This window comes from Lacerta agilis, chromosome 6, assembly GCF_009819535.1.
Source record: "Lacerta agilis isolate rLacAgi1 chromosome 6, rLacAgi1.pri, whole genome shotgun sequence".
Lineage (NCBI taxonomy): Eukaryota > Metazoa > Chordata > Lepidosauria > Squamata > Lacertidae > Lacerta > Lacerta agilis.
Genome location: NC_046317.1, coordinates 87,845,884 through 88,122,561, shown reverse-complemented (window position 1 = coordinate 88,122,561; position 276,678 = coordinate 87,845,884). Strand labels below are relative to the sequence as shown.

The 276,678-nt window shown below is 45.9% G+C and overlaps 2 protein-coding genes across 5 annotated transcripts in view; both read left to right on the top strand.

Annotated features, from left to right (window-relative positions):
* EEF1A2 (eukaryotic translation elongation factor 1 alpha 2) overlaps positions 1 to 23,149 on the top strand; it is a 37,741-nt gene extending 14,592 nt beyond the window's left edge. The window contains exons 3-8 of the mRNA XM_033153732.1: positions 6,607 to 6,786; positions 8,570 to 8,866; positions 16,917 to 17,067; positions 19,267 to 19,523; positions 20,944 to 21,178; positions 22,789 to 23,149. Of these exons, the coding sequence (XP_033009623.1) occupies positions 6,607 to 6,786; positions 8,570 to 8,866; positions 16,917 to 17,067; positions 19,267 to 19,523; positions 20,944 to 21,178; positions 22,789 to 22,916 (1,248 nt within the window). The 3' untranslated portion in view covers positions 22,917 to 23,149. The remainder of the gene's footprint in view (positions 1 to 6,606; positions 6,787 to 8,569; positions 8,867 to 16,916; positions 17,068 to 19,266; positions 19,524 to 20,943; positions 21,179 to 22,788) is intronic.
* A 27,432-nt stretch (positions 23,150 to 50,581) lies between these two features.
* Positions 50,582 to 175,458, top strand: KCNQ2 (potassium voltage-gated channel subfamily Q member 2). 4 transcript variants are annotated; one of them, XM_033153731.1, is made up of 18 exons: positions 50,582 to 50,904; positions 96,585 to 96,675; positions 99,246 to 99,372; positions 102,309 to 102,484; positions 103,231 to 103,356; positions 110,291 to 110,401; positions 112,042 to 112,137; positions 116,182 to 116,276; positions 128,363 to 128,392; positions 136,044 to 136,112; positions 140,033 to 140,062; positions 148,424 to 148,477; positions 154,498 to 154,721; positions 157,125 to 157,236; positions 158,641 to 158,772; positions 162,773 to 162,859; positions 172,867 to 172,990; positions 174,318 to 175,458. In XM_033153731.1, the coding sequence occupies exons 1-18, from the start codon at positions 50,612 to 50,614 to the stop codon at positions 175,038 to 175,040; spliced, it is 2,700 nt and encodes an 899-aa protein (XP_033009622.1). In that variant the 5' UTR covers positions 50,582 to 50,611; the 3' UTR covers positions 175,041 to 175,458. The 4 variants fall into 4 exon arrangements, with proteins under 4 accessions (XP_033009622.1, XP_033009619.1, XP_033009620.1 ...); XM_033153728.1 differs by lacking the exon at positions 162,773 to 162,859; XM_033153729.1 differs by lacking the exons at positions 148,424 to 148,477; positions 162,773 to 162,859.
* The last annotated feature ends 101,220 nt before the right edge of the window (positions 175,459 to 276,678 follow it).

Genomic DNA, 276,678 nt, shown 5'->3' with positions numbered 1-276,678 from the left:
GTAGAGCGTTTAGTTCTAAACCTGCTTGTTCATGGCCAATCTGGTTAGTCTCATCTACCCATCTCGATAGTTTAGTCAGCAAGAAGCGGGCATAGATTTTCCCTATGATTGAAAGGAGGCTGATGTTACGGTAGTTTTCCGGTTCTGTTGGAGATCCTTTTTTATGAATTGGTACTATAATGGCCTCCTTCCATATTTTGGGGATAAGGCCGGAAGCGTTGATTGCATCGAAGGTTTTGGCCAAGATGCCAGCCCACCATTTGGGTGTAGTTTAATGGCTTCAGCAGGGATCAGGTCGGACCCTGGGGCTTTACCCGTTTCAGCTGAGCTATTAGCTTGGCTATTTCATCAGGATCGGTGGGAGGCCAAATAGGTAGGTGGGTAAACAGATGCATCAGGTGGACAGAGGGAGCATCTGCCTGTGAGAAGCATTTCTTCAGGAACAATTCCCATGTCGGTGCAGGGATGACTGCCCTTGGGTATTTCCTCACCCTTCTGTTGATCAAGGACCAAAATTCCCTGGATCTGTGCGATTTTGAAGCAGTAATCAAAGCCTGCCAGCGATTGTGTTGCCACTCACGTTTGGCCATTTTCTGCGTGCGTTTGTAAACTAGCTTGGCTTGTGCATAACTAGCTGGCAAAGTAGATGCACCAGAGGTCTTATATACATTATATGGCACGAAGGCGCTGTCTTGCTTGTTTGCACTGAGAATTATACCAGGGGCACCGTAGGTATTTCATTTCGATTTATTATTTGGGGTGGTAACCTGAAGAGGCCGTAAGATCAGTCGTAAGATGAAGGAAGCATTTCAGCACTATGCTATGCTCGTCTGAGGCAGAGCCTATGTTGGGATGGAGCCCAAGAATTTCTTTTTGAAGAATTCCTGATACCTTTGAGCCTGGGCCTCCGACCATTTGATTCCTCTTACTTGGAGAGTTTCGTTGGTTACCATCTGGGTCGCATGTCTATGAGCCTCCGACTGCCAGTTCAGGGAAAGCTTGGCTACAAGGGGAAGATGATCACTAGATTGTACATTCTCGATCTTAAAGGTGGAAATGCACTTAAGTAGATCCCTGGAAACCAAAAGGTAATCGAGGACGCTGTGATTTAACGCCCAGGTGGGTAAAATCCCCAGGAATATCAGGGAGGCATATGCCATTTAAGGGGACCAGATTTAAACGGATGGCCATTTGATAGAGGAGTACTCCGGCCTCATTTACTCTATGGTCTTTAGAAGTTCTCCTCATGATATGTTCCTGATCATAAATCAAGGTTTGGAGTAACCCACCATTTGGCTTTGGTCAGCGAGTCCCAGTTTGCTGCTGTGCGGGCGTTAAAGTCGCCACCTATTATGGCCGGGGTATTAGGAAACTTAACATAGCATGAGAGCAAATGCTCTTCTAGCGAGTCCCATTTAGAGCCAAGTTCGGGGGAAGAACCCCCAGGTGGAAAGTAGACATTTGTAACTAGTAGTGAAATCTTTTCCCCCGCAATCAGCCCGGTAAGGGCGTAAGGAGGCAAGGCCTGTACTAGAGTAAATTTTGAATGTAGCTTGAGGGAGATGCCTATTATTAGGCCCCCTTTAGGGCGGCCTCCTTTCAGGGAGGGGCAGGCAGGGAGTTCTAGAAGCTCAAAGCCATTTAAAACCATTTCTCTTCTTCCCACGTTTCTTGGAACAAGATGATATGAAACAGGTTAATATACTCCAAGAATTCTGGATCAAGTTTTTTCCCCCTCCAGCCCGCAATATTCCAGCTGAGCTGATAGGGGCGAGTTCCTGTTGCGTCCAATTCGCTGTCATTTCAGGGAGAGGTGTGTGTCCTTAGGGGCAGGGCAGGCCCCACAAAAAAGTCAGTTATTTTACTTTGCAGGGCTGGCACCTGCGGGGGGTACCTAGTCTTGAAGTTGGTAGTAAGGTGTTCTGACTGGTGCAACAGGACAGGTCTCCTGCAGGCTAGCCCATGGGCGGACACTTCAGTGGGAAACTCCACTGGATTTGCTAAGACTGCCCACCGCGAGGTCTAAAGATCGCCGATGAAACCAGTTGATTTATATGTCCGGCCGGGTCTTCAATCAAATCCGGGCCATTTTTGATGTAGGTGCCACACTCCCCTGTCCTGATGCTGGCGAAGGTACTGGGGATGCTTGGCATACTGGTGTCGTTTGTATGTCGGGTCTATGCCGCTCAGGGGAATATGAGGACTCCAGTTCCGGCATTGATGAATTAGTTGGTAAGGAATTGTTAAGATGGAAGGCTCTGGGCTACACTCTTCAGCGGGAGCTCTTGGGGGCGAGTCAAAATTTATCAAGAGTGGAGATGAGGAGCCTACTTGTGAGACAAAACCTGGGTCTGCCAAGCATCGGTGGGTTTTGCCCTCAAGTGGGAGAGGCAGATTTAGGAGCTGAACTAAGGTAAGGAAGACTTCCTGCTTCCTTAAAACACGGCTCCGAAGGGCTGACAGGGTTATCCTGAAAAGTAAGCAGGACTTTTCCGTTCTTCTGGACATGTATGAGCTGTTGATTAAGTACTTCTAGTCTATCAATTATTTCTTGTTGTTCCCTCGGTGGAGCTTGCTAAGATGTATAAGACTGAATCAGATAAGTGCTGGAGATGCAAAGAGGTTGAAGGAAAACGTTCTTTCACACTTGGTGGACTTGTAAAAGGATAAAAAGAGTATTGGGAAATGAAACATAATGAATTGAAAAAAAATATGTTCAAAAGTCCTTTCCCAAAAGAAACAGAGTCCTTTTGGTTGGGGATAATTCAGACATAAATTACCAGGTGTCATAAAAGGTTATTTATGTATGGCACTACTGTGGCCCGTGTTTTGTTAGCCCCCAAATGGAAAACGAGCGAGGTCCGAACCAAAAGAACGGCAACTTAAGCTGACAGAATACGCGCAGCTTGCAGACTTAACATATAGAATAAGAGAACAAGAAGGACATACGTTTAGAGAAGATTGGAAAATGTTTATTGAATATATGGGAAATAATTGTGTACAGCTGAAAAAGCTCACAGCAGTGTAAATTAAGTTTCGATGGATGCAATGATGGAATGCTGAATGGTATAGTTGTTGTAAAAGATGCAGGGATTTATAATATGCAAATGAACCATGGAAAGAGGAGAAGGGAAGTCCTTGATATTTTAAGGAAGTTTAAATGAGTATTTTAGATTGTAAAACAAAATTTAACAATATATATATATATGTGTGTGTGTAAGACTTAAAACTTTAAAGAAGTCTATTCTGCTCACTTAGTTGGGACGCGGATGGCGCTGTGGGTTAAACCACAGAGCCTAGGGCTTGCCGATCAGAAGATTGGCGGTTCGAATCCCCATGACGGGGTGAGCTCCCGTTGCTCGGTCCCAGCTCCTGCCCACCTAGCAGTTCGAAAGCACGCAGTGCAAGTAGATAAATAGGTACCGCTCCAGCGGGAAGGTAAACGGCGTTTCCGTGCTGCTCTGGTTTCGCCAGAAGTGCCTTAGTCATTCTGGGCACATGACCCGGAAGCTGTATGCTGGCTCCCTAGGTCAGTAAAGCGAGATGAATGCCGCAACCCCAGAGTCGTCCGTGACTGGACCTAATGATCCCTTTTACCTTTATTCTGCTCACTTAGACACTAGCAATTGCAATAACTCGAAGCAGGGCTTTTTAGTGTTGCTGCTGACCATATTCTGTGGAATGGCATTCCTGTCCCGATCTGACAGATGCCTACTCTTCGCACTTTCCAAAAACAACTGAACATTCCCCCCCCCCGAAGGCTTTCCCGACGAGTGAATGGGTCTCTGCCATCAGTGCCCCTTTTGTATCATTGCTTTAAATAAGTCTGCTTTTTGTTGTTGTTTTAAAACTGGTTTTTATTGTACATTGCTTTGAGGGATTGTGTAGTTTTAACATTGCATGTGGCTTGGACCTACCATTTCTGTAGCTGCCCAGCCTTGGTGCAGCTGGTTAGCAGCAGCCTCACCTGTTGCCCAAAAAAGAGGAAAGTCATCGCTAAAGCACAGGTGTGCACTGGCTAATTTATATGTGTGGATGTGAATTTGGAAAGCACTGATAAGTTTTAAATGGAGGTGTAGCACAGCTCATCAGTGGAGGAGCTGAGCCCAGGTAACCTGTATACCTGCTTGAGCTGCTCTCCAGGTGAATACCTTTGGGTGTTTGCAGGAATTTTTCCAAGGGGTGGAGGGCGAAGGAAAATGCACAAGGCTAGTTATCTCCATTTCCACAAATAATGATGAGGAAAAAGTGCTTGTCCATTTCCCCTCATATCTCAGAATCCATAGATGCTAGAAACTTAGGTTTTTAAATAAATGAAAGCTGGGGACCTCAAGATTATAGTTCGTGGTGGTGGGGCCAGAGAACCAACTCCTTGATGGGCACCCTCAAAGCCTCTGCTGTCCCTTAAGTTGTTTTATTTTTAATCTTGCAAACAGACTCTGACCCTACAGCTTGAAAAATAGGGGAAACCTTCAGATAGAGGGCTGTCCTCTGCAAAGCAGGACACATGGACACCCTAACCCGCCTTTGACCCTGGGTGGTTGCTGCCCGGGACCCTGTAGGTTCTCGCTCATCATGAACGGATCCTGCCGGTGAAAGCACTTGACAACGTTCCCAGGTTGTCGGTTCAAAGGTCGGAAGAGGTTTCGACGGCTTAGCAGCTAGAGAGACCGAAAAAGCATCACAGCGATGGCAGAGTGCCGTCATTGGAGGGAATGTCCTGCAGGCACCACACGGTCTTCCCTTAGGCATCTGGTTGGCCACTGCCAGAAGAGGATGATGGACTAGATCCCTCCACCAGGGATCTTCTCCGGCAGTGCTATTTTTCTAGGAAAGAGGAACTCGCCACAAACGCCTCCCTTGTTCTCCTAGAATGGCAATGGCGCCCACCAGAAAGGTGCTCGAACTGTGTTTTGGCGGGGGGAAAGCCCCGTCCCTCCTTAATTGTGGTGCTTGCAAAAACCAGCCATAACCGCCGCCTAGGCCCAGGGACCAATTTGGCAAGCTTGCTCTCTCGCACAGCGGAAACTCGGTTTTCAAACTTAATCCGTTCCAAGGATCAGTGGGCTGGCTGCAAAGTCAATGGGGAAAGAGAAAGGAAAAACACAGCTCGGAAGCCATTCGTTCAAAACCGGAGCAGTTTTTGTTGTCGTTCAGTCGTTCATCCATATCTTAGTTTTTTTTGATGTTGAGCTTCAGGCCATATTTTGCGCTCTCCTCTTTCACTCTCATTAAAAGGTTCTTTAATTCCTCCTCACTTTCTGCCATCAAGGTTGTGTCATCAGCATATCTGAGTTGTTGATATTTTTTCCAGCAATCTTAATTCCGGCTTGGGATTCATCCCAGCCTTTCGCATGATGAATTCTGCATTAAGTTAAATAAGCAGGGAGACAATATACAGCCTTGTCGTACTCCTTTCCCAATTTTGAACCAATCAGTTGTTCCATATCCAGTTCTAACTGTAGCTTCTTGTCCCACATAGAGAGCATTACTTCCAGGTTTTTGGCGTTCGGGAGCTAAAACGGAAGTGTTTGGGAACCGAGGTTTGACTGTACATTCAAACCCCCACAGATACAGGAGCCCAAGAATTAGAAGGGGTTCGGGCACCATGCAGACTCTTCCCTTCCCTCTCCCCCTTTTAATGTGTAATGTTTTATTATGTTTTCATATAGATCGGAAGCTGCCCAGAGTGGTTGGGGCAACCCAGTCAGATGGGCGGGGAATAATAATAATAATAAAAATAAAAATTACACTTGGATTTTTCAAGTGTACCGTATTTTTCGCTCCATAAGACTCACTTTTTTCCTCCCAAAATGTAAGGGGGAAATATCTGTGCGTCTTATGGAGCGAATGGTGGTCCCTGGAGCTGAATTGCCCAGGGGCCAAAAGAGGATCATGCTTTTTATTTTTACAAAGAGAAAGGGGGCTGTTGAAAGGCCCTTGCTCAGCAGCTGATCAGCAAGAGATCGGGAGAGAGATAAGTCCTGGCTCCCTTTCAGCCCCGCCCTCTTGCCTAGGCCTCCTTTCTTGAATGTGCTGCAGAGGGAGGTTGTTTGTTTCCCCAGCGACATGTGACTGGCTGATTAGATTATCTGTCTGGAAACAGTAGAAACGGCTTCCTTTCCTTGAGATTTTTCAGAATGTGAGTTGAACCCCATAAAAACAGGGCTTTTCCTCTTTGCTTTTCCCCCTTTGCAAAAAGCTGTAAAACATTTAGCTGATCCTCAAAAAAAACAGGGTTTTCCCCTTTGCAAAAAAAGCTGCAAATTTTTTAGCTGATCCTCAAAAAAACAGGGCTTTTCCCTTTGCAAAAAAGCTGCAAAACTTTTAGCTGATCCTCAAAAAAACAGGGCTTTTAGAGGAGGAAAAACAGATTTTTTTTTCTTGTTTCCTCCTCTAAAAACAAGGTGCGCCCAATGGAGCGAAAATAAGGTAATTGAGTTGGAAAGGACCGTGAGGATCGCCCAAGCCCCTGCAGTGCAGCACTATGCTGTTGTCCCATATGGGGGGATTGAACCTGCAACCTTGGCATTATCAGCACCGTGCTCTAACTAACTGAGCTAATGCCCTTACAAAAAATTTCCCCCTCTTTTCCCAACCTGTTAGATGGGGAAAGGCTCCTTCAAGTACGCCTGGGTGCTGGACAAGCTGAAGGCAGAGCGTGAGCGAGGGATCACCATCGACATCTCTCTGTGGAAGTTCGAGACCACCAAGTACTACATCACCATCATTGACGCCCCCGGGCACCGGGATTTCATCAAGAACATGATCACGGGGACTTCGCAGGTGAGAAAGGGGAGGCTGTTCCTCGCAGGGCAGGGGGCACCTTTTGGGCATTCCCTGAGCACCAGCAAAGCGCCAACATCCTATTTTTCCCTGGATGGGTCCCTGCCAGCAGAACTGTGTGACCTGGATTTTTTTTAAATGGAAGTCCTAGGAACCCTGTCTAGCTTTGCACTCTGGCTGGCCAAATGGCAAAGCTATCCTTCTTGGTGCGTTTGAAAGGGGCCGTAGAAATTCTTACAAATGCATTCGGAGCGTGCTCTCCCCTACTCGCCTCCTTCCTGGGAGTTTTTTTTTTAAAAAAGCCGAACTCCCTAAAGGAGCCATCAACTATTTATAGCAGCAGATGGCCCTATCAATTTTCAGGTATCGAGCCAACAGTTCGTAGAACTTGTTGAGTTACGATATTGGAAGGGAAGATGGGATATTAGTAGCCCAGTATGTACCCGTTTTGTTTGGAGGAAATCTCGGGGGGGGGGGGGTGCTGTGGGATATTGGCTATCCCAAGACACATAGTTTTTTATTCACTTATTGTGGTTATTCTACCTTTTCCTCCAAGTGGCTCTCTCTCCCCCCTCCCCAATCTGCTTTATAAACAGTACATGAACCGAAACACAGTCATCTTCTGAAACTCGCACCCCCCAAATTTTGTAACGCAGGTCCGCAAGCCAAACAGTGTGCTGAAATTGGCTGTGCATTCAGTATAGTGAGCCTCGGCTTGCGGAACTCCCTCCCACTTGAGATTAGGCAGGCCCCCTCCTTGTTGAACTTCCAGCAAATGTCAAAGGCATTCTTATTCCAGCAGGCGTCTTAAGGCCTTTGGTTTGGTTTTGTGATGAATTTTTATTATTTCATTATCCCATTTCATATGGATAGTTTTTATGTACAGGTGGCGACCCTTTTGCATGGGGGTTCTGTTCCTGGCTCCCGCGCATGTTGACAGAGTACAAAAACCCACCTCGTTCTGGCCCAGCTCTGCTTTCTTCCAAAAGGGGTCCAAGCATCGGTTGTGCGTCAGTTGCATGCAAATCGGTTGCTGCCTGTACAGTGCTTAGAAATGGGAGATGTACTTAAAAATGCAATACAGTGGTTACCGGTATTTGTGCTGTGGTTTGTTTCCCTATGACTCCAGGGTCTATGGTTTGCTGTAATTTTATGTCATATATTCCATATTTTATGTTTTTATGGGCTTATAGCCGCAATAAATTTGAATTTGAAATTTGTGGTTACCGGTAATCTGTTTTCGAACGTAATCTGTTCTGGAAGACCGTTCGAGTTCCGAAATGTTCAAAAACTCAGCATGGAAGCCTCAATAAATACGGAAAACTCGATACGGAAGCCGCGTGGTCTTTTCGACTTCCGAGGCGAATTTGAAAACCAAAGCATTTACTTCATTATGGCGTTCAAAAACCGAAATGTTCGTCAACGGAGACGTTCGAAAACCGATGTACCACTGATATTGCTTGGCAAAAAATAATAAATGTGTGTTTTGGGAGACGTTTGCACTAAAATGCTTGATGCTATTTTTAAATTTTATTTTACAAAACGCTGATAAAAGTTTCACGAGGACTTCTTTAAAAAGTTGCGAGCTGATGTGGAAAAGCGGAACTTTAAGATTGGGGGACAGAAATGAGAAACGGAGAGAAACTGAAACGGGGAAATTCTCCTGTAACGTTTTGCAAACCGTCATGCAAAAACGACATATCAAAACGTCAGGCTTCTCATTAGCTGTGGGCACATCTTTGCAAGCAGCTCCTAAGCGTGTCTGTGCCTTGTTTCCCTGCAGGCCGACTGTGCCGTCTTGATTGTGGCTGCTGGGGTAGGCGAGTTCGAAGCCGGCATCTCCAAAAACGGCCAGACCCGCGAGCACGCCCTCCTGGCGTACACCCTGGGCGTCAAGCAGCTCATCGTGGGCATTAACAAGATGGACTCTACGGAGCCGCCGTACAGCGAGAAGCGCTACGATGAGATCGTCAAGGAAGTCAGCGCCTACATCAAGAAGATCGGCTACAACCCAGCGACCGTTCCCTTCGTTCCCATCTCTGGCTGGCATGGCGATAACATGCTGGAGCCGTCTCCCAACGTAAGTCTACGGTGGGTGGTGCTAGGCTATGTTCACATGAGGTTTGCAGCTCCAGTTGAAGCTGGAGAAGCTCCTCCGTCACCATCTCCCAGGGACCGAGAAGTCGAGTTGCAAATATGAGAAGGGCTGGCTTGAAGAGGGAGCCTTACGGCAGGCCAGATGGAGCCTAGGCAGTGTTAGAAACTCAAATATATAAGCTAGGTGCCGAATGGCTCCTTAAACCCAGGGTTAAGGATGTTTAGTTGCCATTTTGGGGCCATTTTGGCCACTTGAAAGTTGTATTTTTCAACACGGCTTTCTGCTTCCTGAAATTGGTTCTCCTTGGGCAGATAAAATCACGGATAGAATTCTACAGGATGGCTTGCTACTCGAATGGTTGGCGCTACCTGCTGACATCGAAAGGGTTCGTTTTGAGGGTGGTAGCCAATTAAGTTTCACTTAGAGTAAACCAGAGTAAACTAAACAAAATAAAAATTCTTTCCAGTAGCGCCTTAGAGACCAACTAAGTTTGTTCTTGGTATGAGCTTTCGTGTGCACGCACACTTCTTCAGATACACTGAAACAGAAGTCAGCAGACCCTTAAATATAGTGAGGGAGTGGGGAGGGTTATTACTCAGAAGGGTGGTGGGAATGGGTGATCAGCTGATAGGGGTGGAAAACCTGTTGACGGCTGCAATTAGTCAAGGGGTGAGATGGCTAAAGATAGCTTTGTCATGTATAATGAGATAAGAATCCAATGTCTTTGTTCAGACCAGGTTTCTCCATGGTTTTAAGTTTGGTGGTCTGAACCTGGTCTGAACAAAGACATTGGATTCTTATCTCACTTGGTTGCAAGTGGCCGATAGCCAGGTTCAAAATGCACCTGGTGAATTTCAAACGCTGAGCATATGTGGAGAGGCTGTCCTGTCCGTGGGGCTGTGTCTTGCGAAAACTTGACTTTCCTGGCCGAATTGGATCTTAACAATTGCCCGGAAAGGATCCGATGACAGATATTTTGCTTAGTTGAGCTTCAGTTGAGTGGGTAAGATCGGATTTTTGCAAAAGCAGAGCCACGGAACTCTTGGGCCCGTGGGAATTAATTTGTCCACAATACAATCATAGAATCATAGAGTTGGAAGAGACCACAAGGGCCATCCAGTCCAACCCCCTGCCAAGCAGGAAACACCATCAAAGCATTCCTGACAGATGGCTGTCAAGCCTCTGCTTAAAGACCTCCAAAGAAGGAGACTCCACCACACTCCTTGGCAGCAATTCCACTGTCGAACAGCTCTTACTGTCAGGAAGTTCTTCCTAATGTTTAGGTGGAATCTTCTTTCGTTGTAGTTTGAATCCATTGCCCTGTGTCCGCTTCTCTGGAGCAGCAGAAAACAACCTTTCTCCCTCCTCTATATGACACCCTTTTATATATTTGAACATGGCTATCATTGTTTCCAGGCCTTTGACCATTTTGGTTGCCCTCCTCTGGACATGTTCCAGCTTGTCAGTATCCTTCTTGAACTGTGGTGCCCAGAACTGGACATAATCAAAATATGGGCCCAGCGAAAGTGGGTGAGCCCTCCGTTTATGCAGGGTGACGACCAGACCCAGCAAACCTAGTCGTTACTCAATATGAGCGTGAATCAAGCATGTCCTGCCATCCTTGAGATTCTGCCGCCATCTTTCAATTGTTCTTTATTGGACCAATCAATGCACAAAGGGTTCCCTGAGGCCAAGAAAGCTTGGAAAACATTGCTTTGGGGCACCACTTGCTGTCAGTGCTGGAGTTGTGAGTTGTATAATTTTTTTGGGGATGACTAAGGCCTAGTCCTTAACAAGATAAAGGGTGTCTGGCCTGGCCTGTACTACTACTTAAGTTTTTTGTTTACTGATTCAAAGCATTTATATCCTGCTATTCTGCTGGATATAAATTTTGCATACCAGTAAAACTAGTGCATTAATCCGAGCTTCAGAGAGAGCCCCTTTCTCCACTAAAGGAGGCTTAAATAGCTACTTAACTACAGTAGACCCTCTGGTTACATTTTGCTCTGGATACGTAACGTTCGGGTTACGAACATGGAAAACCTGGAAGTGTACTTCCAGGTTTCACTGTGCATTCATGCGCAAAAGCAGTGCCTCTGCCTGCGGACTTTTCGGGTTGCAGACGGACCTGCGGAACAAAGTTAATTCATATCCAAGGGTCCACTGTATTAAACGTGATTATTGGACGATTACACTGCCTTTATTCTGGGTTGTATCTGGGAGCAGAAGAAGCTGCTGTCTGGCTGCTGCGCCCCTCAGCCTCAGTCGCAGTGTCTGTAAATGGGAATAATGTTGGCCGAGTTCACAAAGTGTGTGAGGGCAGGCCCAGCACCGATCGGTAGCACCCTGCAAACCAAACAAGTAATACGTTCTCTGCCACCGCCTGTTAAAAAGCTCTCTTAGGCCAATTATTTTAATCAGCGTACCCAATGCCCAGACAGCTGAACATCGCCAGCTGCCAGTGCTGGAGAGATGACACTGAACAATCTCAATTAAAAATAGGTTTGGGGGAAAACAGGGCGACGCCATTTTGGGAATTTATACTTCCTAAATATGGAGGTCAAGCGAGACAGGGCAACAGTATGTTGTTGCAAATCTGTGCCTTGTGGGTTGTTGTCTGGGCTTGTGATTGGAAGCTGAGCCCCCTTACAATCTGTTTAAAAAAACAAAACAAAAAAAAACCAACACTTCCCAGAATTTCCGATGCAGCAGACCCCACATATGTTAGGAGGAGGAATGCAAACAAAAACCTGACAAATACTTTGTGAGGATGCAGAATGCGGGAGCTTAAATTCAGAGTGGGAAATGGAGAGAACCCGAAATGGATAATGTATGCCCCTACAGTTGACCCATCACTGCAGTTCCACGGGGCAGGAAAAAGTACAGGGGTACCTTGATTGTCGAACGCAATCCGTTCCGGAAGACCGTTTGACTTCCAAAACGTTCGACAACCGAGGCGCAAAGGGCGGCCTGCAAGTCAATGGAGAAAATTGAAAATAAATAAATAAATGCAGCGGAATCCGTTTGACTTCTGAGACTCGTTTGAAAAGGAAGCATTTACTTCTGGTTTTTGGCGTTCGAAAACCCACAACGTCCGGTTTCCGAGATGCTCGAAAACCGAGGTACCGTTGTATTGTGCTGAGGCATCCACATTGACGTCCAATTCCTGGGAAGAATCCTTCCTGACTTTTGAGGAAAGAACAGGCATGCGAGGGCCTTCTGGAGGACTGGAGCGTCATGTGGATATAGCGATGAGATGTTATGCATTTTTTTGGGGGTGAGATTTTGAAAAGTATGAACTGGGGCTTTGTCTGGCCAACAAAGTGATCACTCTGTCCTGCCCTTGTTGCTGCATCAGTTTGTAACGCCACAGCTCCTCACGGTTTTAAGTTCCTCCAACATCTGTGAGTCGATGGGCTTGCCGAGATTTAATAATTAAAATTTTTAACTTGCCCTTCTCCGCGAGGGTCCCAGCGACTTAAAAATACATCAAGTCAAAACAGATCACGTTCAGGAGAATAGGGTGGGTCCTAAAGTGCATAACCAACCAGACAACCCCCCGCCCCCAAAATAGCTGTATTAAACCGAGAGAAAAAAGGAATAGATTGAAAGAACGCTGCCTATTTCTAAAAAGGCCACACAGATAGTTAAAGACCTAAGGCCTGGTTAAAGAGGGAGGTTTTCATCTGGTGCCTAAAGATATGTAATGAAGGCGCCTGGCGAGCCTCCTTGGGGTGAGCATTCCAGAAACGCGGAGCCACCACAAAAAAGGCCCTGTTCTGTGTTGCCACCCTCCGGACCTCTTGTGGAGGGGGCACATGAAGGAGGGCCTCAGATGATAATATCGGGGTCCGGGTTGGTTGATATGGGGAGAGGTGGTCCTTGAGGGATGGCGGTCCTGGGAGTGTGACCTTTTCTGGACTGTCACCTCTCCAAAAACATCCAAAGGCGGTGGCAGTACCCAAGAGTGTCCCCTCCACTGATTTTCACGCGTGTCTTTAAAAGGAAGGGGGCGGTCTTTCAGATAATGGCGCTAACTAGCTAGAGAGCCTTTGTGGGAATAGGGGAATAGGTGTCTCCTTACAACACTCAGCACCCTGGACAAACTACATTCCCCATAATTCTTTGGTGGGAAGCCAGGACTTCAGAGTGGAATGATGCTGCTGTAAATGTTCGGTGCTGGGGTATCGTTTAGGGCAGGGGTCAGCAAACTTTATCAGCAGGGGGCCGGTTCACTGTCCCTCAGATCTTGTGGGGGGCCGGACTATATTTTGAAAAAAAAAAGATGAACGAATTCCTATGCCCCACAAATAACCCAGAGATGCATTTTAAATAAAAGCACACATTCTACTCACGTAAAAACACCAGGCAGGCCCCACAAATAACCCAGAGATACATTTTAAATAAAGCACACATTCTACTCATGTAAAAACACCAGGCAGGCCCCACAAATAACCCAGAGATGCATTTTAAATAAAAGCACACATTCTACTCACGTAAAAACACCAGGCAGGCCCCACAAATAACCCAGAGATGCATTTTAAATAAAAGCACACATTCTACTCATGTAAAAACACCAGGCAGGCCCCACAAATAACCCAGAGATGCATTTTAAATAAAAGCACACATTCTACTCATGTAAAAACACCAGGCAGGCCCCACAAATAACCCAGAGATGCATTTTAAATAAAAGGACACATTCAACTCATGTAAAAACACCAGGCAGGCCCCACAAATAACCCAGAGATGCATTTTAAGTAAAAGCACACATTCTACTCATGGAGAAACACGCTGATTCCCGGACTGCTCGTGGGCCGGATTTAGAAGGCGATTGGGCCGCATCCGGCCCACGGGCCTTAGTTTGGGGCACCCCTGGTTTAGGGACTTTTGTTGATGGGGGTTGTTGCTGTTATCGACACTTAACTTTTTGTATCTTTGTTTTAGATCTTATGAATTACGTGGAAATTGTTCAGTTGGGTTGTGTATTTTTTTGATGTTTTATTTACTGCTTATGGCTGCTTTCGTTACGTTGTGTTCATGTGTCTTATGTTGTAAGTTGCCTTGAGCGTGGTTTGAACTTTGGAAAGGCAGCGTACAAACAAAATTATGTATGTATGGTGTGACTGCGGCCTAGGACTGGGTAGATCTGGGTTCAAATCCTTAGCCAGCCTTGAAGTTTACTGGCTGACCTTGGGCTACACACGGTATCTCAGCCTAACTAAACTTCCAGGGGTGTTGAGGGTAAAAATTGGGGGCGGCAGCGGCGCATGTCGTCTGTGTTCAACTCTTTGAGGAATGATAGGTTTATAAGAGCAAATAAACCGAGAATTGTTTGGTTACTTAAATTTCTGCGAGAGATTATTATACTTAGTGCTCTTTAGAGCTTTTCCTGTGTGCTCAAAGCAGTTCACATACATCATCTCAGCAGCTTTCAACAACAACCTTGCAAGGCAGACCGCTATAACGGGTGCATTATTACAAACCGGAGGCTGAGATTAAAGAAGTTAGTGTCTTGCCGCTTAATGAGTTCAAAAGAGATTTGAACCAGGGACTTGTGAGCTCACAGCGGCCGTTAGGCTTAGTCCTCAGTAGCAAAGAGGGATGATTCCTTGCATCGCCACTGAAAATCTGTTCCTCGGGGTGTTGCATCTGAGAGCGTTCCTCTCAATTCAAACGCAGGCTGCAGAATTGGTCTGAGAGGGTCTGTTTCCTGCGATTCCACAGCCCCATGAACAAATGGGGATTTTGGCTTTAGATGTAAATTCCAGCGGCTTCAGTACGTCTCCTTTCAGTGTTTTAAAAAATGCAGGCCCTTACGACCGCAGGGATAACTTGCATTTTGCTTGCAGATTGCCTCAAACGCTGGTGGGAAAGTGAGAGTGAAGGAAACAGGGTGCAGAAGAAATTATGCATAATAAGGTGACACGTGCAAATTGGCTTTATATGCATAGCCTACGCAGGTCAAAGGGTTCAGGTTTTGTGATGCGTAACTTGCAAAAGTGATTTCGGTACTGAATTTTGCCTGTATGGTGTTGTCTTTCGCTGCTCAGACACAAACGCTCTGTTTTCCCAAATATCATTTCTTTTCAGAAACGTGCAGGTCCTGTTCTTTCTACTTCTCTTTCTACCGCTTGTCCTCCAGATCTCTTTATATTCCCTTCCCTTCTCCTGGCTGGGTTGGGGCTTCTTCCTTAATGCGGAAACTAGTCAGGTGACCCCCCTCTGAGCCTGTCATGTGACCACCTTGAAATTCAGCAAGTCAGCGTTGGTATGTTGGCGGAGATTAGGTTTCTGTGAATCCTCTTGACACATGAGCACAGCTGGGCTCATGCTTCGTGACCTCCTTCAGGGAATACAGGACATGGCTTGAATGCAAGACAGATACTCTTGGTGGCTAGGAAAATGCAGGAGGGGGTGTCCACAGAAGTTTCAGAATGAAGCCACCTTTAAGATGTAGAAAATTAGTGAGTGGGTGGCTGCTAACTAACTGTCTCTCTCTCACACACACTTGCAATTGCTAAATTTGTTAGGGGATTTGATAAAACGATGAACATTTAAATTTCGGGGTAGGTAAATGGAACCTCCAGGGGGAGGTGCAGTGTATCTTAATACCAGCTGCTGGAGGCAGACGATGGAAGGCAGGCTATTTCTGCCCTGCCCTACTTTTGGGTTTTGCAGACACATCTGGTAGGTTGCTATGGAAAACTGGACGCCCGACGAGTTGGAGCTTTCTTCTGATCCGGCAGGCCTGTTCTTTTCGTTGCTACGCCAACATTGCAATAGCTTCTAATTTATTGGATTGTTAACGTACGCCCGTTTGAAGTGGGAACGTAGCAGCAGGTGCTTTCTCAACCGGAAAGGCCCAAAGGTCTCGATAACCAGGAGCTCCGTGCCCAGCCTCTTCAAAACTTGTGAAGCTAAAGTATAAAATATAAGACGTGCATTAAAATTACTGCTGGAATCGGGTGTTGGAAGGAAGGCTAGCTTAAAGGGTTTTCGAAACAAAAGCAGCAATTAAAAAAAAAATCTGTTAAACACTTATTTAAAAACATGTCAGACTTACATGTCTGGGGTAGCTGGCTTAAGCGGAAATGTTTTTAGCAGGCTATTTAAAGTGTTGTGAAGCTCTAGTTCCCGTTAGCCCCAGCCAGCGTGATCAAGGGCCAGGGAATGAATGAATGAACTTATTGCCGTATTTTTCTATGTATAAGACACCCAGGGGCGTAGCAGGGGGGGGGGGGCGGCAGCACGCTGCTGGGGGTGACACTTCGGGCGGTGGCCCCTGGAATTTTTTTTAAATAAAATTTAAAGGCTATTTCCCCCCCTTCCAGCGGCTTTTTTCACCGCGGCATGGAGGCAAGGAGGGATGCTGAGCTCCGCTGCTGGCTGGCTTGTGGAGCCGGGGCATGGAGAGGGGCGGGCCAGCGAGGGGGGTGACACCTCCTGCCCCGACTTACACTCCGCAAAGGGAGCCCGGGCGGCGGATTCGGGAGTCTCTGCGGGCTGCAGAGACTCACGAAGCCGGCACCCCTTTGTGCGGCGGCTGCTTGCACAGGCACAAGCAGCTGCGGCACAAAGGGGTGCCCCCGCCGGGTGGCGGCTTCGGGAGTCCCCCGAAACCGCCGCCCGGCACCCACGGGGGCAGGGTGTCACGGCGCGTGCGCCATGACGTCATGACGCATGCATGCGCCACGGTGCCCCGCCCCCCAGGGGTGCCTCTTGGCTTCCCGCCCCGGGCAGCCAAGGGGCTAAGGGGCTAGAAACGCCCCTGAAGATGCCCCCATATATAAGATGCCCCCTATTTTTGGGGACTCCAAATGAAGAGAACAGCCCTCAGCACTACCCGTGTATAAGATAAGCCCCAATTTAAAAACTCAAATTGCTCTGGGAAGCAAAGGAAGGATTGTATCCTTCAGTCCCTGCCCTTGTGATGAGGGAGAGATTCATACAGCTGGGCGAAGGTGTTCTCATGTGCCAGCAGGTCCTTCCTCACGGCCCACTGGATCCACACTCCCTCCATTTTGTTTTGCAGATGCCTTGGTTCAAAGGCTGGAAAGTGGAGCGCAAGGAAGGGAACGCCAGCGGAGTGTCGCTGCTGGAAGCTCTGGATACCATCCTGCCCCCCACCCGCCCCACAGATAAGCCTCTGCGCCTGCCCCTTCAAGATGTCTACAAGATCGGAGGTGAGTCCGGAGCTTTCCTGGCGGGTACACAGGTGCCCTCCCTCTGCTAGGCGGATTTCTAGGCAGTAATCCGCTTTCGTAGTCGAAGCAACAGGAAGAGAGAAGATGATTTGATTGCTGACACCGGCATTTACCTGGGTGCATTGTAGATCACAAGGTATGTAGCAGTTGTGCCTGTCGCCTGAAGGTGCCCCAACCATTCGGTTTTTGGCAAGAAGTCAGTTTCTCATCCTCATTATTGTGGAAGCAGGTTTGAAACTGTGGCGATGAACATGCTAAAAGATGGGAAACGAGGGACATGAATGAAAAGACACTTCTCTATTCTACTGCCCAACACTTTGCATTTCTTTTTTTTTTAAATATTTTTTTATTAAGTTTTAGAATTTTATATTCAACACAATCACCATTATCACAAAAAACTTATAACTCCCAATCTCTCTCTCCCCCCTCCCGACTTCCCTCAACCTCCTCTTTCTGGTTCTTTAAATATTTGCTTTCCCTGCATTTGTATTATTAATCTACCTTAATTTTGTAATCTTTTAACTTAAATCTTATGTTCTTATCTTTTTTATATCATAATTATTTCCCAATTACATCTTGCACTTCGTTCTTTTCCAGATATTACATCTTAACTTTTATACTTGATTTCTTAATTGTGTTTACTCAGACCCTGCTAGTGAGGCCACTTCTTCGCAATATTTCTGTAGATACGTCATAAATGGCTCCCGGTCTTTTTAAAACTCTATTTTCCTTGTCTCAACACTTCGCATTTCTAAGTCCATTTGCCGAAGGTCACTCACACAAGCTCCTTCAGATGATTTCCCACTTGAAGATACATTTCACAAATAATAATATTGCAGCCTCTTTGGAAAACCTATTGCTTGCAAAACCTCCTAGCATTGGTAGAGTTGCTGTGGTGTTCGATTCTTTTTAATGTATTTAAGACACTTATGTGCCACTTAAATTATTTTTAGGGTGCAGAGTATACTCATTTTACTGCTGTATTAAATGTCATTTAAATGCTGGAGTGCATTGATGGGTTGGTTGTAGCCCACCTTAGGAAGGTACAGGTGAAACTCGAAAAATTAGAATATCGTGGAAAGGTTCATTTCTTTCAGTAACTCAACTTAAAAGGTGAAACTAATATCTGAGATAGACTCATGACATGCAAAGTGAGATGTGTCAAGCCTTTATTTATTATAATTGTGATGATTATGGCATACAGCTGATGAGAACCCCAAATTAACAATTTCAACTTTGGGGTTCTCATCAACTGTACGCCATAATCATCACAATTATAACAAGCAAAGGCTTGACATTTATCACTTTGCATGTCATGAATCTATCTCATATATTAAACTCCAGTGGCTAATGAAGACAATTGCTTACATAAATGGACTTTTCCGCAATATTCTAATTTTTTGAGTTTCACCTGTATAGGGCCTACTGTATATTCTCCCCCCTTCCCCAAGGTGGCTTATAACAGATAAACTACAACGTAAAAAAGACAAAATTTAAAAACAACCATTCAAAAGGCAAGTTAGCAGCATTAAACGGCGGCAGCAGCAGCAGCAGCAGGTGGAACGGTTCTTTAACAACCATGAAATCACCAAAATGCAGACCAGAATATAACACATAGCCAGGCTTTCCATGAAAGGGGCTGCAGAGTTGTGTGTTGTCGGTTATATGCCGCTGAAATTAACAGAATTGCCGTCGGGCCTGCAATTTCCTATGCTTTCCCAATAGGTAATGTGTTTTTAAGTTGCTTTCCCAATAGGTAATGTGTTTTAAAGTTATCCGATGTTATATCCAGTGCTAAACTCTTGCAGTTCCTCTTCAGTCACATCCACACCGTTCATTTAAACTGCTCTGATAACACGTTCAACAGTCACGACTTTCCCCAAAGGATTCTGGGAACTGTAGTATGTTGAGGACGTTGGCAGTTGTTTGGAGACGCCCTGCTCCCCTTTCAGAACTACAGTTTTCAGAGCACCCTGGGAATCGTAGCTTTGTGAAGGCTCCAGGGGTTTTCTTGACAACTCTCGGCACCCGTAACAAACGACAGCTCCCAGAATCCCTTGGGGGGGAAGCCATAGCAATGTGAATTGGCGTCATAGCGCCTTAAATGCATGGCCGCCGAGAGTCTCAGTGATTGCATTTCATTGCATGTTCCCCGTTGCCTTCTTTTCCTCTCCGCAGGAATCGGGACCGTCCCCGTGGGCCGCGTGGAGACGGGGATCCTGAGACCCGGCATGGTGGTCACCTTCGCTCCCGTCAACATCACCACAGAGGTGAAGTCGGTCGAGATGCACCACGAGGCCCTGAGCGAGGCGCTGCCGGGGGACAACGTTGGCTTCAACGTCAAGAACGTGTCCGTCAAGGACATCCGCCGTGGCAACGTCTGTGGCGACAGCAAATCCGACCCACCTCAGGAGGCGGCCCAGTTCACTTCTCAGGTCAGCAGAAAGCAAGGCGGCAGCCATCTTGAAAGCCTTTGCCGTCGTAATCGCAACTTCTGCGGCCGTTTGCGTGACGCAGACCTCTGTCCTGCCGGTGACCCTTGAGGAAGATGGAACATGAACCAAGAGCCTTGAGATTTTATTCTGCCGAAGTCGCGTCGCGGGACGCCAGCTTTTAATAGTTTGCTTGGTGCGGTTAAATTGCTAAAGGCGCAATCCTGCGGCCATTTAGCTGGGGTAGGAGTGAAGCCCAGGGAAAGCATAAGACGGAGTTGTTTAGCTCCAGGGCTAGGTTTTAATTTGTCTCCTGGTTAGTCTGTAGGACTGGCAGCAAATCAATAGTCTCGCATTCAGAGTCTTTTGACGGAAGGGTCACTGAGCACCATTGTTAAAGGCCAGTTTTCCTCCTTACAAAGAATGCCAGGCTGTTGCTCATTAAATTTATAACACATCCCACGGAAAAGTAAATTGTCTCTTCGATACTGTATGCCCCTTCGTGGAATGTTTTGCAAGGCACGTAGCTTATTTAGATTTGTTTGGCTTAGCCATTTTAATCACTTGAAAGCCAGATTCAGACTAAATGAAAGCACTAATGCAAAGGTAGAACCCACCAAGTGGAGAGGCGGGCCAGTGTCCTCCAGCTGTTGTGGACTGCAAGTTCCATTCGCCATCATGCCCAGTGCTCAAGAATGATGGGAATTGTAGTACAGCAACATTTGGAAAGCACCACGCTGATTTCTCCTGCCCTACTTTCTCGTATTAGCCAAACCGGGGAGTATTTCGGGGTATTTTTATGTTTTCCAGTTGTTTGTTCAGTGCATTTCCCTGTCACTTTCCTAACAGCAAGAAGTACATTTCTCTTTTAGGGTGGATTTTTTTCCAGTAGGGTGACAGAGCGATTTCATCCACTTTAGTTGTGCTAAAGTACGGCTTCTCCCATCCACACTTTTGTTTGTCTCGTGATTTCAAGTCACAGGTTCAAGGTTGTTTTTTTTTTTTTTTTTTTGACACACCGCTTTTGTGCAGAAAACCTGCTGTTTGCTGATGAATTGGAACAAACAGCCACTGGGTTTTCTGCAGATCGGCATTTGTTCCGATTCAGAGGTAAACTGCAGGTTTTCCTGGGGAAAGCAATGGGGGGGACGGGACCCTCTCTCAGAAATCATGGGACAAATGGAAATGTGGATGAACCTTTAGTTTCCGAAAGTGCACTTGAAATCCCTCCTGCAAAATAATGCCAGGCTGCAGGAGCCTCTTTTCCAAAACGCAGTAGCTAGAAGCAGCTGTCTGTTCAGCAGCCTTCCACAAGGGGGTATCGTTGCCCAGCTAGGAAAGCCAGAAAGTTGACCTAATCATCCCATGCCCTTCCCGAATTTGTTCTGGCCTGAGTCCTTGTCTCGTTCTGTGCACGGCTTAGGTGATCATCTTGAACCACCCCGGCCAGATCAGCGCTGGATATTCCCCTGTCATTGACTGCCACACTGCCCACATCGCTTGCAAATTCGCCGAGCTGAAGGAGAAGATTGACCGGCGTTCCGGCAAGAAGCTGGAGGACAACCCGAAATCCTTGAAATCGGGGGATGCCGCGATTGTGGAGATGATCCCGGGCAAGCCCATGTGTGTGGAGAGCTTCTCCCAGTACCCACCCCTGGGTGAGAACTTAATCTTTCCTTGTCTCTTTTGCAGATGCCTGCCAAGATGGGTGACGGGGTGCCATTTCAAACTAAATGGCTAGATGCCCATAAACTCTGATTTAAGATAGACCTAGGAGTAGAGGGAACCTTCTATGGCCCATATCTTCATTGCCCTACCTCTAGTGGGGCAGATTTGACAGCTGAATGGCTCGCCCACCTGCCAATCACTGTGACATTGGGCAGTGCTGCGCTTTGAAGCTCAGTTTATTGGGGCTTCAAAGCGCAGCATTTGGCTGTTCGAAAGTCCTTTGGAAGCGTATGCATGCTGCCTTTTAAATCTCTGAAGGTGGGAGGTTTTAAAGAGCAGTGTAGGGCAATTTGGGAAAGGGTTTCCCCTTTCTTAACCACAGCAAGCTCACACCCACACACACCCCTTGGAATTCTCCATTGGCTACTGCAGACACCTTTTGTGCAGAATTGACTCACCCACTCCAGTGAAGAAGGCATATACTTTAGCCAGGCTGTTAGACCTAAAGAGGGAGCTGTGATTTCTGCTCTCTGCTTATGTGTTTTGCCACTTGCATTTTCTCTGTATTGGAGCTAGGATGGATGGATGGAGTTTACATCCCTGTCACTTTTCCACATTGAGCTTTGCCCAGAGTGGCTTAGAGCAAACATTCAAAACATCAAAATACAAATATACGAAATACAGAGAGAGCTCAGTTGGTAGAGCATGAGATACTTAATCTCAGGTTCGTGGGTTCAAGCCCCACATTGGGCAAAAGGTAACTGCAATGCAAGGGGTTGGACTAGATAACCCTCGGGGTCCCTTCCAGCTCCATGGTTCTATGATTTGCATGGTTTTAATGTGTTTACATAGATAGATAGATCGTTTTGCTTCTATCTTATATTTTTGCCAATTAATTTTTATTGCTTTTCATTTTTTAGCGAATTTAACATCAAATTAGTTCAGATTAAAAAGTTGAATTCCCGCCTCACTATCCTGACATCTCACTACCCACCCTTATTTGCTGCTCAATATTACATACATTAAAAAAAAACTTAACGTATTTTAGCATTTTATCCTTACTTTCTTTCTATTTTCCTCTCCGATAGTTTTGATCCTATCAATGCTTAATCGTTTTTAAACAATTGTTCCCCTCCCCCCCCAATGTTTTTAGCTGTTCTTATTTTTATCTGGCTTGAGAAGACCCTGTTGCTGTGCAAATAAATATATACAGTGGTACCTCACAAGACGAAAAACTCGCTAGACGAAAAGGCATTCGCTAACGAAAGGGTGACTCGCAAGCCGAATTTTCCTATGGCCGTGACTCGCAAAACGAAAACGTTTTGTGATTCCCCCCCCCGTAAAAACCACACTTCCTCCGACCATGCTTCGCAAAACGAAATTTCCGCTATACGAGAAAACTCGCGGAACGAATTAATTCCGTCTTGCGAGGCACCACTGTATCGGCAGCAATTTATAGTAATAATGACGAGATCTGCACAGCCGCATTTTGCCACTAGGGGGCAGCAGAGCGCCGCAGGCTCTGTGGCAGTGGCAGGAAGTGCCCTCCTCCTCCTCCACCCAGCCTCTCACTCTCGACTCTCCGTGTGCCCCCATGCAGGGCGCTTTGCCGTGCGCGACATGCGGCAGACCGTGGCCGTGGGCGTCATCAAGAACGTGGAGAAGAAGAGCGGCGGCGCCGGCAAGGTCACCAAATCGGCCCAGAAGGCCCAGAAGGCTGGCAAATGAATCGTAGGTGCCCAGTGCCTCGCGCAGAAACCATCCCCGCAGCCGGGATGCCGCCACCTTCTCCCCGAGGGGCATGCGTGCACATCCGCTTGTAAGAGTCTGTATGTCAACGACTGGATGCTCACCATTAAAGTCCAGTGGAAATTCTTTAAAAGGAAAAGCATGTCCTGGCGTCCGTGAGGCTTTGTGTTCAAATTTTACCAATAAAACTGGTACAACATCCACAGCGAAAACGTGGGGGTGTCGTTTGTGCGCGCCAGGCCAACCTGCCCGTCCGTATTCGCTGTTCGTATTCGCGCCAGTCATTTTCTTTTTCTTTCTTTCTCCTTTATTGAAATCCACGGATATCGTACACAATCTTAAATACACGTACAACGAAAAGGTAATAGGGATGATGATGATGATGATAATAATAATAATAATAATAATAATAATAATAATAATAATAATAATAATAATAGTAACCTTAAAAAGTTTAACCAATAAATATTACTTTAATGTTACAGTGTTCTCGAAGCTACTAACATGAATTTGGCCAAACTGTGAGAGGCAGTGAAGGATAGGCGTGCCTGGTGTGCTCTGGTCCATGGGGTCACGAAGAGTCGGACACGACTGAACGACTGAACAACAACAACAACATTACTTTAATAGGGTTGCCAGGTCTGCTTCCAAAAAATAGCAGACAAGCGGGGGGGGGGGTTTAAATTAAATTAAATTATATATTTTCTTACAAACATTTTAACATGTATTAATATACCATTTCATCATAAAGCTTTTTTTTGGGGGGGGAAATGTCCACTATTTTTTTGGGGGGGGGAAATAGTGAACTTAATGTGAAAAAGTGGACTGTCCACTCAAATAGTGGACACCTAGCAACCCTATACTTTAAACTTACAGGTGAAACTCGAATAATTAGAATATCGTGGAAAAGTCCATTTATGTAAGCAATTGTTTAAGTTTAATATATGAGATAGACTCATGACATGCAAAGCAAGATATGTCAAGCATTTATTTGTTATAATTGTGATGATTATGGCGCACAGCTGATGAAAACCCCAAAGTTGAAATTGTTAATTTGGGGTTTTCATCAGCTGTACGCCATAATCATCACAATTATAACAAATAAAGGCTTGACGTATCTCACTTTGCATGTCATGAGTCTATCTCATATATTAGTTTCACCTTTTAAGTTGAATTACTGAAAGAAATGAACCTTTGCATGATATTCTAATTTTTCGAGTTTCACCTGTATACGTGCCCTTTCCTTATATTTTCTAACTAAACAAAAATAAACCAAAATAGAATCAAGTAAACTAAACTATGTTAAAATAGACTCCCTGTCATTTCCCAATGTACGCCACATTTACGATATTGAATGTACTTACCACCTTACTCTTAATATATTTTTCTAATACTTTCTTATAACATATTGTACCATTTTCCCTTATTTATTAACATTTGATTTACACAAGGGTCATTCAAACGCTGCCATAGATGTTATATCGTTGCTATATTTTTGTAGATACTTCTCGAACATATTCCATTTTCATCTACAGTACTTCCTGTTGGCAATGTTATTATGCACAGTTGGTAGAGCATGAGACTTGGGGCCGTGGGTTCGAGTCCCACGTTGGGCGGAAAGACTCATGCATTGCTAGATGACCCTTGGGGTGCCTTCCAGCTCTACAGTTCAAAGATTCTAATGCATAACCATAATATTATTGCAAATGGCCCATTCTGGTTCGTTTCAGCTTTACACTTCACCTGAAAGCTCGCAGCAAAAGCGTCACTAAAAGCATTGGGTGCGCAACGGCTCTTAAACAACACGACTAGCCAGAGCCATATGAGAGGACGAGGGGTACCTCTCCGGCTAGAGCATGGTGCTGATAACGCCAAGGTTGCAGGTTCGATCCCCATCTGGGACAGCTGCGTATTTCTGCATTGCAGGGGGTTGGACTAGACTTGGGGTCCCTTCCAATTCCGTAATTCCATCCAGTGCCCCCGCCCCCAGATACGGAACATCGGAGTGAGAGACACAGGCACCCACATGCCCCAAACCCCGAAGGATGGAAACGATGCCTTATGAGGAACGGCTTAGGGAGCTGGGTATGTTTAGCCTGGAGAAGAGAAGGTTAAGGGGTGGTATGATAGCCATGTTCAAATATATCAAAGGATGTCATATAGAGGAGGGAGAAAGGTTGTTTTCTGCTGCTCCAGAGAAGCGGACACGGGGCAATGGATTCAAACTACAAGAAAGAAGATTCCACCTAAACATTAGGAAGAACTTCCTGACAGTAAGAGCTGTTTGACAGTGGAATTTGCTGCCAAGGAGTGTGGTGGAGTCTCCTTCTTTGGAGGTCTTTAAGCAGAGGCTTGACAGCCATCTGTTAGGAATGCTTTGATGGTGTTTCCTGCTTGGCAGGGGGTTGGACTGGATGGCCCTTGGGGTCTCTTCCAACTCTGTGATTCTATGATTCTATGCAGGAACCCTGTTTGTTTGTTTTTGTATTTGCTACAGTGGTGCCCCGCTAGACGAAAATAATTCGTTCTGCGAAAATTTTCGTCTAGCGGGTTTTTCGTCTTGCGGAGCGGCAATGACAGCCGCGCTCCGCAAAACGAAGAAAAAAAAAAAAGACGAAAATTTTTCGTCTTGCGAGGCAGCCCCATAGACTTTTTCGTCTTGCGGGGCAGCCTTCCGCTAGACGAATGCCTTCGTCTAGCGAGTTTTTCGTCTTGCGAGGCATTCGTCTAGCGGGGTACCACTGTACATTGGCCTGGGGCTGTAGTAGCAGCTGATGCCCCAATTTTACAGGTGGGTTAGACCAGCAGGGCCCAAAAATATTTACAGGAGGGATGTTTTGAGAGAGAGGGAGGGAGGGATCACTGTGCGGTTGCTAGGCAACTTGCCAAGCATCTCCTGCAGCAAAAATTGGCACCTGGGTCTTAAAAGATGTTGGAAATAAGATGCTTAAAAGCCTGTTTAACTTTCAGATGATCAGACGGATGAATGTCATGTGATGAGAGCATAACATAAATAGCAGTGATAATGACAGCAAACTAATAATTCGAAGGCTAAAAATACTAACCGGTTTAAAAAGGAATTTTTTAAAGCATGCCTTCAATTCGATTTTTACTACAGCAATTATAGGCTGCCCCACATAATTTATTATTTATTTCATTTCATTTCACTTTTAATTTGTATGCCACCTTCCTATATTACCATAAACAAGACAATTTACAAGCTGAAGAAACAACAAAATAGACAGCAATAATCACACACTAAATAGCAAAAAGTCATAATAAAAACATAACTTTGAAATAGACAACTTATATCAAATAAAGCAATCTTCCAACAATCCATTAGAATATAATAGTAAACGGTAAAATTAAATAATGGCAAATAATATTAAACAGTTTACACTTAACAATTAACAAACTTTTTTTTACTAAACTATAATCAATAAAGATAAGGGCCAGTCGCAGTTCATAAAATAACTCTAAAGCATTCAAAACCACGTAAAAGGATCAAATGGAGAAACAAGGACACACAACTTATAAAATTATTTTTTACAAATAATAATAATTTGCATCTCACCTTTTCTCTCCAAGGAGCTCTGTGAGTTAGCTAGTCTGAGAGCCAGTGTCTGGCTCAAGGTCACCCACTGAGCTACATGGCCGAGTGGGGATTTGTTTTTTTTTTAATGAAATTTTTTATTAATTTTCCATTAAAACAAAGAAAAGAAAAACATAGCATAAACACCAACATAAACACTATAAAAACACAATACATAAACACAATAAAAACAATAACAATATGAGCAAACATAAAGAAAAAAAACATATACAAACCTTAACCAACACTTATCTTTGTAATTTTCTTGTTATAATCTTCTCTATTCGGGGGACTTCCCCCGTTCCCTCCACTGTCTTCAAAATCATATATATGTTCTAGGTAGCTTTATATCTTATTCCATTAACATTTACCATATTTTTTGATACACTTAGCTTTACTTAATCGAATACCTAATCAAATATAAGCCATATCTTAAACACCAACTCTTGAAATACTTTTTTAACAATTAAATCATTCACACAAAAAAGTTTCTTCAAAACAATTTTATCTAACATAAACCTGCTAAAGCCGATCTTCTGCTTAATTCTGCTCAAATATTCAATTTTACTGATTTAACTAAATAGTCTTTAAATTTTTTCCAATCCTGTGACACCTTCTCCTCCCTCTGGTTGCCGAGTGGGGATTTGAACCCTGGTCCCCCACAGGTTATAACCTGGTATTCTAACCATTACACTACACTGACTGTCCATTGAATGAGAAATTGGAACCAAGGAGTAAATCTTAGTTTCCCCCTCAAGATGCCTCCTTGGGTTCTGTTGAGCGGAAAGAGCCCGAAGGGGTGATAACTCTGGAGTTGGCGGCATCGGTTGTGAGACTGCCTTCACCTTCGCATCTCCCCCTACCCCCACCTGACCCAAATCCAGGCTGAGCCCACCTTTACCTGTTAGCATCCTGCCACAGGATCAAGCAGGAATCTTCTGCTATCAGCTCTGCTTCGGGAGGGGTCCGCCGTCCTCTGCCGCCTGACCTGTCTCTCCAGGAACCATGTGTTGGCCTCAGAACTTAGTAATCACATTGGTGATCCAGGTGGATGTGGACGCGGGTGGCGCTGTGGTCTAAACCACTGAGCCTCTTGGGCTTGCCGATCGGAAGGTCGGCGGTTCGAATCTCCGCAATGGAGTGAGCTCCCGTTGCTCTGCCCCAGCTCCTGCCAACCTAGCAGTTCGAAAGCACGCCAGTGTAAGCAGATAAAACAGGTACCGCTGTGGCAGGAAGGTAAACGGCATTTCCGTGCGCTCTGGTTTCTCTGTTGCGCCAGAACATGACCCGGAAAGCTGTCTGTGGACAAATGCCGGCTCCCTCGGCCTGAAAGTGAGATGAGCGCTGCAACCCCATAGTCGCCTTTGACTGGACTTAACCATCCAGGGGTCCTTTACCTTTATGTTAACAGGTGGAGGCAAAGGGGAACCAACTGTATTGGAAGAGGAGGACCAGGGTGTGACCTTTTGGTGGGGGGTGCAATTAATTAACTAATTAATCTTAGCATGCTAGTAGCTGAGCTATACGTTAAAACAAAGGACTGCAACCTTTGGGGGCCAGCAGCTCTAGCTCTCTTCTCTCTCTCTCTTTCTCCTCTCTCTCTCTCTCTCTCTCTCTCTCTCTCTCTCTCTCTCTCACACACACACACACACACACACACCCCAGTTCTTTTGGCTGCAATACAATGGTTCTTTTTAGTGCTTTTTTTATTTAGAAAAAAAGAGGTGCTGGAATGGAGTTCTGGTGAGTTTCAGCTGAAAAAAGGCCCTGCTTCTTTCCGGCCTAATATCGGAAGGCGGGAGGGGGGACGCTGTGGGCACCATGTTGGGTTAGAGCAGTGTTTCCCAACCCTGGGTCTCCGGCTGTTTTTGGACTACAACTCCCATCATCCCTAGCTAGCGAGGCCAGTGGTCGTGGATGATGGGAATTGTAGTCCGAAAACAGCTGGAGACCAAAGGTTGGGAAACACCGGGTTTAGAGGGAAAAGAGTGGGGCAGAGGGAAGTGTTAACAGAAGCAGATTTGGGTCCAACCTAAAGAGGAACTTTCTGATGGTAGGAGGACAGACTGCCTTGGGATGAGGTTGTTTGATGGACAGGGAAGTAGGTCCTTGGGTAGGGGAAGAACTGCCGTGTTAGTCTCCCGGGAAGTGGGCCACTTGCTTACCTGGAGGGAATTGCCATGGTGCAAATCAGTGCACTGACGGGAACCCAAAATTGGTTCTGCTGGTATGCAGTGGTGAAAATAGTCTGGCATTTCTGCATCACCCAGCAAGCAGTTCAGGTTGGAGGCATTGAAACAGAGGCTGACTGGCTCCCTGTCCGAGATGGGCTTGAGGGCATCCTGATCAAGTTTGCAGATGACACCAAATTGGGAGGGGTGGCTAATACCCCAGAGGACAGGATCACACTTCAAAATGGCCTTAACAGATTAGACAACTGGGCCAAAGCAAACAAGATGAATTTTAACAGGGAGAAATGTAAAGTACTACACTTGGGCAAAAAAAAAAATAAAAAAAAAATGAAAGGCACAAATACAGGATGGGTGACACCTGGCTTGAGAGCAGTACATGTGAAAAGGATCTAGGAGTCTTGGTAGACCACAACCTTGACATGAGTCAACAGTGTGATGCAGCAGCTAAAAAAGCCAATGCAATTCTGGGCTGCATCAATAGGAGTATAGCGTCTAGATCAAGGGAGGTAATAGTACCACTATATTCTGCTCTGGTCAGACCTCACCTGGAATACTGTGTCCAGTTCTGGGCACCACAGTTCAAGAAGGATACTGACAAGCTGGAAGGTGTCCAGAAGGGGGCAACCAAAATGGTCAAAGGCCTGGAAACGATGCCTTATGAGGAACGGCTTAGGGAGCTGGGTATGTTTAGCCTGGAGAAGAGAAGGTTAAGGGGTGATATGATAGCCATGTTCAAATATATAAAAGGATGTCATATAGAGGAGGGTGAAAGGTTGTTTTCTGCTGCTCCAGAGAAGCGGACACGGGGCAATGGATTCAAACAACAAGAAAGAAGATTCCACCTAAACATTAGGAAGAACTTCCTGACAGTAAGAGCTGTTTGACAGTGGAATTTGCTACCAAGGAGTGTGGTGGAGTCTCCTTCTTTGGAGGTCTTTAAGCGGAGGCTTGACAGCCATCTGTCAGGAATGCTTTGATGGTGTTTCCTGCTTGGCAGGGGGTTGGACTGGATGGCCCTTGTGGTCTCTTCCAACTTTATGATTCTATGAGATGCTGTGGCTGCACCTGAAAATTGCAGGTCTTGCATCAAGCAATGATTTAGACTTAGATAACCACCAAAAATCCATTCTGACTGTAATTCCTACCCACTTTCTGTCTTGACACAAGAGTCTCGCTCTGATCCGTTAGCTTCATTTGGGCATCCTTTTGCAATTAATGCTCAAGCAAAATGGAAAAGGAAACCCTTCCCCTCCTGGTGTAATTTTTAACAGTTTTTATACTAAAAATATGAAAGGATAACCAAGCCATCCTTTTATGTGCCCACAAGGCTTTCAAGTCACAGATGAGCTGTAGGAATCAATATCTGCAGTAATTAACAATGTGTTTTCAGAGCAAAGGAGAGGGAGGATGAATCTCAAGGGGCGGAAACCAAAGCATTTCTCTTAAACTGCTGAAGAAAAGGGCATAGCGGTTGTGGTTTCCTTTCCAGGGAATCCTGGGAAGTGTAGAGGGGGCATTTAAAATAATCCCAAGCCCCTTGATGCAACTCCCGTAATCCCGGGAATAGAAGAGCATGATAAATTCTGCACAAAACCATCTCCTGAAATGTCAGCCACACGGGGCCTATTCCTTGTGGCATGCCAGCCATGTGCTCATCCGAGTGGGATGAGGTGCTGCCTAATTGGGCCGTCTCCAGGCTGTTGCAAAACACGTGTCTTGGCTTCTCCTGGCATTCTGGGGTGCGTGCATCGCAATAACTGAGTCTTGATGTTCTGGGGTTTAAAGGCGATGACGCACACTTTGAATGCCGTTGTGTTCTTACAATGAAGTGGGCAGGAGACGAGGATGATTGCATCTACACAGGTTGGCAGAACGCGTTAATCTACTCGGTGCTGTGCAATGTAGGCGCACAGATGCGCTTCCCCCCCCATCTCAGTGCCCTTGTAGCTGCTGGCTGTCGTAAGACTCGTCGTGCCACCTTGTGGGTATAAATAGGAACTTGAGAACTGCCAACGCACCGCCTTCATCAACCCGGCACCCTCCAGCTGCACCAGCTGGTGCTCATGGGAGTTGTAGTCCAAAACACTGAGAGGTCACCAGGCTAACAAAGACTGCACAAGGTTAAAGATTGGTCGCAGGAGCGAGAAGATGTCTGACTCACGATCAACTGGCAGATCCTTGGGGCAGTTTTTTTTTTGGGGGGGGCACCTCATTAGAACCTGTTGAGATTCTTGCAGTGAATGAACATGGGTGAATTTCGCTCTGCTCCTTAAAGGAAGGGTTCATATACTCAGGATCACCCAACACAGATTACACAAAAAGGAAAACTCACTATGCCAGCTCATAAGAAAAATTCAGAAACCATATTAGGGCAATACCATCACAATTTATTATTATTAATAATAATTAATTAATTAATTAATTAATTAATTCTCCTCCTGCAAGTTCCAAAGCTTTCAGAAGCCCTGGCTTTCAGTGTGGCTGATTATCTTCTTTTGAACAGCACAATTGTCAAGATATGACAGGAGTTCAATATCTGTACTTTCCAGAAACAACTGAACACAATTTTTCCGACAGTTTCTCCCAGGTGAATGAATGGGTCTGTGCCATCAGGGTCTATTTTGTGTTGTGTTGTTTTGTTTTGTTAATATATCTGGTGTTTTGTGTGTGTGTGTGTCTTAAACTCTTCTTTGTTGCTACTTTTCTGGTACATTGCCTTGAGACATTCATGTAGAAAGTGGTTAAGAAAGCAACAGCGATAACAGCAACAAGAAGAGGCCAAATAAAATTTTGCAAAATAGCGTGCATGCTTTTGAAGTACCGATTGGTTATACAGGTGAAACTCGAAAAATTAGGATATTGTGGAAAAGTCCATTTATGTAAGCAATTGTTTTCATTAGCTACTGGAGTTTAATATATGAGATAGACTCATGACATGCAAAGCGAGATATGTCAAGCCTTTATTTGTTATAATTGTGATGGTTATGGCGTACAACGGATGAAAACCCCAAAGTTGAAATTGTTAATTTGGGGTTCTCATCAGCTGTACACCATAATATCACAATTATAACAAATAAAGGCTTGACATATCTCGCTTTGCATGTCATGAGTCTATCTCATGTGTTAGTTTCACCTTTTAAGTTGAATTACTGAAAGAAATGAACCTTTCCACGATATTGTAATTTTTCGAGTTTCACCTGTATTTTCTATGCCGCTTTTCACTCAAACGAATCATGGAGCTGCTTACAACCAACGAATAATAACAACACAATACAACACTGCGAATACAGTATAAACCGTATGGAATAATTAAATAATAAGTGAAACAATTAAAATCTATAGAACACTCTTAATGAAACAACTAAAAATTAAACATCACAATGAAAGCAAAAGTAGTATTATATGATTAAGAAATCAGTACAGCAGTTATAATCTATAAAACAATATCAACAACTGGATAACACTTTAATTTATCCAGAACTCTTCATCAGACTAGATAAGGGATGGGGAACTTTTTTTTTTTTTTTTTAGCCTGGGGGCCACATTCCTTTCTGGCCAACAAGGCAGGCTAGTTTTCTTCTACACACTCCCCTATCTGTCCCCTATCTGTTCTCTGTCCAGGCAAGCAAGAATGGCAAAAAGAGGGGTGGGTGAAAGAGGGCTAGTGAGGGATGTGGCCCAGGGATCACTCAGGAGGAAAGAGAAGAGATGTCTGGAGGGCCACATCGAACCCCTGATTTGGAGGTTTCCCATTCCTGGAAGAGATGGCAAAGCAAGCAAGAAGTGGCAGAGCGGGGAGAAGGGAGAACTTGGCTGATGGAGACACAATGAGTCTGCATCTAGACCATTTTTTTTTGGGGGGGGGGGGAAGCAGAAATTCCACTGGGTGCTATGGAGGCATCAGGTTGCAGCTTGACCTGCACCATTTAACACAGATCAGTCTGACCCTTGACCATTAAGGCATCCCTAGTCTGCGCCCTTCCTTGCACAGATTTTAACACACATCCGTAGGGGAAGTTGCAAGCCTGACGGGAGCTGCTCTCGGCTCAGTTGGAAGCTTTCCCCCCAAGATGAGACAGCTGGTCCTTCCCTATGACAGCAGATTAATCACGAGAAAACATTGTGCAGGAAAGTATCTCATGTTCAGATTTCACATCTAGCCTGCCGTTTTTGCCAATGAGCCTCTCCCTTAGAGGAGCTGCCCAGAAGTTCTTCTAGGTGACTTCTATTGTTGAGGGCTGTAGCTAGGAAATAGATATTCCTCGATACCAGAGTCCCCAGTAACAGTTTTGGATCTAGCAGTATCCCCCAAACTGTGGAAAGAGTGCAGCTCTTGTGGGAATGTTCATGGTGGCAGGAGAGGATATATTGTTCAGTAATATCCTTCCTAACTTGCACTAGCAAGTTCCTTTACTTAGCAGAGTTTACATTCCCCTTTTCATGCACAGCAGATAACTTGTTGCAGGCTCGTGTGAGCCTATCACTATTGTACAATTCAATCTGTCTTAGATTCCTGTACATTCCTGGTAAGTTCCCTTGAATCCCTCTTAAAAAGAATAAAGACGCCAGAATCTTATTCAAAGATGATAAAAGAAGTTTACTCACATCAGTTCACAGTTGGATTCCTGAAGGCAGACTTAATTACAAATATGTACATGTGGATCTGCCCCATATGGGGGAATAATCCCAGTGCTTCTGCTAGCTGATAAGCTAGAAGAGCAGCAGTCCTAGCTAAAAGCTGGTCAAACAACGGAAGAGAGAGAGAGAGAGCTGCGTGACTCACCCTTTTGTTACCTGGACAGGTAAGGTCACACCCATCTTTAGTCACATGCAAAGGAAGGATGCTCCAGCCAGGAGGAACAGGAAGTTTCAACTGACTGGACCAAACATTCCTCCACATGTCTTCTCTAGCATTACAAGGAATGTTGTACTTGACGGCCTCTCATGGGTCACACCCCACAGCTTTGTCCTGAACAGGATGCCTCCCCATCTCTCAGGCTTGAGAACTTGCAACATGTCTTTTCAGGATTCAAGTTCAATTCCTTGGCCTGCACCCATTCCATCATTGCCTTCAAGCACCAGTCAACACCTCAATTGCCTCTCCTGATTCAGACGGAGCTGAGAGATAAAGCTGGCCATTATTCACAATGGCGACACCTCACTCTAAATCTCCTGTTGACAGATTCTAGTGGTTTCAGATAGATGCTAAACAGCATGGAGGACAAGACAAAGCTCTGCAAGGATGCAAATGTTGCAGGGGGAAATGACAGCAAACAGGAAGTGAGCAACATCAACCAGAGAAGATTTGGGAGGCCGAGCTCAGCATCTTGAATCTTAATTAATGCTGCTTTCTTTTACTAAAACAAAACACAAAACCCCCATCATCGGTAAATCTATCAACCAACCAAATTTCTGGCTTTCCCCCACAAATACGTTGGTGAGGGAAAAAACCTCTAGGTGGTTTTTGCTTGCAATCCTCACAGTGGAGCATTTTAACACCTGAGAATTGTATCCATTGCTGCCATTCTGCTTGCGCAACAGAAACGCCCCTCCTATGAAGGCAACCCACACTGTGCACCCTCAAAATCTTTTCCACAAGGTAAGTTGATTTGGGGAGAACATGCAGGGAGCGGAATGGGAAGTCCCATTGCCCAAGGGGAATTCTGCTCGTGCAGCATTGGATACGATCCTGATTCTCCAAGCCCCCTCCCTTCCTTCAGCAGGGTGGGCATCGACCAGGGCTAAGGCAACAGTGCTCCAAGATCACTGCCCTTGCAGGAGACAGGATTATGGGTGCCCTGCTTTGAATCAAATCACTGAGCAGTGCAGGTTGTCATCCTAGAGTAATTAACCTTGGATTTACTGCATCGCCTTCTAAGTCATTCCTTTCCTGAGGGAGCAGGGCTTACATGGTTCTCTTTGCACCAAGCTGTTTTGCATCTCCAGTGTCAATGGTACCTTCCATTGGGGACACTCAGCAGGGAGTGACATTGCCACCATTAATGAACAATGCCCAGTGCCCTCTGAGAACTGCTGATGCCAGCTCTACTGTCACCCTGGTCCTCTTTTCCTTCCTGGACTTGGAAATGCCCCTTAACGGCTGGAAAGATCTGGAGTCAGTAGGTGTACAGACACTGTGGATGCAGAAATCCCAGGTGTGGTGTTAACGAAGACATGCTCTAAACACAGAGTTTAGGGGCAATGGGTGGTAATGCCCCACGTGAGGGGGTTAGATTACCTGGGGGTGGGGCAAAAAGAGGCAAGGAGGTGGCAGGGGGAATCTGGAGGTGAAATTGACAAGCAGACTTTGAAAAGCTGGTATCACTGGATGAACTTCACCAATTTCATTGAATTAATTAGACAAAATAGTTTTCATTGCATTTTTTTAAAAGGTGCAATTAACGGTTGCTATTTTGAATTTCAGAGGGTCGTGCAAACTGCTATTTTGAATAATGCTTGGTATAGGGTAGGGGATTTTTATGCAATCTGGTAGTGGGACGTGGCTGGCGCTATGGTCTAAACCATGGAGCCTCTTGGGCTTGCCTATCGGAAGGTCAGCTGTTTGAATCCCCGCAACGTGGTGAACTCCCGTTGCTTTGTCCCAGCTCCTGCCAACCTGTTGTTGTTCAGTCGTTCAGTCGTGTCCGACTCTTCGTGACCCCATGGACCAGAGCACACCAGGCACCCCTAGCCTCCACTGCCTCCAGCAGTCTGGCTAAACTCATGCCAGTCGCTTCGAGAACACTGTCCAACCATCTCATCCTCTGTCGTCCCCTTCTCCTTGTGCCCTCCATCTTTCCCAACATCAGGGTCTTTTCCAGGGAGTCTTCTCTTCTCACGAGGTGACCAAAGTACTGGCGCCTCAACTTCAGGATCTGTCCTTCCAGTGAGCACTCAGGGCTGATTTCTTTAAGGATGGATGAGTTTGATCTTTTTGCAGTCCATGGGACTCTCAAGAGTCTCCTCCAGCACCATAATAGCTCGAAAGCACACCAGTGCAAGTAGATAAATAGGTACTGCTGCAGCAGGAAGGTAAACGGCATTTCTGTGTGCTCTGGTCTCTGTCACGGTGTCCCGTTACACCAGAAGCGGTTTAGTCCTGCAGACAAATGCCGGCTCCCTCGGCCTGAAAGCAAGATGAGTGCCCCAACCCCATAGTTGCCTTTGAGTGGACCTAACTGTCCAGGGGTCCTTTACCTTCTGACCATATATATTAGGTTTGATTTGGGAGTCAACGGGTGGGAGTCGGGGAAGTCCCAGGAGTTAAGATGATATGAGAATGGTAAGGTGATTAAATTGGCAAATCATAAGTGTTCACCCCAGTGAGAGGGGGGTTTATTTGGTATGCTCCTCTTGGTGAGAGAAAGGGGGGTTAGAAAAATTTAATCATGTGTTATAAATTGATGGTAATTTTGTTGTAATTGGAAAAAGTCTAATAAATATTTTTTTTTTTTTAAAAAAAAGTCCTGCAGACAAATGCCGGCTCCCTCGGCCTGAAAGCAAGATGAGTGCCCCAACCCCATAGTTGCCTTTGAGTGGACCTAACTGTCCAGGGGTCCTTTACCTTCTGACCATATATTATGGTGAACAACTAGTGGAGGAAGAATTCTGAATTGGGACTGGGAGGCATCAGCCCACAGGTCGTTCAGCTGCTACTGACCCTTTAAAGCTGCTCACACACAGGACACTCACCGTGGACCCACACGTTGCTTACTCACTTTTTATAGCATTTCTTCACAATTATTGGTCACTCCTCTACATGGTCATCAATAGTAGTAGAAATAAATTTATTAATTTATTAATTTATTGTTTATACCCTGCACATCTGGCTGGGTTTCCCCAGCCACTCTGGGCAGCTCACAACAGAATATTAAAAATACAATAAAACATCAAACACTGTAAAACTTCCCTAAACAGGTTGCCTTCAGATGCCTTCTGAAAGCCAGGTCGTTGTTTATTTCCTTGACACCTGAAGGGAGGGCGTTCCACAGTGTAGGTGCCACTACCGAGAAGGCTCTCTGCCTGGTTCCCTGTAACCTTGCTTCTCCCAGTGAGCCCAGTGTCTGGGCTGGGTGATGGGGATGGAGATGCTCCTTCAGGTGTACTAGTGTTATGTGGTCTTGGCGGCCGCTCCCAGCCACCAGTCTAGCTGCCTCATTCTGGATTAGTTGTAGTTTCTGGGTCTCCTTCAAAGGGATCCCCATGTAGAGCACCCTCAGGACATGCACCCTCCTCAGCTGCACCCCTTCTCCCCTCCCTGCCCCTACTTTGCACCCTCCTTCAGAGTAGAAGAAGAAGAAGAGTTTGGATTTGATATCCCGCTTTATCACTACCCGAAGGAGTCTCAAAGCGGCTAACATTCTCCTTTCCCTTCCTCCCCCACAACAAACACTCTGTGAGGTGAGTGGGGCTGAGAGACTTCAAAGAAGTGTGACTAGCCCAAGGTCACCCAGCAGCTGTATGTGGAGGAGCGGAGACGCGAACCCGGTTCACCAGATTACGAGTCTACTGCTCTTAACCACTGCACCACACTGGTCCTGTACTGTGGGACCAGCAGAGTTTCGGCAGACACCTTCACTACTGAGTTTTGGCTTTTTATGCCAGCAAATCAATGCAGCTGTGCAAGCTTTCTCGATCAGCCAGTAATTTTAATTATTGTCTTTTACAATTTTATGTGCTTTGCCTTTTTTTATATATGTAATGCCATAGATGTCAGGGACTGGGAAGAGGAGGAATGGTGGAGATGGCCTCCCCAGCTTGACCCTTCCAGGGAGGAGGAAGAGGAGGACAGTTTAGATCAGGCATAGGCAAACTCTGGCCCTCCAGATGTTTGGGACTATAATTCCCATCATCCCTAGCTAACAGGACCAGTGGTCAGGGATGATGGGAATTGTAATCCCAAACATCTGGTTTAGATGTACAACGGGTTTGAGGGAGGTGATAGCTCAGAGGCAGGTGAGGGGGAAAGTTGGGAAATAATGGGAGAGGAGGAGGAGGAAGAGGAAGCTTGGGGGCGGGGTGACAGCTGACGGACACAGTGTCTTTAGAAAGCATTCCAGGACCCCTCCCCGAAACTGGCAAGCCTTGAAAGTAGGAGAGCAAAGAGCACAAAGACAGAGGGCACTTCTCAGCACCCATAGGAGAGACGATGAGAATGACGAATGAGGAAGTGGGAGAGACAGGGGGTGGAGATTTACTCAGGACAACGCCATTATCCAAGAGGCTGGTTTCTATAGCCTCTCTCTGTAAGTACTGAATAAAAAGTGGACGGTAAGAAACATTTCCTTGTCTTTGTACGTTCCTGGGCAACCAGCTGGGAGTCGCTGGCAGCACCACCTAGTTATATTATATGTGCTGGCAGTATGCGCATAATTTTTATATAATAAAACAACATTTCCCCCCGGTTGAAATGCATCTTTGAACTCTCCATCTCTCCCTCTCGACCTCCCATCTAGCTGCGCTTGCTTAATAATTTAAGATCCGTCTCTCGCTAATCTTCTGCCTCTGATTGGCTGACTCAGCAAGGCACTTTGGTCCTTCTCTAAAAAATTCATAAGGCGTTTGGAAGTGGGAGGCTGTTTGCTGCCAGTGCTGAGCTGGGGCAATTCGATCCACCCGCTGCCCTTCCATTGGCGAAGGCGGGTTGCTCCGGCAGTGCCAATAAAATAAAATAAAATAAAATGCCCAGGCCATGTGTAGTGGTTTTGTCAGACTGCTGAAATTTCTTTGGAAGGGACCTTCCTGCACGTGGTGCCAAGGAAAATGCACAGAGGGATAGTTTAAACAGTCAGAAATAAAGAAAAAACACCATGCAAGGTGTCGCTCACCTGCCATTCATTCCAAGCAGTGCATGGGGACCATAGCTGTCAAGTTTCAGATTTGAAAATAAGGGATCAGTACCCTCACCTGTCCTGGGGACAGTCTACGGTTCTCAGGGACAGTCCACGCCACGGTAATCCCCTCAGGCTACAAATTAATTTACACCAGGAAAGAGCTCCCAGGAAAGAGAAATCAGGGCAGAGAAAAGAAAGCACTTATTCACGCAGCACACGGTTAACCTCTGGAACTCCCTGCCACAGGGAGCAGCGATGGGCACCAACTTGGATGACTTTAGAAAAGGATTAAGGCAAATTCATGCAGGAGGAGAGGACCACTGATGGCTTCTGGCCAGGTTGGCTCTGCTTTGCCTCCAGTTAGGGGCAGCAGTGCTTAATCTGAGCACCTGTTGCCAATAAACATTCGTCTATTTTATTTTCTTTATATATCTGTCTGTCTGTTTGTTATTGGGTATTTATATTCCACCTTTTTCTCCAAGGAGCTCCCTGGTCCTAGTCCTCATTTAATCCCCACAACAGTCCTGTGAGGTAGGCAGGCAGGCAGGCAGGCAGGGCTGAGAAAGGCAGGGACCCAAGGAATCCCCGGACTCCAACTCTCCTTCCCGGAAATAAGGGAAATTTAAGGGATATCAACAATAAAGGATAGCTGTGGAAAATGGCTTGGAATAAGGGAGTTTCCCACAAAAAAGGGAGACTTGACAGCTATGATGGGGACGCGACTTCAGTTCTGCAAGTTCTAGGGTTCTCTAGAGGAAAATAAATAAGCAGAATATTTAGCGTTATGCTGCCTTGTTTTTTTCCAAAACTCCATTGGCCTGCCAACCTTGTTTGATAGAGTTCATGAACGTTGACGCAGTAGTTCTTCACGTTCTCAAGGCCTAGAGCCCCATTGGCGGGGTTTGCAAAGCCAATTCATGTCAACTGCCCCAAGTCAGCAGCTTCATGCTCCTTTTGACATCACCACGCATGTTCTTCATCCAGGAACTGAAGATCCAAACTGGGCATTGTGATGCCTTCCAAGGAGACAGTACCAGGTCTCTCTGGATGGATCCGTTCCGCTCTGGCCAAATTCTAGGCAAATCTGAATCAGCTCTATTTGGTTCAGGATCTGGGATCCGGCTGGATCTTGTGCATAGCCCAAGGGGCTTCTGAAAACACCAGCCGTCCACAAATCTACGGACAACAAAATTATCGTCATCAACAGTAGCAACAACAAGCAAAGGAGGGGGAGTTTGACAGGACGATCCCTTGGCAGAGTCCTGCATAAAGCATCGGCACACATCCGAAAGACATGTGCACGGTATGCGACGTATCAGCAGAGTCAGCAGAAGCAAGATTGTGTAGGAATTGTGGCATCAAGCATTTTATTATACACAGCAAAGAAAATGAAAGAAACATGGCGTCCTGTGTGGGCGGCTTCTCTCACACCCTCTCTATGTAGAGAGAGAGAGAGAACAAAGAACAGAAGTTTGTCAGCCTGACTTCTGCTTATAGAAACATCCGATCATGTGACCCTCTGCAATAGTGGCAGTGAAAATACTGACAAAGTTAACCTGATGGCATTTTGATCCCTAGCTAACTGCAAAGACATAAAGTTGTAGAGAATACCTCTGGGACAGAACAGGAAAAACCGAGAACAGATTATAGACGCACTTGTGATAAACGGCGTCCAGGCAGCAGTATTGGCACGACAAACACTATCTAATATGTTCCCTTGCTGCAGAAGAAGATGGGCGTTAATATGCTCTCTGTACAGGTCTATGTCAAAGAACGCCGATAAGTCAGCCTTCATACTCAGTGAGGCTGTAACACCACTGACATGAGCAGGGGCGGAGGGGGCGGGGGCCCCCAGGCAGCACCCCTGCTGGGGGTGACACATTGGGGGGCGGCCCCCGCCTCCTGGGCTTTTTTTTTTTTTACTATTTTTTTAAAAAAATCTTTTTAGGCTATTTTCGGCACTGCCGAGGTGGAGCCGCAGGGGCGGCCAGCGAGGAGGGGTGTCACCCCCCCTCGCTGGCTGCCCCTGCGGCTCCACCCCAGCAGTGCTGAAAATAGCCGCCCCTTCCAGTGGCGGAGCTCGACATGGAGGCAAGGGGCGGGCCAGCGAGGTGGGGTGCCACCCCCTCCTCGCTGGCTCACCCCTTGCCTCTTTGCCGAGCTCCGCTGCTGGCTGGCTTGTGGAGCCGGGGCATGGAGAGGGGCGGGCCAGCGAGGAGGGACACACCACCTCACTGGCCCGTCCCTCTCCCTGCCCTGACTTGCGCTCCACCAAGGGAGCCCGGGCGGCAGATTTGGGAGTCTTTGCAGCCCGCAAAGACTCCCGAATTCGCCACCCGGCACCCCCAGGGGCAGGGCGTCGCGTGCGTCATGACGTCATGACGCACGCACCGCGATGCCCCGCCCCCCAGGGGTGCCTCTTGGCTTCCCGCCCCCGGCAGCCAAGGGGCTAAGAACACCCCTGGACATGAGACTTCCTGACAGTGGCTTCAGAGTTAGAAATGGATCACAATTTCAAGTCTTGCCTTAATCTGGGAATCATGGAATGTGGGGAGACTTGTTATGCCTTTGCTTCCCTTGTGCTTCCTGCATCTGCCACAAAAACCTGAAGCTGTTTGAGGCAGCAGCACAGCCAGGAAGCCCAGGCTGGCAAAGGTCTAACATTGAGCCAGTGTGGTGTAGTGGTTAAGAGTGGTAGAATCGTAATCTGGTGAACCGGGTTCGCGTCTCCGCTCCTCCACATGCAGCTGCTGGGTGACCTTGGGCTAGTCACACTTCTTTGAAGTCTCTCAGCCCCACTCACCTCACATGTGGGAGGAAGGGAAAGGAGATTGTTAGCCGCTTTGAGACTCCTTCGGGTAGTGATAAAGTGGGTTATCAAATCCAAACTCTTCTTCTTCTTCTTCTTCTTCTTCTTCTTCTTCTTCTTCTTCTTCTTCTTCTTCTTCTTCTTCTTCTTCTTCTTCTTCTTCTTCTTCTTCTTCTTCTTCTTCTTCTTCTTCTGTCATTTCCAGGAGATTCAGCTGCAGAGCAGCTGCAAGAGCATCTGAAGATAGGGTGGAGCGGTGGACTTATGTACACCCAGTGCTGGCTCCAGAATTCTGGAGGAGGAATGACCACTGGGAGGAGTGCAAAGAGAAGAAAGGCCAGGATGCATGTGCAGCAGCACAACCAGATGCCATCCTCTGCCCCAGCTGCAACAAAACATGTCTCTCCCATATTGGTCTCTAAAGCTACAGCAGGTGCTGTAACTCTATGATTCTATGATTCCACAAGGTTAAGCAGGGGAGAATTCATATAAAAGCATTCATTCAAATCATTTACATTTTCTAATCTAGGTGGATGAATCTGCTGAAGTTTCGTGTTGCAGGACATCTTTGGGATTCTGGAAGCTGCAGTTCTTGTGGAGAATTTCCAGAGGCTGTGACAGCTCTGAAGTTTTGGCTTGTTGCTGTCCACTCATCCGAAGTGGCTTATTACTTTGAAAAAACATTTGACATTCTCTTATTACACAGCTGTTGCTAGGCACTCAGATACCCATCCTCTTCAAGTTGTTTTTTTAAATACTTTTTTGCAGCATTTTGCTGTGTTTCGGTTTCTGTGTGTAGCTGATTTCCAGGTTCCTTTCTCCTCTTGCACAGCTCCTTAAGCATTTTAACGGGGGGAAACCATGGTTAGATCTGATGTATAGATAAATGCATAAATTTATGTCTTCTTTTTTTGCAGTAGTAAAATACAAAAATGTGGAAGAAGCTTTGAACACATGTAAGGAGAGTCTGGAGCAGCATGCTAGACATAGGTCTAGGAAATCTGGATCCAAACCCTACTTTCAGGAAATGGATTGTCACAGTTCTGTGGCACAATATGCACTGAGACTCAATTTCCTCGTGTGCAAAAATTAGAACAGCAATGGCCTGCTCTGCAGGGTCGTTATAAAGGTGATTTTAATGAAGATAGTACCATAAAACACTTTGTACATGGGTGGTCTTATCTACAAAATAAGATGCATAGGTGCAATAAGCAATGCTAATTTTTTCAGGGGCATGGCCTGTCAGATTATGGGAACCAAAGCAGAACACAGAGGATAGATGCCCGCCGAAAGGTCGACCGAGATGTTTGTCAGTCAAGAGTGACTAAGGGAGCTAAATTTATATAGTCTGGGGAAAGGAAGACTCGGGCAACATGGTCACAATCTAAAAATATCTTCAAGGTAGCAATATAAATGAAGGGAGGGAATTGTGCGTGGTCCCAGAGGAAAGGGTAGACAAGGAGCAATGGCTGGAAGATAAAGAGGGAAAAGTTTGTTTTGGAGATTAAAGGGGGAAGAGTTAACTTGAGAGTCCCTTGAGAGTTTATTCATCTTGTACAGAGGTGGATATTCAAGGGCTGTTTGATCTGGAAATGGGCTGGAGGTGCCCCAGATAAGCTCCTTCTCTCTCTCTCTCTCTCTCTCTCTCTCTCTCTCTCTCTATATATATATATATATATATATATATATTTAAAAAGGTCAGCTTTCCATCTCAAATCAGCCCCAAGAAAACAAAAACATCCCGTTTTCCAAAAAGCTGTCACAAACCAGAAATCACTTGATGGACCATTGCTCAGTTCTGGAAGCATCTAAAGAACTCTACAACGGGTTATCAGTCTATAAGGTGGGGCAACTCACCTTTGCAGAAGAACTTACATGCAAAATAAGAGTCACATGTGGAAAAGTGGGAAAAAATCACTTTGTTGGAGAATGATATGATTTTATTACGTATGTTTAATAAACAAGAAAGCAACATTCCCTCTCCATCTCACTATGCAAGACGTTGGAATTTGTGATGCTAACATTTTTATAAAAATGTATATTGTATTTAATACCTTCCCCAAATTTCAATGGTTTTCATTATTTTACTAACAATGATGAAAGATAATCAGGGGCTGTGTTTGCTATTCTCTTTCTTATTCACCACGCAATCACAGAGCAGCAAATATCGATTAACTTGTAACTGTTGCTGTGAATGTAATATGAAACTTAAGATGATTGTAGAACGAAGGAGAGTTATCTTTTCCTTTTTATACCTTTTACTGGAACACACTTTGTTTCTTTGTTGTGGAAAAAAAATCAGTAAAGAGTATATCAAAAACAAGCTAAGCAGAAATTATTAGGTACAGACATGACCATGCTCTTCCAAGCGCTCCCTGGTTTGGAAATAGTATAAGTTTTTCCAAGAAAGATGGGAAGAACTTGGGCAATTTCTCTAAGCTCCCAATTATCCTCCAGTAGGGCCTGCCCAAGACATTTTGCCACCTGAGGCAGACCCCAAAACGATGCTTCCCGCCCTCTGCGAGGGAAGAAGGGGTGAGTGAAGACCCACATACATCATGAAAGGCACAAATACTGGATGGGTGACACCTGGCTTGAGAGCAGTACATGTGAAAAGGATCTAGGAGTCTTGGTAGACCATAAACTGGACATGAGTCAACAGTGTGATGCAGCAGCTAAAAAAGCCAATGCAATTCTGGGCTGCATCAATAGGAGTATAGCGTCTAGATCAGTGTTTTTCAACCACTGTTCCGCGGCACACTAGTGTGCCGTGAGATGTTGTCTGGTGTGCCGTGGGAAAAATTGAAAAATTACTTTATATATAGTCAATATAGGCACAGAGTTAATTTTTTTAACATTTTCTAATGGTGGTGTGCCTCGTGATTTTTTTCATGAAACAAGTGTGCCTTTGCCCAAAAAAGGTTGAAAAACACTGGTCTAGATCAAGGGAAGTAATAGTACCACTGTATTCCGCTCTAGTCAGACCTCACCTGAAATACTGTGCCCAGTTCTGGGCACCACAGTTCAAGAAGGATACTGACAAGCTGGAACGTGTCCAGAGGAGGGCAACCAAAATGGTCAAAGGCCTGGAAACGATGCCTTATGAGGAACGGCTTAGGGAGCTGGGTATGTTTAGCCTGGAGAAGAGAAGGTTAAGGGGTGATATGATAGCCATGTTCAAATATATAAAAGGATGTCATATAGAGGAGGGTGAAAGGTTGTTTTCTGCTGCTCCAGAGAAGGGGACATGGGGCAATGGATTCCAACCACAAGAAAGAAGATTCCACCTAAGCATTAGGAGGAACTTCCTGACAGTAAGAGCTGTTTGACAGTGGAATTTGCTGCCAAGGAGTGTGGTGGAGTCTCCTTCTTTGGAGGTCTTTAAGCGGAGGCTTGACAGCCATCTGTCAGGAATGCTTTGATGGTGTTTCCTGCTTGGCAGGGGGTTGGACTGGATGGCCCTTGTGGTCTCTTCCAACTCTACGATTCTATGATTCTATGAACATGGAGGGGAAGAAAGACTTACATTTGGATCTGCTGCCTCAGTGGTTCTTGCCACCTGAGGCAGCCGCCTCATCTTGTCTCGTGGGTGGGCTGGCCCTGTCCTTCAGTCTCCACCATCCTTTCCCTACAGACAAAAGACTTCCCCCACAATCACATTCCCGGCTTCTTTTTCACTGCTGGTGGTAGCATCAAGTTGGTGTGCAGTGAGAAGAGGGATTCTTTCCTCCTTCCTCTCCATTGTCTTGGCACATGGGGTCAGAGTATGCACAGGCTCAGGAGACCAAGGGAAATGTAGTTTTCCTGAAAACTCTTCCCATTGCCATTGCTTTGGGACCAGAGTCCTGCATCGCCATCAAGAGCTGTCCAGTAGCTCAGGAGCCCAATTTTTTGAAGCGTGTTGCATCATCAGCTGCTGTGTACCAATGGAACAGTTTTAGATCTGGTCCTGGAAAGTGAGCAGTCTAATGTTGGGATTTGGGTTCTTCCGCCTGAGTAGGGCCCTGGGATGGGAGGCCTTGTGCTGTCAGATGGGCACTGACCTTAGAACATAATACAAGTCTGCTGGATTAGACCAATGGCCCATCCAGTATCCTGGTCTCACAGTGGCCAACCAGATACTTCTCCTGTGGTTTCCAGCAATAGGTATTCAGAAGCATTGCTCCCTCCAGCTGTGGAGCCAGAGCATAGCCATTGTGGCTAGTCTAATTGCCTTTTAAAGTTGTCTAATTGCCTTTTAAAGTTCCTTCAGTTCTGGGTTTCCACCAATCCGTCACTTCTTCTGTTCACGAGCACTTTCTCTTTAAATTGCATATTCTGGGACAAGTCTTTATCGATACTAAAGCAAAAAAATAAAAATAAAAAATACAGCTTTCAGAGACTGATGCGGGTGGTGCTGTGGTCTCAACCACTGAACGTCTTGGGCTTGCCGATCAGAAGGTTGGAGGTTCGAATCCCCGTGACAGAGTGAGCTCCCATTGCTCTGTCCCAGCTCCTGCCAACCTAGCAGTTCGAAAGCACACCAGTGCAAGTAGATAAATAGGTACCGCTGCAGCAGGAAGGTAAACAGCATTTCTGTGCGCTGCTCTGGTTTCCATCACAGTGTTTGTTGCGCCAGACAGTCATGCTGGCCACATGACCCAGAAAGCTGTCTGTGGATAAATACCGGCTCCCTTGGCCTGAATGTGAGGTGAGTGCTGTAACCTCATAGTCACCTTTGACTGGACTTAATCGTCCAGGGGTCCTTTACCTTTTTTACATTTTAAAAATTGAAAAATTGAAAAATTCCCCTGTTCATGAAGTCCTGGGTGTCCTCGAAGGTGTCCTGTTCTGGTGATCTGCCAAACTCATTGGGGAAATGGGCTATAATAACAGCACTTACTCAGAAGGCCGGGTCAAGTCCAGGAAAGGCAGGGAAATGCAGGTACAGAGGAGGCAGAATTGGTCAGCACCATGGACAGAGCCCTGTGAGAAAGCTGGCTGCAGTATTCGCAGCAATGGCAGGGGAGATTTGCCAGGTTCCTCTGAAGATGGAACAGCCCAGCCCACCTGTTCGCTCCACTGCCTCTGAGAAGTTGTTTCTGCCCTCAAGGGCTACTGCTGTGTCCTGTAGCTGTGTGGGGGGGATGACAGGGATTGCCTTGGGACTCAGAGTGGGGGAACAGTTTTTCGTCAAGAGGTGCTTGCCTCCCCACTCATATCCTCCTCTGTTTTCGAGTTCGGGTTGAGGCTGGGGGGGGGGATACAACAATGCAAGGTGAGGCCATCCAGACTGTGTCGGGACCTTTCAACTGCAGCCACACCAAGCAGATCTGGGTGGTAATATCACAAGGTAATACAGCATGGACTTGGCAGGTGACAGGGCTGCTTAGAGAGCCAGTGTGGTGTAGTGGTTAAGAGCGGTAGACTCCTAATCTGAGGAACCGGGTTCGCGTCTCCGCTCTTCCACAGGCAGCTGCTGGGTGACCTTGGGCTAGTCACACTTCTTTGAAATCTCTCAGCCCCACTCACCTCACCGAGTGTTTGTTGTGGGGGAGGAAGGGAAAGGAGAGTGTTAGCCGCTTTGAGACTCCGGGTAGCGATAAAGCAGGATATCAAATCCAAACTACTACTCCTCCTCCTCGGTCTCATCCAGTTCTGGGCTTGTCCCAGCTGGCAGTAGGTCTGATAAGCAGAAGCACTGTTAGATGAATTTTGTGAGCCTTGATGGTTGCTAAGGAACTTATACCTGGAGTTGGAAAAATAAACACCTACCGCATATTGCACAATTGGTTTGAGGAGCTCACTGCCTTGTCTACATTCATACATGCATCATATAGATGTCAAATCTTTGTGGATACTTGCTCGAACATCAAGAGGGCTTATGTTATATTAGATGCTTAATTTAAGACACATGTAGTGATGGTTACTGTATCTGTAATATGAGCCAATACTGTGAGGTGTTGTGGTTTTGTTTTGCTACTATTAGCATTATTCGTATATATTTTTCTTTTTTCTTAATTTTATCTTCTTCTTTAATTCCCCCTTTCATTTGCAAATGGAGGAAAGCAGTGGGGAAAGGCAAAATCTCTTGGACCCATGCCTGGAAAGTGTGGGATGAGTGGAAAACAATTCAGAATTGTGCTTTCTAGACCCGGGACAAGTCGAAGTGTAGATGGGCCCTTTGCACAACAAAGATGACAAAAGATTAAGCTCTCTCTCTCTCGCGCGCGTATTCCAGGACAAATATTTATTGATGCTAAATCAAAAATAAAATAAAACAAACACACTTTTCAGAGATTGATACAAATTCATTAATTGAAAATTGACAAGATGCTGGGGCCAAATGACATTCACCAGAGAGTTCTTAAAGAACTCAGGTATGAAATTACACACACACACACACACACACAGTATATATAGTAAAGCTTATCTCCAAACTTGGCCTCCTAACCAGAATACTGTACACAAAGTACAGTATGCTTTCTGCCCCAGCATATCGGTAGGAAGGATTATTAACACTGGAACTGTTAATACAAGAGAACACAAGAAACAGAAAACAACTGAGGATGATTACAGGTATCAACCTAGAGAAGGCACACCAAACCATCACCTTTCACATCACATTATTGTCCCACAATTGTCCATGGGTACAAGGAGTCCAGAATCCATATTTCTTTTTATCATGACTAATAAAGAAGAACCAAAGAAGCAGAGAAGTTGTCTGTGTTTTGATTCTTGCAGCATGCCCATCACTGAGATATTAATTCTTCCATTAGCGCTAGACTCCATATCTGTTGGTGCCAGTCCAAGAACGGCTCTGCATATCAGAGTCCTCCGACGCTTTGCAACAGTTAATTTTGCCGCTGGCGTAAGGTTAAGTAATATGTTATTTCAGGAAGGCAATGCCACATGAAACTTGGGGTTTACTGAAAGCCCATAATGGTTTGATGTTTTATTTGTCTATTGAAAGCTCTTTATGGCTTGTTATTTCACTTGTTGCTGCCTGATGCCAGCTTTGCCAGCTGTGGTGCTCGGAACCAAAGTTTTGTGCTGCTGAAAAGCTTGCTTGTTACCCTTGTCAACACAGCTGAGCCAAGAGAACAAGCTGCCGGGGCCCCTTTTGCATTTTTTTAAAAAGCCATCAATTCACAATTGCACTGGCTTTATGTTTTATCTGCTGTAGCTTTGAAGAAGCACCTTGCATCTCAAAGCTTGCAATCATATTCTACCAATGCAGGGACTTCTCCAGGATCACGTATTTTTCGCTCCATAAGACGCACCTAGTTTTTAGAGGACGAAAGGGGAAAAGCCCTGGGTTTTTTTGAGGATCAGCTTAAAGTTCTGCAGCTTCTTTTGCAAAGGGGAAAAGCCCCGTTTTTTGAGATCAGCTCAAAGTTGTGCAGCTTCTTTTGCAAAGGGGAAAAGCCCCGTTTTTTAGGATCAGCTCAAAGTTGTGCAGCTTCTTTTGCAAAGGGAAAAGCCCCGTTTTCATGGGGTTCAACTCACAGTTCTGCAGCTTCTTTAGGAAAGGAAAGGGAGCCATTTCTACAGTTTCCAGACAGATAATCTAATCAGCCAGTCACATGTCGCTGGGGAAACAAACAGCCTCTGTCTGCAGACCATTCAACAATGGATGCCTGGGCAAGGGGCTGGGGCCAGAAAGGGAGCCAGTGATTGACCACACATTCGCTCCATAAGATGCACAGACATTTCCCCTTACTTTTTAGGAGGAAAAAAGTGAGTCTTATGGAGTGAAAAATATGGTATTTTGAATACAGCAGATTTTGTTTTTAAAATGTCTTTTGGGCACAATATATGGGTTTGTTCTTCAGTCTGTTGCAGTTTTGTGCATAAGTATGCATACAGACACCCCAGTTCTGCATGCTTCTTCTTCTTCTTCTTCTTCTTCTTCGATCACTCGTAGCTGAATAAGATTGTCTTCCATAAACACAGTTTTAACAATGAGTCCGTAAGTGACTGTGGAGGCCAATTCTGGGCCCACACTTCCTTCCACAGTGGAGACATTGGTTTCCTGGCAGGAGTTGATCACGGTGTGGATTTTCCAAGTGTGCCTTTCTCTAAGCATGTTTCTGCCTTGCGACCTGAGTTCAAGTGTCAGTTCTGCATGCAGTGAGAACAGAACCCAGGTACTGGTTCCTTTGAATAAAGTCGTTGGAGGATTGTGCTTTGTGTTCATAAAATTGTAGAGTTGGAAGGGACCACTGGGATCTCAGTTGGGAGAGCATGAGGCTCTTAATCTCAGGGTCGTGGGTTTGAGTCCCACGCTGGGCAAAAGATTCCTGCATTGCAGGGGGTTGGACTAGATGACCCTAGGGTCCCTTCCAAAGCTACAATTCTATTATTCTGTGCATAGGAACCAACACTTAGGGGCCGAGGTCCAGGGGTGCCAACTTGAATCAAATATTGGGGGGAGGGGGAACCAGGTAAGCCCTGCCCTGAAAAGCTGATCACATGACGTGGCGTACATATATCATTTGAATGGAAATGCCCATCAATGGGGGGCGGAAGCTTTATTGGAGGGGGGCAAGAGACCTCGGCCCCTAGAAGTTGGCTGATATGCTATGGCTCCTTTGCCTCGCCAAAATAAAATATTTGAGGGAGCCAGCCAGCCCCGCAAGTTGATTGGCATTGCCATTCAGATGGTGTGCATGGACGCCTGCTTTGATCGATCATGCGGGGAGAGCCTTACCTGGGTCCCCCAACATTTTATTCAAATATTGGCGGTGTATTTGAATAGAATATTTTGATGGTGTGATTTCCCCCCCTCCGCCAGCGCCGTTGCTAAGGCTGCCAGCAGCCCGAGAGAGGCGCAGGAAGGGTTAAGGGAGGGGGCGCGGGGAGGCACCGCCGGCGTCGGGGCGGAGCTGCGCCAAAAGCAGGCGGAGAGTGGGCTGCACAGATTGCAGAAGCTCCTTCTCGCTTTTCCTCCACGCCGCTCCCCCTCCCGGCCACCCGCCGCCGCCTCCCTCCCCTCCGCTCCTCCGGCTCCTTCGCCAGCGCGGGGAAGCTGCGGCATCCTCCGCCGCAGCGCCCGCTCTTCCTCCTCCCTCCTCCGCGCCTCTTCCTCGCCGACAGCTCCCCGCAACCCCCGCCATGCCGCGGCCCCCCTCCGGCCCGGGGCAGCCCCTCCGCCCTCTTCATCTTCCTCCTGCTCCCCCCTCGCAGCCCCTCTGAGACCCCCCCCCACTCCCCATCCTCCCCCGATCGCCGCCCCATCGCACCCCCACCCCCACCACCAAAGCAGGATGGTGCAGAAATCGCGCAACGGAGGCGTGTACCCGAGCGCGTCGGGCGAGAAGAAGCTGAAGGTGGGCTTCGTGGGTCTCGATCCCGGCGCGCCGGACTCCACCCGCGACGGCGCGCTGCTCATCGCGGGCCCCGAGGGCGGCAGCAAGCGCGGCTCCATCCTCAGCAAGCCCCGCTCGGCCGTCTCCGGCAAGCCGCCCAAGAGGAACGCCTTCTACCGCAAGCTCCAGAATTTCCTCTACAACGTGCTCGAGAGGCCCCGGGGCTGGGCGTTCATCTACCACGCTTACGTGTGAGTAAAGGGAGCCGACGGACGCGGTGGTGGTGATGGACGGTGGTCTAAACTGGGGAGTGGTGGTGGTGGGGTGGGGTGGGGGCCGCCTTAAGACCCACCACAGCTCCAGCCACGATAGGACCCTCTCTCCATTCCATCTCCCCTTCAGAGACTGGCTGCCTCTACATCTCTTCTGGCAAGCCGAAAGGCGCCCGCACCCCTTTAATCGATAACCCTTTGAAAACTCTCCTCCTTCCAATCCTGCCCCTTAGCCCCCTCCAGCCACGGTCCCCTCCATCTAGGATTCCTTCCTCCCAGCCAATTTCCCCTTCTCCATCCACCTCCATTTATTTCTTTCTCCCTTCCTTGCAGCGTTTCCAACCCTTTTTTCTACAGCAGCATCCCTCCCTCCCTCCCAGATCTGGGCTCTTCCTCTTCTGCATCCTTCGCTGTGCCATTCCTTCCGTCTATCGTTCAGTCCGCCTAGGCACCTAGTCGGGAGATCTCCCGTTGTAAATATCTGCCTAACTACCTACCCTTTTGCCGTCCATCCTTGAAGATCGCCCACCATAGCCCGGTCTCTCTCTCTCTCCCATCCACCCTACCTATTTCTCTTGGATGCATTTGGACGGAAGTGCTATCTGCAAGCTGCAAAGAGATGAATAGGCAAGGCGCTGCTACCTGTTTTCCATCTCTTCCCGTGCACCGATGTGTGCCACTTTCCCCTGCTGTATGTCAGTTTGTGCAGTGGGGTTACTCTCCAATTTGCTTCTCTTAAAAACAACAACACAAAACCCAAAAACCAGTTAGTTTGGGGCCTCGATTCTGGCGCCAGGCTGGTTTGCTGGGGGGGGGGGGAGGAAGAGAGACACGTGTCCATTAAGCTTTGCTTAGCCATCGATCCATCATTGGGTAAAAACAGAAAAAAAGGTGAGAGATGTAGCAACAACCGGGAAGGGGGGTGGTGGGGAGGAAGAGACGGAAGGGTAGGGGGGAAAAATGACTCACCCTCTCACTAATCTAAAAACAAAACGAAACAAAACAAAACAAAGAAAACCCAAACAAACCAGAGGGAGCTATCCACTGAAAGTGGTCAGCGGCATATCTGAAGAAACACAACGAAAGGGAATAGTGTTTCATACAATGCATCAGTTGCCTGTGGAACTCATTGCTACTGTATGTTGTGGTGGCAGACCTCTCGCATCAGTAGGCTCAGGGGAGCGCAAGATTGGATTGCAGTTAGGTTTTTTTGGGGGTTATTCAGGACCAAGCTCCATCATCTCAAAGGCAAGATCCCAGGATTGGGCACCGCCAACTTTCCCTGTTTTTGTATATCTCTCTGAAAAAGACATGTCTAGTAGCTGCCTCTGGCAGGGTGGTTGGCCTGCTCTAGTGGATAAATATGTTCATTTCAGAGCCTGTTTGCTTGTGTCTTCATCTCCCCTCCACGCCACTCCCAGCAAAATGACAGCTACCTGCTATCGGTCATGTTACTTTCTTTGCAAACAATTGGAGGAATAATTGCAGGGGGGGGGGATGACCTGCCGTGTACTGTCTCCCCAAGGGCTTCATGCAGTAAATCAAAGTTACCGTTGAGACAGCATTTTGGGATTCTTAGGATGATGCTGCCCAGCCTCTGCCAGGCTCGTCTCCATTCTCATCCTTGCCACTAGCCCCAATGTACAGATGGGGAAACTAATTCCCTTCTGATGGGGAGCTTTTATACAACTGGTTGGGCCTAGGCAGCTGCATGGGATTTAACCCCAGTCCCCTTTTTTGCCCAAGATTATGCCTGCTGGAGCACAATGTCTTTTTCTCCCCAATTTTAGTGTGGAGCAAATGCTCCATCCTTTGGTCCCATGTGCAAAGGAGCAAGGACTTGTGTGTTGACTGTCTGTGTGTACAGCAGATGCCATTCCGTATTGGCTCAGATTAGATCTGTGGAGCAGAATTGCTCGCTGCTTTGCTCCGGCCTTGGCGTAGTCGTCTCACCGTAGCAATGCCTTGGACTGAATGGTACACAGACCCAGCTATCTCACCCCCACCCCCCATGGCTTTCTCTCTCATCATTCCCTTCATTTCTCCCACTCCCCTGCCTGCTTTTAGATTAGAAGCGCCTCTGTGGATCCAGCTCCTGTGTTTCCATCTGATGCTCGAAGTGCAAGACTGAACAGCTAAGACGTCTTGGTTGCCTGCTTCCTCTCCTTGCACTGTTGATGTTGGAGATACCGGAGAGATGGCTCTAGAAAGGGATGCAAATTGGAGCTGGGATGCTTTCTCATCAGGAGCAGAGGAGAAATTCAGGGACAAAAGGCAGATGTTGACACACCAGTGCTGCATGGATATAATTGCTCAGCTGCAAGAAGCGTGTGTGCGTTTCATTTTATATATATATATATATATATATATATATATATATATATAATCAAATTATAGAAAAAGATGGACAGGGGATACAAATGAAAATGCAATGATTAATCAAGCATAGGTTGCTTGATTAATCTACGCTTGATTAATCATTGCATTTTCATTTGTATCCCCTGTCCATCTTTTTCTATAATTTGATTTTTGCAATGCACTTAATAAAATTGCCACTCATTTACGTGCGGCACAGCCGTCGTTCCGTTCTAACGATATTGACAGGTGTAAGCAAGCTTTGTACTTGGTCGGGTGTGAACCAACATCAATGGGTGTCTCGTATGGGGACAGGTGAAAATGGCTAACAATTCAGTCCTATGCATGTTCACACAGAAACGAACCCCTTTATGTTCATTGGACTTAAAGGCAACATGCAATAGCACTGCCATCTGAATGCTTGCTGAAATGGAAAGGTTTTTATTTTTTATTTTGGCCAGAGCTGCTTTCATTTTTCATTCCCACGGACCCACGGAACTCTTTTCTGGCCTGTTATTAAAACCTGGAGATAATACGAGATGTGTTCTGTCGGTGTGTGGTCACTTTTTTGGTGGTGGTGGTGGTGGGAAATCTTTTTATTTAAATGGCATTGAAAACCTGATGAAATGGAATTACTCACCAAGGCTTTGAACATTCTCCTCCCCCCCCCACTCCGAAATATCATTGTTCTTGGTTAGGGTGGGAAGAGTTGTAGGTACTATTTACAAATTTTTAGAAGGTGGTGCTTTTCCTTTCAACGGTTGGTGTGGAAAAAAGTGCTGGTGGTAGCGGAGAAATTCAGAACAAGATTAGGTTCTATATGCATTTATGTTCAAAACTTGCATATATTCAAGCTTTAAACTATGGAAAAAAGAGGGTGGGTTGTATACATTTCCAGGGCCCTTGTGATTTTATGGTACCTAAGAACCAGAAAGAGCAAGAATGCAGAAGCTGAGGTTTTTCCAGATGAGGAGTGGGGGACCTTTGACTCTCTAGGTGTTGCTAAACTGCAACCCCCATCACTCCTGCCCATTGGACATGCTTGCAGGGGCTGATGGGAGTTGTAGTTCAGCAACATCAGGAGGGTCATAGGTTCCCCACTCTTGAGGAAACTGGAATATTCATGTTTCTGAGAAAGAGCTTTAAACACCAGGGAAAACTTTCTGATGGTAAGAGCTGTTTGACCCTTAGGAGGTGGTGGACTCTCCTTCCTTGGAGGTTTTTAAGCAGAGGTTGGAAGGCCATCTGTCATGGATGCTTTAGCTGAAATTCCTGCGTTGCAGGGGGTTGGACTACATGACCCTTGAGGTCCCTTCCAACTCTACAATTCTGTGGTTCTAATTCCCCAACCTGCAGTCCAAAGTGGGACAGTCCAGTAAAGAATATTCCACGCAGTTACTTCATTTTTGCACACTAGCATTTGGTGTCACATTTGGGCTTTGGGGAGTCTCTGCGGGAAGGTCGCACTGCTGAGAGGCCCAGTCACCATCAAACAAACTTCTCTGCACGCTCTTGCAGTCCTAACTTGGTGCGTAGATAGTGAATGGAGCAAGAACGCCATCCTGAAATTTAAGGGCTGCCATAGTGGAGCGTTAGGCATGGAGATGGCTTCTCAGCTCTGTTGCACCTGGGCCGTCCGTGGTAGGTTTTAACTAAGATCTTGAACCAATGGCAAAAGGGTGCAGATCACAGTAGAGTATCTGGTTCAGGGATCCCTAAACTTTGGGTCGTGGGAGCACACTTTATCTGGTTGGTACATTGCTTTATTAAATTGAACTTGGACACCAAGAAGAGTCGTGATGAAATCAATGAACCTGTCCATGGAGGCACAGGTCAATTTTGTGTCCAGGGCAGCTGTCTACCAGCTCCATCTGGTACACCATCTGAAACCCTACCTGCCCACGGACTGTCTCGCCAGGGTGGTGCATGCTCTGGTTATCTTCCACTTGGACTACCGCAATGCACTCTACCTTTGGGGCTACCTTTGAAGGTGACTCTGAAACTACAGTTAATACAGAATGCGGCAGCTGTGAGCTGCTGCCGGGACCATATAACCCCGGTCCAAAAGGATCTGCACTGGCTCCTGGTACGTTTCCGAGCACAATTAAAAGGGTTGTTGCTGACCTTTAAAGCCCTTACTGGTTTTGGCCTTGTATACCTGGAGGAGCGTCTCCACCCCCATCGTTCTGTCCAGACACTGAGGTCCTCCTCCAAGGCACCTCTGGTGGTTCCCTCACTGCGAGAAGTGAGGTTACAGGAAACCAGGTAGAGGTCCTTCCTGGCAGGGGCACCCTCCCTGTGGAACGCCCTCCCATCAGATGTCAAACAGATACAACTATTCGACTTTTCAAAGACATCTGAAGGCAGCCCTGTTGAGGGAAGTTTTTATTGGTTGATGTTTTACTGTGTTTTTAATATTTTGTTGGGAGGCGCCCAGAGTGGCTGGGGCAACCCAGTCAGATGGGTGGCATATAAACAAAATAAATTATTATTATTATTATTATTATTATTATTATTATTATTATTATTAAGGAACATCAATAGCCCTAGAGCAGTGGTTCCCAACATTTTTTTTTGCCCATGCCTCACCTAAGCATCTCTAAAACCCTGATGCCCCCCCCTTGACATGTTGTTGTTGTTGTTGTTCTTGTTGTTCAGTCGTTCAGTTGTGTCTGACTCTTCGTGACCCTATGGACCAGAGCACGCCAGGCACGCCTATCTTTCACTGCCACCCGCAGTTTGGCCAAACTCATGCCAGTCGCTTCGAGAACACTGTCCAACCATCTCATCCTCTGTCGTCCCCTTCTCCTTGTGCCCTCCATCTTTCCCAACATCAGGCTGTTTTCCAGGGAGTCTTCTCTTCTCATGAGGTGGCCAAAGTACTGGAGCCTCAACTTCAGGATCTTTCCTTCTAGTGAGCACTCCGGGCTGATTTCTTTAAGAATGGATAGGTTTGATCTTCTTGCAGTCCATGGGACTCTTAAGAGTCTCCTCCAGCACCATAATGCAAAAGCATCAATTCTTCGGCGATCAGCCTTCTTTATGGTCCAGCTCTCACTTCCGTACATCACTACTGAGAAAACCATAGGACCTTTGTCGGCAAGGTGATGTCTCAGCTTTTTAAGATGCTGTCTAGGTTTTCTCCCAAGAAGCAGGCGTCTTCTAATTTCGTGACTGCTGTCACCATCTGCAATGATCATGGAACCCAAGAAAGTGAAATCTCTCACTGCCCCTTGACATATAATTCTTATTATTCAAAAAGTGAACTCCTATTCACATGGAGGAAGCCCAAAAGGCCATTCAATGTTAATAACTCATTCGTGAATTGCCCCCCTTAAAAATCAAATTGCCCCCCTTGTGGGGTGTGTGCCCCACATTGGTAACCATGGCCCTAGAGGGAAAACAATAACAACCAACTTGATTTGTAAAGAAAAAACAAACCATTGCTTAGTCACCTATATGAGATCACGGCTCATCATAGGGGAGGGAGAGAAGGGGCTCCATACAAAGTCTATTCCGTGCAGATAATTGAGTGCTGGTTTAATCGACTCCAGGCAACATACATCTGGTCAGCGGCACATTCCTTTATTAAATCGAACTTGGACACAAGGAAGAGGAGTGGTGACATAGTGGTGGGTTTGCTCATGTTTCTGAGAATTTTGTTGGCTCCGTTGGATTGTTGTGAGTCAAATATGGCCCTGTCTTGCAAACCTCTCTTGACTGGAAGTGAGTAATACGGCCTCGCATTGCAAAACGTTGTGCTTACCAGCTTCAATGTATTTCTGGTAGTGTTGAACATTACATTTATTTAAGGGGCCAGCAGCCTTTCCCCGCTTTTCTCGAGGGCCACATTCCCTTGGAGAGTAATCTCTTGGGGGCCCACCAACTTGTCTCTCTGTCTCTCTTTTCCTCCCTGCTAGGTTGTTGTTGAGGGAGGGCCAGCTTCCACTTGCCAGTGGCCTAAAATGCTCACATGCAGTGGGCCTTGCCAACATCTGATCGATGGCCTTAGAATAATTCCAATGTCTGTATAGCTGGGCTAGCAAAAGACTTGGGTCATGAAAGCTGCCTTACAACCTGCTCCTGTTTTCCCAGCGCTTACACCCCTGCGAGGTAGTCAACATTCTGCTCCTGGTTGGCCACCTGCGGTCTGTTTCTACAGTGGCCTCAGGCAATATCATTAATACAGTCGTACCTCGGGTTACGCACGCTTCGGGTTGCGTACTTTTCGGGTTACGAACTCCGTTAACCTGGAAGCAATTCGAAGTGCATGCGATTTGCGCATGCGCAGAAGTGTTTTCGCTGTCTGTGCATGCGCAGAAGCGTTTTTCCGGGTTTTTTTTCCAGTTTGCCCATGCGCAAACTGAATTGTTCAGGTTACGTACTTTTCGGGTTACGTACAGCGACCCGGAACCAATTAAGTAATAACTGGTTACTGACAAGCTGGAACGTGTCCAGAGGAGGGCAACCAAAATGGTCAAAGGCCTGGAAATGATGCCTTATGAGGAACGGCTTAGGGAGCTGGGTATGTTTAGCCTGGAGAAGAGAAGGTTAAGGGGTGATCTGAGAGCCATGTTCAAATATATAAAAGGATGTCATATAGAGGAGGGTGAAAGGTTGTATTCTGCTGCTCCAGAGAAGCGGACATGGGGCAATGGATTCAAACTACAAGAAAGAAGATTCCACCTAAACATTAGGAAGAACTTCCGGGCAGTGAGAGCTGTTTGACAGTGGAGTTTGCTGCCAAGGAGTGTGGTGGAGTCTCCTTCTTTGGAGGTCTTTAAGCGGAGGCTTGACAGCCATCTGTCAGGAATGCTTTGATGGTGTTTCCTGCTTGGCAGGGGGTTGGACTGGATGGCCCTTGTGGTCTCTTCCAACTCTATGATTCTATGATTCTAAGTACGTAACCCGAGGGACCGCTTTACTCATGTTTTGAAAGGCTTCACAAGATGCTGCGAGTCAGAGTCGACTAGCCAAGCACGCTGGCTGGAGTTGATGAGAGTTTTAGTCTGAAACATATGGAGGTCATCAGGTTTGGGAAGACTGGAGTAGATATTTCTGGCATGAAGGTGCAAGATATCTTCCTGTGATTTCAGCAGAGTTCTTGCAGATTGTATTAGGTTCCAATGCTACTCCTACTTAGAGTAGACTCATTGAACATTGCTAGCTTGGGTTCTTTAATTTGGGCGGGTTTATTCTAGTGTTCAAAATTTGCCAGGCACATTTTGCACTTGGCTGTCGGCCACCAAAAAGTCATATTGAAAAATAAGACATCAGAGCCATCTGGGCCAAAAATGGCAGCTAGGTTTTTCTTTTGGGCGACTGAACCCCTGGTTTAAGGAGCCATTTGGCACCTGCTGTAGCTTATATATCTGAGTTTCTAACACTGGTTTACTCTGAGAAAAACTTGGCTACCACCCCCAGAACGAACCCTTTTGATGCCAGCAGGTAGTGTAAACCAACAAACCTTCAAACTTGAACAGATGCACACCTCTTTGCCCTCTATTAAAATGATGGATCTGTAATTCTAAATAGGCCTTAATCCTCACGAAGCACCTGCAGATTCAGATATTTGAATGGGTGTCAAAACTAAGGAGAGGATAAGAAAACACAGACTCCAGCAGAGAAGAGGGCAAGAATTCTGATCCCTGCCGACATCATGCTTAAATCAAGAAAGATGTGTTTTGCTGAAATATTGGACAGCATTTGAACTTCGCCAAGTAATCAGCAGGCGATGGACTGCTTTTCGAAATTGCTGCGTGTGACGAGAGACAGTGACCTAGATCGCTGATTCATGATAGCAACCTGACATAGACCAGTAGTAAAAAGGATGCTTGGTCTGTAATTATCACGGGCAAACTTTAATCCTACGACCTCACCCTGGGCTAGTTGATGAGTTATGACAGCTCCATGGAGTTCCCTTTAAAATCACATTTCACACCAGTCCTTCGCATCTGTTCAAAGGCTCACCATGAAGATCCACTTAACCATCACCCTTGATGGGAGAGATAATGGTTGTCCTACACTATGGGGGGGGGCAGGGAGAGGCAGTTTAGTGTAATGGTTAGAGTGTTGGACTTAAACCTGGGAAACCAGGGTTCCAATCCCCACTTGGCCATGAAGTTCACTGACCTTGGGCCCAGACACTCAAATCTCATCTTAGCCCACCTCACAGGGTTGTTGTGAGGATAAAATGAGGATGGGGAGAACAAGGATGGTACTATGAGCTCTTTGGAGGAAAAGGTGGAATACAATTTCAACAAATAAATAAATGCAAAAATAAAGAGGGGATTTACTAACATTTTCATCAGCATTTGAAAGCCCCTCCCTTTGGTGATTTTTCAGTGATTGTTGTGAAAAGGACAAAAAAAAAACGTAGCCCTCGGTTGCTTGCACATTCCTGATTGCCACGTGGTCAGTTCAGGAAGCGTTGTTTGCCATTGATGATGTCACCACATGGCCAAATGTGATTGGTTCTCTCAGTGTTGGGATGACATCTTTTTCACTATGTGACTCCTGGTTGGCTGGGATTGCTTTTTGAAGTAGAAAGAAGCTGTGAACACAGTGTGTGTGTGTGTGTGTGTGTGTGTAGGAGAACTTACATCAAAAGTGCAAGTCGGATTGGGAAAATTTGCAGAGAAGAGATGTGAAAAAGAATGAACATCCTTGTAAACTGGGAAAGTTCACCTCCAAAATCAAAACGGGCAAATAATTGGTATAGCCCTAGCAAAAAACAAAACAAAACACCAGCCATTTCTGTTAGCTCTGTTAGTTCTGGGATATACAATTATACGACTTGTGTGTAAGGATAGGGAATTTTCAGATGACAGCGACAAAGGACCTTCCTTCCTGCCTTCTTGATACCCTCCGGATCATGCTAAGATTTCCAGCAACAATGCAAATATTTTGGCAGGGGCTATCGGAACGGCGGAAAGCTTTGGCCGTCTCTCCACTATCAGATCTTGGCTCATCCTGACATGAGATGTAATACATAGCTTTTGCAAAGATGCATTGATGCTGTTAGATTGATAGAACATTCAGTAGGCAAACATTATGCTTTTTATTTATTTATTTATTTATATTGTAATTTTTTAATGTTTTTTTTTGGAGCAACAAGAAGCAGAGCTGACTTTTTGGCCCCGGAGCATCTATTGGCTAATGGAATTATGCATCTGGAGATGGTGCCAGGAGTTAAGTCGCTAGTCCTGATGAATCTGCTATTTCTTTTTGGACCTTTGTGTCAGCATTGGCAGTTCTGAAGGGGAATGTCACTTGTGCAAGGATGCGTTTTCATTTTTTATTTTTATTTTTTTGGGCAGAAGGGATTGCTGGTAATCACAACTTTTCGGGAGAACTTTGAGCAACACTTTTCTGGATGGAGAAGGTATCGATGGTGGGCTGCGTTAGGACAAGTGAAATGATGTACAGTTTGGATAAGATGATGTTGATAGGGAACTTGGTTAATGAGGAAGTAGGTTTGTTGCCTGTTTTGGAGAGGGTTATAATTCTTAAGAACCAAGTATGCTGTTCACTTTGATATTTATTATTTAGATGTATAACAACACAATAAAAGTCTTGCTGGATCAAGCCAAAGGCCCATTTAATCCAGTACTCAAGCCAAAGGCCCATTTAATCCAGTACCCCAGTGACCAATCAGATGCCCATAGCAGTTTCAGAAACTCAGCTTTATAAGCTAGGCACTATATATGGATCATTAAACCAAGGTTACAGTCACCAGAATGGAATGTCTAGTTGCCATTTTGGGGGCAAGAGGGCTCTAAAATTTATTTTTTCAAAGCATGGACTGACTGTGATTCAGTGGCGTAGCAAGGTGGGGGCGATGGGTGCTATCTGCCCCCAGAGGAAGAGCGGCGAGCTGGTTTGCGAAGCTGGCAGCGGGGGGGGGGGGGGAGAGGCGCCCAGAGTGTCACCCCCTCACTTCGCGGCTTGCTCACGGGGTTTGCTGCGTGGGGGTGTGTGTGTGACAAAAACAATTCCGCACCGGGTACCACCTGGGCTTGCTACGCCACTGCTGTGATTGATTCTCAGTTAAACATCTGGCTAGAGTGGCTGGGGAGACCCAGCCAGATGGGCAGGGTACAAATAATAAATTATTATTATTATTGTTATTGTTATTATTATTATTATTATTATTATTAGTTCAGATGACAACCTTGAGGTAGGTTAAGAATGTTGAGAGCTTAAAGAAGAAAAGTCACTTGATCCAGGGACAGTTTGCACATACGTTGGCTTATTTCTACGTCTGTTTCTTAATGGTTATGTGCTTATATATATATATATGCTTATATCTCTGAGTTACTAACATTGTATTCAGAGGCATGCTGACCCCGGCAGTGAATGCAGAACACAACACTCTTTGAAGACATCCGAGTTGGCAGTCATCACAGACTCTCGCAGAAGCAAGTTCCATTGCTTAGCTATGCTTTGGCATGTGAGGTTGCAACCATCACATGTGTGAATGCTCTAATAATAGTATTATTACTATTATTATTAATTGCATTAATATCCCACCTTTTCTTCCAAGGACCCCTGGACGGTTAAGTCCAGTCAAAGGCGACTATGGGGTTGCAGCGCTCATCTGGCTTTCAGGCCAAGGGAGCCGGCGTTTGTCCACAGACAGCTTTCCGGGTCATGTGGCCAGCATGACTAAACCGTTTCTGGCACAACAAAACACCGTGACGGAAGCCAGAGCACACAGAAACGCCGTTTACCTTCCCGCCACAGCGGTACCTATTTACTTGCACTTTGACGTGCTTTCGAACTGCTAGGTTGCGGGAGCTGGGACAGAGCAATGGGAGCTCACTCCGTCGCAGGGATTCGAACCGCCGACCTTCCGATCGGCAAGCTCAAGAGGCTCAATGGTTTAGACCACAGCGCCACCCACGTCCCTTCTTCCAAGTAGCTCAAGGTGGTATACATAGGTTTCTCCTTCCTCATTTAATCCGCATAACAAACCTGTGAGGTAGGTTGGGATGAGAGGCAGTGATTGTCTCTCAAGTCACCCAGTGAGTTTCATGGCTGAGTGGTGATTCGAACCCTGGTCTCCCAGGTCCTAGTCCAACACATTAACCACTACGCCATTCCGGCTTTCTGGTGTGAACTGGCCAGTCTCTTTTCTAGAGGCCAAAGGCCAGCATCTCTTTTTATTCATGCTCCACTTTTTATTCTTGCTGGGTCCCCCCCCCCCTCCCGGGTCTTTTAGCATTATAACTTTGCCCAGAACTGAAAAGTGACAAAATCATAACTGCACAGCTGACGAAGCACAATTCAAACACTGTGTTTGGCAACTGCAATAAAGAATTACCCTGGGACATGAGACCAGGAGAAAAGATTTTGCTGATAACTGTCTCTCTTGGAAGTTTCCTCCGCTCCTCTGCCTGTTTGGAGTAAATTACTATCATAAATAAAGTGGCACATAAGGTGACTTGGATAACAGAGCACAAGCTCCCAGTCTTGTATTTCAAGAGAAGGAGAGACTTTTTGATTTTCTGCTGCTTAGCAAGCCAAAATTTTAAAACATCAGTCTCTCTTCACTTACCCAGTACTATCAAACTGTGTTTCTTGGAAATGTAGGGAGGTAGTCAACTAGGTTTTACTCTGGGGTAGACCCACTGCAGGGTTACTTTTTTCAGCTGGAACTCGGCAGAACACAATTGGGGATGTAGTTTTGTTTGTTACCATGTTACGTATTGTTGTAATGTGGGGATCGTGATTCAGCAAGTGATTTCAGCTCTGACATAGCAGGCAGGAGACAGCTTCTTCATGTAACACTCTTTATTCAGGCAAACAACACTGGGGAACTGAGGAGAGGGGTGCTACATTTATAGGGACAGAAAGACTGGCTAGAAAGGATACATTTTGGAGGGAACAATCTCAAGCAATCACAAAGCTGCCTTTTGGTGGGAACCAATAAGACTGAGGATCCAAATGCAGCAACTTGAATGAACCAATAGTAGAAGTTCCTTCTGGAACAGGAAGGCAGTTACTTTCCCCTAATGTGAATACAGACAATAGTAATACAGATATTATAACCCTTGAACCAATACACAACACGTATTTTGGGGGTTTTCCTATTGCAAAGCGCCCTGTGATCCTCAGACAAGGAGCAATATAAAAATATGGTAATAAATAATAAATAGGATTCCCAGGATTCTTGGAGAGTAGACACGACTGTCTAAAGTGTCATGATATTGCTTGAACTATACAGTCCAGATGGGGCTAGATCAGGCTTCTTCAACCTCGGCCCTCCAGGTGTTTTTGGCCTACAACTGCCATGATCCCTAGCTAGGAAGACCAGTGGTCAGGGAGGGTGGGAATTGTAGTCTCAAAACATCTGGAGGGCCGAGGTTGAGGAAGCCTGGGCTGAATGCTGTGTTAAAAACAATTTAATTGCTGGTGAGATTAGGAGTAGGCCTTCAATGTGCGAGAGGGGACTACGCAGCACCCCAAATAAAACTGCGCCGCCGCTCTCAGTTGCTATTTGACAGGTAAGGTGACCCCTCTTCCTAGAGAGGAAGCAGTTGAAATAGATAACCAAACCATGAAAAAAGAGCTGCTTTTGCACACTGCATAATTTTGAGAAGGTCTCATCCATCACTCATCAGAAGAAAAAAACAACCGCTATCCTAATTGCATTTCCCTGCCTTCTTTGTCGCCGCTCAAAGATGCTGTTTTTGGAGATGTGCTGATGTTGCATTTCAGTTAAACTTGGCCAGCTCCTTTGGACAGAGCTGGTTCACCCCGCTGTGCTCTTAAGGCGTGTGGTTCTCAGCAAAATGTCAGGTCTCATTAGATTTCCCTTCTTCTCCTCTGACAAAAGCTGAGCCCCCAAAAGCATCCAAGGGCTGCATCTTCTAGGAACGAGGCTGGCAGCACTTCGGGGAGACACCTGCTGGCTCCATCTGCCTGGCATCTACCCATCCTTCAAGCTTCCTGTCTTTGAGTGATTTGCGTTTTCCTGATTTCTTATCCAGACTTTCCTGTTCCAAGGGTATTAACTGATCAGTTGTGTGCGTATGTGTGTGTGGACAATATGGCCATGTTTCGAAAGGATGTGTGTCGCAAACCGCTGTCTTTACATCAGGTTGTTCCTGCAAAACCTGTCTCATGCCGGTGTGGTGTAGTGGTTAAGAGTGGTAGACTTGTAATCTGGTGAACCGGGTTCGCGTCTCCGCTCCTCCACATGCAGCTGCTGGGTGACCTTGGGCTAGTCACACTTCTCTGAAGTCTCTCAGCCCCACTCACCTCACAGAGTGTTTGTTGTGGGGGAGGAAGGGAAAGGAGAATGTGAGCCGCTTGGAGACTCCTTCGGGTAGTGATAAAGCGGGATATCAAATCCAAATAATAATTTAAACAGTTTACACCTAGTTTTCCCCACCATTCCTCTGTGTCCAACCAGTCCTATCGCCTTTCCTGTTGTTATATTCTGCAGTTGATTTTTCCCGTGGTTCAGAGATAACAGGAAGGAGAGTGTCTGGGCAGCTGATAACTCTTCTTTCGCCTGCTTCTAGCAAGAAACCGCTGTGGTGAGTCCAAACCTGTAATGGCTTCCACCATCCCACGACAGCAAAGATAATAATTCTAAGGCAGCCCTTGCAAACCTCTCCGTCCTTCCTTGTCTGAAGATCAGCAGAGCTGGGCAGATTGCCACGGGAGCCGTGTAATGTGCAGGCGGGTTCTTAATGCCTATCCCTTACATCGGAGAGCTGCTGGTCTAACGAAAAACGTTGGCCTGTAGGAATTGCCTCTAGCTCAGCATGCTGGCAGCCCGTAAGGAAAGAAGGAGGAGTGTGGATTGATGCCACGAGCCGGCAGCTTCATGCAGGGAATTGCAGAGTACAGTCTGTTACTGTACAGCGTTCACGTTGCCTTCAAGGCAGCTTAATGTGATTGATGGGCACCTGTCATAGAATCATAGAATCATAGAGTTGGAAGAGACCACAAGGGCCATCCAGTCCAACCCCCTGCCAAGCAGGAAACACCATCAAAGCATTCCTGACAGATGGCTGCCAAGCCTCTGCTTAAAGACCTCCAAGGAAGGAGACTCCACCACACTCCTTGGTAGCAAATTCCACTGTCCAACAGCTCTTACTGTCAGGAAGTTCTTCCTAATGTTTAGGTGGAATCTTCTTTCTTGTAGTTTGAATCCATTGCCCCGTGTCCGCTTCTCTGGAGCAGCAGAAAACAACCTTTCTCCCTCCTCTAGATGACATCCTTTGATATATTTCAACATGGCTATCATATCACCCCTTAACCTTCTCTTCTCCAGGCTAAACATACCCAGCTCCCTAAGCCGTTCCTCATAAGGAATTGTTTCCAGGCCTATGACCATTTTGGTTGCCCTCCTCTGGACACGTTCCAGCTTGTCAGTATCCTTCTTGAACTGTGGTGCCCAGAACTGGACACAGTATTCCAGGTGAGGTCTGACCAGAGCAGAATATAGTGGTACTATTACCTCCCTTGATCTAGACGCTATACTCCTATTGATGCTGCCCAGAGTCATCTTGGACTCTCAAAAGGGACACGAGCATCTCTGCAGGAAGATCGGAGGCAGGGCTGGTTTCCACATGGAGGCCAATCCCTCGATTTCCCGGCACCCGAGAACTTGCCACCGAAGATGTGGACTGAATGAGGCCACTGGAAAGTGCTGAGTTTTGCGGTAGTGGCTTCCCCTGCTGGCTGAATCAGTGTGGCAAGCCATTGATGACCACTAGTCTGCCATGTGGCGTGGGTGATCGCTTTGCAGCATGGACTTACAATGTGTGATGGCCAGCAGAACGTTGCTTCGGTTGACGTTTGTCAAAGTGCCAAGACACTAATTTGGCTGACCAGGGTTTTCTTCGTTTAAAAAAGCATGCATCTTGGCAGCGAACAGGAAATTCTACCTCATTAAATCTTGAGCGATGTGGTGTGAGATAGCCCGACTTGTAGTTTTCTCTCTTCCCATGGAAATCTGCCGAGAGTACATGCCTAGAATTTTACTTGCAGGGTGTACCGTTCTGTGAATGTTCTGTTTTACTTCTGGGCTGGATCTCACAATGTCGCTGCCACACATTTTGAATTGCTGTTTTGGGAATGACAGCGCAGTGTGGAATCGTGTGTTGCTGCTGCTGCTGCTGTTTCTGGAGGAAATCTTGCAATAATTCTATGTTGGCATGAACCGGGACCTCATGGAAATAGCCCCCTGACCAGTTTTAAACAAGTGTACCTTTTTGTTTTAGTACAGGCATCGTGAAACTCGGCCCTCCAGATGTTTTGGGACTACAACTCCCATCATCCCTAGCTAACAGGACCAATGGTCAGGGATGATGGGAATTGTAGTCCCAAAACATCTGGAGGGCCGAGTTTGGCGATGCCTGCTTTAGTACTTAGGAGGAGTGTTTGCAGGCAGTTCAGGGTCAAATCTCCCTCCCCTTCAAGCTTGCTTGCTTAGAGTGCTGACCAGATTCTCCATTCCTTTTGGGAATAAGGAAGAATCCAGACTAATGCGATTGATCTGGTGAGCAGATGCATTTCAGTGCAGTGCGAAAAGCCTTTGCCAAAATATTGTTTGCACAGATTGCAATGTAGTTTAGGAATTGCTTCAATTAATGTTATCTCTCTCCGCCACCCCCAAACCAGGTCTTGTGATTGTTCGTTCCCTTGGGCAAATCTGGAGAGGCAAGTTTCAGCTACTTTGTTTTGAATAATAATGAACAATTTGCATAAATGAACAAGTTCATGTGTGGGCAAGTGGGGAAAGGTCTGAGAAGGTTGTTGTTGTTGTTGTTGTTGTTGTTGTTGTTGTTGTTGTTGTTGTTGTTGTTTACCCTGCATTTTCCCCTGATGGGACTCAAGGAGGCTTACAGATAAAAACAAGAATTGTTAAAAACATAGGGGGGGAAAACATTCATTAAAAACCATTAGACATCAATAGAATTAAAACTATATACATATATAAAATCTGTTTTAAAACCTAAAAATATTTACAACAAAAACAGCACGGAACCAGTTCTTTCATTCAGTTCCCCAAAGCCAGTTGGAACAAGGTATTCATCTGATGGCAGAAGGACAAGGAGAGAGCCATTCTAGATTCTCTAGGGAGGAAATTCCAAAGTCTGGGAGCAGCCACCAAGAAGGCCCTTCTCCTCCATCCCCACCAAGAGTACCCGTGAGGGTGTCGGGACCGAGAGAAGGTTTCCCCCCCCCTTTTTCCTTTCTTTCTTACATTTTATTGTAATTCATATTTGGTGTTAGCCACCCTGAGCCCAGCCCTGGCCAGGGAGGCGGGGCGGCAGAAACAAAATTTATTTATTTATTTATTTAGAAAAACCTGATAAGAATTATATCTATAAAAAAGTACTTTAGGCCCCTGCCTTGTCTAAAATAAGTAGGGCTGGATATGCTCCATGCCAGGATAATAAAATCATAGAATTCTAGAGTTGAAAGAGACCACAAGGGTGAGGTGTCATCCCTGAGAGGGTGACAAAATGGCACACTGCGGGGGGGGCGACACTTACCGTGGGGCCTGGCCTGCAGCACGCCCGAGCCACTCGTCTATCCTGGGAGTGACGCGGTGGCTCGGGGCCCTGCGCCACCCTCAATGGCAGCGTGGGGCTTGTGTCTGCCAGGCGGACTCCGTGGCCAGCTCACCACGCCACCCCCCTGGGTGGATGGCTGCAGTGCCCCCATGTGCGGATTGCCGATCCCATGTACGTGGATCACTGCGGCACCCCTGTGCGGCACCCACGTGCGCGGATCGCCCCACCCCCGTGCACAGATCGCCGTGGCGCCCCCATGGGTGGCTCGCCCCGCCCCCGCTGCTCCGGGTGCCAGAGCAGCTAGTTACGCCCCTGTCTAGTTCAACCCCCTGAAATGCAGGAATCTCAGCCAAACCTGTGACAGATGGTTCATCCATCCTCTGCTTGAAAACTTCCCCTGATGAAGGAGAAGCTCTTGCTGTCAGAAAGTTTAGCAGTAAATGGCAAGGGCGTAAATGTTATAGCCAAATTACAGTCTTGGCGTAACCTGTTCTTTCTTTTTTCAATATTTTTGTTGTTCAGTCGTGTCCGACTCTTCGTGACCCCATGGACCAGAGCACGCCAGGCACCCCTATCCTCCACTGCCTCCCGCAGTTTGGCCAAACTCATGCCATTTCAATATATCTTAGGCTTATGTCAACTTTCCCCGACCTCTGTATCTTGTGGAACTCCAACTCCCATCAGCCCCCCGCAGCCGGTGTGGCCCAAAAGATGATGGGAGCTGGAGTCCAGCAAGATCCAGAGGGCACCACAAACCCACCCAAGCTCTTTCACATTTTGTCACTTTGCAGTAGCCGGCAGAAGTCTGGCACGGCCAGGGATGTGCTAATATCAGCCTGGTGGGGGCAGCTCCATTTCTTTTCATTCTCTGACTTCCTCGCAACAAATTAAATGGAGTTTTAATTGAAGATGAATTTTCCTTGCCTCTCCTCTTTCTTGGGGAGAGGGATTAAATTAACTCAGCACAGCAGAAACGAGTCTTCCGATTGAGTGCTCCAGAAGTAGAATTTGCGGCTCCTGGGAATGCGGAAGAGCATCATTGTCCCTGTTGGGAAGCATGCTGTGGCCGAAGATAGTGATGCAAGGATGAATGAACGACTTGCAGAACAATGGGCAGGTGCAGAAGTTAGGGAATAAGCTCACCAACTGGCTTGCGAAAAGGACACCCTTAATCTCTTTGCGGTGCTGAACAAATTAAGTGATTGCCTAGAAGCATTTCTATCCCACTGTACAGTTGGAAAAGGCTTGCAGAGATTGGGAATAAGAGATAGCCCTTCCGGCTCAGACTCTAAAAGGTCATGGCACAAAAGGAAAAGAGAGGGGAGGGAAGAGGAAGAAAGCAAACGCAGACAGCCGTTCTTGGTAATTGAAAAGAGCATGTAGCTGTATCTAAGCACAACGGAATGGGCTGCTGCTTCCTCTCCCTTTGGTGGCTTCAGTGATGACAGTTGTGAGCTGGAGAAGGAGTTGTCAGCTGGAGCTGTATCATGGCAACACCGTAATTACATTGATAATTACATTTGTGTTTATATCGTGCTGCTCTTCCACGGTGGTCAGGCTAGCACCAAAATAATCATAGTATTCCACATCTATGGTGTCACCAGTCCTGCCCTTTAACCACAACATTGCTCTCCTTCAGCCTTTCTGTTCTCATAGTACCTGCCTGGAGAAGAGTTTGCCTGCTGTGCCCCAGTATGATTTGCTTCTCTGGCCTTGTTTCCCTCCAGTTAGGCTCTGCCGTGGACAAGTTATTTTGCTCCATTACTGCATTGGCTGTGAGGGGAGTATTCCACCCATGCTGGTTCAGAGATGGCAGCAAGAATCACCTGCTCTCAGAGGAGGCTTCCCAGCGCATCTCTGTATGAGCACTCTGGGTTTGCCTCCTTCCATTCAGCAGGCACTCCCAGCTCTGTGGCTGGTGCAGAAATAATAATAATAATAATAATAATAATAATAATAATAATATTTTTTATTTATACCCCGCCCTTCCCAGCCAAAAACTGGGCTCAGGGCGGCTAACACTAATTCAAATCACAGCAAAAACATAAAAACAATCAATTTAAAATAAATTTAAATTTAATCAATTTAAAATACAGGGTGGGTTAGTGATTCTCACTGTTGTGCACCCTGGAAGCAAACCATTTTTTTGGGGGGAGTGAAGTTTGCTTTCAGTTTTAATTCAGAAAGAAAATAACTGCTCTCTCAACAAACTTGCATTCCAGCTCTCAGAGGTGTGGAAAACGCAAATTAAAATAGTGCAGTGCCGCTTGTAGGCACAGGTGACCCTAAATGTCTAGTTGGAGGATGGAGGCCTTGAACCAGAGCTCTGCAGTGCTCATCCAGCGCTCTCAGCTAACCAGTTTGGGGGCCATAGTTGAACGGAGCAATAAAACATTAAAACCATAGAATCGTAAAGTTGGAAAGGACCCTGAGGGTCATGTGGTCCGACCCCCTGCAATGCAGGAACCTCGGCTAAAACATCCATGACAGATGGCCATCCAACCGATGCTTAAAAACCTTGAAGGAAGGAGAATCCATCACCTGCCGAGGGAGTCCACTCCACTGTTGAGCAGCTCTTACTGTCTGAAAGCTCTTTTGACCTAGTTACTAGCCACAACGGCAATATTCTGCTTCCACTGTCAGAGAGGCACTATTAGGGTTGTGCCATATTTCAAAAAGCAAAAATCCAGACACAAAAGGTGGGAAATCCCGGATGTATGGCAGCCCTGGGCACTATGCCTCTCGCTACCATTTGGTGAGAGCAGTGGCGTAGCGGGGGTGGGGGAGACACGGCGGTGGTTGCCCTGGGCTTGAAATGGATTGTTTTTGTTGTTTAGTTGTTTAGTCGTGTCCGACTCTTCATGACCCCATGGACCAGAGCATGCCAGGCACTCCTGTCTTCCACTGCCTCCTGCAGTTTGGTCAGACTCATGTTGGTAGCTTCGAGAACACTGTCCAACCATCCCATCCTCTGTCGTCCCCTTCTCCTTGTGCCCTCCATCTTTCCCAGCATCAGGGTCTTTTCCAGGGAGTCTTCTCTTCTCATGAGGTGGCCAAAGTATTGGAACCTCAGCTTCAGTATCTGTCCTTCCAGTCAGCACTCAGGGCTGATTTCCTTCAGAATGGATAGGTTTGATCTTCTTGCAGTCCATGGGACTCTCAAGAGTCTCCTCCAGCAACATAATTCAAAGCATCAATTCTTTGGCGATCTGCCTTCTTTGTGGTCCAGCTCTCACTTCCATACATTACTACTGGGGAAACCATAGCTTTAACTATACGGACCTTTGTCAGCAAGGTGATGTCTCTGCTTTTTAAGATGCTGTCTAGGTTTGTCATTGCTTTTCTGAAATGTTTAGGGGCACAATATTCCAACACCCGGTGCTGCCTCAATACAGCTGTGCGCTTTCTGCTGCCGGGTTCCGTTGAAAACAGCTTCCCCATGTGAACTAGGAAGTGAGCTCTCCAGACAACGCAACACCTCTTCTTTTCTTATCTCTGTGGCTGTGACCTCCTGTGTGACATGGTTACTGTTAGGCAGTTGGGTGCGCATGTGTAGTCTGCCTGCCCCCCTCCCCTGCGTAGCCCTGGGCACTGGCAACCCACGCTAAGCCACTAGGTGGGAGTTGCCGAAGGGCAGAATTTTGTCATGCTCCGGGTCCTCTATGAGGGCTTTCCATTGGAGGCATCTGGGTGACGGCTGTGAGAACAGGATGGTTGTGACCACATATGACTCTTTGGATGGATCCAGCAGGGCTTTTTATTTTATCTTATTTTATTTTATTTGCCCAGACTTTTTAGGGAAATCTGATGCCAGTATTGATGTTTTTAGTTGGCTGCATGTAACTCACCTGGTTTTTAAAGTCATCGTATTGTGAATTTGAAACTGTTTTGGTTGTAACCTGCTCTGAAATTGCTGTGCAATGAAAAATGGGCCAGTAATATTTATATAGACATACACAAACAAATCTATAGATTAAAAATGATAATAATACTGCTTTCTGCAGGGCATCCCCATCCACCTTTTAGCTTTCTTTTGGGGTTATCTGAATTGGGTTGGTCTGCAAAAAAGCAGAGGACAGGGGCAAATCTGCTGCTATATTCTGGTGTGTGTGTTTTTAACCTCTGGAAGAAAAAGATCTGTTTTATCAGGACTGCCTACCTATGTGAAATATTTATAGCCTTAAAAAAAACCCCACCATTGCAATGACATTACTGCATCACTGGTTCCATCTTAGAATTCATTTATGACTCCTAATGCATATAAATGACTGTGGACCAGATTAAATTACAACCTTGGGCTTTTCCTAGTGGTCCAAGATGATGGCTCCAGTTGCCTTTGTTCTGCTGCTGAGGATTCAGCAAGAATTTCATATCCTGCCTAAGTCTCTTTGCTTCTGTTGAGAGCGAGAAGGAGAACTTGCAGCTTGGAAATAAAAGTCTCCTTGACAACCGAGCTGTGTGAAACATTGCGGACTGGAATTGGTTATCATAATTAGGCCGTAGGAGTATTTGATGAGGTAAATTCCCAGATGCCGGTTTTACCGAGACCCTCCTGGCACGGGAGACATGCAGGAATATAGCTAGGTATCCAAGCTTTGTTTTTATATATGGGAATTAGCAGCATAATCCACTGAAAATTAACCTAGTCAGGGCCGGCCCTACCATTAGACAGGCTAAAACATCCTGCCTAAGGCAGATTTTGGGTATACAGTTACACAGAAGTAGATGTAAGTTGTTTTATTTATTACTCTCCACCACTGGGGATGGGAGTTAGCGGCATCATGTGTCATTTGGAAAAATGCCTTATGCATTATCAGAATCAGGCCTCTGTTCCCTACAGAGTATAGAGAAATGGCTACCTTGGTTTTCTGTAGCAGAGCCAGCCTTCTCAACTGATGTGGGTACATATATATTCTTCTGCAACTAGGGAATGCAATTTCCAATTTAAGCGGTGGAGCAAAATGGCACCGGAGGTCTTGGCATGGTTTGGCAGGATCTAGAGGTCTACTTTTGGGTGCATTCAAGGGGAAATAGGGGTGCTGGTGGTGGGGTGTAGGGGAAGGAATTTGTTTTTTGGATTGTGTGTTGCGATTAGGGATTTCGCAGGAAAACAGAAATTGGGAGAAAATAATTCGTTGCAAGTAGGTTTCTGTCAACTCGACTCAGAAACATTGAGTGCTTCTAGCTTTGCTTCTTCCCAGTGGAAACTGGCAGAAATAACACCATTTCCCGCTGGAGATCTTGGGACTCGTAGCCCCAGTTTGATCTTCAGCAGAAAAGGACAGGTCACTAGGATGGTGTACCCCAGTTGCTGGAAAGCACAGCTGTCACCCCTAAGCCAGCCTCAGATGGTGTCAGATGCAGACTGGATCTTCCCTCCCTCTGTTTTTGCTGTGTTTAAGTTGTGCCAGAAAAGAAGTTAAGAGATAATACAAGTGATTAATCTCCTGCTGACTCCAGGGACTCATTTACAGTGCGATGGAGGTTGCTGCAGCACCGCTGCATGCCTGACTACATGGGGCACAGGTGCAATTTTGGAAACATTGGCCTTTTCCGTTGGCAAGGGAGGCTGCGAGAGGGGAGAGGGGCTTTGCTAAAGGGCGCCTGGTTAGTCGATTGTTGCTGGTGGAAACTGGAACTGACACAACATCCATGCCCTCCAACATTTCTCTGATGAAAATAGGGACGTCCTAAGGAAAAGCAAGGAGGGATGTGGGTGGCGCTGTGGTCTAAACCACAGAGCCTAGGGCTTGCCGATCAGAAGGTCGGCGGTTCGAATCCCCGCAACGGGGTGAGCTCCCGTTGCTCGGTCCCTGCTCCTGCCAACCTAGCAGTTCGAAAGCACGTCAAAGTGCAAGTAGATAAATAGGTACCACTCCATTTCCGTGCGCTGCTCTGGTTTGCCAGAAGCGGCTTAGTCCTGCTGGCCACATGACCCGGAAGCTGTATGCCGGCTCCCTCGGCCAGTAAAGCGAGATGAGCACCGCAACTGTTAAGTTGTGGGCAGACACAGCAGACGACACAGTGATTTCCAAAACAGCTCTTGTTTATTCTCAGGCTGGAACAGAAGTGGCCTGAAGGCCTCAGCAGCCTGCTTATATAGAACTCAGCTACAACGCAACAGTAACAACTTTCCACAGTTAACCAATCCCTGAACGTCCCTTTACAATCCCTCTTTTGCATATGCTGACCTGAGTGAAAACTGCAGCAGAATGAACTATATACACACACCCCTAGTGGCCTAGGGTGAGAACTTCAATACATAACAGCAACCCCAGAGTCGTCCGTGACTGGACCTAACGGTCAGGGGTCCCTTTACCTTTAATGAAAAGCAGGACATTCCAGGATCAAATCAGAAACCGGGATGGCTTCCGTAAATCCAGGACTGTCCCTGGAAAATAGGGAGACTTGGAGGGTTCGAGAACACAGGAATGCAAGAATACAGGATGTTGCCTTATAATGAGTCTGGCCATTGCTCCATCGAGCTCAATATCGTCTACACTGACTGGCAGCAGCTCTCCAGGGTTTCAGGTAGATGTCTCTCCCAGCCCTATATGGAGATGACGGGGATTGAAATTGGGACCTTCTGCTTGCAAGGCAGGTGTTCTGCCTCTGAGCTACATCCTGCCCCAAGAGTATGCCTTCTTGCCCAGGCATTTTGTACACCTGCAGGGGATATGCAGACAATCTTTGCTTCAGCCCCTGGCATCTCCAGGCAGGGCAGGGAGAGAGGGCTGGTGGCAGTAAGCTGAGACAGGGCTGAGCTGGATGGACCAAATTGTCTGACTCAGTATAAGGCAGATTCCTGTGCTCCCATCTTCTGACTCAAGACCATCTCCCCCTCCTTGGGTAGGGGATCTGTTTCTTGGACCATGACAGCTTCATAATTGCCTGTGCATTTTTGTCAGCTGCCTAAACTGGGTCCCTTCACCTCACGAATTTAGCAAGGACTGAAGAGAAGAAACCCTTTATCACACGCTGAATGCCGCCCCCTCATTTTTTGATGCTGGATTGTGTTGTTCTCGACATGCCAGGGAATGCTGCTCTGTTTTTTTTTTTTAAGCCTCTATAGCAGGGGTCGGCAAGGTTTATCTTGCCTGGGCTGGATCGCACCCGCGATTTCCGGCGCCTCGGAAGTGAGTCCCTGCGCCACACTGCGCTGGTTTTGCGCGTGCAAGTGGGTGGCTCGGTTGGGGGGGCGGCTCGTGGGCTGGTCAAACGACCTCCGCGGGCCGCTTCTGGCCCATGGGCCTTAGGTTGGTGACCCCTGCTCTATAGGTAGTTGAATAAATAAAAGTAGCCCGAATGTCCCCTGAAATCTTTTAACAGCTGAAAAGTTTGTTTCCTTTATTAAAGAGGCACGCAAAGTGTGGAAACACGCAGAAATGCCCTAAAACTCTGGATTTGTGGCTGTAAGAGAAAGTAGAAAGAAGCGGAGAATTTTTTTTTTAGTCAAGTTGGCTGCCCTTTATTCATTTCTGGAAGTGGTGGTTTAATCAAGGTCTAAATAAGTTTAGATCCTTCCCAACGGCTTGAGAGAGACCGTGAGTATGTTTGCATGTACTTTGTGTTCATGGTACGTTTATAATGCACCGAGATTACTTCGTTCTTGTTTATTCCTTGTTCTTTTGCATAGCATATTTGGGGGAAAAGAAGAAGAAGAAGAGAAATAAATAAATAAATAAATAAATAAAGGAATTAATCACAACCACCAGCTAAGTCGCTTCTCAGAGCTGCCATTAAACATCCCACAGGATAAAGGAATTTCAGTTTTCATTATCAGCAGAATTTGTGTGGGGTGCCAAGATCACTTTGGGCGTGCGTTCCAGACGGAGGATGATGAGATGAGGAAGAAAGAGGCGGGACGCATCTATGAGAACAATAGCAGAGAAGATAAATTACAATCATTAATTTTTAGGGTTCCCCCTCCATACTAAATTCCCTATCAGTCCAGTAGCTGGTTTACAAACCACTTCTAATTTGATGAGCAAGCCTTTTATTTACTTTCTCTTTCCCCTTTTGAGCTGAAAAGCCTCAAATTTATGGCTGCCTTGAGAACCTTGTAGGCATGGAGAATAACAAAAATAAAAAAACTTTATTACGGTCATAGACCAGCAAAAGAGAAAATAAAACGATAGTGTTGTTGTTGTTGTTCAGTCGTTCAGTCGTGTTCGACTCTTCGTGACCCCATGGACCAGAGCACGCCAGGCATGCCTATCCTCCACTGCCTCCCGCAGTTTGGCCAAACTCATGTTAGTAGCTTCGAGAACACTGTCCAACCATCTCATCCTCTGTCGTGCCCTTCTCCTTGTGCCCTCCATCTTTCCCAACATAAGGGTCTTTTCTAGGGAGTCTTCTCTTCTCATGAGGTGGCCAAAGTACTGGAGCCTCAACTTCAGGATCTGTCCTTCTAGTGAGCACTCAGGGCTGATTTCTTTGAGAATGGATAAGTTTGATCTTTTTGCAGTCCTTGGGACTCTCAAGAGTCTCCTCCAGCACCATAATTCAAAAGCATCAATTCTTCGGCGATCAGCCTTCTTGATGGTCCAGCTCTCACTTCCGTACATTACTACTGGGAAAACCATAGCTTAGTACATAATAGTACATAATATAAATATTTCTTAAATATCGTCTTTTAACAATACTATTTCAGATCCCATGTTAGATTAAAATTAAGCTAAAATTTAATGGGAGATAATTCCATTTAAGTATTATCTGCTATGGCTTGGTGGACGGCTTTATCGCTGTTGTCAGTTGATGTCATGACGCGTCTCAGTCTTGCCGCATGATAGCAAAATTTAGCTACAGTCATAGTTCGCTCTGGGTTGGTGTCCTCAATTAAGTATCTAGTCAGCATTTCAATTGAACGGCCTGGTAGATTTTTTAACAGGGGTTTGATTAACTCCTTCCTCAAATCTCGATACAGAGTGCAGTATAGGAGAACGTGGCTAATAGATTCGATTTCCTTGAGATCGCAAGGACATAGCCTCTGTTCTATTGGGATCCGAAGATATCTACTAGTTAGTAACGCCGAGGGTAATGCATTAAAATGAGCCCTAGTAAAGGCCCATCGGTGTCTCGGGTTTTCTAACGTCTTTAGATAGATAGCTGGTTGGTTTGGGCGGTGCTCATACAGTTGTCTGTACGTTGAGGGAAGACGAGTTAAGGTGTTTTGGCGGTCGATATCTGCGATTCTTTCCCTAATAATCTTTTTCGCCCTTTCGCTTCCCATAGATAGAGTAGTCGCCACCGGCAGTCCATACAAGGCTAATTTCTTTTGAATAGTCTGTTCCCAAGTGGATTGAAAACTATCAGTATTGATTAAGGGGGAAAGACCATTTGTAGGCATGGAGAAAGTGGAGAGAGAAAAGTTTTCCTTCTTCTCTCATAACGCCAGAACTTGTGGATATCCAGGACAGATAAAAGGAAGTACCGGTACTATACTTTTCCGTGTATAAGACTATGTTTTTCTCCTTTAAAAATCATGCTAAAAATGGGTGTTGTCTTATACATGGCTGGACGTTTGATTGGTTGCTGCCGCAGCTATTGTACGTGTTATTTGTTGCTGCGTCAATGGGTGGTATTAATTGGCTGACGCTGCGGCAATTGGGAAGGCGATGGGCAGCTTCTGCCGGTGAGGGGACAGATGACGCGTGCTGGTGAGCAATTGTGGGCAATGCCCCTAAAAAAAGCTCAACAACCTTGGGTAATCCCCCCCCCCCAAATCTCAAAAACTCTGGGTAATCCTCCCCCCCAAAGCCCAGCAACTCTGTGCCATCTCTCCCCCCCCATTTTCTTAAATTTGAGTCCCCAGAAATAGGGGGCGTCTTATACACGGGGGCGTCTTATACACGGGAAAAGTACGGTGTTTCTTCAAGCAGCACATAGTTAAACTATGGAACTCACTTCCACAGGAGGCAGTAATGGCCGCCAACCTGAAAAATGAAAGGCACAAATACAGGATGGGTGACACCTGGCTTGAGAGCAGTACATGTGAAAAGGATCTAGGAGTCTTGGTAGACCACAAACTTGACATGAGTCAACAGTGTGATGCAGCAGCTAAAAAAGCCAATGCAATTCTGGGCTGCATCAATAGGAGTATAGCATCTAGATAAAGGGAGGTAATAGTACCACTGTATTCCGCTCTGGTCAGACCTCACCTGGAATACTGTGTCCAGTTCTGGGCACCACAGTTCAAGAAGGATACTGACAAGCTGGAACGTGTCCAGAAGAGGGCAACCAAAATGGTCAAAGGCCTGGAAACGATGCCTTATGAGGAACGGCTTAGGGAGCTGGGTATGTTTAGCCTGGAGAAGAGAAGGTTAAGGGGTGATCTGATAGCCATGTTCAAATATATAAAAGGATGTCATATAGAGGAGGGAGAAAGGTTGTTTTCTGCTGCTCCAGAGAAGCGGACACGGAGCAATGGATTCAAACTACAAGAAAGAAGATTCCACCTAAACATTAGGAAGAACTTCATGACAGTAAGAGCTGTTCGACAGTGGAATTTGCTACCAAGGAGTGTGGTGGAGTCTCCTTCTTTGGAGGTCTTTAAGCAGAGGCTTGACAGCCATCTGTCAGGAATGCTTTGATGGTGTTTCCTGCTTGGCAGGGGGTTGGACTGGATGGTCCTTGTGGTCTCTTCCAACTCTATGATTCTATGATTCTAACCTGGAGAGCTTTAAAACAGGATGGAGGAGAGGGCTGTTGAAGGCTATTAGCCAAGATGGCGGTGCTCTGCCTCCGTGGTTGGAAGGCTCCTGGGTTCGAATCCTGCTTGCAGGTTCCCCACAGGCATCTGTTTCACCAGCTTTCCCTCCAGGTGGCATTAATGGTTCACCCTCCTCATGGCATCAACACAACAGCCCTGTGAGGTAGGTTGGTCTTCCTAGTAGTCGCTGGCCCAAGCTCACCCAGCAAGCTTCATGGCCGAGCGGGGATTCGAACCCTGATCTCAAAGGTCCTAGTCCAACACTCTGACCACTATACCACGCTGGCTGTGGTTGGCTCGCTCTGTTGCAGCCCATCATTCATTATATACTCTGTGGCTCCTCTTGCAGAAGTAGTTTCCGCTTTCTGATGGGCGTTTAATGAACGTATTATCAATTAATAGTGTTGCTGTTGGGGCTGAGATGGTTTCACTGACAGACAAAGTGAGAGGGGAGCAAAAATACAATTAAACAGACGCTGGAGTTACTGACTCTGCGATATGCTGAAGGCCTGAGTCTTTAAAAAAACAAAAAAACCTTTCTCTTGAACTCAGTGAATTAAATAAATTGGATGATGAGCAAATGTGATTAATTGCAGCTTTCAATGGCCTTCGCTTCTTCCTGTCCTCTTGCAGAAGCTTTTTTGCCCCGCAGTTTATTAGCCTTTGAGTAATCAATGACACCATTTCATTAGTTTCTGTCGTCATTCAGGCAAAAAAAAAAACCCCCAAGGAACCCTCCTCCCATCTAGGGTGAAGCTTAAGTACAAGGTGTGACGTTTCAGTATTAAGGAACTGACTGCCTCAAGGTTCAAAAATTCCTTGCAAGGAGCTTTGACAAATCCGCCTTTCCTCTCTCGTTCTGCCTAACCCTACCTCGCAGGATCGTTGTGAGGACGACAATGAGCACTCACACTTTACATTGTGGGTGCCCTTTGCAGGATTGTGCACTACAGTTCCCAGGGAGCTTACTGGCAATCAGGGGCTGGCTTGCTTCTCAGTGTTAATTTCTGGAGGTTCACGCCCAGCCTCTGTAATCAAGTTTCTTGCTGGGAGGTGGGGCCAGCCCCATTTATAAATGGGGGGTTGAGCTGACAATAGCCAGGGAGTCGGCTCTGGAGATTCACCCTCCCTTTGTTTAATGTTTCTTGTTTGCAGGTTAACTTTTTCTTCCTGTTTGGTGGGCTCTGCTATGGTCTTTGACTGGTTGCAGTTGAAGGACCGGGAAGAAATTTTCCTGCATTGGCAGGTTTTGTCTTCCCCGTAGCAATTCGCCACAACTTTGGCGGTTATGGCCTTGGGCGGAATCCTTTAGTTTTTTCTTCCCTATGGGGGACGTGGGGTGTGAAGTGGTGACTCACCCCCCTGCGACGGCGATTCCAGGGTCCCCCTCTTAAAGGGGTTATATATATGGGTGTCACTGGCCATACACTGAAAGGTCGTCAGTGAACTACCCTGCGTGTGGGGATATGGGCTTACGTCTCACAGAGCACCCCCATATCCCATTTACCCTGATGAGCCCCAGTTCCCCCCGGCTGGGGGGCTGGAAGGGATACACGCCCAAGGCCTAAGCCAAGGGCTTCCTACATTCGGAAGTTTAATAAAGTTGTAGCCTAATTTTAATTCCACATGATGTTGTCAGAGTCTTTATTCCTTCCTCATGACCCTTGGGGACTGGGGCTGTCGCCGCCTGGTCACGCAATGGAAACGAGGAGATGTCACCTTGAGCTTCTCAAAGGAATGGCAGGATATAAAAGCAACAATAAATAAATAAATTGCGGCCAAATTATGCATTCTGCAACATCGAGTGGCAAAAGCCTTTTTGAGGCTGTACCATTTCAGGTGGCATATAAATATCCCGAGTTTGGCCACACCATACTTTATTTATTTATTTGCTGGATTTTATACCCCACCAGGCAGCTCGAGGTGGTGCACAAGTTTCTTCCCGCTCCTCATTTAATCCTCCACAACAACCTTGTGAGGTAGGACTTCCGGCGGCGACGCCATTGCGGGTGGTCGTGGGCTGCTTCGGCTGCGAGGCGCCCAGTCCATCCCGGGGGTTTGGAGCCCCGCTACCGCAAAGCGGGGCTCCGGTGGGGTGCGGGAAGAGCGTTCCGCACCCTGGGCTCCCCGGCTGTGCCCGTTGTGGCTCCGAACCCTTCCCTCGCTCCCCCTGTAAAGGGGGAGTGGGGGTGAAGGGACGACGGAGCCGGGCTATAGGGGACATGCCCCAACCGGGATGTAAATGCGGCGACAAATCCTGTGATGAGCGTCTAAGTTCTACCTGTCTTTAACGATCTGAAAGAACCCGGTGGCTGTGAGTATTTGACTGACTTTTCTAGTTTTGGAACGATCCGGGGGGAAGAGGAAAGGGAGCCTGCCTCCCTCCCTTCGGGAGAGAAAGAAAGTAACCAGTTTAAGTGACTGCTGCTACAATAATGGATACAAAGTGCTCGGAATTTGAAAACTGAGACTGTTGAGTTTTCCCTTTGGGGATTAAGTGGGGAGAAAATATCTCCATTTAAAGTTTTGGTCTTTACACTCTGGCTTCAGAAAAAATGGCGATGGAAAATTTGGACTGACGTGGGAAACAATTGAAACAAAGGAAGGAAGAGACAGGAACTGAAATTTGACACTCACTCACCCTCCCTTCCAAAATGTTGGACTTTGTGTTTGAACTTGTTTTGAACTCTGGTCTAAAGGATGAAGAAATGCTTACTGTCTTGAGGCTGGAACTGCTTAATCGGAAATTGCAAGTCTTGAGTGGGATTATAAATAAAAAGAACCTATTTCCCACAGAGGAGGCTTTTCAAAAGTTTTACACAATGGAAGCAAACCTTGGCAAAGAGCTGGAAGGGGTGCTTGAAGGATGGTCTGAAATGGCTGGGCAACTCCGGGAAAAGGAACCGTTTGCTGGGGGTGGCAGCCCTGGAACGGGAAAATTTATAATATCCAGACCCCGAGGTGGGAGCTCGGGGGCAAGGGACATGGAATTAAGATATCTACAAGAAGCAGAAGTATGGTACAAAGAAGCGGAGGAGCCCAGGAAGGATGTGATGTGTACCCTGAAGCTCGATGCAAGGTCTGTTGTGAATGCTGCCTGGATCTGTGGACATTTGGGACAAGAAGACAACTGGAGGATTGGTTCGGGCGAAAGACAGAGAAAGACAATGGACAGAGGGGGTGTGGGATGAAGTATTAAATGTAAAACCCAAATGGTCTGTTATGGTATCTGAAATCGGAGAGTGAAGTTTGTTAATTATAAGTTTATTTTGAATAAGCAAGGAGATATTAGATTTTAAGTTAAAGGCAGCATGATAAAGGACAGAAGAAATAAGTTTAGTTTTTATAAGAATATTCTGCTAAGATTTATGCTATAATAGGATGATTAAGAGAATTGTGCTATTTCTAATTGAAGTTAAAAAATTTTATAGAGAAAAGTTGTTAAGAAAGTAAAATATGGATTTAAAACCGAAGGTGAAAAGGCGGGGGAAGTCAAACGTCAAGATTCAGAAATAGAATTTTTTTTTTGTAAGGTATACAAACAAGAAGAAGAATCCTGGCATTATATGTATTTGTATTTGTTTTGTATTTGTAGGTGTGGGTCTGGGTATCTGTTGTATTATGAAAATGTTAATAAATTCTTCATAAAAAAACAACAACCTTGTGAGGTAGGTTAAGCTGAAAAGCAGTGACTGGCCCAAAGTGCCACCCAGTGAGCTTCGTGGCTGAGTAGGGATTTGAACCCTGGTCTCCCAGGTCCTAGTCTGAAACTCTGACCACTGCACCACACTGGTGTGTGAAGCTCTACGGTCCCAATTTGAACAGTCATACCGAACCCCCAGAGAATCCTGGGAAGTGTAGTTTGCTAAGGGTGCTGAGCATTGTTAAAGGTAAAGGGACCCCTGACCATCAGGTCCAGTCGTGTCCGACTCTGGGATTGCGGCGCTCATCTCGCTCTATAGGACGAGGGAGCCGGCGTTTGTCCGCAGTCAGCTTCCGGGTCATGTGGCCAGCATGACAAAGCCGCTTCTGTGCAGAATGGGCTTCCTGAGAAGTTGGTGTCTGCAGCAGGCCCTCATGTGCAGAGCACAGTGGTCAATTGGGTATATAAGGGGTGAGAAAATCTTCTATGTATCCTGATATGGGAATTGACACACTAAAATCAGCACCTTGAATTTAGCCTGGTAAGGTAAAAAGGTAAAGGACCCCTGGACAGTTCAGTCCAGCCAAAGGCAACTCTCACTTTCAGGCCGAGGGAGCTGGCGTTTGTCCACAGTCAGCTTTCCGGGTCATGTGGCCAGCATGACTAAACCACTTCTGGTGCAACGGAATACCGTGACGGACGCCAGCACACACGGAAACTCCGTTTACCTTCCCGCTGCAGTGGTACCTATTTATCTACTTGCCTTTGAACTGCTAGGTTGGCCAAAGCTGGGACAGAGCAATGGGAGCTCACCACTGCCGAGTGGATTCGTACCGCTGACCTTCTGATCGGCAAGCCCAAGAGGCTCAGTGGCAGATGATTGGCAGCCATTGATAGCTTTTTCATCTGTGTAATCTTGCCAGCTAGGAGAATTCTGCTAACTTCATGTCCAGATGTGTGATGAAAATATGACTCTGTACATCCAGCTGGCATTGGGAGCTAGGGACTGGGCCTTTTATTTTCCCCAGGAGTCTTGCTGCTTTGTGCTCCCTCCCTCCTCTGAGCTCTGGATGTGACCCTTGGTTAATGCGCACCATAAGCCTGTGTCGTCTTCCGCCTGTCGCCTTCTCCCACGAATGCTCCCAGAGCTGTACGTACGTGCTTGTTCTCAAACCCTAATCAGCATCGGAGCCTGGAGGTTGAAGCCGAAACCAGATGTTGCTTGCTTTTCGCCAGGCGCCTGGTTCTCTCTGTGCCTCTTTATGCTGATCCGCTTCATAATACACTTTGCACCAGGTTGATAGGCAGGATAATCTTTTAAAATAATAACCATATCGTGAATACCTTCCTAGTGCTCAAGATACTGAAGACGGCACCGAGGACTCAGAATGTGTCAATAAAAAACAACAACATCGGAAATTGGTTTCTGGTTTCATTATATTAAATGCCAGGGCAGAATCTGTGGCTGCCAGTACCTTGTACTGAAATGGTCTCAATAAAGATCTCCTTAAAAATCCACGGTGCATGGGAGTTTCCAAATCTGGGAAATCCCCTTGAACAGCTTTAAGGGGAGGAGAGGGAAAGAGCATCCCATTGCACAAAGAAAAATCCTTATGCTAATGAAACCAGCAACCGAAAAAAAATAAAAAAATTGTCCAGTAGCACCTTAAAGGTAAAGGTAAAGGGACCCCTGACCATTAGGTCCAGTCGTGGACGATTCTGGGGTTGTGGCGCTCATCTCGCTTTACTGGCTGAGGGAGCCGGTGTTTGTCTGCAGACAGCTTCCGGGTCATGTGGCAAGCATGACTAAACCGCTTTTGGTGAACCAGAGCAGCGCACGAAAACGCCGTTTACCTTCCCACCGGAGCGGTACCTATTTATCTACTTGCACTTTGACATGCTTTCAAACTGCTAGGTTGGCAGGAGCAGGGACTGAGCAACAGGAGCTCAACCCATCGTGGGGATTTGAACTGCTGACCTTCTGATCAGCAAGCCCTAGGCTCTGTGGTTTAGACCACAGCGCCACCTGCGTCCCTTAGAGACCAACTAAGTTTGTTCTGGGTATAAGCTTTCATGTGCATGCACACTTCTTCAGATACACTGAAACAGAAGTCACCAGACCCTTATATATATTGGAAGGGTGGGGTGGGGTATTTCTCAGAAGGGTAGTCAGAGATGGGTGATTGACTCAATGGTTATGTTAGACCTGTTGACGACTGTTAACGACTGCAATTAGTCCTACAGGAAAAAGTAAGGGATGATCAGCAGATGACCAAAATTAGCTTTAGCATGTATAATGAGACAAGGATCCAATATCTCTATTCAGACCAGGTCTCTCCATAGTTTTCAGTTTAGTAATAATTTGTCATTCAGCAACTTCTCTTGCAAGCCGATTTCTGAAATTCTTTTGTAATAAGACAGCTGCTTTGAGATCTTCTTTGAATGTCCTGGGAGACTGAAGTGTTCTCCTACTGGTTCCTCTGCATTGTGATTCCAGCAACATTGAACACAACCCATTGTGCAGATGTGGCCTTACTTACAGTACACCATGGGTACTGTCACTAGGGGGTTTCTGGAAAAGGTAAGAAAAGTGTCTGCTGGATCAGGCCAATGGCCCTTCTAGTCCAGCATTCTAGGCTGCATCAGCAGAAGTATAGTGTCCCGCTCAAGGGAAGTAGACTATTCTGCCTTGGTCAGACCCCACCTGGAATACTGTGTCTCGCTCTGGGCACCACAATGTAAGAAGGATGTTGACAAGCTGGAATGTGTGCAGAGAAGGGCAACCAAGATGATCAAGGGTCGGGAAACCAAGCCTTATGAGGAATGGTTGAAGGAGCTGGGTATGTTTAGCCTGGAAAAGAGTAGATATGAGAGCCATCTTCAAATACCTCAAGGGCAGTCACATAGGGACCAAATGGTCCCTCTCTATGTGCAAACAAGGGACTCTTCAGAAAGATAATAGAATCATAGAACTGTATAGTTGGAAGGGGTCACGAAGGTCATCCAGTCCAACCCCCTTCGATGCAGGAATCTTTTGTCCAACGTGGGGCTCAAACCCACAACCCCGAGATTAAGTGTCTCCTGCTCTACCAACTGAGCTATCCCAGAGCTTCAGATGTTCCATGTTTTGTGGAGTCTCTTGACTGCAGTCATGCAGTGTTCACCAAAACTCATCATTCTAAGCCTTTGCTCTGGGTTTGTCTGAATGTGCGTGACGGGCAAAAGGAGAGGCAGCAATCTCTCCTCAGGATGTTGATACAGTGGTACCTCGGGTTATGAACTTAATTCGTTCTGGAGGTCCGTTCTTAACCCGAAACCGCTTTTTAACCTAAGGTGCGCTTTTGCTAATGGGACCTCCTGCTGCCGCCGTGCTAACGGTGCGCGATTTTCGTTCGCATCCTGGGGCAAAGTTCGCAACCTGAGGTACTACTTCCGGGTTAGCGGAGTTTGCAACCCGAAATGTTTGTAACCCGAAGGTAACACTGTACTCCAAGTTAGGACAATCTCTTAATCCCCACAGCATTATCATTCTGGGCAGAGTTCCAGTTTGGCTTCTGGATGTAGACCCAGTACATAAATATATATATATATAAATTAAAAACGCACCCAATTTCTGGACTTTTAATCTATGCAAAGGATTTTTAACGAGGTATTGATTATTCTAGCCTACCTATAAATGTCCAAAGTGCTGATAATGAGGGTTTGGGAGTATTAAGCCAGAGTTTTGCAAGCACCTTGTAAATGTCAGCTTCACCTTCTTTATTGCCTGCCCTGAACTGCATTCTCTGGGCCAAAAAATAAATAAAAAATCATGCTTGAATTTCTGCAGTGTGCAAGTAGCCAGCAGTCCAGTTGGTTTGAATATGACAGGAATCATTTTCCTATTGACAGGACAGCTTTGGGGTTAGGTGGTGGCCCATGCCCTCAGCGAACACATGCCTTGGGACTTTCATGTCTCCTTCTGGTGTTTCTGTTGTGGAATGCTTGCAGATAGGAAGGGCCATAGCTCAGTGGCAGAGCATCTGCTTTGCATGCAGAAGGTCCCAGGTTCAATCACCGGCATCTCCAGGTAGGACTGGGAGTGACACCCTGCATAAAATCCTGGAGAGCTGCTGCCAGTCAGTGTAGGACAATACTGAATTCGATAGACCAATGGTCCAACTCGGTATGAGACAACGTCCTATGTTCTTCATGCACGTTGCCTTCCATACAAACTTGAAGTTTCTCTTCTTCTTCTTCTTTTTCTAATAATAATAATAATAATAATAATAATAATAATAATAATAATAATAATTTATGTATACCCTGCCCATCTGGCTGGGTTTCCCCAGCCACTCTGGGCAGCTTTCAACCGAATATTAAAAACAATACAGCATCAAACATTGGTGTAGTGGTTAAGAGCGGCAGACTCGTAATCTGGGGAACCGGGTTCGTGTCTGCACTCCTCCACATGCAGCTCCTGGGTGACCTTGGGCTAGTCACACTTCTCTGAAGTCTCTCAGCCCCACTCACCTCACAGAGTGTTTGTTGTGGGGGAGGAAGGGAAAGGAGAATGTTAGCCGCTTTGAGACTCCTTTGGGTAGTGAAAAGCGGGATATCAAATCCAAACTCTTCTTCTTCTTCTTCTAAACAGGGCCGCCTTCAGGCTTATTTCCTTGACATCTGCTGGGAGGGCGTTCCACAGGGCGGGTGCCACTACCGAGAAGGCCCTCTGCCTGGTTCCCTGTAACCTCACTTCTCCCAGTGAGGGAACTGCCAGAAGGCCCTTGGCACTGGACCTCAGTGTCCGGGCTGAACGATGGGGGTGGAGACACTGGTCCTGTATACCTGAAGGTATACAAGTCCTCCTCCTCCTCCTCCTCCTCCTCCTCCTCCTCCCCTTCTTCTTCTTCTTCCTCTTCCTCCTCCTCCTCCTCGCCCTCCCCCCTCCAATTTATATCCCGTGCTTTCTCAGAAGAACGATTTACAGAACAACAGTGATAGAAGCATTAACATTACATAACATAACGACAGGCAGCCTAATAGGCAGAGATGGCAGAATTCTTATTACTGGGGACCACTTTTTTGGTCTGGGAGATGGAAGTGCGTTTTCTCAAACCAGTGTATTCAGGAGCGAACAGGCTTCTGATAAAGCTATTTATTTATTTTATCTATTTATTTCATGTGCCAGCCCTACCAGTTGCCTTCGCGGCAAAAAAGGCGACAGAGCTGACGTGCATCGAAACAGTAAAAATGGAAGACCAGTTGCAGCTCTCTCAATTTTCATGCAGAAGTATGTTCTGTGGTATTCAGTGGGGCTCACTGCCAGCTAAGCAGGAATAGAATACCCACATTAAAATACAAAATATGGACACGAAAGCATGAAAAAGCAGACATGAAAAGAGCCGCCCCAAATTTATTTATTTAATAGACGCAGTTCTAAAAACCTTGGAGAAACTGAGTGTCTACAGCTGTCAAAAGAAAAAGAAATAAGGGGAGGGAGGGCGATCCTTGGGAGGTTGTGTTTCCCAGTGGAACAGTGCAGGCCATCTGAAAACTCAGCTATAAAGTCAGAGGATGGTCTAAAGCTGGATTGAGGAATCAGTAGTGCTCCAGATGTTCATAAAATCATAGAATTGTAAAGTTGGAAGGGACTCCAAGGGTCATCTAGTCCAACCCCCTGCAACGCAGGAATCTCAGCTAAAGCACCCATGACAGATGGCCATCCAACCTCTGCGTAAAAACCTCCAAGGAAGGAGAGTCCACCACCTCGTGAGGGAGACCGTCCCGCTGTCAAAAAGCTCTTTCTGTCAGAAAGTTGTTCCTGATGTTTAGTTGGAATCTCCTTTGGTTCGAGTCCTACCATCTGGATAAGCAGAAAACAAGCTTTCTCCATCTTCCATGTGACAGCCCTTGAGATATTTGGAGATGGCTAATGTACGGAACCCCTTCATGGATCACTGCCTTGTCGTGGCGAAGGGGCTTGAATTACTCAGGGAAGCTATGAGCTATGCCGTGCAGGGCCACCCAAGATGGACAGGTCATAGTGGAGAGTTTGGACCAAACGTGATCCACCTGGAGGAGGAACTGGCAACCCACTCCAGTATCCCTGCCAAGAAAACTCCATGGACAAAGACAACAGGCATATAAAAGATATGACGCTGGAAGATGAGCCCCTCAGGTCGGAAGGCGTCCAACATGCTACTGGGGAAGAGCGGAGGACAAGTACAAGTAGATCCAAAGCTGATGAAGCGGCTGGGCCAAAGCCGAAAGGACACTCAGTTGCGGATATGCCTGGAAGCGAAAGGAAAGTCCAATGCTGTAAAGAACAGTATTGCATAGGAACCTGGAATGTAAGAACCATGAACCTTGGTAAGCTGGATGTGGTCAAAAATGAGATGGCAAGAATAAACATTGACATCCTAGGCATCAGTGAACTAAAATGGACGGGAATGGGCGAATTCAGTTCAGATGACTATCATATCTACTACTGCGGGCAGGAATCCCGTAAAAGAAATGGAGTGGCCCTCATAGTCAACAAAAGAGTGGCGAAAGCTGTACTGGGATGCAATTTCAAAAATGATAGATTGATCTCGATACGAATCCAAGGCAGTCCTTTTAACATCACAGTAATCCAAGTTTATGCACCAACTTCCAGTGCTGAAGAAACTGAAATTGACCAATTCTATGAAGACTTACAACACCTTATAGAAATGACACCAAAGAAGGATGTTCTTCTCATTATAGGGGATTGGAATGCTAAAGCAGGGAGTCAAGAGATAAAAGGAACAACTGGCAAGTTTGGCCTTGGAGTTCAAAATGAAGCAGGGCAAAGGCTAATAGAGTTCTGTCAGGAGAACAAGCTGGTCATCACAAACACTCTTTTCCAACAACACAAGAGACGACTCTACACATGGACATCACCAGATGGGCGACATCGAAATCAGATTGATTATATTCTCTGCAGCCAAAGATGGAGAAGCTCTATACACTCAGCAAAAACAAGACCTGGAGCTGACTGTGGCTCTGATCATCAGCTTCTTATAGCAAAATTCCAGCTTAAACTTAAGAAAGTAGGAAAAACCACTGGGCCAGTAAGATACAATCTAAATCAAATTCCTTATGAATACACAGTTGAAGTGAAAAACAGGTTTAAGGACTTAGATTTGGTGGATAGAGTGCCTGAAGAACTGTGGATGGAGGCTCGTAACATTATACAGGAGGCAGCAACGAAAACCATCCCAATGAAAAAGAAATGCAAGAAAGCAAAGTGGCTGTCCAATGAGGCCTTAAAAATAGCGGGGGAGAGAAGGCAAGCAAAATGTGAGGGAGATAGTGAAAGATACAGGAAATTGAATGCAGATTTCCAAAGAATAGCAAGGAGAGACAAGAGGGCCTTTCTAAACGAGCAATGCAAAGAAATAGAGGAAAATAACAGAATGGGAAAAACCAGAGATCTGTTCAAGAAAATTGGAGATATGAAAGGAACATTTCGTACAAAGATTACCACAATTAAGGACAAAAGTGGAAAGGACCTAACAGAAGCAGAAGACATCAAGAAGAGGTGGCAAGAATACACAGAGGAACTATACCAGAAAGATATAGAGGTCTCATACACCCCAGGTAGTGTGGTCTTAGAAAGCCTTGCTAACAACAAGGCCAGTGGAAGTGATGATATTCCAGCTGAACTATTTAAAATCCTAAAAGATGATGCTGTTAAGGTGCTACACTCAATATGCCAACAAGTTTGGAAAACTCAGCAGTGGCCAGAGGATTGGAGAAGATCAGTTTACATCCCAATCCCAAAGAAGGGCAGTGCCAAAGAATGCTCTAACTACCGCACAATTGCACTCATTTCACACGCTAGCAAGGTTATGCTTAAAATTCTACAAGGCAGGCTTAAGCAGTACGTGGACCGAGAACTCCCAGAAGTGCAAGCTGGATTTCGAAGGGGCAGAGGAACCAGAGACCAAATTGCAAACATGCGCTGGATTATGGAGAAAGCTAGAGAGTTCCAGAAAAACATCTACTTCTGCTTCATTGACTACGCAAAAGCATTTGACTGTGTCGACCACAGCAAACTATGGAAAGTTCTTAAAGAAATGGGAGTGCCGGATCACCTCATCTGTCTACTGAGAAATCTCTATTTGGGACAAGAAGCTACAGTTAGAACTGGATATGGAATAACTGATTGGTTCAAAATTGGGAAAGGAGTACGACAAGGCTGTATATTGTCTCCCTGCTTATTTAACTTATATGCAGAATTCATCATGCGAAAGGCTGGGCTGGATGAATCCCAAACCGGAATTAAGATTGCCGGAAAAAATATCAACAACCTCAGATATGCTGATGATACAACCTTGATGGCAGAAAGTGAGGAGGAATTGAAGAACCTTTTAATGAGGGTGAAAGAGGAAAGCGCAAAATATGGTCTGAAGCTCAACATCAAAAAAACTAAGATCATGGCCACTGGTCCCATCACCTCCTGGCAAATAGAAGGGGAAGAAATGGAGGCAGTGAGAGATTTCACTTTCTTGGGTTCCATGATCACTGCAGATGGTGACAGCAGTCACGAAATTAGAAGACGCCTGCTTCTTGGGAGAAAAGCAATGACAAACCTAGACAGCATCTTAAAAAGCAAAGACATCACCTTGCCAACAAAGGTCCGTATAGTTAAAGCTATGGTTTTCCCAGTAGTAATGTACGGAAGTGAGAGCTGGACCATCAAGAAGGCTGATCGCCGAAGAATTGATGCTTTTGAATTATGGTGCTGGAGGAGACTCTTGAGAGTCCCATGGACTGCAAGAAGATCAAACCTATCCATTCTCAAGGAAATCGGCCCTGAGTGCTCACTAGAAGGACAGATCCTGAAGTTGAGGCTCCAGTACTTTGGCCACCTCATGAGAAGAGAAGACTCCCTGGAAAAGACCCTGATGTTGGGAAAGATGGAGGGCACAAGGAGAAGGGGACGACAAAGGATGAGATGGTTGGACAGTATTCTCGAAGCTACTAACATGAGTTTGGCCAAACTGCGGGAGGCAGTGAATGATAGGCGTGCCTGGCGTGCTCTGGTCCATGGGGTCACGAAGAGTCGGACACGACTGAACGACTGAACAACAACAACAATGTACGGAAGTGAGAGCTGGACCATAAAGAAGGCTGATCGCCGAAGAATTGATGCTTTTGAATTATGGTGCTGGAGGAGACTCTTGAGAGTCCCATGGACTGCAAGATCAAACCTATCCATTCTGAAAGAAATCAGCCCTGGGTGCTCACTAGAAGGACAGATCCTGAAGTTGAGGCTCCAGTACTTTGGCCACCTCATGAGAAGAGAAGACTCCCTAGAAAAGACCCTGATGTTGGGAAAGATGGAGGGCACAAGGAGAAGGGGACGACAGAGGATGAGATGGTTGGACAGTGTTCTTGAAGCTACTAACATGAGTTTGGCCAAACTACGAGAGGCAGTGAAGGATAGGCGTGCCTGGCGTGCTCTGGTCCATGGGGTCACGAAGAGTCGGACACGACTGAACGACTGAACAACAACAACATCCTATCTTCTCTCAGTCTCCTTTTCCCCAGTCCAAACATACCTAACTCCCTCAACCATTCCTCATCAGGCTTGGTTTCCAGACCCTTGATCATGCTGGTTGCCCTCCTCTGCAAACCTGTATGTGCCCAGAACGGGACACAGTCTTCCAGGTGTGGTGTAACCAAGGCAGAATAGAGAGGTGCTATTACTTTCCTTGTTTGGACTCCATCTCCCATCAGCCCCAGCAAGCATGGCCAATGATCAGGGATGATGGGAGGCATGGGTGTTCTGGGGGGGGGGGCAGGGGGGCAGCTGCCCCCCCCAGAAGCAAAAAATAAAATAAATGGTTATCAGCAGCCTAAAAGGAAAAAAGCTCTGGTCTTTCTCCCCCTCCGAAAATCTCAATAACAATTGAGCTCTTCCGCTCTTGCCGAGGCAGTTGGCCACTGTGTGTGTGTGTGTGTTGCGCCGGCTGTTTCCCCTTCCCTCATGCCGACAAAGAGCTGGTGTGCCTATCAGAGACCTGATCCTAGCCTGCACTCTGCTTGGTCAAATGGGGATGCAGGCTGAGACTTGGGCAGTGTCAGGGGGCGAATTCATCGTTGCAAGGGAGCTTGGGAAACTGAGTTGGGAAACTGGGGGGAGTTTTTCTGTTTTTTGAAGCTCTTTTTGTTTTTGAACCTGAATGACCATGGCTTGCGCCCCCCCCCCAGTTTTGATCATGGGTACGCCCCTGATGGGAGGTGCAGTTCAGCAACATCTAAATGGTCACAGGCTCCTGAAATAGTTCTAAGGCAGATGCTATGTTGCTTGGATGAACGACTTCTTGAGAACCCCTTTTAAGCTGTTCTGAACTCCTTAGAGGACAGGAGTATTGCAATTAATTAAAATGCCGTCGAGTCTTGTAGCCTTTCATTCGTTTCCTTTTCCCTCCTCTTTCCCATCTTGTGTGTGTGTTCTTTCCCCCTTGCTTGCTGCTCCGGTTTTTTTCTTCGGCTGCTGAGTGCATTGCTCAATCCCAAATAATTGTTTGCAAGGATATCTAGGTCAGCAAGGGCTGGGTGACCCACATTTATGTCTCCTCCTTGCATGAGTGCCTGGATGGTGCTGCTCCTCTTTCCAGAGACACACCTGCCTAATCCACCCCCCACCCTCCAAACCTGGCACACAAGGGAGTTGGATTGCACCGTTAATGGTCTTGCAATTCATTTGCAGCGATCCCAGTTGTTGGCATCTGTCTGTCTTGAGAGACAATGGAGTGTGCCGGGGGGGGGAGTCAAATGGAGGGGGTAGCGGGTGGTGCAAGTCAAACCGGTGTTAGTAGCACCAAAGTGACCTCCCTGGGGCGCAAGCCTTGGCAGTGTGTCTACAGGTCCTGGGCTGCCCAGACGACAAGACCCCCTCTCAGCAGATGTGGTGCAGAGGAAAGCAGTGCAATGAATTTGTCACTAGCTTGGTTGCAGGAGTTGCTGGAAGGAGGCTGTGAGGCTTTTGGTTTTAACTGGGAAAGCCTCAAAACCAGTTTAGCACTTGGAGTGGTGTCCAGCTACGCTTCCTTCTGCGTTCTCCTGCTTCTCCAGTGCTTTAGCAGAGTTTGTTCAAACTTCTTACTTCTTACTTCTTCTTGCGCAACGGTGTGTGTACCTTTCGTGCCAGCAATTAAACTCCCATAACGTCTGGGTTGTTTCAAAGCAAGTACGCTTTATTACAAGCATATAAATCATAGCCACTTTCCCGGAGAATGGGAAGACATCATCGCTCCGGTCTCTCCGGTTCAGAACCGAAAGTAAGACTGACTCGGAAAATAAACGCTGCGTCACATAAATCACAAAGACATCGCATACAGCAGATAATCCCTAATGTTGTGACACATCCTCCCTGTGGGAGGAGCGAACTGTTGAGCTTCCTTAACTCCGAAAGCTCTAAACATCAGAGAGGCGTACAACGCACCATCCAACCATCTTAGGGACTCCACTCCGGATTTGTGCAGGCTTTAGCCTTTTCTTCTCCCGAAGATATTTCACAAGGCAGAGGAGGTTTAGGAGCAGAGTTTCCTACCTACGGGACCACCTCTCCTGGTATGCCCCGCGGAGGACCTTAAGGCAGTGGTGTAGCGAGGGCGGGGCGTTGGGGGCGGGGCACCCTGGGTTCCAGCCTGGGGAGGATGACACTCTGCGCCACCCCCCACGAGTGTGACTCCCAAGCCACCGCCCGGCAGCCCTTCCACGCGAGCAGCCGCCGCACGGAAGGAGTGCTGGGCGGCAGCTTGGGAGTCCGGGCGGACTGCGCATGTCTGCAGCAGCCTGCACTGACTGTGCATGTGCGGACATGCGCAGTCCGCCCAGGCTGCTGCGGACATGCGCAGCCCGCCCGGACTCCCAAGCCGCCGCCCGGCACCCCTTTTCCATTTGATTATATACATTCACACCATCCTTGTCCACTTTACCGCCCTGGCTCTTTAGAGCCTATCGACTTCCTTTCCTCCCGCCTCATGGCTTTCAAAATTAACCTTTATGTCATTGCATTTTGTGCCTTTTCCAGTTCTAATTAAATGGCCCCAAATTTAAATAAAGATGGAAAGGTAGAAAATTTCTCACCACAAGTCTTCAGAAAACCCTGCTAGTGATGTTAATTGCTTACAAAAAAATCTTTCATATATCGTATAAACTTACTCCAGTCCTTTTGGAATACAGTCATACCTTGGGTTGCAATTGCTGCGGGTTGCGCGTTTTCAGGTTACGGACGCGCCGAACCTGGAAGTACCGGAACGGGTTACTTCCGGGTTTCGGTGCTCGCGCATGCGCAGAAGTGCTAAAGCGCGCTCTCCGCATGCGCAGAAGTGCTGAATCGCAACCCGTACATGTTCAGACGCGGCGCTGCAGGTTGCGGCTAGGGGTTGTGAATGTGCCTCCCGCATGGATCACATTCGCAACCCGAGCATCCACTATACTTGATCATGCTGGTTTCTTGGTCTTGTCCACTCAATCTGCGGGAGCCTATCTTAGCATGCAGGGGAAGTCTCTAACTCACTGAGGGTTTGAGACCCATCGGCTACCCTCACCTGGTTTAGCCGACTAGTTGGAGCTGTTTTTGGGGGTGGGTTTGCTGTCTCATGCTGACAGCTTCTAGGAGCCACAGGCAAGAGCTGAGCGCAGGGTGGGGACCAAAGGTGGACAAACAACCCCAGGCGGAGCATGACGTGGCCCCCGCCAGGGGTACTACCCCTCCTCTAACACCCCTTGCGCCCCAGAATGTAGGAAATCTGACATTCTATCCAGAATGTTGGAAAAAAGAAGAAAACACAACAGGGGGTGTGCCTTTGCTTTTTAAAAGAACATCCAGTGATCGCCTTCTGTCTGCACACTTCCAGGAGGGTTGCAAACTTTTCAAGTCCTATCGGAGTTAAAATATTGTTCTCTGTGTTTGCATTGCACTGTTGCTCTGTTGGTGTCCTTTTCTGTAGGGAAAGGCAGCTGTCACCATCCGTCATCCAATTCTCCCCCCTTTTCATAGAAAGAAACCTAACCATTTTCTCGTAGAAAATGTCACGACACCAGCCAGATATACAGAGCCTTATAAATATTCAAAATTGAAATTGCGGCAGCGCATGGTTGAAGCCAGAGGGATGAATTATTTAATGCTTGTTACAAAATGGGAGGTTTTTCCTCTCCCGTTTGTTACTAAGCAGGCTTGTTTTCTCAGGGCTACGCTTCCATCTTTAGTAAATTAATTTAGGCCAGCTTGCTTGTTTGACCTGCTGTCCTTCCTTTCTGTTGATCTTTTTTTGGACCTGCTTGTCAGGTCAGTTTCAGCAAACTGGGGGTGGATTTCGTCTCAGCACAGCAGGCAAATTGTTTGAGATCTCCATGTGTCAGAAGATAATATTAGACATTCTTTCAAAGTATTTATGCTCTACTTTTCACCCAGAAAAACTTCCAGAATGGTTTATAAATAAACAGAAATAGGAAAGTCCCTGCCTTCAGGCTTAGAATATGAAAAGACATAGCACAAGAGGTAGAACTGATGGGGAGGGAAGAGGAAAACAAGGAAATTCAGACACAAAATTCTTGTCACAAGGTTCGCATAATAACCCACATGTATGGAAACGGGCTTCTCACAGTTGGAAAAATAGGCTGAGGGGGGAAAAAGGAGAGCTGTGGTGACCCAACTTTCCTTGAAAGTGACAGTAATACAGCTGAAAGTTGACTTTCATTTCCATCTTCACCGTGTCAGATTTAAGAGGAGTTTTTAAAATGCTGTTCTGAACTCAGCTGACGCCACACACCCAGGGAATATTCTGCAGGCTGCTGCACTGGTTTCCATAACTGAGCTGAGTAGGTCTACTCTTTTGAGTATTCTTGGAGTTGAAAAAGTGGGACTAAAGGCAAACTTCATCCTGGGCCAAAGTTGCCACCTTTCGTTCCCGAACGGGATCCTGCGCCTCCGAAGCCTTCTCAATTAACCCACACTTAAAACAAAAAAATAAATAAATAAAATTCCTTCCAGTAGCACCTTAGAGACCAACTAAGTTTGTTCTTGGTATGAGCTTTCGTGTGCATGCACACTTCTTCAGATACACTGAAACGGAAGTCACCAGATCTTTATATATAGTGAGGGAGTGGGGAGGGGCATGACTCAGAAGGGTGGTGGGAATGGGTGATCAGCTGATAGGTGTGGAAAACCCATACTTAGTTACTTTAAAATGCTTAGATCCCAACTCTGCTGTTTTGGGAGGCTCTACTGCAGTGAAGTGGGCAAAAGAAAACACTCATTTAGGCTTTTGACCTGAAGCAACACCACTGCTTGATCCTCACCCTGGGTGGACAGCGTTAGACAATGGTTAGACAACACTGGTAATACCATTTCTTTTTCTGTCTCTCCCCCCCACCCAATGCTATTCAGTTTTCTTCTCGTTTTCTCCTGCTTGGTGCTCTCCGTCTTTTCAACCATCGAGGAATATGAAGACAGTTCTGAAGGCGCCCTTTACATTCTGGTGAGTAAACACAAAGCGCAGAACTCAGGGCTGAAGTCCTGAAATGGTCATCGCTTGGGCTGAACGAGTTCAGCTTGACAAAGTTCACTGAATTAGTTCAGATATCTCCGAACCACACTCCAAAGCAGTTCCTGTAATTGCCGGACGAATTGCACATGAATCAAATTTATTTTGGGGAAGAACTACTCCATCTCCAAGTGCATTCTTTTACACGTTTTTCTGACTTTTTAGACAAGTGTTTCTTGGACAAGCTTATTTCTTTTTTTGGGGGGGGGGAGTGCCCCCTTGGTTTTACAAACTCACCCTCCAGTGCCCCCTACCCTATAAAAAAAAACATTATTCAGGACAGTGGTTTGCAGAAGTCACTAAGGAAGGAAATACCACAATAAAATTCGAAACAGTAACAAAATCAAAATCCACTGAAAACTATTGAGTTCAATTAATTCAATAAGATGGATGAACTTGATCCAGTGATACCAGCATTTCAAAGTCAGACAGTGATTGACACCTGCAGTGCCCCCTTGCCTCTTTGGGACGCACCGCTCTCGGTCTTTAAACTTGAAGACTCTTGGTCTTTTAAGCTTAAAGATCATACGGAACTGTTGGGGAGAGCAAATTAACCATTTAAAGCTGAATTTCATATTTGCTATATCCTTTAAGAAGGGAGCTTAGCCTCAATTATTGCTTTGGGTATCTAGAAATCTCAGAAATGGACATTGAAACTGCAGCCACAAATGTCTGAATTTGCATTTGTTGGCTTCTCATAGTTTCTAAATTTTCTGCTTTCATCGCTGCAATGATTGGGTAGGGACAATGGCATAATCCATAGAATCAAAAAAGTGCTCTCCTTCCTCCACGATGTGTGTCGTGGTACTCATATGATCTGACACAAAGCTGACTAGTTTTGCATCTTTTTAACAGCTTGGCTTTCCCCTGCACTGCTTCCTAGGCTGCTGGTGGCTAAGTTGAGTGATAGCTAGGAGGATTCTTGCTGACACAGACACTTCACAGGCCTCCCTTTGTGGTTCCTGATACTTCCCTCTAATAACATTAAGATCTTCATCAGAGGAACTACAATGCTCAGCAGAGAGGAAATATGGCGGGGTGTGGGTGGGTGGAAGCTCCATATTTCTGACAATCTCACCTCTGTGGCCGCGGGAGAGAGGGAAGGACGAGATTTCCATGAAAGCAATAGCCATCTTTGGAAATAATAATAATAATAATAATAATAATAATAATAATAATAATAATAATTTATTTATACCCCTGCCCATCTGGGTATAAATTCCCTAGCCGCTCTGGGAGGCTTTCAACCAAATATTAAAATACAATACAGCATCAAGCATTAAAAACTTCCCTAAACAGGGCTGCCTTCAGTTGTCTTTTAAAAGTAAAATAGCTGCTTATTTTCTTGACATCTGCTGGGAGGGCCTTTCACAGGGTGGGTGCCACTGCTGAGAAGGCCCTGTGCCTGGTTCCCTGTAACCTCACTTCTTGCAACGAGGGAACTGCCAGAGCATTGGACCTCAGTGTCCGGGCTGAACGATGGGGGTGGAGACGCTCCTTCAGGTATACTGGACTGAGGCCGTTTAGGGCTTTAAAGGTCAGCACCAACACTTTGAATTGTGCTCGGAAACGTACTGGGAGCCAATGTAGGTCTTTCAAGACCGGTGTTATATGGTCTCGGTGGCCGCTCCCGGTCACCAGTCTAGCTGCTGCATTCTGGATTAATTGCAGTTTCCGAGTCACCTTCAAAGGTAGCCCCATGTAGAGCGCATTGCAGTAGTCCAAGCAGGAGATAACTAGAGCATGCACCACTCTGGCGAGACGGTCTGCGGGCAGGTAGGGTCTCAGCCTGCGTACCAGATGGAGCTGGTAGACCTCCTATCAGATACTGGAGAATCACACCCATTCACCAACAAAGAGATAGGAAATTATCATGGGGTGAGCTCCTGGGTTCTTGGGGATCCAGGAAAGCATACTGGCTCCCTGACCATGTCCCCTAATGACACCCCCTAAAGGTAATACACTAAAAAAGAGAGCTACCTGTAGATTATTTTTTTTTAAAGAGAGTGAAGGAATTGCATTTGTTTATGGATATATAAATAACTCTAAGATATATTTTCCAAACTGGGTTTTTTAAGACATGAAGGTAGTTCTGAAAATAGGCTGGCTGTATATCTGTCCAAAAAATGCCTATTTCTTTCTGGAGTTGACCTCTGGGGAAAGAAAAGTGCACATGCAAAACCGATGAGAGTTTATTGGGGGCTTGGTGCTTCTAATGCATGCATGTTCTCCCTCCAGCGCCATGCAATGATGTTGGCATCGTATTTCCATCCCATTTGAGACAGATTTTCTGGGGGAAATGCAGTAAGCAACCCCCCCCCCCCCAGCAATAAACAACAGCAGCAACCATGAATAACAACAACAAAAACCCGTTGTTTGCAACCCATTTGCAATATCTTTGCAATGCATTTTCAAATTAAGTCCCTGTCTGGGAACACCCTGATCCTAAAGGATTGCCTTTCTTGTGTTGCCACGCTGGATTTATCGTACTTTCTTCGCTGCAGGAAATAGTCACCATTGTGGTCTTTGGTGTGGAGTATTTTGTAAGGATCTGGGCTGCTGGCTGCTGCTGCCGATACCGCGGCTGGAGAGGAAGGTTGAAGTTTGCCCGAAAACCCTTTTGTGTCATCGGTAAGAACTGCTTTTCGGCTGAGATGGTTGCTTCTGGTTGCAAAGAATTGTTTGAACTGCCTGCTGGGAGAAGATCCTCTGAAGCAGAGCTTTCCAAAGTGTTCATGTTGGCGACACACTTTTTAGACATGCAATTATTTTGCGACACCGTAATTCGGTTTTACTAGCAAACCGGAGGTTAAGCTAACCCCTTATAAGAGCGTTCGTGCGACACACCTACACAATGCAGCCAACACACGAATGTGTTGCGACACACAGTTTGGAAAGCTCTGATCCAAAGAGTAATAGATTGTGGGAGCCTTGTGGATCCTTTCTGTCGGTGCCCACATCAGCTTGCATAATGCCTAGCCAACTCGAAGGCTTAAATCAGGGGTCACAACTTGCAAACCAACATCAAACCTAGGTTACGTGAAATACATTCACAAACACACACAAAATGTAACCGGCTGCACATAAATAATACTCTTCAATATATTTCTCACAGTATCAAAAGTTTCTCTCAGACATAATCAGCATGTAGAGATCGACAAGGTGTAAAGATAAACAAAGTAAATAGAAGTCCTAATAAAACAAGTTCGTTCATAAAGTTCCAAATGTGAGCTGGTTTCCACATATTGTTGTTGTTCAGTCGTTCAGTCGTGTCCGACTCTTCGTGACCCCATGGACCAGAGCACGCCAGGCACGCTTATCCTTCACTGCCTCTCGCAGTTTGGCCAAACTCATGTTAGTAGCTTCGAGAACACTGTCCAACCATCTCATCCTCTGTCGTCCCCTTCTCCTTGTGCCCTCCATCTTTCCCAACATCAGGGTCTTTTCTAGGGAGTCTTCTCTTCTCATGAGGTGGCCAAAGTACTGGAGCCTCAACTTTAGGATCTGTCCTTCTAGTGAGCACTCAGGGCTGATTTCTTTGAGAATGGATAGGTTTGATCTTCTTGCAGTCCATGGGACTCTCAAGAGTCTCCTCCAGCACCATAATTCAAAAGCATCAATTCTTTGGCGATCAGTCTTCTTGATGGTCCAGCTCTCACTTCCGTACATTACTACTGGGAAAACCATAGCTTTAACTATATGGACCTTTGTCGGCAAGGTGATGTCTCTGCTTTTTAAGATGCTGTCTAGGTTTGTCATTGCTTTCCTACCAAGAAGCAGGCGTCTTTTAATTTCGTGACTGCTGTCACCATCTGCTGTGATCATGAAGCCCAAGAAAGTGAAATCTCTCACTGCCTCCATTTCTTCCCCTTCTATTTGCCAGGAGGTGATGGGACCAGTGGCCATGATCTTAGTTTTTTTTTATGTTGAGCTTCAGACCATATACCTCTGTGTATTCATAAGGCCCAAGGAGTCCAAATGGGAGCTTGCACAGTTCCACAACAAGGATTTCCGGAATAATATCCTTGTTTCGCCCTCCTGGGCTTCGTCAGTGGTAAAAAGGTAAAGGTAAAGGGACCCCTGACTATTAGGTCCAGTCGTGTTGGACTCTGGGGTTGCGGCGCTCATCTCACGTTAGTGGCCGAGGGAGCCGGCGTACAGCTTCCGGGTCATGTATCCAGCATGACAAAGCTGCTTCTGGCGAAGCAGAGCAGCACACGGAAACGCCATTTACCTTCCCGCCGGAGCGGTACGAACAGAATCCACACGATCAATGGAGCATCTGCAGGCCGGATCCTGAGGACAATTGGGCCGGATCTAGCCCATGGACCATGGTTTGCCGACCCCTGGCTTAAAACATGGCAGTAGGTTGTAGTAATAATTGCAGAGCCTCCGTAGTCCTCTTGGAAAACATTGCACAGAGGTGAATTGCTGTGCCTCTCACTGAGAGTGCTTTGCACCCCAAATGGATTTCTCATGCTTGAAATGGGTCCTTGAATTCTGATAAAAAGGGATGGAGAACCGCTGCTCTGCAGGCCAGATTTTCCCCAGCGTGGGTCCCAGTTTGGCCAGTGAGGATGTTTCCCATCAAGCCATGCCCACCAGCCCAACACCTGATGTGGCTGAACTGGCTGCATGACTGATTTCCCCATCAGGAGGAGGCTAAACATGTGCACACTAGTCTAGTGATACATCTGGACGAAGCCAAACACCCCAAGATGTGGAAGAATTTTTGGTGTAACATGTTGTTTGGCTCATAACATGCACCCGGAAGCTTAAAATGACACAGAAGCACAGAAGAAGTTGGATTAAATGAAAATGTTATACTCTGCAAAGAGAAGGTACACAAATACAGTGGAACATTGGTTCTTGAACAGCTTAGTTCAGGGGTCGCCAAACTTACCTGGCCTCGGGCCGGTTCCCCCGGCGCCAATCGTGCGGCAGGCCGGAGGGCGGGGGAGCACGCGCACATACGTGCGCACACTCACTTTTTCTGGCGCAGCGTGACACTGGAAATAGATTGTGCATGGGCCTCCACAGACCCAGAAGTGCGCTGGAAATTACTCTTGCGCATACGCAAAATCTATTTCCAGTGCTACGTCGCGCCAGAAGTGCGCCGGAAATGCACAAGCTATTTCTGGTGCAGCAACGACCTGGAGATGGGCAGCCATGCCACGCTGCGCCACGCCACGTTAGTAAGAGTGGGCAGTGGCAGGCTGTGGGCGTCGTGGGGTGTGTGTGTGGATAATTAGCCGTATCTGGCCCGCGGACCTTAGTTTGGGGACCCCTGGCTTAGTTGATGAACAGATTGGCTCCCGAACATTGAAAAACCCGGAAGTAAGTCTCGAATGTTTTCCAGAAGCTGAACGTCCGAAGCGGCTGTTGGCTATTGTTTCTGGGACGCCTGTGCCAATTGGAAGCCGTGCCTTGGTTTCCGAACGTTTTGGGAGTCGGGCGGACTTCCGGAATGGATTAAGTTCAAGAACCAAGGTTCCACTGTGCAAATATAAATACAAATAATAAAAACAACCTTTCTTCTCTTTCCGTCCTTGCTTATCCGTACACAGACATCATGGTGTTGATTGCCTCCATCGCTGTGCTGGCTGCTGGTTCCCAGGGGAATGTCTTTGCCACCTCTGCGCTCAGAAGTCTGAGGTTTCTGCAGATCCTGCGCATGATCCGAATGGACCGCCGAGGAGGCACTTGGAAGCTTCTCGGGTCGGTGGTGTATGCGCACAGCAAGGTGAGCGGCAGAGACCTGGGCAAGCAGCCCTTGTTATATAGCCTGCGTGTTTGATATGATTTAATAAGTTGCGTGCCGCTTTCTCAACAACCGGGGCTGACGATCATCACGAGAGCATTAAAAAATGAGCAAACATTTCTACTGCTGCAAATAGGACTCGTGGGAGCTGCAGTCTGAGAGATCTGGAGGGCACCTGTTTTGCAAAGGCTGCTCTGTGCATTACGGAAAAAACGGTTGCATTTGAGATGTGCCGTTCCATTCTGTAAGAACGTCCAGTGGTTGCTCATGAGTAAAGCGCCAAACGCAGAACTTCTAAAACTAAGTTCTTTATTGTGCACAGCTATAGACAGTGGAGCAAAAGATCAAACGTCCATCTCATCCCTCCGCAGAGCCCAGGAATGAACCCTTCCGGTTCTTTGTCCAGCAAAAGAGGCGCGGGATTCTGAACCCCCGCCTCCCCCTTCCACGTCCTTCCGGTCTGCGCCCTCGGAGCATGGGAACCTGACCCCGTTCCCCGCTTTCCCCTCGGCGTTCAGGCTCTGCGATCCTCTCGGAGCCCCTGCACCGCCTTCCTGCCTCTGACTCCCCCTCCCCACTGGAGGAATGGTCGCTTCCGGCTGAGGAGGGGGAGGACGAGCTGGTAAATAGCTTAGGGGGTTCTCTATACTGCGAAAGCTCCCGTGACTCCCCCAGCCGCGGGGAGGGGGGGTTTCCTGACACATTCTTTCTCCTTCATTGTGTTGCAGGAGCTGATCACTGCCTGGTATATTGGTTTCCTTTGCCTCATTCTAGCCTCCTTCCTGGTGTACTTGGCTGAGAAGGGAGAAAACGATCACTTTGACACCTATGCAGATGCACTCTGGTGGGGCTTGGTGAGTATCCCCTCGGGGTCCATTTCTTGCCATGACAGTGAAGTAGCTGCTACGAGCCCTAGTCTTAAGCACTAGGAAATAGTAGTTTCTTATGCACTTCCAACGATGGGTCCAACCTTGGCCTTGCATGATGTGGGTATCTGCTCCTCCTCCTCTTTCTCATGTGATTTCTGCTTGCACTTTCACACTCTTTTGAGGGCCAAACGTGGTGTGAGATAATGGTGTGAACTGTGCATCTCCTTTAGGATGCTTGCCAATAACCGATACAGTGGTACCTTGGTTCTCGAATGCCTTGGTACTCAAACAACTTGGAACCTAAACACTGCAAACCCGGAAGTAAGTGTTCCAGTCTGCAAACTTTCTTCGGAAGCCAAACGTGCTCCGTTTTGAGTGTTACGCTTCCGATTTGAGTGCCACACTTCCGTTTTCCGTGTTACGCCGAGGTCTGTCTCTTTTTGCTATTTATTTGGCGTTTTTGGTTTTGCACCTTTTTTCTTTTGTTTTTGTGACTGTGTGGAACCCAGTTCAGCTACTGATTGATTGATTGTGTGGCAGTACAGTAGTACCTTGGTGTGCAACCGCTTTGGATTACAACCGTTTTGGATTACAACCACGTCAAACCCGGAAGTGCGTGTCCCTTTTTTTGGATTACAACCCATTTTTAATTTTTGGGGGGATTACAACAATTTTTTTTTTTTGGGGGGGGAGGCCCCATTGGCAAAGGTGCGCCTTGGTTTACAACCTGTTTGGTTTACAACTGGACCTCCGGAACAGATTATAGTTTTAAACCACGGCACCACTGTACATTGTTTATTGCTTTCATTTCATGGATCAATGGTCTTGTTAGATAGTAAAATTCACGTTAAATTGCTGTTTTAGGGGTTGGTTTCTAAAGTCTGGAATGGATTAATCCATTTTACATTACTTTCTATGGGAAAGCGCGCCTTGGTTTTGGAACGCTTTGGTTTTGGAACAGACTTCCAGAACGGATTAAGTATGAGAACCAAGGTACCATTGTATTGCATGAGCAGAGGCTCTAGGATTGAGACGCAAAGCAGTGAAGTTTTACTGGGATTCTAGAGAGGGAGGCCCACAAATCCCCCAAATTGGAGAATGTGTCCCCTCTCTGTTTTGTCTCCTCCCAGAGCTTGCGTTGCGGAAGTGGGAGCACGAGAATTGTACTTTGACTTTTTTTCCTTGATTGCAAGTGTCCCTATTTTCCCGGGACATTCCGGGAATTACAGAAGCCATCCTGGTGGCCAGAGGTGCAGTGTGGGTGGAAGAAATGACCAAAGAGGGAAGGGAGTGTGTAGCTGCCATGTAGAGACTGTGGCAGGGAAGGCAGCATGTGTGTTTTGGAGCCATGCTCTTACGTTTTCAGCTGAGGAATGTTGGAGGGTATGAGATCGCTGGTTAGGAGACTGTGTTTTTGGCGTTATTCCTTACAACGCCACTTCTTAATGTGTTGCTTAACGCGTCGTGAGTGTGCTTTGTAAAATCAACCAAGTCTCTCTGCTAGATGAGCATGGATACTTGTGAGCTTTGTACAGAAGCAAGGCGAGATGCTGCTTTCGTTCTGCCTTTGTCTTCCTGTGCGCAGATTATCGGATTAAGAAAATAATAACAAAGCGACAATTAGCGAGGTTCTCTGGCAGATGTAGTTGCCCTTTTGTCCCCCCCCCTCCGCCCGGTTTTTCTCGATCTCGTTCGGGTGAGGAGTTTGGGCTTTCGTTGCAAAGTGCGTGGAAGCCACAGATGCAGGAACAAATCAAATTCCAACGGCTCCCAAGTTTGGAAAGAAAAATGAATCAGTTAGTCTGTTACATCAGCAGAGTCAGCCGTAGGGGGTGGGAAAAGCAGCCTGCACTCCAAGATTTGCAAGCGGAATGCAAAGCAGCAAGGGGGAGCGGAGTCTGCAGACTTTTAATGAAAATCCCAAAGGTCTTTTGCTGCCTGTGACTTTTAGAAAGGGTATTATATTTCGTATTATGACATCACAGTGTGGAGACACCTCAGGCCTAAAATAAGTTAAAAATAGTACAGTGGTACATCAGGTTATGTACTTAATTGGTTCCAGGGTGCCGTTCGTAACCCGAAAAGTACGTAACCCGAACGGTGATATCGCGCATTTTGCACTTTGCACATGCGCAGAACGCTTCTGCGCATGTGCGTACCACGCGCGGGGCAAAAAACACTTCCGGGGTACGACTGTATTAAAAATGGCATGGATATTGTAGGAGGAGATTTGGATTACTCATCACCAGGGATGTGATGGACACCATCTGGTAGGCGCCAACAGTGTATCTATAGTCTACGCATTTCTACAACTGAAGCGTGATGTGAGAGGGGGAAAAAAGACACACAACCACACGGCGCTGACATTTCCTCATTCCCAAAATGCTGCATTTTGAGTGTTGGGGAAATGTGGTGTTGCTGCAAGAGAAGTATTTCTGAGGTCCAGCACCGAGAGCCTGCTGGAGGTTCCCTCACTGCAAGAAGTAAGGTTACAGGGAACCAGGCAGAGGGCCTTCTCGGTGGTGGCGCCTGCCCTGTGGAACGCCCCAGTAAAGAAATACTCTGTGTGATTTACTGAGTCAATAATAAAACATACCAAGAGGAAAAGGATGTGTGGTTTATAATTACAAATGGCTCCATGGTCGAGACAAGCAAGTCTACCCAGATTTAGTTGGAATTCCTGCATTGCCGGAGGTTGGTGTAGATGACTCTCAGGGTTCCCTTCCAACTCAGTTCTATGTTGCGAGTTTTGTTTTTAGATTACACACAGGTTCTGCTGTTGGAACGCTTGTTATCTGAGATTGCATTTATCTGAACACAAAGAATTATACCCAACCCACAGTGCACAAAGGACTGATTCAGATGTCTGAACAGCCAGAGTCCACCCATTTCCTTACCTGTTGGTGTTTTTCTGGCTGGCAGCAGCTATTTCAGGCAGAAACCGTGGGGTAAGGGAGGGAGTGCAATAGGACAAATCAGGGAGCAGTTTTTCCTTTTTTTTATTATAAAAAAACTGCATTTATATTTCACCTTTCCTCCAAGGAACTCAAGGTGGTATGTATAGTTCTCTTCCTTCCATCTTATCCCTGTGAGAAACCACCCAGTGAATGTCAGGGCAGTGTGGGGATCTGAAACCTCTCTTTCTTTGTCTTCTGCTGGTTGGCTGCAGCAGTTTTGGGCAGAAACCAGGGAGGGAGGGAGGGAGGGAGATTGGACAAATCAAGGATTAGAAATGTTCCCATAGGAATTGATGGCAATGACCAGCTCATTCCTGGGAATGGATTGTGTTTGGATACCGGGACCTGAACCTATTGCTATTTTAACTTCTCCAAAGTCTCCAAACTTCTCCAAAATTTATGGAGTGCATAAATTTTTATGATATCAATCAATCAATCAATCAATCAAAACAATTACCTTTTTAAAAGAAAATATTATTATTATTATTATTATTATTATTATTATTATTAATAATAATAGAAAAGGGAAACTATGGCACTCAGACTCTTGCTACTGCTGATGCTCGGTCTCCCGGCAAAATCTTGCATGCCGATTTTTTCAAACTATGGCTGTCTAGAAAAAACAAAGCCATTTGCCCCAAACCTGGGGGTCCTTTGCCAGCTTGAAAAAGAGCTGATCTGCGTTGATTATCAAAATGCTAATTGCCTTGCGAGAACGGTAGGCGCTTTGGCAATTTTGGCCTTGCAGCAAACGCCCAACCTCGCTAGCCGTATCCCCGAATTCTCTCCCCACTTCCCCTAGCTCCTATTTTAGAACCGCAATAGTGGAAAGAAAGGGAGCAAAGCTGAGCTTGTAATGAGGGGGTGTGAGGCAGGCATTAATTTGTTCCTTCTGGCTGATGAGCTGTTCAAAATGGGAAGCAGGTCAGCAGGAGTTGCTGGAAAGATTCACACTGGATAGGCTTGGAGTGCATGGCGGTCTAATAACGTTTGGTAGGGTGAAAGGACTCCTGGTTGACTTTCAGCCATTCTGGAACCACCTTTCCTCTGCACTGGATAGCTTACTTGGTTAGAGCGCAGTGCCGACAACGCCTAGATTGCAGGTCCGACCTCTGTATGGGACAGCTGCAAATTCCTGCATTGCAGAGGGTTGGACTTGTTCTAAGAGAAAAACTGCTCCCTTTCCCTTATGGTCTATTCCGGAGCAAGCATAGAGTCCTTAAGTGGGTTCCCTATCGGCAGGGGCGTAGCAAGGGGGGCGGAGGGGGCAGGGGGCCCTGGGCAGCGCCCCTGCTGGGGGTGACACATCGGGGGAGGCCCCGCCCACTGGGCCTTTAAAAAAATATTTTCCTTTAAAAAAAATTTAGGCTATTTTCGGCACTGCCGGGGTGGAGCTGCAGGGGCGGCCAGCGAGGAGGGGTGTCACTCCCCTCGCTGGCTGCCCCTGCGGCTCCGCCCTGGCAGCGCCGAAAATAGCCCCCTTTCCAGCGGCGGAGCTCGATATGGAGGCAAGGGGCGGGCCATCGAGGTTGGGGTGCCACCCCCTCCTCGCTGGCCCACCCCTTGCCTCTTTGCCGAGCTCCGCTGCTGGCTGGCTTGCAGAGCCGGGGCATGGAGAGGAGTGGGCCAGCGAGGAGGGGTGTATATATATAGGGAGCCCGGGTGGCGGATTCGGGAGTCTTTGCAGCCCGCAGAGACTTCCGAATCCGCCGCCCATCACGCTTCGTGCAGCGGCTGCTCACACAGGCACGAGCAGCCGCGGCATGAAGGGTGCCGCGCCGGGCGGAGGCTTCAGGAGTCTCCCAAATCCGCCGCCCGGCACCCCCGGGGCGTGGCGTCGCGTGCGTCATGACGTCATGACGCACGCACGCACCGCAATGCCCCGCCCCCCAGGGGTGCCTCTTGGCTTCCCACCCCCGGCAGCCAAGGGGCTAAGAATGCCCCTGCCTATCGGTAGGAGGAAATAACAGAGGCCAAGCAGAGTATATTGAGAAACAAAGCGGCTAATTAAGCCCAGTGGCGGAGGAACCCTCTCCGGCACCCTGGGTGGGGCACCCTGTACGGACTGCACATGTGCGGCATCCCACGCATGTGCACTCCGTACGGGCTGCTGCTCTTGCGCTGCTGCTGTACGGGCTGCCGTGCAAGTGGCATCCCATACGAAGCCCTTATGGACAGCGTGAGAGTGGCAGCCCGTACGCTTGCTGTGTGAGAGGCAGCCCGTACGGACGCCACGCGAACGGCACCCATGCGGACTGCGTGTGCCCTTGGCCGCTCTACTGCTGGGGGGAGGCAGGGGCCATCTTGTCACCCCCCCCCCAAGTGGCAACCGGGGCAGACCGCCCCCTCTGCCGCCCCCTTTGTACGCCCTGATCTTTATTAAGCCTGATCTTTATTAAAGGAAATAAACTGTTGCAACAGGGTCCCCACTCACCACATGCAGGAGGGAGGAGAACCCTGAACAATGGTGCACAAGCCCTTATATAGCATAGCTGCCAACCCTCCCTGCTGTTCCCCACTGCTTTAGACTTTTGAAATTGCCCACCCTTATATCCCAAGACCACCCCCCTAAACATCATACATACATACATCACAGAAGGAGGCAGTCTACAGCAGAAATCCTGTCTGCTGGGATATCTGATAATGGTCACTGATTGCTTTACCTGGGCGGCCTGGCCATTCTTTTGTGATGGTAAATACTTTAATTCCTGAATCCAGGTCACAGGCTCACCCTATTCATACACAAATACGCCCTTAAGACAGGCTTTGTGAGCAAAGAGACAATGGGGAGGCTTTCCCCATTTGCCTCCCCTACTGCAGAGGAATATCTGAGGTCATTGGGAGAGTCAAAATGGCTCCAGGATTGCTCTCCCATACTATTTCAGACACATGGTTCATATATTTAGATATGTGTGCGTTTATGAATATTTACTCTATATTTGAGGCCTTAAAATTCTTATAACAGACTTGATGATCCGCAGGGTCCCTTCCAACTCTACGATTCTATCATTATTCAAACCCGCATCCTCATCTTCACTAGCTGTAAACCGTGCCCACTTCTTCTCCAGGTATCAAGAGGGTGGCCTTCTCAGGTTTCGTGTGTGGGTGTGTGGTGTGGTGCAGCGAATCGGGTGCCACACTAGGACCTGGGAGACCAGGGTTCAAATCTCCACCGCACAGGCAAAAATAGATGGGTTCCTGCCCTCAAGGGGGTTGCAGTCTAAAATAGAAGTGAGGTGAGGGGGCAGATAAGGATGAGATAAGGCAAAGGTTCAGTCCCTCCCCACCACAAATTATGCTTTCTGCTCTTTCCTCTTGGTACAGAGGAAAATGACGACCTGGAAGAATTACAGCAAGGAAAAAGAGAGAGTTAAACAAGTGGTTAGTCATGCAGTGGAGATTTACCTGGGCTGTACCATTTCAGCTTGCAACATGTGGTGGGGGGTTGGGAACCTTCATTTGTTGGAATATATTTTTGAAGATAAGCAACTACAACACACACAAAACAAGTGTAGCACCAGGGAGACTGGTTGCAGCCCAGATGAGACAGGTTATTTTTTTTGTAACTGATAATTCTTTTCTCATTTGGTGATACCTGCTTTCTCCCCTTGCAGACCGGTGATGAACACAGCGAAATAAATTGGAGGACACCATTTTCCCAATTCAGATTATTTTGCCAAAAATCCAGGGGGCTGTGTCCGCCCCAGTATTTTATTTTATTTTGGGCGAAGCAGCATTCCCACTTGTGAATGAATGGCTATGGATGTAGACTACCACAAATTTAGCATTAGGTTCTTAGTTTTTTTTTAAAAAAAAAGTCAGAAGATATAATATTGATTTCTCTTAGGAAAGATTATTGGGAGTGAAATTTCACATGGGAATATTTTATTCTTTTGAAAAAGCGTGCAGTCTATTAGACACCGAACCAACATTACCCTTGACGATATCTGCCTTTCCCTCAGATTACACTGACTACCATTGGCTACGGGGACAAATATCCGCAAACCTGGAATGGGCGCCTCCTTGCGGCAACTTTCACCCTGATTGGCGTTTCCTTTTTCGCTCTTCCAGCTGTAAGTAGGCACTAGGCAAGGCGCATTTTTATTAAGCTCAGTGATGAAAGTAGCATTGGCATGATGTTGCGGGAAATGATTTTTTTCATCACTCTGTGTGATTCATTGTTCTACATCAAGAGTGGGGAACCAAGCCAGTGATTTAGTCCCTGATCATCAGCTGATGAGTGGGAGTTAAGCCACCCTCAGTTCAGCAGTTCTACTGATTCAATGGATTTTGACAGGTGGGCGGGACAACCTGCCTGCCAATCATGCGGGGCCAATCCTAACCTGGCCCTGGATCTAGCCTGGGGAGCCAAAGAGGTTATTCACCCTGTTTCACAAGGACAGACGCCCCTGAGGTTGCTGCAGAGGTGGTGAGGTTGGAGTTGCTTTCCTGAATCATCAGCAGTTGGTTCCAGATCAGACGATATTTCTGAAGTCTGATCTTGCCCTGCACATGTCGCTGGCGCATGGTCCCAGCTCCACCACACTTTCCATCGACACGGAAGGTCATACAGCCATGGATTTAGTTTTTTTAAAAAAAATTCAAATCACTTTTGTAGATCACAGGTACACCTATTCCCAGGGTAAAAGAGAAGAGAGTCTGGATTAGTAGTGGGCAAGCTATTGGGGAAGTGCTGTTGCCCTGACCTCCTGACGGGCGAAGTGGTTAAGAGGTCGACACAGTGCAGGTGTGCTGGCAGAGCCAATCTGGTGCTACTGGCTCTGATAGCCACAAGCCTGCCATTGATTCCCGTGAGGAGGTCTCATCTGAGAATGCAGCCTTATCACCTTACAGGGGAGGCGAGGAAAGGATTTCAAGATCGGCCAGCTTCATTAACGTGGGACTCCAAAATTCCAGATCCCTGCCCCCGCCAAACCGATGTCCAAGTTTTGTGCTGCAATCCCCACGTTTTGTGCAGCCCCCACCCCAAAAGACTGAGCAATAGACACTCAAACTGGGGTTGCAAGTGAAGGGCCAGCAACCCAACCTTGTCCGATTGACTCCAAACCAGTGCCAAAGCGGCGTGTTGGTTTGGTGCCATTTGGGGCTGCAAACCCCGCTTTCTGTGCTGCCCCCCCCCAAACTGAGTAACTGACGCTCAACCCAAGGGCTGATGTACTTGCACTGCACCAACCTCCCCTCACCACTGCCACCTCCCTCCCTTTAAGTACAGTGGTACCTCGGGTTACAGACGCTTCAGGTTACGGACGCTTCAGGTTACAGACTCCGCTAACCCAGAAATAGTACCTCTGGTTAAGAACTTTGCTTCAGGATGAGAACAGAAATTGCGCAGCGGTAATGGGAGGCCCCATTAGCTAAAGTGGTACCTCAGGTTAAGAACAGTTTCAGGTTAAGAACGGACCTCCGGAACGAATTAAGTTCTTAACCAGAGGTTACCACTGTAAGCAGCAGCAACACAGCTGTTGGGAGGTCATGTGACCACTGCTGCCCGATCACATGATCTGTTGCTGGCCTAGATGCCTCTATAGATTCAGGTTCTCCTTTATTCTCTAGATTCTTGAAGATAATGTGTCCCTTCTACTAGTGATTCTTAAAGGGTCATATTCCCCTTACCCTGGAATCTGGTGTAAGGGGCAGATGAATGAGTCCATTGACCATGTTGACTGGAAATAGCACCGTTCTTTATCCCCAGGGTATACTAGGTTCTGGGTTTGCGCTGAAGGTTCAAGAGCAGCACCGTCAAAAGCACTTTGAGAAGAGGAGGAATCCTGCAGCGGGCCTGATTCAGGTGAGAAGACTGGAATGTGGGTGCTTGGAGGGGGCCGGAGCAGGAAGACCAGGGTCTGCAATCTGTGCCCACGGGGTGCAAAAAGCGGGGAGGGGGTGGAGAGGGAAGAGAGAGAGAGAAGAGAGCCTCAAGCTGACGCTACACAAAAAAAATAAAATGGTATTTTACGGTGGTATTGATAACTGCCCCGAGTGGAACATAAGCAACAAAAGGGTGGGATATAAATTTTCAAATAAATAAAGTCCCATGAGCAGGTCTTTGCAGACTTTCTGAGTCGGGTGAGTCTTCAAGGGCAGCTCTCTGTGGGGGAACACTCGGGTTTGCGTCTTGCAAAATGAGGGGATGCGGGTGGAGCTGTGGTCTAAACCCCCAGGCCTCTTGGGCTTGCCAATCATAAGGTCAGCAGTTCAAATCCGCCATCGCGGGGTGAGCTCCCATTGCTCTGTCCCAGCTCCTGCCAACCTAGCAGTTCGAAAGCACGCCAGTACGAGTAGATAAATAGGTACCGCTGCGGCGGGAAGGTAAACGCCGTCCCGTTGCACCAGAAGCATTTTAGTCATGCTAGCCACATGACCCGGAAAGCTTTCTGTGGCCAAACGGCGGCTCCCTCGGCCTGAAAAGAGAGATAAGTGCTGGACTCAACTGTCCTTTTACCTTGTTAAATGCCAGTTGGCCAAGAGTACTTGGATGCAACAGAGCCAAGAGCGCTGAGCATCTTTGCACATGTTACATTGCCTTCATAGTTTTCTACTAATGAGGGGACTTCAGGCATCACCACATGCTTAGCTAAGGGCAAGAGAAACAATAGTATCTTAGCTCCACCTGCCTCAGCTCTGGCCATCCTCTTGAGACTCAAATTACAGCGTTGGGCGATTTTTCTTCCTTCCTTCCTCTATAGCCACGAGGCACTTGTTCCTCCTCGGTGGACCAATTCCCACCAGACTCTGAGCCAAAACCCAGAGTTCCATCTGTTTTTCTTTGGTCGCAGCATGCCAGCTAATAATTTCCCCTTGATTGCTGTGTGCAGGACTCCGGGGTTTAAAAATAAATAAATCCAACTTCTATTTATACGCTGCTGCAGCAACACATATCAAAGGCTGTGCCAGGGAAATGCTGAATCAGACGAAATTGCAGGCCTCTCGGCACTCGGAACTCATTACCGCATTTAGATGCCACCCTTTCTCCGAGTTCGGGGAGACTCCCGTGGGGCTGCCCCTTGCCTCCTGGTGCTGACACGGCGAGGCGGAACAGGCGGCCAGATGGGGGAGAGGGGAACATTCAAGGGCAGCTAAGCTCCAAAACTCTTGCAGCTGTGCCACCCTGCATCTCTCTTGCAAAGATTTAGCCTTTAAAAAGAGTTGATCAGTGCGAACCTTTTGCTTGGAAAGTAGTGTTTGAGCCTTGCAAACTGAGGAATGGGTGCAAGCGGTGGTGGCTGGTCTGTTGTGGCAAATGGGGTTGTTGTTGTTCAGTCGTTCAGTCGTGTCCGACTCTTCGTGACCCCATGGACCAGAGCACGCCAGGCACCCCTATCCTCCACTGCCTCCCGCAGTTTGGCCAAACTCATGCCAGTCGCTTCAAGAACACTGTCCAACCATCTCATCCTCTGTCGTCCCCTTTTCCTTGTGCCCTCCATCTTTCCCAACATCAGGGTCTTTTCCAGGGAATCTTCTCTTCTCATGAGGTGGCCAAAGTATTGGAGCCTCAACTGCAGGATCTGCCCTTCCAGTGAGCACTCAGGGCTGATTTCTTTAAGGCAAATGGGGTAGTGTCAGCCTTCCTATTGTGCAATCAGCTCATGGCTGTCAGCCTCCTCCTCCTCCTCCTCCTCTGTCTCAGTTTTACCCTTGCAGATCTCAGTAGGGAGGAGGATGGAGGCAAAACTACAATTAGTCATCTCTGCCTGTTGTTGGCTCTGCCTGGCTCTGCCTACAATTGGCATCTCTGCTTTCCATCCTATTGGGCATCAGCTGCCCCTGGGTGCAAGGATCAATGCATATAATAGGTAGGAGGAGGAAAGCTATGTTAATCAAACAGTGTTGGGAAAGGCCATAATCTCAGTGGCCATTGGTTTGAGTCCTACTCTCCAGAGCAGGAGAAAACAAGCTTATTCCCTCTTCTATGCGACAGCCCTTGAGATATTTGAAGATGGCTCTCCCATCTCCTCTCGGTCTCTTCTTTTCCAGGCTAAACATACCCAGCTCCTTCAACCATTCCTCATAAGGCTTGGTTTCCAGACCCTTGATCATCTCTGCCGCTCTCCTCTGCACACATCCCAGCTTGTCAATATTCTTCTTAAATTGTGGTGCCCAGAGCGGGACATATTATTCCAGGTGTGGTCTGACTAAGGCAGTACTGTTACTGCCCTTGATCTGGACACTATACTTTTGTTGATGCTAGTCATCAGCTGAGCATCTCTTGAGCATGACCTCCCACCAGAAGGAAGCTAGCCTTGTCAGCTAGTCTTAAGCTGAGCAACAGTGGGGAGGGAAGAAGGACGAAGCAGGCAAGCTTAATTAATTACTCGGGCAAACTCATCTTGCCTGTGGCCTGAATTCCCACAGCTATGGCGCTGGAAATGGGGTGCAGATTTTTGCTGCTGCTCCAAAAACAGATTCCTATCTGCATACAGACCAGAGTACATTTTCATCTACTCTTTTTAAAAAATCCAACTTAAGATCACTTCATAAGGAGAACAGAATTCTTGGTGTGGGGAGAGGGAGGGAGAGGGACTGGAAATTGCTGCATAAATCACCGAGCGGCACTGGTGGGGAACAGCTTCTCATTCCCTGGCACAGCTCTCCAGAGTGAAGGAGATGAAGAATATGGATCTGTGCAGGGCATATGAGGCCAAAGTAGGTGCTGCACGAAGTAAACACCTCAAGCTGTGAGGAGCTTCACATCGAGGGCTGTGTGTGTGGAGAGAGAGAGAGAGAGAGAATGTGTGTGCTTGCCTAATCACTTCCTCCATAGGCTGTTTTTCTGATCAGAATCTCTCCCCCTCCCCATAAGGTTTTTCACCTGCAGGGGGGAAGATACTAACTCTCCCCCTTGCTGAGCTTCAAGATAACTGATACGTTGAAGAATCACCTGAGATGGTCAGAGCCAGTGTGGTGTAGTGGTTAAGAACGGCAGACTTGTAATCTGGTGAACCGGGTTCGCGTCTCCGCTCCTCCACATGCAGCTGCTGGGTGACCTTGGGCTAGTCACACTTCTCTGAAGTCTCTCAGCCCCACTCACCTCACAGAGTGTTTGTTGTGGGGGAGGAAGGGAAAGGAGAATGTGAGCCGCTTTGAGACTCCTTCGGGTAGTGATAAAGCGGGATATCAAATCCAAACTCTTCTTCTTCTTCTTCTTCTTCTTCTTCTTCTTCTTCTTCTTCTTCTTCTTCTTCTTCTTCTTCTTCTTCTTCTTCTTCTTCCTGTCCTCTTTAAGGACGGGGATTCTGTGGCCTTCCATGTGCTGTTCAGCTCCTGATATCCCTGGACACTGACCTTGCTGGCTGGGGCAGATGGGAATTGTAGTCCAAACGCGCCCAAAGTCTCCCCGGCTCCCCAGGCCTGGAGTAAACAATAGATTGCAGCAACCAGATCTCTCTCCTTGCTTCCACACCCCTCTTTAAATTACACCTGCATCCTCTCTGCAGTGGCTCCCCATCTGTGAAATGCTCTCCCCAGGGAAGTTCACCTGGCACCTTCATTATACACCTTTAGCCTCCAGGCAGAAACGTTCCTCTGTAACCAGGCCTTTGGTTAATCTGATTTACATCCTATGCCTTTTTAAAAAGTTTTTTTGGGGGGGGTATTGAGTTGCTGTTTTTATTTTTATTAGATATTTTGTGGTTTTATATCTTGATTTTATTCTGTGAACCGCCCTGAGACCCCCGGGTATAGGGTGGTATAATAATAATAATAATAATAATAATAATAATAATAATAATAATAATAATAATAATAATAACAACAACAACAATAATAATAACATTAATAATAATAATAATAATAATAATAATAATAATAATAATAATAATTCTTCCCTTCTCAGGCTGCATGGAGGTTCTATGCCACAAACCTCACTCGAACCGATTTGCATTCGACTTGGAATTACTACGAGAGAACCGTGACCGTCCCCATGTACAGGTCAGTATTTCCTTATTACGTTTCGTTTTTCTTGCCCACTTCCATCCAGCATGCTTCTGTTTCGTTGCGTTGAAGCAAACCATTCTGCTTTCACCGTTCTTTTAAAAGCTCGCCGGGAGCAGCCGCTGGCGTTTCCGCGAGTTTAGTTTTCTTTCCAATTGTCGCGGATTTATCTCCCCGTTGTTTCCATGCCCATTGTATTAATTTATTTTCTTTTCTTGTATATGTGTGTCCGTGTGTACGTTTTGTGTTGGTTTTCATCTTTATTTTTCTGCACTCGTTGTTGGTGTTGTTCTGTGACAGTTGCCACGGCAATTGCCAGAAGACCTCCTGAAGGTTTCCCACCCCCGAAAGGTAAAAAATAAAAATCAGCACTCAAACCCCACCCTAAAAAACACCCTCTTCTTTATTTTCGCGGGCATTTTGGGCTGCTCTGGTATGTCAGTGTAGTGGGGGATTTTGTGGTGAGTCTGGCTTTTTCAAACAACCTGGAATAGCCTCTTGCGACAGCAGTTCCTTTACCTTTCAATGTGCAAGAGATTGAGAGCAGGAAGCGTTGGGGATGCCCAGGCAATTGAGCTCACCTTCTTCTCGTAAGAGACTTTTAGCTAGAAAGTTACGCCCAGCTTGGGGAATGTGGCTTGGGTGGTGCCAACAGGATGCAGAGAGCTAGTTGGCTGCGGAAATGTGCAGCTGAAGTGGCTGGTGACTCGGGTTTGACATTTGTAACTCGTGAAATATCTGTGCGGCTTAGGGCCCATGCAACCCATGGCCTGGAGGCTGTGTGTGACAAGCTGTGTTGTAGCCCCCTTCTGCTGCAACAACAACAACAGTATGTTTTGAGAGGGTTTGCCGTGCTTTGTTATCTGCAGCTTGGGATCTGGCTTTGAGGGCAAGCTGCGCTTTGTGCAAACCATGGTTTGTCAACATTTGGACATGCCTGCAAACGATGGTTTGCTGCGTACCAGAAGTTGGGGTAGAGTCATATGGAGATGTGCGGCAGGCAGACAGCAGAGCAAGGAAGGTAACCGCTGCTCAGGCAAAGTCCCAGCCCAAACAGGAAGCCCTTTGTAGCTCTTCCTGTCCCAGTGTGCTCATGCACAACCTTTTTGGAAGGGGCTGGTTCAGAGTCTATTTTACCACCGGGAAGTTGCCCTGTGTTGCAGTTCCGATAGTTCCCACATGCAAGGATTGCTGCCTTCTGTTCTACTCTTCGTGCTCCAAACAACTTTCTGAATTTATTGGTGCCGTTTTAGCACAGTTGGGGAAAGAGGATTTGCCTTCTGTTTGATTTCGATGATTTTGCAAGTCACAGAGCTTCCCTCTATGCCTTGGCAGCCTTGAGAATCCAGCAAGAATTATTTTAGACTGCATAGTTAGTAGCTGTGGCAATGTCTTAATCCGACGGACCATTGACCTATTTTGCTGTTGCGCTGTTCGTTGTGTTTTGGAGTTTTAATTTTCAATTTTTGGGTGTGTTATTTTTTATTTTATTTTTTTTAAAAATCCAGGTCACTGAATTTTTGAGAGTTTGCATTTCTGAAACTTATTCTCTGCAAAGTTGCAATGGCCATTGGCCAATATCAATAAAAGCAATTGGAGCCTGTTAGGGAAGCCAACATTGCTTCAGTATTGCAAGTGGTGAATGTCGAAGCTGAGTGTGAATGACTTTCCTAAGATTATCTGGTGAGTTTATGGTCTGGATGATTCACCAGCTGCAGGAGTGGCAAGCTCAGCCTAGGATAACCAGCCTCCCAGGAGAGGGATGCCACTGAAAACACCCTCTGTTCTGTTCGATTATTTCCTAATATTTATACACTGCTTAATTGTAATTGTAAAAAAAAAAACCCCAACCTCAATGTGGTTTCAAAAAAGATAAAAACAAAAAAAATTACCACTAAGAAAAAAATCACAGCAATAATTTAAAACTTTCAAATAATAGATCATCAGCTTTCTAAGTACCTTGGGTAGGCTTGTCTAAGCAAAGCTGGTTTTAGCAGGCTCTGAAAAGGGTACTGCGATATCAATAGGCAGGGAGTCCCACAGATTTCAAGGTCTGGGGAGCTGCATGTGGGTAATGCAGTAAACCATTTCAGTCCTGATGTTTTCACAGTCTGCCATATTAACATCTTAAAACACGTCTGATGAAATCTAGCAGCATCAGCATAAGAAACAGAACCTTTGAGCATTGCACCTCTATTAACAACGGCAGGTTAATGTGGCTGTTTTCAGCTGTGGAGGTGCAGATCTGACTCTATTCAAAATCTGGGTTGAATACTTTGTTCTAACAGCTTAGCATCTGGGACTGCAGAGCAGAGAGCGTGGGAGAGCCCCCAACCACTTCATCTCCAGAGACACAAAGTCTCTGTGGTTAGTCGTGTTCCTTAAATTTGCAAGTTTCAAGAGTGTCTGCAGTGAGGCCGTACGTTTACAGTGCAATTCTGTTCAAGTGGCGCTTACTCACAGGGAAGTACGGTATATCTAGGATTGCAGCCTTGCCTTCGTTTGCACGGACGCACGTACGCAGAGCATAAAGGAGGATGGAGGTATAGCTCTCTCGCACAGAATGAAGATGGTTGCAAATAATGCCTAACAGAATGGTGTGCATGTCTATCCTTTCTAAAAAAAACAATCCTAATCAGTACAATTAAAGCTTTTCCATACTGTAAAGCAAACGATCATGTTACGTTGTCCAGCACCTCCTCCTCATTTATCCTTGAGCGGCTGAATGCCAGGCTAAAAAACTGTAAGAGATAAATTGGATTTTGTCCAGTTGAGTGGCAGCTGGGTTGCTATCGGCCAGAGCGAGATGTCTGCTAGAAATAAAAACTGAGCTGTATTCAATCTGATTCCTGATGCGTGGCATATCCAAGCAGGCATTCTGAGTGTGTTTTGGACCACGGATGTTGTCCGCTATCAGGGGCCGTGTGAAATGCAAGCGGTCACAGAATGGGGCTGTTTGCACGATTTACAATCTTGATGTATTGACGCTGCTTTCTAACGTGCTCTTGTGCCAAGGTCTTTGCAGGGCACGAGGTCCAGCAAGGCAGGGCTGGGTAGGGCAACAGAGAATCCACCACAGGGGCAGAAGCAGCAGGCGGGCAAGGCAAGAAGGGAGCCGGACACGCTGAATGCACCAGGAATGCTCATTCACATTGTGTGGGCTATGGGCTCTCAACCTCATTTCATGTGGCTGCCCAGGGGATGAAAAAATGGGGGCAAAAGGGGGGTTCCAGACAGAGAGAAAGAAAAGGGGGTGCCCCACCCACCACTAGCTCTAGTCCTGCTCAATGGCAGCATGTGACAGGAACGAGGCAGCAGTAAATCACACCGAGCAAGCTGGAGTTAGCCAAACAGGATCTGCACAGGAGTGTCAGGCCTAGTGGGCACAGCAACGGAGGCCTTGCCTCCATGGAACAGTTGCTGAGACTAAAGATTTTCCCTCTGACCCCCCATCATTGCCCCCCTCCCACTCAGTGAGCTCTGAGCCTTCTTCCCTTGGTTGTTCCCCAGCTGGTTCCTCCCACCATTCCTAACAGATTACCTACAAGGAAATGTGACTCTCAATCAAATAGCCCCCCAACCCCCATTGTGCAGGACTCTCCAGTACAGCACCAGATCCCTTCCTTGTGTAAGAACAAATACGCTGGCTGACGTACATTTAGATTTTAATCGCTTATGTATTACATTTCCTGCCCACCTTTTTCTCCGAGGAGCTCAGGGTAGCGTACATGTTTCTTGCCCCCCCCATTTAACCCCCACAACAGCCCTGCTAGGTAGGTTTCCCTGTGGGCTCTCAGTCACCAGCCTCGGCATCCTCGTCCAGTTCTCCCTTTTAATTACTGTATTTGATTGTTAGGTGCCCTGAGAACATGACTTCCAAACATGCACATAGTTCAATTTATCTATGCTCCTTTGCAGAACCCTATAAAAATTCTTCTTTCCTCCTTGAGTTGTCCCCCCTCCACCCCTGTGGCAGCTGCAGTTCAGAGTTCATAATTGTGATCCATGCTTCGTAAACAAGGGGGCAAACAGACCTTAGGTTGGAATCCTGCACCTTGGCACCAGCCCCATGGACCAGGGTGGGACTTACAGCAGTTCCAAGTAAACAGGGTTGTGCTGTTAGGCTGAAACAAATCTTCCGTATTCCTAACCAACTAAAGGCACCCTTCATTTTTCGAGTTTAAATGGGATGGTTTCTACTGACAGCAGTTCAGCATCAAAGGATTCTCCAGAGCGCTTGTTCCTTGGCCAGTGGAATATTCTTGCACAGGCTGCCTAGATGGAAATTGCAGGGAATCCCCGCGATGACGCTTGGGGAGAAGAAACTCCCAGAATGAAGGATTCTTTCCAGAAGTCTCCCTAGATGAGAAACAGCCTGCGTCATTTCACTACGGGCAGATGACACAATATGGCAATCCTGACTTGAGCTGAGCCAGGGGTGTGTGTGGGGGGGAGGGGGAGGGTTAGGTATTTTCCCGGATGCTAAACACAGCAGACCATGTCACTTTCCACATCCCTGGTTTTCACAGTGTGCAATTCATCCCCGGGCCAACAATGTGCAGGCTCTCTTTCATCCTTAATGTGCTTATTTGGCAAACTGTGTGAGATGCCCTGGGAAAAAAATAGCATGAATCCATTGAGTCATGGCTGCCTTTCCTTGCCGGTTGGATTTTCAGGCGTGCGGCCTCAAAGGTTAAACTGAGGGGACCAATGTTGAATATCCCTTGTGCCTCTCCATTGCGTGGGGCGGGTTTTTAATAGAGTTGCAAAAGTTGGGTGCCTCATCTCTCTGCCAAGCGGTGGCAAGAGCCCATGGGGCTCCAACCCACTCACTCGCCCAGGGTTTGTTTGGAGAATTGAGACACAATGGAGACTATCGTAGCTGTAAGACGAATTGTTTATTCACCTGTTTGCACCTTCAGTCTGCATGGGGGGAGTCCAGATCTTACAGCACGGTCATTTCAAGAGGGGCTTGTACCCTCTTCCAAGTTTATGGATTTTCTCAATTTCACGCTCCCTCAGTGTCCTGTTTGGGGGAACTTCCTGCGCCACCCTAAATCTGGTGCTAATGGGGAGCAACATCTACTGCCCTCTGCTGGGGTTTTCTCCTGGTGGCTAAACCCAGCACCACTGGGAACCGGGTTACAGGATGATGCAACAGACTCTGCTGGGGCTTCTGGGAGGAAAAAAAATGGCAGCTGGTGATCTTTGAGAGCAACACAGAAATTCTAGTGAAGGGCAATGAGTTCTGTCTTCACCCTCTCCAATTTCGGGGGTGTTTGTTCTCTGCAGTGATCATGGAACCCAAGAAAGTAAAATCTCTCACTGCCTCCATTTCTTCCCCTTCTATTTGCCAGGAGGTGATGGGACCAGTGGCCATGATCTTAGTTATTTTTGAAGTTGAGCTTCAGACCATATTTTGCGCTCTCCTCTTTCATCCTCATTAACAGGTTCTTTAATTCCTCCTCACTTTCTGCCGTCAAGGTTGTGTCATCAGCATATCTGAGGTTGTTGATATTTCTTCTGGCAATCTTAATTCCGGTTTGGGATTCATCCAGACCAGCCTTTCGCATGATGAATTCTGCATATAAGTTAAATAAGCAGGGAGACAATATACAGCCTTGTCGTACTCCTTTCCCAATTTTGAACCAATCAGCTGTTCCATATCCAGTTCTAACTGGAGCTTCTTGTCCCACATAGAGATTTCTCAGGACTTAACAACCATTAAGTGGTTTAGAAAAAGCTTTTAAATGGAAATTTTTTGGCCCTGCACTAGTTTTTGGGTTTGCTGTTTTATCTGCTGTTCTTTTCTTGGCATGTGTGATTTTTTAAAACAGGTTTTTATGGGTGACTCCCGGCGTCAGCCTCTAGTTTAACATTGCCCTTTTGTAGATGTGTTGTTTTGTGAGCCGCTTTGCTTCTTATTTTTAGAGCACGAAAGGATCACATAAGTATTTCAAACAAGGATCAAAGGAGATCTTTGGATCCCAGCCGCTCTCCTGCCCCATCTTTTTAACAAAATAAAATAAAAATAAAAATCCTGTTGCTCTTCTTCTTCTTCTTCTTCGATCCCTCATAACCAAGTAAGATTGTCTTCCATAAACAGGGTTTTAACAATGAGTCCGTAAATGACTGTGGAGACCAGTTCTGGATCCACAAGTCCTTCCACAGTAGGGACATTGGTTTCTGGGTGGGAGTTGATCACGATGTGGATTTGCCAAGCATGCCTTCCTCTTAGTACGTTTCTCCCTTGCATCCTGAGTTTGAGTGTCTTCAAATCCATGACACCTTTGGTAAAGGCTGTTCTCCAATTGGAGTTTTCGCAGGCAAGTGTTTACCAATTGTTGGCGTTTATACTATGTTTTTTTTAAAGATTTGCCTTGAGAGAGTCTTTAAACCTCCTTTGTTGACCACCAGCATTACGCTTTCCATTTTTAAGTTCAGAATATTCTTTGGCGATCAATTGTAGCTGAGTAAGATTGTCTTCCATAAACACGGTTTTAACAATGAGTCCGTAAGTGACTGTGGAGGCCAATTCTGGATCCACAAGTCATTCCACAGTGGGGACATTGGTTTCTGGGTGGGAGTTGATCATGGTGTGGATTTGTCAAGCATGCCTTCCTCTTGGCACATTTCTCCCTTGCATCCTGAGTTTGAGTGTCTTCAAAGCCCATGACACCTTTGGTAAAGGCTGTTCTCCAATTGGAGTTCTCGCAGGCAAGTGTTTACCAATTGTTGGCGTTTATACTACATTTTTAAAAAGATTTGCCTTGAGAGAGTCTTTAAACCTCTTTTGTTGACCACCAGCATTACGCTTTCCATTTTTAAGTTCGGAATAGACTGTAGTTGCTTTGGAAGACGATAATCAGGCATCTGCACAACATGACAAGTCCAATGAAGTTGATGTTGAAGAATCATTGCTTCAGCACTGGTGATCTGTGGTCCAAAGTTTCTCTGCTCTTACGGGTGATTGCATAGAGCTGGTCACAATATAATAGTGAGTGTCAGGATACTGCTGTGGATAGGTCAGTCTTCCCCCAACCTGATGCTCTCCAGATATTTTGGAGTACAACACACTTCAGGTGGTTGGGGCTGACAGGAGATTTAAGTAAGTCCCAAGGTGAAAAAGAGCTGTCGTGAAACGGACACCTTTTTCCACTTGTTTCTGAAGTGGGAAAAGTGTCTTCCTGGCATGGGGATGGGGGTGGGGGAACTCTTTCCCGCTTCACCTCCACAGTGCAGACAATCCTTTATCAATTCCATTCCCCCCATCAATTAGTTGCAGCATTGCACACAGTTCTGGAGTTTAAGCAAGGTTGCGCACAAGGATTTAGTCCCAAAAGCGAACAGGAAGGAATGAACCGTGAGTCCACAGAAGTGCCTTCACAGCAGACCTGAAGTTGATGTGTGATATAAAGCCGACAAGAGCTTCTAAACACCTTTCACATTTGAAGGTGCATCTTTGGGCTTGCAGAGCTGGAGTTGAGGGACAAAGTTTTTATCAGTTTCCCTGTAGCTTTTCACAGGCTTTTCACAGGGATTGCATAACTTTACTTTCGTTCCAGTTACAGGTGGGTAGCCGTGTTGGTCTCCCTCCCCTAGATTTGGTATCCTGGGGAGGAATTCAGCGTAACGCCAAATAAATTATTCCATCAGCTCAAGTATTTCAGAAGGAACGATCCTTTTGCTTCTCACCTTGTGTGCTGTTCTGGGGGTTCTCTGACCAATTTTTTTTTGGGGGGGGCATATGGGATGCAGAGGAGAGAGGGGAGAAATGTTGCATTGTGCTCTAGGTGGGACTACCTTTGAAGGTGACTTGGAAACTACAACTAATCCAGAATGTGGCAGCTAGACCAGCTAGACTGTTGACTTGGAGCAGCCGCCAGGACCATATAACACCGGTCCTGAAGGGCCCACATTGGCTCCCAGTACATTTCCGAGCACAATTCAAAGTGTTGCTGTAGACCTTTAAAGCCCTAAACAGTCTCAGCCCTATATACCCAAAGGAACATTTCCACCACCATCGTTCATCCCGGACACTAAGGTCCAGCTCCGAGGGCCTTCTGACAGTTCCCTCACTGTACAAAGTGAAGCTACAGGAAACCAGGCAGAGGGCCTTCTCGGTAGTGGCACCCACCTTGTGAAACACCCTCCAATCAGATGTCAAGGAGATGAGTAACTATGTAACCTTTAGAAGACATCTGAAGGCAGCCTTGTATGGGGAAGCTTTTTAATGTAAAATGTTTTATTATGTTTTTATATATGTTGGCAGCCGCCCAGAGTGGCTGGTGCAACCCAGTCAGATGGGTGGGGTACAAATAACCTATTATTATTATTATTATTATTATTATTATTATTATTATTATTATTAGCGTTAAATGCATGCATGTACAAAAATCATTCAGAAAACAGACTGAAACATTCTGCTCAGTTTCCATCAATGAGATAGGACGGTGCAGAACCTCATGGAAATAAAGGATAAGCTCAACACATGCCTTATGAGGAACGGCTTAGGGAGCTGGGTATGTTTAGCCTGGAGAAGAGAAGGTTAAGGGGTGATATGATAGCCATGTTCAAATATATAAAAGGATGTCTTATAGAGGAGGGTGAAAGGTTGTTTTCTGCTGCTCCAGAGAAGCGGACACGGGGCAATGGATTCAAACTACAAGAAAGAAGATTCCACCTAAACATTAGGAAGAACTTCCTGACAGTAAGCTGTTTGACAGTGGAATTTGCTACCAAGGAGTGTGGTGGAGTCTCCTTCTTTGGAGGTCTTTAAGCAGAGGCTTGACAGCCATCTGTCAGGAATGCTTTGATGGTGTTTCCTGCTTGGCAGGGGGTTGGACTGGATGGCCCTTGTGGTCTCTTCCAAATCTATGATTCTATGATTCAATCATCCCATGTTCCTCTTCTTGCAACCAACCCCCATCCCCTTTATTAATTGCAAAAAGGCAACTCCATTTTGAAATTATCAGTTAGAAAAAGGAGACTGGGAATAGAGGGGAAGAAAGGCACAGGTGTTCTTAAGGAGAATTTCATCATCAGCGGAGGAAAGGAGACAAGCAACAGAGAGTTGCAAAGAGGCAGGATCTGTCCTTCATATCAGAGCCCCAATCCATGCACTGCTCCAATTCCTAATGGATATTGCATAGATGTTTCCAAAGTGATGGAAGAATTTAATTTTAGATGCACGAAAGCTATGATTTACAAAATGCCATTTTTAAAAATGCACCGGATGGAGAGATTCTGCACTTTTCTGTGAATTGCGCACCTAGATTTTTCTCACAGTGCTCTCTGCATCAGACTGATCTTTAAGGTGATGCCGAGAAGGTCACACACGGTGGAGGTTTAACTGTCTTCTTTGTAATTAGGATTAGTAACACTTGCCTTTCAAATGAAGAGGATTAATTAATTCTTGTAAGTCACCGGAGAGCCTCTTTATTATTATAGGCAGTGATTTCATCTGTAGGAAAGCTACTCTGGTTAAATCTTAAAAAGTGCTATAGCAGGCTATAACTCAGCCACCACAGAACGGCAGAATTTGTCTTCCTGAGTTGGGCAGAAGTGTATTTATCTAGAGTGTATAATGACATAAGACGAGCTCTGTTGCTTATGCTACCTGGAAAATTAAAAGTATTTTCCTCAGGTCTGGCCTTCCTCCCTGCAAATACTATGGGTGCAATTCAATGTAGTCTTAACTGGGGAATGTGTGTGCAGAAAAAAGTCTGCTTGGGCAACAGGACTGTCCTGGGGGTTCCCCTCCTGAGCAGATTTAGAGGTCATGGGGGGAAGAGAAGGTGGGAAGTCCTGTTGTGCTTATGGACTTTGTTCCACACATGTTCCACACTCTTAATTTCAGGGTTGTGAGTTCAAGCCCCACATTGGGCAAAAGATTCCCTCATTGCAGCGGGTTGGACTAGATGATCCTTGTGGCCTCTTCAAATTCTACAGTTCCATGATTCACACTTACCTCCCCCCCCACTCTTTCTAGGCACAGGTTTCCCTCCCAGTGTGGTCCTTTCCTTGTGAAAACACACTCTTTAATGCTGAATCAGAACAAATAGCAATTAGGGTTTTCTGCAGATTGCTGTTTGCTCTGATTCTGCAGTAAAGAGTGGACCTGTGCCTAGAAATGCAGCACCAAAGGAAATCCAGATGAACCCTTGGTTTAATCTCGCCCTGCAGGTCTGGATTTCCTTGTGCACAGATCTAGGATGTCTAACTTTAGTGACGCTGTTGCTTCCTTAAGGAGCAAGCTCTTCTCAGCCTATCCTACCTCAGAAGGAAGACAAGCACTTCTTTTCCCATCACGATTTAGCCTGGCTTTCTTCCTGACATGCTTAACTTCTGTTTGCGGGGATTTTTATGTCTCGAAAAACATCTTATTGCTGGAGCCCCCCCCCCACCTGCAGCATGATATGGTAGAAGCCTGTCTCCCGTTTATCTCTTCAGAGAGAGCATCTAGCTTAACATTTTAGCGTTTCTGCTGTTGCTAAATATATAAGAAAAGATCACGAGAGCTTTCCAAACCAGAACAATGATGTGTGGAGCAAAATAAGCTGCGAGATATATATATTTGCAAAGTTCTGGGTGTTTTCAAATCAGATTTTTTTTAAAAAAATACACCTGCCATTGTAGGCAATGTTTGAATTTTGCAGTGTGTGATGTGCAGAATTTCTGGCGAGTTTGTTGAAGACAGCTTTCCAATTTTCACAATTTGCGGTTATAGCTTCCAGTTAATTGAAGTCTTATGGCGTTCCATTCTGGCTGAAGCTTTCATCCTTTACAGAGATAACAGCTTTCATTCCGCCCTGTTCTGCCCTCTTCCTTCGGGCCATTTAAGCACATGCCTGAGATGTTCCAAGTGACACTTGTAAACGGTGCGCAGTAGACAAGTGTGGGCAAACACCTACCCTGCTCAAACCAGTTTAACAATAATATCTTCCTCACCAAGGGACTAGCTCTGTTGAGGGCATGCGTTCGTGGGTTAGGAATCGCTAAAATGAAATCCGCAACCTTTCCCCCCCAAACTACAGTTCTGACAATCCTTTGGAAGATCAGAATTTGTAGAAAGCTGATGGCAGATGCTAGCTGACGCTGTGTAGATGTTACAGGTAGGTAGCCGTGTTGGTCTGCCGTAGTCGAAACAAAATAAAAAATAAAATTCCTTCCAGTAGCACCTTAGAGACCAACTAAGTTTGTTATTGGTATGAGCTTTCGTGTGCATGCACACTTCTTCAGATGCACACGAAAGCTCATACCAAGAACAAACTTAGTTGGTCTCTAAGGCGCTACTGCAAGGAATTTTTTTATTTTGTTTCAGCTGTGTAGATGTGGTCATGGTGGCACCTTTATGGTGGTGAGAGGAAGAGTACTCCTTTGGGGAATCTTAACTTTGGCTTCATGCAGCGAATCTACTGTAAGTGGACAGGTTTTGCTCATTCTTACGGTCTTTATTGATGTTGGAACAGCAGAGGGATGTAATAAAAGAGATCGTTTTGGAGGGTGAGGTTTAATTGGCCTCGGGCAACAGTTTGTTGATCGGCTCACTTACAGGAATCCTTTCTTCTGCTGTAACCTTACTGTGGTCTGTTCCCTCATGTTCTACATTAGCAGTGGGGAAACCTATGGTCTGCAGGCCTAATATGGCCCAATAGTGGTCCTAATTTTACCCAACCTGTAGCTAGCTATCTGATGCCCTATGTGATGTCAGGTGTGGAGCAGGCAAAGTCTTGGCCTCACAGGAGCATAAAACGCACTCCTGATTTTTCCTTGGCACCCACCACACCCACCCCAATTGCTCACAACTGGTTTTGACAGATAGATTTATGTGTTTAAAATATTATGCTGAATCTAGGCCTCTGAAGTGGACTGACAGCTGAGCCCTTTCAGAGTTTACCTGCTGGATGGAACACTCTTAGCTCATGTGCTAATTTTCTTCGTTCTGTTTCTTTTCTTCCCACCTTCCCTTTTTTTATAAAAAAAACTTTGCTTTCTCCCTTTTTGGTTTCTCCTGTGCTCTTTTTTTTCTTACCCCACCTTTCTCCCCCCCCCTTTTTTTTGAAAACACTCGAAACCTAAAGCTCACAAACGCAAACCTATGGGGCTTCCAGGTATGGAGATGCATGTGGATTGAAGTTCGTGTGTCATGTTGTTCCTTGTGGTCTTTTTCGTTTTGTTTTGTTGGGAATGATCCCTGCTAAGCTTGGTTCTAGACACACGAAAAGTGAGACCCTCTACACAACGCAAGCGACAAAGCCACACAGCCAGGCACCTACCGGTACATAACATTACGATTCTGTGCAGCTTCTCTGCAAAACGTATCAGATACTGCTTTGCATAGAAAAAGGGGGTCGAGAAATGGCTCTTTCAAATTAAGAAGAAAGCTGGTGAGTACGGAGGGCCGAACGAGTTTTGTCTTTCCCCAGCAAACATTTCAAGCACCCTGTGTTTGTACGTCTCCAAATGGTGACTGGGTTTCCCTAAAATCTAGGAGAGAACTGGATCTTCACCATTAACCTGGCCTGTGGCTGTATGAATAAACAGACACTGCTATGAGGGCAATCCTGCTTTATAACTGGGCACAGTGCTTCACACCGTGTGTTTTACATTTTTGTCAATTGATGGCTTCCTATAGCACTCCTGCTGACCCCTCCTCCCTCCTCTGCATTTCCTTTATCTACTAACTTCCTCCCCGCCTCCACCACAATCTTCATCCTCTTATTTCTGTCCTCTATGCAGCCACCGAATGCAGGAAACTACCCTATAGCCATTGATCCATAGAGCCCAATACTGTCTACTCTAGCTGGCAGCAGGTTTTTCCAGCATGCCGGACAGCAGAGATTCCTTTTAATGAGAGTTGCTGGGCAGTGGACCTTCTTACTGTGTCTTTTAGGGCCCCGGCCCAATTACATGTTACTCTAAATGTGTCATGTGACGTAATGTCAAGGTTCTAAAAATTAAAACCAACTGCATAGGGCAGGGGTCAGCAACCTTTTTCAGCCGTGGGCCGGTCCACCGTCCCTCAGACCATGTGGTGGGCTGGACTATCTCTCTATGTTACAGGGGCAGAGCAAGGGGGGTGGGGGCGGTCCACCCCGGGTACCGCCCTGGGGAGGGTGACACTCTGGGGGCAGGCCCCATCCCCGTGATCGACGGCGTGGCAACTTTTAAAAGGCTGCAACGCGCGAACAGCAGCACAGCGTCTGTGCCGCTGTTCACGTGCTGCAGCCTTAAAGGTTGCCGCACCGCACGGAAGGGGTGCCGGCCGATCGCGCCCGCCATCTTGGGTGGACTGCGCATATCCACACATGCACAGTCCACCCAGGAGGCTGCGCATGCGTCGTGACGTCATGACGCGCGCACGGGGAGGGGTGCCTTGATGTTTGCCGCCCCGGGCGGCAGACTGGCTCGCTCCGCCCCTGTCTGTCTATCTATCTATCTATCTATCTATCTACCTACTTATCTATCTACCTATCTATCTTTTTTGGGGGGGAATGAACGAATTCCTATGCCCCACAAATAACCCAGAGGTGCATTTTAAATAAAAGCACACATTCTACTCATGTAAAAACACCAGGCAGGCCACATTCTACTCATGTAAAAACACGCTGATTCCCGGACCGTCTGTGGGCCGGATTGAGAAGGCGATTGGGCTGCATCCGGCCCACGTGCCTTAGGTTGTCTACCCCTGGCATAGAGATCTGGATTGGGCCAAAATCCACGCAGGGTGGCAGTGGTATTTTAATGCATCCACCTCTCTGCTGCAATTTGAAAAGAATAATTCTTTTCCCCCACCCATAAATATTACATGGCAATTAAGGGTTGATAGGTCAAGAGCATCTCACACCCTGAGATTTCAGGGCCCCAAACTGAGACCTAGGGGTGACCCCAGGTGCTGCCGCGGGAGGCGGACCCTGGTGATGTCATGGGCAAGTCTTCCTCTGTGTTCCCTCCCACCACTGAGTCCTGGAGATGGAGGTTAATTGGGAGAGGGAAGGAGGGAGTGGTGGAGGTCAGAACTGGTCCCCAAGAGACACAATAATTTGCAGCCAGCTCCTGCCAGTCTGAAGTTTGGAACTGCACACATAGTCTGCTTAATATATACATTTTTAAAGCATTCTCTCTGTCACCTGGTTATTCAAACCCTCCCCCTGCCACTTGGAGGGGAACAGGCAAACCTGGTGACTTCAGACCAGCGCTGGAGGTCTGACAACTCTAACAGCAATAATTTCAAAACTCCTACTGGTGTCAAAGAGAGTGTTTGCCTTCCTATCTCTGTTCACTATGCCCCAGGGCGGAGGATTAATTTAAAAAGCAAAGTTGTGTCAAGTGGAATGTACTTATAAAATAGCAAAAAGATGGACCTCCATTAAAACTGGTCCTCATTTCTAGTCAGCCAGAAATTCACTTCCTTATTTTTAGGTTCTGTTCTGTGCAGCTGGGATAATGTATAAAGACTTGATCGTGAGGGGGGGGGTGTCATCTGGATTGGGTGGTATTAAGCTTTTACTCACCGTTGACCTATTGAAATTAATGGACCCAACTTAGTCATGTTCATTAATCTCAACAGGTCTACTCATGAGTAAAAGTTGAATGCCGCTCATTCATTTTGTTCCATCCCACAAAGCTGGATATCAGTGGTATTTTGGGGCCGGGGAAGGCTGTAATCGGCACAACCCCACGTAAGAAGTTCATTGCCATTGAGGTGATTTATAGTGCATAGTGGGAAGTGGGATTTTGGTCGCTTCCTCGGCACCTTGGTAATGTCTGAATTGGATCTACGCCCTTGCTTTTGAAAGAGCTACCGGTAAGCCCAATGGTCATTAAGGAAGGATGAGTGATATAGGTAGCCAGCAGCTTCTGGCAACATGGGAATTTTTTTTTTTAAAGCTGCCTTCCAATGTACCTCCTTTTCTCTCTTCTCACATCTCACTCACCTTTTCACTTTTTCTTTTCTTAATCCTTTTCTGTTTGAATGAAGACAGACGTAAAATTTGAATGAAGACAGACGTAAAATTTGAATGAAGACAGACGTAAAATTTGAATGAAGACAGACGTAAAATTTGAATGAAGACAGACGTAAAATTTGTAATTTAAGACCCAGTGGGCTATTCTCACCAAAATATAAACCCTGCTTTGCAAAGAACATAGTAGAGGTACATACATTCCAGCACATTAAATGCTGGATCAGGGCTGTCTAGCATCTTCTTTCCCCCTTTTAAGCAGCAAATGTACATCCACTTGTTTCTAGGTCCATCCTGCTGCTTGTTTTTATATATATATATAAAAAAACACCACTTTTTTTTTTGCAAAGGTACCGAATATTACATCGGTCTTTACCCTCGTCTTTCTCTTTGGTAGATGTTAGTGGCTTCATTGGTGCAACTCACTTTAGGTCAGTGTTTTTCAACCTTTTTTGGGCAAAGGCACACTTGTTTCATGAAAAAAATCTTGAGGCACACCACCATTAGAAAATGTTAAAAAATTTAACTCTGTGCCTATATTGACTATATATAAAGTAATTTTTCAATTTTTCCCACGGCACACCAGGCAACATCTTGCGGCACACTAGTGTGCCACGGAACAGTGGTTGAAAAACACTGCTTTAGGTAAGGTCACAACCCGTTTGTAGGTTGTGCCGCAACAGTTGATGAGCATTGTGCCATTTTAACCACTTCCGCCTGCCGGGAGCACCCCTGTTCCTCTCTCTGCAATGTTTTCCCTGCTCTTAAACGGGTAAGTAGCTGCGCTCATCCCACAAAATATATGTGCAGGAGTAGGAGGCAGCTTCCTATTGACATTGTACGTACAAATACCATATTTTTTGCTCCGCAAGACTCACTTTTTTCCTCCTAAAAAGTAAGGGGAAATGTCTGTGCGTCTTATGGAGCGAATGTGTGGTCGATCCCTGGCTCCCTTCGCCCCCTTGCCCAGGCCTCCATTGTTGAATGGTCTGCAGACAGAGGCTGTTTGTTTCCCCAGAGACATGTGACTGGCTGATTAGATTTATCTGTCTGGAAACTGTAGAAATGGCTCCCTTTCCTAAAGAAGCTGCAGAACTGTGAGTTGAACCCCATAAAAGAAGCTGCAGAACTGTGAGTTGAACCCCTTTGCAAAGTAAGCTCAACAACTTTGAGCTGATCCTCAAAAAAGGGGGGGCTTTTCCCCTTTCCAAAAGAAGCTGCACAACTGTGAGCTGACCCCCCCAAAAAAACCTGGGCTTTCCCCCTTTCCTCCTCTAAAAACTAGGTGTGTCTTATGGTCAGGTGCTTGCACCTGGTTCTGACTTCCATCCCTTCACTTAACCTTTCTCCACTCTGAACTGTTTCCTTGAGCTGCTCTCCTCCACCCACCCCCCTCTCTCTTTCCCCTTGCACCCCTGCCCTTGGAACTGCTTCATGTGTAACAAATAAAATTAACCCTTTGTGGTGTGTGCACGCGTGCATTTGTGGGAGTGTGTATTGTTTCGTTCAGCCCATTCTTGTGTTTTTGTGTACGGTATCGTTTAGCTGACCGCTTCGAGGCATGGCCCAGCGTTACTGACCTTGCCTTAATGATGTGTGTGCTTCTCAGTAATTAGCCACCTGTGTTTCCCTTTTGCTATGGGCACTGAGCAACTGGTATCCTTCTATTTCACACGCTACTGCAGTCAAAAGAGCAGATTGTCCATCTTAATGACGACTTTTTAGCTTCCCATAAGTGATGTCCATAATGAAGTCAATGAACCATGCAGGAATTCGAAGACTTGATTGTGTTGGGCTGCATGCGCTGTGTTTTCATCCTGATGGTTTAAATCTTTGTGCCAAGCTGTTTAAGTGAAGCACGATCCTTTCCAACAAGGTGACACCTCTTCCGGAAAAAGAGAGGATATTAAACTATCACTGAGTCCAAGCATGGAGCGACAGAGCTGTCCAGGCTAAATTAAAAACAAGAGAGTTCTTGGGCATGTTCTCTCCTCCCACATTAATTTCTGAGGGATGCATCAAAGCCTTGAATTATGTAAGGCAATAAACGTCCAACTTGGCAAATGGGATACTTTCAATGTTTTGGTCTGCACAATAAAATCAATATTGGGAATGGTGAACATGAGCATTTTTGCAAGGGAACTGAAGCAAATAAAAATTCTGCTTGAGAACTGCCCCTCAAACCCTTCCCAATTAATTTCTGCCTGAAAATAATGTATACTCGGGGCTTTTTTCCAGCTGGAACTCACCGGAACTCAGTTTGGGCACCATTGCTATTCTAAGAGAACAAGGGAGTTCCGGCACCTCTTTTTCTAGAAAAATATAGCACTGGGTATACTGTATTACTAACACTGGATTCCAGTCTACACTTATTGTCATATATCCGGGTTTCTACAACCTGTTTTGCCCTGATTATGGCCAGAATTAGTTTTATTAGCAACAAGCAGAAGCGGGGAGAGAGGACCTCAGTCCAACTATGTAGCCCAGCAACCACCAGTAAAGATCCAGTGCTGCCAGTAATAAGGAAGGCCTAGAGCTCTGTTGCTTGGCAACCACCAGTTGCCAAGGCCACTACGACCCATATTTTCTAGTTTCAAGGCAGAGTTTCTGTTCATTAACTTAAGAGTCAAACCACACATTAAGCACTTGTAAAAATATAAGAAGAGGGCTGCTGGATCGGGCCAAAGACTGCATTATTATTATTATGATTATGATTATTATTTTCATTTCTATACTGCTTTAGCTTGTGAAAAAAAATCTCAAAGCGGTTGACAACACATTGAAACATCCCACAAAACCACCCAAAATAAAACAAATTCAAGCTTCCAGGAAAATATTTCAGATCCTTCTCTAAGGGGCATCCTGCTTTCCCCATATTTATTTACCGACTTAATTTATAGAGCTGCCCCATAGCAGAAGTACTCTAGGAAGCCAGTGTAGTGTAGTGGTTAGAGTATCTAGTCCAGGGTTAAGCAACTTTTTCCAGTTGTAGGCTACTCATGTAAAAACACGCTGATTCCCGGACCATCCGTGGGCCAGATTTACAAGGCAATTGGGCCAGATCTGGCGCATGGGCCTAAGGTTGCCTACCTCTGATCTAGTCCAACGTTTCGTTTTTGGATATGCTAATTAGGCCCCTGCGAAGCCCACAAGCAGGATATGAATACAACACAGTCCTCTCCTGCAATTTTCCCATAGCAACTGCTAGATTGTGGAGGCAGCATAGAGACATCATGGCGTCTAGCCTTTGATAGCCTTATCAAATGCATTGGTCTAACCCCCCCCCCCTTAGAACAATCTGATTTGGTGATCATTACATTACTATATTTGGTGATCATTACAGCGCGGGTGGCGCTGTGGGTTAAACCACAGAGCCTAGGGCTTGCCGATCAGAAGGTTGGCGGTTTGAATCCCCGCGACGGGGTGAGCTCCCGTTGTTCGGCCCCTGCTCCAGCCCACCTAGCAGTTCGAAAGCACGTCAAAGTGCAAGTAGATAAATAGGTACCGCTCCAGTGGGAAGGTAAACAGCATTTCCGTGCGCTGCTGTGGTTTGCCAGAAGCGGCTTTGTCATGCTGGCCACATGACCCGGAAGCTGTACACCGGCTCCCTCGGCCATTAACGCGAGATGAGCGCCGCAACCCCAGAGTCGGACATGACTGGACCTAATGGTCAGGGGTCCCTTTACCCTTACCTTTACTATATCTAGAGAAGTAGAAAAATATCTACCCTCTTTCTCCACACAATGCATAATTCCCCTTAATCATGTCCCACTTTATTCTCATTTCCCCGCTCAAACCCTGAAGCCCCAGTCTTGTAGCCTTTCCTCACAGGGGAATGAACCCCCGTCTTCTGTTTCCCCTCGGTTTGGGGGTGAAGGAAGCTCCAACTGTTATTCTGATTGCAGCATGGGAAGAGGTGAGGCTTAATCTCTCCCTCCCCAGCTATGACCAGGAAGTAAACACATGGGGATAGTGTTTAGTTAAAAAAAAAAAGTTGTGTTAAGTGTAACATGTAGTTTGGCCCTCGGAGCTCTGAAGAAGAGTGCAGGGAAAACTGATTCCAGCCCTGATGGATGGAAGCCCTGTCTTAATGTAGAAGCCAGATCTCATAGAAATATGATTTGAGGATTCTGTGGGTTCCTCCCTCAACACTTGAAGACTCCTTTCTTCATCCCACTCAACCCCATGGACACCACCAGGATTAAAACCTTGTTGTGATACTTTTCCAAACTCTCCATATATCGCTGCTTTTTTACGGCGTTCTCTTTACACTGAAGATTTCCCCTTAGATTCCTGGGACTTCCTCCTAGATAAGCTTTGCTGTCAGCCTTGATGTCCAAGGAAGAGCTTACGAGGCTTATGTGGAAGGAAGCTCTAGAGGCCAAATGGACCTCCGAGGCGACCGTCATGTAAAGGGAAGGCTCTGAAAACCGAGGACAGGGTGGGAAAGCTTTGCTGTCAGCCTTGCCTCCTGAGAAACAGCAGTGTGACACACCGCTGACTGCTGTGTTCAGGTTTAACTAGTCCTTGCGGTCCTCCTCCTCTCTCCGGGAGTTTAAAGCCAAGGGAATAGGGGGACAGCCTTCCCCATCTGCATTTTGCTCTCATCACCCCTGCTCTCAGGGTGCCTGAGCTATTAAAAGCTATTCCCTCTCTTTCTGTATTCGCACGCTACGGCACAGGCAGCATTGCAGGGGAGGGAAGTGGTTTCCATAACAAGAAGCCGACATGCTTGGCTTCTTGGCTTCTTGTCTTCATCTGACTTTTCCTCCTCTCATTTCTCCTCCTTCCATTTTAGGCTCATCCCGCCTTTGAATCAGCTCGAGCTCTTGAGGAACCTGAAGAGCAAATCTGGACTGACTTTCAGGTGAGTTAGATGGTCGTGGATCCAGCCCACTCCCCCAAAGAAAATGTCATAGACAACACTAGACTCCTTCCACAGGCACCCTTTATAAGTGTTATGTCAACATGCAATGTGTGTGTGTGTGTGTGTTAGTTAGGACTGGGCGATGTATTGATACGTCGTCCAAAATTGGTTTGAATTCCACATCGTGCTAACGGTTTCATAATATTTGACGTGGCGACGTATCACGAATCACAATGTGCCTGTGTGCGATGCAAAAAAATTGGGATAAGGGAAAAACTGTGAAGCCGGTCACCCTTCTCTCATGATTCTTGCTGCCCCTGTTGCTCTGTACAATAAAATAACAGTTGTAGCAATATGTCAAGGTAAGTAAAAATGCATCCATTTTAGACCCCTAATTAGGAGCAGTTCCCAGGACATTACCCCGTTTGTCTCTACATGGTTAATCCTTCTTTCAGACAATGTGATATATCGGCATATCGTCATGTTTAGCTGGCGATATATCACGAAGTTGAAAGCCAGACATTGCTCAGCCCCAGTGGGTGTGTAACTGTGTGAGGAGCTAAAGGAACATACAGTGGTACCTCGGGTTATGTACTTAATTGGTTCCGGGTCACTGTATGTAACCCGAAAAGTACGTAACCCGAAAAATTCGGTTTGCGCATGCGCAAACTGAAAAAAACCCTGCTTCTGCGCATGCGCAGACCGCGAAAACACATCTGTGCATGCGCGAATCACGCGCGCTTTGGGTTGTGCTGCCAGGTTAGCGGAGTTCGTAACCTGAAAAGTACGCAACCCGAACTGTATGCAACCCGAGGTACGACTGTAGAAGAAGAAGAAGAAGAAGAGGAGTTTGGATTTGATATACCGCTTTTCACTACCCGAAGGAGTCTCAAAGCGGCTAACATTCTCCTTTCCCTTCCTCCCCCACAACAAACACTCTGTGAAGTGAGTGGGGCTGAGAGACTTCAAAGAAGTGTGACTAGCCCAAGGTCACCCAGCAGCTGCATGTGGAGGAGCGGAGACACGAACCCGGTTCCCCAGATTACGAGTCTACCACTCTTAACCACTACACCACACTGGCTCTCTTGACAGCCATCTGTCAGGAGTGCTTTGATGGTGTTTCCTGCTTGGCAGCAGGTTGGACTGAATGGCCCTTGTGGTCTCTTCCAACTCTATGATTCTATGATTCCCGGGCTTGGGGAAGGAGGCGCAAGATTTCTAACAGGGTCCCTGAGTCCTGCTGCCTCCTTCCCAAAGCAGGACAGGTGGGAGGGCTCTCAGACCCCTTCAGAACATTGCACATCCTTTCCAAAGCTGGGCAAATGCTTCCCAGACTTGGGAAAGGGGGTGCAAGCCCATGTACCGGCAGAAAATTGATTGGTATTATGACCCTTTGGTGAAAATAGGCATGCACAGTCGGTCGCTGAGATTACGGAAAAATATATGGTGCTGTGGCAAGTCATTTAATCGCCACACATCATGTAATAACCGTATGCCAAGATTTTAATGAAGTTCCTGTAAAATGTGAAATTGTTTTACACGTAATTCCCCCCCCCCCGGCCCCCCGAGGAATTTTTGTGCCCAGGGCAGCTATCCAGAGTGCCAGCACCTTCCCCCACACCCAGAAACAAAGCACTGCATCGGACCTATACAAAAATACAAGTAAAAACATTTCAAGTGTTTTCTAAGGGAGTCAAGGGAACATGCATTTCTTAATTAAAAAATAATAATCTCACGCCTCCATGATCTTTCTGAGCTGTCCCAAAGAGGAGAGGTTAAAATGCAGAAATGTGTTTTCATTCTGACCCAAGGGCCAGGGAGGTTCTGGTGGAAGAATCTAGCTGCTATCTAAATTCCCTCTACAGTGGTACCTCGGGCTACAAACACTTCGGGTTACAGACTCCGCTAACCCGGAAGTAGTACCCCGGGTTAAGAACTTTGCCCCAGGATGAGAACAGAAATCACATGTTGGTGGCGTGGCGGCAGCAGGAGGTCCCATTAGCTAAAGTGGTACCTCAGGTTAAAAACTGTTTCAGATTAAGAATGGACCTCCAGAACGAATTAGGTTCGTAACCAGAGGTACCGCTTTATATGACTCCTATGGGATGGCCAACAAAGAAAAGAACTAAAATGAATAGACTTTAAACCATGGACTATTGACTTTACAAGAATTCCCAGCCATGACCTGGAAATAATATTCATTTCCCAGCTTCTGAAGAATTTCAAAATAAACCCTATGACTTTTAGGCCATGACTGAGTTTATTTCTCTTGACCTCCATATGTGAACCATATGTTACTTTTCCTGAGTTTGCAAATGTGCGGCAAGTGTACGCCTGACCTTGCTTGTGGCTTCAAAACACTGACTCGACACAAATATAGCTTAGGTAAAAACAGATTGCAAGGGGTAGAGATCAGCCGGCTTCTTAAAAAAAAGAAGAAGCGTGTTTATAACTCATGTTTTAATATTAATATACTTCCACAAGATTATAGCGACAAAGACTTTAGTTATGAGGTACCGTTTATTTAAGCTGGTTCTTCAGAAAAGTTCAGGAAGCCGAAATAATAATGCATTAAGGGAAAGTTTTATTTTCCTGCCAATGTCTATTACAATATTGCTAAGAGAGTTACCTAGGAAAATAAAAAGAAGAAAGGAGAATATAATAATTTTTTTGTTTTTTTAAGGCTAGACTCATATCTCAGCAGGTGCCGCATTAATAGTTAGTTGAAATAATGTGTTTTCCCCCAATGTGTTTTTTTTCTCAAGGGCAGTCTAGCTCTGTGAGTCTCCTGGCATTTTTTGAGAGACATTTCACTTGAAAACTCTTGGCAGCTCTTGGTTGAAACAGGAAACTATATAGAACTATCACCATTGAAGAAAATGCATTGGCGATATGCATTGGGGATTTTTATTTTCTATAATATATTCTCTCAGTTAATATATAGTCTCAGTTTTGGGGGTATTTATTCCAGATATATCACCTGCCCTCTTCCACCAAAGATTTCTTGAAAGTTTTCTTCTAAGACTTTACAAATTCTATCCTCTTTTTGAGAGGGAGGGAGCAGAGATCACCCTGAAGTGACTGTGGCCTTGACGATGTCTTCTCGATTCAGTCCACAAGACTGTAATGCAGATGAGGTCACCCTCTAACATGTTAAGAGTTGCATTGCCTGTCTGGTCCATAAATTGATGGATTGTCCTCTTTCTCTGTGTGACTTTGTTGGGAGAGCGAAGTTTCTATGTTGCAAGTGCATCACACAGAAATGTGGATCAGTCTTAAACGGAGCTATTTTCAAGCTGTGGAAACAGGTTACATGAAAGTGTGAGTGTTAGAGGGAACAGCTCAGTGTGATGTTTCGAGCCTGGTATACTGAGAAGGAGCATGACTCCTTTTAAAAAATAATTTAAAAAAAACCAGCCACCTTGATCCAACCCCATGGTTCAAAGAGTCTGATTCTGAAATGTGCTTCAGTCTTTTTGTTTTGTGCATATGTAGTGGCTCACTGGGCAGGTTGGAGCCACAATGCCAGTTTCCAGGCAGATGGCTACCTGTTACCTACTGGGGAAGAGAGGAGGAAGGGCAAAGCGGCGGGAAGTTGGTGTGGTGCAAACGCAGGAGCGGAGCCAATTCTGGTGCGCCTGCCGTTGCATTTGCACCGCACCAACTTTCCTGCTGCCTCACTCCTCCTTCTTTCCCTCTCGGTGAGGAAGAGTAACCCACCTGCCGGAAAGCTAGCAAAACCACTCTGTCACACCTGACGAGCTGCTTCTACTTTGAGTATCTCTGTGTGCCCCATAGTCGTCCCCCCCGCCATGTAGCCATCTTCTGTTTGATTCTGTCATCCTTGTCTTCAACTGTGAATACCATTCTCCCTCTTTCGCCTGACTCCACTGCTAATGTACTTTTGCTTCTGTTTTAAGGAAAGAACAGCAGCCGGAGCCATCTCCAAGGTCTGTATGTTTTCAGAGAGTCCATCCCCATGCATTCTCACTACTCTCTCTCTCTCTCTCTCTCCCCCCCCTTTCTCCGAGTTTCTGTTCCTTTGTGTCATGCGTGTTGATGCCCGTGGCGACAAGGAGCTGAGAGCCATTCAAATAAACATTGTAAACCTTTGACGTGCTTGCAATGATGAGACTGATGATGTCCGCATGCCTTGTAAATACCCGTAAAGATGGCCCCTTGATTATGTTTCCTTCTTTCCAATGGCAACGCGCCATTTGACCGAGCGGAGTCTCTGGAGTGGGTTGCTGCGGCAGCATCAGAACCAAGGCTGAGATGTGGCATGTATATCCATCAGAAATGGATCGAAAGACCTGGGATAGAGCTGTTATCCCCATGTGGAAAACGAAAGGGGCGGATGCAGTATTAACACAGCCCCTTTCAACTTGCCTTTCCCGAATCGTGTGATAAAGAGTTGGTGGTCATCCTCCACGTTCCCTTCTCCCCTCACCTGTATTTCTGCCTTTCTTTTGGTCACGACAGCAATGAAAGAAAGGATATCCATGTACCCACCAACATTTGTCGCACATCATTGTTTTACAGCAAGTAGATCCCCACCGTGGGGAAATATACCAGCCCCTCTTTGTAGAGACAACTGGCTAGTACAGGTCAATACAAAACAATGTACATCCCCCATAGCGCTTAAAAACACATGCCTTGGCATTTCCACATTTACATTCCGATTGTGGAAGCTGGGCCTCACTGCGTTTCCGAAGGTCAGGCATGATGCTCCTCTGTTGGCTTCAGTCACACCTGGCACCTGAGCATCTCCTGGTGCAGGTGTGCTGGTAAGGATAACTGATGCTGGCAGCAGTGCTCTGCTGCTACTTCTGCAGCACTGATGGAGGGTGGAGGAAGCATGGATTGCCTCCCTGCTAGTAACCTTTTGGGCTAGGGACCAAGCAGAGGTGGTGCCATCATCTCCATAGCAAAGTCAGGTAGAGGAGTTTTCTACTTGTCAGGTTTGTCAGAAGGGCACTTTAGTTGCTGTGATGCTATTTATGCATTGCAACCAATGGTGATTTATAGGTTCCGCGAGTGTTAGATCTGTCAGGTATGTTGCAGAATCACCAAAGTCCATAGATCAAGGACATGGTGGCCTCCGTACAAGGTTGATAGCCTTCAGTTCCCATCACCCTTGAACCGTGACTGTGCTGGCAGGGGCTGATGGGAGTTGTAGTCAAACAGCATATGGAAACCACATTGTAGCTTATTTACAATGTTTTCAGATTTGATTCTCAATCAAGAAAGCTAGTAGATAGCTACACGCTGAAAGTGTGCTTTAGTTTTAAGACAGCTCGGTGCACAATAGCAGCTGACAGGATGTTGAAGAGGAAAGTCCATTTTGTAGGTTCAGCTGATGGGTATGTGTTGTTCTTTGGGACATAACATTGTTCCCACATGAAATGTTAACACTGTACTCCATTTCTTTACTTTGCAAATCTTGCAATAGCTCCTAAAGAGTTAGTCTTGCTGGAACTGTGTAGTTCTGGGTTCATATGGTGCTGGTACAGATTATAATCCTGAATATTTTGGGTGGCATTCAACTAATTTTTTTCTTAGACCCTCTGAAATTCATGGACTTAACTCAGTCATTAATTTCAATGGGTCTACTTTGAGGAAAACTTAGTTAAATATCGCTGTTAGCTACTGACTGGTTAGAGATTTTGTTCAGTTTCGATATAGGATTTTGGAACACAGGTAAAACTGTAGCAAAAACCAGCTAATCAGTTGGTTCTTCACCTGGGTTTAGAATCTCTGGGAATGCTAAATATTTGTAGAGCTGTTAGGAGAGAAGAGTGTGGGCCTAACTAGATGCTATGTGAGTGTATCAACCTGTGTTTTCTCCAGCAATGTTTAGTTAAAAGAAATGCAGGGTATTGTTGCATTGGGTTCAAGGTTTTCCTTTCCTGCTCTGATTCATTGGCTGCTGCTTACAAGAGGCGGGGGGACTGAACCTGACAATATGACACCATGCACACCCCCACCCCGGACATTATGAGAGAAATGTTGCCTGTCTAGGTTGGCTTTTTGACACAGACATTCAATATTTTCAGGCGATTTAATAATTTCAAGCAACAGTTTGCAACAGAGGCCTGTATGTTCCAGCGACAAGACTAGCATGGTGACAAGTTCATTCATTCATTAGCTGTTCATTCCCCCGAGGAGTTCATGCGTCTTCCTCCCCAACCCCTTTATACTAACAAGATTCAGTTGCTCATCTCACAATTGGCAGAACAATCCAAGGATCTGCTGTGCTGGAGGGAGCTTGGGTGATGTCCTTCTGCCCAGCCTTGCCCAGCTCTCCTGGCCTCCACTGTTGGAAGAACTCCACCATTGGTGGAGAAGCTCTTCTAACAAGAAGCATGCAATGTGCTCGCTGAAATGTTGGGTGGAAGCTACCACCGGTGACATTCCTGTTGGCACTAGCCAACAGAAACACCCCTGAAACGCTGTTGGGGGGGATGAGGGACTGCGCCAGCACAGGCTCCAGAAAACCCATCCCTCGTGTGACAACAATGGACCCAATTCAGGCTTCTTCACTGCTCCCCTTCTGCCCTAGCCAGCATGAGTAGTGGCGGGATTGTGGACACCACACTCGCCCTTATTGCACAAGTGGGATTCCCCAGTGAGTTAGCAACCTGGGACAAGTTACCGTATTTTTCGCTCCATAAGATGTACCTGAATATAAGACGCGCCTAGTTTTTAGAGGAGGAAAGGGGGAAAGTCCTGTTTTTTTTAGGATCAGCTGAAAGTGGTGCAGCTTTTTTTGCAAAGGGAAAAGCCCTGCTTTTTTGAGGATCAGCTGAAAGTGGTGCAGCTTTTTTTTGCAAAGAGGAAAAGCCCCATTTTTATGGGGTCCACCTCACAGTTCTGCAGCTTCTAGTCCTACAGCTATTTCTACAGTTTCCAGACAGATAATCTAATCAGCCAGTCCCATGTCGCTGGGGAAACAAACAGCCTCCCTCTGCATTCAACAATGGAGGCCTGGGCAAGGCGGCGGGGCTGGAAAGGGAGCCGTATCTCTCTCCCCCATCACTTGCTGAACAGCTGTTCAGCGGCTTCCTTTCAACACCCCCTTCTCTTTTTGTAAAAAAAAAGAGCACGATCTGCTTTTGGCCCCTAGGCAATGCGGCTCCAGGGACCATGCATTCGCTCCATAAGATGCATAGACATTTCCCCTTATTTTTAGCAGGAAAAAGGTGTGTCTTATGGAGTGAAAAATACGGTAAGTGTAGAAAACCACTGTTGTCATTGTGCCAGGCTGAGCTTGTGGATGGATGCGCTTCAAACAGCTCCTAGGGATGGTAGAGCTATTCCCTGACCTACCTTTTCCCAGTCTGGTAGTTTTTGTGCTTTATTTATTGACTGCGCATTTATCTCACCTTTCCTCCAAGAAGTCTAGCTTCCTCCTCTCCTCTTTCCTCTGTTGTCCTCACATGAACCCTGTGAGAGAGACCAGCCCAGGGCAACCCAGTAAGCTGCATCATGACTGACTAGGCATTTGGACCCAGGTTTCCCCCGTCCAAGTGTGTGTCATGAATTCTGCTCATATGGACCCATATGTGTAGTTAGCAGAGTGAAAACATTAAAACGTTGCAGGATTAAAAATAAAAAAAATAAAAGACCAGAGGCCACCAGTTCTTCATCCAGCAGAGTTTACTACTACAGAAGGCAAATGAGCGTAATGGTCACAAATCCATACATCTTCAGGATTGGCAGAGTCTATAAGAAATCTGGTTGCAGCAGACTTAATTTAAACTTATAACAAGACTAAAACCTCAACACCAAGCATACTATGTACAGAACACCACACCAGAAGGAAAGAGAGGCAGAAAGTGAAACTCAGGCTCCTTCTGGCCTATTATTATAGTCAGCATGACCTTGAGTGAAAGAGATAACAGAACCAGTTTAAGCCAGCAAGTACTCAGCTTCTCTGAAGGAATAACCAAAACATCAGGAACCTTCTGCTTGTTTCTAGGCAGAACAGAAGCTTGCTTGTTAGCTAGAAACTTCCAGCTTGCACCAGCTTGTATCACACAGAGAAGCTTCCAGAACCCTCTTGAATTGAATAGAATAGGAAAGGTCTCTACACTTTAAGCCAGTTCATGGTCCTGCAGACACCACGGTGGGCCGGAGTGTGTGTGCGCGTGCATGCGCGCATTCACAAACGCTATTTTCGGTGCTTCTTCTGGCGTGGAGGAGGCGTGCGCAGCTTCCCATTGGCTGCAGGAAGGTGGTCCCCGCTCTGCTCCGTGGCAGTTTAGCGCAGCCCCCGGGAGCCAACCAAGAGGGTGGCGGGGGTCCATGGGCCGGTTAAACGACCCCCATGGGCCGCTTGTGGCCCATGGGCCTTAGGTTGCCGACCCCTGATATAGTGCTAAAAGGCAGAAAGCAAACAACAGGCATATCCTTGCTTTTCTTCAAATCCCAATGGGTATGATAACAGGTGACAAAGGGCTTTGCTTCTTAACCTAGCCATTTGATTACTTCATGCACAAGGAGCTTGTCAATCTAGGAGTGCTTGAAAATGTCCACCCAGGTGGTTTCCCTTTACAGCAGGGGTCCCCAACCTGCAGACTGTGGGCTTTATGCAGCCCCCAAGCTCTTTCTGTGTGGTCCCCAAGTTGCTCATCTGCTGCTGCCATGCTCCTGCCCACCCTGCAGACTTACACTGCTCCACATTTCCCTGGGCAGCACCATCTACTGCTGCTCTCATCTCCTTTTCCTATCATTTCCTGAAGAAACACACCGGCTTCATTGTTTCTTCTGGTCTCACCACTATCTTGGTGCCATCCGAGATCTTGCGAGAGCCTCCCAGAGCCCAGTAAGCAAATCTGAAAGCTTGAAAGCTCTTTCCATGCTGGACAAACCCTGTGCAAAAACAAGGAGAGCTTTTAAGCTCTTCACATTCCATGCCTTTTATTTGTGTGATTTCAACTGGCCGACCTTCAAATGCATAAAGTTGAAATTGCACGTGTTAAATGCGTATAAGGTGTGATTGTTCAAAAACAGATTGAGCATTTCTTCATTGGCCTTTGACCTTAATCACATTAGTACCACATTCCAATGGGATGCGGGTGGCGCTGTGGGTTAAACCACAGAGCCTAGGGCTTGCTGATCAGAAGGTCAGTGGTTCGAATCCCCGCGACGGGGTGAGATCTTGTCGCTCGGTCCCAGCTTCTGCCCACCTAGCAGTTCGAAAGCATGTCAAAGTGCAAGTAGATAAATAGGTACCGTACCGGCGGGAAGGTAAACGGCGTTTCTGTGCTCTGCTCTGGTTCACCAGAAGTGGCTTAGTCATGCTGGCCACATGACCCAGAAGCTGTACACCGGCTCCCTCGGCCAGTAATGTGAGATGAGCGCCGCAACCCCAGAGTTGGACACGACTGGACCTAATGGTCAGGGGTCCCTTTACCTTTACCTTAACACATTCCAAAGGGATGTGGGTAGCGCTGTGGGTTAAACCACAGAGCCTAGATCTTGCCGATCAGTCGGCAGTTTGAATCCTCGCAATGGGGTAAGCTCCCGTTGCTTGGTCCCTGCTCCTGCCCACGTAGCAGTTCGAAAGCATGTCATAGTACAAGTAGATAAATAGGTACCGCTCCGGCGAGAAGGTAAACGGCAATTCTGTGCGCTGCTCGGGTTTGCCAGAAGCGGCTTAGTCATGCTGGCCACATGACCTGGAAGCTGTACACTGGCTCCCTCGGCCAGTAATGTGAGATGAGCGCCGCAACCCCAGAGTCGTCCGCGACTGGACCTAATGGTCAGGGGTCCCTTTACCCTTTACCTTTTACCACATTCCAAAAACAGTGCATGGCAGTTTACTTGGAGTAGAACCACTGAAGTCAATGGACTTAACTAACTTACTACAGGTAGAGAATGTACAGAACATCACCACTCATCCACTCCAAATAGAAAGGTCTACTTCTGTGCTCCTGAAGTGATATGATCACATATAAATTGAATTTGTGATATAGGCAGAATGCTAAGATTTCCCTTGCCCTATTTTGAGAAATTGCTGGTGACAGAATGGACGCCACTTATCTTCAGTGCAGGGCCAGCCCTCCCGTGAGGTGAGGAGAGGCAGCCACCTTAGGCGGCAGGATCCACAGGTGCAGTAGATCCCCATATAGATCTTTATTCCTCTCATCTTCCCGGTGTAGATCTTCACTCACCCTTTCTTCCTTGGTGGTGAGAGGGGTTCCATTTTGGAGTTTGCCTCAGGTGCCAAAATGACTTGCGCTGGCTATTCTTCAGTGTATGGTAGTTTCCCCTTTCCCATCCATTTCAATAGGGGCAGATTGCTTTTAGCGCAGGGGCTGCCAACATGGCGCTGTCCAGACGTTAATGGACTACAACTCCCATCATCCCCAGCCAGCATGGTTGGTGGTCAGGGATGATGGGAGTTGTAGTCCAACAGCTTCTGGAGGATGCCGTTAGCTAATCCCAGTTTAGAAAATCAAATGCAATTTAAATTAATAATAATGAAAAATTGTGTGTGGGGGTGGGGGGAAGAGGAAACACCACAGGGCAACTGACACACACCCCGCCAAATTGGTGATAATCTTAGGTAGCTTGGGTTTGCTGAAAAAGTTCTAGGATCATTTCAAATGGCAGTCTCCTCAGCATAGGAAAATTAATAGGGATACATGGGGTTGTGTTTTTCAGAGAATTCTGGTTGATGGCAGGTGATGCTATAGATTAGGGTTTTAACTCTTCCCTCCAGAGATCGGGGGCAGAGGAGCTGTGGATGGACTTGTGGCCGGGGCTGTTGATGAAAATGTCAATTGACAGAGGCAGCCTTTCCATTTGTTTTTAAACCCCTCGTATTATTGGGGTGCCTGCAGGAGATTCGCGGAATCCGTGTCTGTTAGTCTGGCCCTGTGCCAGGAAATCCCTGCCCTACTGTATATGACGAGTGGTCTTATTCTTTCAAGAAGAGACACAGTCCTGGCGCTTTGCCAGGAAAAAAGGAGCCGGGTGTTCTCGAGAAAGAGAGGGCGGATTCCGTTTGAACTTGCAGCGGAGGTTGCCGAGCAGAAGGAGCGATGCTCAACATCCCTTCTGGTACTGGAATGGGAGCGTTGCGCTGCCAAGTTCAAGTTACCCTTCCTCCCTGCCCCCCCCCCCCAAGCGCAAGCCAAAGAGGCTACCCCCCTTCTGCATTTAAAATGTGGCCAAGAGGTTGCTAATGGTACTTACTGAGCCCGGCTCTCAGGGTGTGCCCTCTTGACTTATTAAAACAGCTCATTTGGGGTGGGAAAGAAGAGAAAAGAAGGTTGGGCCAAACCAGATGTTGTAAATGACAGAGAGCACTTCTTTCCTCTTTCGTGGGGTCGCGGTGTGCTTTGCATCTTTGCGACCCCGGAGGAGGGAGGTGTAAAGCACAGTGACATCACACCAGACATTTGAACCATGCGTTTCCACAGAGAGAATGCGCAATAGTGGCAGAGATGTGGCAGCTCTGGGTCATGTATAGTGGCTCATGCATAAATGCACATGCTAATTTGATTGACAGCGCAATGTGAACCTCTGCCTTGTCCTTTCCTGTGGGTGAAATTCACACCTTTTAGGCCTGGTGCTTTTCTCTTGGTTTAAAACACTGGCGAAAAGATGCCAAATGCCAACGAAAAACGCCAATAATTGATATTTAGAAGGGACAAACAAAAATGACAAAATAAGAGCAGAGATGGAATATATATTTCAGTTGAATTCAGCAGGGAGCTATCTCCCTTAAGTTTTTCGAGCTGAATAAGTAGACCTTTGCAAGCATTGGGAAATGGTGATAATTAATATCTGGGAGAAACTGCAGAATTCAAAGTAACTTGAGACTAAATACTGACTATATAGATTTAAAGAAAAGGGGAAATATCTCTGCTTCTCTCTCCCCCCCCCAATGTGTTGGGAAGTGGAATGTGCCAGTTTTTAGCAAGCATGGAAAATGGCAGGATTAATATTGGGGAAGCGGGAAATTATTGCAATGAAAATTTTCTAATTGATTTGAGAAACATTTTCAAGGGCTCCGTGTTACCATTAGGAGATGCTGCGGCCGAGGAAGACATTTCTGATGCAGAAGGGATTGTTTGAAGAGTTGTTTTTTTATTGCAAAGCTGTCCCCAAGTCACATTTTTATTGCGCTTTGCTTTTGATGGAAAACAAAACGAAACAAAAAATAAATACCCCGTCCTGGCTCCATAATACCCCCAATGAATGTGTCCCCTCCACATCCCACTTTCTGCAGTTGATCAAAGTTTCCTGTTTGGCATGAGCCACCTGGTCTAATTTCTCTACTCTCCCCTCATTTCCAGTAAAAGCAATCCGTCCAGAAAGTCACTTTGTGGATGCTGCTCAGGAAACTCTAGGTACCATGGGAATTTGCTTTGCACTGAACTAATCCAAAGCTGCACGGCTCATCCTCTCTCTTTTCTGTCTCTTTCTTTCCCCTGCTGCCTTCTGTTCTGACCACTCATCTGCTTAATAGAGGTGCAAAGGGAGGCCCTACAGAATGTCCTCTGACGGCCAGCCGACATCGCCTGCTTCTGTGTTTTCCCAGTGGGACCAAATGCGGAAACCGCAAGGTGTAATCCCGCCTTAGCCAGAGTCTTTCTTAGCAAGCTAATAAGGTTAATAGTGACAAAAGAGACCGGGTATTCGGGGAAAACACTACCCTGGAAAATAAAATAAACCCTGGAAAACAACAACACCAAGCCCGCTCTAATCACGCACAACGTGTGTGTGTGGGGGTGTCTCCCAGTTTATTATTAAATAATTCGAATTTGGAAGTACGTATATTGATTGTAACGTAAGCCCGCTGGACTGAATACATGTGAATGGGCTTCTCCTTCATAGCTCTGGATTAGTGGCATTGGAAAACATACATGGCTTTTCCAGCACAACAACAACAACAACAACAACAACAACAACAACAATTTATTATTTGTACCCGGCCCATCTGGCTGGGTTTCCCCAGCCACTCTGGGCGGCTTCCAACAGATATTAGGATACATTAAAATGTCACAGATTAAAAACTTCCCTGAACAGGGCTGCCTTCAGATGTCTTCTGAATGTGAGGTAGTTGTTTATCTCTTTGACATGAGATGGGAGGGCTTTCCACAGGGAGGGCGCCACCACCAAGAAGGTCCTCTGCCTGGTTCCCTGTAGCTTTGCTTCTCGCAGTGAGGGAACCTCCAGAAGGTCCTCGGCGCTGGATCTCAGTATCCAGGCTGAATGATGGGGGTGGAGACGCTCTTTCAGGTATATAGGACCGAGGCCATTTAGGGCTTTAAAAGTCAGCACCAACACTTTGAATTGTGTTCGGAAACGTACTGGGAGCCAGTGTAGATCTCTCAGGACCGGTGTTATGTGGTCCCGGCGGCCACTCCCAGTCCCCAGTCTAGCTGCCGCATTCTGGATTAGTTGTAGTTTCCAGGTCACCTTCAAAGGTAGCCCCACGTACAGCGCATTGCAGTAGTCCAAGCGGGAGATAACTAGAGCATGCACCACTCTGGCGAGACAGTCACCACTATGCAGTCACAGACCACTAATCTTCTGCACATTGTAGCTACAGGCCCCCTAGCTGCCTAACTGCAGGTACCACTGAGCAAGATTTGGGCACTGATGGAGAGTGGGAACTCAGATGACTGAATCCCAGATTCCAGTTCATGGAGCATCTCTTATCCGTCTGTCTCTGTGACAGTTAAATCAGCTTGAAAGACTTTGCGGCCATGTGTCTTCTCTTAGGGCCATTAAACTACTAATTCTTCCCTCTGCATGCTTTGGACAGTGGACTCATCTTTTATTTTTTTGCACTTAAGTGTGGACTTGGCCAGTGCAAGGCTGATTTAGAATGCCACAGGATGCTTGCAAAATGTGATTGATGTTTGTCAATTGCAAAATGTGATCTGTTTGTCCATTTTTGGAATCCAATCCAGCTCCTAAAACCACCAGTCTTTCGTTTCTAAGATGCCAGAGCTCTCAGTTAAGTACCCCACCATTCGGAGGCAAGAGACTACCACCACAATCCTATGTATGTGCTATTGAATACATTGGACTTACTCCCAAGTAAATGGATATTGAATTGCAACCTGCATTAGGTAGATAAACTAGGGTTGTATGGGTGCTTAGGGTTACTTTGCACGCAGTATGATTATTTCAATCCTTTCCCACAGTATCTTTGAATATTCAGGATAAAATTGTAGTTTTTAAGAGCTGTGATAAGCTATGGTAATATGCTGGTTACTTTGGAATTAGTCCTCCTGAAGGGAACTGAGAATACTAGCAGCTGGTAAGAGCATAAAGAAAAGTGATATAGTGTGTTTCTCCCCTACTCCAAAATGCAAGTAAAATTCAGGGGAATCCTTAGTAGAGTGATGGTAAAGAGAGAACTAAAATATTCCCTGAGATGTTGTGCAGAGAGATGCAGCCCCATGAGAGAGATTTTGCAAGAAAGTGAAATCGGAAGCAGCCAACATTTTATATTATGCAAAGCATTTCAGAGCCAAGAGCAAAATTCATTTGCTGTGCACTTCGAGTAGATCTCGAAGGCATGATTTATATATGTATATATAAACCTGGCAAGAGCAATGCCATCCATGTTGCATCTTTTCTCGCAGCTTCACTTAATCCTTGAGGTGTTGTGCTTTTTCCTACACACACACACACACACACACAAATACTCTTAAGTGACAGCCTGTGAGGTGTAGAAGGAAACATGCAATATGGCAGCGTCATGAAAAATGTTTGGCAAAATGTTGTTTCGCCCTAATATTGGCTGGAGCAGAATACCGGAAAGTGCCAGAAACTTTTGCACTTAATGGTTCATCTTTTTAAATACATCGTTTAGGGTAGCAATACACTAAAGCATAGATCCTGCATAGATTTGCTCTCCCTTTCCTTATTTCAGCTTAAGGGCTTCATACTCTTCTATGAAACCTTCCGAGGGCCGCATGCCAGTAACTTGGGGCCGCGGGCAAAAGTGGACGGGCCAATGTAAATGTTACCTTTGCACGGTAGGTTAGTTTCTGCACACGCACCTTTTTGCAGACTCTCCAACTGTCCCTATTTTCCAGGGACGTTCCTGGATTTACAGAAGCCACCCCGGTTTCTGATTTGATCCCAGAATGTCCCACTTTTCCTTAGGACATCTCTATTTTCATTGGAGAAATGTTTGAGGGTATAGAGTTATGCAGGGCCGGATTTAGGTTTGATGAGGCCCTAAGCTACTGAAGATAATGGGGCCCTTTATATGTCCAACTGTCCTTTGTCAACAACAAATTGATGCTTTTTTAAAAAATATATGCTATATGGTAATTTATGGACCTAATAGGTATCTAAAGCCATTTGCACAAGCAGAATGTAGGCACAATTTGCACAAGCAGATTGTATACAGAAATGAGCACAAGCAGAATGTATACAGAAATGAGCAAACCAGTGATATTTTAGAGAGCAGGCTAGCAGGGGAGGTCCATTACTTACATCATAGGAGCCTACACACAACACAAAACACTGTTGCTGTATGTAAGTAAGTTTTATTTACGGCCATTGGCCCAACACATAAAAACACAATTCCAAAACACATATAAGATTGAAAACCTTCGACAGAGGCTGAACCCTCTGCTCGTTACTAAATAAAAGCACAGACTGTCCGACTATCTATTTTCGCATTTTGGCTCCTAGATTAGCGGGGTCTCCTGACCATAACAGAGCCATTTTCCTTCTTTAGAGCTAAGACTCTGTTCAGGTATTTGGCAACAGTTCGTGATCTAGATGGATCTTCGTCGTTCAATAGAAATCTCAGTTTGCTTTCTTTTGCATCACCCGTGCATCCCAGTAGAAATGGAGCAAGTAACTTACTCCTGAGCGAGCAATAATGAGGACAGCTAAGGAGAATGTGATGCAGCGATTCAGGTGATTGTTGCTGTATGTAGTTTTTATTTTATTTGTTTTTTTATCTTATATTTTGGAAATGCACGTCCAGGTTTTTTTTCTTTATTTTTTGGGGGCCCCCCCAAGAGAGTGGGGCCCTAAGATATAGCTTGTTTAGCTTATACATAAATCTGGCACTGCCTATCACTCAGCCAGATTGCCAGTTGCATCGCTAGAATGAGACACAACATCACCCAAGTGACGTCAGCGAGCATTTCAAATATTCCAATTATTTCTGCTTTTAGATATTTTTGTTTATTGACTTGATTTTTTTTCGGGGGGGGGGGGGGCGCAGCCGCTCCCTGCCTCCCAGGCTACACCCATGCTGGGCTTGAGCCACACATTGGGTAAAATATTTCTGCAATGCAAGGGGTTGGACTAGATGACCCTTGTGGCCCCTCCCAATTCTATCATTCCAAGACTTTGTATAGATGGAGCCTGGCTGAAGGAAAACCTTAACATAGCAGGGGTTCTGTCTCTGTCCTTAGAGACTTGTTTGTTTTCCATTACTCCATGAGGTTTGGGGAGAAAGTTCCTTTTCATTATGAGTAATGGGCTTTCAGGGACTGCATTTCAGTGCATTAGCAGTCCCCCATAATTAATGTAAGATTTTATTTTAAAAGCATAACCAAGTACAGTGAGAGGTTACTAAACAATTCCTGAAGGTAAAGGCAGGCAGCTGCAGAAATAAAAGCCTCTATAAGAGTCGCTTCGGGAAAGACCTGGGTCACATTTATTTTTTAAAAGCGTTTATTAAAAATGTTAATGTATTCATTCATTTATTTATTACCCCACTTTTGAAAGGGGGGGGAAGGCTCACAGAGCAGCTTGCAGATATCATTAAAAAGACCGCCCCTGCCTTCAGGCAACACAAAAAGAAATGGGGAGGAGGAGGGTGGAGGAACAAAGAAAACTCTGGGATTAGGTCTTTGCTATATAGGGTTCTTGTAGCGATCAGCTGGAATGGAGAATTCAAGGACAGGAGGAGTTGCTGGTCAATCACCTGAGCTGATGGAGAGGTCCTGTGCAGGGGCGCAGCAAGGGGGGGTGGGCCGCCCCGGGTTCCATAATGGAGGGAGTGACAAATTATCAAGGAAGATTTTGGGGGGGGGGAATTGATATATTTTTTTAATTTTTTATTTATTTTTTATTTTTGAAAATGCCTGCTCCGAAGGTCTTATCTTACTGTACTAGGGATTATATAGCTATATATGAAATTTCATGCATATCGGTTAATATCTTGACCCTCCTCCACCAAAATAGCTGTTTACTTGGCTGTTTTCCTATGTCGTGAAGGCTGAAATTTCAGTTCAGTGGAGCACTTACTGTTCCCAACCCTAACCCTGTGGAAAGCCATCGAATTAGACTTTGATTTGATTTTGAGATGTTTTTAGGAGTTAATTTAATTATTGTTTGATTTTATACCAATGGTATGTATCTGATGTTAGCCACCCTGAGCACGACTTCGGCCGGGGAGGGCGGGATATAAATAAAAGTTTTTTTTTAATTATTACTTGTTATTATTCCTTTGTAAGAAAATATGAAATAACGTAAAACCATTTTTGCGTTTTGCCTCACTTATTTTCATGTTTTCATCTTGTATTTTATTCCGCCCTGAGATCTTATGATGAAAGGCAGTCTATAAATCTAACAAATACAATAACGGTCCTAAAAGATCAAGCTGATCGCTTTTTCAAGCTTACAAAATGCCCTCAGATACCTTTGAACTAGGTAGGGCAAAGCCATCTGACAGAAGGCATGCGTAAAATGCTGTACAAGATGGCTGCCTCCTTCTTGGCCGTGTCACAGAACTTTGCATGGTGGGCAATGAGGCCAGTTACCCACTTTCTAAGGTCTTCTTCTCCCACTTCACAAAGCAAGTGAGAGAATCAGGAAGGTTTCGAGTCTTGCATCCACATTGTGTTATCCTGGTTGATTGATCCAGGCTCTCTAGACTCTATTGGCAGAAATGGTTTCTGTCAGGTATATCTTGGGAGAGTCTTTCTTCGCTATCCCCCTCAGACAGGGATCAAGGTCCAGATTTTGAATAGTTGACCCTTACTCACGTCCCCCTGTCTACAACAGCTACCGTACCCCACCGCTTTGTGCCCCTCGCCTTTCCATTTGCCCTCGACAGACCCTCACATCCCAAGACCACTTTCTGTTTACGTGTCCATTCCTCATCGGCGCTCCTCGATTAACGACCCCCACCTCATCTCCATCCATCGCCATGGAAACATTCCCCGGAAATGCCTTTCCCCCCCGGACCAGTCTAGTGTCTTAAAAGCCACATCTCACTGCCGCCGCTTCAGCCGCCGCTGCTTTGAAAGATAATCGATTTTGAATGGCTGAAGGGGAGCCGCCGTGGTGTTTTTGGAGTGACTTCCCCTTGCTTGTCTCCCCCCCTCCCCTTTTTTCTTTTTTTGGTCTCTTGTCTTGGTTTGTCTCTGTTGCGCAGTCAAAAGGTCAGCTTGAAAGATCGTGTCTTCTCCAGCCCTCGAGGTGCGGCCACAAAAGGTAAAGGTTCTCCTCAGGGCCAGGGGATACGGAGGTCGCCCAGTGCGGACCAGAGCATCGAAGACAGTCCCAGCAAAGTGCCCAAGAGCTGGAGCTTCGGAGACAGGAGCCGAGCCCGGCAAGCTTTCCGCATGAAGGGAGCCACATCCCGTCAAAATTCAGAAGGTGAGGCAGCTCAGGGTGGTGGTGATATATTATGAGTTCACTCGTTGCATTTATAACCCACGCCTCATCATCATCATCATCATCATCATCACCACCACCACCATAATCATCATTTTATTTGTATGCCGCTTTTCCATAGTTGAAACCCTGCTCAAAGTGGTGTACAACATGACAAGGTTTACAAAATTACAAACATAACAAAAGTCACAAGCAATCAATAAAAAACATCAAAAAGTTCACAACCAAATGGAAACAATTTCCACGTCAAGATCTAACACTAAAGAGACAGCAATAATATCAGTAACAGCAACAAGCTCTCTCAACCCCCCCGGTAAACAATACTCCGCCGCAAGAATCCGTTCAACAGCCTCAGCTTTTGTAGCTGGAGTCAGTCCGCACTCTGCTCTCCCGGGCCAGATGGGAAAAGGCCGGCAAGGCAGGGTGCAGGTCTTCCAGGGCTGGCAGGCAAGATGGTCTCATTTAAAACAACACAGATAAAAATTAAAAACAATTTAAAAGCAGCTGCAGTCCTTGTGAAGCCTGTCAAGCCCCATCCTAGGCCAGGTGGAGAGAGGCAAGGGCAGGGCCCTTCAGGCTCTCAGCAGGCAGTCCTCCTCGGAGAGTCCTCCTCTGCTTCTACCCTGCCGGCCCCCACCCAGGAGCTCAAGGCAGTGTCCGTGGTTCTCTCCCGCTTCATTTAATCCCCACAACCCTGTGCGGCAGAGGTGCCATCTTGTGCCCAAGATTGCTCCCCCGCCTGATATGTGGTGTCAGCATGTGACATAATGTGTGCAACATCACATTGTTGGGAGGAGGCTGAGCGTGGAGCCCAGCACGGCACGACTTCCTCTCTCGTGCTCAGGAGGAGCCAGCCCCTGGACTATGCCATGCTTGGCTTGGTGATCTGCCTCCTCTCTGCCCCCTCAACATTGAGGGGGCCTGGCCCTGTGCCAGCAGATTTTGAGGCACCCGGAGACCTGCCCCTAGGAGTTGGCATGCCTGCTGTGAGGAAGGTTAGGCTGAGAGGCAGTGACTGGTGACATCTCTGTGGGCAGTGTGTGTGTAGGTCCTGGGCTGCCCAGACGACAAGACCCCTCTCTCTATGCGTACACACCTTCCTCATATGCAGGTGTCCAGCGACCCACATCCAGTGGAGGTGTGGGCACGCTTTTACCATGATCAGAGTATCAGCAAGAAGCGAGGCTGTAGGTATTTGGCATGGCGAAAGCTTCTTTATTTACAGCAGATCAAAACAACAAACATGGCTGAGTGTGAGTAGCGGCTTCACACACGTCCTCTCTGTCTGAAATCAGAGAACGAGGAGAGAAAGTACAAAAGCACACAGAATGGAAGTACAGTGTCTGAGTTCCGTTCTCACACTCCTATCAGCATGGAATGTAAACAGTGGATCACGAGAACCAACAGCAATGAGAGAATGAAATCACTAACACTCTCGGCCTAAATAATGTGGTTCAAAGGAAAGCAGAGCAGGATGTTTGGCACCAGCTTAGCTGCAGGAGTTGCTGGAAGGAGGAGTAGAAGGCCCCATCCAACCGTTTTAGGAACTCCTCTCCAGATTTGTGTAGGGTTTACTCCTAACCCTTTCTTCTCCTGAAGATATCCTGCAAGGCAGTGGGTACTGATTACTGCCAGCATGCAGCCCCTAACCAATTATCCTTGAGGCAACGCTTGTTTTAAAATGTGGTTCAATTGGAAGGGATGTATTTTTATTTTTTTAATGTTGTAAGCCAGCCTGCAGATTTTTGGAGCCACTGATGGGGAGCGTACATTTCAGTTAACCAAAGCTGCTATCCAAACCAAGCTTAAAGAGAAAGGGAAAAGGTTGTCATAAGCTGCAATCACACTAGCTGGAACGTGTCCAGAGGAGGGCAACCAAAATGGTCAAAGGCCTGGAAATGATGCCTTATGAGGAACGGCTTAGGGAGCTGGGCATGTTTAGCCTGGAGAAGAGAAGGTTAAGGGGTGATATGATAGCCATGTTCAAATATATAAAAGGATGTCATATAGAGGAGGGAGAAAGGTTGATTTTCTGCTGCTCCAGAGAAGTGGACACGGAGCAATGGATTCAAACTACAAGAAAGAAGATTCCACCTAAACCTTAGGAAGAACTTCCTGACAGTAAGAGCTGTTTGACAGTGGAATTTTCTGCCAAGGAGTGTGGTGGAGTCTCCTTCTTTGGAGGTCTTTCAGTGGAGGCTTGACAGCCATCTGTCGGGAATGCTTTGATGGTGTTTCCTGCTTGGCAGGGGGTTGGACTGGATGGCCCTTGTGGTCTCTTCCAACTCTATGATTCTATGATTCTATATTCCCTGCACATTTTGCCAGGAATCCGTCACTCTCTGCAGCAGTAGCTTATGATGCATTCATCCTTCCCCGATCTAGATGCCTGCCTCCCTGGAGAAGACATGCCTGATGCCGACAACAAAAGCTGCAACTGCGAATTTGTGACCGAGGATCTGACACCGGGGCTTAAAGTCAGCATCAGGGCAGTGTGGTAAGGGAAGGAGAGGAGCGATGTGTGCATGCAAACAAGGGGGCGGTGCGGCTGTGGGCAGAAGTGCGACCATAAGAAGTCCAAACAGTGCTGAACAATGCCAGGGACTCAATTGCTATAGCGGGATTCTGCTTGGCTCTCCATCGCACATAAAATACGGCTGGAGGAAGAAGCAGCTGGCCAGGTGAGTTGGACCTGCCATGCTCGCTTCCTGGCTGTTGGGTCCCTGTTGCTTACTGGGTGGGAGAGGCGTTTAGGGAGGTCGACGTGGTGCAGATGTGCTGGCAGAGAAGCCAGAAGGCTCCGCCGGTGTGCTTGCACCATGCCAACCGCCCCACCCCGCACTTCCTCCCTGTAACCCACCTGCCAGGAAGTGGCCCACCCGATGAGCCACTTCTGGTGAGAGAAGACTTCAGTTTGGCACGGGGAGGAGTAAAACGGGGAGATGACACTCGGCAGTTAAACAGATATCTGTAGATCAAGGTCCTCCTGATGGTTTGGGCTTAATGCTAAGGAATGTAGTCCCCCCTTGATTCCAGCCATGACAACATATTGACCTGCCCCCCTCTTGAATACCAGAATCCCAAGTTATAGAATCATAGGACTGTAGAGTTGGAAGGGATTCGCAGGGTCATCTAGTCCAACCCCCTTGCAATATTACGAAGCAACCATGTGCACTTCAAAGTACCCCACAAGCGCTTTATTATTATTATTATTTGCCATGAGGGGGTTCCTTAGACCACAGAATCATAGAGCTGGAATATGCCGCAAGGATCACCTAGTCCAACCGCCTTGCAATGCAGGCATCTTACACCCAATGTGGGACTCGAACCCACAGCCCTGAGATTAAGGGTCTCATGTTCTGCCAACTGAGCTAAATCAGTGCCCTTGATTCATACCCAAGAAGCCCCAACCACAATAAATGCTGACCTCTTCAAAGTTTATAGAAATAGTGCCTGTACAGCTTTTTCATGAGAGACTCCTTCATTGGCAGTTTTCAAGCAGAGGTTGGATGGCCCTCTGTCCCGGATGTTTTAGTTGTGATTCCTGCATTGCAGGGGGTTGGACTAGATGACCCCTGGGTCCCTTCCAGCTCTACAATTCTTTGATTCCCTGCACACTGTGTACATACAATGCAAGGGAGCCAAGGCTGCCCCTTGGTCTTTGCAGCATGCATGCAGCTTCTTTAAATTCCAGCATCTTCTTTCACGCTAGGGGAGCTGCTACTGAGATGGGAGAGTTCTCCAAGTCTGACAAGCATAGAGAGTGGGACGGGTATAGATTCGCGTGGGGCGGAAACTAATGCATTGTTGGGGGCGGAGCTGGGGAAGGAGACAGGGGGAAGGTAACGAGTGGGACACCCACATGGCTGCAGGCCTCCCGTTGTCACTCTCTTCTTTTCAGTGTCATGAGATTTCTGGTTTCCAAGCGGAAGTTCAAGGAGAGCCTGCGGCCCTACGATGTCATGGACGTCATTGAGCAGTACTCAGCGGGACATTTGGATATGCTTTCCAGGATCAAAAACCTCCAGTCCAGGCAAGAGCGCTCCCCTCTTTCAACCTCCTGCCTCCTACTCTCCATTGGGCAAGTGTTCTCATGGTGGAAGGGTGACCTTTTTGACCGTCGCCCACCTAACGTTTTCTTTCTTTTCCTCCAGGAAAAAAAAGCCGCAGGGTTGTTTTTTTTGTGAGTAAGGACTGCTTATATCTGGGTTGCAGGGACTGGATTTGTAGTACAGTCAAACCTTGGTTCCCGAACGGCTTAGTTGCCGAACAAATCGGCTCCCGAATGCTGCAAACCCAGAAGTGTTCCGGTTTGCAAATGATTTTCGGAAGCCGAATGTCCGACGTGGCTTCCGCTTGAGTGCAGGGGCTCCTGCAGTCAATCGGAAGCTGTGCCTTGGTTTTCGAACAGTTTCGGAAGTCAAATGCACTCCTGGAACGGATTAAGTTCGAGAACCAAGGTACCACTGTATAAAGCATGAGGCTCAGATTAGCTCTTTGGAGTCTCAGTGTGTGTGACAAGCAGTGAGTGTCCCTACCCAGATCTATCCCTATATGCTCAAGTATTTTCAGAATGGCAGCCATGCCGGGATGGGTGGGGACTGCATAATCTGGTCTGCATTCAGGTTCCCAAGAGTAATGTAAATATTATTTTCATTGGGAAGTCCTGATTGAAATTTAAGGAATCTGAAAATGTCCTTAAGTCCTGCGTGTGGCAAAGGGACTGGAGAAAGAGAATTTTGGAATGTATTTATGCTATCCAACTGAAAAATTATTTTTGCAGAAAGGACATTTTATTTCAGGCTAGTGAAGCAAAGAAAAGCCAATGAAAATTGAGGATTTTAGAAATATATATAAGTATATGGCTTCTGATTCAAAGCACACTGTTAACTTTGAGATGGAACAACATAGGGATTCACCTGTCCTCAGCAGCATGGGACTTTATAACTCTACTGGTCTTCTTTTTTATATCTTGCATATCTGAGTGTAGTCATACCTTTATCCTTTTCCCTATTTGCAGACCAAGATTGTCTCCCAGTAGTCTAATAAGCTGTTCTTGGAAAGGTTTTAACTTAACCTTCAGACATTCGCAAGGTTATTGCAAACAGATCAGAACTGTTCCTTTGCTGAACTGATATGTGTTAGGACTATTTCTGTGGACACCGAAGCTCAGTAGATGCTCCACCCGACAAATTAGGATTCTGCTAATGTGAAAGGTTCACTCTCTTGGTTGCATCAGTGCATGGATAAACTGTTTCAGCCTTCCATTACTAGTATGGATCTAAGAACCCCTTACAGATGTGTCTTAGGGCCATAGGAGAGCAGTCCGTGAAGACTGATGGCTCCAAAGAGGACTCTATAACAACAACAACAACAACAACAACAACAACAACAACAACAACAACAACATCATACTAATTTTACCTCGCCCATCTGGCTGGGTTTCCCCAGCCACTCTGGGCGGCTTCCAACAAATATTACAATACATTAAAATGTCACAGATTAAAAACTTCCCTAAACAGGGCTGCCTTCAGGTATTTTCTAAATGTCAAGTAGTCGTTTATCTCTTCGACCTCTGATGGGAGGGCGTTCCACAGGGCGGGCGCCGCTACCGAGAAGGCCCTCTGCTTGGTTCCCTGTAGCTTTGCTTCTTGCAGTGAGGGAACCGCCAGAAGGCCCTCGGTGCTGGATCTCAGTGTCCAGGCTGAACGATGGGGTGGAGATGCTCCTTCAGGTATACAGGACTGAGGCCGTTTAGGGCTTTAAAGGTCAGCACCAACACTTTGAATTGTGCTCAGAAACGTACTGGGAGCCAATGTAGATCTCTCAGGACTGGTGTTATGTGGTCTCCGAGGCCACTCCCAGTCACTAGTCTAGCTGCCGCATTTTGGATTGTTGTAGTTTCCGGGTCACCTTCAAAGGTAGCCCCACGTAGAGCGCATTGCAGTAGTCCAAGCGGGAGATAACTAAAGCATGCACCACTCTGGCGAGACAATCTGCAGGCAGGTTGGGTCTCAGCCTGTGTACCAGATGGAGCTGGTAGACAGCCGCCCTGGACACAGAATTAACCTGCACCTCCATGGACAGCTATGAGTCCAAAATGACTCCCAGGCTGCGCACCTGGTCCTTCAGGGCACAGTTATCCCATTCAGGACCAGAGGGTCCCCCACACCCGCCCGCCCCCTGCCCCCCAAAAAACATTACTTCTGTCTTGTCAGGATTCAATCTCAATCTGTTAGCCGCCATCCACCCTCCAGCTGCCTCTCTTTAAAAGAGAAGTAGAGCTGGGTGCCATCCGCATACTGATGAACACCCAGCCCAAACTCCCTGATGATCTTTCCCAGCGGCTTCATATAGATATTAAAAAGCATGGGGGAGAGGACGGAACCCTGAGGCACCCCACAAGTGAGAGCCCAGGGGTCTGAACACTCATCCCCCAACACCACTTTCTGGACACGGTCCTCACACTTCTTGCTGCTGGCCTTGCTGGCTGCGGCAATTCATCTGACTCCAAAACCGAACCCAAAAGGACTAGAGAAATGCATCATTCGTTGTGCAAATACAACTGTGTTCCTGAACTACAGCTCTTATCATCCCTGACTCTTGGCCACGATGGCTGGGGCTGATGGGAGCTGGAGTCCAACAAAAGCTAGAGGGCCAGAGTTTACCCAAACCCAGCATACCATGTGAACTGCCATGGTTTACCAGGTAAACAAGCTGGGAGGCCAGTTGTTTGTTTCGTCCCAGTTAACAGGGAGGGCATTTACCACGTTTCTGAAATATGGGGGAAGCAGGAGAGGGGGCAAAATTCCCCTCCCCTCTTGGTAGGATGATATTCACATTGTGGTAAGTTGTCCCCTGGAAAGACGGTTATCTCGATATAGCTGAGGTTAAAGTTTAGCAGAGTGTCAAACGGCACTTTACAGGTTGGCTTGTGTTTTTGTTTCGCTTTGAAACCAACATGAACCCAGGCGGGTTGCCATCCTGACCGGAGGAAATACTTCACCCTTCTTCATTTCTTTTTTTCTTTTTAAGCTTAACGTCACCTGCCCTGCCCTGCTTTTTTACCCTCAAGGGAATAGAACTGGGGGCCCTTTATCTCCCCCCCATGGGTGTTTTTTTAAATAAAAAAACATAAAAACAACAAACCCTAATTGTTCATTTTTTCAAAATGTTAACAAATAATTTTTTATTTTTTATTTTAAATAAAAGCAGTGTATGGATGACAATTTTGAGCTGAAAAATTCCTGGAAAGAGGAGGGCCCAGCACCTTCTTTCTGTGCTTCTTCTGCTCAGGTTCTCAACTTGCCCCTAGCCGATTCTGTACTCCATGTAAAGTGTCATTTGAACTTGAGATGCTTAGAATTGTCTTCAAATGAACATTTCAGCTGTCAAAGGTCACTGTCCCGATATTTTTGGCGGGTGTTTTTTTTTTGGGTGGGGTGGGGTGGGGTGGGAGGGTTGCTCCTATCAACTTCCTCCTTCACCATTCATGATACTTGTTGCTGCTCTTGTGAGGTGTGTGCCATAAGTTGTAACATTATTATTTCCCCCTACGCCTTGTTTCCGTCTCTCGCCCCATCCCATCCGTGGGTGTGTGTTTGCCTCCTTCAAAGCTTGTTTTCTCAAACCAGCTGAGAATGTGTTCCATGTAATGTGACAGGTGAGAAGTCTACATTTCCAATGGAATATTGTCATAATCGTTCCGAGCTTGTGTAGCATGTGTTGCCTTTCCATTGCGGAGCAGCTTCCCTTTCCGACACAAGAAGGGCTATTCCATTGTTGCTGGAAATTCTGCAAGTCTTTCAATTAATTGTCGGAATTCGGTGTGCTCCCAAATGATCAAGTTGTATGATTACTGCCTTCTGTTCTGAGCAGATTATAATTTTTTCAACTTTCTTCTCTTTCCCTTTGATTTCCTTTTAAGTTGTTCTTCCTGTCTCTGCAACTTTTCCAACCAAGTTTTCCTCCGACATGTTGCTTCATTATGCGTTTTGCTGGTGTCTTTTTTTCTTCTCATTTATTTTCGCCAGGATAGATATGATTGTCGGTCCCCCGCCCCCTTCAACTCCCCGGCATAAGAAGTATTCAACCAAAGGATCACCCCAATACTCGCCTAGGTTAGGACTTGCCAAAATGCCTCTTTTTCCTGATTCTTTCATTTGCTTCTTGTCAACCCCTTTTCATGCCACGTTAAATGACGGCATTTGTCACGTGCTGCTGACGCATATTGCACCGAATGGCTTGCTCTCCTGGATGTGCTTAATTTACTTTTACTTTTAGAGACACCCAAGGTGGGCCTTCACAGCAGTGCAAACCTGGAAATGGCCAAAGGACACTTCTCCGATCATCATCATTTTCCATCATTTTCCTTTGATGGAACCATTCGAGGCTCTCTCAGCTTTTAGGCTTAGAATGGTAAAAGTCATGGCATTTGTGTTGCAGGAATTTCAGTCTCCTTTAGAACAAGGAGAGCCATTTCCTTCTAATGGAGAGAAATTGCCCAGATAGGTTTGCAGAGATGCCAAAATACTTTTGGAAGGGTTTTAACTAGTGGCTCAAGGCTTATGTGCACTGCAGGCTCAGATCCAGGATCTCCAAGGTGTCGATATTGGACCCATTCTCTTCTGTGAACAGGGGAAAACTCAATAATTCCCATGTGCCCCAAAGTGTCTTCTACAATAGATGAGAAACCACGTTGCACATTGCCCTGTGGTTAATGCTAATGCTAATGCTAATAATAAAAATAATTTTTTATTTATACCCCACCCACCTGGCTGGGTTTCCCCAGCCATCACATTGTTTCTTTGGTTTGCAACATTCTTCCTGCACAATATGGTAGAACGTTGCTTTCCCAATAAGCTCTGAAAGCTTATCTGAGGTTTTCCACTGAAAAGGTTACTAATGGCAGAGAAGCTTCCCTGAAAGAGAGCTTGCTCACAGCATCCATTCATCTGGAATTGCAGGGGAGCGTTGAATGGGGTCCCATTGCACATGGAGTAATAACAGTGGTTCTAATGATGCTGGCCAGCATCTTGCAAGAACTGAATATTCTCCATGCAACATAACACAGCATTCTTATGGCAGACACACAAGGGTATGTGGGCAGTCAAGTCAATATGGAAAAGGTTCCCTGAATATATACCGTATATACCCGAATATAAGCCGACCCGAATATAAACCGAGGCACCTAATTTTCCCACAAAAACCTGGGAAAGCTTATTGACTCGAGTATAAGCCGGTTCACCTTTGCCGCTGTGGAGGAGGAGGAGGAACGAGCAGCCCGAAAGCAGCCCTTTGGGCTGCTCCTTCCTCTTCCTCCTTTGGCAAGTTTGCATTTATGCGAGCAGTTCAGGAATGGAACAAGCTGCCTGGGGAGAGTAAAGAACCGCTGTTCTTGTATGCTTCTTAAGGAATGGTTGACTGGGGAGAGCGGGTGGCAGCACAAGCGGAGAGAAAGGGCTTCTTTCTCGCCGCCCCCACCGCCCGCCTCACTCAAGTATAAGCCGAGGGCAGCTTTTTCAGCACAAAAAATGTGCTGAAAAACTAGGCTTATACTCAAGTATATAGGTATATAAAATCTGAAATGCATCATACTAGAGAGAGGCTACAATTACCCCCTGGTTTATTCTCACTTATTTCTAGTTAATAACATTTAACTGTAGCTTAAAGATCCTTAAACACAGTAATTATATCTAATGCAACCAAGAACTTGTAAACTGTAATTACATCAAAACAAAATAATAAAAAATTCCTTCCAGTAGCACCTTAGAGACCAACTAAGTTTGTTCTTGGTATGAGCTTTCGTGTGCATGCACACTTCTTCAGATACACGAAAGCTCACACCAATGTGAGTGGAATTTGCTGCCAAGGAGTGTGGTGGAGTCTCCTTCTTTGGAGGTCTTTAAGCAGAGGCTTGACAGCCATCTGTCAGGAATGCTTTGATGCTGTTTCCTGCTTGGCAGGGGGTTGGACTGGATGGCCATTGTGGTCTCTTCCAACTCTATGATTCTATGATTCTATGATTTTACTGGAAGGAATTTTTATTCTGTTTTGACTATGGCAGACCAACACAGCTATCTACCTGCAACTGTAATTACATCAATGTAGACTGCTGTTTAATTATGAATTAGTTAATCGATCAATCGCCTTCCATTCACGTCTCAAGGTGATGCGCAGAATGTGCTAAAAACAGTTGAGAATAACACACAAAACAGCAGCAGGTGAATTTGAAATACAGAGTAGACACCCATTGTGGATACCTGTTCAGCTTGGAACAAAAACGTCTCTGAATGCTGCTTCATAGAACGGCCACACTAAAATCCCTGCTCCGAGTTATGGTAGAATGGACTTCTAATACCAAGGAACATGTTGCATCTCACAGCCATGGCTTTAGCTTGGCTCCGTACCAGAGAGATCTAAAACGGATAGGGATACAATATCACAACACCAGAGGAGCCAGATCGCCGACCCCATCAGTAGCAAACCAGCTTAAGTACCTCAGCATTCCTAAACTGTAGATAGTACTATGGGATTTTTGAAGAGCTATAAAATCCAGCCCCCCCCCCACCAGCTTGCTCACACCAACTGAATTCACATCCCATGACATTTGCTAACGGGTACCAGTTACCCGAGATTATATGTTAACTTGGCATCTGAGCTCAATGAGAGAAATCCATTGTGAAACAGGATAGTTTCGTTGGCTGAGCAGGTCCCAATATACACGAACACAAGTTTCCAGCCAGTTGTTTAGCATGGCATGCCAACAACAAAATATGTTTGTGGTGCTGCAGTATGAAACCCACTGGGCCCATACAGTGAGTTAGGGCATGTGAGTGATCCGTGGTGTGGTCGGCCTCTTGCCACTGTTTGTGTATACTGGGCCTTAAGAGATCCTTGATGCTTGTATTTCACTAGCCAATCTGTTTGTCACTTGGTTAGCTGATTAGTTTAAAATAGCAAATCCAAAGTCCCGAGTGACTACGGTTAGCTTAACTGTGCTAGGTTTTTGGAGAAGTGATTGCATTCCATGTCACTTTGTAAATTGTTGGTAGCCAAGCCATGGCTTCCAAGGGTCATTTGTGTCCTCTGTTGAAAAGAAAATGGATTACAAGGTATTCATTCACACCCAGTTGGACACACTCCCTTTATTTACCTCCCTGGCTTGCTGCCATTGTCCAGCATCCAAGGAATTATGTTACATTTGACCAAGAGAGCCTGGATTTGTGTTTCTCAAAACAAGCACCGCATTCCAAGTGCTTTTTGAAATGGGAGGGTGGTCTGAAAATCAGATTTGGATACCCAAGTGATGGGACCTCCCATTCTAAGTAGCAAAACCAAAGATCAGCTGTCATGTGACCCTAAATAAGTCATTTGGAGGATTGGAATGTGGGTCCTATTGTAATAAAGGCATTCCTCAATAATCTATTGGTTGTTGTTTGAAGACAGAGACATTTTTTACTTAGAACTAGAAAGGTATGTGTGGACTAAACCATCATTTTTAAAAATGCGAAGAAGGAAAGTGGCAAGTATATATATGCCTACTATGGATCACAAAACAGGTCAAATTTATTTCGACAGTGCATCCTAATTCTAGGTTTCAGAATAGAGAACCACATTTCCTAATCTCATTTATTGTCACTAAAATTCAGAAAGGTGTGCTGCTGGTATTCCCTTTGGACCAGGAGGGATTAAGAGAACCGGAGAGCTGAACTTCACTTTCAGAAAAGTCACATGGCACAGTCCCCCTTGCTCAGTACAACCTCAGGCTTTACAAGAGAATCGCATAATTTGGTGCTTATTTATTTGTTTGCTAGCAGAGTATTGGACTAGGATTGAGGAGACCTGAGTTCAAATCCCCACCTAGCTCACTGGGCAACACTGAGCCAGTCACTCTCCCTCAATTTGTCCATCCATTTGTTGTGAGGATCAAACGGTGGTTGTATGGAATAAGTCTGCTAAAAGGTAAAAAATAAACAGAGACCATGAAGAATAGTTCCAGTGCATCCCTCTTCATACTGTGCAAGCCAAGCATTCCCCATGCTGGGATATTTTTTAAATTATTGTTTTGGTGAGGGGCCATCAGCACAACCTCCCCCATTCTGAAAAAGGAACAGTCCCAGGAGGGCATCCCCACATGCATGGTATTTCTGAACATGTAGTTTAGTTATTAAGGTGTGTCTGGACTGGTGGTTTTTCATGCAACATGGGGATTTGCCCCATTACAAACAATCATGTTGCCAGGGATAACCTAACGAATATTTCAAACCAGTCTGAGGGTAAGTAGCTAGTCGTGTGACATGGATGAAAAGGGTTGGCTCCAGTGCCTGGATTGTGCTCAGAAGGCAATTTTTAAAAATATACCTTCGTTCTACAAATTCATCTCTCTCTCCCTCTCTCTCTCTCTCTCTCTCTCTCTCTCCCTCTCTCCTTCTCTTTTTGTGCCTCATTTGAGTAGCCTTGACCTTTGCTCTATCTGCTTTTGGCCAGAGGATGAACCTATGAACACGCCTATTTGCATGTTTCCATAAGCATGGAGCATAACGAAGCATGAGAGAAATCTGCACCCTGGCTGAGCTGAGAATTTATACATACATATGTATTATTTCTTTCCGCATCGTTTCAAAGAAGGGAAGTCACTGTTACAAGCAATTAACGTGGAGTGAACTCGTTTTCCATCCCAAGTCAGCAGTGAAAATGGAGCAGGGTGCAATGAGATAACTTTCTGCGTATTGTCTCTGAGTAGCAAGCGGCTCTTTAGAAGTAATGCATAATGATCGATCTATCAATCTATATCTCTATTTGGATAGGTGCAGCTAAGGTGTGCGGAAATCAACTTAAACTTTAATTGACAGACCTCAGATTTAGCATCAACTGAAGGTGCTGATATGCTTAGGACTGAAACTACTGGTCTTTTCACCCCTTCTCAGAAGGGGGACGTCACTCAGACTTCAGGTTCAAAAGCAATATACCTCTGGGTACCAGCTGCTGGGAGCATCATTGGGAAAGGGGGCTGCTTTGCTTGTGATCATCCCAAAACCACGTGGTTGGCCACTTTGGAGGACAGAATTCTTGGTGAGATGGGCCATTAGTCTGATCTAGAAGAGTTCTTCTCACCTCATATACACAAGTAGGAATTATAACATCCATAGAGTATTGGTAGAGTTTATAAAGGTAAAAAAAAGGTAAATGACCCCTGGACGGTTAAGTCCAGTCAAAGGTGACTATGGGGTGTGGCGATTATTTCTGGCGCAACGGAATACCTTGATGGAAGCCAGAGCGCACGGAAATGCCGTTTACCTTCCCGACGCAGCGGTACCTATTTATCTACTTGCACTGGTGTGCTTTCGAACTGCTATGTTGGCAGGAGCTGGGACAGAGCAGCAGTTTATAACTCCTGTTGTGCAGGTGGCGTCTCCTTCCATTCACTTTGAGGTCACATTTGGGAGCAAGTCCTTAGGGACATTTCACCATTAAGACACAGTGACAAATGCTGTATTCTATCAAGTGCAGTTCAGCAGGGAGCTGCCATTAATCCTGGCTCACTGATGAGTGTCCTTGTCTTTACATGTTTGCAAATATTATAATAATAATAATAGTAATAATAATAATAATATATTATTTATACCCTGCCCATCTGGCTGGGTTTCCCCAGCCTCTCTGGGCGGCTTCCAACAGAATGTTAAAATACAATAATCTATTAAACATTAAAAGCTTCCCTAAACAGGGCTGCTTTCAGATGTCTCCTAAAAGTCTGGTAGTTGGTTTCCTCTTTGACATCTGGTGGGAGGGTGTTCCACAGGGTGGGTGCCACTACCGAGAAGGCCCTCTGCCTGGTTCCCTGTAACTTGACTTCTCGTAGTGAGGGAACCACCAGAAGGCCCTCGGCACTGGACCTCACCAACATGAAATATATGTAATTGCATTCACACATTCTGTTTTTAGGTGTGCTCATGAGACTTTTTCATGTAGAAGAGTATTATACAATGGTACCTTGGTTCTCAAACTTAATCCGTTCCGGAAGTCCGTTCCAAAACCAAAGCGTTCCAGAACCAAGGCGCGCTTTCCCATAGAAAGTAATGCAAAATGGATTAATTCATTTCAGACTTTTAAAAACAACCCCTAAAACAGCAATTTAACATGATTTTTCCTATCTAACAAGACCATTGATCCATAAAATGAAAGCAATAAATGATGTACTGCGTTCACACAATCAATCAATCAATCAATCAATTAATCAGTAGCTGAACTGAGTTCCACACAGTCACAAAAACAAAACAGCAAAATAAATAGCAAAAACAGATAGACCTCAGCGTAACACTCAAAACGGAAGTGTGGCACTCAAAACAGAGCATGTTCGGCTTCTGAAAAAAGTTCGCAAACCAGAACACTTACTTCCGGGTTTGTAGTGTTTGGGTTCCAAGTTGTTTGAGTACCGAGGCGTTTGAGAACCAAGGTACCACTGTAATGTGTGAATGATCCCTTAGACTGGAGCTTGAAGCTCCTGCTTTGAGCCAATTGTGCAGTTTCCAGAGGGGAGAAGAGAAGGTGGTCACTCTCCATTTCTGTTCTTTGAGTAACAGAGAGGCATTCTTAACCTCGCCACCCAAAACAATCCACTTCATTGATGTGGGGGATACCTGATCACATACTGAAAGAACAATGTGTATAGGCACAAGATCACACATTGGCTTTGATGCGACTAAGTCAAAGTTCATAATTGATTTATGGTTCTTTTCAGAATGTGTTTGCATCTAAATAAATGCCATTAGATAGGGGTGTTCCATTTAGACCTCACACTTCCAACCTCTTAGATGCATTTATTTGGTTTTCCTGCCTTATCAGAGAAAGAATACTCGATGTATGGTTTTTCACAAAAGAACATAACTCGTGACCCACTCAGCAGAACTTTTTTGTAAGGATATGTTCCTGTTGATCCACAAAATGTAGCAACTATTGACTTTTACAAGGGAATGTGCACAACGCCTGTGTGGTGAACATCAAAAAAAGATGGAACGAGCTCTTACATTGGTCTTGTCAGCATTCACTTATGTGTTGCTCTATAATTCGCAACACCCACTGGATATATGAAGAATTTTCAGTGCCTAAATCCATACAACTAAATGGGCCTCCTTTTGGTGGGAAGAGGATGCCTTGGCCCTTTACACCATGCTGTGCTCCTCATTTTGATGGTTGATTGCACAGAGGCTCCACTTGTGTCATTCCTCTCCCTCAAAAAAAGAAGAAGAGCTTTTGTGTGTTAGCATTGAGCACCCAACTCATATGCGTGGGGAAGGGTGGGGAGGCACGCAGCTCTGAAAAAACACAGAGGCCCAGTGAGTTTGCGAACTGGAGAATTCCCTTGTGATTATTTACAGCAGGGGTGGTGTCAGGAATAAGCCAGCTCCAAGCGAAGGTTTGCAGCCAGCGGCAGAAAGCAGCCAGGAACAGAGAGGCTTAGATGTTAGGCAGAGGAGAGCCGGCAGCTGCAGACTTCAGCTCTTCCTGACCTTGATGGGATGGCAGGAGCGAACAGACACAGGGAGAGTCGCTTGGAAAAGGAAGAGGATGGAGATGATCCAATTAAGTCCGAAGAGTCGGTGAATGGGAGGGCTGCTAGACAGGAAGCAAAACAAGAGATGTAAGGTGCGAAAGTTCAATATATTCTGTGGACACCGGAAGGAGTCTTCAGAAGGATCATCTTGAGTAATGATGCCGGAGGCTTTGTTAGAGCTGTCTGGAGCTATCTGTTTGTTTTTGCAATAAATCCTCCTTACTGTGTTATCAAGCTGGGAACCTGGACTCCTGACAGGTGGGGAACATTTGGCCCATGGGCCAATGTTGGCCCATCATGGGGTCTACTTGGGCCCCTGAGACCATTTTCCCAAATGGCTCCCACCTGCCAATAATAATAAATAATAAAGTTTTTCTTTATACCCAACCCATCTGTCTGGGTTTCCTCAGCCAGCCTGGGGAATATTCCACTCAATCAGCTGACATCACTCACTGAGTGACATCGACCGATGGGTGGGGTTCAGTCCTGCTAGGTTCTGCTTCACCAGGGTGCTCCCTGGTGGTGCAGACCCCTGTAGGGAGCAGGATTGAACTTGAATCCTGCTGGGGGGCTGCTTCATGAGTGCATTCCTTGGTGAAGCATCTCTGTCCCCTCAGCCTTGTGGGTCAGCTGACAGGTGGGCAGGGCCACCTACCTATCAGCCGCCTGGTGTCATTGTGATGTCCGATGATTGACAGGTGAGCAGTCCATCGACTTGTCAAAGTTGGATCGCGAAGTGTGGGGAGGGCACAAAGGTTCCCCACTCACGGTTTGCAGTCTTCACATTCTAAACACCCTATAACAGGTACAAATACAACTCTAACCCTTTCTCTCCCAGATTAAGGCATCTTGGTTGGCTGTATGGTTGAAAATGGCCTTGTGTTTTGCCCCTTTCCTTGGTTTTCATGACAATGTGTAACCGAGAGAGCACCTTTTAATTTTGCAAAGTGCTTTACTATCTTTTTCTTCTTAATCCCCCCCTCCCCTTCTCCTGTCTGCATTTGAACTCATAACTCTCATTCATCTCTTTGTGCATGGAACTGTTGCCCACACTGCAGAACTGCATAAGAAGCCTTGTTTTAGTTCCTTTTCTGAAAACCAACTTGGTTCCAGACAAATCTAACGTACTGTACTTGTTTTTCTGCTCTTGTTTTCTTCTCTGTGTCACCTGCACACTTCTGGCATATTACGCAAGGGTAAAGTTGGCCAGGATTAATTAATGGTTCAGGGTTCGTTTATTCAGCAAAATATATACACCACATAATGAGAATGATAATAATAAAAACTCTTAAGTAGTTTACGCAAAATAGTATGAGATATTCATTTTAAAATAGCAGAAAAACAGAGTGAAAACAGCAGACATAATAAATGTTTTACACACACACACACACACACACACACACATTTTAAAAAACACAAATGTACATAATAAAACCACGTGTCTGGGTAGGCTTTTTATTAAATATAAAAAGCAATGCCTGCCTAATATAACTGACCATATTCTGGGGTAGAATGAAGTCTATGTCCTACAATATTAGGTGGGGCTGACACAATCTTTACTCCGAACTGCTGTATTGTAAAATATATTAGGAAACAGAACTGACTGTGTTAAGCCTGTTTCCATTTGATCAATGCCAAGAATTAGAAATATACCGGTATGCTCCATTGTGTTGGTTGTTGGACTGAAACTTCCATCAGCCCCAGCCACTACAGCTGTTGGTCATGCTGTTCTCTTGCAGGAAGAAATATGGATATGAGGCAATTAAAAATAAGCTCCATGTTGTAGATTGATGTTAGAGAAGTCTTGGGTTTGAGAAAGTTAATGGCTGCTATCCAAGACAACAAGGTTCACCTCTGAGATCAGGAAATCATTTTACCCAATTAATATGGAAACAAGCAAGCAAACAAAAAATTACAATTTGGGCATAGGCAGCTGTCCACATCTCACGGACAGCTGAGACAAGTATCAGCTTTCTGGATTCAGGGATTTTGAAATTCGAAAGTCTCCTGAAATCTAGAACCAAATTATGGTGCAATGGAAAGTTCAAATCTTGCAAACTGATTTATTTATTATGTCGGTGTCATTTTTTGGAAACCTGTAACATTTGAACTTTCAAACCAATACCTTTTAACATGAATAAGTGCTGCAGGACTCTTCAGAACTTTTTAGGCAGAGAAGAACAGAAATAATGTTCAGATTAAACATTTAGACAAAGTCTATCCACAAGCAACTGCCCCTAAACATCCTAATTTATTTGGTAATTAACAGGCTTAACACCAAATTCTTCACAAAGGGCAAGTTTACTATGCATAATATGCCGGATTAGAAGTGGAGCCACGTGTTTTGAACCAATATATATGTCACATGCAGAAATAGAAATATGTTTTTGGGTCCAAGTTTATATTTAACTGTCTCCCTCTATTTAGGCAAACAGTTGTGTGATACTTATCAGTTGAGGGGAATACATTTCCTTTGCCCTACAGTGGAGTCAGAATAGGGCAGAGTTCTAGATCCTTGACTGTAGCTTACTAACTTCGTGGCTTTTTCTGGGGTGGGGTTTGTGCTCCTGGTAGAGTTGACCAGATTGTTGGGAGAGGGCCGTCAATGACAGATAAGGACCGAACCAAAGGCCCAGGTGAAGGGGAGCCTCCTGAAGATCCAAGTATGATGGGCAGACTTGGAAAGGTGGAAAAACAGGTATGTTGAACATTTGTAAATAATAATTAAAAAATTAATTAATGTGAATTTGTGGGGGGAAAGGGGTGGAGGATGGAAGGAAGGAAGGAAGGAAGGAAGGAAGGAAGGAAGGAAGGAAGGAAGGAAGCCTCGTTGTCTCACTTCTCCCAAGCCAAGTGGACTGGCCTCAGTTGAAGGCAGCTCTGGGAAAGGAGGAGCTAAATGGCAATTGATCTGATAGAGAGGGAGCCTCTCTGTCTTATTTCTCCTTCAGATTCTCACCTCCCTCTTCCTTTGGTATATATGTCCTGTTGAATGCCCATCAAAGTGGGGGGGGGGAGTTAAAAAACTTATTACCCAAGGTCGAAACAAAATAGAAAATTCTTTCCTGTAGCACCTTAGAGACCAGCTGATAGGTGTGGAAAACCTGTTGACGATTCTTAACGGCTGCAATTAGTCTTGCAGGGAAAGGCAAGGGGTGAGATGGCTAAAGATAGTTTTGTTATGTATAATGAGATAAGAATCCAATGTCTTTGTTCAGACCAGGTTTCTCCATGGTTTTAAGTTTGGTGATTAGTTGCAATTCAACCACTTCTCTTTCCAGTCTATTTCTGAAATTTCTTTATAGGTTTTCCACACCTATCAGCTGATTTCCCATTCCCACCACCCTTCTGAGTAATACCCCTCCCCACTCCCTCACTATATTTAAGGATCTGGTGACTTCTGTTTCAGTGTATCTGAAGAAGTGTGCATGCACACGAAAGCTCATACCAAGAACAAACTCAGTTGGTCTCTAAGGTGCTACTGGAAAGAATTTTCTATTTTGTTTCGACTATGGCAGACCAACACGGCTACCCACCTGTAACTTATTACCCAAGGGTGAATCTAAGCAAATGCTGTTACCATGTATTTAGCTCTTGTATGAGCCAAGATGCAGATGGAAGGCTTAAGCCAAAGAGGTGCGATAAGGATACATCAAGTGTGGGAAACATTTAGCTGTCAAGATGTTGCTGAGCTACAACTCCCATCTGCCTTATCAAGCATGGTCAATGGCTGAGGATGATTGGAGTTTCAGCCCAGCAACATCTGGAGGGTCAAATGTTTCCCCCACCTGGTATACATATTTGTGGTCTTGGCATAGGTTTGGTTGCAGAATTTCAAATCTACTTGGGGTACACATTTGTAAGGCTATACATTTGTAAGAGAATTTAGTTCATTTTTCATGGACCAGGGGATGACTTGTCTGTAAAATAACATTTTAAAGATGAAGTTTGGGGTGAATCCAAAGTTGCTTGGGTCTAAAATGTTGTGGGTGCCCATGCATTGGGTCCTGTGTGGCATTTTCCAGGTCCAGTCCATGGAGAAGAAGCTGGACTTCCTGGTCAACATCTACATGCAACGGATGGGGATCCCACCGAACGAAACGGAAGCCTACTTTGGGCCGAAGGAACCTGACCCAGCACCGCCCTACCACAGCCCAGAAGACAGCAGGGAGCACATTGACAAAAACGGTTGCATCATCAAGATCATTCGCTCCACGAGTTCGATGGGACAGAAGAATTTCTCTGCACCTCCTGCCACAACAGTGCCAAACAACTCATGCCCTCCTTCCACTTCTTGGCAGACATATCAACGGCAAAGCCACGGGACCTCCCCGGTTGGCGATGCTGGTTCTTTGGTGAGAATCCCACCTCCACCTTCTCACGAGCGCTCCTTCTCTGCCTACGGGGGTGGGAACAGGGCCAGCGCTGAGTACGCAAGGAACGAAGACATTACAGCTAAGCACCCAGAGAGTGCTCTGAGGGACAGCGACACCTCTATTTCTATCCCATCAGTCGACCACGAGGAACTGGAGCGTTCCTTCAGCGGGTTCAGCATCTCGCAGTCCAAAGAAAATTTGGACGTCCTTAACAACGGTTGCTACACTGCTGTGGCCAAAATCAGACCTTACATAGCAGAAGGGGAGTCAGATACGGATTCTGACCTCTGCACACCCTGTGGGCCTCCGCCGAGGTCAGCAACCGGTGAGGGACCTTTCAGTGACATGGGCTGGTCAGCTCCTAGGCAGTGAAGGAAAAGAAAGCCACCTGAACACAACTTCAAGAGCATGGGGCAATGATGCTGTCCACATACCGGACAACTTCAGGAGACTGGGAGCTAATGTTCTGCAACCCAGAAATTGTGGGTGTTTTGCCACAGCTTGGTCCGGGGTGGTGGGAGCAGAAGCTACGCCTGTTCTCTCCAAAAAACCGAGAGGGGGCATCGTAGTGAATAATTTTGAAATGTCTGGATTTCTTTCATACCATCTTTCTAAACTAGATAGATGAAACTGTGATCTTACTCCAGGGTAGGTAGCTGTGACTCTTGGTAATCTTTTAAGCTAAGAGGGCACACGCATCACTAAGACAGTGGTTGAGCAATTGGTGAGACAATTTCTTCTTCTTTTTACTAAGAGTAGGCAATGGCACTGAGCTATCAGGTCACACACACACACAAAAAACATGCTAGTGTTACAAAAGAAACGTGTCACTAATTATGCCTTGGGGGGAGGGAGAAACAGAGCTGTAATGTACATTGACGAAAGATGGTTTAATTATGATTGCAGAGAAATTAGCCAGGAAGAGCCGTATATGAACGATTGGTGTCCAAATGGCATGAACACAATTTTTCAGCGACAAAATTGTGGTATTGGGTTGGAGACGGGACCATAGCTTCAGTAGGTGTGCTTGAGCTCAAAGAACAGCAGTCTGTGTGGGATGTGAGACTGCTTTCACATGAGAAGCTTTCATCCTTTCCTTTTTTAAAAAACAACAACAACAATCACATCTGCAGGATAGCATCAAAACAGTTATTGATCTGCATGCTCAGAGGTTTAGATGTTTTAGCACTCTTTGGAGTACTGTTTTCTAATGCAGGAGAGAACACACCTCCTTGGAAGGACAGTCCATCTCCTGTGGTAGAGAAAGTGGTTTTGAAGCCGAGAAATTTCCTAGGTCAGTTTGCGAGAACAGGGCCATAATGATGTGCCCACCAGCTCATGCACGTTTCATAGCCACATTTCTAGGGTCTCTTGTTCAAGTTTAGGGTGGCTGCTCCTCATGTTAGGTGCCACAGTGGCTCCGTTCGCGAGTTCAGAAAAGAAAACAGGCAAGTCTTCCTTGCAGAAGCTGACTTAAGGACAATGTGAAGATAATGCCTTGCGACCCCTGCAACACAGTGTATATAAGAAGTGTGAAATTTCGTAAGAAGGTGTGCAGTGACTCCCAACACCAGAAGTCCCACAGGACTTGCGAAAGCAAGAAGACTCCAGTTGTGAGAGGGGCTTCGCTTTATGGGGGAGATTAAAACTGAGCTAAGGGCTGCTGGGCTCCATAGCTGAAAGAAGTTGGTGACTTCTGCACTTTGCAGTCAGCAGGGAAGCTTTAGCATTCACCCCACTTCTTGTGAAGAAATCTGCTTCTCTCTAGCCTATCCATTCGTAGATGGATGTCTCTCTTTTGTTAACCTTGTCCCAAGTCCAGAGCTCCTTGCCTCAATTTTGCCTGACGGATTTCATTTCAGCTTCCATCCCAGATCTATATTTGATCGTTGCCACTTGAAATGTCCTGCTTCCCCCACTCCCCCCCCGATTATTTTAAAAGTTGGAAATGTTCAAATAGAGTTTGGCCAAACTGCGGGAGGCAGTGGAGGATAGGGGTGCCTGGCGTGCTCTGGTCCATGGGGTCACGAAGAGTCGGACACGACTGAATTACTGAACAACAACAGGAGGGAGAATAGATGTGCAATGCTAGTAGGGAGAATTTCCAGGGGCCTTATCAAAATGTTTGGTGTGGTTCAGAGGAGGGCACTGTCTGTCTGCTGACAGCAGATTCACATTGTGGGCTTCTCCCAAGACTTGTCTTGCAGAGTTTTGGCATGGTCTGAGCTGCTTCAAAATCCGCTTTGCGGGAAACAGTGAGGGAACACCCCAGTTCCCATTTTCTTTGCTAGCCTTCACTCTCAAATATACATGATGCAGATGACAGTATGAAATCGCAACACAGATGAGTTTGGCAGTTTCCAACTGTGATGCCCTTTGGCATTTCCAAATACTATCCTGGAGGTATGTGAAGACAGCTCTGATACTCTCTTGGTCATCATAGACATTTTGAGATCTGGCCACCCAGCAAGTAAAGTCAGAAGGTTCACAATGTAAAAAGCCAGGAGAAAGCAGGCCTTTGTTCTGCTTTTTAATATTTCCCATGATGCGGATTTTCATGAGATCACCCTAACAGGAAGTGATGTAGTGAATGTACAATTGAGAACAGCCCAGATAAAGAGTTACCAGTATGTTAATCTGCTACAACAAGGCCAAGAGACTCTTAGAACATTTTAAAGATTAATAGTTTTATTGTGGCATGTGTTTTGGGAGGCAAAATTACATTCAGTTAGAGAAATCTTAGCCAATTAATCACATGAGCTTTAATCTGCATAAATGTGCACGCAAATAAATAAAACAGAAGTTCTGAAGAATAAAAACTCCTTTTCAAATAATGCACAAATAATCACCATCTCAGAAGAAGCAGTAGTTACTCTTTGGTGAGATGGAGGAATAACCTGTCAGAGAAAGAATTTGTAATTTTCCTTAAAATAAAACATTTTTTCTACTTATAAAAACCTCCCATGGTGCGCGGGGGGGGGGAGGCTTTTAAATATTGGTTGATTAGTATTCCCAAGCAAGAAAAAAATCAGCACAAACCCAAACATTACCCTAATAGTTATTCATTTAAGGCATTCAAATGTAATCGCTATTTCAAAATTGCACCAGTATGGTATGTGTATACATACATACATACACAGGCATGCCTGCGACTAATATGACGGAGTGGACAAAATGTTTTGGAAACGGTAGGAATAAAAATACAGAAAGTATACATGAGTCAACCGACTGAAAGAAATACGTTTCAGTCACAATGAAACCATAGAAGTAGGTTGGTCCAAGCACAGCCACCCCTTACACAGATTGGGGTTCAATTAGATTGACATCAGTCATAAGTTGTTATGAGAGTTAATCAGCTTAGATTGCTATTCAGGCTTCCATTACTGCAACCTCACATTCTAGCTGCCTATTGAACTTCCTTTGCTTGTTTATAGTGATCTGTAATGGAAAGTATTGAAATGGAAAGTCCTTGGAAATGGAAATGCCCCGTCCCCCCGTCCCCCCACCCCAATTTGTCTATGCTGCCCTATCAGATTTGTGCTCATTGATCTTGTTTGTCCCATGCAAACCGTACAGGGGCATTGCTGGTAGCAAGTGATGGCAAGCGTCAGGTTGCAGGATCAGGCAGGTGCCTGGACTTCTATTTGTTGGCATATTAAGCTGAGCAACTGCGCAACAAGAAGGTTGAGGAGACTGTAGAGCAAAACTAGGAGTGGATTTAATAAAAAGCAAAAATAACAGAAATTACATTAGCTAACAATACATTACAGAAACATGACCCATCCAGTGACCCACCACCCAGGGTACTGAGAGAGGTACGCAGACCTCCTTATATACCGTACCCGATTACTGACACGCCCCAAATCAAGACAAACTCAGCATCACCTGCTGCACTGTCCCACAGCTGGAAAACTAGGTCAATTAATCTCCTTCTTGCTTTTAAAGAGATATTTCTGTGGAACAGTAATGAACCTTAAATTAACATTCAACACTATTCAGTCCTGTAATGGTGAACTGAACCTAAAACCTGTCTGTGCAAACACATCCCAAGAGTTCCCGTTCCCTGAGCCACTTTTTAAAAAATATCAATAATGTTTGTTTGTTAATTTTCCTTAAAGAAGAAAGAAGAAGGAAATTTACAACTACCAAGGATTTTTGACATAAGGAATAATGGCATTAAAGGCACAGTGCACTGTTATGGACCTCCAGTTGAAATCCAACCTGAGACATATTCATTATGAGAATATTAGGAGGGTCAAATAAGAAGTCTCCTTAATCCTAGAATCTTCTTCAGCTAGTTGTGATAATTGAGTTTCTGGGAGGATGCTTTTCGGGCAGAGTTAATGCCGAATATAAATACGCTGTATTTATTCATTGCAGTGTAGTTGTTGACCCTCCGTAGGCACAATATTTATGTGCCTTATAGTAAGTCTAAAGGGAGACAAACACAATCTTTTGATTGCTTATTAACCAAGCTTATATTTTTAGTTCTGAGATAACGCCACTCATAACCTCTCCCCTCTGCTGAAATGCCCTAGAAAACTCATTTTATACGACTGTGTGCTTCTCAGGCTAGCATTCAGCTTTGGCCCGCAAAGGCATACCAAGCAAGACACGTAGGGAACAAAGTCTTGTGTATAGTTCCGCACTCCCAAAATTTTGCCAAGAGAAGATCGCAAAAACATAATATTCATATGCAAATGCTAGCAAGCGAATCCACCATCTCAGTAGGTTTGTCAGGCGATACTGATATACTGGCCATCTGGGATGGCAGCACATCATATTTTTATTGTGAAAGAAAATTTCCAAATATAAGCCTCCGTTGCATAAGCCGAGACATCTAATATCTAAACGGTAGTTGCAGTAGTAGTTAGCATGCATGTAGCACTTTGGAATGGTCAGAGTGCTTTGCATAGATTTTATCCCTATTTCAACTCCATTTTTTTTTAAATGGTTGTCATTCAGCACTGGGAGGTACCATAAACATGGTTTCCTCTTGCACAAGCAACATGGACTGTTCTGGACTGCAGCCCTGTTGTTTGGAACGTGATCCACTTTTAGATGTCATTCCAATGAGCATCCGCAATGAACATTCACAAATCACACGTTGCCACCTCATTGGCACGTGACTAGAGAGCATAAGGGCCTCTGTTGACACATTTGTTTTGTTGTGCATTGGGGCCTCTGTCTCTTGTAGATGCCGACCAATGCCCCTATTTATTTTTAGAAACGAATAGAGAGAAATATTTTACCCTCTTTTATAACCAGGGTCAAGCAATAAAGCTGATGAGCAGTAGATATAAGAGAGCATTTCTTTCCACGGTGCATATTTAACTCGTGGAAATGCCACAAGATGAGGTGATGAATTTAAAACAGATTATGCAAACGTTTGGAAGAGAAAATCTCTCGGTTTTGTTGGCCCTGGATAGCTAACCTGAAGCTTCATTTAGCATCTCTGAATACCAGGGATTTTTTTGGGTGGGGAGAGGAGAGAACAGAACAGAAAGAGGGGCTATTGTCTTCATGCTTGGCTTGTGGTCTTTCCAGAACCATCCAGGTGCTTAGTGTTGGGAACAGAGGACTAGATTGTCTGATCAAGCAGATTTCTTTCATTCATATGTAAAAATCCAGCTAGTTTCCTTGAAATCTAGCTGCTGAGCTCTTGCAAAACCTGCCCTAATTGCCAGTAACATTGCTCAGCACCTTAAGTGAAGGCAGACATATCTGATCTGATCAGCAAAGAGTAACGAGGCATTGAGCAGGGGGTTAATAAAATAATTTTAATTAGCAAAGGAATTATTCCAACTTTGCTATTTTATAGAGTGTGTTGCCTGCACTGGCAATCTTTGAGGTACCTCCTGATTTAATGATTCTAGGAATAGAATCAGAGGTTGTCTTTCTCCAAAAGAGACTGCATCTTCTCCATTGTGCTTCGTTACATGTCATAAGCCTGCGATTAAATTATTCCATAGATACCATCAGATAATGTATACAGTATTAATACATAACTTGCCAGTTGTGTGTCTAAGCCACATAGCTGGACAGAAAGAGGAATATCTCCCTTTGTTGTTGTTATGAGGAATGCTGCATCTGAATGCTTATATTTACCTATGGAACAATATGTTTAAAGGGGGTGGGAAATGTATAGGAAAATAGATAGGAAAGCAGAATAGTGACTGATAAGAAGCCTGCTTGTCGATACTGTGTTTCTGTTTATGCACCATTTGCTTCTCACCAAGGCTGTGAATTATTGTATGAGAAAGAATCTGTCCCTCTGATGTTCTGCAAGAGAAGAGGGAGGGGCAGAAGCCATAAGAGAAATCAGTCGGGGGGGGGCAATGATGAAAGAAGACCAGGCATTGCCCACAAGTGTAGAATCCAGGAAGACGAGGCAGCTCGCTTTCCTGCTCATGGAAATCTCTGGGCACAACTTTGCGAATTTGCTCACAGTTGTGTGTGGGGAGAGGGCCATTGGCAACCCCTATACAAGCCCCCTTGAAATGTGCTTATTGGAAATACCCCGTCTCCCCACACATTCTGGGCCCCAATAAACCATCAGCAGCTAAATTTATAATTCTGTGAAATGGAAGAGAGAGAGGTTGTTCTGCCACAGCTCCTGCCCAAATAGGCCTTGGATTACCGGTATTTTTTTGCCCTGACTATAAAGAGGTGCAGTGATGACCCCCAACTTGGATGGCTTTAACAGAGGGTTTGTGCCATATAACCTCCTGGCGGTTTCTGCCTAAAGACAACACAGCATTGGCTGCCAAATTATGCATACAGAACCACCTGTAGAGAGATCTGTCTTAATATACGCCTCAACAGAAACACATGGGCGGAATTGTCACTGAGGTGGTAACACCTGTGGTTTGGGATGTACCGCTTCAGTCTTTAGGTGGAAGCTCATATTTAGAGAGGAGGAGAAACTCATTTATTACTGATGGGAATCAAGCCCACAGGTTCTGCAAGCATTGGGACCAGCCTTATACCAAGCCAGGCCACTGGTCTACCTAGCTCAGTACTGCTGACAGAGACTGGCAGCAGCTCTCCCAAGATTTCACGCCAGACACTCTCCCAGCCAGGGGTTTGACCCTAGATCTTCTACATGCATGTCCTCTGCTACTGATTGACAGCCCTTCCCCTCAGCCGAAGCCCATTGCCTGTCACAAACCTGAGTTGCAGTGTGGGGAAACCCAAGAGCCATCAAGAAACTGGCAAGGGGAATACGGCAAGGAGAACTCGCCTATCCTATTTCCTAGGACAGACTTCCATTCGGCAAAAGCTTTGCAGGGCTGATTTGTTTGGGAAAGAGATGTTTGCGCTGCCCTTCCTGTGCTAACAACCCACCCTCGTATCTAGAGAATTTGGAGGCGACTCTCGGCACTTGACGGTGACATTTGAATATTAGTCCTCCTTAAACCATTAGGGAAAATTACCCTTCTACAGCAAGACAGCAGCCTATGCAGCCGTCCACATGAGGTGCCAATATGCACTGGTGGGGCAGGGGGCATCCACACTGTGATTGAAACGCATTGAGCTGGCCAGTTGAGTCTGTTGATCTGTTGATGGGATGGGGATGTGTATGTATACATACTGCCGGCAGTTGTTAACACATCCATGGTTGCCCACGAGTGTAGCTGGACCAGGGCAAGTGGATCCTATGCTATCAGCATCATTCACAACCTTTCCACCAGTCTCTCATGATCAGAAACATTTGCATGTGGAGCACAGGGTGTATCACACACTAATTGCTGTTGGAGTGCGTTTTTCATGGCGGCACCCATCCATTACTACCAGGGGTATCCAACAAGGTGCCCTCCAGATATTGCTGGACTACAACCTCCATCATCCCTGACCATTGGCCAAGTTGGCTGGGAGTTGGAGCCCAGCAACATCTGGAATTTGCCACATCGGCAACTACCCCTGCATTATTAGGCAATGTGAGTGAGATGGCTGTGGTCGATGTAATATAATGAATATGTTTTATGGATTGTGATGGATTTCTGAGCAAATTGCTGTTCTATTAGGTTTGCCCACCAAGGGGGCTCCCTCAGCCCTCTCTGTTGCACGCTGTTCACCGCACACACTCAACCAACCATCCAATCTGGAGTCGACGTTTTGACAGCGAAGACGGCTAACCTGCTTCCTTTCGTTTGCTCTCTCGCCTTGGCTTTCTTGCACATTCGTTTCCTGCTCCAAAGAATATTTCATAATGCCTTTGGTACTGATGTACAATTTTAAGACATTTTTTTTGTATTGTATCGAATGGGACACACTTTATCTTGTATTATATAGCAATTGGAAACTTTATTATTTTCCCTTTGTTGAATGTGTAACTTTTACTGTAAATTTCAAAAGGAAAAAAAAAAAGGAAGAAGAAGAAGAAAAAAGTATGGACTATTTCCTTCCGTTTTATTCCATCCTTTCTCAGGTCAGAGTACAATAATGTTGGGGCTTTTGGGTGAAGGGCAAGTAAACGTCAACAAGAACAAGTGGGCGGGGGGATAATAAAACATTATCGAATTAAAATGCAACTTTCACTTGTTTAACCCTGACCGTTAAGGTCAACCTAAACAAGAAAGTCTTAGGGCCAAACAGAAAAGGGTAAAGGAAGCAGTCTTATACATAGTCATGGGTCCATCTAACTTGGTGTTGTCTGCACTGACTGTAAGCAGGTCTCCAGGGAGATGCTGGGGATTGAACCTGGGATCTTCTGTATGCAAAACAGATGTTCTACCCACTAAGCTATGGCCGTTCTCCAAGCATAACAAGCAGGGCCGTCTCATCCATTTGGGCTGGTGGCGCGGTGCACCAGGGCGCCGGGCCCCCAGGGGCGCCCCCACGAGCCCGCCGGCATACTGGGCGCCCCCTCCCCAACCCGACCCCACGGACGGGTGGGCGGTTGGGCGTTCGCGCGCTGGCGGCACAGCTCTGTCTTTGAGCGCAGCGAGTGTGGGGGGGAGCTGCGCGGCCCTGCCGGTGGCCTCCCCCCCGCCCCCATGGACGGCCGGGTGCTTGCGCCGCCCAAGCTCTCCCCCAGACGCCCCGGACGCATGGGGGTGCCGGAAGGATCGAGCCCACCGGCATACCAGCCGCCCCCCTCCCCAACCTGCCCCTGCCCCCAAGGGCGGGCTGGCGGCTGGGCGTTCATGCGCCAGCGGTGCAGCTGCTGCCACCCATGCCGGTCCCGGGCGGGCTGCGAGCCGGCCGCCCTCGCCTGCCGTCCTGGGAGCACTGGAACGGCGCGCAGAGCCCCGTGTCGCTCCAGCGCCATGTCCCTCATCCCCTGCTCGTCCACCCCCCTTCCCGAGGGGCGGCAAGCACGAGAGGGAGGCAGCGGAGAGGCGGTACGCCGGGGGCGCCGGAGGGATCGCTGCACCACGGCGGCCGATCTCCTTAAGACGGCCCTGATAACAAGGCAGAATGGTGTGTGTGTTTTTTTCACTGCCAGGGGTGGGGACATTTTCATTTAATCAGGGTAAAGACGAAACAAGGGACAAGATACTAGTACCCCATAGTTCCCTCCTACAGATGGGGGGAAAGAACACAAATCACGCATTTTAAAACACTTTTTAGCTTAGAGAAAAGGCAGGTGAGAGGAAACGTGAGAACGGTGTGCAAAATTACACTTGGGCGTGAAAAGAGTGGACAGAGCAAAGTTTCACTCCCAGCGCTAGAACACATGGACTTCCAATGAAACGACTTCTTCCCACACTGCTTGGAATTTTCTCCCACAAGAAGAAGTGATGGCCACAAACTTGGATGACTTCAAATGAGGATTGGACTCATTCATGGAGGAGAAGAGGCTACTAGATGGTGGCAATGTTCTTCCTCCACTGCTGGAGGCAGGAGTGCATCTGAATACCAAGTGGGGAGAGTGGCTGCTGGAGTCAGGTCCTGCTTGTGTGTTTCTCATAGACATCTCACCCACCATGATGGGAACAGTGCGCCCCGCCCCCAGAACGCGCGCCAGCCCTGCCCCCACCTACTTCCCGCACCCGGTGCTGGAGCATGAAGCTCCGCCACTGGGGAGTTGATCACGGTGAGGGTTTGCCAAGCGTGCCTTCCTCTTAGCACGTTTCTCCCTTGCGTCCTGAGTTCGAGCGTCTCCCAAGCCTATGACACCTTTGGTAAAGGCTGTTCTCCAACTGGAGCGCTCGCAGGCCAGTGTTTCCTCAGTCGTCTGTGATTATAAGATGATTATAGTAATTCAACAGTAAGAGTAGCTGAAATGAATTAGTTTATTAATAATTAAGCAATAGGTTATTTGATATTTTTTATTATGTAGACAAAAAAAAAATCCCCTTCCTTTTTCTTGATTTCAGTATTGGCTTAACAGTCATTAATATAAAAAAGTGCAGCAACCACCTCAAATAAAAGCAGCAGGCTGTTTTATAAAACGAGGCAAAAACAAAATGTGGTAGGCAAAAAAAACCAAACAAACCCCTCATCAAAAGGTTGGAGAGAAAACTATAGGCTTGACAGCGGCAGAGCGATCTGTTTAAACGTACAATTTAATTACGGAAGCAATGATGACGTGGAGAAAGACCATGTTGGAATCCGCTTTGTAGTATCTCAGATTCTGAAGGTCTCTTTGTAAACATGGATTTGTTGCCAAGGAGCAAGATAAAATTCCTGACAGCAGGGGGCAGCAAAACCCATTCCTAAAAGTCTAGAAGTTAGGAGAATAACTTCTGTTGCAGCTCAACTTGTAACTGGAACCAAACAACAACCTTTTATTTATTATTACACACACACAACACTTTTTTTTTTAATGACCTCCCTCCACAAATCGACTTACAATCGCCCTTAAAAACCAAGACCCACTTACAACAAAATATAAAAAAGGCAAAATGCAGTAGGCTACAACTAAACAATAAACCAGCAGAAAAAGTAGCACGGAAATATTACACAAAACAAAATACGGATCTTGAGACATTATTAAAACATAAAAAAGCAGCGGGAATTTAAAACGGCAGCAATAAAGCGGTCTAATTTGGCAATGTTACACAAGTATAACCTCATCGGGGCTTGTTGAAGGAGGAGGAGGAGAAGAAGAAGAAGAAGAAGGAGAGTAGTTTGGATTTGATATCCAGCTTTATCACTACCCGAAGGAGTCTCAAAGCGCCACATTCTTCTTTCCCTTCCTCCCCCACAACAAACACTCTGTGAGGCTGAGAGACTTCAGAGAAGTGTGACTAGCCCAAGGTCACCCAGCAGCTGCATGTGGAGGAGCGGAGACGCAAACTCGGTTCACCAGATTACAAGTCTACCGCTATTAACAGCTTCACAACACTGAACTTCTAAGGGAACTGGAGCCGCCATGCTGCAAACACTTGTGGGAGACACAGATTGCCTTGTGAGGGGATTGAGAAGAAATTCAATTGGGTTTGCATTTTAATGAGATATTTGCACTTTCCAAACTTGACCCTCGAACCAAAGCACGATTATCCTTTGAAATGTGAACTTCCCCAAATTTTACAATGCAGTTCTCCAACCAAACATTGTGTGGTAAAATGCATATATTATGCACAAAATAGTGGGGAAATGCACACGGGGAAATGGCTTGCAAGCTGTAACATGGGGGAATAGAGGCACGCATGCTCATGAAGGATAGGGGTGGCAACATTTGGTGTTGTCGCATCAGACCACTGGTGTGAATGACTGGTGCAACATGGTGGTAAATCGATCGAAAAGCCACACTACAGGCAATTCAATGCAAAAAGGAATGTTATAAACTGGGACAGAATTGCCAGCATTATTTAATCAGGACAATGCATGCAATGATCTTGATGTCTGAATAAAATTCTGAAAATATGCCAAACACACAAAAATCGTGACCGGCTGAAAAATAATCACAACTCTTAACAATTGCACATATAAACAAATATAATATAAATCTCAGACATAGTAATAGATAGGTACAACCATGCAACTGTAGATATATGCCTTCAACATGTGTCCATAAGTATCATGGAATTCACATATTATAGATCAAGGTCCCAAGAAGGATATAATGCAGGTCGTATTGGTTGGCGTTGGTTCTGTAGTTACGCCATTCAAAAGATGCAGATGAAGTTGCCACGAGGATAAAGTTGAACAAAAAATAACTTTGCTGTATTGCCACTCCAAAATAGGATGAAGAAGTAACGAAGAGAAACGTCAAACAAGGGACAAGGTTACCCGGGTTTTAAGCCTTGTTTCGCCTAAATTAGGCTTCATCAGCAACAACACTGTATACAAAAGTACAAAATCAGTTTTAAACAAACAACAACAACAAAAGTCTGCTATCAACGCATAAAATACATTGTTATACATACCACTCGAAGTAAATGCGTAAACACAGAACAACAGGAATAAAAATAGGTTTCTTCAGCACCAAATACGCTGTATATGATATGATATAAAGGAGATACAAAATCAGTATCTTAAACCAAAATGTATGTTATCAACCCGCCAAATGAATGCTGTTATACATACCACTTGAAGTAGATGCGCAAACACAGAACAACAAGAGTATAGAGGGTGGAACAAACATACCAAGTAGAGCTGACTATATATAGGTATACAACCAAGAGATACAGGTGTTACTAATTCGGATTGTTCTGGAAGGCCCTTAAAGGGACAAACACACAAAAAATGTTTTAATTAAATTGCAAATGTAAAATATTTCAAAATTAAAGACCAGAAGTGTATATAGAACAAGTATCAGATTCAAAAAATGATGAGGGAGAAAAAAGACAAGATCTGGATTATAAGAAACAGTTATAATCTATATCTGTATTAAGACCAGCAGGATGTAGTGTATTAAGCAAGAAAATAAATCTGGCTTCTTTCTGCAATAATCTTGTCTTTGCTAATTCTAACGGGCCAGAATAAGTCCAAATAACAAAAAAGGAAAGATCTTCATCCGTGTGTGATGCTTCTAAAAAGTGTGCAGCAAGAGGAGCATCCATCACACAGTTTCTTATTCTAGATCGGGGGTCAGCAACCTCCGGATACGCCCGCCCACTTCTCCAGCTGGCAGCGACCGCCCTCCAGCTGGCCGGCGGCCCGCCCTCCGGAGGCTGAGGGCGCTGCTCAGGGGCGTACCCATGATCACCTGGCCTTGAACAGCGGGGCTCGGAGGCGGTGGGGACGCAGTAGAGGTGGCGCAGCTCAGCCGAGGGCTCTGGTGGGGAGCGCGCCTGAGGCGCGCACGCTCCTTTGGGAAGAGATGGAGCTGGGCGAGCGGGAGGGGGAACTTTGAAGACCCCGCCTCCGCCTCCGAAGCAGGCGCCCATGGGAGAGGCCGCCCCCTGAGCCTGCCTGGTGGGACCAACCCTGCCCAGCTCCGGGAGTCTTCCTAGCGTGGGAGGTGGCCTTGGGGCGGACAGGGGAGCTCCAGGGTCGGCGGGTATGTGGGACCCCGCGGCATCCAGAGGCAGCTGGGAGGCGGGACGGGATGGGGGCAGGAAGGGGGCCTTCAGACGTGTCCCCGCACGGGCACTGGAGGCCAGGACTCCTCGGCTGGGTCGTGGGACTGCGGGGGAGGGCTGGCCGCGGTTCCTCTCAGAAGGCTGCTGGCTGCTGAGTCGAGGCGACGACGAGGTAGGCAGCTGCGGGCTGGGCCAGGGGCGGCGGGTGGCGGGCGAGGGGGGAAGCCCTCTTTTTAAAAATGGTTAAGGAAGCGGCGCCTGTTTCCCTGCCGCTGCCTCCTTCACTCCTGGTTCCGCTCGCAGCCTCAGACCGCGCTCTCGCGGGCGCGCATCTCTCTCCGCCCCGGAGCAAGGCCGGGACGTTTTGCAGTTTTTCCTCTGTCCTGAGTGTGTGTTAGGGGAGCCTTGACAAAGCACCTGTTGGCGTGGAAGAGAGGAGTCCTAACTTGGATCTGTGTTCATGTGCAAAATCTATCGCCATTGTCATTAAGGGGGCAGGGAACTCCCCTAAAAAGGTTTGAACACTACGAACTACTACAGCCACCTGTATGCAAGTCAGCACAAACATCACAGGCTTCTCTGGTGCAATTCTGTGCTTTATTTAGCAAGAGAGGAGGTTGGAAGAGGTGAACATATCCTCTGGTCTGGAATATTAAGGGTAAAAGACACTAAGATTATTGTAAAAGCCAGCAGTCTTCAATAAGACATGGGACAAACATTTAACACAAGTGTGCAGTTGAGGACTCATTTTTTTAAAACAACAACAACAAATCAAATATTTGTATGCTGTTGCAACCCACCTTGGATCAGGCTGTGACCTGGTAGTGGTCCCCAGGGTGGATAAAAATGAATGATTTTTTTTTTAAAAAATGGATTTTTTAAAATTTAAATCGGATTTTTAAAAATAAAATGCAGTGTTATATTTGTTTTAAATGTCGCAATGGTTTTGCGGCTCCCAGTTTTTTTTCCCCTTCGGAAATGGGTCCAAGTGGCTCTTTTGGTCTTAAAGGTTGCAGACCCCTGTTCTAGATCTATGTTCAGAAATTCTAATTTTTATAGGTCTAAGTGTATATCCCACATACAACAAGTCACACGGGCACCTGATAACATACACAACTCGGGACGTGGCACATGTCGCAAAAGAATGTATTACAAACTTGTACCCTTTCACATTTGTGAATTCTTTAACCTGTAGAGCATACTTGCATGCACTGCAGTGTCCACATCTATAAAAGCCCTGTGGCGGGCCTGAAAAAAATTGTTGGGTCAACATGGGTTGAATATCTGTGTGAACCAAAGAATCTTTAAGGGATCTCGTTCGCCGTTTTGCAAACAAAGGCACAGTATTACATCCTAGAATGTCTTGCACAATGTGCCAGTGCCGTCTAATGATTTTTTGAATGTGAAACGTCAAATGGTTAAACTCAAGCGAGATAACTAAATGCGAGGAATTCACCTCATGGGCCGTGTGGTCTGTTAGAAGTGAAGACCTGTCTCTTAATTGGACTTTTTGAAGTGCTGAATTAATAACCGACGTGGGATAACCTCGTTGCATGAGGGATGTAGTAAGCATTTTGGAATGAATTTCAAAATCCTGATGTTTAGACGAATTTCGTTTTAGCCTAAGAAACTGTCCCACTGGTAGGTTGTCGCGTAGATGTTTGGGGTGATTGGACCTGTAATGTAGTAAAGAATTTCTGGCAATGCTTTTTTTGTAAGGTCGTACTTGAATTTTTAATTCCTCTATAAAGATTTCCACATCCAAAAAGGGTAAGCTATGAGGACTTGATTTGCCTTCAAAGGTTAAATTAGGATTCACTTGATTGATCCAGACATCAAATTCATTAAAGATATTGGAAGAAAATATAAATAACAGGTCATCAATGTAGCGACCATAAAATAATATATATTGATTAAAAGGATTATTATTTTTGATGCACGTTAGATCAAAGTCTCTCATGTAAATATTTGCCACACTCGAGGCACACTTAGATCCCATTGCAACTCCTTGTTTTTGTAAAAAGAATTTAGAGCCAAATCTAAAAAAATTATTGGACAGAACCAGATCAAGGAGGTCCATAAGAAAGTGTACAGGAGGTGAAGTCTGATGGTGGTCGCTCAACAATTTCTGAATTAAAGATTGTACATCATTTAATGGAATATTTGTGTATAAAGAAGACACATCCCAGGAGGCCAAAATACTAGTCCCCGTGACTGACAAATTTTCAATGAGAGATATTAAATGTTTTGTGTCTTTAATGTATGCTGGAGTCTCAGTGGTGAAAGGGTGCAAGAAGGTGTCTATGTAATGTGCACAGTTCTCTAATAGAGAACTTGATGCAGAAACAATAGGTCTGCCAGGAGGTGGTCTAATGCCCTTATGTATTTTTGGAAGGGTGTAGAAAACTGGCGTCCTGGTATAGTCTGGACATAAAAAATCAGCAACCGAGTCTTTAATATAACCTAAGGAAACAGCTTCCTGTAAGATATTTTTTAATTTATTCTTAACAGTTGTAGTAGGGTCTCCAGGAATCTGCATATAGAACTTGGTATTGCTTAATTGTTTTTCGGCCTCCTGAATATAATCAGTTTTATTTAACAAGACTGTTGCTCCTCCTTTGTCTGCTGGTTTTATGACTAGGTTACGGTCAGACATAAGACCGTTCAAAATATCCAGATCTTTTTTACTTAGATTATGAGGACTGTAATTTTTTAATTGTCGTTCTTTAATACTTAAATCCCGAAGAACCAAATGTTCAAAGGTTTTTATAAGAGGGTTCTGGGAAATGGGAGTGAAAGTGGATTTCTTTTTAAAGGGATCACGTGTCAATTGCGTGTTGCCAAAAAATTCTCTTAATTTTATTTGACGGCTTAATTTAAACAAATCAATTCTAGTCTGAAAGGCCAAATACTTAGGGGTCGGCACAAAACCTAGACCTAAATTTAACACTCGTATTTCATCTGAGGTGAGAGTCCTATCGGAAAGATTTACTACCAGAGTATTATCCCTATATGTAGGAGTTATTTCTTCCTGTATGGGCGTCTGAAGCGCCTCCCGGAAAAAGATTGATGGGACTGTCCTGATCTGAGGTTATATTCCCTGCTCGCGTAGGATGAGCCTGCACTCGAAGAGCCAGAACCATCATAATCAGAAGAAACTGTTGAATCAAAATTCCTAGTTTGTTTATGAACTAGTCCTGCAGTATTAAGCCATTGATAAACTCTCCCCATAGAGTAATCGTTGCGATCCCTGCTGAGTTTTTTCTTTTTAAATTGAGTTAACTCATTAGTAAATCTTAAGACATTCTGCTCTACTTTTTGTACAAGTAAGTCATATTCATCTTTGCCAGTTCTAGTTCTAATCTTCTCCTTCAAGGTTAATACTTTTGTATACAGCGTCAGTTGTGATCTTGGTTCTTTTGTGTGTTTTTTTGCTATTGAATAAAATTCTGACCTCTAAAGCAACCCTAAACTAATATCCCATTGTTGGAAGAATCTGGTGCATAGTTTCCAGGATGCAGCCTTATTTTTCAGTTCCCCCATCTCTTACCACACAGTTAACAAGCCAGTACTAACTGGGAAAACGCAGAATGAAACGTGGGAGAAAACTGCTGTGTGATGACTGAGGAATAGGAGATATATCAGCTTGAGCAGAGTGAAAGATTCAGTGACTCAGATCATGCATCAACTTCAGTGCTGACACATGCAGAAGTCATCAAAATCAGCTTGCTCTTCCTCTGACCTTGATAAATCATTGCAGGTAAATAGGATGATGGTTTCCTATTGAAGAAGAAACGAGCCCCTTGCTATTTGCTGCTAAAGAGTGAGAACAGCTAAGCAGCTGCATTCCAAACCCATGTACAAAGAAACACAAATCTTGATCATACTGTTCCTCTCTTTTTAGGTAATTGCTACTGCCTATGAGGGACGCGGGTGGCGCTGTGGTCTATACCACAGAGCCTAGGGCTTGCCAATCAGAAGGTCAGTGGTTCGAATCCCCACCACGGGGTGAGCTCCAGTTGCTCGGTCCCTGCTCCTGCCAACCTAGCAGTTTGAAAGCACGTCAAAGTGCAAGTAGATAAATAGCTACTGCTCCGGCAGGAAGGTAAACAGCGTTTCCGTGCACTGTTCTGGTTTGCCAGAAGTGGTTTAGTCATGCTGGCCACATGACCCGGAAGATGTACACCGGTTCCGTCAGCCAGTAAAGCGAGATGAGCGCCGCAACCCCAGAGTCGTCCTTGACTGGACCTAACGGTCAGGGGTCCCTTAACCTTTATGAGGTTTGCAACATATTATGGAGGTATTTCTGGTCTAGGTGAATTTGCAGTCGGGCTGAGCCAACGTTGCACAACATTGCCAGTGTGGTGTAGTGGTTAAGAGCAGTAGACTTATAATCTGGTGAACCGGGTTCGCGTCTCCGTTCCTCCACATGCAGCTGCTGGGTGACCTTGGGCTAGTCACACCTCTTTGAAGTCTCTCAGCCCCACTCACCTCACATGGGGGAGGAAGGGAAAGGAGAATGTTAGCCGCTTTGAGACTCCTTCGGGTAGTGATAAAGCGGGATATCAAATCCAAACTCTGTTGAAAAGCACTATTCTTAACAATTCTCACCACTCCTTGAAAAACACATGCTACCCAAACTTGGTGGTGGCAGCGCTGGCAGGGGAAATAGGGACATTCCAGGATCAAATCAGAAGCCGGGATGGATTTTGTAATTCCGGGACCGTTCCTGGAAAACCGGGACCCTCGGAGAGTATGCAACCCTCTGTCTCTCTTTCTGACCCAATTTCAAGAAGCCCAGTCTCTTTCGTTCTCTTTCCCACGCAGACACCTTGATGACATTGCCTCCAGGCAGGGAAGTGGGGAGAAAGATTTATGTGGCAATGCATAACTCTACAATACAAAGAGGTATTTTATGGGCCGCGCTAGGGCTTCACCAAGTTGACTTAACAAAGGAACCTGGTCAGACTGTTTCAGCACACTCTTTATATAACTGGAGTCACAGGTTTTCTTTTGGGTGTGTAGGAAACCCCCCTGCCCAGTGCTTTTTTTGTGGGGGTACGCAGGGGTACGCATACCCCAAAACATTTTGTGAATCTAAGTTTGGCCTCGTTGAGGGGCAGTATTTCAATATGAGTAGGAAAATGAGAGTAACCCTAAACATTTTTTTAAAGAAAAAAAGCACTGCCCCTCCTCATTTAGTCCAATTCCAATCTCGAAACAGGATCAAAAAACAAATTCCAATGGCAGGGACCAGTGCCCAAGATTGCCCTCTAGATGGCGGAGTTGATTAACAAGAAATGGACTACACTTTGTCAGAGGGATTTCTTTCTGCTACAGGAGGATACAGGTGCATTCTGCCGTAATTTGCGGGGGGAGCCGGTGGCGGCAAGAGAGACGGTTGATGAAACAAAATCGTGCCCATTTATTTGCGTATTTGGTTTTTTGCATCTCACGCAAGCGACCAAATCAATCCAGCGGCTTCTCGGTGATGAATGCAATCTGCCCCTCTGATTTCCCCTCAGGCCGGCTGGTACTGTAAATATAAGACATCGCTCAAGACAAGGAGGAATGCCGCCTGAATGCAAAATTTCTCCCCTTATTCTTTTTCTACCTGGAATGGATGGATTCCATAGGGCCATTATCTGCTGCCAGTGTGTTCAGTTCAGGGCGTGGGCACGCTAAGGGGAATTCCACAGAAGCCTGTCCTGTAAGAATTTCCTCGCTAAAGAGATAATGATGAGGTCATAAGCAAGTGAATACACCTAAAGCTCTAACTCCATATACATTTCCACAATCCACAGAAAGTTAAATTTCAGCCAGTATCAGAAGGGTCTCAGCCCTGCCTCCCAGCATGAAGATAGTAGCTAAGTCCTGGAATGCAGGAAGCAGTTGTGAAGACCAGGCTGGCTCCTGGTTCGAAAGGACATCAGACCCTGGCACCATCCGCCAGAGTCTCACTGCCATGAAAATTTCGCACAATTCACCCACTTCCTTCCTTCCCACCAGCCACCGGGCAAGTTGGTGTGTAAGGAGAGAGGAGGGGGGAATCCCCTTTTCTTTTTGTGTTGCAAAAAGCACTCTGCACATCCTCAGAGGCGCACTCGCCTTTGCTATCATGAGGGTGAAAAAATGAGAAAAGAAGAGCACGGGTCCCAGCTGACATGGATCTGGGCAGATAAAAGGGAGAAATATTGATATAATAATAATAATAATAATAATAATAATAATAATAATAATAATAATAATAATAATAATAAATCTCTGCCCTACCACAGCCTCCCCATCACCCCGACATGGTATCAAAGGAACCTTTCCTTCCCTCACATGTAGCCTTTGTTTCCAGTTTAACCTCTCCAGGAGGAGGCTTCCTGACCTCTTTCGCTTCAAATCAAGGGCAAGGGAAGTAGGCAAACACCACTTTGCTCTTATCCCATGATTTATTTATCAGGCACGCTGTATTACTTAAAACTTCCTTCTGAACCCTGGCTGGTCTGCCTAGTTACATTTCAAACACTGCCGGGGAAAGACCTCTTCTTCTTCCACAACTCTCCCAAAGATCAGGGCCGTTTTTGAAGAGAGATCTGTTTCAGTGTTTGATATCTGAAAGAGAAAGAAAGAAAGAAAGAATCACAGTTCCCAGCCTTTCCATCAAATCATAGAATTGTAGAGTTGGAAGGGACCCAATACAGGAATCTCAGCTGAAGTGTCCATGACAGAACAAAGTTTATACAGCAAAATAAAAAATTCCTTCCAGTAGCACCTTAGAGACCAGCTAAGTTTGTTATTGATATGAGCTTTCGTGTGCTTCAGGTATGAGCTTCAGGTAACTGAAGAAGTGTGCATGCACACGAAAGCTCATACCAAGAACAAACTTAGTTGGTCTCTAAGGTGCTACTGGAAGGAATTTTTTTTATTTTTTATTTTGTTTTGACTATGGCAGACCAACACGGCTACCTACCTGTAACTGGAACTACACAGCAAGCCTGGGAAGGAGAATGTCAAGTCCGGGGGCCAAGTCCGGGGGCCAAATGTGGCTCTCAATACCTCTCCATCTGGTCCTTGGGACTCTCGCCACACCGATTCTTACCAGGCCACACCTTTTAGTGGATTAGCTTTGCACCCACCTTGCGTGTTCTTGCCTGGCTGGGATAGGTCCTCGAACTCCGAGAATGCCTCTTGCCCACCTGGATGGAGGTTAGAGAGGCGTGCGAGAGTGCGTGCAGAAACTACCTCACTGAACAAAGGGGCGAGGGGAAGCATTTGTTGCCCTGCCTACTTTTGCCTCTGGTTCCGCCAACCCCTGCTGTGCGATCAAGGGTCTGGAAACCAAGCCTTATGAGGAGCGGTTGAAGGAGCTGGGTAAGTTTAGCTTGGAAAAGGGGAGACCGAGAGGAGAGAGGAGAGCCATCTTCAAATATCTCAAGGGCTGTCACATGGAAGAGGGAACAAGCTTGTTTTCTCCTGCTCCAGAGGGTAGGACTCGAATCAATGGCCACCAGTTACAAGAGAGGAGATTCTGATGAAATATCAGGAAGAACTTTCTGACAGTAAGAGCTGTGCGACAGTGGAAAGGGCTCCCAGTGAGCCAGTGTGGTGTAGTGGTTAAGAGCGGTAGACTCGTTATCTGGGGAACCGGGTTCGCGTCTCCACTCCTCCACATGCAGCTGCTGGGTGACCTTGGGCTAGTCACACTTCTTTGAAGTCTCTCAGCCCCACTCACCTCACAGAGTGTTTGTTGTGGGGGAGGAAGGGAAAGGAGAATGTTAGCCGCTTTGAGACTCCTTCGGGTAGTGAAAAGCGGGATATCAAATCCAAACTCTTCTTCTTCTTCTTCTTCTTCTTCTTCTTCTTCTTCTTCTTCTTCTTCTTCTTCTTCTTCTTCTTCTTCTTCTTCCCTTGAGAAGTTGTGTGGACTCTCCTTCCTTGGAGGTTGGACAGATGCTTTAGCTGAGATTCCTGCATTGCAGGGGGTTGGACTAGATGACACTTGGGGGTCCCTTCCAATGCTACAATTCTATGTTTCTCTGTGTTACTTGGCTCTTACAAAGTAGTCCCTCTGGACCACAAAAACACGAAACCCTTTCTAACATAGGGAGCTGCCTCATCTCACTGGGCTGTGTAGTTCAGTAGTTCAGTATTGTCTATACTTGTGCTGTGGACAGTAGGAGAGGATATATTGATTAAATATTATCCTTCTTCACTCACGCTAGTCAGTAGCAGAGTACATTCTCCTGTATATTGCAGGAAGCTAGTTGGTAGATTTGTTTGAATCTCTTGAGTTAAGCAATCCAGTCTGGCTTCTCCAGATTGGATTGATCCTGGTGAATTCCCCTTTAATCCCCCTTTAAAAAGAATGAAGACACAACAGTCTTCTCTTAAAAGTAACAAGCCGTTTACTTACATTCAGTTCACAGCATGATCCTGAAGGCAGGCTTTAGCTTGTGGTTACGAAAGAGAGTGTGGGTTCATCCAGTGCTTTATTTTTCTAAAAAAAAATGTTTAGGGGTACAGTGGTACCTCGGGTTACAGATGCTTCAGGTTATAGTTGCTTCAGGTTACAGATTCCACTAACCCAGAAATAGTACCTCGGGTTAAGAACTTTGCTTCAGGATGAGAACAGAAATCGTGCGGTGGCGGAACAGCGGGAGGCCCCATTAGCTAAAGTGGTACCTCAGGTTAAGAACAGTTTCAGGTTAAGAACGGACCTCCAGAATGAATTAAGTTCTTAACCCGAGTTACCACTGTACTCTCATTTCCCTATTCATATTGAAATACTGCCCCTCAATGAGGCCAAACTTAGTTTCACAAAATGTTTAGGGGTATGCAAACCCCAGCGTCCCCCCAGGAAAAAAAAACACTGGGTTCATCCCATAAGGGGATTGAGCCCATGTGCTGCTGGCTGAGAGCCAGCAAACAGCCAGGAAAATGGAGAGTTGAGAAGAAGGGAAGATGGCTGTGTGACTGGCCCTTTTGTAGGGTCTGCCAGGGTCACACCCATCTGGTCACACACAGGGGGAGGATGCTCCAGGCAGGTATGACAGGAAGTCATCCTGGCTGGAGTCACATCCCTCTGTGTGTCCACTCTGGGCAAACAGGAAGTGTTGTACTTGACTGCTACATGTTACATCCCACAACACTGACTGGTAGCAATGGCTCTCCAAGATTTCAGACAGAGAGGCATTCCTGGAGACACAGGGGATTAAACCAGAGACCTTCTACATTCAAAGCAGCTGAGCTGAGCTATCGCCAAAGGGCTGACATCCTGGAGCCCCCCTGCTGCCATTAGATTTATCCAGTGGCAAGCTTACCTAGGGTGGCGGTGATCTTCCAAAGGAGGCCAGAGTGGCATTGCATTGTGGGAATTTTTTACTGGTGGCCTCTTGGTTCCCATCAGAAGAGTGCTGCTGCCGGCAGTGGCTTGACTAGTAGCAGGGGACTGATCATCAACTGTGGGGGGCGGAGGGAGGTGCATCAGGGGAGGGGCATTATGCCGAGTGTCCCCTCAAGCTTGGCACCCGCTGCCAGGAGCTGGAGAGATGGAGAATGCAGCTGAGCTTCTCCGCCCTTCTCCTCTTTAGCAGCTCGCCTGCAGTCAGACCAATAACTCAGTCTCCTTTTGTGCACTTTGATTTGGCTGCTGACTCAAGTGACTGGAGGATAATAGAGTCGCAGCACATAGTAAATCTGATAAGCAGTATCTTTATTTAATCAAAACATCGGGGAAATAAAGCTTTCGGAAGCTGTTTTGGAGAGTATCCTTTCCTCTCTCCGTTGACCGCTGCTCCTTTCGAACAGTCACTGTGCCAAGCCGTGGCCTGAACAAGGCAGGGCTGAGAAGTTGTTCGTGTCAGTGCATCTCCTCAACACCACTTTTTTTTAAAACAACAACAACAACAACAACACCCCATACAGGGTGCTGTGTTGCGATTTGATGCAGAGAGGGTCAAATGACACAAGAATAATGATAGCAATGTATCCATCCCGCTCTGACCACCTGCAAAATTCTGAGTGTTTGCAAGATTCTCAGGGTGAGCACACATGGGTTTTGGGTTTGAGTCTCATTTTGGGCAAAAGATTCCTGCATTGCAGGGGGCTGGACTTGATGACCCTCGTGGTCCCTTCCAACTCTACAATTCTATGATTCGGGGGGTGGGGTGGGGGGTGGAGGTGGTGAAGAGACCTGATGCCCAGGGACTGAATGCAGCTCTCCGGATCTCTCTGTCTGACCCTTGGGTCTCATCCTAGACCAGGCACCCCCAAACTTGGCCCTCCAGCTGTTTTGGAACTACAATTCCCATCATCCCTGACCACTGGTCCTGTTAGCTAGGGATCATGGGAGTTGTAGTTCCAAAACATCTGGAGGGCCAAGTTTGGAGATGCCTGTCCTAGACCTTACATTTGTTTTGTTAGCCTCCAGAATCTGCCTAACGCATTCACAGGGGCTTATTCATGACCACGGACCTCCCTTCCGCAGGGGAGATTTATCACCCTCAGAGCCTGACAGTGCAATTCCAGGAATGTTTATTCAGGAATAAATCCAATTAGAATCAACTGGACTTGCTACATCCTCCAGGTGCACAGGATTGCAACCTGAGCCTCTTTCCTGGGCTTTGGAAGATCCCCGTTCCTATATGTCAAAGCTAAGCTTTTAATGTTGTTGTTGTCTAGTCATTTAGTCGTGTCCGACTCTTTGTGACCCCGTGGACCAGAGCACGCCAGGCACTCCTGCCTTCCACTGCCTCCCGCAGTTTGGTCAGACTCATGTTGGTAGTGTTGAGAACACTGTCCAACCATCATATAGGGGAGGGAGAAAGGTTGTTTTCTGCTGCTCCAGAGAAGTGGACACGGGGCAATGGATTCAAACTACAAGAAAGAATATTCCACCTGAACATTAGGAAGAACTTCCTGACAGTAAGAGCTGTTCAACAGTGGAATTTGCTGCCAAGGAGTGTGGTGGAGTATCCTTCTTTGGAGGTCTTTAAGCGGAGGCTTGACAGCCATCTGTCAGGAATGCTTTGATGGTGTTTCCTGCTTGGCAGGGGGTTGGACTGGATGGCCCTTGTGGTCTCTTCCAACTCTATGATTCTATCTCATCCTCTGTCGTCCCCTTCTCCTTGTGCCCTCCATCTTTCCCAACTTCAGGATCTTTTCCAGGGAGTCTTCTCTTCCCATGAGGTGGCCAAAGTATTGGAGCCTCAGCTTCAGGATCTGCCCTTCCAGTGAGCTTTAAATAGGCATTGCAATTTTAGCTTGTCCCGGGTGTGGATTCCATTTAGCGAATTTATTGTGCATTGTTTATTGTTGCAGGCTTTGATTCGTAGGTGCCATTATGGGCTGGACATCCATATGACACACACACACACACACACACACACACCCCTGCATATGGCATTTTGTATACAACTCCAAGGTGCAATCAGATTTAGCTGACTTGGCAATAAGCTTGCTGCAGGAGCACACTGGATTTGATTTCCGAAGTCTTCTGCAAGGCAAAGCAGAGTGCTATAATGATCAGCCGTCGTCATGGGAAGCTGATTACCTTGCTGAGTCAGCATTGCAGAGCCAAACACCTGCACATCCAGTTCTGCCTTGGCTGGCAAGGGAACTTTACTTTTCCCACACTCGCAGCAGGCTTTGTGGATGTCAGGGGAGTAATTGGGATAGAAGACTGTTTCCGAATCTCTGGGCTTTATACAGCAGCTCGGTTATTGGGATTGTGCCATCTCATTATTATTATTTCTTTAAAAAGGAAAGAAAATAAGGAAAAGCAAACGACCAAAGTGATCCCCCCCCAGACTTTTAAGGGGTTGTGCTTTAGCATTGCTCTTTGCATTGTTGCAGAAGCAATTAGGGACCTCTGTACTCACTCAGAGGTTAAATTTTCACAGGAAAATATTGTAATTTCTAGAAAGGATGGTGTCTTCTTTCGGGTGGGTGATGCAATGTCTTGTGAGCATTGGGCAACTCATGTCCTAAAATCAGCAACAGGCTGGTCATCTCATTGCTTTCGGGATGCCTGAGATGGATGTACACTACCGACGTGCCAAACAGTTCTGTGGAGATCTATTCACAAATAAGTCCCCCCTGATTTCAACGGAGATTATATTCTCCAGTAAGTGTGCATTTAAGGTTGCAACTAGAGATAGGTCTCGTATGGAAAAAGATAAATACAACCACAGGGTCCCTTGATCTGAAGTGGGGATTGGTGCTGGGGGAAGGAGAGGGGTTAAATCTGCAGCGCAAATAGCAGCTCTGGTGGGGTGGGGTGGATAATTCAGATTGGGAAATCGGCTCAGAGGAGAAAAGGTTAAGCCCATCCTGCAGTGCTACTGCCTTGATCCGAATTGGAGTCACATAGCTACACCCCCTCCCTTTAAAAGTAAATGTATGAGAGCCATCATGGCTGTTATTATATCCTGTTACATCCTGTTGCTACTTGGTCCTAGTTGTAAGTACGGTTGCATCTTTAAACTTAGAATCATAGAATCCTAGAGTTGGAAGAGACCACAAGCGCCATCCAGTCCAACCCCCTGCCAAGCAGGAAACACACTTATTTAAGCACAATTTCTATTTCCGGGGAACTGCATTTTTCCAAGGGGGAGGTGTGTTTCCAGGGAATCTCTAACAGACCACACACACAGTATTCTTGCTAAACAGTTCCCAGTACAGTGCCCAGGATCCCAGTTGCTGGGGATGGGGGATACCCCAGGACAGACATACAGCTCTAAAACCAAAGTTTGTACTGTGGGTTTTCCCTTTCTGTCATTTTCAATGCGGTGGAGGGAAAGAGGAAACAGATAAAATGAAAACCAACAGTCATAATTTTGTGTTGTTGAGGCCTCTAGCTGGCTGGCAACAATCTCCCACCTTTAATGCCCACATCTTACAAGTCCCTCTGCCCTCTGCCCAACTGCTATCTGTAACTCAACAGTGTGACATTTATTTTATCAAAACCTCACATTTCAATCCAAATTCTGTGCCAGATTAAAATTAGGATCTGCTCTAGCTTCAGATTCATTTGATTCCCCTCCCAACATCTATTTCCACCCCCCAATTCCTTTTTGGGTCACCACACTATTTACTGATGGACTTTGGTCCCTTATTGCTGTTTTTAATCGAAATCCCCAAGGACTGCCGAGTGCCAGCTTCAAAGCGCACAAGAAATATCAATGATTCTATCATCACGAACACGATTGCTCAAAAGGTTTTGTTATTTTCTAAAAGGTCACAATGTCGTCCTTTTGTAGGAAGAACTTGAAACTCCTGCTCTTTTACTTCAGAGGCACGTGCCTTTGTTTGAGTGAGTGTGTGGGTTTATATTGCTAACATGGGAGAGGGATGGAAGAGAAAACCCAGGTGTTGGCTGAAATTAAGGCCAGGAGTGTCAGGCCTTAGCAAGGGCCAAATTCTGGACCTGGGCAGTGATGCAGTCAGGGCAGGACTTTGTGACAAATGTCAAGGCTCCCACTCAGCAGAATAAAGATAAGAGCATATTAAGAGTTATGCTGTCAATTCCCTGCAGCAACCATATAGACCAGGGGTCTTCACATGTGTGCCTGCAGAGACTTTCTCCAGTGACCGCAAGGTCCCCTAATTGAAATTAGACTTAAAGGAAAGATTTCTGTTCTAGCCAATAGAATAGGCTGCCCTTTCTCTCCCCCCTCCCTCTCTGGTTTATCTGGTTTGCAAATTTGCACATGGGCCCCAAAAGTTTGGCAATCTCAAGTATGCACACTCTCTCTCCAAAAGGGATGGGTGAATCAGTCAATCTCTGTTTCTCATTTTTCCAAATCTTAAATTCAATTCCCCACATTTCTGCAGCAGTGTGTGTGTTTGTGTGTGTGTACAAAAACTCCTCGTGGAAATTCCTAAGCATTATTGTGAATTTAAATAAGCACATTTTTGTATGCAGTTGTGACTAACACATTTTTTTTGCAAGCAATTTCCCCTAATGTAATGCATTTATGTATGTTATTTTAAAAAAAATGTGTGTGCTTATGCAAACATATCTCTGAATTACTGAGCATATTGTTTGGTTGGAGAATTTCATTGCAAAATTCAGGGAGGTGTGAATTTTGAAGAATAGTTGTGTTCTTGGTTCACATATTGCTTCGACAAGTGCGAATTAGGTAGTTCCTCACTAAAATGCTAACAAATTCAAATGTCTCCCTCATTCCTACTCTCCCTTTCTACTTCTCAGTGTTCACCTACTGTATTTGCCAACAACCACCTACTGTGCCACCACAAAGTATTCATAGAATCATAGAGTTGGAAGAGACCACAAGGGCCATCCAGTCCAACCCCCTGCCAAGCAGGAAACACCATCAAAGCATTCCTGACAGATGGCTGTCAAGCCTCCGCTTAAAGACCTCCAAAGAAGGAGACTCCACCACACTCCTTGGTAGCAAATCCCACTGCCGAACAGCTCTCACTGTCAGGAAGTTCTTCCTAATGTTTAGGTGGAATCTTCTTTCTTGTAGTTTGAATCCATTGCCCCGTGTCCGCTTCTCTGGAGCAGCAGAAAACAACCTTTCACCCTCCTCTATATGACATCCTTTGATATATTTGAACATGGCTATCAGATCACCCCTTAACCTTCTCTTCTCCAGGCTAAACATACCCAGCTCCCTAAGCCGTTCCTCATAAGGCATCATTTCCGGGCCTTTGACCATTTTGGTTGTCCTCCTCTGGACACGTTCCAGCTTGTCAGTATCCTTCTTGAACTGTGGTGCCCAGAACTGGACACAGTATTCCAGGTGAGGTCTGACCAGAGCAGAATATAGTGGTACTATTACTTCCCTTGATCTAGACGCTATACTCCTATTGATGCAGCCCAGAATTGCATTGGCTTTTTAGATACTTTATTCAAGTATCTTTGAAAGCCTGACTCTTTCAAGCAGGATGAAGTATGCACAAATATTTCAATTTACCAAGTGACTGCACCTGATTGTGAGCCCATATATTGCTTTCCCTTGGTGACATATTTCTCTTGATGACACATATGGGTGGCCGCTGTGAAAACAGGATGCTTGGTTAGATGGACCATTGGCCTGATCCAGTAGGACCCTCTTCTTAAGATTCTTCCCCCAGGCGCTGAACATGAATTTAAAGCTGGTTCCCATTAGAGTTTTTATCAATAAGTTCAGAGATGGGTGTTTCTGTCTAGTGTGTCTCATTGTCAAAGCAAATTGGTTAGTTTCCCATTGGGAGAAAACCACTTTTTGTGTCCTTAGGAATTCGACCAAGATGTACTTAATGAAGTTGGCACTGAAAGTATTTTGATTGGGAGGTATATTTGGAGAAGGAAAGTAAAAGCCCTCAACAAAAGGAAGACAGCAACTCTTTTCTTATTAGATACAGAATAAAGCACATGCCCAACTTCTAGCTGTAATGCAAAGCTGCTTCCTGGAAAGGTGGTTTTCTTCTTCTTCTTCTTCTTCTTCTTCTTCTTCTTCTTCTTCTTCTTCTTCTTCTTCTTCTTCTTCTTCTTCTTCTCCTTCTCCTCCTCCTCCTCCTCCTCCTCCTCCTCCTCCTCCTCCTCCTCCTCCTCCTCCTCCTCCTCCTTCTTCTTCTTCTTCTTCGTTTCTTCATTAATGAATCAGGCATTCATTTTCAGTTGGCGGCGAAAACATTAAAGGCAGCCAACCAGGGATTCTGATACCGTTTTGTCCTGCACCACACATGCCGTGGTGGAAATGCTTGTGGCCTTTTCTCCGAAACTGAAATTTCACCCCCAAAGGAAAATGACATTTCCAAAATAGTTTCTATTCCTTGTTAAAAGGTTAAGTGGACATGCTGAAGAACGTTGATGGAACAAAATTGCACACATATATGTATATAATCCTCAGCAATTATAGCAACACTTTTAAGTACGATGAAATATGATTCTCTTGGAGTATGCGGTTTGAATGCAAATCATCGGCCCCATTTTAAGGTTTCAGATCTGTGCGTCTGATCAGAGCTCAGAATATCTCAGATTGCCCGTATTTCTGCAATTAACTCATGTGCTCAAGATATCTTCTCCAAAATCTATGTATTGATTCTCCCAATATAAAGAAGCTGGACTTTGATTTTGGACGGGAAATATTCAGAACAATAAACGGGGCCGGTGTGCCTGAGCACCAGAACCTATTAGATGCCAATTCTGTTTTTAAAATATAATGGTAATATTGGAGTTAACCCTTCCTTTCTCAACTGTGACCCCTTGCAAAAATCCAACCCCTGCACACTGGAATAAGCTTAAAATGATGTGCCTGTGGTAGGGGGGAAGGGTGAGGAGGGGAGACTGCAGGCCAAATGGAGAGGCCACATATAGCCTTCGAACCAACAGTTCCCAATGTGTGCCCCATATTGTGGTGGAACCATACATGCAAAACAACATGGAGTTCTCCCCCAAGGTGGCATCCCCATGTTGAATTCTCCTCTTGCCCCCTCTGCAATGCATGGAAGCACCCATGTTCTGAAATCATTATGCCAGGGACGGGCCACCTGTGGCCCACCAGATGTTCCAACCCATGGTCAGGAATGATGGAAGTTGTAGTCCAACCACACCAGGAGGGCCGCAGGTTCCCAAACCCTGCCATAAATCAGCATGCTATGGATCTCTTAATGGGGAGAAAATCTGTAGGCTTCCATTTGTTTTTGGACTGCCTGCCACTCCTATCATCAACGCCCACCTTGCTGGCTGGAGCTGATGGAAGCTGGAGTCTAGGAGCAACCAGCAGGCCATGGATTCCCCATCCCTGAATCTTGCTGTGCATTTCATTCACTGCTCCACTTCATTGGCTGCTGCTGGAAGTGCACAATGTGATGATCTGGGTGAGTAGAACTGCCTATTACGGATAGGGAGAATCTCACTTGGGAGCTTCCATTTTCCATAGCTTCTCCTCATTGCTCAAATGATTTTGTTCTTCCACCTTTATGAGTTGCTCCAGTATCCTGTTCCAGACAGAGCTCACATGCAGCATGAGGGAAGTGGGGAAAGAGTTCAAGCAAAGAATCAGGACCATGGATAGCTCCTGTCGTAGTTGTGCTGAGCAACACCATGCAGAGCTCAGAGGAGTGGGAAGAGGAGGAGGAGGAGGAGGAGGAGGAGGAGTTTGGATTGAGGCCAGCCAACCAGCAGAGTCTCTGAGGTATACTTGCCTGGAGGCAGTGTCAGTATTCAGAGTCAGAGACAGTCCTAGAGTTGAGTGAACAGCAATCCACATGGCCAGACAGTCCAGGGGTCAGGGAATCTGATGGTCAATAGTCAAGACGAGCAGGAAGCAGCAGGATAGGGCCAGAAACTACAAATGATACCAGCATCTGACTGCTGCTGGAAACTCTGCTTAAGAAGGCTGAAACCAGCTGGTTCTCATCACCTTCTCTGTGTCCTTGAAGGCTGATCAGCTGCAGGTGGAGTCACACCACCTTCTCCTGCTTCAGGCTGCTGTTCAACAGGCGAAGCTGGCTCCTGGCCCACGAGAGCTCCAAACAGAGCTGGTAAAAATTCAGACTGGATTCAAGCACCCAAGGCGAGCAGATTGGATGCTGCTCCAGCAAAGGCCTGGTGCCAACTGCAGATTTAAATAGCTTGTAGTCAGGTCAGGTTTTCTAGCTTGGCTCCCTCTGGGAAAGCTATCAATGTTTTAAAGGGTCCGTGTTAACTTCTTCCAGTATTTTCGCTCACAGAGGTTTAAATAGCGTCTTCTGGGAGTGATCTCTGCATTCAGCCTTCCCTTCCACTCTGATATCCTCCAGTCTCCTTTCCTGGTTATGGGAGATTTGATTCCTGGGTCATGACACATGGATGATCCTGCAAACTGTTGAATCACAGAGCAAGCAGATCTGGAAAAAAATAAATCCCCCGAACAATGATTTGATATCTGTGAATGAGAAATGCAGAGGGCAAAATAGATTTCAGATAATATATTCAGGTGATGGCATTGGGCCTCATCAAGGTGTGATGAATGTAGCAACACCAGACAAGCGCAGCAATCTGCCTGCCTACACTTTGAGCTCTGTTTGGATAGCTCCTTCGTAGATTTATTATGACATGTTTTCACCAGATACATAGTCTTTGAAATGTCACAATCCCCCCCCCTTTTTTTCTTGTAGCAAAATGAAAACATAGGAACATAGGAAGAGTCCTGTTGGATCAGGCCAATGACCCATCTAGACCCATCTTGTTCCAGAATTCTGGCCTACCAGATGCTTCTAGAAAACCCTCAAGTAGGGGATAATTCAGATGGAAATTCCTGGGTGTCAAAAAAGGTTATATTTGTATGCCACTACTGCAGTCCGTGGGACCCAGGTGGCGCTGAGGGTTAAACCACAGAGTCTAGGGCTTGCTGATCAGAAGGTCGGCGGTTTGAATCCCTGCCATGGGGTGAGCTCCCATTGCACAGTCCCAGCTCCTGCCCACCTAGCAGTTCGAAAGCACATCAAAGTACAAGTAGATAAATAGGGACCGCTCCAGCAGGAAGGTAAACGGCATTTCCGTGCACTGCTCTGGTTCACCAGAAGTGGCTTTGTCATGGTGGCCACATGACCCGGAAGCTGTATGCTGGCTCCCTCAGCCACTAACGCGAGATGAGTGCCACAACCCCAGAGTTGGACATGACTGGACCTAACGGTCAGGGGTCCCTTTACCTTTACCTTTACTGCAGTCCGTGTTTCGTTAGCCCCAAAATGGAAAAGGATCAAGGTCCCAATGAAAGAAGAATGGCAACAGAAATTGATGGAATATGCACAGCTTGCGGATCTACAGGTATCTTATAGAATAAGAAAACAAGAAGAACATACATTTAAAGAAGATTGGAAAACTTTTTATTGAATATATGGAGTGAAATTGTGTACAGAGCCAGTGTGGTGTAGTGGTTAAGAGCGGTTGACTTGTAATCTGGTGAACCGGGTTCACGTCTCCGCTCCTCCACATGCAGCTGCTGGGTGACTTTGGGCTAGTCACACTTCTCTGAAGTCTCTCAGCCTCACAGAGTGTTTGTTGTGGGGGAGGAAGGGAAAGGAGAATGTTAGCCGCTTTGAGACTCCTTCGGGTAGTGATAAAGCGGGATATCAAATCCAAACTCTTCTTCTTCTTCTTCTTCTTCTTCTTCTTCTTCTTCTTCTTCTTCTTCTTCTTCTTCTTCTTCTTCTTCTTCTTCATTTGAAAATGTTGGCAGTATTAAGATAGATTCAACAGTGTAAATAAGTTTAGAAGGTAAAGGTAAAGGGACCCCTGACTGTTAAGTCCAGTCGCGTATGACTCTGGGGTTGTGGCGCTCATCTCACTTTACTGGCTGAGGGAGCCAGCGTTTGTCCACAGACAGCTTCCGGGTCATGTGGCCAGCATGACTAAGCTGCTTCTGGCAAACCAGAGCAGTGCATGGAAACACAGTTTACCTTCCCGCCGGAGCGGTACCTATTTATCTCCTTGCACTTTGACGTGCTTTCGAACTGCTAGGTGGGCAGGAGCTGGGACCGAGCAACGGGAGCTCACCCCGTCGCGGGGATTCAAACCGCCAACCTTCTGATCAGCAATCCTTAGGCTCTGTGGCTTAGATGGATGTAATAATGGAATACAGAATGGTTTAGTTTATATAAAATATGCAGGGATTTATGCTATGCAAAAGGAACCATGGAAAGAGAAGAAGGGAAGTCATTGATATTTTAAGGTTGTTTAAATGAATATTCTAAATTGCTTTACAATTTAGATACAATATATATGAATGAAAACCATCAAGAAGAGCCCACACTATCCCCTCCTATGATTTCCAGCAACTGGTATTCAGAAATAGTACTATTACTAACCATGGAGGCAGAGCTCAGCCATCATGGATAATAGCCTAGTCCTCTGTGATCAGGAGGATAGCATTGGAAGATATTATTAAAGCAATTTAATAGGATACATATTGGTGGCAGAAGATGGGAACAGTCTTCTACCATGTCTGCTTCTCTTCCATTCACAGTATACAAATATTTTAAATTACACCATAATATGTGTAATATTTGAATTGCACTACATTTGCAGACGGCTTTAAAATCACCAGCTTGTTTCCTGTGAAAGATTATTACCCTGCGGCCACAGTTTATTTTCTCCACATTTGCCACTTCCATATTGCATTTTATGAGAAATCATGTTACAACAAATACACTCGGGGAGGCGGGAAAGACTTTTATCAGCGGCAATCAAATTTAAAAGGCTGTCGGTCAGGATTGTATAACTGCCTGATATTACAAATATAAACACAGAGGGAAAGACTTAAAATAGCATGATGTCCTCGGGGCAGTACCGGCCTAACAGATTAATGTTTTTGGCCTAAGATTTTCCAAGCATACCAGTTTTCTTTAAAAATTTAGATAAATGGCAGTGATAAAACGACAGCTCCAAGATGATCAAGGGTCTGGAAACCAAGCCTTATGAGGAACGATTGAAGGAGCTGGATATGTTTAGCCTGGAAAAGAAGAGACCAAGAGGAGATGGGAGAGCCATCTTCAAATATCTCAAGGGCTGTCACATAGAAGAGGGAATAAGCTTGTTTTCTCCTGCTCTAGAGAGAAGGACTCTAACCAGTGGCTTCAGGTTACAAGAAAGGAGATTTCGACTAAACTCAGGCAAAACTTTATAACAGTGGAATGGACTTCCTTGGGAGGTTGTGGACTCTCCTTTCTTGGAGGTTTTTAAGCAGAGGTTGGATGGCCATCTGTCCTGGATGCTTTAGCTGCGATTCCTGCATTGCAGGGGGTTGGATCAGATGACCCTTGGACCTCTTCCAACTCTATGATTCTGTTTTATATTTATTTATACCCTGCCTTTTTCCATAATGGAACTCAAGCCAGGATGGCTGTGTTCTGCCTCCACTGTCACAAGCAATAGAATCATAGAATCCTAGAGTTGGAAGAGACCACCAGGGCCATCCAGTCCAACCCCCTGCCAAGCAGGAAACACCATCAAAGCATTCCTGACAGATGGCTGTCAAGCCTCTGCTTAAAGACCTCCAAAGAAGGAGACTCCACCACACTCCTTGGCAGCAAATTCCACTGTCGAATAGCTCTTACTGTCAGGAAGTTCTTCCTAATGTTTAGGTGGAATCTTCTTTCTTGCAATATGCATCTGAATGTCAGTTGCTGGAAACCACAGGAGGGGAGAGTGCTTTTGTGTGCTCATGTCTCACATGCAGGCTTCTCACAGGCATCTGGTTGGCCACTGTGAGAACAGGATGCTAGACTTCTTGTTGTTTAGTCATTTAGTCATGTCCGACTCTTCGTGACCCCATGGACCAGAGCACGCAAGGCACTCCTGTCTTCCACTGCCTCCTGCAGTTTGGTCAGACTCATGTTGGTCACTTTGAGAACACTGTCCAACCATCTTGTCCCCTGTCGTTCCCTTCTCCTTGTGCCCTCCATCTTTCCCAACATCAGGGTCTTTTCCAGGGAGTCTTCTCTTCTCATGAGGTGGCCAAAGTACTGGAGCCTCAACTTCAGGATCTGTCCTTCTAGTGAGCACTCAGGGCTGATTTCCTTCAGAATGGAGAGGTTTGATCTTCTTGCAGTCCATGGGACTCTCAAGAGTCTCCTCCAGCACCATAATTCAAAAGCATCAATTCTTCGGCGATCAGTCTTCTTTATGGTCCAGCTCTCACTTCCATACATCACTACTGGGAAAACCATAACTTTAACTATACGGACCTTTGTCGGCAATGTGATGTCTCTGCTTTTAAGTTGCTGTCTAGGTTTGTCATTGCTTTTCTCCCAAGAAGCAGGCGTCTTTTAATTTCGTAACAAAATAGAAAATTCTTTCCAGTAGCACCTTAGAGACCAACTGAGTTTGTTCTTGGTATGAGCTTTCGTGTGCATGCACACTTCTTCAGATAGGTATATTTATTATTACATTAACTTTTATCAGATGCTTTCTCCAAAATTTTCCTTAGCGTTTACTGCCAGGTCCCCCCTATACAGCTCTAAATTATTATTATTATTATTATTATTATTATTATTATTATTATTATTATTATTATGCATTTCTTAATTTTTTTGTAAAAAGAGAAGCGACAACCAGGAGCTGAAGGCTGGGGCTCACATGTGCCTTCTCCTGCCAGCAGGATCGACTTGCGTCAGAACCACATGCAAAGGACACATGTCTGCCAAGCCACCATTTGGTGCCAAGATGCTCTTTACCATAAGGACCCGTTTCCTTCAAAAAAGCTCCTGTTTTCTCCTGCCTTGAAACAGCCCTTCGCAGAGGGAGGTGGGAGAGGCGCACGGCTTAAGCTGCAAGGTTGGGAAGTTGCAACTTGTTAGATGCTTGCAAAAATTATCAGGGACCAATTAGATACGTGTCCCATGGCAGGAGGGGCCATAGCTCAGTGGTAGAGCATCTGAAGGTCCCAGGTCCAATCCCTGATGGCATCTCCTGGTAGGGTTGGGAGAGGCTGCTGCCTGAAATCGCAGATAGCTTCTGGTAGTCAGAATAGACAATATGGAGCTAGATGTACCAATGGTCTGACTGTATAATGGTCTGTTCTTGTGAGAAGCTGGCCATTACATAAGCTCAGCATTGCCCACACAGGCCAGTAGCAGCTCTCCAGGGTTGCAGGCAGAGGTCTCTCCTAGCCAGGGAGGTTTGATGAGGCCCTGAGCTACTGAAGGTAATGGGGCCCTTTATATGTCCAGCTGTCCTTTGTCAACAGCAAATTGTCACTTTTTAAATGTTGAATATATGCTATATGGTAATTTATGGACCTAATAGGTATCTAAAGCCATTTGCCCATGTTGCCATGCAACCAATCTATTAGGTAGCGGGTGGACATAGCAGACAACACAGTGTTTCTCCAAGCAGCTCTCTTTATTCTCAGGCTGGAACAGAACAGAATTGAAGGGCTTAGCCAGCCTGCTTATATAGTATCCAGTAACATGCAACAGTAACAACTCTCTCTAGCTACCCAACCCATGAACGGCACTCTCAAGCCTTCATTTGCATGTTGTGGACCTGAGTGAGAACTGCAGCCATGGTGGGCCGAGTGAAACTATATACACAACACCCCTAGTGGCCAAGGGTGAGAACTTCAATACATAACATAGTCCATGCAGAATGTAGGAACCCTATATATAGAAATGAGCAAACCAGTGATGTTTTAAGGGAGCAGGCTTGCAGGCAGACCCATTACATCATAGGAGCCTACATAAAAACAAAACGTCGTTGCTGCATGTAGGCTTTATTTTGTTTATTATCTTATATTTTGGAAATGTACATCCAGTTTCTTCCCTTTACATTTTTTAGGGCCCCAAGAGAGTGGGGCCCTAAGCTATAGCTTGTTTAGCTTAAACATTATTCCAGCACTGCTCCTAGCCCAGTTGGAGAGACTGGGGACTGAACATGTGACCTTTTGCGTGCAGAGCAGATGCTGTATAACAGAGCAATGTCCCTTCCCTTAAGACAGCCAGTCTGGAGGTCTCTAGCTCCATCAAATAGCCCTTCCATTTCTGCTGTGCTGCTGCATGTGCTTGGAATGGCCTTGGAAGTATATCTTTGTGATGCCACCTCTCTTAAAGGTAAAGAGACCCTTGACCATTAGGTCCAGTCGTGTCCAACTCTGGGGTTGCGGCACTTATCTCGCGTTAGTGGCTGAGGGAGCTGGCGTACAGCTTCTGGGTCATGTGGCCAGCATGACTAAGCCGCTTCTAGCAAAGCAGAGCAGCGCACGGAAACGCTCTTTACCTTCCCACCGGAGTGGTACCTATTTATCTACTTGCACTTTGACGTGCTTTTGAACTGCTAGGTGGGCAGGAGCTGGGACCGAGCAACGGGAGCACACCCCGTCGTGGGGATTTGAACTGCCGACCTTCTGATCAGCAAGCCCTACGCTCTGTGGCTTAACCCACAGCGCCCCCCCCCCCCGCGTCCCCACCTCTCTTAACCCTGCTTCTATTAAGAACATGCAAAGAGAGCCCGGATGCATCAGGCCAAAGACCCATTCTCACAGTGGCCAAGCAGATGTTCATGGCAATTCTGCAAGAAGGGCCTCAGTGCAACAACATTCTCCCCACTTGTGAATCCTGGCAACCGGTGTTCGGAGACACCATGGAAAGCAGGCAGAATGCAGCCATTGCTGCTATTAGTCATTGCAACCTTTGGTGCAACCTCTAGGTTCTATGCCTTCCTGTAATCTGAGCTGCAGCTAAGGCAGTGCACATGTTAGCCCATTTGTAGTGCAATCAATCAATCAATCAATCAATCAATCAATTATAAAAAATGTTTTATCTCCATCCAGAATCATTAACGCTTTTGACCTAGATTCATTTTAGTTCCAGACACCTATAAGGCTGGGGTGTGGTTATTTGATATGCTTTTGAGAAACCTCCCCCTGATTCAGTTATCTCTACTTTTCCTTCCCTCCACATGCCCCAGGTGGATGTAGCAGGAAGTGGGAACTGTGATATTGGTACACACCCACCCACAACATCATTAGGCAGCTGTGGCTATAAATGCCATTGCAACGAACCACCCACAGAACCAATCTGCAACGAGGTTCTAGTTTTGGAATGAAACCAGTTTGTTAAGAAGTGCTTTTCAAGGGAATTAAAGATATGCAATAGATCTAGATCCCATGGACTGCAAGAAGATCAAACCTATCCGTTCTCAAAGAAATCAGCCCTGAGTGCTCACTGGAAGGACAGATCCTGAAGTTGAGGCTGCAGTACTTTGGCCACCTCATGAGAAGAGAAGGCTCCCTGGAAAAGACCCTGATGTTGGGAAAGATGGAGGGCACAAGGAGAAGGGGACGACAGAGGACGAGATGGTTGGACAGTGTTCTCAAAGCTACTAACATGAGTTTGGCCAAACTGCGAGAGGCAGTGAAGGATAGGCGTGCCTGGCGTGCTCTGGTCCATGGGGTCACGAAGAGTCGGACACGACTGAACAACTGAACAACAACAGATCTAGACTGTGCATAGACAACGTAGGAAAAACAAGTACAGTACTCAAATCTCCACCGATGCTAGAATAAAATGTCATGTTTATGCAGCCCAAGTCTAAGACAAGTACTGAAGGAACCACATTTGGCTTCCCTGTGTACCGAGTCTCCATTTCATTCTTCTTCCTCTGCTGATTCCCCCCTTCACTAAATTTAGACTGTAAGCGCCTTGGGGCAGGGATCTGTCCTGTTGAACTCCATTAAGCATAGGTGGGTAACTCTGCCTTGCCAAATCCCCTCTGCCACTGAATTGCCCATGTGAGCTGCCACCCTGCAGCTTGCCAAGCAGCTGTTTGCTTGTTTGTTTGTGATATTTATACCCGGCATTTCAGGTGTACCTCGCAAAGTGTCTCACACGGAGCTATTATAACAACAAGCGCCAATTAAAACTGTGTAATAGAAACAGCTACAAGGCGAAGCTACACAGTGGGGAGGGGAGACCTTTTGAAGGCTTGATCCCTCCTCTGTGCCAGGAGTCCTGAAGAGGCATCATGGATGGGCTGGTTGGACCCTAAAGCAGGCAGACTTTGGGCCTTGCCCAAAACACCTATTTGCCCATCTCTCTCATGTGATTTTCCTGCTCGCCTTTGCAAGTTATCTCTGAGATTATCCCCCTGCCCCCCGCTGTCCCGAGTCAGAATGAGTCTAAAGCGCTTTTGGGGCTGGTTCCCAAAATAGCAATCAACCTTTTATTCTTTGCAAAACAGGAAGCCAGAAATAGCAGCGCTGCCTACATTTGAACACACCACCCCGACAGAGACAGATGTAGCTGTGTTCTTTGCCATTCAGGGCTGCTCAACCTTAATGCAAACTGTTGTCTTGGCCTTTCCTTTGCAAACTTCCTTCAGCTGCGCCCTTTCCTGCTGTGCAGTGGTTCTTGCATGGGAATCCTGCCTCCTGCAAGACAGACTGCTGCCTGTCTCTGTAGCTGATTTCTGCAGTTCAGTGGCTAGAGATTTGGACTGTATCTTGTGCAACAGGAAGCTTCCCTTTCCAGGAAAGAACCTGTATTGGAGCTTTTTGGGATGCCAGGTGTGCAGTGTATGGCTCATGAATCTGGTTAGAGAGCAGCCCATGTTTTGTTAGCCCCCGAATGGAAAACAAGCAAAGTCCTAACTAAAGAAGAATAGCAACTTAAACTGATGGAATATGCGCAGCTTGCGGATCTAACTTATAGAATAAGAGAACAAGGAGAAACCCTGTCTGAAGAAGTGTGCATGCACACGAAAGCTTATACCCAGAACAAACTTAGTTGGTCTCTAAGGTGCTACTGGACATTTAAAAATTTTTTTTAATTTTATTTATTTCGACTGCATCAGACCAACACGGCTACCTACCTGAATCAAGAAGAACATACGTTTAAAGAAGATTGGAAAATGTTTATTGAATATTTTTTGGGGGACTGTTTATATTTGAAAATGTGGGCAGCATTAAGATAAATTCAACAGTGTAAATAAGTTTAGATGGATGTAACATTGGAATACGGAATGGTTTAGTTTATGTAAAATATGCTGGGATTTATGTTATGTTTTATTTGCTTGATGGATTTGTATGTATGTTTTAATTTAGAATCTCAATAAAGATTTAATGAGAGAGAGAGAGAGAGAGAGCAACCAAGTAGTTTATTTTAGGAAGTACATAACTTGGATCAAAAAGTTTCTAGTTCTAACCTAACTAGCTAATCTCGAAAAAGACCAAGGCAGCCATGCTTGCTCCTTTGTTCTCAGAGGATAGTCTAAACATTAAAGAGATGTAGAAGTCAGTAAGATGTCACAGGTTTAGGGATAGCCTGGGAATCTGAAAGTCCCTTACTCTATCTGTCTTTAACCCCATGCAAACCTCTCTTCTGCAAGCTGAGTTGCACCCAGACTGTTCCCACAGGTGGGAATTATTTTGATATGTACAATTCCTTACCCACCTATCACTGCCTGGTCCCAGGGCAGATTGCAGCAATTTAATATTCAAAACTGAATGCAGTTTCAAACAAATTACAGCCTTGTGGGAATAGGGCGGGTACTGAAAATTAAGTCAGATCAAACTTTTCTTGCTCTTTCCAAGGTCACTTTGCATGTTCCTTTTAACAGCAGGCAGGCTCAAATTCATAAATTAAAACCTCAGCCTTTGGGATTAAGCCCCATTGAACAAAGTGGGACTTACATCTGAGAAGTTACTCTGGGTTGGACTAAAATCAATGGTGTATATTATTGATAGCAGAGGCAAATAAAGAGCAGCTCTGTCGTTCAAGGGCTCGTTTTATTATCCCAGCAATTGATCACCTGCACAATTATTACGAGCAAAACGTCTTGGAAGGTTATACTCATACTTTGTAGCCCCCAGCAGGGGTGATAGTTCAGGATTCTGCTTCATTTCACTTTGGAATGGGAAATAACTGCAAGATTTCTGCTTCTTTTGGTGTTGTGCAAAATCCATATGCCTTCAAAAAATGAATTGATGGACATGAATAGAAGGATCTATCAGTTGCATAGAGATGGATAAATCTGTAGATTTGGGATTCTCTGTTCCTCATTTTTTTTCCCCATCTTCAGTTCAGTTTGCCACATTTCTGCAGCCATTTGCATTTTTAAAAATCCTTATGAATACCTACCAGCATTTTAATCTGAGTTTCTTCCAATGCACACATTTCTCTATTCGATTTTGCCTTCATATACACATTTTTGCAAGCAATTTCCCCCAGCGTAATGTACGTTGCACAATGGAACTTTATCCTGTCTCCTTCTCCGGCACCCTCCTAAATCTCTTCTGGTTCCCCCCAACCCCCCCACTGAACAGATTTGGGGAGAACACAGGTGCACATGGGTGCAGGGAAATGTTCTCTTGTGCAAGCATAAATACTTGTTCTAATGGGATGAACACACTGGATACTGCCCTCTGAGAGGGGAAGCAAAATGGGGATGAAAGGCAAGACTGGCTGGTGGTGGTCATGGGAGAAAGGAACCATGGGGCCAATTTTGCCCCTGATCCCTCCAACCCCCCAATTCAATGCTTTAAGTTTTCTTGGGAGTTTGGCTCTGCCATAAAATAAAAACTAATCTTCATTCAGGAGAAAAGAAGGGACTATATCTCTGGCCAACAGTGTGCTATTTTTGAGATGCATTCAGAATAGCAAAAAGTTTGGAGCGTGCTTTCAAATCGACAACCTCATCTTCTCAAGTGCTCTCTGAGGTTGGCCCCCATGTTTTCTGTTTGTTACAGAGATCCCTGTTAAATGAGCAGAGAGCTGTGCGGCATCATAGACTGTCATTATTTCAGCCGCGGGGGACCCTGATATCACCTGGCAGCTGGTGAGAAATTATCATCTCTGACTGTCCTCCAGCACTGAGATGCAGTACGACTTCTAGGCTTTGATGTGAAACAGCCTCACTTTGTCACACCCTAAATGACAGGAGACAGACTCTTTTTCTTCTTCTCATGCCTGTCCCTGATGTATCATGATGGTCTCCATGGATATCCCTAGGGAGACAGAAGGAGTGTGCATGACAAATCACGGAAGCTGTGTGCTTTGACAGCCACACAGCAGAGCTTGAGAGAGTGTGTGAGAGAGAATTCTTGCACAAATTGCCTACAGCCACAACCCAGCATGGTGGGGCTGACACATCTGCCTGTGACCTGCCTGATTCTCCTTCTGTGCAGTTGCCAAAAGAAGGGGGAAGGAATCACACGGATCCATTGGTTCACTGAGATGAAAAATGTCACCTGGAATGTCAAAGGGAACTGGAAACCATCAACCGTTTCCCATCTACCACCACCCTGTGGCACCCCAAGACACAGCAGAAGACCACAGCTGGAACTCATTCTCTATGTGAATCAGAAAAGACAGTTGCCACTGAAACATTCACAAAGGATGAATGATAGCACCATAGAATTGTAGAGTTGAAAGGGCCACCAAGGGCCCAACCCACTTCAGTTCAGAAATCACAACTAAAGAATCCTTGACAGATGGCCATCCAACCATTGTTGAAAAACCTCCAAGGAAGGAGGGTGCACAATTTCCCAGGAAGAAGAAGAAGAAGAAGAAGAAGAAGAAGAAGAAGAAGAAGAAATGGAGGAGGAGGAGTTTGGATTTGATATCCCGTTTTATCACTACCCGAAGGAGTCTCAAAGCGGCTCACATTCTCCTTTCCCTTCCTCCCCCACAACAAACACTCTGTGAGGTGAGTGGGGCTGAGAGACTTCAGAGAAGTGTGACTAGCCCAAGGTCACCCAGCAGCTGCATGTGGAGGAGCGGGGAAGCGAACCCGGTTCCCCAGATTACGAGTCTACCGCTCTTAACCACTTCACCACACAGAACTTCTAAGGGAAGATAATTCCACGGAACTGGAGCCGCCATGCTGCAAACACTTGTGGGAGGCACAGATTGCCTTGTGAGGCCAGCGTCCCCAGATGCTCACTGTGCAGGTGGCAGTCCTCTAGGGAAGATGCTGCCACGGGTGGCTAGCGGTGCCCCCCACGCTCTCTGTGGCTAGGGATGCTCACTGCTTGGGTGGCTGGCGATGCCCCCCATGTTCTCCGTGCAGGCGGCTAGGGACACTCTCTTCGCGGGCGGTGGGTGGCTATGGACACTTGCCGTGCGGGCTGGCCAGCCCCACCCCCCGTGCCACTCTGGGTGCCGGGGCAGGTAGCTCCGCCCCTGGGGGTGGGCACTGCCTATCATTTTCCTCTTCCTTACTCTCGGTGTTCCCTTTTGAGAACTCAGCAGGGAGGAGGATGGGGCCAAAACAAGAAAGAGCTGGCTCTGCCTGCTGTTGGCTCTGGCACCACCTGCTGTTGGCTCCACCAGGCCCAATGCGCACTGTCTAATACTGGGTCACTTCAGTTATGGCATGTCCCATTCCAGTGAAAATGAGAGGACACTGCAGAAGGTCAAGCTCCTTAATGTTCTTTTCTCCTGCTTTTTTATTTATTTTTTATTTTATTTTTAAATAAACTTTATTATTTTAAAAAACACTCAGACATCCAAAAACACCACAGCATTGAGAATTAAATACAATGAGACATAACAAAAAAGGAGAAGAAAGAAAGAAAGAAAGAAAGAAAGAAAAAAAAAAGTGGTAAAAAAAAGAAATAAAGATTTTTTTCATTTAACATCAGAATGTTTTAATTTGTGGAAATTATGTTACAAATTTTGTTTTTGATGTTTGTATTGGATTATTTTCTTAGTAATATTGTATATATCTTTATATCTTTATTTCTTTTCTCCTGCTTTTTTAGATTCCATATTAATCCTGCTCTTTGTCGTGCTTTGCCATTTTGTGGCCTTTAGCTCATTGCAAGAGATTTAATTGACAGACCCATCAGTTATTTAGTGCAATCCTATGCCAGCCTGCTCCACTCATAAGTAAGCCTTACAGAGCTCCATAGGACATTCCGCCAAGCATACGTGGGTAGGATCGCAGCCTAAAATTTATTTGAGTGACAGCCCCAATATATATATAGAAGATCATTATTTTGAAACGAGCAGCCGTGGTCCTTTCCAATAAACTTGAAATTCTCATAAATAAATGTTGTATATGTTATGATCTCATGTGACATTTTAATGATTTTATTGTACACTCCCATTACGGTATTTTTTTTAATGAGTTGCTTTTTATAAATATACTTGTAAATAGAAAACCAAACAGGCTGAGCAATGAGGTCTCTGGCATTCAATGCATTCCTAGCTGGTAAGGCGAAAAGCATCATTTTTAATGGTCAGTTTGAAGACAGAGTGCCACAACTAATGTTGCAGCACCACTGGTGCAAGGGGCATCTCTGTGTACAACAGAACTCCCTCTCCTGCCTCTCTAACACCCTCCACGAACCTTCAAAATGAGCTCTGGAGGGTTGGTGGGAGCCCTACCGGCACTGGTTTGGGTACAACTCAAATAATCTAGGGCCTTCTAAGTTTGTTCTTGGTATGAGGGTGAAAGAGGAGAGCGCAAAATATGGTCTGAAGCTCAACATAAAAAAAACTAAGATCATGGCCACTGGTCCCATCACCTCCTGGCAAATAGAAGGGGAAGAAATGGAGGCAGTGAGAGATTTCACTTTCTTGGGTTCCATGATCACTGCAGCTGGTGACAGCAGTCACGAAATTAGAAGACGCCTGCTTCTTGGGAGGAAAGCAATGACAAACCTAGACAGCATCTTAAAAAGCAAAGACATCACCTTGCCGACAAAGGTCCGTATAGTTAAAGCTATGGTTTTCCCAGAAGTAATGTACGGAAGTGAGAGCTGGACCATAAAGAAGGCTGATCACCGAAGAATTGATGCTTTTGAATTATGGTGCTGGAGGAGACTCTTGAGAGTCCCATGGACTGCAAGAAGATCAAACCTATCCATTCTTAAAGAAATCAGCCCTGAGTGCTCACTAGAAGGACAGATCCTGAAGTTGAGGCTCCAGTACTTTGGCCACCTCATGAAAAGAGAAGACTCCCTGGAAAAGACCCTGATGTTGGGAAAGATGGAGGGCACAAGGAGAAGGGGACGACAGAGGATGAGATGGTTGGACAGTGTTCTTGAAGCTACTAACATGAGTTTGGCCAAACTGCGAGAGGCAGTGAAGGATAGGCGTGCCTGGTGTGCTCTGGTCCATGGGGTCACCAAGAACTGAACAACAACAAAGTTTGTTCTTGGTATGAGATTTCATATGAGATCTGAAGAAGTGTGCATGCACACAAAAACGCATACCAAGAACAAACTAAGTTGGTCTCTAAGGTGCTACTGGAAGGATTTTTTTATTTTTTATTTTGTTTTGACTATGGCAGACCAACACGGCTACCTACCTGTAACTGAATCTAGGGCCTGTTAAAGGTATGGGAGTGGACTGTTATTATGATTACAGTCATACCTCACGCTTTAGGTTACATGTTTTTGTGTTGCATCCCGTGGCAACCTGGAAGTGCCAGAATGGGTTAGTTCTGGGTTTCACCACACATGCATGCACAGAAGCGCCCCACCATGCGCAGATGTGGCACTTCGGCTTGTGTCAGTTTCGTGTAACAGATGGGCCTCCGGAATGGATCCCGTCCGTAACACAAGGTTCCACTGTAATTATTTTGCTGTCTATTCTTATGCTCCATATTACATTATTATTATTATTATGCTCAGTAAATTATGTTCTTAATGATGTGCACTGCCCTGCGATCTTTGGATGAAGGGCAGCATATAAATCAAAATAAAAATGATAATTAAAAACCGGAGGTCGATGGCTTTCTTGATATAGCGATAACAGTAACAACCACCACCACAAAAAAGTAAGATCACACCACAAAACAGGCCGCGTTGCATCAGCTCCATGCTGTCCCTCTGAGTACAGAGGCTTGCATCAAAACAGCTCTGCTGGAACATCTGCAGTGGGAACTCTGAGGAGACCACTGGCTGACGTCACAGCTGCCTTTGTTTCTGGAAGTGCAGTAAGTTAGTTACATGATCGCGGAGCTGCTATATTTATCTACTAAGCTTCGGCTGCTCACGCAACTTAATCTGGTGCAAAAGTGAGCTGGTACCAGCAAGCTGCTCGGGGTGAGGTCCAGGGCTTTGCGCATCTTTCTCTCCTCTGCCCAGGGTCTGTGTGTGGCAGGGGGTGGGAGGAGGGGAGAAGGACATTTGCTCTGTGCTGAGCAGCATAAGGCCCCACTGGGGTGTAAGGCAAGGTGGGAAGAGGTTCAGGCAGGATACAAGGCGAGGCAAGGCAGGGGTGGAGACAGGAATTCAAGGCAAAGGGAGGGATCTTGCTGTATCCTGGGGAACACAGAGCTCTGGGGTTGTTTGTAAGAGCATAAGAATAGACAGCCATCTCAGGCCAATGGCCCATCAAGTCCAGCATCCTGTTCTCGCACTGGCTAAGCAGATGCCCGTGGGAAACCTGCAAGCAGGATTCGAACACAGAGGTGGATCTATTATGAAACTAACGAAGCTTAAGTTTCAGAGCACCTAATCCTGGAGGGGCCCCAGAAGTGGCTTTAGTCCACATTGCTTAAGTTTAACAATATTTGGAATTCATTTTTGTAAATACCATATTAGGTTAAGGTCTGGTTAACTTCAATAACAATTCCCCCCCCCCCTTTGTAATGTACACAATTTCTGTTGTTGTTGTTGTTGTTGTTGTTGTTGTTGTGTTTTGTTCTTTGCATGGGTACTATTTCTGGTTTCTTCTTGTGTCTGCGTCTTATTTTACTCTGTGCGCCTGTAATTTTGTACTTTTCATTTTTCATTAAAGAATATACCTTGATTCGCAAACACCTTGCGACTCGAACGTTTTGACTCCCGAACGCCGCAAAGCTGGAAGTAAGTGTTCTGGTTTGCGAATGTTTTTTGGAAGCCGAATGTCCGACACGGCTGACGTGGATTCTGATTGAGTGCAGGAAACCTCTGCAGCCAATCGGAAGCTGTGCTGTGGTTTTCGAACGTTTTCCATTCGAGAACCAAGGTACGGCTGTCAGGACTGGTGCTAGGGCTTCTTACGCCCTAGGCGAACCACCTTCTGGCGCCCCCCCGCCAAAGCCTGCTTTAGCGGGAGGTGGGGGTGGTGGAGAGGTAAGCCGCAGTTTCTCCGCTGTATCGGAGAGCTGCTGCTCGCCCGCCCCACCCCCCGCCCATCCCGCCTATGCCTGGCCAGCACCCCCTCCATTTTGGCACCCTAGGCAATTGCCTAGTTCGCCTAAATGGACGCGCCGGCCCTGATGACTGTATGTATATATATATATATATATATATATATATATATATATATATATATATAGGGTCTAGTAGACCCAATTTAAGTTGCACAACTGAAGAACTGTAAGGCATAGGGAATTTTTTATTCACACCAGTGACTTTGAGTTGCGAGATAATCCAGTACAACCATTTTAATCAAAATCTGAGATGTATTCGTTCATTTTTATATTATTATGCGGCGATCTGTCATGGAACAACCCCGTCGAAGAAGATAACAGCAGTTACCCAGACCTTGTTGCTGTTTGCGACGGGGTTCCCATGACAGTTCAAGCTTCAGAGCCCCCCAAAGGTAGGTCCACCACTGTTCAAGCACAAGAGAACTCTCCCTTCTCCTGGTTTCCAGCAGCCAGTATTCAGAAGCATTGCTACTCCAGCAAATAACAAGCTGAAACGGAGCTACAGTATACAGTAGAAGCAGCCTAACTATGAGCATCACCTGCGCTGAGTGCTTTCCAGCAATAAGGAAGCGACCCCTATTCTGCTCCAGTAGTGAATGAATCCAAACTGCCTTGTTTTGCATCCCAGGCGTCATCCTTGAAACCTTCATAAATGCAACTCCACTACTACTTTTTTCCAGGCTCTGGCTTGGGATCAGCCACTGCCCTTCCAGCCATTCTCCTTGCTTGCCAAGGGCCCAGGCCCTTAGATAATAAACACATGGACACGAGAATGTAGGTTTATGGGATAAATTAGGCCACAACTTTATTGGTTACAGGTGTGAGCGGTTTGGCTTAGGCATTGGGTGAAACCAGGCTATATCCTGACTCCTGCCCATCTGCAGGGAGTCTAACTAAGTGTAAACCACCAGTAGAGCCCTATGACTTACATCAAACAGGGGCACCCCGAGGGGTCCCCATTGGGGTTGTGGCATGGCCCTAACCCATCTCCAGGCTTCAGACAGCATCCACATCCCTGGATCCCTTTAACAAGGAGGGGCAGGTGGAGTGATCTGGCCATGAGGCAAAACTACCCGCAACTACCGCCCCCGGCGTGCCGATTGGTCAACAGGGTGTGTGACACGGCCGGGAGACAGCGTGATGGGGGTGGCAACCCTCTGCCCCCCATCACTGAGAGGTCCCGGATGCCCAGCTGCAACACTGCTGTTATGTACTGAGTTGAATAGGATCCAAACTGCAGCAGTCTGATTGGTCCTAGAACAATAGGATTGAGATTGCAGCAGTCTGACTGGTCCCAGAACAATAGGATTGAGATTGCAGCAGTCTGATTGGTCCCAGAACAATAGGATTGAGATTGCAGCAGTCTGATTGGTCCGCAGGAGCCACCCAATCCAGCTCCAGGTGGAAGTGAATCCGCACTCTGATTGGCATACAGGAGTATCCTGGAATTAGCCAATCACGTGGGGCCCATTGTGTAAATAGTGTATATAAAGCAAACGTTTTGGGGGAACTGTATTCCTCACTACTATGAGCTGAATAAAGAGCATGAAATTCACACTGGACTCTGAGTATATTTCAACTGCCCACCGGGGAAGGTAAGCAGACCTCCCTTTCTTCAAGATACCTGAACACTCATAGCACCATACAGCTGTCCCTCCTTATCCCTCTCCTTTCCCTCTAAAACAAAACAGCACAAAAGTTTAATGGAAAAAGGCCGATTTGAATTTCCAAACTGCGTTTTGTTTTGTTTTAAAAAACCCTCAGCATGCTAGATGTCTTTAAACCAAAAAGTGCTGTACTCAGAGGCAAGCTTTCAGCCTGATCTGAATCACAAGGTCTTTCTTTTGTAAAATGCAAAATAACAAAAGCTGCCAGGGTTTTTGTTTTTTTAAAATAAAGAATAACATTATCAGTAAAGTAGTTTTTAAAAAGCCATTTAAAACATTAAAAAAATAATCAAAAGCACAATGAACTAAAACCAGAATTGTAGGCAGTACTAAACTGGGTGGAGTGATATTCTGACTCACTATAAATCAGTTTCCCATGTTGCTAGAATGTTGCACCTCCAAGAACCGCCCCCTCCTTCTCATTCTTCCCAAAACTTTCCAATTGATTGATTCTTTTTCTATTTCAAAAACAAACCACAAAATCATCAAGCTGCTGCTCTGGTGAGATTATATTTCTGGAACCAAATGACAAACGTATTAGCCGGGCCCCTGGCAGTCTTGGTTTGCTGGATTGAGTTAAGGCTGTTTGTCGGTTTCTAAGAGACTGATACGTGCCTGGAAAGAACAAGATTATATTTGTGGAACCCTTGAAAGGTGGAGGAACGATTCCAAGAGGCAACTGTACCTTTGCTCCCCGCTAGCTAACTCTGAACTCACACACTGATTGAAAAGCAGATCTGACGTGGCGATGGAGTTTGTGCTTGAGTACCAGTGCCCTCCAGTGAGCCATTACTCTGAGGCTGATTGGCTGACTTGAGGGGATTAAGTTACGGTACTTTACACTGACTTCCCCACAATTTGTCTTCTCCTCCACTATTTGCGCTGGAAGATGGTCAATCAAAGCCATTTCCAAGGGAGCACCTTATAAAAAATCCCTCTTTCTGCATTGTGTGGGTGATACAGAGCCTTCTTCCCCTTTTCATGGCCAAGCATTTAGCGCTCTCCATTTCACTTGCACATCCAGGCCCAGAACATTGTCACCGTTGACCGACGCACAAAGAAAAGAAGTCGGAAATGGATGATGGATTGGCTGAGACAGGAAAAGGCAGAGGTTTCTTCCCGACAAATTCAGATGGAATCAGAACGACTGGCATTGTGTGTGCACCTGTTATCTCAGTATTGCTTGCATGTAGCCAGATGGGTGAGGTAATAATAATAATAATAATAATAATAATAATAATTAATAATAATACATTTATTTATCTTTAAAGCATCAAAAAACCACCATTAGACAAATTTGTTCTGGAAGAATGCAGTTAATCACCAAAGCCCTTTAACTGGGACACTGGCTAACAAAACTGATGTGCTTCATTCTTATAACAAAATGTTGGCATGTGTGTGTGTTTCTGCACCTGTAATTTCCAGTAATGCCTTTGTCACTGTTGGAAAACAACTTTTTTGCCATTGGGAGGTGAGAGGCATAGTGAAGAAAAGTCCTTGAAAAGATTACATTCCTCTGCATTGTTTCATTTTGCTTCTCAAAGGAATTGTGTTGTTTCCTCCCTACTATGAATAACATTTCCCCGTTCCCTGAGTCATCCTGAAATTCACACATTCTGGGGTGATTCATAATGTGTTCAGTCGCAGCAAGGCAAAGAGGAATCGGAGCCTCACTGCGTGCAAAATTTGGAACCAGATCAAGACAGCCAGTGCAGTGAGGTGCAGGGGTGCAAACTAGCCCCCCACCCACATTGAGGGGTCCCAGTGTCACATGACCCATTCTGTCCCCACCCAGCAGGCCAGCTCTCACCCATTGGTGGCAGGGAACCCCTTGCGCCCCCCTGGTGGGCCAGTGCTCACCTGGGAGTGGTGGCAGACCCCTCAGTATTGGGGGACTCAGCCCCCTGCCCATAAATATTGAGGGGGCTCAAGCCCATTCTGCCCCTTATACTTGGCACCCCTGGTGAGGTGTTTAGACTTTAGAGTGTTGGCTTAGGGCCTGGCAGACCTGGATTCAAATCCCCAATTGGCCATGAAGCTCACTGGTAGACAGGGCCATCTCGTCATAGGAGCTGGGTGGCACGGTGCACCAGGGCGCCAGACCCCCCAGGGGAACCCCCGCGAGCCCGCTGGCATACTGGGCGCCCCCTCCCCAACACGCCCCCGCGGGCGGGCGGGCGCTCGCACGCCAGCGGGCAAGTTACAAGCCGGCTGCCCTCCGGAGCCCCAGCTGGAGCGCTGGGAAGGGTGCGCAAAGCCCCGCGCCGCTCCAGTGCCACGCCCCTCATCCCCCGCTCGCCCACCCCCTCTCCCGAGTGGCGGCCAGCGTGGGAGGGAGGTGGGCGGAGAGGCGGCCCACCGGGGGCGCTGAGGGATCATCGCACCAGGGCGCCTGATCCCCTTAAGACGGCCCTGCTGGTAGAACCAGGAACACCCACAAACCTGCTCCTTCAAAAAGAGGTCAACCCATGAACCACTTACTCACAGAACCTCTGTCTTGCCAGGAATAATGGGGGATGATCCCGCTGAATTTAATTTTCTCAAACTTTGAAAAGGCTTGGATAAAACGTGAGCTCCCCCCGCACCCACCCCCAGAATATTCTCAGATAGCCTGGAAAAATTGAGTGCTCTCTGAGGTAAACTCATTTAGTTTGTCCACAAAACATCTGGCGCCACTTGAATTCTAACACCTGACATGGTTTCCTGAAGGGACTGGCAGGTCTGTCAAATTCAGTTTCTCATTTTTTTTCTAGTCTTCAGACATTCCATGTCTATTTGCTTTTCCTTTTTTGTAGAGTTGCCATATGTCCTCCTTTTCTAGGACACATCCTCTTTTTCATCGCTATGTAAGATGAGTTGTCATAGCGATCCAGAGTTAAAAGTAGAAGTCTTTTTTGCTCTTCAAAATATGGCAACCTTAAATCCTTGTGAACATTCACCAGCATTTTGAAAAGCACATTTATTTTTTAAAATGCACATTTTTGTACACAGTTGTGGCTATGCACATTTTTTTGTAAGCAGTGTTCCCTAATATTTCATTTTTGTATGTTATTTTCATGAACACATGCAGTGATAGGCCCACTTCCCATAATTTTTGGAACACTTAAAAAAAACTGCATTGCAAAATTCAGAAAAGTATGCATTTTATAGCTTCTTCTTCTTCTTCTTCTTCTTCTTCTTCTTCTTCTTCTTCTTCTTCTTCTTCTTCCTTTCATCTAAAGATCTCAGGGCTGTTTGCAAGATAAAAATACAAAGTAAAAGCACAAATAAATAGTTAGAACAAAAACAAAAACAAAACAAAAACCACCCTTCCACAAACTATGTAATGTTTCAGAAGTTTGAATTAAGTAGATAAAGATACAAACTGGACTGAATTTCTATCTATCCCACTCTAAACTGCACACTGGGTCCAGCTGGCCAGGTGGGTATTTGTTGATTCCTGTTTAAGGGAAGCTGACTTTTTGCGAAGTGTGAGTTTCTAGGACAGACAAACCCAAATATCATGTTCTATTATTCTGTTGTCATTCTCTGTGTTTGTTCCACCATCATGCTGATTTAACGTGGTGAATTTCTAACATTGCTTCCAGATCTGGTGCACGCAGAGTTTGTGGTGGTTTCCCGTGACAGCATGTGCTCACTGATGGTAACACAGCACAAAAAAGGAACATTAATAAGGATTCATGTACACAATCATATTCTGTTTTGTGCTGTGTTCTAGAAAATGGCAAGCAAAAACAAAACACGAAGCAAGAGAAGGAATTGGAAGCTGTGAGAAGCAACTAAACATGCACAATGGTCCATATAAAATTTCTACGGTGTGTGTGTGTGTGTGTGTGTGTGTGTGTGGCCTCTTCACTTTCCTTTAAAGCCTCTGCAGCTTCCAACCTTATCTGTTTGGGGTGGAAAAAGAGAGAGAAAGACTCTGACATTGCACCACACATGTTCATGAGCTGGAGCCATGAAGTGGTCTCCCAAGTTAGTGGGCATCTATTAGAGGTTTGCACAGATCCTGAAGCTGAGGATCCAATACTTTGGCCACCTCATGAGAAGAGAAGACTCCCTAGAAAAGACCCTGATGTTGGGAAAGATGGAGGGCACAAGGAGAAGGGGACGACAGAGACGAGATGGTTGGATAGCGTTCTTGAAGCTACTAACATGAGTTTGACCAAACTGTGGAAGGCAGTGGAAGACAGGAGTGCCTGCTCTGGTCCATGGCATCATGAAGAGTCAGACATGACTAAATGACTAAACAACAACAACAACAACAACTTTTGCCACACATCCTGCAATTTTGCTATGGTTTCCCCAGTAGTGATGTATGGAAGTGAGAGGTGGACCATAAATAAGGCTGATCGCCGAAGAATTGATGCCTTTGAATTATGGTGCTGGAGGAGACTCTTGAGGGTCCCATGGACTACAAGAAGATCAAACCTATCTATTCTGAAGGAAATCAGCCCTGAGTGCTCACTGGAAGGACAGATCCTGAAGCTGAGGCTCCAATACTTTGGCCACCTCATGAGAAGAGAAGACTCCCTGGAAAAGACCCTGATGTAGAGAAAGATGGAGGGCACAAGGAGAAGGGGACGAGAGAGGACGAGATGGTTGAACAGTGTCCTCAAAGCTTCTAACATGAGTCTGACCAAACTGCGGGAGGCAGTGGAAGACAGGAGTGCCTGGCGTGCTCTGGTTCATGGGATCACAACGAGTCGGACACAACTAAACGAAACAACAACAACAACAACAACAACAACAACAACAACAGCTTTGCACCAGCTCTATGTGGTTGGTGGATAACAAGGTAAATCAGGGTGATTCAGGGATCTTCCTCTGTCCCTCCAAGTCAAAGCACATTACCAGTACCCTTTTCACTCAGATCACAAACCCGCAGAGCACTTTGTTTTTCTTTTCTTCTTCGTACAGAATAATGGTCTCCTATCGGAGTGAGATGGCAAGAATAAACATTGACATCCTAGGCATCAGTGAACTAAAATGGACAGGAATGGGCGAATTCAGTTCGGATGACTATCATATCTACTACTGTGGGCAGGAATCCCGTAAAAGAAATGGAGTGGCCCTCATAGTCAACAAAAGAGTGGCGAAAGCTGTACTGGGATGCAACTTCAAAAATGATAGAATGATCTCGATACGAATCCAAGGCAGTCCTTTTAACATCACAGTAATCCAAGTTTATGCACCAACTACCAGTGCTGAAGAAACCGAAATTGATCAATTCTATGAAGACTTACAACACCTTATAGAAATGACACCAAAGAAGGATGTTCTTCTCATTATAGGGGATTGGAATGCTAAAGTAGGAAGTCAAGAGATAAAAGGAACAACTGGCAAGTTTGGCCTTGGAGATCAAAATGAAGCAGGGCAAAGGCTAATAGAGTTCTGTCAAGAGAACAAGCTGGTCATCACAAACACTCTTTTCCAACAACACAAGGGACGACTCTACACATGGACATCACCAGATGGGCAACATCGAAATCAGATTGATTATATTCTCTGCAGCCAAAGATGGAGAAGCTCTATACACTCAGCAAAAACAAGACCTGGAGCTGACTGTGGCTCAGATCATCAGCTTCTTATAGCAAAATTCCAGCTTAAACTGAAGAAAGTAGGAAAAACCACTGGGCCAGTAAGATTCAATCTAAATCAAATTCCTTATGAATACACAGTTGAAGTGAAGAACAGGTTCAAGGATTTAGATTTGGTGGATAGAGTACCTGAAGAACTGTGGATGGAGGCTCGTAACATTATACAGGAGACAGCAACGAAAACTATCCCAATGAAAAAGAAATGCAAGAAAGCAAAGTGGCTGACAAATGAGGCCTTACAAATAGCGGGGGAGAGAAGACAAGCAAAATGCGAAGGAGATCGTGAAAGATACAGGAAATTGAATGCAGATTTCCAAAGAATAGCAAGGAGAGACAAGAGGGCCTTTCTAAACGAGCAATGCAAAGAAATAGAGGAAAATAACAGAATGGGAAAAACCAGAGATTTATTCAAGAAAATTGGAGATATGAAAGGAAGATTTCGTACAAAGATTACCACAATTAAGGACAAAAGTGGAAAGGACCTAACAGAAGCAGAAGACATCAAGAAGAGGTGGCAAGAATACACAGAGGAATTATACCAGAAAGATATGGAGGTCTCATACACCCCAGGAAATGTGGTTGCTGACCTTGAGCCAGATATCCTGGAGAGTGAAGTCAAATGGGCCTTAGAAAGCCTTGCTAACAACAAGGCCAGTGGAAGTGATGATATTCCAGCTGAACTATTTAAAATTTTAAAAGAGGATGCTGTTAAGGTGCTGCACTCAATATGCCAGCAAGTTTGGAAAACTCAGCAGTGGCCAGAGGATTGGAGAAGATCAGTCTACATCCCAATCCCAAAGAAGGGCAGTGCCAAAGAATGCTCCAACTACCGCACAATTGCACTCATTTCACACGCTAGCAAGGTTATGCTTAAAATTCTACAAGGCAGGCTTAAAGCAGTATGTGGACCGAGAACTCCCAGAAGTGCAAGCTGGATTTCGAAGGGGCAGAGGAACCAGAGACCAAATTGCAAACATGCGCTGGATTATGGAGAAAGCCAGAGAGTTCCAGAAAAACATCTACTTCTGCTTCATTGATTATGCAAAAGCATTTGACTGTGTCGACCACAGCAAACTATGGCAAGTTCTTAAAGAAATGGGAGTGCCGGATCACCTCATTTGCCTCCTGAGAAATCTCTATGTGGGACAAGAAGCTACAGTTAGAACTGGATATGGAACAACTGATTGGTTCAAAATTGGGAAAGGAGTACGACAAGGCTGTATATTGTCTCCCTGCTTATTTAACTTATATGCAGAATACATCATGCGAAAGGCTGGACTGGATGAATCCCCAACTGGAATTAAGATTGCCGGAAAAAATATCAACAACCTCAGATATGCTGATGATACTACCTTGATGGCAGAAAGTGAGGAAGAATTGAAGAACCTTTTAATGAGGGTGAAAGAAGAGAGCGCAAAATATGGTCTGAAGCTCAACATCAAAAAAACTAAGATCATGGCCACTGGTCCCATCACCTCCTGGCAAATAGAAGGGGAAGAAATGGAGGCAGTGAGAGATTTCACTTTCTTGGGTTCCATGATCACTGCAGATGGTGACAGCAGTCACGAAATCAGAAGACGCCTGCTTCTTGGGAGAAAAGCAATGACAAACCTAGACAGCATCTTAAAAAGCAAAGACATCACCTTGCCGACAAAAGTCCGTATAGTTAAAGCTATGGTTTTCCCAGTAGTAATGTACGGAAGTGAGAGCTGGACCATAAAGAAGGCTGATCGCCGTAGAATTGATGCTTTTGAATTATGGTGCTGGAGGAGACTCTTGAGAGTCCCGTGGACTGCAAGAAGATCAAACCTATCCATTCTCAAAGAAATCAGCCCTGAGTACTCACTAGAAGGACAGATCCTGAAGTTGAGGCTCCAGTACTTTGGCCACCTCATGAGAAGAGAAGAATCCCTAGAAAAGACCCTGATGTTGGGAAAGATGGAGGGCACAAGGAGAAGGGGACGACAGAGGATGAGATGGTTGGACAGTGTTCTTGAAGCTACTAACATGAGTTTGGCCAAACTGCGAGAGGCAGTGAAGGATAGGCGTGCCTGGCGTACTCTGGTCCATGGGGTCACGAAGAGTCGGACACGACTGAACGACTGAACAACAACAAATCGGAGTGAGTCCCATAGTTTAACCATGCAGTGTGTGAAAATGTGCTTTCTTTTATCTGTCCTGAACCGACATGCAGACTTATTTCTATCATGCCATCTCTTCCTCACCTTTTCTCTAAACAAAAAAATCCCAAACCCTACAACCTTTCCTCATAAGGGAGGCATTCCATTACTGAAGGTAATGGGGCCCTTTATATGTCCAGCTGTCCTTTGTCAACAACAAATTGTCGCTGTTTTTTGTGTTGAATATATGCTATATGGCAATTTATGGACCCAAATACCAATTTATGGTATCTATAGTCATCTGCAAATAACAAAATATGTATTTTATCAAAGTAATTGTTGAACTGAAATACAATTAAGAAGTATGCAACCAGTCCATGCAGAACGTAGGCACCCTATATATAGAAATGAGCAAACCAGTGATATTTTAGGGAGCAGGCTAGCAGGCAGGGCCCATTACTTACATCATAGGAGCCTACACAACACAAAACACTGTTGCTGTATGTAGGTTTTATTTTATTTGTTTTTTATCTTATATTTTGGAAATGTACATCCAGTTCCCCCCCCCTCCATATTTTTTTTGGCCCCCAAGAGAGTGGGACCCTAAACTATAGCTTGTTTAGTTTATACAGTGGTACCTCGGGTTAAGAATTTAATTCGTTCCGGAGGTCCGTTCGTAACCTGAAACTGTTCTTAACCTGAAGCACCACTTTAGCTAATGGGACCTCCCGCTGCCGCTGCGCCGCCAGAGCACGATTTCTGTTCTTATCCTGAAGCAAAGTTCTTAACCTGAAGTGTTATTTCTGGGTTAGCGGAGTCTGTAACCTGAAGTGTCTGTAACCTGAGGTACCACTGCATGTAAATCTGGCACTGTTTCCATTCCCTTAACTGTTTGGGTCCTAGTGCTCCCATTGTGGAGAGCAAATGGATACACTTAGCAGAGGTGGATTTGGGGCAGATGGCCAGTTCCTCTGCACTGGGTGCTGAGCCAAGTGGGTAAAGGTAAAGGTAAAGGAACCCCTGACCATTAGGTCCAGTCATGTCCGACTCTGGGGTTGCGGCGCTCATCTCGCTCTATAGGCCAAGGGAGCCGGCGTTTGTCCACAGACAGCTTCCGGGTCATGTGGCCAGCATGACTAAGCCGCTTCTGGCGAACCAGAGCAGCGCACGGAAACGCCGTTTACCTTCCCGCTGGAGCAGTCCCTATTTATCTACTTGCACTTTGACGTGCTTTCGAACTGCTAAGTGGGCAGGAGCTGGGACCAAGCAACGGGAGCTCACCCCGTGGCAGGGATTTGAACCGCCGACCTTCTGATCAGCAAGCCCTAGGCTCTGTGGTTTAACCCACAGCGCCACCTGGGTCCTTGAGCCAAGTGGGTGCTGTTGGGTATTGCAGCTATGATGTAGTGCACTCACAAAATGGAAGGTGAGAGTCATGGGGCGAATTCTGGCATTGTACACAGGGCGTTGTTGAAATTTGAAAGACCAGCGTCTGCCCCTGTGCACAGACAGGCATGAATTCAGAAAAGAAAGAGCGAAAAAATGTGTAAATCATTTTAGGCCCTGAAATGCATAATATTTGCCACATTTCTATATATGCAAGATAAATTTAGAGTGACTCAGTAACCAACTAGTGGTGATAAATTAGCATAGCATAAATTACCCGGCAGTCCCCAATGTTTCTTTAAATTCTTGGCTGCGGTGATTTAATCTTGGCAGAGCGTGACTTCCTGGTTTGACGTCATTTGCTATGAACAATGCAGAAATTATAGCAGGCAGCTGTGTTGAACTCCACATCCCTGCCTCAGCCATTCTCTTCTAATGAATATGCAAAATATGAGGACAGCCATCTTGGATTGGATTGTTGGCTCTGCGTTGGTCGTCTCCTGCTAGGCATGTTAATAAACAAGACTATTTTCCACAGAGGCTGTTTTTCTACATAAGCACCGCCATCTTGGTGCTTGCTGTGCATGCTGTAGAAGAATCCAAGATGGCAGCCCTAATGCCATCATAGGAACTTAGGCAGCTGAGTCAATATGGCCTACACAAACTCATACAGCCCAAGTGTCCCACTTTTATCAGGACATCACAAATGTGAAGAAGACCCCCTAGCTTCTGACTGAATCCCGGAGTGTCCCAGGATCCATGCATCCTCTCTTGGGCAGCACAACTTTCTCTCTTCCCAGTGTCTTAATAATTTTAGCAGTGGCTGTTGGGAGAAGCCTCACTCTCGTCTAACCAGAGTGGACATCAGAAAAACACTGATGTGATGGGCTGGTAGCAGAGCAACGTTGGTGAAACACAGAGACAAGGAAACTAGGAGCCAGGCCTGCTCACATGGTGTGCGCCAAGGGAGAAGGTCTGATTGCACTGTCCAAGAAGGGCTGGTTGAGCTGCGCCAGAGGGGGAGGATATGCTGGCAGATAAAGAGCAAGGTAAGATGGCAGCAGTGGTGGTGGAGCAGTGGTGGGGCGTGCATGGTGGCAGGCAATGTCCCGGGTTCTGATTATAATAATTTGGAGGGTATGCTAACAGGCAGTGGCTCCCCAGGGATTCAGGCAAGGGACCTGGAGATGCTGGGAACTGAGTGTTGGACCTTGTGTATGCAAAGCAGGTGCTCTACACCCCTTCCATTTTTTTCACTCCATCTCTCCACCCCCACTTTGTTTTTCCTTCTTTTAAATTCAGGCATCTTGCAAGACATGGACCACTGTGTAATTTAATAGCCTCCCTCAATCCAGCCAGACCTCACCGGGATGCAAACATATCAGGCTGGGTTTCTTGCCTAGACAAGAACTCAATTTATGTACCAAGAGAATAACAGAGAGGTAGGATAGGTTGGTGCTTAACAGACCACAAAGTGCAAAGGCAAAGCTTTGCTCCAGAACCTGATTTAGTGCTATGATGCAGCCTGAGATTACCTTATTTTACGCTCCACAAGACACACTTTTTCCCTCCTAAAAAGGAAGGGAAAATCCCTGTGCGCCTTATGGAGCGAAGGCTTTGCTCTGGCGGCCTCCCCCCATCCCCTGCCGCGTTCGGCGGGAGGTGGGGGGAGGCAGCGGCGATGTTGCTGGATCATGTCAGCACCTCCGTTCGCCAAAAGAAGCTTCATCCAGCAACATCCTCTGCGCTTCCCACTGCCTCCCCCCACCCCCCGCCACATTCGGTGGGAGGTGGGGGGAGGCAGCTGCGATGCCTGCTTTTGGGATTGGTGGGCGGCAGGGAGGCTGGTGGAGGATTTCCTCCACCACCCCACTTGCTGCCTGCCAACCCCAAAAGCAGGCTTTTGGGGTCTGTGCTGGGCATGGGGGGGGGGGTTTGGAGAAAACAGCAGGAATGCTGCTGCTTTTTCCACCACCCTGCACCCCACTCGCCGATGCCAAAAGCAGGCTCATCCCCGCTTGCTTTAAAGGGATATGGGGAGGAGGGGAGAAACAGAGCGTTCTCCCCTCGTCCCCATGTCCCTTTAAAGCAAGTGGGGATGAGCAGCTGTGAAGGGAAAAGGGGCTCCCCCTCCAGCGCCCCCCTCCCTGCTTTTTAGAGAAAACCAGGAAAATATTTTTTCTGGATTTCCCCCTTTAAAAAAGAGGTGTGTCTTGTGGTCCGGAGCAGTTTATGGACTGAAAAATACGGTAAAAGAAGCAATAGGGAAATGATCTTCTGATCATGTATAAAGTGCTCCCCGCTCCCCACTGAGAGACCAGAGCTATTCCATGATACAGACTGGATAAATGAGCAATCTTCTGCCACAGATAAGAGGGTATACTCTTGGGAAAGGCCTGATGCGTAACTTAGCATTGTTACAATGGTGGTGTTAAATCACTGTCAATTACTGCTGTTGTCACAGGTCGCTAAGTTTAACTTCAGCTGTATGTAGAATTGCCACTGTGCACGAAACATATCTTTCCCTCCCAATTTCATTGCCATTTGATCCAAAGGTTTACAATCCTCCGCCTCCCAAATATACATGCCCCCCCCCAAGCTGAGGATACTTTGAGCCTCTAAGGAACTTGATTCTATCCAGTTTATGAAAGCTTATGCCACAACCGATCTGTTTTGATATCCATTGATTGCTGCTTTCACAGAAACAGATGGAGACCTCTCTGGAAATTGCTATCTGATATCAACTGTCTTAATATCCAACACTTAGTGATATTTGGATTCAGTGTTGGAGCCAAAGAGTAGTATCAAACATTTTGTGAATAATCAACAGTAACGGTGCTGAATTTTGCATTTCCCAGTTCAGAGATATGAATCTCAGTGGCTTGCAATGTTTACTTCAATTGAAAATCTGAGCTACAGTAGAACTTCTCCATCTCAACCTGCCTGCAACTTTGACCAAGGAGTGAAATGAAATATTTGACATTAGAATCTATTGAGCAGGGACAGCCAACATGTAACACCAGTCCTGAGAGATCTACATTGGCTCCCAGTACGTTTCCGAGCACAATTCAAAGTGTTGATGCTGACTTTTAAAGCCCTAAACGGCCTCTGCCTGGTATACCTGAAGGAGCGTCTCCACCCCCATCATTCAGCCAGGACACTGAGGTCCAGCGTTGAGGGCCTTCTGGCAGTTCCCTCACTGCGAGAAGCCAAGTTACAGGGAACCAGGCAGAGGGCCTTCTTGGTAGTGGCACCCACCCTGTGGGTCGCCCTCCCATCTCATGTCAAGGAAATAAGCAATTATCCTACTTTTAAAAGACACCTGAAGGCAGCCCTGTTTAGGGAAGTTTTTAATGTTTAAAGCTGTATTGTGTTTTTAATATTCAGTTGTGAACCACCCAGAGTGGCTGGGGAAACCCAGCCAGATGGGCAGGGTATAAATAAATTATTATTATTATTATTATTATTATTATTATTATTATTATTATTATTATTACCCTTGAGAGGTGTTATATGATGATGATTGTTTATTAAATAATTTGCCACTTAATTCCAAATTAAGTTCTGAAGCGGTTTTTTAAAAAGAATAAAACAAAGATTAAAATATAAATACCCATTAATTAAAACATGCAGTAAAGCAATCCTATTAGAATAACACCAATTAAGGCTGGAGATTGAGGAGAGAGATCAAGGGAATGACAGTGTAAACAGATGAGCTCTCAAAAGCTGGCAGAATGCTTTGATCTTAACAGCAATGTTTCTAAGATGGGGTTCAGGCATTTGGATCATAGGAACCCTTACCTTTGAGGTGATCAGCAAGGGTAAGTGTTTGAAATTTTTGAGATCTGCATGCTTACATAGTCAACTATTGTTCTCATAAGATCTAACAATCTAACCCTTGATTTTATGTTTGAGTGTGTGGCCATTCAGAAACACACAAAGAAATAAGTCCTCCATCCAGCAGAGGGTGCTGTGAAAAATGGAGCTGCAAGTCTTGTCATCCCTGGCCTTTGATGACTGGGGATGATGGGAATTGGAGTCAAGCAGTACCTAGAGGGCACTACATTGACTACACCACCATAGAGAACTGAGGAGAGCAATTTCATTCCATTTCTAGTAGTTCTACCCTTGTTGTTGTTGTTCAGTCATTCAGTTGTGTCCGACTGTTCATGGCCCCATGGACCAGAGCACGCCAGGCATGCCTATCCTTCACTGCCTCTCGCAGTTTGGCCAAACTCATGTTAGTAGCTTTGAGAACACTGTCCAACCATCTCATCCTCTGTCGTCCCCTTCTCCTTGTGCCCTCCATCTTTCCCAACATCAGGGTCTTTTCCAGGGAGTCTTCTCTTCTCATGAGGTGGCCAAAGTACTGGAGCCTCAACTTCAGGATCTGTCCTTCCAGTGAGCACTCAGGGCTGATTTCTTTAAGAATGGGTAGGTTTGATCTTCTTGCAGTCCATGGGACTCTCAAGAGTCTCCTCCAGCACCATAATTCAAAAGCATCAATTCTTCAGCGATCATCCTTCTTTATGGTCCAGCTCTCACTTCCGTACATTACTACTGGGAAAACCATAGCTTTAACTATACGGACCTTTGTCGGCAAGGTGATGTCTTTGCTTGCAGAATACAACATGGAAGATTGTGCATACCAATCTACTTACCATTAGGATTTTGAGTCATAGCAAAGTTGCTTCTCTCCCACCCACCACCCACCCCAGTTTCAAGGGATAAGGGATAACGTAGCCGGGAAAAGAGGAGACTGAGAGGAAATATGATAGCCATCTTCAAAGATCTCAAAGGCTGTCACATGGAAGATGGAGCAAGCTTGTTTTCCTCTTTTCTGGAGGGTAGGACTTCAAGTTACAAGAAAGGAGATTTCGGCTAAACATCAGGAAGAGCTGTTTGGCAGTAGAACGGACTCCCTTGGGAGGTTGTGTTCCTTGGAGGTTTTTAAGCAGAGGTTGGATGGCTATCTGTCATGGATGCTTTAGTTGAGATTCCTAGGTTGGACTAGATGATGCTTGGGGGTTCTTCCCAACTCTATGAGTCTATTATTCTGTGATTTTATCCTCTCTTGATTTAAGTGCAATAAAGCCCTTTTCGCTGAAAACTCTTCCAGCTGTTGCAGCTTTGATCATTCCCACCAGCCTGACAACACGGTATATGCCATCCTGTCAAATACTGGTAGATGAACCTCAACCTGGTGCAACAGCCCTCGGAGGGTAAACAGCCTTATTTACTAATGATCCCCTTGCCATTTACATGCCTGTAGGTCTGTTTACTATTTTAGCTGCAGCTGTCAGTCTCAAAACAAAGAAACAAACATGATAGAGCTTTCAATTTTTAAGAGGCACATATTACAAATTCTAAATAATACTCACAGATTAATTGAGCCTAGAACTGAGTTCACCATTCCGGGTAAACTTGGGAAACAGCCCATAGTTAAGCTATACAGTTGTCTCTCACATGAAGCAGCGATAGCCACCGACTTGGTTGCCCTTAAAAGAGAAATTCGTGGAGGAAAAGGCTGTTGATGACTGCTAGCCGTGATGACAAGTTCTACTTCCACTGTAAGAGGCAATATGTCTCTGACTGCTGGGAATCAAAGAAATAAGTCCTCCATCCAGCAGAGGGCACTGTGAAAAATGGAGCTGCAAGTACTCAGGTCCTGCTGGGGGTGGGGTGGGTCATCCCAATCCTCTCCCCACTGCAAACAAGCCAGATTGTTCTGTCCTAACTTCTCTTACTGATGTCCTCATGTTTAATAATTGGTGAAGGTTTCTATCTTCTTTAAACATAGGCATGTATATGAAGAAGAAAGGCACACCCCCATTTGTGGTACAGTCCAAGGAGGAAATAATAATAATAATAATAATAATAATTTTATTATTTATACACCACCCAACTGGCTGGGTTTCCCCAGCCGCTTTGGGGGCTTCCAGCACATATGAAAACATAATAAACCATCAAACATTAAAAACCTCCCGATACAGGGATGCCTTCAGATGTCTTCTAAAAGTCAAATAGTTGTTTATCTACTGGACATCTGATGGGAGGGCGTTCCACAGGAAGGGCACCACTGCCTAGAAGGCCTTCTGCCTGGTTGCCTGTAACTTCACTTCTCACAATGAGGGACCTGCCAGAAGGCCTTTGGAGCTGGACCTTGGTAGGGGACAATGGGGGTGGAGATACTCCTTGAGGATATAGCTGAAAGTGCAGATCAGGTTTCTTCACCAAAGACCTCGGAACGGCCAATACAATTCTATCTGCAGACCGTGCTTTAGTGACTTCAGAATGCCAAGGAAGATGTCATCAGGGTTGGCTTGAGCTGTTGCAGAAATGTATTTGCAGTATATTTTATTCATATGCTGCCACATTGTAGACATTGGCAGAAATGATACCATAGCATCTGCCAGAGGGTTCAGCTTAGGTATAGTTCCTTTAATGAAAACACCTCCAGGTTCCCAGCTCTGGGAGGCATCTAGAATCCTGAGGTCATTACGGTAGTCAAGCGCAGCAATGTCCAGGGATGATGGGCGTTGGAGTCCATCAGCATCTGGAAGACATAATAATAATAATAATAATAATAATAATAATAATAATAATATTTATACCCCGCCCTTCCCAGCCAGAAAACCAGGCTCAGGGCAGCTAACATCAATTAAAATCACAGCAAAAAACATAAAAACGATCAATTTAAAATAACAGATTAAAATACAGATTTAAAAATTCAATTAAAACTGCAGGTCTCAATTTCAAAATAACCCACCAATAAAAGATGAAGCATAAATATTAAACAGAAACCAACCCAAAGGCCAGGTGGAATAGCTCCGTCTTGCAGGCCCTGCGGAAAGATGCCAAATCCCGCAGGGCCTAGGTCTCTTGTGATAGGCTGTTCCACCAAGTCGGGGCCAATATTGAGAAGGCCCTGGCCCTAGTTGAGGCCAACCTAGCGTCTTTGTTGCTCGGGACCTCCAAAAGATTATTATTTGAGGACCTTAAGGTCCTACATGGGACATACCAGGAGAGGCGGTCCCTTAAGTACGAGGGTCCTAAGCTGCATAGGGCTTTAAAGGTCAAAACCAGCACCTTAAACCTGACCCTGTACTCCACCGGGAGCCAGTGCAGCTGGTAAAGCACTGGATGAATGTGGTCCCGTGGCAAAGACCCGGTAAGGAGCCTCGCCGCGGCATTCTGCACCCGCTGGAGTTTCTGGGTCAGCTTTAGGGGCAGCCCCGCGTAGAGCGAGTTACAATAATCAAGTCTGGAGGTGATCGTCGCATGGATCACTGTGGCCAGATCAGGGCGAGAGAGGTAGGGGGCCAACTGCCTAATACGGCGGAGATGGAAAAATGCCACCTTTGCTGTGGTTGCAACCTGTGCCTCCATAGAAAGAGACATTGTCAGTCCCTTGGTCTTCAGTAGGTGGCTTGCAGCTCCCTACTGGGTCACAGTCTGATCCAAGGTGCCATGCCATGGGTAGCATCCAAAGGAACTCTTCCGCTAGTGGGAAGCTCCCATTGTTCAGCTGGAAGTCCTTGCATCAGGGGAAATGCAAGGCTGCCATCTCCATGAGGTGAGGCGTAGCAATTTACTTTGGGCCATTTCGGCAAGATCTTGCTGGAAATTGGCACCAAAGCTGGCACTCCCTCTCCATCAGGGCAGATGGGGTGCCCATGGAGGTGCCGCTGGGTGGACCAGCCCAGCATGAAAGGCAATTCACTGACATCTTTTTGGCATGGTGCCTCATTTCCCGGGCATTTTATAGACTATAATAACGTTTGTTATTTGTCACCGACAATTTGTTGCTGTCAAAGCTCTTGCTGCTGCTTTATTGGTACTTGTAAGGTCTGTAGGTAGTTGCTCATGAGTAAACAGGCAAGACTCCGACCTTTCCCTTGGTTTATTGTGCATACTATGTCCAGTGCAGAGCTAAAAAGTTCATGTCTGTATCAACCGATGACAGAATCCGGGAGTGGCCCCTTCCGGTTCTGACCCCAACATAAGAGTTTCGGTATACGAAATCTCCGCCTCCCTTCTTTTCGTTTCACCCCTCTGCGTACTTGGGGCAACGGAAATAGCGTGTCTCCCTCCTCGCCCGCTGAGCGAGAGGAGTGCAGGGTCTCTCCAACATCCCCAGAGCCTCTGCACTCCAGCTCCTGAGCTGCCTGCCCCTCCCCACTGGAGACCTCGCTGCTCCCTCCACTGGACGAGGAGGTGCTACTGGTCAGGTGGCGCTGAGGCTCTCTGTAGCATCCCGAGAGCCCTTCCACCACCCTGCGCTGAGCCGGGGACAGTTCCCTGACAGTACTGTTTGTGGATTATTATTATTTTTAAAGGGGATCTGTTATATATTTTATGATAACATATTTTCTTATTTATGCTTATGCTCGTAAATGTATTGTAAGTTGCTCGGAGACTACTTGCAACTAATAAGTTCAATGAATATTAATGTTGAGAACAATAAATAAATTTGAGTGCATGGGGAGCCAGCTAGTCCATTTGGAAAGGAAAAAGCTGCATCTTGAGAAGAGATGGAACTGGAGAGGGGTCAGGAGGAGAAAGGGGGTGGTGCTTAACCCTTTCCCCAACAGCTATTTCTCCATGTCAAACTGTCTCCCAAGTGGCTTTGACTCTCGTGTGGTTTTAACTGAAGAGAAACAGGCATCTAAAATCCTGACTGTGAAAATAGCATGCTTTTTGGAGAGGATAGTTTGAAGTAATGAAATGACCGGTGAGGAAAGGGTCAAGTGCCTCTCCCCTCCTGCTTCTATACTCTCACATGTTCCCCTGACCATGATGGCACTCTGACATGCTGCAGCATGGACTCTGGCTGATCTTTGTGCAAGAAAAGACCCTTTTGCGGTGGACATCTCCATTCAAAGGGACGCGGGTTAAACCACAGAGCCTAGGGCTTGTAGATCAGAAGGTTGGTGGTTCGAATCCCTGCAACGGGGTCAACTCCCATTGCTCGGTCCCTGCTCCTGCCCATCTAGCAGTTCGAAAGCATCTCAAAGTTCAAGTAGATAAATAGGTACCGCTCTGGTGGGAAGGTAAACGGCGTTTCCGTGCGCTGCTCTGGTTCACCAGAAGTGGCTTTGTCATGCTGGCCACATGACCCGGAAGCTGTATGCTGGCTCCCTCGGCCAGTAATGCGAGATGAGCGCCACAACCCCAGAGTCGGACACGACTGGACCTAACGGTCAGGGGTCCCTTTACCTTTATCTCCACTCAAAGCACATTCATTTATATACAACTGCTGTTGGTTTCCAAAAAGGGGCTCCCGGCAGGGTTGTAAATGAGGTAAATTTGCAAAATGCTGCTCAATTCATGAAACCATTGTAGGCCAGGGTAGCATATATATTTAAAGACACCTTTATGTCATCTTTTTCTTGAGATACACTGGTGAAAATATTTCACCAATTGTTTAAATCCTAGTAGACAATGTGTCAGATTCGCCCCCCCCTTTTTTTGGTAAGGATTGGAAAACAAGTGCTAAGGCTGGTCTTAATAGGTTTCCATATGTTTGAAATACAGCTAGCCTTCAAAATTTACAGATCTCTGAATTTCACGATAAAGTTGTTCAGCCAAAAAAGTGTATATGAATTTTTGGGGGGCAGGGTGTTAACAAACAATGTGCAACCTATGTTATATTGGGGGGGGGTGTGGGTTGCTTGTAGAAATGTATATATTTAAAGAAATAGGCACAAAACTGCTTGGCAACAGTTTTGATTGGGTTATTAGCAAACTGATGAAGAGATGGGGCAAAATTAATGGGGAAAAAATAAGAAACTGGTAGAAACCAAAATGGACATGTTCATCCAACGCCAATCACCCAAGCATCAGTTTGACTTTTAACAAAAGAAGCTGTCCAGTTTTCTTCCGTCTACAGGAGAGCCGAACGAGACCCCCCAGGAACTCACCCCCCTCCCCTCCCTTAAAGATGTGATCCATTAAACCTCCAATAATAACAAAAGAAGGAGTTAAAGAGGTCAGGCTTTGCCAAGGCCCTGATGAAACAAAGACTTTTCATCCAGGAGCCGGGAATTGGATTAAGATGTCGGGCAGCAAATTCCATCCACTCACTCGGGTAAAATGCCATTTTCGGAGCAAGTGGGTTGTGACAGCTGCAGGAGTGCATTATGTCAATGATGTTTGTTAACAAAAGTGAGGGGTGCTGGTAGAGGGGGAGAGAGAGAGAGAGAGGGAGGGAGAAGGAGGGAGAGAGAGAGGAGGGAGAGAGAGAGAGAGAGAGAAGGGGAGAGAGAGAGAGGCAGCTGAACTGGAAATACTTTGTATGCGTTTATTAATTTTTGATTGCTTGTGCCCAGAAAGGGGAAGTTAATAATGCATTACTGCCGACGGCGAGGCCCACTCCAGAGAGGAGGACATCGAAATGACTAAAGCAGTGAAGCGTGAAACGTGAACAACAAGGAGGAAGGACACCAGCCAGTAAGTTTCCATCACATGAGTTAAACTCAAACTGAAATGCCACAGCTAGTGACTTAGGAACAGAGCGAGGGCTGTTTACCTGACAAATCACTCCGTCAGATGTCAGTCTGAAGAATGTGCAAAACTCTTCCTGCAGCCGACTCTCCGGGTGCCATGGCAGGGCTTCTGGCGCAAAAGAACAGCAGGCGGTTGAGAAAGGGGAGTCCGCCGGCTTTGTTTCCAGGTAGAGGCTCCAGACTGAAGCTTCTTAGGGTCCAAATATCTTGGAGGGAAACAGGGGGAGATGGTAGGCAAGAAGTCTGAGAGTGCAGATGGACAAGTATAGACTTAAACTCCAATGGCATTCCCAAGTGAGAAACTGAGGAATGCAAAAATCAATTCTAAGATGATTAGATGTATATGATTTATTTGAATCATTTATAAATGGCTTATTTTTTTTTAAAAAAAAACCACTAAACAATGTGCAACATAAAAAGACCAGTGAACTATCTATCTATCTATCTATCTATCTATCTATCTATCTATCTATCTATCTATCTATCTATCTATCATCATCTATCTATTATCTATCTATCTTTTATCTATCTATCTAATCTGTCATCTATCTATCTATCCCATAAAATCAGTAAAACAGTAATATCAAAGTATATAAAAGCAAAAAGAAGAATTCGGGGAATTCATAAAGACAAAAACAGTGTGTGATCTTAAGGGCCTTGACAAAAAACATGTCTTTTTTACAAGACATCAGTTTTGCGGGCATTGCCCCATGCCATTCTGTAGGGTAAAGAACCAAGGAAAATCCCCCTACATGGTCTAAGGCAGGCATAGGGAACCTTCGGCTCTCCAGATGTTTTGGACTACAATTCCCATCATCCCTGACCACTGGTCCTGTTAGCTAGGGATCATGGGAGTTGTAGGCCAAAACATCTGGAGAGCCGAAGGTTCCCTATGCCTGGTCTAAGGGATCTTACAGGTCTATAGAGGGGCAGGTGGCTTTTTATGTGTTCAGTCGTTCAGTCGTGTCCGACTCTTCGTGACCCCATGGACCAGAGCACGCCAGGCACCCCTATCCTCCACTGCCTACCGCAGTTTGGCCAAACTCATGCCAGTTGCTTCGAGAACACTGTCCAACCATCTCATCCTCTGTCTTCCCCTTCTCCTTGTGCCCTCCATCTTTCCCAACATCAGGGTCTTTTCCAGGGAGTCTTCTCTTCTCATGAGGTGGCCAAAGTACTGGAGCCTCAACTTCAGGATCTGTCCATCCAGTGAGCACTCAGGGCTGATTTCTTTAAGGATGGATAAGTATGATCTTTTTGCAGTCCATGGGACTCTCAAGAGTCTCCTCCAGCACCATAATTCAAAAGCATCAATTCTTCGGCGACCAGCCTTCTTTATGGTCCAGCTCTCACTTCCGTACATTACTACTGGGTTTTTATACCCTATAACTATTTGCAGTACATGTGAGAAAGAGGTTGAATTCATTAGTCCCCAGCTCTGTTTTTCCAAAGACAGCAGAGCCACCTCCTCCCTTTGAACACATTTAACACCCATAATATCTGGGTTCTCCATGATTCAGAGTTAACAGAAAGTTTTCATCTCTGAGCTGCAGAATGCACAAACGCTATCTCGCACATAGGCTTCTTAACACACACAATTTGCATGCACACACAGACACACATAGTCCCTTTCTCCTAGCCCTCTCCTCTTCCAGCTCAGTCGATTCATCCGACAAGCCAATGCCGATGATTTCATGTATTCTTATCCTCCCCAGACAGACTGACAGCACCTCCGGTCAATCCTATTAGGGGAAGCAATCTGGAAGTATTTGAAAATGTTATTCTTCCAGGATGAAAAGAAAAAGAGGCAGATCAGGGATACCTAATGCCGGCTAAAAGCTCCTCAGCTCCCATCCACTTCTAATTAAGCTTAGAGTGTAATCTCAGTGAACTGTAAACCTGCTCTGCTAACCAGAAAAATACCAAGACCTTTCTAAAAATTACAATTATTATTCTTATTTAAATCACAAAGCAGACACCATATACCACGAAACATGCAAATTACCTTCAAATGTAATCTGAAGACGAAAGTGGGGGCAGTTTGAACATTTCAAACAAGAATTAGATGGGAATTTACTACTGAATAAGCCAAAAAAAAAATTCCTCCCATTGCCCAGCATTCAGCAGCAGTGGCTGATTTATTTATTCTTTAATCTAAGTGTTATCACTCAGCTTCGCTGTTATGGGATTACAAACTTTTCTGGACTTACTTTTTAAACCACATTTCTAAAGGATTATTTAAAATGTTTAACATGATTTCATGCAAAGGACAGGAGCTCTGTTGGGCACCTTGACCAAAGCAATGCTACTCCGAAATAGCAGCCAATAATTTAACCTTCATTCTGACATTTCTTTGCATGGTTAGAGGTAGAAGTGGACCAAAAATGAGGGGAAAGGAACCAGGGACCATTAGGGGCTTTTGCTTCGTGTCTGGATTTTGCTTGGATATTTGATTACACCCAGGCCTGACCACCGTAGTTCATGCATTGGCTGCCCTTGGACCTGGTGTGGTGTAGTGGTTAAGAGTGGTAGACTCCTAATCTGGGGAACCGGGTTCGCGTCTCCACTCCTCCACATGCAGCTGCTGGGTGACCTTGGGCTAGTCACACTTCTCTGAAGTCTCTCAGCCCCACTCACCTCACAGAGTGTTTGTTGTGGGGGAGGAAGGGAAAGGAGAATGTTAGCTACTCCTTTGGGTAGTGATAAAGCGGGATATCAAATTCAAACTCCTCCTCCTCCTCCTCCTCCTCCTCCTCCTCCTCCTCCTCATCATCATCATCCCCACTGGCTCCCCAGCTGCTGCAAAGACAGATCCAAGATCCTTGCATTAATTGACAAAGCCAGGGATCAGCAACCTAAGGCCCATGGGCCACAAGTGGCCCATGGGGGTCGTTTAACCAGCCCATGGACCCTCAACACCCGCTCGGTTGGCTCCTGTGTGCCGCGCTAAACCGGCACGGAGCAGAGCAAGGACCGCCTTCTGTGATGCTGGCCAGCTTCCCATTGGTTGCAGAAAGCTCCTGCAGCCAATGGGAAGCTGCACATGCCTCCTCTGTGCCGGAAGGAGCGCCGGAAATAGCATTTGTGCATGCATGCGTGCAGACACACACACTCCAGCCCACCGCGTTGTTTGTGGGACCAAGAACCTGCCCAAGCCATAAAAACTTTGTCGACCCCTGGACAAAGCCTTGAACATCTTGGGTCTAGGGTACCTGTCAGGAATGAGCCAGCTCCAAGCAAAAAAGCAGCCAGGAACAGAGAGGCTTAGATGTTAGTCAGGCAGGGGAGAGCCAGCAGCTGCAGAATTGATGAGCAAGTTGATAAGGCAGTAGATGAAAGCAGGCTAGAACACAGCCAAAGCTCACCGGAAGCACAAAACAGTGCGAAAAAACTCAGAGACAGTCTCTCTGAAAAGGAAGAGGTGGGAGCTGAGCCAATATGTCCACACAGTTGGTGAATGGGAGGGTTGCTAGACCGGAAGCAAAACAAGAGACGTAGGGTGCAAAAGTTCAATATTTTCTGTAGACACAGGAAGGAGTCTTCAGAAGGGTCACCTTAAGTAATGATGCTGGAGGCTTTGTTAGAGCTGTCCGGAGTTATCTCAGGGATGGCCTGAGCTCATCTGCAGGCACGTCACTGGCCATTTCCCGAGTTGATGAAGCTCACTGGCAACAACAAGAAACTGAGCCTAGAGTGTCATTGGCACAGTCCTGTGGAATAGTCTGCCAGCATAGATTCAGCAGGCATCTTCTGTGTCAACTTTTAAACACCTGCTGAAAACCTCTCCATTTTGTCAGGCTTATGCAGGCCACAGAGTGAATAGGAATGCATATTTCCACAATAGTTAACTGATTTCTGATATTAACTTTTTAATGTGGTTTTTTATTGTATGGCTTTATGTATGGTTGCTGTGAACTGTCTCAATATTTTCTTTATGAATTAGTTGCACATACATTTTCAAATAAATGAATAATACAAACAAATATGCATTATTATTACTTATAGTGCTTTCCCCCCCTGGAGGTATGCAGGGGTAGGCAAGCCCCTAAACATTTTGTGAATCTTTGTACTTTTGTCCGTTTACTGTATTTATTTCCCCCGATTTGAACTATAAAATGGTGATTTTCTTGAGTCAAAATGAGAGCACCCCTAAATATTTTTTAAAAGGGGAAAAAACCCACACTGCTTATTTTTATTATTTAATTTCGATGCCCACACTACATCCGAGGGTGACAGGGCAGTTTACAATCTGATCTGATCTGTGTGCAGTCGCACTCGCCTCACCTTCCAACAAAGATGGAAACGCCTGAGTTGTTCCGTGGATCGATCTAGCTCCAATCTCAAATGGGAACCAAGTCTTCCAAGTTGCCTTGTGAAGTTTTGAACTGCTTGGGAAAGAGCGAGCGAGACAAAAACCTTAAAATAATATAGGGAAGTGTTTTTTTTAATCATCAAAATTTTATTCGGCCGTCAGTCAGAAAACAAGGAATTTATCCATACAAAAATTAAAACGACTAAGCATCTAAAGGAACATGACACTTAAGCCAGCAATAAAAGCAGATTATACATTTAGACCCATGTCAATGCTGTCAATTTTAACCTTACGGTGCTTAAGGGCCAAAAAAAAAGGGGGAATTTGGCCACCAAGGATGCTGTTGGTCCAGTAAAGTTATTCAGCAAAAACAAAACCTGTTTTTCCTCTGTCTACAGGACTAGGTTGGGATAGCAGTGGAGCTATAATTTTTTTGCCTAAGGTCTACATAAAATGGGCAGGTCGGAAGAATATGTTCAGTTGACTCAACCACTCCCAAGGCAGACAGACAAAATCTCTGGGCATATGGGACTCCCCTGTACCTTCCCAACAAAACCGCCGATTCCAGCACATTTAACCTGGCAGCTGTGAAAAGCCTACGGTATTCCACGTAGTGGATTTCCGCCAGATAAGGGGCTGGTGAAATCTGAAATATCTGGTAGGGAAGTTTTAAATCTGTGACATTTTAATGTATTTTAATATTTGTTGGAAGCCGCCCAGAGTGGTTTGGGGTACTACTACTACTACTACTAATAATAATAATAATAATGATGATGATGATGATGATGCAAAACAGCCACCTGGAGTCTAAGTTCTGTCCCCATGCACTATTTTAAAAAATGCATGTCTGACATTGCGATGCTGTGGTATCACGTGTGCATCTCTTTGAACATCCAAGTCTTGTTCTTTTTCTTAAAAAAAAAAAAAAAAAACCCAGTCGCATGGGGTGGCAACCAGGGCATCTTGCTGGAGCAGGAGACAGATTGAAAGCGGGTGGGGAATGAGCCGAAAGAGGGAGAATGATAATCACCCTCCGATATAGCGAAGGGGCAGAATTATCCTAATCCTTTTGGGTGTGGTGGTGGTGGTGGTGGGGGACTGGATAAAAATACCGTAAGTAGAGATTATCTGTTTCCAGAGCCGTGTCCCGGGCTATACATTAAATGCAAAAACACACACACACACCTCTCCTCGCCCCCCCCCCCCACAAGCATATTAAAGTGAAAGGTCAGGAAGATTGAGATAAGCTGGTGAAACACGGCAATTGAGAGCGATGGCTTCTCTGAACTTCTCCTATTATGTTCAGAAGCACTTAGGGGAGGGGGGAAACATTGCAGCAAAAGGTGGATTATTGAGCCAGCGGGATTCCTCCCGAATCTGCTCCAGAGCTGACCTCCAACATCTAGCCTTGCCTAGGCAGGGGTAATGGTCCGTGTGTCCGTCTGCCCCCCCCCCCGCCACATTCTGTGTGTTATCTGTAGGGGAGAGAGCCAGCTTATCCATTTTACTTGTTAGCAGTAAATGCATCCTGCAATCTGCAAAGCCTGGATGGATGCTTTCTGACTGCAGCTGGATGTTCCCTCCAAGGCAGATTCCGTTGTGTTGAAAGGCAGCGGGTCAAGCAGGGTTCCCCGTTATAACGTCAGTTTAACCTACCTCGCAGGGTTGTTGGGAGGATAAGCGTGTATGAGGAGGACAATGTATGCTACTTTGAGCTCTTCAGAGGGAAAAGTGAGATATAAATTAATTAATTAATTAATTAATTAAAAGCAACACCCTTTCTGGTACCTGCTTAAAACATTTTTGTTTAGGTAAGCCTATGCAGACATCGAAAATTCTTTCCAGTAGCACCTTAGAGACCAACTAAGTTTGTTCTTGGTATGAGCTTTCGTGTGCATGCACACTTCTTCAGATACCTTCAGGTATCTTCTTCAGGAAAGAATTTTCTATTTTGTTTCGACTATGGCAGACCAACACGGCTACCCACCTGTAACGGGAACTATGCAGACATGTCTGTATAGTTAAAGCTATGGTTTTCCCAGTAGTGATGTATGGAAGTGAGATCTGGACCATAAAGAAGGCTGATGGCCGAAGAATTGATGCATTTGAATTATGGTGCTGGAGGAGACTCTTGAGAGTCCCATGGACTGCAAGAAGATCAAACCTATCCATTCTGAAGGAAATCAGCCCTGAGTGCTCGCTGGATGGACAGATCCCGAAGCTGAGGTTCTAATACTGAGAAGAGAAGAGTCCCTGGAAAAGGCCCTGGTGTTGGGAAAGATGGAGGGCACAAGGAGAAGGGGATGACAGAAGACGAGATGGTTGGACAGTGTTCTTGAAGCTACTAACATGAGTTTGGCCAAACTGCGGGAGGCAATGAAAGATAGGCGTGCCTGGCGTGCTCTGGTCCATGGGGTCACGAAGAGTCGGACACGACTGAACGACTAAACAACAACAACAACATGCAGACATGTGGAAAGTTACAAGTATTTTAATTTATTTCTACTGGTGTTTTTACTGTTGATTTTAGTTTTTGAATATTTTTAAGTACCTGTTTCTAGCTGTCTTTTACAGATAACCTTTTGGGGGGCAGCGGCGGTAAACTGCTTTGAGGTTTTATTACAATCCAGTGGCATATAAATTTTGTTAAATAAAATAAGCAACAGCATTTGTATAAACGCTTTACCCCAGTATGTGCATTTCTGTACCCGTTACTTGGTGCAGAATGGCATTGCAACATTTGGAGATCTGTTTGTTTTGGAAGGATAGCTGCGTTTCAGTTTGTTTATTGTTATGGGAATTGTGAAATCGGGTAAAATCGCCCTTAAATGCAAAGGGAACCAGATCCCCACCATTGCTAGCTCTGCCCTGGAGCTAAAGCTCCTCCCTATTAGAAAAGAAAAGATTTAAAAAAGATTTTGGGAGTGAGGTGGGCGAGAAATGATACACTCATATCAATAACTTGGGGACTCTAACTCATTAAAACTGCTCTCTCTCCCCATCTCTCTCTCTCTCTCTCTCTCTCTCTCTCTCTCCATGAGTAAAACTGAAAAAGAACAATTTGGTGGCTTAAGAAATGAGAAGTTTCATTAGCTCCATGGAGTGAGAAGGGAGAAAAAGGAATCTCCTGAGTAATGAGAAAATATTTCATGTCATTTTCCCTCTCTCTTTGCCCTAGCCCAGATGCAGAGAAACTGATTACTAAGTGTATAATACTGTGTTTCAGGCACACAATTAACAGGCTATCTAAAGAGTTTTTTTTTTTTAAATCCCTCTAGAAATAATGATATTTGCCCATATTCTGAAGACCTGCGGGGACATTTTCCAACTAGGATACCTGCTTGACTGCCTATTACCATATCCTTTTCTTCCTTCATAGGGAAAACTCCTCCAGGCAATGTACATAGTGCAGCCGTCTCAGCAAGCATAGAAGGGAGTGGGAGGTTTGGCTTTTTAATCCTTTGTTTATGTATGTTTGAGAATATAATAGACGAGTTCCATTCAGAGTCTGGAATGAGATCGGGCAAGCGGCGCGGGGGTGGGTGTGGGGGCCAAGGCAAAAGATGTCTAGGAGCAATACTGCTGCCCTAATTTTGCACCCATCTGAAACGTTGCTGGGAGCTACCCGGCAACCAGGGATGGCTAATGCCGTGCAGAACTCATTTCAAGGCCTGCTTCCCTGGCATTGCATGCAGCCATTGCTCCTCTGCCAGAAGTTGCTCTGGAATGACTGAAATCCTTCCCTGGGAAGATGTAGGGAGTTTCATTGCTGCATTGTTTCCATGGAGGAGAAGTCAAGACCTAAAGGGCTGAAGGAAGCAACACAGCAGTATGCCTGGCAGCAGTACGGGGTGTCGTTTGCAAATGATGGAATTAACCAATGCAAGACAACGCATAGATTCCTGTTGTGAAATTATTGAAGGAGTGCCACCATTTATCCAGAGTTTTGGTTTCCTTTCACTGAGGTCACTGGGGAGTTAAGGGGTTCTGTAATATTTGTGTTGTCTTTGTCCATGGAGTTTTCTTGGCAGGGATACTGGAGTGGGTTGCCAGTTCCTACTCCAGGAACTGAGAAGACTCCCTGGAAAAGACCCTGATGTTGGGAAAGATGGAGGGCACAAGGAGAAGGGGACGACAGAGGATGAGATGGTTGGACAGTGTTCTCAAAGCTACTAACATGAGTTTGGCCAAACTGCGGGAGGCAGTGAAGGATAGGCGTGCCTGGTGTGCTCTGGTCCATGGGGTCACGAAGAGTCGGACACGACTGAATGACTGAACAACAACAAATATTTGTGTTTATGTACAAATATCTAGGCAGAGGTTCACACCATTAAAGGTCCTTTTCCTACTTTTTAATAAATCTTAAGAAAGCCATGCATTAAACAGACTGGCATGGGGCTCTTCCAACCAATTCCCAACAGCTGCATTTCCTGGTATGGCTTGGGATCAGCACCAGAAGTCAGGCTTGAATGACTAACCAGGAGACAGGCAGTTGCAGGTAGGTAGGTGTGTTGGTCTGCCGTAGTCGAAACAAAATACAAAAAAATCCTTCCAGTAGCACCTTAGAGACCAACTAAGTTTTGTTATTGGTATGCATGCACACTTACCGGTATTCAGATACACTGAAACAGAAGTCACCAGACCCTTATATATAGTGAGAGGGTGGGGAGGGGTATTACTCAGAGGGGTGGTGGGAATGGATGATTGGCTGATAGGTGTGGTAAACCTGTTGATGACTGTTAACGACTGCAATTGGTCTTACAAGAAAAAGCAAGGGGTGAGATGGCTAAAAATAGCTTTATCATTTATAATGAGATAAGAATCCAATGTATCTATTCAGACCAGGTCTCTCCATGGTTTTAAGTTTGGTAATAATAATAATAATAATAATAATAATAATAATAATAATAATAATAATATATTATTTGTACCCCACCCATCTGGCTGGGTTTCCAATTCAGCAACTTCTCTTTCCAGTCTATTTCTGAAATTCCTTTGTAGTAAGACAGATACTTTGAGATCTTGTATAGAATGTCCTGGGAGATTGAAGTGTTCTCCTACTGGTTTCTCTGACTTGTGATTCCTGATGTCAGATTTATGTCCATTTATCGTTTGGCGTAGGAGACAGGCAATTGCTTCCCCATACAGGGCAGCCTTCAGATGTTTCCTACATGTTATATAATTACTCATCTGCTTAACATCTGATGGGAAGACATTCCACAGGGTGGGCGCCACTACCCAGAAGGCCCTTAGTAAACCTGGGTCCAGGCTGCGCCACTTCAGACTGCAGATGTCCAGGTGTCATGACTTAATGCTGCTCTGCATACATCTCAACATCTAACATGAATATGACGACGATGACGACAACAAGAACAAGAACAACAACAACAACAACAGACAATTGCAGGCCAGAAGCAGTCAAGAGCCAACCTTTCTAAAGGAACAACTTGGATGACTTCAAAAGAGGACTGTGATTCACAGATGAAGGGTGGTAGATAAATTTAATCAATAAATAAGCTGTACAAATTCATGGAGGATAAGGGTAGCAGTGTCCACTAAGCCGCAGTGGCTAATTTTTCAAAAATATAATAATTTTTATAAATTTTCAATTATAATCCAACAATACCCTCATTATTACAATGCCAATTTATAATACAATCAGTAATGGCAATCATCCAGATACCAAATTATATAATTTAGACAAGGTGTCTCCCCCCCCCCCCCACGTGCGAGAATTGATGATTTGGTGGTTTTCTTTATTTCTGCTTTCCAAAATCTTATTGATTTCTATTACATTCCAGTCATGATAATAATCCCTTATACAACAGCTGCAATATTTATAACTTCTGTTTGTGTGGACACATTAAATGATTTATAAAACTGCAGGTGAGGATCTCAAACTATATCCTTTGTTCTTCCTGTGTGTGGCATTTATACTGTCCGTGGTGTTTCTTCTTGTCCTTGTAAAATGTTATGTCTATCTCCCCCCCCCCCCCGGTCGTTGCTGTTATCCGTCATGCCTTGAGCAGAGCTGACATCCCATTGTTGTTCCAGAAATTTCTCCCTTGCTCAGTCCCGTGCTCCGTTGTTTCGCCACAGTGGCTTTGTTCTCCTTCCATGGTCAGACACAGTCAGGGCTGGATTTCGGTTTGATGAGGCCCTAAGCCTCTGAAGGTAATGGGGCCCTTTATATGTCCAGCTGTCCTTTGTCAACAACAAATTGTCGCTGTTTTTTTGTGTTGAATATATGCTGTATGCAGTTACAGGTTACACCTATCAGCTGATCACCCATTCCCACCACTCTTCTGAGTAATACCCCTCCCCACTCCCTCCATATATATATAAGGGTCTGGTGACTCTGTTTCAGTGTATCTGAAGAAGTGTGCATGCACACGAAAGCTCATACCAAGAACAAACTTAGTTGGTCTCTAAGGTGCTACTGGAAAGAATTTTTTATGTGCTATGTTGTAATTTACAGGTGAAACTCAAAAAATTAGAATATCGTGGAAAAGTCCATTTATGTAAGCAATTGTTTTCATTAGCTACTGGAGTTTAATATATGAGATAGACTCATGACATGCAAAGCGAAATACGTCAAGCCTTTGCTTGTTATAATTGTGATGATTATGGCGTGCAGCTGATGAAAACCCCAAAGCTGAAATTGTTAATTTCTCATCAGCTGTACGCCATAATCATCACAATTATAACAAATAAAGGCTTGACATATCTCGATTTGCATGTCATGAGTCTATCTCATATATTAGTTTCACCTTTCATGTAGAATTACTGAAAGAAATGAACCTTTCCACGATATTCTAATTTTTTGAGTTTCACCTGTATAGACCTAATAGGTCCATATGCAAAACAAAACACTGTTGCTGTATGTAGGTTTTATTTTATTTCTTTTTTTTATCTTATATTATGGAAATGTACATCCAGTTTTTTTTCCTTTTTGGGGGGGGGGGGGCAAGCGAGTGGGACCCTAAGGTATAGATTGTTTAGTTTATACTGTATGTAAATCCGGCACTGGACACAGTAATGCTTTTGAATAACACTCGCTGGAAACTTCAGGAGAGGGTCGTGCTTTTGGGTTTCCTACAGGCATCTGAGTGGCTACTGTGAAAACAGGATGCTGGAGTAGATGAACTATTGGCTTGACCCAGTAGGCTCTGTCCTACAATCCTCATTTTGGGAAATAGAATGTTTATGCTTTCTCACATCAGCTGTTGGGAAAGCACATTTTCACGGGGAATTTGAGTCTCTTCCTTGTTTTACTAGGCTCTGCTAATTGCTGCAAGAAAGCCAATTCTGCTTGGGTATCCCCCCCCTCTCCCCCCCCACCCCACCATTCCTGCTGAGTACCCATCTCCAAACAAATCTATCCAACCTCCCTTGGCTGTACTGACTCATTCATTTGTCATAAAGGACAGACAGCACTGCAGAAGCTGCTTTTGGACGGGCATTTTAAATGTCTCTTAAGACACAGGATTTGTATAGACATGATTCAAAACAGGACAAAGAGCAGAAGAGATGAGGGAAAGAGGAGAACGAACACTCAGACGCCAGCAAGTGACATCCCCCCCCTTTTTTTTGGAAATGGAAACGGGAGTAAGGAGGAGGTTCAGAAAGTTGTTAAAAGCAGGGCAGGGAGGGGAGAGGGAGAGATGTCAGGAAATAAATCCCTGGCCAGCAACTAGATTTCCGCAAGAAGGGAATAAAGCACAGAGTGCTCCATGTCTTCATGGTTTGTCAGCAAGTTTTGCTACCACAGACATCACTTTCTCTACACTCTAAGTTATTGTGGGGGTGAGGCTCAAATTGGTCATGAGTACTGTTGACATAAGTAGAGCTGTAGTGGATCAGGCCACTGGATCAAGCCCATTTAGTTCAGCATCATATTCTCCCAGAGGCCAACCAGATACAAGAGCATTCTTCCCTCCTGCAGTTTCCACCAATTGCTATTCAGAAGAATTACTGCCTGTGACCATGGAAGTGGAACACAGTCATTGTGGTCTTATAGACATTTTTTTTAGCATAGTTTCCAGAACCTGGGCTGTGGCTGTGTGCATAGGCTTGCTCTCTCACTAGAGATGTTCTCATTGTGATGCAAACCTACCCAATTCACGCTTCCTGAAACAATACGCAAGCCCAAACACTGCTGTCCTTCAAAATTTTGAAATAAAGTTTTCCAACAACAACAAAAATGTGTACAAAAATGCATTGCGTTAGGGAAATTGTGGGCAAAAAATGTGCATATTAGGGGAAATTGAATGCCAAAAGGTGTGTAATAAGAGAAATGTGCACTAAAAGTCTGGTGAAGTTTCATGAGGGAAAGAAGAAATCAAACTCATGTGGAAAAGCAGGCAGAGTCCCCATATAGTTCACAGATCAGTAGATTGCATAACTTATATATGGCTCCATTAATTTTCCTTTCTTTGTGCAAAGGCGTATTTGTACACAATCAGAGACTGCACTCCCTCCCCCATGCTGGCTATTTCCCTCACAAACATCCTTATTTCTGTAACCTCGCCTCCTTCTGTAACCTTGCCTCCTTAACTTATTTTCCGTAATCGGCTGACCTCCTTCCAAGAGATCCCCGAGCCCCTAGAACCCTTCAAAACAGTCTCCATTTATTCTTCTAAATAAAAGTTACCAGTTTAAGCGCACTTATTAAAGAGCATGTTTGTCGCAATGTGTAGCTTGCCCTGAGAAGTATGAGGGCATTAGCTCACTCCGCTCTCACTCGCAGGGACAGGGAACTTGTGACCCCCCTCAAGATGTTGGTTGACTGCAACTCCCAACAGCCATAGCTAACCTGACCAGTGGTCTGGATTGATGGAAGTTGCAGTCCAGCAACATCTGGAGGGCCACAGGTTTAAAATCCTTGTAGTACATTCATTCATTCATTCATTCATTCATTCATTCATTCACACAGTTTTCTACCCCCAGCTCTGTTCTCTTTATAAAGAGGTCCCTTCAAACTAACAGGAAGGATCCACCTCTCTGCTTTTCTGGATCCTCTAACTCTCATTGTTTCTTCCTACTGCTTCACATCAGAGGAGATATGATGGTCTGTGTCAAGGCATCTGCATGCCAGCATCTAACTTTTGCCCCACTTGCATCTGCTTCTAGAGTGATTGGTCATGCTGTGAGAGCCACTGACGCAGACCCTGCCTCCTGTTTCCAACAATGGAAGAGTACAGCTTTACCCGTCTGTGACACGGTGTGGTTTGGCTGACTTGTCTCTTTTTGACTCTGTGGGCATCTCATTTGTTCCCTTATTGTGGCTCACTGTGCTCTGAATTATAGCTGGTGTGTCTGTCTCTCTGTGTGATTCTGCCTTCTCATTAGCCTTTGAGTCTTCTGAAGCTGTGCGATTCTGCATTTTTTACTTTTCAGCACCTTGGACAGCATCCCTTCCAATGTCATTGCCTAGGTAGCTTGAAACAGCCAGCACAACAGACAGATGTTCCTTTTAACTTCTCACTGAATTCTCTGCTGTTCTGGTGAATCAGACCTCACATGTAGCAGCCTGCTCAGGACTCTTCTTTCCAGTCAAATGGCAGATTTTTTATTTAAAAAAACCTTATGGCACTTGCTCTTTTAAGATCACCACGCACGCACCCCTGCTCTAGCTGCATGAATTATTGCTTAGTGACAACAAGGAACCTGAGCAGTAGTTTATATTCCTCCTTAGGTGGTCTGAACTTTACTAAGGACCATGAACTCTCATTTGAATGGCCAAGGGACGAAGAACTTTTCTTGCTCACCATGTTGCCGAGCTGTGAACGTGATTTGAAAAGTTTTGTATCTGGACCGAATTAAAAGCACTAGTCTTGCCCTCTGAGGAGTCAAATGGTCTGGCACTTACATATTGAATGGGGTGGTGAAGCAGCAATGCAGGGGGGAGCAGATCCAGTATTTTTCCCCCCACAGTAAGAATGATGAGATCATCTGCTGGAGCAGCAATTTGCAAACGTTTTATGTTGAGGTGACTCGAGGACAGGTCGGGTCAAACACATGATCTCTTTGTTAGGTAGGCTAGGCTGAGACACTCAGTGGTCCAAGGTCTACAATAGCTGATGGGAGATTATGACCAATCAGGGATGTGAACCCCAGACTGCAGGAACAAAGTCCAATGTGCTAATCACCACACCACCCTGTCATACGTTGTCATATGTGTGTCATACATGTGGAGGAAAACCTTAAACACGATGCAGAGTTCAGCAGAGTTCCCCCAAAATGGACCAGAGGCAATAGTACTTCATTCAGCAGAGCTTTATTTATGCTGAAGGCAAATGAATGTAATGGTTATCAAATGTGGACTGGACAATGCTACCATTCAGTGGATTTGTAACTGGCTGACTGACCGAACACAAAGGGTACTCATTAACAGCTCCTCTTCATCCTGGAGAGAAGTGACTAGTGGGGTGCCACAGGGTTCTGTCTTGGGCCCAGTCTTATTCAACATCTTTATCAATGACTTGGATGATGGGCTTGAGAGCATCCTGATCAAGTTTGCAGATGACACCAAATTGGGAGGGGTTGCTAATACCCCTGAGGACAGGATCACAATTCAAAATGACCTTAACAGATTAGAGAACTGGGCCAAAGCAAACAAGATGAATTTTAACAGGGATAAATGTAAAGTACTACACTTGGGCAAAAAAAATGAAAGGCACAAATACAGGATGGGTGACACCTGGCTTGAGAGCAGTACATGTGAAAAGGATCTAGGAGTCTTGGTAGACCATAAACTTGACATGAGTCAACAGTGTGATGCAGCAGCTAAAAAAGCCAATGCAATTCTGGGCTGTATCAATAGCAGTATAGCATCTAGATCAAGGGAAGTAATAGTACCACTGTATTCCGCTCTGGTCAGACCTCACCTGGAATACTGCCAAGGAGTGTGGTGGAGTCTCCTTCTTTGGAGGTCTTTAAGCGGAGGCTTGACAGCCATCTGTCAGGAATGCTTTGATGGTGTTTCCTGCTTGGCAGGGGGTTGGACTGGATGGCCCTTGTGGTCTCTTCCAACTCTATGATTCTATGAAATCCAATACAATCAGGATTGGCTCAGTCCATACAAAATCCAGTTGCAGCATTTATAAACTTAACTCATAATAAGATTAAACCTTATCACTAAGCATCCTATGTACAGAAACAGAAACACCACACCAGATGGAAGAGAGAGAAAGAAAGAGAAAAGTAAGATCCGGGTTCCTTTTGGCTTATATTTATAGTCAGCATGACTCTGCAGAATAGAGATAAGAGAACTTGTTCAAACCAGCTTCCCAGAAGGTATAACCCAAACAATCATTAACCCTTCTGCCTCTGCTTCTCTCACACAGAGAAGCTTCTAGAATAGGAAAGAATAGGAAAGATCTTTACACATCAGATCAATACTTTCTGCACTAAGAAATGCAAACTGACACCAACTCCACCAACTTAGGCTTCCATTCAGTGTAGCTCTAAGTTGTCCATTCAGTAAAAAGATTTGTGCTTGCACAATAGGATTTACACCCCCCTTCTCTCCTCTATGCACCTCCTAAATCTGTTCTGTGCTTTCACTCACTGCTCTGCAGCAGATTTGGGCTGGGAATGTGGGGCAAGAATGGTGGGAGGAGTGAGAGGGAAAGTCCCACTGCACAAGAGTAAATCCTTGAGCTGAAAGGATGGTTACTTAACACTGCACTGGATACAAGACTTGCTGCTTTATCATTGTCAACAGGTATTGATAAATAGGGTATTATGCCATGTACTTTTGGTTTGTTTGTTTGTGTGTGTGTGTGTGTGTGGCCACATGTAACAATGGATCAAGACAGATGCTTGGAAGTTTTTTTAAAACTCTCTTTGGGGAAGTGTCTATTGACCCTTCATGTATGGGATGTTGTGATGAGCTCCTGCACTTCAAAACCCGTCACTGTGTCTCTTTAAGTATGAAAATGAGCACCTTTCTCCATAAAAACCCTCCCTCCAAAATTAAGACCTGTTTATCAGGCTCTGCTCCATACTCGACCAATTGAGTAGTTTCATGGGTGAAGAACAGGGACTTGTCAATTGTAGTTCCTAGGTTGCTGAATTCCCTGATGCTCCTTGAGGAAAACAAGCTTTATTCTCCTGGTCCTTTAAAATATCTGTTTATTCACTTTGCTTTTTCTGTTCAATTCTACTTGGCAATTTCCGAGCACTGACAATGTGCTGTTTTATGATCTGCTTTTTCCTTGTTCCCCTCTTAGTTCCCTATTGTTAAATGACTCTAGGAACTGTAGCTCCTATAGTTTAAGGAATAGTGTTTCCTAAAAACTCCCAGTACCCATAACAAACTATATTTCCCAGGTTTCTTGGGGGGGGGGGTGCCATCAAATGCTTAAAGTGCTATGATACTGCTTTAAAAGTACAGTGCAGATGAGCCCTTTATATTTTTATTGTGGCGGCCTATAAGTTTTAAAAAAACAAGTTTCATTCTTCTTGTGGAAGCAAGTAGAATTCAGTTAAGACACACACTTTAACATTTACTAATGCCCTATTGTTTTGCAGGTGGGACAGTCAATATCCCATTTGAATGGCTCCCAATTCTGGAAGGTGCACTGTTTACAATTGTCATTTATGTATCCTCTTATTTAAAAACCCAGTTCCTTTCCCCAGGAGCTATAAGTATAAATAGTTCTCATTAAATGTCCTTTAATGTGATGTGTAGCAAGCTCACTCCATAAGGGCAGCATTTCTGCACAGAGGTGAAGTGACTTTTGACAACGGGATACAAACAGAAGTTCTTTCTACATGCCCTGGTTCTGCGGCCGCCCCCATTTTTTTTTGCTATTTTAAACATTTGAAGGGCAGGTGTAGGAACCAGCCACTTAAAATGCGCAGCTAACTAAGGGAGAGGGAAAACACACAGGCGAAGCCCTCAAACATTGTCAGAACCAATTAGCAGCCTGACAGATGACCCCGGTACTCAAAGGAATATTAATACCAGGTAATGTCTGAGGTCAGAACAGAGAGAGTCGCTGGAGGGGCTGTGGTGGATGCTAATATGGCTGGCACCTACCAATCATGTAGGGAGAAATGAGGCGGCTGCAGCAGAGTGACAAACTGATTTGTGCAATTATAATGACACATCGTGGTGCTCTCAACAAATCTTCTCAAGGCTGTTGGATGAACAGCCTCATTGCATAATACCCATTTCATTTCAATTACGGCATTTACAGCCCACCTTGTTCCTTCAAGGAACTCAAGGTGGTGTATGTGGTCGTCCCTTTCTTCCACTAACCCCTATGACAACCCTGTGAGATAAGTGTCCCTCTCTCTAAATCCTGCACCAAAAACCAAGCAAACCTCTGGATTCTGGACAAGGTGTGTGTCATGCACATCCAGAAAAATGTACATTCATTTGCTTCTTTGTGGTTTAGCTGGGTAGAAGAAAATATCAGGGGCAGACAGGATACCTGTCCTCAACAGGAACAGCTGGTATGATGTGATAGAGCCACCAAATGTCAGAGACTGGACTGAGGAGAAACGGTGGGGGCTTCCCCCCCCATCTCCTAAATCTTCCCAAGGAGAGGAGGACAGCGTAGATTTAGAACAGCGGCTTGCAGAAGGGCATAGTTCAGAGACTGCAAAGGGGAGAAGCTGGGAAATACTGGAAGAGGAACAGCAGGAAGAGGAAACACCAGGGGAGAGAGACAGCTGACAGACTCAGTGTATTTGGAAAGTATTCCTGACCCCCCCCCCTCGGAAGGCTAGACAGGCATTGAGGGTGGTAGAACAGAAATCTCAGCGGCAGAAAGCTCAGATTAGCTGACATAGGGGTGGTGTAGAATAGTAGAGATGGGACCTTACTTGGAGCAACAGCATTTCTAGAGAGAGGGAGAGACGCATTCCTTTGTCTCTTGCTGTGATTATTGAAAAAACTAATTGGAGGGATCTGATTCCCCAAAGCCTGACACCCTGCTGGCACCTGTGTTGCTGCAGTTTACTTAGATGAGGTGTGTCAGGATGATGACGAGGTTAGGGATGTCTAAAAGACCAAACTGCGGGAGGTAGTGGAGGATAGGGGTGCCTGGCGTGCTCTGGTTCGTGGGGTCATGAAGAGTCGGACACGACTGAACGACTGAACAACAGCAACAAAAGACATCTTGATAGGAGCACTTGACTGGTTTCACACAGACTCAGCTTCACCTTGCCTCTGCCCTAGTCTGAACCAGGTAAGCTGCAGCCAATCTTGTGTTGGGAGGGTGTGGTTTGTGGATCCAACCCAACACACACCAGACACGACTGGTCCTGTAGTCCCCTGAACACCAGCATCAGGCTCAGAGTCAGGAGCTCTGGGATCATGACAGAATCACAGTGATTTTTTCCAGGGGCCAGGTGAATTTGAATACTGGTAATTTTCATCTGACCCTTAAAGTCAAAGTAGCCAGAGGTTCATCTTCTTTCTTTCTCTCCCCACCCCACCCCAAAACAGCAACAACAAAAATTTGCTGTCTCCTTAAGAGGCAATTGGGCTGCTTTCAAGCGAGGTCAAGCTGTCTTGATGTAGCGCCATTCCTGGGGGCATCAGAGATGGCTTCCCTCATTGACCACAATAATTCATAGAATCGTAGAATTGTAGAGTTGGAAGGGACCCCCAAAGGTCATCCAGTCTACCCCCTTGCACTGCAGGAATCTCAGCTAGAGCATCCATGGCAGATGGCCATCCAACCTCTTCTTAAAACCTCCAAGGAAGGGGAGTCCACCACCTTCCACAGGTAGTGGCAGAGGAAGGCTCAGCGCTACCCAGGGTGGCGAAGGAAACTCCCCGCGGCGGGGCGTTGTGATGTCACATTGTCACACAGACGCACTCCGTCATTGGGCCGTGCGCTGCTGCTCCCAGGGTGACGTAGGGAGTGGCGGCATGTGGGAGTGGCGGGAGGGGCCGCTGCTTGTCACCCCCACGCGCCGCTGTTCGCTCCGTTTCCCTGGGAGCAGCAGTACCGCATATACACGCTGCTGCTCCCGGGGCGACAGAGCGAGTGGCGGCGTGTGGGGGTGACAAGCAGCAGCCCCTCCCGCCACTCTCCATGCGCCGCCACTCGCTCCGTCACCCCGGGAGCAGCAGCGCTGCACAGACAGAGTGCTGGGCGGCGGAGCTCCCCTTGGGGAGTGGCGGGAGGGGCCGCTGCTTGTCACCCCTCCTCCCCTGGCACACAGGACGTACCACCCCCCCAAGCAACGCCCCTGTCCATGGGAGTTTGTCGAACAGCTCTTACCACCAGAAAGTTCTTCCTGATGTTTAGTTGGAATCTCCTTTCTTGTGACTTGAAGCCATTAGTTCAGGTCCTACCCACCAGAGCAGGAGAAAACAAGCTTGCTTCATCTTGAGATATTGCCAGGTAAGAAGTAGTAGTAGTAGTAAGTAGTAGTAGTAGTAGTAGTAGTAGTAATTTATTTGTATCCCACCCATCTGACTGGGTTGCTGCAGCCACCCTGGGCAGCTTCCTGCACATATAAAAACAGTGTTATTACTTTGTTTCATTAATCCTTGGCCATGTTCTTGGAGTGGGGGGAGTCATTGTTAACCCATGAAGCAGTGATTCAGTAAGGAGGGGGAAACTCATCAGCATTGGCATTACAAAGGCATACATTCAGGAGGGAATGTACAGTATGTTTGCAGTGAGCTTAGCAATGCTCCTGATCTCCCCCTCAATTAACAGAGAGGGATTCCCTTTGACTAAAAAGCACTTGGGGCCACACAAGAAGAGCTATCAAATGGTGATTATTCACTAATCCCTCCCAGTGTGTCCCAATGTGGGCAGGGAAGCCTAATGACATTTGGCTCGCAGTGAGGGATTTAGCCCTAATGAATCACATCTTCCGAGGACAGGCAATGCCAGCTGAGCATAAAATGAGTTGGGAAGAGGGAAATCCATTATCACACCAAGAAGATTTACAGTATATTCGGACCCCACCAAAGCAGCAGTCATGATTTGGAGAAACAGATCCCTTGTCCATTTGGGGGATATAAAACAGGTAAGGTTGCTGTTGGTGGGGCCTGTGCAGACTTTGGGGGGATGGTTTTTGTCATGACAAGTCATGCTTTTCTCCAAAACATTTGCAGAAAGCTGTGGCAGCTCCCTGTGAGATTTAGAGCCCTAGGAAGTCACGGTTCTTAAGTATGCAGGAAATCTCCCCAAAGACAGGAGGCTCCTGGTTTCACAAGTGCACCCTTCAACACATGGAGGCTGAGAGGGAGGCAGAGCATAGGGCACAAGGCCCCACTCTCCCTGCAACTAGATTGCCTGAAGAGGGTTACTGAAGAACCACAGACGTCCTCAGGACCCTGGAGAGTGGAGACCCAGTGTGCAGTACTCCTGGACTTTGCCAAGGGAGGCTTGAGTTCAACTCTGTGCTCAGCCAAAACATTTGCTGGTTGCCCTTGGGCTAGTGACTCTCTTTCATGGGAAATTAAGACACATGGAGTTCCCCTGTAAAAACATAGTGTGGGATGTAAACACAGAGCAGTGAAAACACAACATTGCTAGAGTGGACATGAAGGTAAATTAGTCCTCCAGGCATAACTTCCTGCTACCTGGACTGAGTTAACTTCCTCTGTCACCAGAAGTAGGTGTGGTCTCACCTGGGAACAAGATCCCAAGACCAGTCACCATTTTTTCCTCGTCTCTTCAAGGAGCAACAAGCATGTTCTCCTGGCTCTCAGCCAAGAGAACAAAGGGAGCTACTTATCCCTATGGAAGTAGCAACCACATGTAAATAAATTTTACTAAGCATGCCTGCCTTCTGAGAACGCTGTATAACTCAGGAAGAATGTGAGTAAACTCTTTTTATTCATTTAAGATACATTGTGTTGTGTGCAGTCTTTTAAGAGGGATATAGGGGAATTATACCACGAACATATATATTATTTTAGGCTTTAGCAAGCCTGTGCAAGCGCATCTGCTGTGTGTGTTTTAAAAGCGAATGAAACTCTAAGTTTGGAGCTTACTAACACAAGCTGGGATAGGATACATCTGACAATATATCCTCATCCACATTCCTAATCATTCCCACACATAGAAGGAGGAGGAGGAGGAGGAGGAGTTTGGACTTGATATCCCACCTTTCACTCCCCTTAAGGAGTCTCAAAGTGGCTAACAATCTCCTTTCCTTTCTTCCCCCACAACAAACACTCTGTGAGGTGAGTGGGGCTGAGAGACTTCAGAGAAGTGTGACTAGCCCAAGGTCACCCAGCAGCTGCATGTGGAGGAGCGGGGAAGCGAACCCGGTTCACCAGATTACGAGTCCACCACTCTTAACCACTACACCACACTGGCTAGAGAGGGCACTCTGTGAGGTCACATCCCCTGCTTGACCTGGTGGGAAAAGTAACAAAGGAAAATAATCCTTACTACTTCCTCCCTCCAACATTCAGCTTCATTGAATGTCCATGAGTTCCAGCTTTAGCACCATGTCATGCCCTTCCTCAGTTGCCTTTTCCCTTCATCTAAAAAAGTCCCGTCTATTTGTGTTCTTTTCTCATTAGGAAGAACTGTCTCCCGGATCACAGTCTCTTGTCTAATTCATTCCAGAAAGTCCCATGACTTCAGCATTCTCTCCTCTCCCTGCAACGCTGCTTCCAGGTGCCACAATTTGCGCTCTTTCTCTACGCGGAAGAACAGATCCACAGAGTAGATGTGAGCAACAGCCAGTGACACCAGTCATCTGATAAATGGCTTTTACGCCACTTAAAAAATTAGACCTGACAAGGAATCATTACCCCTTAAGAAAACAGAGCCAGAGTGCGAAGGAAGCTGGCAGGGGATCTACTGCCATTTGATGCTTTCCCCTTTGAAGGTGCCACTCAACAGCAGCCTAACCTGTCACCATGAAAAGATGCAGGAAATACCAGTGTTCAGTCCTGACTTGCCTTCCACAATTGCCTTGGAACGCCAGCTCAAAACCATATAAGGCTCTTTCCTACTTCATTTATTTCCTCTGTATTCCAGAAACTTTTACAGTGGTACCTCGGTTTACGAACAGTCCTGTTTATGAACTATTCGGTTCATGAACTCCACAAAACCGGAAGTAATGTTCTGGTTTGCAAACTTTACCTCGGTCTACAAACAGAAGCTGAACGGTAGAAGGGCACCGGCGGCCGGAGGCCTCATTAAGGAAAGCACGCCTCAGTTTAAGAATGGATTAGGTTTAAGAACGGACTTCAGGAACAGATGAAGTTCGTAAACCTAGGTACCACTGTATAGGCTTTCTTTAATGCAATGACAGGGGAGCGAAGGGGAGCCTTTCTCCTTCGCTGGTCAGAGAAAGGAGAGGTGAGTGCTCCTGTGCTTGAATCCTGCTTGCTAGTTCCCCAAAGGCATCCGGTTGGCCACTGTGAGAACAGGACTAGATGGGCCATTGTCCTGATCCAGCAGTCTCTTCTTGTATTCTTCTGTCATAGCTCAGTGGTAGAGTATCTGGCTTCCTTGCAGAAGGTCCCAGGTTCAACCCCCAGCAACTTCAGGTAGGACTGGGAGCCTGAAACCCTGGAGAGCTGTTACCACTCAGTGTAGACAATATTGAGCTAGACTCATTATAAGACAGCTTCTTAGTTTCCTTATTCAGTAACAGTTGAAACTTGCAATGGGGTTGGGAACAGTTGATGGGCATAACCTTTCAGTCGTGTTAGCAGGGCAGCGGTGAATTCATAGGGTTCTCAAAGAATTCTGCTGCAACCAGACCCAGAAGTGGAAATAGCTGCAGTCTGCATGTTCGCTAATGGTCACAAATACAAAGCAGTCATATGAATAACATCCAGACTCACGATTTTATTGCTTTTTTTTTTTTGAATCGCACAAATGACACACACTTAACGATGTTTTAAAAATGGTTCCAACATTTCCTTTACGACAAATGCTTTCTGCAGGGTTGAGCAGAGGTACTCACATGTGCAGCCACCCAAGCTGCATTTAACCTCTCATCAGCAGGGGTTAAATCCTGCTTCCTGCAGGATTGAGCTGCATGCGTGGGTTCCTTGCGGGGAACTCAGGTGCGCAGATGAACCAGGAAGGATGGCAAGGATTTCTGTGGGGTGGAGCTGCTTCAGCAACAATGAAACATGACAGGAATTATGAAAAATGCTGCGGTAGCAGACAGTGAAATGAATGAGTTGTATTTGGCAGAAACTGAACTGCAAAAGAATGGAAACAGCACTATGAGGAATGCAGGTGCTTTCTTAAACCCCTAGTGATGTAAGAAGGTGCCCTATCTATGCCCTGTTCGGCTCCTGCTAAAAGCATTCTTGCTTAGCCTAGTCTACCCAGAAGCTTTAGGTAATTTTGATCTGTTTTAGTCTTCCCATTTTGCTATGTTTGAAAGTTCTGCTGTAATTTTTTCTTAACCTTACTGCTTTATATTTGTGTAAACCACTTTGAGGTTGCTGGTTTTTTGTTTTGCCAGTCAAGCAGTGTATAAATTTTATGAAATAAATACATGATCTGTGCCACCTGCACCCCAGAAACTGCTGCTGGACTCCACATCCCATCAGCCTCAGCCAACATGGCCAATGGTCAGGGATGATGGGTGCAAGTTGGATGGCTACAAGTTCCCCAACTCATAGAATCATAGAATCATAGAATCATAGAATCCTAGAGTTGGAAGAGACCACAAGGGCCAACCAGTCCAACCCCCTGCCAAGCAGGAAACACCATCAAAGCATTCCTGACAGATGGCTGTCAAGCCTCTGCTTAAAGACCTCCAAAGAAGGAGACTCCACCACACTCCTTGGCAGCAAATTCCACTGTCCAACAGCTCTTACTGTCAGGAAGTTCTTCCTAATGTTTAGGTGGAATCTTCTTTCTTGTAGTTTGAATCCATTGCTCCATGTCCGCTTCTCTGGAGCAGCAGAAAACAACCTTTCACCCTCCTCTATATGACATCCTTTTATATATAGTCCAGTCGCGGACGACTCTGGGGTTGCGGCGCTCATCTCACTTTACTGGCCGAAGAAGCCGACGTTTGTCCGCAGACAGTTTTTCAGGGTCATGACTAAGCCGCTTCTGATGTAACCAGAGCAGCACACGGAAATGCTGTTTACCTTCCTGCCAGAGCAGTACCTATTTATCTATTTGCACTTTGACATACTTTCGAACTGCTAGTGGGCAGGAGCTGGGACTGAGCAACGGGAGCTCACCCCGTCATGGGGATTCGAACTGCAGACCTTCCGATCGGCAAGCCCTAGGCTCAGTGGTTTAGACCACAGTGCCACTCGCGTCCCATGTATACTTTAGAAGACACCTAAAGGCAGCCCTGAATGGGGAAGTGTTTAAATGTTCAACATTTTATTGTGTTTCTTAATATGTTGTAAGCCACCCAGAGTGGCTGGGGTGACCCGTCCAGATGGGTTGGGTATAAATATTAAAATTGTGGTTGTTGTTGAATAGAACATTCCTATTTTGACTGGAGAATTGTTGAAGGGTGAAACTGGGGCAGGGGCCTGCCCTCTTATATAACTCTAACTCTTCAGTGGGAAGATGTCACCAGGTACAAGAGATAAAAGCAAAGGTTGAATGAGTCTTTGATCATATATATATGGATATATACCGGTATATCCAGAGACCAAGCCAGTCACAGCAAAGAGGGGAAAATGCAAGCAGAAACCACTGTGATGAGACAGATAGACACCTCTGCTCAAGTCTGGTTAAGGGTTGATGTACCATTTTAACATTTCAAGACTTGTACAATCATCATTTCTGCTCCATTCATTTGCTCCATTTCCACTGGATTATCTTGTCGTGGATAGAAATATCTTTTAAATATAACTCCCTGTTGCTCTGTGGGTATCTGGTATGTGGTGCGTATTTAAAAATGCCAATGCCAGCCTTGTGTGTTGACTCTTGAAATTAAGTGTCAACGAGGGCAGAAAATTCATTCACGAGTGGAACAGCAGGATGGGGTGGAAAAATAAAATTAGTGATCTTATGCCAGGAAGAGGCATAAGATCACTAATAAGAGTGATCTTATGTGGGAAGAGGACATATTCTTGCCGAATAAACACAGCTTGAAACTGGCCAGAGGGCCTTTTGATATAATGAAATAAACATTTAGTATAACAAAAATCAGGTTACTTTTAAACAGCTGACAGCTAAATGCCTAGGTCTGTATACCATGGTGTCAATGCAGTCAAAGTACAGCTGTTTTAACTATGATTGATTTCAATGGAAGGATTAAGGATGTATATCATGCAATGCCATGGTGCTGGAGGAGACTCTTGAGAGTCCCATGAACTGCAAAAAGATCAAACTTATCCATCCTTAAAGAAATCAGCCCTGGGTGCTCACTGGAAGGGCAGATCCTGAAGTTGAGGCTCCAGTACTTTGGCCACCTCATGAGAAGAGAAGACACCCTAGAAAAGACCCTGATGTTGGGAAAGATGGAGGGCACAAGGAGAAAGGGAACACTGAGGATGAGATGGTTGGACAGTGTTCTCGAAGCGACTGGCATGAGTTTGGCCAAACTGTAGGAGGCAGTAGAGGATAGGGGTGCCTGGCGTGCTTTGGTCCATGGGGTCACGAAGAGTCGGACATGACTGATCAACAGAACAACAACAAATCATGCAATGCCATTGAGATCAATGGGAAACAGAAGTTTGCTGCCCTGGGTTCCTTGGGGAGAAAGTGTAGGATATAAATTCAACAAACAAACAAACAAATGCAATTCAAACACAATCCATCATAATTCATTAAAGAAAAGGACCTGCCTGATTCTCAAGTGGTAAGGTAAAAAGGTAAAGGACCCCTGGACAGTAAAGTCCAGTCAAAGGCGACTATGGGGTTGTGGTGCTCATCTCACTTTTCAGGCTGAGGGAGCCGGCGTTTGTCCAGCTTTCCAGGTCATGTGGCCAGCATGACTAAACTGCTTCTGGCGCAACAGGACACAGTGATGGAAGCCACAGCGCACGGAAACGCCGTTTACCTTTCCGCCACAGCGGTACCTATTTATCTGCTTTCACTGGCATGCTTTCGAACTGCTAGGTTGGCAGGAGCTGGGACAGAGTAACAGGAGCTCACACCATCATGGGGATTTGAACCGCCGACCATCTGACTGGCAAGCCCAAGAGGCTCAGTGGTTTAGACCACAGCACCACCCACATCCCTCCCAAGGTGGTAGAGATCTGCCATAGCTTCCTAGAAGTCCACAGAGGAGGACTTTGTTCTAGACCAGAGAAGCTCCAGCTACTGGTTGATGGACTTTGTCCAACCTCACCAGCCTCCCTTAACTTCTACCTCCTTGTGCCAGCTTTGGAAACACTGTGCGCCTCTGATCTGCTTCCAATCTAGCAGGCAGTCCTTGGAGGGTGAAAAGAGCGGGTAGAAACACCAGCTGTGTGACAAGCAACTCAAAAACTGAACCTTTCCACCATCACAGCATCTCTGTGCCAGAATGAGCTTTCCCTGTTGAACATCTGCCAATCACAGAGCTGTTGAAAAAGCAGGAGCCATACCAGGAAATAAAGGGCTCTCTAAATAACAGCTTTTAAAAAGCTTTCGTTGATACTTGACTCGCCTGAGCTTAAAATGCTTGCATACAACGTTCTGCGGCTGATGACAGTTATTTAGGATGCCGCTTGCCAGCTGCCAATCTTTGTCACATGTTCTGGACATGTATATTTAGTGAGGTTTTGTGGAAACTGAGGATGGCATTCAACTAAGTTTTACTCAGTAGAGACCCACTGAAATTAATGAACATGACTAAGTTAGACGGTGGGTTATTATGTTCCATATGATGACAAAATAGGGACCATTTCAAGAATACTGTTGAGTAACTTGCTTACTGATAATGGGGAAAAATATGCATTGCTTCTCATTGGTAATCAGGGAGATCAACACCTTTCATAGATTGGAATAAATGAGTCTTGACTGAAGCATATTTTACTAAATGAATGCATTGCAGGACAGCAAATGGAAACATTGACTTGGGCAGACTAGCTGAAAAGCGGATTGCGTATATAAAACATTGCGTAAGAGCAGTAAATGTCAAAACAAGCTACAATAAATTTCCTCATTTGTAAACAGTATGCTTACTCCTATCATATAACTCATGGTGATGATGATTATTATTACAGTGGTAACTGTTTAAGAACAGTCTGGTTTAAGAACGATTCGGTTTACATACTCTGCAAAACCAGAAATAGTGTCCTGGTGTGCGGACTTTACCTCGGTCTAAGAACAGAATCCGAATGGTGGAAGGGCACTGGCGGCAGGAGGCCTCATTAGGGAAAGAGCACCTTGGTTTAAGAACAGTTTTGGCTTAAGAACGGAGTTCCGGAATGGATTAAGTTCGTAAACAGAGGTACCAGTGTATAAAAAATCTGTATACTGCCCTATATCCGCAGGTCTCAGGGTGGTTCACAGGATAAAATCGCAGTATAAAAATATAAAATGCATAATCAAAATGAAAACAAGAACAACCGTGGCCTCTCCTTCCACCGAAGGTTTTTTAAACAGTGTTTGGGTGGCCATCTGTCAGGGATTCTCTAGCCGTGATACCTGGATTTCAGAGGGTTGGACTAGATGGTCCTTGGGGTTCTCTTCCAGCCGTACATTTTTTTGGAGTTTGTGAAGGGTTGCATTTCCCTTTTCAGTATGGGTGCTTAATGCAGAAGTCTGCAGAAGCAGCAGCTTTGGCAGCTCAATCTCCCCCCCCGACATTTTGGACTGCAATTCTGACCAGTTCCATGCAAAGTCCAGTCTGCAGGGAATCCTTAGTTGAGAGGACCAGGCTGTGGAAGCGATGAGCCAAGCACAACATGACAGCCTTAAAGGGGCGGAAGAGCACAGGGGCAAGAGAAGGAATCTCGCCAGCTACCTAGATGAAAAGGCAACAGCCTCATTAGTATTCCACAGAGGCGACAGCTCCTGTAGCAATGGCCCTGAGTGAAACAAATCAGCAGAGGAGAGGGTTTTAAAAACACATCTCAAATGACGCGGGAAAGTGACTGAAATGGAAATCCCCGTTAGGAAACTGTTCATTGCATCAGGGTGCTTTGCTCCAGATCAATCGTTTTAGGATGAACGGCTCCTCTGGAGGAGAAATTTCTATTTCTTTCCACTTTCAAAAATGGGGTTTGAAGGAAGATTCTTCTCTGGTCCTGGGTACCTCTCCATTGCTGCTGTGCACCGTAATTATGGATGGGGAAGAAATTTGATTCAGCACAGCCATCCTTCAAAATCTGCACCTCCCCAAATTTCGCAGTGCAGTTCACCGTCTGAGTAAGGTTGTAGAATAATGTACTAAGGTAAAGATTGCATAAGAGTGCATATATTATATGGGATGACAGCATGGACTGATTCCATGCTGGGTATGTTTAGCCTGGCAAAGAGGAGACAGGAGATAACGATAGCCATCTTCAAATATCTTAAGAGCTGTCACATGGTAGAAGAAGCAACCTTTTTTTTTCTTCCTTCACTGGGGGGTAGGACTCGAACCAACAGCTTCAAGTTACAAGAAACGAGATTCCGACTAAACATTCAGGAAAACTTTCCGACAGTCAGAGGTGTTCAGCAGTGGAACCGTCTCCCTTGGGAGGTTGTGGACTCTCCTTCCTTGGAGGTTTTTAAACAGAGGTTGGATGGCCATCTGTCATGGATGTTTTAATTCAGATTCCTGAATTGCTGGGGGTTCGTCTAGATGACCCTTGGGTCCCTTCCAAATCTATGATTCTATGTATCTGAAGAAGTTTGCATGCACACGAAAGCTCATACCAAGAACAAACTCAGTTGGTCTCTGAGGTGCTACTGGAAAGAATTTTCTATTTTGTTTCGACTATGATTCTATGAATTACTAACCTAGATGCTGACAGCAGCCAGGATTTCCATAGCCTAACAAGGGAAGACACTGCAGAAACTTCAACTCTCTGCAGTGTTGGTAGAAAAATGGTACAAAAATATGTAGGAATCAGCAACAGTAGAAATGATAGCACATAAACTTTGCGTTTCCAGAGCCAAGGAAACCCCAGAACACTGTTATACCACACAGTGGGACTTCATATCTTATGTTTCTAACTCAGTTAAACAAGATTCTCTGCCTGCGTCACAAAAGGAGATTGGATATTGTAATTTTCTAATGCCTGTATAATTGTTTGTTTGCCCGATACAATACCTATGTGCAGCACCAATGTTTTGAGGTTGTTGCTATTGTTTTATTTGGCATGTTAATAAAATAAGACCCTTTAAATAAAAACACCTTATTTTTTTAAAAGGCATAAAAATATAAATATTGGGCAAAGTAAGCTTTGCAAAAAGATGTATATTAGCCCAAATTGCATACCAGAAGCTGCAAGCATATGAGGAGGAATGCTCAATAAATAAGGTCATTTGGAGACCAATGAAACATATTGATTGCTGCCACCTACTGAACCAGATCTGCCAATCAAACAGTTGATTCTGTAAATTCTGTAAGCCACCCAGAGTGGCTAGGGAAACCCAGCTAGATGGATGGGGTAATAATAATAATAATAATAATAATAATAATAATAATAATAATAATAATAATAATAATAATAATAGTAATAATAATAATTAAAGTACTCTCTGCTTGGGCCAAAACATTCTCTTGATTGTTCTTTTTGCAAATTTGGTTATAGGATGGAGGCATGTGCAGGTGGATCCAAACTATAACCCCATCATGAGCAAGGAAAGAACAGGAAAAAAGCAAAAAAACCATGAGATTTCTATGAGACGTCCCCGAGAAAGCTTGCAAAACCCCGTTCCAAATCAGATTAAGGGGAGTTTGGCCATCATTAGCAAAATCGGAGCCAGATCACGGGTGATCACAAGTTCCTTCAAAACAAATATCTGGTTTCCAGGAACTATTATTTGTGTATTGTCAAATGGTGTTAGCTATTTTTCCAATCAGTTACAGCATCAATGGAAAACCACATCTTCTTTTCAGTAGTTTTCTTCATTTTCTGTTAAAATGCCCTCTTCTTCCTTTACATTGGCCTGACTGCCCTTCATTGATGTCATCACTTAGAGAAATCAGATTGCTTATTTGACCAATCTAGGAATGGAAAGACGGCAGCAGCGAACGGGGGGGGGGGGGATGGCACAAAGGGAAAACAGCCAGAATAAAAGCAATTGTACCAAACTAAATCAAAATCACTGATATTCCGAGAGTCTAAAGTATTTTCTTTTTTTTCAGGAGAAATCCCCATCTCAATGAAATCACCATTTTGGGCCTGGAAAAACATTTGACACAGCTCTAAAATGAGCTGGCTTGTAACAGGACACACCAAATACCCAAGTGGTCAAGTGAGCACACTGCAAATATTTGAATTTGGGATATACAAGCTGGGGTGAAGAAACAGATTTGTACAATGCTGGAGATCCGTCTGCTAATTTAATTATGTTTTACAAAAGAGACCATCCTTATTGCTTTAAGACTGAAAGCTGAGTGCATCTTAACTGAAAACATTTCGGAAGAATTCCCAGGGCAATTTTAAAGCGGAAGGAGGGGGGGGGAATGTAATAAGAAAAATATATGTATTTTATACAAAAGTGTATGATTCATACACAGTCACTATTTTTCTCTCCCTCTCCCCTCCCACCCACACAGGAGAAACTTACTTAAAAGCTTTGGCACTCTTTATAGAGGATATATTTAACTCAGCACTAATGGATGAGTGGGGAAGAAGTCCTTGGTACCTGAAATCTCTCAGGAATGTGAAACACCAGCTCCCAATGGCATCGATTGGAGGGAGAGAATCATCTGCACGCCCCCCAGTGAGTTACTGTTGATTAAACAGAAAGACAAAGAGAAAAAAAGCTGCCATTCTAAACAAACTGTCAGAAACCATTTTCCTGATTGACCTTGAGAAGAATTACACCCTCCCCATCCCCTGTTTCCAGGCAGATATTTTTTCAGTTGATACAGCAGCGGAGGTAAAAAGTAAGGGATTTTAAATGAGGAACAGAGGGGAAGTCGTACCTTGTCATCATCCGATGCCCTGAAGGTGGACTCCACGACCTTCAGGACTAAAACGCAGCTCGAATTTGACCAACTTTAAGAATGTTTTCAATATGCCCAAGACAGCTGTTTGGGGAGGTATGCAGGTAATTAAAATATGAACCAGTTGCTGGAAACAGCAGGAGAGGAGAGTAGGCCCAGTGGCGTAGCATGGGTTGCCAGTGGCCAGGGCCGTGTGGAAGGGGGGTTGGGGGGGAGGGAAATAGAGTGTGCTTGCGCCTTCAACTGCCTAAAGGCGTCCATGTCACACAGGAGATCGCGGCCACAGAGATCAGAAAAGAAGAGTCGTTCTGTTGTCTGGAGAGGCCACTTCCCGGTTCACACGGAGAAGCCGTTTGTGATGGAAGCATGAAGCTGTATTGAGGCAGTGGGGATGGAGCACGCTAACCCCGTGCCACTGCTGCCGCTGGGTGGGCACAGAGCACCCTCCACCCCCTGTCCCCACTCGTGCATGAGCGCCTGGCAACTGTTACTACTTAGGGGTCTAAAATGGATACATTTTGACTTACCTTTAACATATTGTTATAACTGTTATTTTATAGTACGGATGTCAGGAATCATAAACATAAACTGTTATTTTATAGGGGTGTCAGGAATCATGTGAGAAGAGGTGAGCGGCTTCATGGTTTCCCCCATATCACATTTTTTTTACATAGCTAGCACACACACAAACATTGTTATTTGTGATATATAGCCACGCCAAATATTATAAAACCATTACAGCGATGTGGACTTGAAACTGATTTTAGACGGTGTATTGATACATCGCCTAGACCTAGCAGGTGGCATAAGTGAAGATCTAATCAGGAGCGGACAGTGAGTAGGGGCTGGTGCCACCCACCTGGCCTCCCAACATCAGAATCACCGCTGCTTGAGGGGTGAGGTTGAGGGGTGAGGCAGCCAGGAGGTCAATCTTGCGCATCCGCAGAAGCACTGCATGTGGGAATGTTAAGGTTTGTAGGAAAGAATATCTTGAATAAATATTATCCTTCCTTCACTCATGCTAGTAGGGAAATAAGGAATGTTGCATTTGACTGTATCAACGGATTACATCCCACACTGGATTGGTTCCAAGTATGCGCTTTGCAGGGCCAACCTCCCAGCTGCTTCCCTCCTCCCAGTTAAAGCAGCAATTCCGCTGTCAGGAGGTCAGGTGCACTGTGCCAACCTTCCTTGCCTACTGCCCTGGCTGCTACACCTAACTAGGTACACCACCTGAAATATAGTGCAAACTGAACACCAGTTACCTATTGATTTTTTGCATGCTCTTGTGTGTGTGAAATCACCGGGCGCATAGACAGATCCTGACCTCCTGTCAGCGATCCATTTTAGGCAGAGACACCTGTGGGGCAGATGTAATAACTTGGCCTTCCTTTTCCGCTTCAGATGGACGAACGGCTCCTCGGCCAGCTCTCAACTTAGCGCACATCATTTTGTTTTGTTTAGATTTATGGAAGAAGAAGAGTCTTCCCAAAAGGCCTCCTGGGGGCCTCCAGATCTCCGAAATGCAATAAATCAGAGGTGAAACAGCAGCTTTGTAATATTACTAAATAACCAGATAACACTAATCCTCCCCCCGACCAATTGTTCCCCAGCTGCCCATAAATCACTCGCAATAAAAATGCTTCTTCAGCAGCCCCCATCTTCCTTTATTATGCCGTATGACTTGTAATTCTCCTCTTGAAGGTCAGTGGGCTTGAGTTATAGGCAGCAGACACAGAGCAGAGTGCAAGGAGAAAAGGCTGGAGCTTCTGCATTTTATTGCCTCTGCTAAGAGGCCAAAGAAAGGAGAGACTACCAGTCTCAACATCCCTCTACAATCAGGGCTCATAACTGAGCAACATGTGCCTTCTTATTCATTCATTTATTTGCAGCATGCCTTTGGGGGAAAAGGGCTAGAAAGGATCTCTGCCGGAGTCCCTGGAAAGAATTGCTACCAGATCAGAGAGTGCTCTGGACCAATGTTTTGATTCAGTGTAAAGAAGCCTTCTAGAAAAGAGTCCTCTGGCTACGGAAGGTTCTGAAGATGAAACACAGGGGTGCCTTTGCTGTGGATGTACTGCAGCAATTGAATTTCAATTTGTCCCTCATTTTCCCAATATTAAATTCAGTTTGCAACTTAAAAAAAAAGTCACGGAAATTCATCAGCAGTTTAGTCTGTGTTTCTCCTAATATTCACATTTTTGCACAGCGACATTATGCGCTTCACTAATCTCTCATCTTACATGCATTTTGTTGTGACGTGGGGATCGTTATTCAGCAAGTGATTTCAGCTCTGACATAGCAGGCAGGAGACAGCTTCTTCATGTAACACTCTTTATTCAGACAAACAAGACTGGGGAACTGAGAAGGGGGGTGCTACATTTATAGGGGCAGAAAGACTGGCTAGAAAGGATACATTTTGGAGGGAACAATCTCAAGCAATCACAAA

Coding starts and splice junctions, on each gene's coding strand:
- KCNQ2 (XM_033153731.1), top strand. CDS start 50,612: ATGGTGCAGAAATCGCGCAACGGAGGCGTGTACCCGAGCGCGTCGGGC. Junction 102,485..103,230: donor TGGTGTATGCGCACAGCAAG/GTGAGCGGCAGA, acceptor ATTGTGTTGCAG/GAGCTGATCACTGCCTGGTA. Junction 112,138..116,181: donor CTGCAGCGGGCCTGATTCAG/GTGAGAAGACTG, acceptor TTCCCTTCTCAG/GCTGCATGGAGGTTCTATGC.